Here is a 288,358-nt window from a genome sequence, read left to right as displayed (position 1 = left end):
CTAAGTGGAATTTAAGACAGAGAAAAACCCTGATAGGAGGGAATTCTACAGGCATGGTCTCCTCAGGTTGTTTGCTATAACACCATGGCTGAAGTAGATGATCTACTCAGCTTAACATATGACCTGCATATGTTAACCGAACAACAGCCAAACAGCAAGGGAACTAGCGTAGCCGAGATTTACTCTCAATGTTTCCCTGGAATCCTGCGTGGACATCACAGACAGCATTCACAACAACTGTTAAGACCTTAAACATCCATTTGTTTACTACAATACACAGTCTATTCCAGCTTTTCTTTTACAGCACATAGTAACTGCAAACTAGTTAATAACTAGTTTCTTACCCTAGAGGGACCTAGTCTGACTTTTCTGTATCTGACATAACATGGAATGGTATTAAGTGCACATCCAGATGGACCATTAAAAATAAAGAACTATTAGAGGTTGTAAAAAACTTTTAAATGCATTTTCAAAGTATGTAAATGTCCTTTCTCTGTGCTAATATTCTCTTAAAGGTCTCTTTCTCTTTCAGCCTTCTTCATTCCTGTAGATACTATTATAGAATCCTCTCCTTTGGTTGATTTTTTATAAATCCCAGAATTCCCCTTCTCCTTGCAGCCTTGGGAGCAGCACAGGGACACAAGTTAGGCCTAGTTTTTGCCTTTTACTTACCCCATGGAAATGCTTCTCACGTATGTGCTGGTCTGATGAATGCCCAACTTCAGCTGATGCCTACTGAATTCAAATTCGTGTAGAGGGATTCTCATCTAATTTTCCGTGGACTTATAATAACTTTTATACAGATTTTGCCATCATTAATTGTAATGAAATAACTCCAGAATTATAGCAGTATAGATGAACGAGAAACAAACTATTCAAAACACACGCAGCCTAAACCAGTCTTTTCCAACGTCCACTGAAGTCAAAAGAATGATTCCTTTTCACGACAGTGAGTTCTGGATCAAATCTGGCAACGCAGGGAACAAAAGTTCCTTAAAAGCAAAAGCAGAGAAAGGAAAAATCAATGGCAGCCTATGTCAAGGAGTGACAGAGTCAAGGAAGCTATTCATTTCAGCCGTTAAACAAACAAGCCGATACACTCAATCCAATGCCAGACCTCACAGAGCAAGCTTTACTGTTTTTTAAAACCCAGTGATTAATGACAGACGCTGTCAGAAGGAAGAAGCTTGAATGCAAAGCTGGGGTAGTGCAACTGCAACTCAGAGCAGGTAGGGGCATGATATATGACTGCCTCTTTACAAAGCATAATAAAAATTGTTAACTGAGCATTGTGAAATATTAGGATGTAGAGTTTACATCTGCTTTTACTGCTTTTATGTATTGTGCTTTCATTTCATTTAGTATTTCAGCAGATAATTTATAGAAAAATGTTCAAGGTAAGGCCTTTGTATATTACCACAATGCTAGTTTATAGCTATAATAAGATACTGTCTACTACATTTTCTGGTTTTCTAATGTGTTTTGGTTACCCCACTCTCTTTTAAACTAGGACAAATTCTGTAATTAGTATCATAAATATTTATAGAAGATTGCAGAAGACATAGCTTCATTTTGGAAGTCTGCATAAATGCTGCTTTATTCACTGTGCCAAGTTTCTACTTTCAAATGATTTTCTTAAATAATAGTTCTTCAATAAAACCCAGCACATTTCAAGAGGTTTCCAAAGACCTATTAAACTGGAAGTGACAGAATGCTGTCAAAATCAAATGTAAATGTATTCCATCATCAGGGCTTTCCTGCATTTCATGCAAGTGTCCAAAACAACAGAGTGAACAGTTACCAATATACCATTATTACAATTACTTATAGTTCCTCAGACTGTGGTATTGCAGTACAATAGACAACCAACAAAGAAAAATATTCATTTTTTTCATTCACTCTGTCTCATCTATTATTTTATTGAACCAATTGATTTCTATAGAACAGTTCCTATTTCGATAAATGGAAGTAAACTGTCTTAGAAAAATGAATTAAATCTCTTGGAAGGTCTTTATTTTTCATAACACAAAGTAAGTCTTTGGAAATCTGGCCCGGTATGATTATTCCACAGAAGGAGCTGTTAAAATAATACAGCATTTTGCATGTGGATTCTATCAATAATTTCCATGTTAAATGTATTCAGCGCCCAAGTAAAACAGAAGAGATTTTTCTTCTTGATTGCCAGCTCAGAAAACTTGATATCGATCTGTGAATGACACTTGTTTTTCTGCTCAAACTCATCTGCATTAGAGAGAGCGATCAATTGCTGCGTCCCTCACCCATGCTGGAGCACATCTCACTTCCGCAGAAGGACTCAAAAAGGAATTTCCATGATCCCGCTAATTCCCCGGAGGCCAAGCCTCTGGTCAGGCTGAGCACCAGCGCCCGGCGTGCTGGCACCGTGGGCACGGGACCCTGGGGGCAGCCATGGTTTCTCACAGGCCGTGGGCTGAGGTACTGGACAGCCAAGCCCCTGCTCTTGCACTTGCAACGGGCCCCGTGGTCTCCTCTGCCCCCGTACTCTGCGCTGTACTTCTTCGGGTCCTTCCTCCTCCCTGCCAGTCCTGGCCGACCCCACTTCTTCTTCCTCTCCCACTTCTTCTTCTGCTTGTTCCATTCTTATGAGGCTGATCTGCAAATCCTCGGGCTAAATGCATTCTATAAAAAGATGGGTTTTACCTCAGTAATGTTCTTACCTCAGTAAACATTTTTTGCCCCAAGCCATAATACATCTCTCTGGAAAAGTAAAGTCCTCAAATTTGAAAACAAACACACATGGTTGGGGTGGGGGCTGTTTTAAACTTCATAAAAACCACCATAATGCGTTTATAATTCTGATATTACTTCAGCAAAAAGTACAGTACTTTGACTTAATTCAAACAAATAAGTTGAAATGGTTCTCATAAAAATTCTGCAGGTTTCTACACTCCACCTTCCCATTTTGACTGCATCTCAAAAGCATGTGAGACCTTGTCCCGGGGCTAGCAATAAGCTGTTTATAACCATACAGTATTCTTCCCCAAAATAATAATGTAGACAATCCGCTGTGCATAAGACATTTCCGGGTAATTGAAAGATTACATCAGCCTAATCCCCGAATGTTTGGAATAGTATTGTTAATGTCTCCAGCGGGGAAAAAGTGTCGGGTATTTTACTAAAACGTATTCAATGTTTGCTGTGGGTTATTAATACATGGCTTTAACCCAGGGAAATTCTGCAATACTTTTAAAATGAATTTGTCTTTTGTTTTCTTTTATGGAGCATTTTGAATGAACTCTTGTGCTCTCATGTAGAGCTGAACGTAATCCAAAAACATTTGACCCTGCTGTGTTTGGGAAGGGGAATGGTGGAAAGCAAGTCTAACTCAGAAAACTTTACCTTCTTTTTTCTGTAATTTTTTGGCATCATATGTAAAAATGCATAATTTTATTGTGTCATGACAACCTACATGATAACCCCAAGATGTGGAAATAATAAAGAGTCGGGTTTCCCAGGATTAACACTTTTCTTTTTCCTTTCAGATTTAGATCCAATGTAGCTCAAAGAAACAATGTTATGAAGCAGAAAACAGGAAGGAATATTAATCAAATGTGAAAAGGTTGCTGGAAAAAGAACAGCCTCAGAAAATATTTTTAAAGATCACTTGTCAAGCACACCATTATTTCTTTGGCCTCCTTTATGCCAAATTTTTGAAGAAATGGATGGTAAATTTCAATTCCAAAGTACACTATGTTCATGTGTACTCTAAGGCTACTTTGGGGGGTGAAGAAAAATGACTTAATATTTGCTTTATATGAAAAGATCATCAATACTGCAGATAGTGGAAGGGTGTTGTGAATATTTGTATTTGCAGGCGAAGAGCTATTGCTCTATCTCCTGACCGAACCGGAATCACTGTGGCAGCCAGGCTTCTCATGCACATTTATGAACTGTAAATTGGAAGCGCTAACGAAGCGTCTGAGTGATAGCTGGCCTCACGGACCAACAGCTGTTCTGTCTGTCTGCTGCGCACTGGTGTAGACTCTGGGGCATGGGGAGGACGATTCAACACCACCCATCCCAGGGACCCCTGAGGATGAACCAGCTCTTGCACATGCTCCCAAGCCATCAGTGGGGGACAGCATCCCACTCCTGGGACCCAAACCCGAAGTTTTAGGCTACAGGATGAGTACTAGTGAAAGCACCATTACCAGAGAGAAACTGGTCTTGCAGGTCTTATCTGAGTTCCACTGAAGACAAGAATTCAGCTGATGGGGAGGGTGAGCCTTGTATGTATACCTAAGAGAGGTAACCAACAACAGAAGGAAGATCCATACAGAAACAGATCCCTAAAATAAAATCAGCGACACGTATTTTGGGTTGGGCAAGATCTAGAGCAAACTGGACATCACTAGATCAGCATTATTTTAAGCTGACAAGCGAGCTTATGGTTACCCAGCACGGTAGCTAGTCTCTGACCTCTGCCAAGGAGAGAGCAAATGAAAGCCTCTAGATGGTTAAGATCCCAGTGTACAATAGCCCCATTTCTAGTTTTGTTACCTCATGCAGGAGTATCTGCTTAGATGCATAATGATCATTGCTTTTATGAGTCATTAATTTGCCTTCAGAGGGCTTATTCTATCTTTATCCTCTCCCCCCTCACACTGAAAGGCACTTCCACAACAGAGTAATTAAGCATTTACTGAAAATGAACAAAGATAATGCACTGAGTCCAGAAGTGCATCTAATATTTGATATCATACCCTGGCAAATGCCCTTTTCTGTTACACAACTATAGACATTATAATTTGCCTATGTGTACTTCTTAGATATGATTTTGTAGTATTAATGATATACAACAGTATCTTGTAGAAGTAGTTAATTGTTATTCAGAAAGTTAGAAAGCATATCAGAAGTGAAATCTGGACAAATATTTTCTATGACTGTGTCAAGTGACAAGTCTTGAAAACCCAGTCTTTGTGTGGATATTTTTCTTAACTTTACTGTGCAGAATTTTGTGTGTTAAATGATATGTCAAGTTATGCACCAAAGTAATTTAGAGTTCTAAATTAGTCCCCAGAAATTTATTCTGGGTGCTCAATATTCTTAATTTGTGTTCATCTGATTTAGAAAGAAATATCACATATATTTTTGTTTGACTGGATAACCGTAGTTCTTCCAATCAAATTTGTTGCCTATATGTTTGCAAATTAACTTGTATTTCATTTTTTTTCACAGTCTACCAAATCTGCTTGAGCTTTACTGCTTCAGTGAATTAGAACTGCATTAGAGTTCCTCAGAGAAAGGGACGACTATAAGAAAACGAAGTGTTATTAACAGATGCATAAAAGCAGGAATATTTTACAATTTTTTGGTTATTTTTCAAGAATGAAAGAAATTGTTGAAGCAGAGAAGATAATTTCAAAAAAACACACTTTTTTTTCTTTGGAGCAAAATAAGGGCAATTCTGACATTATTCATAGAGAGCCTCTTGTATTTTTTTAGTGTGCTATGATTGGTAGTGAAAATACTGTATTTTAGCATTGTATCGTTATCTTCATAGCAGACTGTTTGACTCTGCAAACATATATCCTTGCTTTAGATGCATCCAACATTTTACCAGACCCCCTTCCTTTCTTTTTTTTTCTTTTTTTTTTTTTTTTTTTTTTCCTTCAGGAGAGTCATATTTATCTTTACTATTACCTGCATATTTACTAGGATTATTTGGCAGTTAAATCACATGCTCAAATCTTCTCTGGAGTAGTGTTTTATCTGCAAAGTAACAGCCTTCACATCTCAAAAACCTGTTCCCTGAGTTACAGAGTATGAAATTCAGCCCCATTCTCATCTTACCTGCCCTGCTTGGCATCCCTGCCATCCATGGCTATGCATCTTCAACCAGGTGACAACTCATCAAAGGAAAGGGCACAACAGGTGCCTTGAATCCTGTTACACTGCTACCTGCAGCCCAGCCAAGTCCCTCCTTGGGTTATCTTGACACTGGATTGCTTGTCTGCACACGGAGTGACGGCAGTCTGGGCTCTCCAGTTACATGCTGTATTGACTGACACTCAAAGTGCTCTTAATGAGTTTTCCATTCACCAGCTGCAATACAACCTGTCTTGCTGGCAGTCAGTAGCACCTACAGCCTCTTTGTCTTCCTTTTCTACACCCTTTTGTCTCAGATTTTATATTTTTGCACCTGCATGTCCACAGGTGTACGTAGACGTGGTGCCAGGGATTCAGCACTGGCATAGACAGAGACCTTCCTATAGAAGGGCAACACGTCAGCAGGACCAGGCTACCCATCCATACCTGTTCTTCCTTGGCACATTGCATGTTTCTCAGAAAAACACACTGCCAACCCTGCTCTAACTGTTCCGGACCAGGGCAGACACATGTATTGGACAGTAAGAACTTATATATGGAGTATGGATTGCTATAGATGTCAAGCTCAATATATTCATCAGTAGTACTTAGGTATTTGGTCTGATCTTTGTAGCTGCGGACTCTGCTATTCAACACTTAGCTGACGTGAGTTAAATTTCAGTAACAAAATAATATACTCAGGAAATGCATAAGAGACTGACCCCTTCTCTTCAGGACTGTACCCCTCACCCTAGTTCAAGGCAACAAACTGCCAAATTTCACTGAGCGAGTTGGCAGGGTGGAAGAGCCTCTCCACATCCTTCCCTGGGGTGCTGTATGCAGAAGGGATGAGGGGCATGTTCCCCTTCCAAGTATCACATCTCTTCAGCTTAATTCCTAGCTCTATAAAACATACCTACAGGCTCCCATGTGTTTTGCCAAGGACGTGTCTGTGCAGTATTTTGGTCTTTTTCCACCAGGTCTTTATGTCTGTCTACTTACCAGGATTAGTTTTGCACTGAATGGTTTGGGCTGCTTCCAGATTGCGGTGAGCACTGCATGTCCAGTAACAACGGCTTAATGCAAGCCTTTTATTAAACTGTCAAAATTGGCTAAGCACCAAATGCTGACTCAGATACTGGCTATTTTAGCAAGGTGTTTATAAGCTCTGATGTTGAGAACAGAGAGAAAAGGGGATGTTTGAGAATGTGAATACGGTGAAAAATGCAGGTAATTAATGTCAAGGCAGCCAGGGAGGCATGACTTCAGTCACTAACAAAAAATAACATAGAACATTGTAAATAGCAGCACTAGACAAATTGAGAAACGTCTCATTGAAAATATGTCTGTGGTTTTGTAAATGTTTCTAAGAGACAAGTTACTCCCTGTTCACTTTGTTTTATGAGTAGTCAAAGATCTGAGTTATAACTTTCAGCTTCAGAACTGTCTTCTTAGCACTGACAATAGCTCTCACACACATTTCTTTTGTATTTCAAAATCCTAAAACCTCCAGAAACTGAACTGAATGACCTTAACCTCTCTACATACATGTTTGATAAGCTTTTTTTTTTTTTGGAAAATATTCACTGAGTATTTGACAAACAGAATAAAAACACCTGCAGTTTATTCAACAAATGTAACATATGGCTTATAACATTCATCAGGAAATTCATATAAGACAAACACTTGATAGGCATGAGATAGAGTTTTAAAATTTATGTACTTTGTCGCAATAACACCGTATGTTGCACTCTTGCTCAAAAAGTTTGTTAAATTTGATAAAATTTCTAGGTTACAGGATAATTTTTTAATTCAATATCCTCTAACTTTTAAAAGATATTTCAGAATAAATTACTTTTAAACTCCTCAATGATATACATGCCCTCAACATTTTAGACTATACTTTAGCCAAGTATCAATCTGTGAACATTGTAGCAACAATGGGTATTTTTCATTTTGGTTGCAAATTGAAGCTAGACACTTCGCATTTAGTGAGGAGAACCCGAGTAATGCATTTTATAGGTATATTTTCATTTAGTGCAAAAACTTGATATGTCAGAAGAACCAAGAAATTGGAGGAGAAAAGGGATTTTTTTTTTAAGAATTAAGAATGATCTACTGCTTGTGAGGGGATTTACAATCAGCAACTTATTACTGCTCGAGACATTGAACTGTGTTTTTCTTTTTTTAATTACATCATACACAAACTTAGGACTTTGCATTTCTTCTCTTCGTACAATGATAAACAGATTAATGTTTTAAAACATCAAAGGAGAAACCTTAAATGCCAACTGAAGCAGCAGTGCTTGATGTTAGTTACTGGAATTTAATCCACTGGCAGGTCTCCTCACTTCTATAGCTAATGTCTGCTAATGTCCAGTTTCAAATGCAAATGAAAGTAGTATAAATTTAGATTATTTGCACTACATACAGATTAAATAATACAAATTAAATAGCAAAATACGAGTATGAACAAAAGATTACAGCAGTATTGGAATGGTAAAATGGTTGTGGTCATGATGGAGACCACATCTTTCTCTTGGGATGACTGCCTAACTGTTGGTGATACCCACTCCAGGAACAACCAGATGTCACAGAGATGAGGGATGTCTTGGAGTTAGCAGATGTATTTTATAAAAATTACAGAGGATGAGGATGGGAACAGATGTGATTTTTGCTTCAGATACTAAAGCCAGAACTTAAGAGCAGGGGAATAACGAAAGCACAATCAATATCTTGGATGTACGAGAATGAATCACAGAAGAAACGGAGTTAAATGGAGATGGTCTCAAGAAATGGAGACAGCAAGTAAGAATGGCTTACAGACATTATCTCTGAAGCATATGAAGTGTCAGCAGAGAAGAAAAGAAATATTACATGAAGAAATCCAAAGTAGCACTATGCTAGTTGGCTGTGCAACTTTTGTGGGAAAATCTTTCACTATATTCTTCTCCAAAGCAGTTCAACTAGAGCAAGCTTTTATGTATTAAGCGATCCTGTACACCTGTTGTGATTGTTTTTCTAACTAGCATATGTGGTTCATGAACATTAATAAAGACTGCAGCAGACTACAGAGACAGAAAAATAATGCCTGATTTTGAATTCACTCCAAGGTACCTCAAGAATAATTACGGAGAACAAAGTACATTGATGCTCATAGCAGGAGTGAAGTTAGTCTCAGAAACCTCCACATAAATATAATTCCGGCCATAATTTATATGAAGAATATACACTTCCCTTTCTGCCCTGCAGATGTGCCCTTGTCAGCCAAGTGCAAAGCAGATAAGTAGATTATACTTGGGCCCTTTAGCAAAGCAACTCAGTTTTGAGACAAAAATTGTACAAAGCAGTCTCAGTAAGTGAAAATGGAAGCCACTGAAGAAGTGCCTACGCTCTTAGAACAAATTCATCATTAAGAAGAAAATGTGGAGCTTTTAGTGCTGAGAAGAATGTTTACCATCGTGACTGCCAATCCTGAAAACTCTGAGAAGAACCTGTGACAGTAAGTACTTCTCTCAGTGTTTCCTGGGTTGGGTTATAATGACCTAATATTGTTCTGTTAAGACAATACCACTTTAAGTACTTTCTTACGTCCAAACAGATAATTTACATTGAGGCTAGCTAAGTTACAGCTTTGTGCTGAACTGTTTGTTTGTTAAATGTAACACGTCTTCTGGAGCTAAAGCTAAAAGTTAAAATGGCCAGACTGTTGACTTTCTTTTCCCTGCAATAACATAATCTTTGGTTTTTGGAATATTGCGTAAATAGAGATTAGACTTGTTCTGCTCAAATGCTTTCTGTATTAGATGTATTTCTGCTCTCCACTTCTGCCCTCTGCCTTAATAGGATACTTGAAAGATGTGTTAGTGCCAAAATGCTTGCAATAGCAAATACTTCAAACTGTAATTGAGGGGAAGCAATGTTGTGTTTTGAACAGTAGTTTGAGCTTTGCAAAAGTAATAAAAATGAATTTTTAAAAAACTTTCACTGTCCTTTCAGATCATTAAATAATGCACTTTCTCTTTTAGTCCCAGCTGGGAAACATTATGAAATTCAACACTTTTTTCCCTTTCCCTTTCTTGATTTTCTCTCTCTCTTTCCTTTGATTATTATGTTTTTATTCTTCTAGATGGTCTGTTTTGCAGTGAGTGGCAGAGAAATGCAAAACTCGCTCACGCTCTTGTATTATTGGAATGCCACATACAGTTGCAATAGTCTAAAGGTACCTCATTATTGCGTGCCTCATTTGGTTACAAAACGACCACAAGTCTCATAGTGTCTCCCAGGTGACAACTGTGAAAGCCCTGAGATCATGTCACCCTTCTTCGAGTAACTGTGGTATGTGACAAGCATTGCTCCATGCACTCCTTGCTGCTAAGCTGCAGCCCTTTCTAGAACAAACGGGAGAAAAAGACCTCCATCTCAAGGAGGCTTGGCAGAAGATACCGATCATGAGAGCTGTACAACCATCCTTTCCCAGTAGTATGGAAACACAAAGTGTTTCTCTGCAGAAGCCTTTGCTGTTTTGGGTATGGAATCAGCCCCTGTGGCTTATATGACCCTCCTTCAGCTGAGCTGCTTCTGAAAGTGCCGGGATCTGTATTTCCATAGAGTTGTGGCTTTGGTCAAGGCCATTCAGGCTGCTCTTATTCCTCAAAGGACTTATTATAGCAAGTGTGCTTGGGAACGCTAAGTTGTAAGCTTAGCAGAAAAATGTGGAAACCTGTCATAAATGTACAGATCTCTGTATGCTACCCTGGAGTACCTATGCAATGAAATCTAAGGTAGAGGATATCCTTTAACTCCTATACAATCTAGAAACCTAGTTACTAAGTCTTGTCATGACAGCTGAGGTCTGATACAGTATTTTTATCCCCCTTTTCCCATGATATTCCCAAACTATTCCCATTTGAGGACCCAGTCTTCTGTAATTTGCTCTACTACATTTTGTAGCATCCAGGATATTGTGCCTTGTGATGGACAGCTGAAAGGTTTCTAAGATGACTGGCATACTAAGGACAGAAAAATTACATAATTTACCAAATGACTAGGTATTTAGATGGCTGAGAAGTGTATCTGGAGATATAGTGTATTCACTGTAAAGTTTCAATTCTAGTGAAGAAAAAAGTAAGGGAACTAGAAGCTACCCATAATTCTTTACACGAGTAGCCATAATCAACTGAAGTTATTACACGGGTGAAGACTTTTCATATCAATATTCCAAAATATTTATCCCTAGCAAAATAAGATTCTGTTAACACTGTGATAGAGTACAATACCACAGAAATTTGCACCACTGGAGTGGTAATGGAAGGAGAAGTGTCATTTTAGTGGGATTACACACTGGATAATGCCTATAAGAGGATGTACACTACATCTAGATAATAGGATTACACAGGATAGGGAGATGGAAAAGGATGCTGTGGACGAGCCCTTCCTAGGGAAGATTCTGCTTCCGCGTTCCCCGATGGGGCTGGTAGAGCTTTCTTAGCCTTGACAAATGAACTAAGAGGAGAAACTTGAATCTCAAAGTGGTGAAGAAAAGATTGAGATGCCTTCTCTCTTCTATTTATTTGATTAAAGCATGGTGAAAAGAAGGTTCGTCATGTCAGGAACCTTTAAATTGAGGGCAACTGAAAAAGAAGTCTCTCCCTTAAGACTGACTTTGTGGGAACCTAAGGCAGGCTGCACACCACGTCCCGGTCTAGCAGGGGCACTGCTTCTGGCAAAGTTGACTCTAAAGAACTGTAAACTTACCCGTGTGATCTAGGATACACTGAAACATGTCAGAAGAGTCAAGCACCCTTGTTTCAGAGAACTGAAAACTATCTTTCAAGATGACAGCTCAGATATTTGGCACTTTCATCAGGCAGTTGCTGGCTGCTGTCGAGATTCTGCTCATTTATTATTGAGGAGAGAAGACTTTCACCAAGCTTCTGGGAACAGTTCTCGGGCTGTGTTACACACAGGCATGCACACACATGCAGGCATCAAAAATTTGCACTTGTAAAATAAACACCAACACAGCACTCAACAAATGTACACTTTAGTTTTTTTAAAAAAAAAACTTGTAAAAGTCAAAGAAACAATATTAAAAAATAGGAGGGACATTTTGCGAAAGTGTTGGGAATTATCCAAAGAAATTGTGAAAAGCAAGCTCATTGACATCTGTTAGAAGCTGACAGGAAGAAGGACTCTGTAGAGATGAAGGTCAGGCCAAGTAATTATGCACTTAAGAATTTCACTTTTCACAGCTAAGCTTGAAATTTTAGCAACAAATATTTTACTACATTTAAATGCAAATAAAAGTATACTTATGTTAATGAAGTTTGAAGAAATTCCCTATTACAGAACATGAGCTAAGAAATACAGAAATAAATCCTTTTTTCTTCTTCTTGCTTGTTAGCAGGATGTCAAGGAGTGGTATAAAAAGTCTGATTCTGAAGTTCTTTATGTTTTAAAGGACAAACAGACAACTTACGCATGGAGAAATGCAAACCTTGCATGAGAAATTCTTATTTCCATAATTAGTTCAACAGAAATTGTGCAGTTTTAATTGCCCTCATAATATGGCTTGATTTGCAAAATCTTATTTAAGATGTTACACTTAAGCATGTACTTAAACTTAAGTGGGACTTCAGCACATTCTGATCTCCAGAAGAGCTTATCTACACGCTTATGTACTCTCCCGAATTAGGTGATCTCTCTCCTTCCTCCTTTAATTCTGTCTGGTATTTTTCCCTATGACTTCGGTAGCGCTGATTCCACTTTTGTTAATAAATTATGCTTGTAAAATAGACCAGGGCCCACTTTCTTACTTGAGGGCCGTCCAAGTGCCTTTTGAGACCAACCCCTATCCCGGGCTATCTCCCAAACTACGTTCAGGCACCATCTCAGAGAGTACTAGATGGCTGGATGAAAATCACAGGAGGAAATGTGCTAATAGTTAAATAGCGTGCCTAGACAATATCCTGTGCTATGTCTAGGACAGATGTAGCATCGGGTCCTAGCTAAGGGACCTAATAGAAAATTAACACTGTACTAAACTAATCAGCACTCACAGCTCCACTGCTCCAGCTTCCTCTGCTTTCACAAATTTTCCATGCCTAACAGTAATGACAAGCTGCTGAAAGAGAAATGCTGTTGATTGAAAATATGGCTTGCATTCATGTGCGAAGCAAAAAAGCCCACCCTTCTCCCAAGTTTCTATTTGGATTGCTAGCATCAAAACAGAATTTCAGCACGTTTGCATGTGTTATCCCACACATCTTTTTTCCATACCTTTTCAGGCTGTCATTCTGCAGGGCCAGCATCATGCTGGCCCCCAGAGAGGAAGGATGTTACTGGCGGCGGCCGGGCAGCTCGCAGAAGGAACAGTCCCTAGCACACAGCCTGTTTGGATTAGCGAAGGCCACACACACTGAGCCTTCATTTATTCCAGCATTTGCAGATGAATGCAAGCAAATTTTTAAAGGGTTTTTACTCTGCTTGAGGCAGCTTTAAAAGCATTAGTCTCAACCTAATAACAACCCATAAATACAAATCCAGTAGCCTATCTTACCTGTAAGGCTAAATTAATTAGTCAGTAGAAAATTGACAATTGCTTCTCTTTTCTTACGAAATAAGCTCCCAGCACTCCACCCGCACACTGAAAGCAGAGAATAAAATGCTATTTCTGGGCAGCAGTTTCCATGGTTGTTTAATATTCAGTGAGGATCTTCTTCAAGTTAGCTCACATTTTAAGAATTTCACAGCACATCTGTGCATCACTGCATGTTTTTAAGGGTTTTCTTGGAGACCATAATGGTTCTCTCCTAAAGACTCCTACTTGAGGAACTAAATTCAAGGCATTAATTGTTCTGCCTCCACAAAGAAGCTCCAAAGATGCATTTCTAATTAAAAGAAGCTGCAACTTATCCAACTGCTTTACATTGTATGTTGACACACTGTATGCTTGCTAAGAATTGCTACTGAGAACGGCTTTCACAAATAAGATGCTTTGAATTTCAAACCTCTTCTTTCCTTCAACATTTCATTACTTAAAATTATTTAATATTATGAAAGATAGCATTTTCATAAGCAACATTATTTAATATTATGAAAGATAGCATTTTCATATTTCAAGTGGCTTTTTGAAAGTACTCAGCATTGCCAGGATGTTGCTGTGACAATGAAACCTATAGTAAAAATCCCAGTGTCATCCATGAGAAGAAGCCTCTTCTCATGCCAACACTGTGAAAATACCAACCCTTTTTGTTGTTGAAAAGAGGTATTTCTAAAGATGTGAAATCGCAAATAAGCCTATTCTATTTCTGTAATAATCTTGTAACAAAGTAATGGACAGCACATAAACAAAACTGTCCCCATACTAATTATCATGGCACATTTCAGCCTGGAGGGAGTTTATCTGACTTATAAACCTTTGGAAAAGTGGTATGAATATATAATTCAAATGCGACAGACTCCTAATTATTGAAGCAACCATATCAGTCAAATATTCTTAACACAATAGCACATATAACTAATTTTGACAAAGCAATGATGTTGTGAATTAATGTTGCTGACACTTCGTATCCAGCTTACAGGGGATTCAAGATAGTCTGTGATTTTTCCTGTTTGCACTCCTGTTAGGGTCCAAGAAGATGATGTAATGAGGAATGGCAGTCATAACTAAGACGTTCCTTCATTAAGGCAATCCTCTCTATCACCAGAATCATTGTATATCTGCTCATGCAGACAGTGCTATTTAATAAGAAAATCTTACAATAAAAATAGGATTTGGTTCATGTCTTCCAAGGATTCTATTTTATTTCTGCAAAGGCTTTCTTTTTTTTTCTCTATGAAAGTCAAGACAACCTTGCAGTAGTGATTTCAACTTGTACCTAAGAAATAACGCAGTTAGAGCAATTCAGGTAGTGGATAGCTCTTCCTGCCAGTATGCAACATTTCCCACAAAACAGCTACATTGCAACCAAGCGCACAGATGCTTCCAGGCTGACTGCCTAAGCTTTCAGGGAAAAGGCTTTCTTCCAAACCCTTCTTTGGCTGAACTGCACACTCCAGCCTGATGGTAGCTGTTTTCCTAGACCAAAGGATCAGTAGGGGAACTTGGTCAGCATATGACTATGGAAGTTCTGGCAGTGGGACACCTGGCGCTTGGGAACTAATGGGTCCTCTGCTGTGCATTTAGTGCTTGCATGTTGATGTGAAGTCTAAGGGTAGCTAGATGAGGCTGAATGTCCCAGCTCTGTACATATAATGGGGACAGAGAAATTCGGCATCATCTCTATTACAACACACATAAATATACCAAAATATGACTTGTACTATATCAATATTCTCACACCACTTAAGCTCAGGTCTACTGGCCACAAAACCACAGCCAGATCACTGAAAGAGCCTGTTGCTGGCATCCCAGACGTGGAAGATGATTTGGTCTCAGATGTGGAGGCTGACCTCTCTCCTCCACTCCCGTTAGGCTAGGAGGAGGATAGCTGAGGTCACTGTCAAATGAGAGCAAATGTATGCAAGCAGCCTCTCAGCTCAGGTTGCGAAAGCAATGTAGAAGCAAAGGGGACTTCTGTCTCATGATGTATATGACCCCAGCTGAGCAAGTGCAGCTGATCCTGAAGCTGACTCCTGCCCCTAGTCATCCTCTCACAAGTGCAGAGACAGCGTGCAGAGCTGTATGGCAAATTCAACACAGGTCCAAGAAGCCAAGAGGTGTCCTAGGTAAGGTGGAATACTGAGGAGGTCTGTGTGATAATTGTCTCTTGTGGATGGCTTCAGAAGTGAATAGGGCATATTACATGCAGTAAGGCCACAGTGGCCAGCAGTATAGATGCTATCAGCAAAAACACAGGAGCGAAGCACACTCATACTGAAATTAAGTCATAGCCGCTCAACTTGATTAAACAGTCATAAATGCTAGCGCTCTGTGAGTGCATCTGTAGATTTATACAATGTATTTGGTACCTCATTCATCTCCCGTTTTAGTTAATATTTTACCACTGGCTTGAAAAGCTGCAAGACTGCATTTTAGATGTGTAGTTAGATGTATTCCAAAGTAATTAATCCATGAATCAAAAATCAGAATCCCTAGGGGCAAAAAAAGGGCATCTTAGCAGCTACGGCAATTATTTGAAACCTCTAGCTTAGGAGTGTGAGGAGAAGGTCCTCTGGCAATATCATCACTGGCAATGACCCTGTGCAGTCACTACTGCCATTGAGTCTTTACATCAATAGGGCCTTCTCCCATGATCTAAGAGAGACGATGGCTGAGAACTATTTCAGCATTGAACAATGTGTAATTCAGATGATGGGTAACACCCTGCCTTTGAGGCTGAAAAAATAGAAACATCATAATATTACCTAGCTGACACCATATTCTACTGATCCACCAGGTTTATATGCACTTTACCCTCTACACCCTTCCAAAGGTTCGATATTCCCTCTATAAGCAAATCACTCACCTTAATTGCCCTGCAGTGGCCAGACAGGACAGTTGACCTTGAGAGTAGACTGACTGTCACTCACACACCAGCCACACCAGAGATACAGTTTTGCTCACTGATCTGAGTTGAAATGAAAAATTGTATAGCCTAGAATGTCAATGGTGTCAGCAGCCAATATTTCTGCCTTAATTATAAATCCTCACAGGAATGGGGCCTGCCTGCCTGTAGGAAAGTAGCACTGAGAGCTATTTGCAGCAACTGCTCGTGAACAGGACTAAAGGATGAAGCAGAATAATTGAAAATAGTTGAAAAGTACTAACCTAGCATTCTCCACTCACAAGGGCAGCTAAGAGGAAGAAAATTCACTGCTATTACTTTCAGTGGGAAAAATGGAGAGAAATTGTGAAGAACATTCTGTGTGGGGCTACCCTGAAAGTGCTTTGAAGTTTACACCATTTTCACTCAATAACAGTGTTCATCTTGTTTTTCTCTTTCAAAAAGCCCCACCATTCTATTTTTCCTCAAGCAGGCTAATAAACACTGGCAATTCAGTTTTAATCCAAAACCTCGCAACACACAACCAAACCACTGTAGCATTCTATTATCCCTAATCATTAATCAATAAAACAGCGCAAATAAAATATATGGCAGACAAAACAAGCAGCTATTTTTTTACAGAGAAAAAAAAGAAAAATCGTTTCCCTGCAAGTATATCAAATTGGCATTGTTCTACTTAACTACACTTTGCATTACCATTTTAAATCTTCTTTAACAACAGCAGTCGAGTGTTTGTTTGAGGACCCTTACTTTCATACCTAAGTGGGTATGAAATGAACAGCTAGGCACTAAAACCAGAAGGGGCAGAGCTAGCTGAGGGGTTTTTCCCAGCAGTTGTCTCCTGCACATTAAGTCCCCTGAAGCTGTGCAATGTCGAGTGCTTCCCCAGCCTTCAAAACATTCTTGACAGAAAGTGAAAACATTGCAAAATGTTAAAATGAAGTATTTGAGTTTGAGGACACTGCTGTGATATTGCATGGAAAATATAATTGAAGTTGTCTCAAGACTGGACGGGTCGTTGTTTCTTAGCTTTAACAGAACAAGCTATGTGGTTAGAATACATCTCCGCTTTTGAACAAGGGCCTGAGTGTCAGAACTTGTAAGACTGAGGGCATCTTGTTTTAGCATTCACTGAAACATGCTGAGCCCTGTTAAAGTAATGAGTTTCCACACTGTCTTTGACAACTCATTCCAGCAAACATCTAGGTGCATAATTTTTCCATGAAGAATGCTTGTAATTGGCTTTCTACATTTGTATTTAAGTTGTTAAAATATCTACATTTTCAGTATATATTTTAAATATAGGCTGAAATGTGTATTAACTAAAATTCAGCAAGGTGACTGTAACCTGATAAATAGAACAAAATGTCACCTAGTTCAATAAAGGAGCAAATTTACAAAAACCAGACCTTTGTTTGAAAGAGAAGAGATTACACAAGGATTATACTGATAGCAGTTTTACCAGAATGCAGTGGTGGAAGTTAGCATGGCTTAGCGGTGAAGCTAGTGTGGCTAAATTGGATGAATTTTTACATTAGTACTTGAATATACAGAAATAGATGATTTGCAATTAGTTATTTAGTTACTTAATACTTTTTACATGGTAAAATTCAAATATATCCACCAAACTTGGCTTGGCTATATCTTATTCAGTGAAGCTGCCACTTCTTCTAATAAGATAAAAATCAGGCCCGCAAAAAACAGGGAGATTCTGTTCTGCATGTAGTTATGCACATGATTCATTTTACATAGCCGAACAGTACCATTAAACTCATTGCACTCCTTGCATGCTGAAATACTAGCACAGGCTGAAATACTGGTGATACTCAATACTGCCATTTTTAATTAAAATTACATTTCACAACTCTTATTTACTGAAACAGTCCCTCTTCGGTTATATGAGTACTCATAGTATACTACATCTTTATGCTTCAATTAATTTTAGAGAGCAGGAACCAGAACAGATATTGTACTTAAAATCTACCAGCCTGCAGGCCTGATTTTGCAAAAGATCTTCATCTACCAGGATTATTGACACCACCACCAGATTTACATAGGTAAATCTGTCCTCCAGTCTGATGGGAACATTTATCAGTGACTCTCAGCAGCTTATTGTTCCTCACCTCTAATTTTTATGATAAGCATTTATTATTGAGACCTTAAATTTCACATTTATTTTCGAACAAAGTAATTACATGTATAGTTTAGCTGTGATATATATTTTTATGTTATACAATATCATAAAAATGTTATACACAGCACCATCTGTTGGCTAAGATAGCTATAACATATGAAAAATAGCTTATGCAGATTAGATAGAAATGAGTAGACTAACTAGAAATGAGAAAAAAGAATCATTAAAAAATTTAGAAGACTAAACTGCATACTAATATGATCTCACATGCACCTTCTTCTGTAAGTTAGGGAATAAATTTCCAAAGTACATCTTTAAGGCTACTGAAATCAGGAAACTGACATTTTAAAGGGGAAAAAGATGGGTAGGAAAAAGCTATTAAACTTAGCTCAGTGTAAATTGATAAACAGTTGTAAAGAGAAAATGAGAAATGAATTAGCCTAGAGTATCATAGCTCATTGTGTGCTCTAGCCTCTTGCCTCTCAAGATCCTTAGTGCTCCCAAATGGCAACAGAAACTTAGCGAACAGAAAAGTTGTTGTGCTATTTTCTGTCACATACCTATACAGAGAATTTTAAAACCAAGTTATTCACTGCCACCACACACCACCGCGAGAATCTGTAAGGCAGACTTCACTACGAGCTGTTTTCCTTTTCTGAGGTTTAGATTATGTCTAGCATGTGTGTGCATGTGTGTGGGTGGGCATGTAAGGAAGCTTTCCCAGCTAGTGAATCTGTATTTATATAAAGACCAGCTGCAGCTGTAGTCTCACAACCTTGATGGCATCTCCTCAGCGTGAGAAGCATTATGAGGAGGAAGGGTTGGAGAGTTAGCATTGCGAGGAGCTGCCCGTCATCCCTTTACATAGTGCACGCAGCTGTATACAGCGGGGCTTCCTGAACTATCCAAAAATATAATGACATTTGTCTAGGAGTTCAGGGAGCAATCTGGCACTAGTATAACAATAAATCTTAAAATTTGATATGTAACCATCTTTTTTTTTGTTGGTCCAAGCTGGGTAGTGAGAAGAGTGGGTAAACTTCACCGTCCAAACACTAAATTATACTTTAAACTCTTGTCTTTTCTCATGAGTAGACCAGTGGATCCTGAGATGAAAAAAAAACAAGTGTTCTCACATAGAGATTAATGAGATAACTGCATTAGTGTTTATATCTAATGACTGTCCCTTTACACAAAAATAGATAGCAGAATGAATAGTTGTGAGTTAAGAAAAGCAAGCTGTATCTCTCACTCAGGATATTGTTCAACAATATCCACTCTTAAGTCTCCTAGTATCAGACCAAAAAGGCTGCAGCTGCACAACACAAAGCCCTGATGTGATAAAAACCCACAGTGCAAGTTCAAATTTGGTCAAAACATTTTGACACATTCGTCTCACACAGGCAGGCTCCTTTGTGCCTGATGAGCTCCATAGCATGTTCTGCCTAATTCAGCAGAAAAGCAGTCATGTATTTCATCTGGATCAATTCTGAAATGCTGGGCGATCCAGTATCGCAGAGATCAGGCCTGAACGACCCAGTGCCAGGTTCCCAGGGAACTAGGGCTTTCGGCTGCTGCCGATACTAACCCAGATGATAACTTGGAGCTGTTCCAGAAAGGAGTGCATTTCCCTCTAGGCTTCTTGAAGTTCAGCTACCCTTACAGCACGAAGGCATCCTGCAGTTTTTCAAGACCTGACATAATGTGTTTTATCTCCTCCGGCAACCCTGGTGCAAAATGGGAGTAGAGGAAGTCATAATTCCTTCCACAAACTGCTGTGAAGGAGGTACATGAATACTATTCTCATTCATAGGGTAAGCCGAGACAAATCCAGTCCCATGTAAAAAGTCTGTGTGCAATTACTGCAATAAATACAACTGTTAATAATGTGCAATGCACCAATGTTTCTAATTGTACCATTTTTTCTTCTAAAAGCTATGAACAAGAGTAAGGATGAAACATAGCTCAAGACTACTTTATTCACTGCACATGGTCACTGGAAAGATGCCTTAATATGGTCCATATAGTGAAGAAAACATATTTACTGAAGTGGGTCTATGGTATTCTTTTGTCTACATACTTGAAATCTGGAAAAATAGGATTTTTTTGAAAGCGGTTATGAGATTAATGTTTGTCTTTTTGAGAAGTCCATACAGGACCTAATAAATTTCTGTGACTTATCCTTCTTTTTAGTAGATGTTACAAAATACAGTAAAAATAAAAAAAAACAAAACAAGGTTATTCTGCTGGAAAAATGTTCTTCATTGATAAAAGAAACAATCAAGAGGAAGAAAAGCTACAGCACACTGGAGTTTACCTTTGATTTTATAATAACGTTTGTTACGTTGTTCGCATGTTTGTTAATAGATTCAAAAGCTACAATGAAGATCTGCCACATATCACTGAAATAGATCAGAATGTACCAGGGAGCATTTATGGCCCAAAATAATCTCAAATTCCCCTACATTAGTTAACACACTGTAGACAACACAATCCTGTTTCACACTTGTGCTTTTGCCATGCAATATCCTTTCCAAAAGTGCCTGCTCTCAAAATACTCACAGTTTCAATTCCACTCTCCTCACCCACGAAAGCAAAATGGATTTCTATACTTATCTACCCCAGTAAAATGCCTGGTAATGTGAATCATTTAGTTAAGTGTCTATTGGCACAGATCAGACCAAAACTCCTTTATCTTCCAACTGTCCTAAATGCCTAATGTTAGAGAAGAAGCATAAGTGAACTTATAAGAGATAGAGGCTGTCTGGAGGCATTGCTCAGTCAATGGTTGGTAATTTGCACTGTCATTTTACTGATGTTAATTTGAGGACATAAAACCTTCCCCATGAATCCAGGAAAGCCCTAACTTACATGTTACCTCCTGGTGATGAGAGACCAGCGTAGCCACTGTGCCAGTGCATTTTGATCTTGCCACTTAAGAGCATGGCAGGTGCTTTTTGAGTCAATGACAGGTAAGCTGACACTATTTATTAATTTCTCCAGTTAGTCAATATGTTAATTCATTCTGAATCCATTTTCAGACATGTGAAGGACAAGATGGGAAACAGAAACAGTCAACAGCAAATGATGCTTAAGCAACCTGGTTACTTTCTGTGGTAAAATGCTTGGCTACCTGGACAGCAGACACTGGTGTATGTAAGACACCTTGACTTTCGTGTGGCTTTGGACACTGTCTACTATGGCATTTTCATCTGGAAGCTCATACAGGCAGGAGAAGCTGAGAAGCAGGTGGGCTGAAAATTGGCTGAATGGCCATACTGAAATACTAGTAATCAATGTCTCAGTATCTGACTGGTGGCTGGTAACAAGCAGCCTCTCCTGGTGAGAGGAGCTAAGGATGATCTAACAGCTGAACAACCAACTGAAGAGGGTTGACAAAAATGACAAGAGTCAAACTCTTCTCATTAGGGGCACAAACCATAACAAGAAACAAATAGCAGCTCAGGAGGTTGAGACTGAAAATTAGGAGAAATGTAAATTGAGCAAAGAGATACTGTTTGGCAAGGTGGAAAATCCATTATTAGTTTTTCTGCTATGCAGGACAGTTCTGTCCAATTTTTACTGTTTAGTGCAGTGTGAGTCTTGCACCGTGTTGCTCTCATGCAGCAACTGAGCTTCATGCATTTGTGCTGCTCCAGCAGCAGCAAAGAGCAGTGGGCAGAAAGTGTGGCACAGGGGAGGCTATCCATTGCTCTCGCTTCTTCCTGTCTTTCCCAGACCTGAAGCTCTTGGTCACTCCTGTGTACCTGAGAGGAGCAGTGGTTCTCCTCGTGAAAGCAGCATGTTTGTATGTGGGGATGGAGTGACCTGGCAACTGTTCCCCCATGCTGCTCCTTAGTTCAGAGAAACAAAATATACAGCCTGCGCTAAGTGTTTGGAGGGTGGGAGGATGATTGTAGAAGTAGATAAGGAGGCAATATGGTTTTTCAGATACCTTGCAGGCTTTGTTGCAATCTCTTACATCTTCTTTCTGTTTATAGTTTCAGAGCTGATTTCAGATATGAAGGTAGGAGGATCAACCCAAGCAACACCCGAGACCGCAGCGTTTGGGGGCAGCAGGGAGAACAGACGCAGCAGTGTGGATTGGCTAGCATGCAGGCAGGAAGAGCCTGACACTGTCCTGCCTAGGTTCATTACTGTGATATTCCTAATTAGCCTATGACTTAACTGACACCATGACAATGGTAGACTTTGAAGAGGAAAGTGCAGGTGCAGCAATTCATCAGGCACAGCTAAACATCTTTCACCAGTAACCTTGTTTTCCATAAATCCTTGGACTATAGTGAATATTGTCAGATATTGTTCTGATATGATTTAAAATATGTACATTGAGGCTGTGGGAGGACCCTCAGCTCTAGGCCCTTGAAAGAAGGCAAGCAATGGCTTTGTACCGAAGAACAACAGAAGCCTCTTATTAGGAAAAGGGCAAGAGAAAGCATTTGCCCCTGGTTAGATATTACATACCCAATCATGCAGAATATTCCAACACTAAAAGACTGCGAAATATGCTCCTTGGGGAGCCTGTGAGGCTTCACTATCATCAAGCTGAAGCTCAGGCTTGCCATACTATACAACATGAGCAGACCATCTCCACACTGTCAGTGAGAGTGGGACTGGAGTTCATGCCAGCCCTGCCCCACAATTAAATTTTTCCACCTGATGTATGAATTGACTTTCTCCAGACTTGCCATTGCTTTTGAGCATCACAGCGCTCCTGCCTCTCGAGTAACGTGGTAGCATAGATCCACCACCTTAGCAGCTTGTTTGTGGAGGTAGGAAAATTGAATTTAATTAATGCGACTGAAAAAGAAGCTCCCTTTGCCAGAGCACATATATTTAGTTAAGTGAATAGAAACAGGGGTTAGAAAGAGGGGAAACTATGCTGGCTGCAAGCCAGCCACCTGCCCCAGCTCCTGGCCAGGAGCTGTGCTGCCAGCAGCACTTCCTTCCCTTCCCTTCCCATCCCCACTGCCATTCGCCCCTCTTCCTCTTATGGGAGCAAGTACTGACTCTCCTGCTCTGCGGGCTGACAGACAGCAGAGGTAGGGGAGTACCTTAGAGCGAAAGTGGTTCCCAGTAGCAAGCCAACTTTTGTTTTTAATTATTTGCATGGTCCTCTCATCTGCTGTTGTAGCTAGAAGGCCGAAATGTACGGGGCGTTGTGTCGTGTACCTTGTCTAAGTAAAAATGAACTGGAGCTGGATAGAAAATTCACTTAGGAATACCTTCCATTTGTACCACTAGGTGTAACAGTGCGGGTATGATTTATCCTTTACCTCTCAAGCCAAAAAACATTAGTTTTCTCTGAACATCTGGCTGGCATCTGGGAGATCTGCAGTGTGCATCATTAATCAGAACATCATTGTGAGATTTGGTAATGACAGATAGATAGGGTAAGTTCACTATATTAACGCAATAATGTTCACTGGGGTACTGCAAAGCTATAGCCTTTAGTATGCACTTGAAAAAAATAATTGCTTTAATAACAGCCTAAAGTAAAGTGCAGTATTTGTACTTAACAAAACAATTTAATGAACATCTGTGTTCATTCCTACTCATTTGGTTTTTTACAAAGTAGATATGATATTTTTCTTTTTCTGTCCTACACTATTGTTTGCTATTAATGTCCTAGTATAGTTAAGTCACTATATCCATCTGCATATGTACTACATATGCAGGTAAACGTGTGTATATATATGTGTATGTATGTGTCTGTGTGCATATATACATACACACGCATGCATACGTACATATATATATACATACATACATAATCCCTGATTCTGCTAAGCCTAACACTCTAGAAGAGATTTCTTTTTTTATGGTCTACATATTCCTGAACTCTTATCTATAATTTATGTATGGTTACTTGTGTGTGTGTGCACATGTGTGTACACACAAACATCAACCAAACACTTTTTTTTCCTCCCTTCATTTCTTTGTTAATAAAAACAGGTGAGGAATCCCTTGACTCCAGTAGGATCAGGACAATGCATCTATTATCTAATTTCCCTGATAGATCACATTTGGCGAATTGGAAGACCAAGTTTTCCAACATATACTTGGCTCAATTTAATACTCAGTGATCGAACCTGATGTGCACATAAATTCCCACTGGATATGATGATGATGATGATGAACTGAATGCACTGCTTCCCTCCTATTAACATCACCCACAGACTCTTAGGAGCTTTTTCTTTTGTATGACCGTATGAGAAATGGAGATAGTCACCTCTTTAAATAGATCTAACTTTGCAACTGAATATTTTCCAGATCTATAAAAAGTGAATAAATACACTTGGGGCAAAATCAGAAGACATGGCTAGAGGGTATTGGCACCATGTTTCATACATAGAAAATTAGTACATTTTCTGCTATTTAACAGAGCTATAGGAAATGTATTTTAAGGCATATTTCAACTAAGTGACAGTGTAAACTGCTTGAAAGATAATTAGCAATTTTGCCACTTTTCACATGGTAGAACACCTAGTTTAAATGTTTCTTCCTCTTACTTTACCGATGTTTTAAAAATCAAATTATTCCACAATTAATTAATAAGATACCTATTTTAAATATAAAAGCTCTCTTTCTCACACACAAGCATACCTATTATCTGTTAACTCTCCATCCAGAAATATTGAGAAATTACAAGTAAATTGATGGGGGAGTTGTGTTTTTCATTGATTTTGTTGTTGTTTTTTAATGCTAGGAAAAATCAATTGGGTTATAATTGGCTCTAAGTGGCATTCACATGGGCTGCAGCTTGCTTTTCTTACCTGAAGCCAAATAACACTCAGACAAAGCTATTTCTTCCCAGCATTTGAAAACATCAAGGAAAATCTAATCCAAAATACCTCGCAATTTGTGATGAGGAGCAAGGATTCAGTGGTTAGAAGATAAATAACAGAGGGGCTACTCATCTTTTGTGCGTATCTTTTATAACCAGAATTAGTCACAGTACTTTGCTACATCGCTGTATTTTCTAAATAATTCTTTGCTTCCTTTTTCACAAAGGCTTTTTGGTACCCAAACTCGTTAGTTCATGGATCACCGTGATAGAGGACACTGTTCCCCAGTGCCCCCAAAAACCCAGTCTGGAGTTTCCTTTAATTCCACAGGTAACTGTAAAGGGTAGCGAGTATCTTCCTTCATAGAACTGTTGCTCCTTTACTACAGGAGGACGTAATGCTCAACATGGAAAATGTCATGTTTTCTTTTAATGGTAAATACCTGTGATAGTATTTAGGAATCTGATAACGCCATTCCTTCAGCAGAGCTAATAAAGAGACTGAGAAAAATCTCTTGATAGAGCCTCCATATTTCCGGTACTGAAAGCTAGAACCATAGCAGCTCTTTGAGTGATCACTATACCACTTAAACACAAATGTCAGAAAGCAATGCTTCGTACGCCCTGTCAAAAGAGGAGGAAAGATGCAAAAAGGCAGCAGCTAGTTAAGAAAAGAGTAACATTAGCCTGGAGTATCCCATGCAGGATAATCTGGGTGGAAAGTTGGGCATTGCTCCAGCAAGGAGTTTTCGGGCTGGCTGATCAAAAAGAAAAGGATTTTTATGATCGCTCTCTCATCTCTCTATCCTACAAATACCACTGTAAATAATCCACAAATACCACTGTAAAAATACATAGAGATACTGTAAAGAAGACTCGTAACTACCTTAAAATAGAGGAAGTCAATTTTGGTTTCCGGATATTGCTTCCTTATATTCCAGCATGTAAACAAGTTAATATGAAGTGTATGACTAAGCTGTTGTTAAGTGTAAAGCTTTATGCTGTTCTTTGGCAAAGTAAATACAGGCTGAATATCTGTGATGATGGGAATCTTTTAGTAGGGGTTTATAGCTTTCTGTGCCTTTATCTCTACGTGTCAGTTACGTGCCTCAGCTGCCAAATTAATTTCAGATGTTCTTCCAAAGGCTTTGCTCTGCTTTCTTGGTGATTTATACTGACAATTGTATTAGAGTATTGGGCTTAGAAATGCCTTCTTTTTCTGGACAAGGAATCAAGGAAGCAATGAAATGAGGTTGGTGGCCGATTTCAATAAACCAGAGATTTTTACAAAGAGATGTATAACTCCAAGCCAAGAAATCCTTTCTCAACAAACTAAACATTGGTCCTTATAGCCTTTCATATCCTCACATTAAATTCCTCTTGTTCCGTATTCTCTTTGCGAGCTAGTGGTAAAATACATGGGCTCTCTACTATAAACCACTATTTTGACAGGTAAATGTTAAAAGATATTGCTTTGGCAACAGTCCTCCCAGCGTTATCATCTTTAAAGTTTGAGCGTGTAACACAAGTAATGGCAGACCCAGAATCTGCTGGCTGTGCAGAATTACAGCAGTTTACAAAGACAAAAAATCTACAGTGTGGTAGGTTCTTAGCACACAAACTCAACATTCATGTAAGATATTTGATTCATTTCTGAAATAAACAATCATAATTATTAATCCTAACTGATATTAGCACCTTGGAAGTAGTCTATCCTCAAAACCAAATGTTAGGTACTACGATAAATCAAAGAATAGGTGCTACAATTATACTGGATCAAACAGAAGATTGTTCTGATCAGCTCAAAATATGGAGCGATAGAAATACAGGATGAATCTAATAGTTCGAACACGTCTCTGTTGTTTCTTAATCTCCAGGCTGTCATACTATATTACACTGAAGCCTAACTTGCCTTAATTAACTTAATTACTAATTACTGCCTACCACTAGCAAAAGCAATAAAAAGTAGCATTCTAATTTTGGAGAAGACAAACTGGGACATGGCACTGGAGGCCGTACTCCTGATCTGCTCAGTCACTTATGTTCGGATGTTATAATACCAAATTGAATGCTGGGTAAGGGTGTGCGCATGCTTATTTCTCTATTTTGCCATAGCTGCTCTAAAACTGTAGGTTATGAAATCACTAAACACAATCTATTTACAAAATCAGCTATACTGCTGGCATATTTTATTTAATAATTTCTCTGCCCTCTCTTTGAAATCCTTGTAGCTTTTGGCCATAATAAAGTCAGCTTTGGGTTATCAGGAAGCATTTGGTGGCCTGTGGCGTTCCAAGATGTTCTGTAGGACCTTCAGGGACTAGAAGTTATTTATTGCCTGCAATTGCAGCCCCCTGAACTCAGAGACTCTGGGGTCCCAGTGCTATCTTCACCTTTGAAGCACCATCTGACAGCAGGACAGAGCTTCTGCAGTTATTAGCCACACTTTCTCATTACAACACTGAGCACATGCTTTTTTATACTCTCTGGAAAACTTTTGGAGAGCAACACCTCAGACATCTGAATTCCCAGGCAATACAATCCAGTTTAACGTGAATTTCTCTGTGCAGTCCTACAAAACACTTTACTTACTGATAGAAACCACCTGCTGCTGGTGTGTTTGCACCCAATTTAATCTATTTGTATTTTGACATGTGAAAATTAAAGAGAAGGCTGAAACATAAAAGCTCTAAGCATGCGTAAGTATCCTGAGGACCAAGTCTGAGTAAAAGGAGAACGGAAAGCTGCAGTAAGAGAGGACGTAAAAGGTGAGCAGGTAAGAACTGACATGCACAAGAAGGTTTTGGAACGTGCTAATAAAGACAGGGTGGCTGGGTTTACCGGGTGGTGAGGGAAGGGCTGAAAAACAAAGCTCAGAGGAGAGCGTCCCTGGCTACGGATGATCGCAGAACATGGCAGAGAAGAGACCTCTCTGTTTGGGAAAGGGCTGTGACTGACTGCATAGACCTGCCCTGAGAAATTCATGAATATCTCATGGATGTCTCACAGCATTCATGGACTACACAATAGTTTGGGTATCTTTTCAGTCTGAAGAACGTCGAAAGGCATGAGTTTCCTTTTGGACTAAAACCTCATAATTTATTATTTTAAATTAAGATTGCCAGGAAATCATCAAAGCTCCCAAATCAGTTTTTAAGAAGAAGGATCTTATAATGCCTCTCATATTTACACGCCTCACATTCTCCATTTTAAAGTAGTATGTTAACGTGAAACTTTGTGAAACTCCTAGCTAACCTCCTGCTGTGCTTGCCCTTTTCCTCACCCTTTAATACAGGGCTTCTTCCTATTAAATATGAAGAAACTTATTACATAACCTTTATTTTCAAAAAAGAAAAACTCGTATTCCACTTAAATTTAGTTATGTTCTGACACGGTCAAAATTGTTGCTCCTTTTCTTAGAACAAAATGGTGGAAATACAATTGGACATTTTGACATAAGGTTCCCGGCATCAAAGTGGCAGGATGTTGCAGAGGGGCTGCTTCAGCACTCGCAGCCAGCGCCGCAGCGATGCCGAGAGGACAGCCGGGGCGACTGCTGAACAACCGGGTCCCTAACGGCCCGCGTGGCCTCCAGCCGCGTTGCACAGGGCGGCAGCTGGGAGAGGGACACGCAGCACCTCCCCGGCAGCCCCTCGAGAAAGAGGAGTACCGCGCGGCCGCGTCTCTAGCGGGAGGGCCAACCTTCAGCCACCCCTCCCTCACCTCTGCAGCGGAGACGGATGGAGAAGCAGCACTCGCCGACTGCTTCGTGGCACTGTTAGAACTCAAATCTGCGCTTTCCTGGAGCAAATACACAAGTTTGCGATTTACACTCTGCAGAGTGAGCTGAAAAATATGGCATTTGCTAGTTCTGGAAGGCTGATTCTCCAACATAATGTTCTTTAATATGTTTTGGCCTGCAATTGTAGTATTTATACTGCATTTTGCACTGCTGTCACTCAAACGCCGCTGTGAATGCTCAGTCTAAGTTCCGCTCCAAAACAAAAGTGTTGTACGACCTTGTTAACCTAGTTTCTGCTCAGAATTAATGTTAGTGTGATGACTTGAATTATCTCCCCAGATAATCGCAATATGGCATGCAATTTTGAATGTCATGTTTGGCTGACTCATGGGAAATGGAAATAAAAAATAGCCTGAAGCACTGGGAATGCAAATACATTACCTCTTTGGCAGTGGTCACTTTATATTTCATTACAACAATTTTATTAAAGGCATATCAAAACTGATTAAACATTTTCATGGGATTACACATTCTGAGTCAAATTCTGCCATTTAAAGAGGACTTTTTACATGGGATTGCTGACAGACCTTTATCTGGAGTGACGATGACAGAGAAAACTAGTTGTGTAAACAAACTTCAATCACTAATTAGGCAGGAAAGTAATCATGAAAAATAATTAGGAAAACACAACTATGTCTGAAAACACAACAGTGTCTATACTTTTGATAAAAAGAAAATATCATTTCTAATAAGGATTCTACTATTCCTTGAAACCTCATTCAATTTTGCAGTTATATGGAGTTAAATAGAGCCAAAAAGATTAAAATCCTATTTTGAAAATGAATAGATATAGTTTAATAAGGTATAGTAAATAAATGAAATTCAGTTGGAACAATTCATGATGGATTTAAATGATTTTAAAATGGAAATATTTGTGTGTCATTCGGACAGCTTGGTTAGCTCCTGTTCAATTTTAGCTAAGCAATTAAGAAATTCAGTTTTTACAGTCTTTCATATACATAAATTGATCAAGTGGACTGCATCAGTGTACTGTATTTTGGAGTGCAAGTAGCTAATCTTGCTGTCAAATACCATAACCCTATAGCTCTTGCTTTTGTATGAAATTAAATTGTGATTGTTCTAATACACTTAAATCAGAAAAATACCGTTTGTATTGTGGGGATCATTGATGTTGCTCTGAAATCTTGCTAGGTCTACAGGAAAATCTTGTAGCATTGCCAGTGTTTGCACAGTTATTAAAATCTTTGTGAAATTACTGAACCCTGTATCAGTATTTCTAAATTTACAATCAAAATATGGAGTAAGAACATACACAGGCAGGAAAGAATAGGCAGTTTCCACAAAGAATGTTACGAGAAAGGCTCAAATCCTAAATATGTAGGGCTAGGAAGAACTTGAAGAGAACAGCCAGTCTTCCTGGGACAGGATCCAACTTCATCTACATAACCCACAGCACGGATTTGTCTTCTTAAAATTTTCAGTGGAAGACATTCCACAGCTTCTGGATATCCTGTGACTGTTTCACCTCCTTAAGAGTTGCATAGTTTGGTAACACCTAAGCTCAGTCTCTTTTGGTGTAAATTAAGCCTATTTCTTCCACCTTTCTCCACAGAAAACAACCGAGCACTTTCCCTTTGGGAAAATTTTTCCTGTATTGAAATATTATCATCATACGCTACTCCCTTCTCTGTTAGTCTAAATAAATGATAAAGAATATCAACTTTTCCTTAAAGGCCGTATTTCCAAATCTCCATCATTCTTCTCCCATCTGGACTGTATCCAGCTTATTTACACCTTTCACATACCACAGTGCCCCAGAGTGAACTAGCTCTCAAGCTGGACCTTATAGCATCAAGTACAGCTGAGCAATTACTTCCTGTCTTTATATATAAAATTGTTGCTAATGCATAACTGAAATTTGAGGGGCAGTATAGAAACATTACCTTGCCAATACAGTTTTAGCTTGCTGTTCCCTCTAGACCCTTTTCTGTGGCACTGCTAAGTATTTAGTGACTTTGCAGTATGAATTTCTACTTCCAGCTACAAATTCTTGTACAGTTGGTCTTTATCACCTTTATCAAGGGCATCTGCTGACTCATGTTCAGTTTGGTATTCAGCAGGTCCTTTTATGGAAACCAGAAGGTCACAGTTCACATAAAAAAATAAGTATTTTAAAATAAATGTTCCACAACTGCCTACCAACAGCAGGAATGAAACAACAAAAAATGGAATTCGTAAGCTGATGTGTGCATGTAACACTGTTTTCAAACGTTTTGCAGACTTGTGGGCAGTGAGAGCTATAGGTACTCAAGGGATCATAGATTAGGACTTTGATTAGTCCTCTTCACTGGCAATCTCGGATGGGAAGATTATCCTAAATAAACAACAGAGAATAGCTATAGCCACTGAAAGCAATATTTCACTTTCTCTGTAATATATAAATACATTTAGAGCTAAGGTGAAGGTCATTGACTGGTGTAAATTTACAATACTCCATTAATTTCAGGGAAGTTGTGGTACTTTGTACTCATAGAGGATGCATGACAAGCTTTTCAGTACCATGTAAAACTCCAGCCTTTTGTGTTTTGATACGGAAATATTTGCTTGCATTTGTTTGCCTGTGGGTAGATCCAGGACTCCAGACCTATAACTTTTTTTTTTTTTTTTTTTTTTTTTTTTTTTTTTTTTAATTTACAGTTGCACTTTAGTGTAATGAGGAGATACCTAATACTTGGTCCATAGTAACTGTAATGTTAAAAGATAGCCAGATGAATGAATGAATGAATGAATGAAAGAAAGAAAGAAAGAAAGAAAGAAAGAAAGAAAGAAAGAAAGAAAGAAAATGCTGTAGAAAAAAGAGGTAGTGCTGAGCTCTGTGAAATTGCTGAGTGACAGCAGCAGAACATTGATCCATCTGGCAACTCCAAACAATGCATCTGGCAACTTATGGGCAGTAACTCTGCCACTCCTGACAAAATGCAGAAATATTTCTTATCACTTCTGAACAAGACACCTGCAAACCCAGATTCAGGCCTTATAAATCTAACTGCAAAGTCAGCCGGCAACCTGCAGTCAGTGGAAAGAGCTTGCTGACCTTTGAGGAATTGAGAAGTGCTATTGACAAACCAAAATGACAACGGATTCTCGCTATTAATGGAAGAGGACCATATTTAATTTATTTGAATCACTGTTTCTTACGGATTTATGGTTCAGACTCTGTGTTTTGCTTTCCTTGTCATGTAAATGTACTAAAAAGGGATTTTTTTTTTCTACTATATTTCCCTTTGGGCATCTACATGGAAATCCAGCTGCAGAGCTGCTGCTAGATAGCGGGCAAATCAACTGTCAAAGCAAAATAGAGCCAAAAAACAGAGAGTTTGTATTTTCTGATTTACTGTAAATATGTATCCCTCTTCTTCAGTGTCTTGGGTGTAAAGTCCTGCTAACAGACAGAACATCTGGCAGCCCAGGGCCTCTCAGCACTGCAACTGCTTCTAACAGCACTGCTCCCTCAGAGAACAGGGTATGTTGAGCCTTTCTTTGTACATTATGAGTTGCTTAAAAACTGCTTGCCAGATGAAGGAACAGTAGAAAAGAGTTTTACTGAGGTACTCAGAAACCTGCATTGTATCTTCAGTTGTGCAGTTTCACACTTCCTCTTTTTTTTCCCCTCCAAGAGGAAGTTATGTTAATTGGAGAGTAGCATCTCCAATTTATTTCTTAAATAAGAGTAAATTAAAACACAAAAATAATGTTAAGATTCTAACAAGATTTTGGAAATAAGTACTTAAAACGTACTTTACTGCTTCCTGAGAGCTGATCGTTTCCAAAATGGACACAAGCCCATACTTCTTTCTGTAACAAAATGCTTTTGCCTTTCAAAGTTTGAACAATTTAATTCATTCTTCTCTCTGAACTTGAATAGATGTAGCGCTATATCTGAACTATTAGTTATAATAGCTCTTACGATTATTTTGTTGTTTTTCTTAAATTGATACAGATACAATACGTACTCAGACAGCTAAATCCAAGAAAATCTTACCACAATTTAAAGAGAGCTTTACCATGGGCCTAAGGCACAGTTGGTCAAATTATAGCCCGAGAATGAAGATATTTAGCAACATATTTTTAAAAGACTGCATCTCCCCCCCACCCTAATTTAAAAGTTTTCCTTTCTAGTCCTTTGTACAAGAGAACTAGCCAAATATAATCAACGCTAAGAAAGATCTAGTCATACCTCAAAATGCACTAAAACCCACAGTTTTATTGATGCACAATTCAGTGAATTAAGAGCAAATATAATCCTGAATAAACAAAAGACCTCTTTTTGTTTATATATAAGCCAAAGGTGCATACTGATTTTTCAGGACAAATTTCTCAAAGAATATTTCCTTACTTGATTTATTCCACGCAAATACACAACCAGTTAGCAGCTCTAGAGAACTACAGTGAATGAGGTTGCTGCTCTGCCTTCGACGGAAGCGCAGCAGGAGTGATCGCACCCGAGCTACCACTGTAATGGCAGTCATTAGATAGCACTCAAGTTAAAAAAAGGAAAATTCCCTATATACTTATTAACAGAATCAATCTTGTTGCCTAGTTTCAGGCAGGTAGCCTGTCTACTGTACTCTTTCAAAAACCCCACCAGAACACAAAGGGGACTACATTAGATTATTAATTGGAATTAATTGCAATTCGATTATGAATTGGAATTATCAGTTGGAAGAGGGGAAACTCAAAAGCTAACAAGTAAAAAGAAAATGCTTCATTCTGGATGGTTATTGGTGTAAGGAAGTTGATATATAAGAAGCCCTGACCCTTTTATAAGTCTCATTTGAGACTGAAAACAAAGTGATTAGCCTCTATAGCTGCTGTTTGCAGAGCACACTCCTCTGCCCTGCCAGGTGAAACTCCTGTTTTTCTCCTAATTTTCTTTAGTATATCCTGTATGCTATAATCCTGCCAAATGGTCTTTAGATAGATATATATATATATATTTATATATATATATATGTACTTCATTTGAACTCCAGGTCACTTTAATTGGCACTCATGCTTGAAACAACTGAAAAAACAATAGAAAAAAAAGGAACTTAAAAAGAAAAACTCAGATGTTATCAGACGGGGTGAACCATAGAAATACTGCTTCTGTCCTTAACAAGAAAAGCCCCCACCTTGGACCTTTCACAGTGGACACGCTAATACGGTTGTTGACTCGGTTGTTGACTCCTTTGCTGCTCTTCCCCTCTAGCACGTTGCCATTTCCTCCCTGCGTCCACCTGAATAACCACGGCAAGCTCGAGAGCAATTGCCAAAGTCGGCTGCATCTTTTCAAGCCTGCCCTTCTCTGCCCTGAGGCCATGTGTTTCCCAAATCCATCCCTTGGTCTAATAAAAGACCTGACCTCTGCTACAACCCTTGCCCCTCTTGAAAGTTATAACTTTGTTCTGGCTGTGGCCCTTTAGTTGTAATCTTCTTGCAAAATCTCACCTGTGAAGACTTAAAAATGATGAACAGAAGTGTTTCAACATTTTTTTTTTCTTTAAGTGACAGGCACATTGTTATAGCTTGTGTCTATATAGCACAGTTTGTAGGATTTTTTCCTCAAAAATGTTCTTTTGATATTGGTCTGCCCTGTCATTTGTGGGAGAGCCTTACAACTGTAATGTGATGCCACACATAAATCAGCACTGCGCAGGCACTGCACAGGCTATAACCCAAGGGCAAATCAAGAGCAAAGCTGGTGCAAATTTTTATTGTGCAAATTTAGAGGGCTTGCACAGGCACAAGTGGCCCTACTTACTTACTGGCTATCCAGTTGCCTGTCATAGCAGCAAAATAAATGAGAAGCAGCTCTAAGGAGAGTCACAGCTCTTATTTAGTCACTTAAGGGCACTATATAAACTGGAATACTTGAAAATAAGCTTAAGGTGAAAGTTAGAACTAGAAACAAGATGATATCCATGTATTTAAAGTCCTGAAAATGAAATAGGGTATATGGCAGGGACAAGTGGAACACATACATGTTCAAGGACAAGTCGGGAAAGGAGCAGAGAGATCGGATCTAGGAAGACATAATTATTTAAACATTCTCTTTTTCAGAATGAATCCCTGACTAAAGAGCAGTTTGGGGCCTAAGATGAATTTTAGTGATTTATTTTATTGCTCATTTCTCTAAGGCAGAAATAGGAGCGCTAAGAACGGTAGGGATCAGTTTTATCCTTTACAATTTCCAAAGCTTGAAATTGAGACATTATACAACCTTCTTCCCCTTCCCTCAGTGAGAATACGTTCAACTTTCTCAACCCTTTCCTGTAATACAAATCAAGGGAGTCGTGACAGAAAACTATCGTGACAGATGATAACTACATTATTGGGAAAAAGCATTGTACACAGATCTTTGTAGTGTTCATTTTACATTAGACCTTTTCCTTCATATATTCTTCAAGCAATATTCCTGGCTGTTCTCCTTATTGCAGCTGACAGGCTGATAGGTTTTAATACAGTATTTTCCTCCACTTTCTTGAAATCTATTTCCTTGTCAGTTTATTACCAAGCCTTACTATTTATTTCATATCTTGTGGTTCTTTACTCTGGAATTTACTAATGTATTTGAATGTGCAGTGAACTCCATTTGCACTCTGCTAGGCAGGTACCTAAATGACTCCAGTCATTCTGAATCAGATTACATTTTACATTGTCCTTTATTATTTAATGAGACTTCCAGTTCAGTATCATCAAAAACCTTGCCTGTGACATTAGCTGCCGGAGCTTTGCTGTTTTCTGCCTTTTCTCAGAGAGCTTTAGGATGCAAGTTGCTCAGACTAAGTGTCTCGTCAGGTTCAAGAACCTCCTGTCTTCTCAGAAACACGCTCCAGAAAAACAAACAAGCAAGAAAGGCAAGAAGAATCCAACCTTAAACAAAAGGAAATTCAAACGAGGCAAGTTTGTCTGATCCAAGCTTTGCTTGCCGGAAATGTCATATATTGCAGAACATCTCAGGGCATTACAAAGGGTAATGGGGCCTGGAAACAAGCAAACTGAATTCTGGTAAAATGGAGCCAGGTGAGGTATTTCCAAAAAGCACTAAAACTACGCTCTTGTTTGTGCAGATATAGCAGAAACCCTAAGATTAAGCAACAAAGGAATGTTCACTGTCATGGAGATTTAACACGGCTTGCTCTTTCCTTTGGTGACACTCACTGGCCTCATTCTCTGAGCTACTGTTGTCATCTAAAATGTTTAAGTAGCAAAAGTGAGGGAGAAGAGAGAAAGAGAGAGTGAGAAATAGAGATTTGTAGAACAAATTGATCTAATCCTGAAGTAACAAGTGAAGTTATGTGAAATTCAAATTCTAGTTAAGTACCAAACATGTATAGAAGTTAACACATACTTACATTTTAAAGTAAAACTGTTCCTATACTACTCAGCCAATTCACAATTTTACAGTTCCTCCTTAATTTCACTGCAAAGAATCCAGGTCTTAACAAGGCTTGGCGGGGTGGAATGTTTAAAAATATCAGCAACAGCAGCAAAACCAAAGAGAAGACGTGTTATTCATCAGCTCTCCAGACCAACGTTAAAAGGTAACGTATTAGCAATTACAGCTGGAGAACTCAGTGCTTATAGGATGAATGAGGAATTTATTGAATGTCTAAGTTGCTGAGATTTATTTAATTTTTCCCCACAATGATTGGCAAATGAAAGTTTCCCGGCCCCATTCCCAAACTTCCCACCCCAGTAAACTTGAGATACTGAAAAGCACCAGGAGTCTTCTGAGCTGGCGTTAGAGTGATCCTGCCTCTCTCTGCCAAAGGCAGCAGGAGCCCACCTGTATAAACAGGGGGTGTATTCCTTGGATTGTGGCAACTCTGCTGAGAAAATTTGCTCTTGGGAGATTCCATGGATAATGTGTTTGGAGGTTTCTGTGAGATTTCAGTGGAATTGCTCGGGTTTTTTTTTGTTTGTTTTTTTGTTTTTTTTTTCTTTTCCTTTTCCTATACCGTTTCTTGACTAGGAAAAGAGAAATCCTGGAGGCGAGGTTATTTGCACCTCTAAGAAGACAGCTCAGGGGTAAGAGGTTACATTGGCTTCCTGCCTCCCTAGCCCTGCATTTTTCTGAAAACCTAGAGCTGCCTCAGCTCCACAAGCCAATCCAAAATATTGCAACCTCTGTTTCTTTTCCTTGGTACTTACTTAGTTACTGTGTTCACCTGTATGCGAATTGGAATAATTTCTCAGTCGCTTTGGTTTTCATCACAAAAATACTGATGTATTGAAAACCTTGTGCTGGTGCACGCGTATATGAAAATACAGCACTTCCAGTGTAACTTAATCAGGTGCGAGATGGCCCTTCGCATCAACCCAGAGAAGGAGAGCTTGTGGCACAGCTCATGCTTTGTTAGAGATAGTATTGTTTTCTTCTTGTAGGAGATGTGGATTCGAGTCTCTAGTTTCAAGAAATTTAAGCCAGCACTCTCAAGGAAGTTGAAACTACCAGAACACAGCTTGTCTGGGCAACATTTCTGGAAATCTTTTTCTTTTTCTTTCTTTCTCTCCTCACTCATAAATGGTCAAATGGCTAAATTTCAAACTGCTTAAGTGAGGAATATTAGTAAACACCTGCTCATATCCTATGGACCTCAGCGGAATCCAAGACCATGATTTAAGTTTAGGATACATTTGTTTTCATAAATATGTATGGCATTAGGGTTATCACCATTATTATTCACACTTCTAAAAGAAGAATATTCGCAGCTCAAAGGCAAAAGGCCACGCTGGATTTAACCTCTTCTAATTTATTCTGAGGGGGCTCCAAACCCCTTCTGAAGGTGGATTGATGGGGCTGCTAATAGCCTTGAAGTCTAAACACTGATGTTGCTATTTTCTAGTATTTTCTCAACTCTATAATGTAACTACATGCATAGTTACATCACATATTTTAAATTAATTGTTGAAACAGTTCTTAGTATACTATTTAATTTATCTTAACTTAAAGTCAACTTAAGTAAACTTAAGTTACAAAACTAGGAAAACAACATAGGTTGTATTTAATAATATATATTTGAAAAAAGCGTAGTATGGATGTTGAATTAATAAGCAATGAGTTGTTTTAACACAGAAACTGTAATGGGATGTTTGAAAATAAATTTTAATTGAATCTACCTCAGAAACCTAAAACAACACGGTTTTCTATATAATGTCAAAAGTGCACAACAGCCACAACCTACGAATCCATAGGGAGTGCTCTCTCCCTTTCATTCTCTTCTCGCACGTGGCAGCATTAAATTGATAGAAATCTGTCTGCACCCTCTACCAGGCTAAAAAAAATACAATCGCGACTCTGCTGCTCCTTGTATGTTTTGGTGTTGATATGGCTTACTGGAGGCAATGTAGGGAAAATACAGCCAGATGAGCACAAAACCATCTCATTCAACGAGTAACACCCCTCGCTCGCTCGCTCTCTCTTTCTGGTATATAACATGCTATACAATTTATATATTTGTACACATGATATTTAACCATAAAATTTGTGGTTGTGAGTGTGAATTTTGGAAATAACTGTCACACTCATCTTACTTAAAACTGATCACAGAATTGAAAGATTACTTTTGAGGCATCTCGAAAATAACAAAAACATTTTCAGGTTTCACAAAAAAGGAACACTTCACCTTTGTCCACCAAAAATAGGAGGAAATTGGAAAACAATGATTTTTTTATTTTCTCGATTTCTACTCTCCCTTTTTTTTTTGTGCAGAAACATAACAAAATGAATGTAAAAATATCTTAAGAAGAGAAGCTAAAAATGGTAGGAAAAAGGTTCAAATCTAAGCAGTTGGTAACAGTACGGCTCAAAGAAGACTCACGCATCTCTGAGACTTCTGGTGGTGGTAGTTGCTGGGACAAAATTGCCAATAACTTCCGCCAGTTATTCTGGGTTCATTTATCAGCCTCTGGTCTTACCTGGTTGTATTTGGAGAGTGCCTTAGACACTCAGCTCCCGGCTCAGCCTGGTCATGAGCAAATGATACACTGTGAATTCTGCTGCAATGGCTGATGCAGCAGAAATGAAAGCAGAGACAACTACAGCATTAGTTTCAGCCGAAAGAGAAACAGAAGGACACTTAATTAAAAGCTTTCAAACCGTTGGGGTGCTGATTGAGGGAAAGTCTGCACTAAGAGGAAATGCTGGAGAAGAGGGTTCACAACCCTCTGAAACTGGATCCTTACGTGACAGAGTAAGAGTTTGGAACATCCCAGCCACCATCCTCAATGGAGCATGGTGTTAATGCAGGTCCTTGAGGGGAGGTGAAGCATCCTGCGTAACAGCTAAGTGCCAAGGGCACATATCCTTAGAAGGCCTGCAGGCCTTCTCCAGCTCTGGCCAAATCCCTTCTCCAGCCCCCCTCCCCCCCCCCCCCCCCCCGACTGACAGCTCTCTGCCTGTCCTGTGGAGACACCTCTGTGTGTCCTTCGCAGATCCAAACTCTCAACTCAGCATAGTGGAGAGTGTCTGGTTCATTAGCCTAGTAATTAGGGTACCTGCCTGGTAGAAATGGAAACTTCTGTCTTAACCTCCCCTCTAGGATCATTTGTGTATTTTGCATTAAGCGGCCAGTTGATCAGCCCTGAGGCCTCCTTTTCTCTGGGGAGCACCTGGTTGCCCCACTCGCCCTGGCAGCCCCTGAAAGCGGGTTGGGTGCTCTTCTGCAGAGCACGAGCCACAGCTGCAGCCAGGGCTGGGGAGCGCCCCCTGACGCACCAGCACCTCTGGTCTCAGTGCAAGGCACAGGGGATCCCTTGGGGTGAAAAAGGCATCAGACCCCCATGTCCCTCAGCCACAGGGTACGTACTGGGCAAATGAGAAAGACAGCAGAGTCATGCAGTCCCAAGGCAGGCTTGCCAAAGCTCAGGAAAGAACAATTGCATTCCTTTGTATGGCCTTTCAAAAACTCCACTGATATAGTCTGATTTTGTTTCCTAATATTAAAAGGATGCTGATACCACATACAGTGATGCACAGAAAATAAATAAATAAATAAATAAGCAAGCTAAATGTCAGATGTGTTAAACATGCACTTAAGCAGCATGGCAAGCCACATACTCCTGTCTGCAGCTTCACTGCTCTCAAGCCTTTTCCAAACATTCCCTCTGAAAAAATCAAAACATGCTGGTTTGGAGGAACAAGGTTTCCCTGGAACAATCACAGGGAAATGTCTTGCCAACTCCCCCCTCTCCCCCCCTTTTTTTTTGTAGTTTGGCTAATGACGACAATAGCCTATGTGACAAACTAGCACACAGAGATACGAACCTTCAGATAGGGCCTATTCTCCTTAAGCACATTGGAAAATCCTACATAATACCTACACGTACAACCTCAAAATCATTTTAAAACTTTGGCCCTGCTTCATGGTATCAAAACTTGAATGGAGGTTTCCAAGTTACTTAGAAATAGGTACTCCTTCATCTTGTACAAAAACAAATTAAAGTAACAAATCTTGCGTTCTAATCTTTAATGCCATTTAAAATAAGTTGAAAGTCAAGAAACTGCTAAAGAGAAATTCTCTGAATTTCTTGACATCTGCCTTCTTGTATCTTGACAAGATCATACTAAAATAATCAACAGCAATTTCAAGTATCCAGATAAGAATTTATGCTCAACAATATTATGACTGAGAATATCACCTATGATGTATATTGATGTTAAGCTTGTTATCAGGCCTTCTGTCATTTTATTTCATAGTACTGACATGCTTATATGACTTTCATTCTCTTTTCTTTTTCCCCTTGGAAACTATGGCTGCTTAAAGACAGTTAATGTCAATATCCATTCCATAGGCACTTAGACACCTGGCCGTTTATATAAATACATTCTCTCAGTGATGGGTCAGCCCTTATTGCCACCTTTGACCATCTGTTAGATATTCTGACTGCAAATTTTAGGAGGGATAGACAAAGTTGTCGTCAATGACTCAGCTCACTTTATAGAGAGGAATCCCAAAAGATACACTTCAATAAGGAGAGCTATCTTGTCTTGGTGTCACTATTTCATATCTTGTCAACTTTTGTGTCTGACAGGTATATGGTATCTTAAGGCAATCTATGCTGGAAGACAACTTGCACTTGGATTTCATTTATAATCTGAAGTCATTCACTTCCTTGTCATCGTTACATTTAATGTACTTACAGTTAAATCAATTGCATTACTCTGTAGCTCAAATAATTACTAATGGACTGAGACTTAAATTAGACATTGCCAGAGCAATCATCTATGCTATTTCGTTAAGGGAGAATCTTCTAGAAAGAAAATATGGACATTTTTCAAATTTGTGTTCTTTTTTAGTGGGAGTGTGAACTTCTCATGGTGAAGGGCATACGGGGAATGTGCACATTCTTCCCATGTGCAGCCACTCTTCTTCGTGCACTGAAGTTCAGACGTGACTGACATACGGTGCTCACTGTCACAGGCCTGAGATCGTGGGAAATCTCAAGCTGATGCTGACTATCCCCCCCCACACCTCGAGAAATCCTTATTTTTTAGTGTAGTATGGTGAAGGCCATCAGAAATGCTAGATTATTACTCAGAAACTGCACCGTTACCATTTGAGATAAAAGCTGACTGGAGACTATGAAACACAACCTGGTGCTTGTGATGCTCTTGCAGAACTCATCTGTACGTGTGACTGCAATAACTACACATTAATTGTGTAATCACAGAAACAAGAAATTGCCTCTCATTAAAATTTTACGGAAAACAATAAAAGAACATAAAGAAAACACACATATGATGAAATTTCCTTGCTGGCTTTGAATATAACACCACGTTAGTCAACTTTCTCTGTAAGATCCTTAGACATGCTCTACTTCAAATAGTACACTAAGTTAAAATAGACTTTCTATACATTCCTGATTTGCTTTTATCTGTTTTGATGCTGATGTCTGTCATAATGTTACCAGTCTGATAACTATCCAACAATCTGACATTTCTCCAGAACGTCTTCACAAATCTAACTACACCCTAAATGTTCCTTCTGCAAAAAAAAAAAAAAAAAAAAAAAAAAAAAAAAAAAATTAAGAACGAACGAACTTTGCAAAAACTAAAGTAGATGAAGTGATATACTTTCTAGTTTACTCAAACCTATTAATCTGTGAAATTGCTCTCACTATATGTAACTAATATTAAGAAAGTTTTCCATATACAATTTTCCTTTCAAAAGGAACCAAAGGCATATTCCTAGAAAAAATATTCAGATATTTCTCACCTAAATATTTCCATTGTGAAACTTTAAAAGGAACATACGAAGTGGAACAAATATTTATTTCCATAAATTGGAAAAAAATGATGTTATTTTTTCCCAAGCAAAACAGAAATCCATGCTTTGAAGTTTTGACTCAAAAGTAAAGACTATTTGTTTTCTTCCTTTCTGTTAACTACAAGTGAAAGACAATGTTACCCTGGATTTGGTAACTGAAATTTCATATGTAGCACTTTGTGTACTTTTGCCTATAGAGTTAAAAAATTAAAGAGCTATTATAACCAGTTGTGACTGGTAAATCTGAAACTCACTGGGAAGCGAGACATACCCTGCTCCTTTATGCAGTAACAAAAGACTAAATGCAAGAAAATTATGGAAGACACTCAACCATGAAGAGAAATGAAGAGAATTTTCAGGATAATTCTATATTCTTTACTTTAGTAAATTCTCAATTCCTTGGTTTAGTAAACTATTTAAATTTGGAAAATACCCCTCTCTTCATAATCTTTTCCTTTGTCTCAATGCAGAGATCTACAATAAGGCAGGGGACAATTCTCAGGCACACTACATTGACAGAGGAAGATTCATTTTTTCTTTCCGGAAATATCTTTTCATTATACCGATCTATTTTGTGCATCTTGGGGCTATGCAAAAAAGGTTTACGGACTTCGTGATTAACGACCCCGGCTCAGTGGTCAGTTAGGAACTTTAGCTAGGAGCAGTAGCAGATATCCAGCTTTAGGGAGTTAATGTATCCATGTGAACAATTCCTCCAAAAACATTTCCACTCTCCTGGAAATAAAATGGTGGGAAGAGAGAAGAAACATCTGCTGCACTCAAAAACAGCTTGTAGGCTGATTCCATCAGTGAAGCCAGCCCCGCAGTTAATCAGCTCTGCCCTCACCAACAGATGTCACTGCAAGCAAAAGGAATTAATTTGTGAGGTTACCGGGCTCAAGGAGCGACAAAACTCTCCAAAATCCAAATGTGAAAGAGCCTCTTTTTCAGAGCATATGTTCATGTCTCAGCCACAAGCTGAGAATTAGCAGCAGGCAGATTGGTAAAAATAACAAAAAAGAGAGAGAAAAAAAAGTGTTCCAACTTAAAGCCATGTGAAACAACTGAAATACATCAAAGCAAAACCCAGTACTCTGCTTTTAATTTTATGAATGATTTAACTGTGCAAACAAAATCTGTTCATTCATTGTGTGCATTTCCCCAAGGCACCATACAGGAAAATAGTCTTTCTCAGTCACTTGATTCTGTGGGTAAAGAACAGTAAAGGAAAGTGTTTGTGTAGCAGTTACTAAGCAGTTCCCTAAAGTTTTCAGGCTGCAAATCTACATATACCCAGGCACACAAAAACAGCGCTGAAGAAGACTCAAGCTGCAAAGACATTGAAAGTTAGAGATCACGACAGTTAGGATTATGCGCACACAACCTTAATTTTCCATTTTTGAATGCATCCTCTGGTATAATCTTTAATTACACAATCATATTTCTGTTTTGTGTTTCTGAAGGCAGCGTAGCTCTTAGACTTTCAGGAAAAACAAACTGAAAAAAAAAAAAACAGAAAAAAATTCTTCACCATGGGGAATCATTTCGACTCCTACACCAGCAGGCTGAAGTCCTGTAGATAAGTTGCAAAATGACAGCCCTCTCCTGTTTTCAACAGTACCAGAACACAGCAATCACAGTCTAGCTCTCAGGATGCATTTTCCCTAACTATTTGAGAGCAGTAAGGAAATCACAAATTTGTAAATTTGAGGACTGTAGCGAAGCTTTGAGGAGAGCCTCCTTCCGTCCCTGCAGAATCGCTGCCCGGGCCCCGGCTCACAGCTTCCTTCCCCAGCCTGCCTTGGTGGCTCCCCCATTTGCAGCGCTTTCTTTCCCTCTCTCTGTTCCAGTTGGTGGGTTTCTACTTCTCTCTCCCGTACTAAGGAGGCCTGTGAAGACTTTTTTTTTCCCCTGCTCAAAATTAATTGGCCTTGGCTATCGCTAGGAACAACTGCAAGGTTGTTTCGCTGAGCACCCACCACTGGCACAGCCTCACTGCAGGAGGCATCGCTGGCAAATTTAGCTGCCAACCTCTAACAAGCCTCTGCTGAGCACATGCAATCCAAGGCTGGTTGCTCACAAAGCTTTGCAACTCAGCTGACATTTGGCAAGATTTTTTTCCCCATCGCCAGAGGAAACCTGCTACAAAATGTCAGCTCTTTGCTTTACAACCTGGTGACAATACAGATGTTTTATGAAAGCAGTATAATGATTAAGGTTCCATAGACAAAAGAACTTTTTACTTCTCTGACCTAGGCTAAGGTTCTCTTGTTGATGATGAAAGCTTTCAAAAGATGAAGACATTTACTATAGAATATTTCAGTCCACATTTGCTTAAAATATGGTCTTGCATGGCATATAGACAGTCTAACTACATGTGCTAAATAAAATGTGAGAAAAGGATGTTGTAAAATTGGGAACAAAAATATTACTACCAGGAGAACAGTTGGCTTTCAAACCCCTCAAAGCTTCAGTATTTCCCACTGTCTTATTGAAAGTTTTCAAAATTCTCTATACTTTTGAAAATAAGATCACTGACAACAAATAGTTAAATATATGTTTAACTCAGATAGGAACCTTTTGGTTTAAAGGCACTACTCAGGCACACAGAACAGTGTACGTGAGGTTCTGCATCAGGCTCAGAGATGACTTTTTTTAAATTTGATCCATCCGCATCCAACCCTCACATATGTGTATTTTCATGCACACTTTCTATAATAATTGCTTTGTCAGGATACAGTAAAAGATAATTTTCCTACCAAACAGCTGCTTTATATCTTGCGATATGACAAACTAATTAAATAGGTGGGGGGAAATCTCAATTTCTTAGTCCCATATATTTCCCACATTGGAAGGCTTTGACAGAAAGCTGGATGATTATTTGCTTCTTTGATTTTTTTTTATTTCTTTACTTCTCTTACTCTCCACTCCTCTTTCCCGTTGCATTTTTCCTCCCAGCTGACAGCTAAATGGCAGTCCTGAAACAAGGCAGCTCTAAGCCTCTGCTTTTTGTTTTCTGACCTGTTTCTGTCTTCCAAGATACATGGAAAAATTGTCAGGATTTCAGCTAACCCTCCAGAATACATACAGTCACAGGTACCTCTTAGCATGCCATTATATCTTCATGTTAGAAAACCATAAAGAAAGCAGTAGTTCAGTTAAAAAAAAATGCTTTGTCATTAACACAAAGAAATAACACTAAAACAAAGAAATTATTTAAATAGAACTCTGTATCCTTTTCCCAAAGTCGGTGAGTTTCTGTCATGTAAAGAAAGGTCTCTCCTCCCCTGTGTCTAGTGTGAGGAAATGCAACAAAAGTAGTAGCTGGAAATCAGCAGCACAAACAAGCTTGCAGTTCTCCTAGCGCTCAGAGGAAATGTTCACACATCAAAGATTCCAGGCCCTTTGAAAAAGTCATAAAAATATATAAGCAATCAGGCACCAGCAGAGCTGTAGTCAAATATCTTTGTTCTCCCATGGAGGTGGGGGAATACTGCATTCATTTCAACATATTTGCTTTCCATTTAACATGGGAAATCTGGCTGTTGTTCAGAGGCCAACGTTTTCAAAGGTTCTGGGGCCGACGCTAGCAGTTCGGGTGGCTGCACATTTTTTGCCTTTGGTTGGTCATCTGGATTGGGGTTTTGCCCCTCTGTGTGCAGTTTCTCAGCATTTAAAATAGTATTAATAATAATAATGTAAATTAATTACTAGGCAGCATGAAGGTAAAGAGATAAAAGATACATGCCACGTATTATATTGTCGAAATTTTAATATTACAAACTTTTACACACGTTAACTTTAAGAAATCCTGCTGAAGTCAAATAGGATCATTTAAGTTACAGCTTAGTGATTCTGGGAGCTAACCAGCAAAATTGGTGTTCATTTTAATTTCACACATTTAACAGTAGTCAATTTTTGTCTCACCTGGAGCACGTGTTGACCAAGCACATGCTGACTTTGAACACTGCTTTAGGCACTGTTTTCACGTATCAGATTTTACATGTTATTGAATGCACATTTGGGTCATGTTATATACATGCTGTATACAAATTTTAAAAATAAAGGAATCTGAACTGGCTTAAAAGATCAGTTATTTGTTACAAAACAATTGCCTTTCCCTAATCTAGGTGTGAATTTCTTCCCTTTTCAGCAGTAGAAGATAAATAGGACATAGACTCTTATCTAGGCTCACACCACTTAATATCTAAATCATAGTTTCAACATTTTGATAATTGAATTTATCAGCACTTCTGCCAATTTTTTACTAAAAAACACTTCATGGTACTGCTAGCGTTTCCAAAAAAAAGGAAAGAAAACCAATACCAAATATATTAATCTCTATTCATTTGAGAAAGTTCATTTTTTGACATCCATGAATGGGAAGATTTACAAATGTCCAGTTTCCTTACGTGAAGTTGCCATATCTAGTAACACCAGCTGTTTGTGTCACTGTTTACACATACAATATGCAGTGAAGGGTCCCTCCAAAAAAATCAATAGCCATTATCATTGTTATTTACCATCATCATAATCCATCATCTGCTGTTGTTTCACACCACATTTTCCATGCCAAGTGTGGGTGTGCATTACCGTGTTGATGAATAGCTGAAAATTGCCATGACAGGACTGCTGAGTTTCTGTTGGCTGGCACAGTAAAATCCTGAATGATTCTTTACAGTGAGATGCATTAATACGTGCTGCAAAGCTCAGCTCTTAGTTGAGAGTTCCCAATTTTGATGTGTTCTTGTTGTAAAATATCAATATAGCTAGCCTCTGGATACTAGATACAGCAAATGAAAAACTTAAACTATAAATAAAACTTTGGAGTAGGGTGGGAACATCTTGCTGTGAGAAAAACAAACACACCTTTGCACTTTGGTTTGTTGATTATGATAAGACAGGAAGACAGAAAGATTAATGCACAAGAAAGAATCTCTTGACTTGACTGATTAAGAATTTGGAAAAAAAAAAAAAAAAAAAAAAAGAAGAAGAAGAAGAAAAGAAATTCAAGGCACACTTTAGCCTCATCTTAAACCTACTTTTCCATGGTTACCCTCAGGAATACTATGAAATGACTCTACCGTCAAGCATGTTAACCAATCCATTATTGTGCTTCTTGCCAACCTTTTCTCAGTGATGGAAAATCTTTTAGATGCTTCTGATAACTTGCTGTCTCTCAGCAGTATAGGCTAGATGGACATGCAAAAGGACTGCCTGAAAAAATTAATAGCCATATAATTGCTCTGCTATTATATTATATTATTATATAGTCTGTGATCTGCTATTGTTTCATAAAAGATTTAAGCTGACTTAGGCAGGCATGGTGAGAACTGGTATCTAAAACTCTGCAGGGAGACATGCATCGCCAGAGCTGCCCAGACTGTCCTGCAAATGCTTGCTCACTGAAAATTCCAGTTTTTAGACATTTATCGTTTCACTTCTTGGCACCCTCCCTTTTCCCTGGCCTTGGCAATTAAGCACCTAGCCTTGCCTAAGCCCGGTCATGAGGTGACTAGGTGCTGGTTTACAACCAGTTTATCTAGCGCACAGGTGAAAAGCAGCATCAAAACGGTAAACCAGCAAGCCAGCAAGCCAGCCCAGCTTGAACACACACCTTTTGAAAATAGGGAAAAAAAAAAAAGAAAAAAAAAAGAAAAAAGAAATCCCCTGCCACAGGAGGGCTGTATGTTCTGCTCATATAACCTTATAACCGAGTTTGGCGGCTCATCCCGAAAGCTAAGGGGCTGCCACGTCCTTCCCTCAGCTTAGGCGGGTTCGGCGGCAGGCTCCCGCTTAGGGGAGGCCCCGGCGCTGCAGCCGGCCGGCGGGACGGCTCGGCCCTGGCTTCAGACTCCGGGCAGCACACAGCAACCGTTTCCGAGAGCCGGCGGAGAGGAGGCTCGATAGCAGCGCGCCCGCGAGCAAGCCTGCTGCGACTGGTGAGCAGCAGCTTCTGGTTCCTGTTGGGCCTCTTAGCCGTTCTGGCGCCTACCTGGCGCTTCCCTGCTGCCAGGCGGAGGTTTCCAGCGTGCCGCGTGAGCCTCCTGGCTCTCGCCACGCGCTTCGGAGGGCCTTGGCACGCAGCTCCGCGCCTTAGAGAAAGTATCTAAGACACAGGTGGGAGTACCTTGATAAAGACGACACCGGCTGGGTCCCAATTTGTGCGAGCATAGCTTGCAGGCAAAGGAAGGAATACCTTAAAGCATATGAACAAGCTCATTTTAAGTGACGGAGAATTTGAAAATAGTATCTTAATATACTCTGTATGTGTGCTTGAAGTTACACACCTGCTTTAATTCTTTCCCAATTAAGGACAGAAATCACAGCCGCGTTCATAAATGGAAAGAAGTACTGAGAGTCCTGCCTCATCTAAATCAAAAAGAAACATTTTAAAGTAGCTAAGAAATACATTACCACTAAAAATATACGTATTCTTTCCAGCTTACTATAGTTGATTATTAATCAGAATACAAAAGTGCTATACAGAGAATACTAAGAAAATTGGTATGTGGAGCAAAAGAAAAAAGACAACGGCAGCAGTGTTCATTTTTTTAAATATATTCATATTGCAGTAAGTATAGCATTTCTTTGATGCATTGAGCAGACTACATTGCAGACTGCCTTCTGGGAAATGCAAATTTTTCAGAAAAATTGTAATTAACATTGTAGGCGCACAAAATGACCTGAGTTTTTAATATATATTTTAACCAAGTATTTTTGGAATTTAAAGTTGATTAACATTTTTGCTGTCATAAACTGAGTAGGTAAGACTGATCAAGGTAGTATCTGAAAAGTAAAATAAAGTTCAGGATCTATGAAAATCTAATCTATGATAGTCAGCTGTTCACAGTAGAGCAGATACACGGCAGCCTAAATATATGCTTTTTAAATCTCTTGTACAGGTATTAAGTGATGGTGGAAAATTTTACAGCCAGGCAATGTGTACTGTTCATATAAATTATACTCACCCAGTGAGATAAGAAAATAATTTTCATTTGTTATTTTTAGATAAGGGTCGCCTTTGTATTGAACAATAAAACAGTAACACATGACACAATGTGACCTGTGCATCTCTGGCTCTCATCTTAATCATTAAGATTTCCAAATATGAAATTATAATGATGTTTCAATTAATGTGCATATATGACTTGGTAATAATAATTAGTATAATTAACTAAACCATATCAGTGAGTATATAACCAGCAGGCTTAGACATCTGCACTTAGATTTGTGTTGCAGTTTACCATCCATTGCCATGAAGATCCCAAGCCTCCTGCTTGGGGACCTACCTGCCATTCCCTGCACACTCAGGTTTCTTTGCAAAAGAAACTAAGATAAATAAGAGAACAACGTATATTTCCTAGTGCTGTAATTTGGATCACACATGCTTTACAAACATGGACTGGATTCAGGGCAAAGCATTTAACAAGCACAAAGACTGCCCTTTAAAGACTTACATAAGAACAAGAAAAAACGTCTATTGCACAGTGATATCCTACATAGTCATGGTAACACAAATGTTAAAGATAAAAGTACATTATAATTATATACAAAGTGCTATTCTGCATCTTAACAGCTCTCAAGTTTGGGTTATAGACCATTACTGTTCTTGCTTTGCTATGTAGCTCTTTGGACAGAGAAAACATAGAAGGGTCTGTTATGACTCAGACTGAAGCTATTTTGAAGGCTATATGTGAAAGGGTTAAATATTTTTTTCTTGTTGTAATTGACTGTTAGCTTAATATAATGAGCTATCTCGCTAATGACTGTAAATCCATCAACCTCACTAGGGCTACTGTGTTTATTTTATCTGAAGGGCTAGCATTAATGCAGTCATAGAAGAAGAAAATGTGATGTCTCCTAAGATGTTTACCACTTTCGTTCTTAGGTCAGCAAATCAAATTCAAAACATTTATTTTACAGCACACTTAATTGCTGCTTTTATAGATTACACTGGGCATTCAGTTTACTTATCTACATTTTTTTAAAAAGCTTCTAAGATGGATGGGAAAGGCAATGAAGGACCATTCTTAAAGGAAAACTGTACTGATTAGGTATTTGCACATGCCAGTTTGGGGGCACTTCTTGAACACATATCTAATAAGCCTTCCAGGAGGCAAGGCAACTCGGACTTTAGGTAGAAGAGGGACCACCTATGAATAGAGTGATGAAATAAACCTCTAGCTTACCACATAATTATAACTTTCTACTAGAAATACAGTCATTCATGGAGGAGATGCCCGGGTTGAACCCCCCCCCCCTTTTTTTTTTAACAAAGGTTTCCATTGTTGACAGTAATCAACAATAATCACGTCCAATTATTCGATAAAAAGTATTCCCACATTGAGCTTTATTTCCTTTCATGAAAGGGAGGAATGCAGTGAATTTAGACTCTGTGCGTGTTATATATAAACACATATGCACAGTGTTTGTACAGAAATGACAGCTACTCAAAGCTGAGTGATATGGGGAAGAATGGAATATTTTTCTGTTTTTTTGAGAATCAAATTCCTTTTAAAAATCAATATGGGAATCAATTCAGAAATTACGTAAATTGCACCCCAAAAGGCCTATATCATTAAAAAAAGTCAATAAATGGGAGTGGGAATTGAAATTTTAAAGTCCATACACTACCAATCATGATAGCAGTAGTATCTGAATTTTGTCTATCTTATGAAAATAGAGTTGGAGGTTCATATACCAGCTCTCTCTTTTTTTTCTTGTACTTCTGTAATAAGTAAAAGAACTGAAATGAGAGAAAGAAAACACATCATCTGAGAACAACTTAGTTATTTCAATGTACCGTGGTTCTACAGTAAGTGTTGATCATACGAAGCTACACAGATACTTTGAAAGAAATAAAAGAATCTCTAAAAGTGATGAATATTAGCTGTGTATATATACATATGTCATGCTCCTCACAAACTTCTATGCCTCTTTGGTGGCAATGGGTCACTGATCTCACTCATTTTCTTTGTGAAAGCAGGAATGAATTACAAGACAGTTTCCTTCAGTGTCAGGTTTTTTGGGTCCTCTCACTCAAATGTTCTTCTTCCATTTCTACAAACTATCCTAACAGCAACAGAGCTTCAGAAAAGTAGAAGGAAGGACTAGATTAAAAAGAGTAACGGAGCAGAGGTATTTGCCTTTTTATTTATTTTTCCCCCCGAAAAGAATACAATTCCTGTCTGTCAGCCCGACAGCTCGGCCCTGCTTAGGGCACAATCTCTGTGAGAAAGCTCTGAGGCTTTAAACCTTCAGTTGCAGCTGTCACAAGTTGACGTACAAAAAAGTGATTATTAATGCCTGGCACTGAAAGTCACTGCATCTAAGTAACCTAGTGGGTCATTCATTCTATGAGCTGTGTCATTTAATTTCAATAGAGGTCTCTTTTTTCCATATAAGCAATAATACTGCATACATTATATAAGTGCACAAATAGGGCTGTTGGTAAGCATAGCTTTTTAAAAAAAGTAACAGTGTGTAGTCAGCTGCAAAAAGATTTACATCGCTGGAGTATCCAGCCTAGAAGTGGATGAGAAATGTCAATCAATGAGGCAGTGGTGGATGATGGCTCTGATAAGGGAGATTCTAAAGCGATAATACATGTTAAAGGCAAAAAAAAGCTGCAGTCTATTGACTCAGAAAGAAAACTTTAAGTTATTCCTCAAATTGCCTTCGATTCCCAGCCCAGTCTAAAATCGTGCTGGGAGAATACAAAAGGTGCCAGCTTACTTTGCTATAAACATAAAATGAGAAGACAGCACGTAGAAGAAAAAATGCACCGAAGGGAGCAAAGCACCTAGTGAAAGTCACCTTGTTTAGGAACAAAAATACATCATGCTTTTACGTCTTTACCTAGAACGTCTCCAATTATTTTTATAGAATGGCATCTTTGAAAAGCATCACTCCTGTGCAGCAGGAAAGTAATACCCATTCTACAGATGGAGACTTGGGAAACAGAGCTTACATGCGACTTTATGATGGAGCTGACAGGAGGGCCCAGTTATTTCCATTTCATCTTTTATGCCTTACTTAATCACTCCTAATTTGAAACTTTACTACAAAAGTGAAACAAAATAAAATTTAAACAAAATTAAAGGTATTCTGTGAGGACTAATGGCAGCCAAAAAAGTGGAAATTTTTTCATTTGGAAGTCAGGAAGCTTTCCTGGGAGTTTTTTCACTCATCTGAGGCAGGTATGTTGATAGGAAGGTGGAAACACTAAAGCTATTTCCTTCTAGAAGTTCTTTTTGTCAGGTCTAGAGAACTAGTGAGTCCTGCATTTCAACGTGCCCTAGCATAATACCTTTTTTAGCAGTTTTGCTGTTGTAATTCCAGTGCAAGTCCAACATCTTCCATTGGTTTTGTAGTTTCTTCTAGCTTTGTTGAAGCGTGGATTATTTATCTTTCCTTGTGCTCCAATTTCAGACTCAGATCTCTAGCCTTTTTCTTCTCATGTTATTCTGCCAGTCTACTCTTACTTTGTGAACTGGAAACACCTTTGTTAGAGAAAGTTTTCTGTGCATGCACTGAACGACAAACAGTAAAATAGTTTTGACAGACACAATAAAACATAGATTCTGATTCTGAAACATTCAGATTAAAGTGAAAGAGCTTGCTACGATCACAAACAGCCAAAGAGGAAAGCAATACATAGCTGAGTACGAAAAGACAGCCAGATTTCCAGTTTGAGAGAGTATAATGTTAATAGAAAGAATGAAGTATTTCTCTCAACTGATTCAATTTTAAATCCTCTCATGGTTACTGGAGATAAAATACTGAATTTGGAACTCCTTATCCTTCATTTCACTGTTCTCAATCAGGCATTGCTGTATGCCATTATAGGATAAAGTGTGTACCTAAGAGAGAAAAGATTTTTTAAAAAAGGAAATAAAATTGAGTAGTTCCTGTTCAACTTACTAATACTTAAGTCAAATTAACCCTTTTTATTGCTATAGCAGCAATACCAACACTACAGGACTAAACATTTATCTGGTGTAGTGGTTTGTGTGTTTGGTTTTGTTGTTTTCCTTTGAAAGAATTTGGCCCCAGATGGTCTTAGCCCAGTACAAAATTCTTCTACATGAACAGGAAAATAATACAAATTATTGCAATGAGGCAACTATGATGCAATGAAAGTACCTTTTATTTACTGTACTATATATATATATATATATATATATATATATTTAATAAGCCACTGTAGAAACTTGGTCCACCAAGGCTACTATGTTTTTTTTTTTCCTTCAATTCAGACTCTCTGAGATGTTGTTGCTCTTTAATATTAGTTTAATCTTTAATTGTAGGAAGCAGGTTAACTCCAACAGAAGTCAAGGGGACATTAGATAGAGAGAAAGAAGGTGGGATATAGATTCTTACCAAGGTGAGACTCTGTTTATTGTTCAAATTGAGATTTTACAGAAAGAGTTGATCTTTAGATTCATAAAAATGGGAATTTCCTCTCTAATTCTTGTAGGTTTTTGACTCCACATGATTGAAATTTTATAGCTCTTCAGTCCTTAAAAAGTTAGGAAGCTGGTGATGCTTATGCCCTTATAAGCTTGCAAAGTTTCACTTGCATCTAGCATAAAAAGGAGGTCCTTTCTTGTACGCACCCTGAAATGAAAAGCCCCATTTGGATTACAAAATCCTGTCTACTTGAAAGTCCTTGATTTTGAAATGTTGCATTGTTTGTACTATATTCATGAATAAAATTAAGTCAGTGAAAAGAAGTCATTTCTTCCGCCTACCTTTAAGACCTTTTCATTTAATGATGTGACAATTCATTTCTGTTCCAGCCTTCCAGGTATCTCTTTGGGGTAAACAATATACAGTTAATACCTTCCCTCAGAGACAAGGGGAAGTTACACGAATATGGACTTGCAAAGCAAAGACTTAGCAAATTGCTTCAATGGGCAAGAAAGGCTTCATGTAAAAATGTGGCAAATAAAAAGCAATGGAAACGTAAATTAGTATTTGCTGAGAATGCGCTCCCTACACAGCAAGGCTTAAATCTGACCTAATGTGGTCTCGCAAGACAGAAGCGATGCACAGTTCTGTCTCTGAGAACAGTGTTCCTTCTGGGCATGAAGAGGAACTCCACAATGCAGCATTATTATCACGATGGCAGAGAAAGTTATTCCTAAAGCACACAAAGTGAAACGGGAGATACGGCAAACTGCTCTAGAAGTCCTTAAAGGGGAATTTATTTAGCAGTCATGATTACTATGATACATCATTAAAATATTTCATCTACATTTTCTTCCAAATATCCACCCTTTGATCTTTATTTCCATCTCCCCATTTTGCTTTAAAAATCTTACTTCTCTTTTTCCCCTAGAATGAAGTGGAAGCAAGACAAAACATTTTTTAAAAACCCAAGCGTGCAAAAACCATCCACACTATATGTCTTTCTTTGTAGACTTCTTTTCTTGGTCAGGTTTTCCTCTCATGATAATTGAACTAATTTCCCAACAAAATGCCAGATGACCATATGAGTTTAATCTGTTTTTCCTGAAAATGGAATAAAACATTCTTCTCCTTACTGTTTTTGTCATTTTTATCCCAAATGAAAGCAGAATCAGGTTAAACAGTTGCTTTTGCTTTCCTTTTGCTACTGATGTCCTCTACCATTGTCTCCTGAAACCTTGAGGCTTGCCCACATAATTTTATTTTAGTAAATTCAGTCAAAGCATTTTTTTTCTCTCTCTACACAAAAGAGGCAAGGAGAGATTTTTCCATCTATTAGATCAAAATTAAGTAATATTTCACTCATTTACTTCAGCTTGGAGAAGACAATTTATACAGCTGTGGGTTTGTTATAGATGCTTTCATGTCTGATTTTTATGTTACACAGCTAAGGCTGACACACCAACAAACAATATAGAGCAGTTGGATTTACCTCTAACATAGTCACTCTATAACTGACAATACTAAAAATGAAGTTAGAATTTCCTATACTTGCCCGGATTGTGTGATACCTGTGTAACCCCAATCATATGCATGAAACTTGTGTCAAGGCAAACTTCAGATTTCAGGCGCGTTACCTGTCAGCATTTCAGCGTGATTTGATCCTGACTAAGCAGCTTTAGAGCTCTGATCCTATGGCGTGTTCGCTGAAGTAAAAACAGTGCTGAAATGGTCTGGTGGTTTTTTGTTTGTTTGCTTTATTTTTCCTTTTCCTCGTGGCAGTGAGGCTTTTGATGTTCCTATGAGCACGATCCGGCCATTCAGCGCTGGCCTCTCCATCCTTCCTCCCTACCCAAAAAAGAAATCCCTCCCCTTCGTGTCAGGTTGCTCTTCGAGGAAGGCTGACTGACAGGGTAAGAATATTTGCCAGCTGCTTCACGCACACCGAGCCAAAGCACAAGGTCAAACAGCTTTCAACGCCAGCTACTGCCAGAGTGAGCACATCAGAGTGGGGTGGCTCTTCCTCTCTTCCAGAATTTTCTACAATAGATCTTTTTCCAGAGGAAAAAGATGTAATGAAATATCTATTTCTTACATGTGAAATTCAGTTCCTTACTGAATCCCTATCTTGGACTCATTTAAGTTTGAGAGAAGATGGATATAAAAGTTCTTTCTCTATTTTCTTCAGCTTCTGCAAATAAATATTCTTTCCCACTGCTCCAGTGCAGCAGCTATTCGAGCATCTGAAAAGCATTTGGCATTGTCACGCAGAGAAAAAAATATACCTCACATTCTAGTAAATTATGCAGAACTTAGTGAGGTAAAACTATGCCACATCTGCTTTGATTCTAATAAATTCTAATTTAATGGCGTTAAATCCATAGCCATCTCGCCTGAGTTGCCCATGCCACGTCTGGAAATACGTTTTTTATCCTCTGTTCTCTCTGCTGTTTCTAAATGATCACCATCATGGGATAATAAATACAAAAATTTGCTTTCCAGCCTCCCTCTTTCATAGTCATGGATGGAACCTGATCAGTTTGGGAAGTTTTCTTACCATTGGAATACCACCAATTCTCAAACCGTCAATGTGGAATACCACCTCTACCAAAATCTGCTGAATTACAAATTATCATTTAAGGAGGTTTATGAGAGCTTGACAGCAGCCTGCAGTGCACTTGCACACTTTTCACAGGATTTAAACGTTTTATTTTACATTACAGTTAAAAGACCTGTGGTCCTATGCTTCTTTTTGGTTATGTAGTCCTAAACTAGAGTTTGCTGACATCAGTGGAAGGATTCCCAAGGACTTTAACAGACTTGGATCCCAGCCCACATGCCACAGAATTTGCCTGATTTCAGTAAACAGCCAGCTGATAGCAGCCTATATTGAAAAATTAGCATACAACCAAGGCTGTAAACATCCCATTTCTGTTTTCAGTGCTTGAAACACAGGGTCTCCAAAATGAAATCACCTTTTCATCCTTCCTCTTTCATCTTTTACCCAAAAAGAGAATCCCAAATATATAGGATATCACTTTGCCAACATCAGGTCATTAGTTTTAATACTCTACCAAGGTAAAGAATAATTCTCTTTGAGTATCTGCCTTCCCTCCGCCAGTTCAAATGATAGTGTAAAATGTAAAGTGAGTGTTACTTATTACTTCTGGCAGCAAGTTTAATTTCTACTTTTCACCATTGTTGACATGATGCCAGGAGGTTACTTCCAAAGTAGCAACCGAGATTCACCGAATTTTATTTTGGTTAATGATAGCTTATCTTGACTCTTACCTTTGCTCTAGATGTGAAGAATGCAATGAGGTAGATGAGATTTCGTGACTTGGCTGCAATCCTCTCTTTCAGCCCAGAAGGATAATAACAAACCCCTCACCTAGCAACACTCTGACTACTGTTTCTTAGTATATTTGCCAAGGAGAGATAGAAGGAAAAAACCTTCTGAAAGTGATAAGTTGAAGAGTCAGTGTCACTGAGAAAACACTTCCCAGAGTTCCTAAACACAAAATTCCTAGTTTCCCAAAACACAAAACAAATCTTCTAAAGCAACTTTAACACAGACTTGGAACATTTTTCTTGGATTATTAAAAAGAAAGAAAAATAACTGGCAGACTACCTCTTGTTTTTGAAATGAAGCCTTCACAGACGCTCTCTGTATTTTCCTACCCTACTGCATCTGTCTCTACCCTATCCAAATGATACACGTTACTGCAAATCTGCTAGATCACTTACTTATGTATATAATCTTATCTACTGCTCATTTCCTCATTAATTTTCCTCCTCCCTCAATAAGGTTGACCATGGAAATCAATAGGGCATTTCCACTCCCTTCAGTTGAACCACAGAAAATGTGTGTTCCCCTGAAAAACGTAACATTCCTGAGAAACAGACAGCTGGTGGGAGATGAGTGTTCAAAAAGGCAGTAAAATATGATTGGGAATTAGTAGAGCTTTGCTTCTCTATCAGACCCCTCCATGGCATAATATTCTAGCCCTGTACATTCTGAAAAATCAAGTTCTGCCCACCTTTTGCTCCTTTTTTTTTCCTAAGTTATCCAGTTTCCTTTGCTTCTTTTCTCCTCTTGCTTTGATTTTCATTTTAAAAAGTACTCCAGATGTTTTGATTTTGCTGTTCATTTTGCCAGCTGGCTGAAGCTAGTAAATATAATTATTAAATGAAGCAGATGGTGAGGCTAGAAAGAGGGGACTATGGACATTAGAATAATTCTTTCAATATAGGAAGCTAGTTACTAGCTTTGCTTCCTTCCGTTCACACATCTTCAAGTTCCGCTCATATCCGCTCATATTTCAAGTGGTGATGGTCACCACCAAGCAATGTGTCCCGGTTACCTTCTGCTCCTTGGCAGAGAAGTTCAATATTTATGACACACTAGTGAAAAAGTGATAGTGTTTTGCTACCTAGCAAAACACAGCAGAAAAAAGAAATGCAGAAAGCTAACTTCAATTTTTCACTTTTCGAGGAATTTGAATTTGATGTCCTGAAATCCTGTGCTGCTGAGACAAATAAAACAGATCAATTCTAGTCCACAGAAAGGAACAGAGATGAAACCAGAGCTCCAGCTGGGCTCATGCATTGGGAGACATAAACTCAGTTTGAACTATGAAAAAAAAATCAACTAAATGTAGATATCAAATCATTGAAACATTCCATTCTTATTAAAAGTTTCAAAATAAATATTCTGTAGCTGTTCAATCCATGAAAATATTATGTGCCTTGTTTTCATCATTTGCTAGTAATCTTGAGCAGCTCAATGTTCTTATAAATGTCACTGAGAACATTACAAAAAGCTTAGTAATTATGTACTCTTAAATAAACTATAACTAATGATAGTTAGTACTATTTCTCAGTATTTCTTAGGTTTGGTGCTAATTCAGTCTACTCAAGAACCTCCATTTGGAAATTAGAGCCCTGTATTCAGAGCTTTAATAATTATTCTGTTTCTTACCCATGATTAGTCTTTCTCCTTCTTTATTTTTAGGTAACTTAACTCTACTCCGTGACAGGCAAACTACCAGGTTTTGATTAAATGAGAGATATAGACAGTTTGCAAGGTGTGGAGGAATTCATAGCACTATTTCAGTAGAAAAAAAATGAGATTTTGCAGTGTGAAAATGCTGAAATGCTTTGGGGAATGTTTTCTAAAACTCTATTTGCATCTCTCTGTGGGATGTAACATTAAGGTTTCAGGATCAGTAACCCGCCACCTGAATTAATAGCAGCAGAGTTAAGAGGATTATAAATTTGCTTTGTCAGTTTTAGATTTTTTTTATTACTTTCTGACTAGGTATCTGGTCAGGGCAACATATTGATTATTTTCAGACTAGTTTCTGCTTTAAAAAGCATATGCCAAATTTGTATGCAATTCAGACTGAAAATCATGTAAGTTAAAAACTTGAATCTTCTAATTGCAGAGTAACGCTTCTTCCTTAAGTTGTCACCCTTTAACCAGAGCAGCGGTCCTTGGTGCCATGCTCAGTCTTTCTGTTGTGACGTGGCCTTTAGCTGGTGCTCAGTCTATGAAGCGTGACATTGAGCAGAATCGTACAATTTAGTCTTCCCTTCTCATTTGAACAAAAACTCCTTTGAAGCCTGCTAACTGGGATGAGGCTAAATAACGTTGCTTCCCACAGAACTACAGAACCATGATATTTCCAAGCCTGTAAGATGCTTGGGCAGGTCACCTGCACAAAGTACCAGCCTGCTACACTTAGCGTGTTTGTGCTTCACCCAGGAGGGGCTGACTTACCCTGCCAACACAATGATTTGATTTAGTACTGATTTGAAACGAGTTTGATTGAGATCCATGAGGATCTGCCTCAAAGATGCTAATTTCTGTCAGCACTGAAAAGACTAATCAGGAAAAAATAAATAAAAGAAAGAAAGAAAGAAAGAAAAGTGATACTTGCCCTTCCCTGTCTCACACGTACTTGACCATACTGATAGACAGTGGAAAGAGCACAAGCACTGTCACGATGATGAAAAGTGTTTAGTAACTTAATGTATGCATATGCTGTAGCTACAGTAACTATTACAGTATTTGTCAATACTAGAAAAACTCCGCATACTCTATTTTCAGCATTATGTTTGATAAATAAAGAAGTATTATCTGAACGCATCTATTCATGGATAAAGTTTCTTGCATGGTACTTCAGCTACTCCAGTGCCAGCACATCTACATCTGCCTTTTATATTAATTTGCAGAGAGGTCTTTACTTTCCAGGAGCCTGTTACATATGACTTGCAAACTGAGTTTCATTTATGATTCAGGAAGTAGTAATCTATAGACTCAATGCCCTACAGAGGACAGGGACAAATCAACGTTTCCTCATTGGGATTGTTACTAGGGGTTCCTTTTATGAAAGAAAAGGTAATAGAATTCTTTCCATACCAGGGCACAAAATCACAAAGAAAATTCTCAAGCTAATTAATATCAAAAGTTTCATTTAAAGATGAACACAGAAGTACTATCATCTAAAATACAACAAAAATATTTCTCCACGCAATGTAATCAAACTATTAAATGTGAAAAAGCACAATTAAATTTGATTCTGTGTAGTTTAAATTATTATTGTAGCTCACTGAAAATATTGATACTATTACAAGAGACTTCCTCATTTTTTATGAATCAGTCATGGTAAAATTTTCTGTAGTATGTTTAAGCAATTAATCGACACATTAATTGAATGCTCTGTGTGCTAAAAAGAGAAGCCAACAAATGAGAATGGCTTGAATGGAGAAAAACAGTAAGAAATACTTTTCTGCCAAGCACTGTTTCCTTTGCAGTAAGCCCTTGTGAGAGGACTTCGCCAGAATAAATATTTTCCCCACATGAGGAATAGATTGAGTAATGATGCTGCTGAATCAAGAGTTGTGCTGGGCTTAACGCTCCAAAACAAAAATCCCCCCCCCTTCCCCTTGACATTTTGTGTTTACCATAGACTCTCAATTTCATTGAATTCATGCCCTACATCTTCTGACTCCCGGTTCATAGCTTGCATTGAATGAAACGGCTGCCAATACCACTTAGCCTTGAAGATGTTCAATGTTTCAGGTATACTGAAAAGCCTTTTTGTGATGCTTTCCATGGGCTATTGCAATCATTTCTCTTAGTATTTCAAAGTCTAATCAGGACAAAAAGGTGATATTTGGCCTTCTCTGCTTTTGAATGTACTTGACTACAAAGCTTTAAATAGCATTCGTGGTATGCCAAGAGATGTGAATTAGGTCTTTATCTTTCATTCAAATAAAGTCTTTCAAAATTGTGCTTATTTGGCAAAATGAATACAGGCTGTGATCAATGAAGCCAAACTTTAGTCTTCTATCACTTCAAGTTTTGAAAAGTCTAGCAGATTCTACGGAAAAAATGTCTATGTTAAGAATGTAGAGCCATAACGACGTTTTTGGAGTGATTATGAGGCTGACGATCAGTTTAGCATGTGATTGCTAAATTTAACTGCCTCTTTGAATGGTACTGCTTCTGGGCACTTAAACCTTACAAATCCTTTGCTACTGCTATTGCAGGGACCTGAGGTTTCCGCAATGCCATTCATATTCCCTGTCATATGCTTTTGTGGCTCCTGTTCTCTTGTGCAAAAGATTTGAAGTGGTCTTAGAGCACTGTAGAGGGTTTTGTGGGCTTGTAGTCCTTGAAGAGGAGACTTTCTTGGACCAAACCTCTACTATACAGTTATTTGTGCTATTACGAATTGATGATTCTCAAATAAAAATTTCAGGGATCTCCTGACTATTCACATTTCTTGGTAAATCCTTGTCTTTTAAGTCTTGTTGATTTAAAACTGCTTAGCAATATACCTATTATGTACTGAATTCATACAATATGCCTTGAGAATGGAGTCTACTGAAGACTCTCACTAATTTTTGACCAGGTCTAGTGGCAAGGACTGTTTCTGCCAGTGCTGAGCAGGCAGGAAGCGTTGGGCTTGTCTTGGGCACAGTGAAAAGAAAAACCGTAGTCTCCAGGAGCCAGGACAGTCTCAGCTCTGGTGCTCAAAGGCTGTTGACTGGAAGAAGTGATTCAGCTCCCGATTCAGGGGAGGTTGATGAAACTGAGATAGAGATACTTTTCTACTTATGGGAATTAATCTACTTATGCTCTTCAATGTTGCTTACCTCTGCTATCAGAAGAACAGCATGCCTCATTGGTTCTGTTTGCAGGTATGCTGAAGTTCTTGATAATTTCCTTGGTCATTTTCAGAATGCGTATACACATAACAGCAGCATCACAGAACTGATGTTCAGATTAAATGATGAATAACAGCACCAGACAAAGCAATAGGCAAGAAAACAAGTACCTGGGAATTTTGCTCATCATGTGAAATAGCCTTTTCACATTCACCCAAAGTCATTTTTTTTTCCCTACCCTTTTTTTGATTTAGATCAACACTGAAAATGCGGTAGTTGGTAGACTGGAAGCTGCAAAGGATACAAATGTTATAAATTATTCTGCAGCAGATCAGTAATGGTTACTGTCTCTCTCATGGTCCCAGCATCACAGAGGGCATCCGATCAGGATCTCTTTCGCTGATGTCAGCTTGAAAGTTTTATACATCTTTTTAGAAAGCTTTGATGAGAAGTTACTAGAAGCTAAAACTTAGTAACTGGCAATTTTCCTGTTCAGGTTAAGCAGCCTTCAGATAAAAGCAGAAAATACAGCTGTTTGCTCTGTATTGTTCTAGGGAGCAGGAAGGCAAAGGAGACACAGAGAGCAAAACAGGGAGCATGGTAGCTCTGTGCCTGTTCCCAGGCCACAACATGCCCGAGAGCCTGCAGAAGGAAAGGCAGTGATTTACTATCAGAAGAGGAGAGTGGTAAATTACAAGCTTCCATGGGCAAGGAGGGAGAACTGTAATTCAAAAGTGGTGTCTGACACACGCTGCCTCCAGGGGCTAATCTTAGCGCAGAGTAAGCATCACTCTTATTCAGCACTGCTCCCAAAATTGACAGTCTCTCCCAAATGTTTACTTAAAACTAATAAAGTGTAATATTCATAATTTCTTCTTTTGTTTTCCTTAATGTGTTTTTAATGTCCAGCATTACTGATAATAAACTGGCAGAACTTCTGCTCATTTCATTAAAAAAAAATAGACTTTTTCCTCTCTATTTTTTTCTTATAACACATCGATTTTTTTTCACATTTCTAAGTTTATATGCAAATTACTTGAATCTCTCTGTGTCGTCTCAGCTTTGGAATGATTTGAAATAAACTGTCAGTTGAACAATTGCAACCAGTTTTAAACACTTCAGCTCTTTGTGCATTTCTAGGCTTCTCAAGTGCTGCACAAAACTATTTAGAGATTATAAAATGTCTGGCTCCACAACTCTGTTCAAGGAGAGATTTTGTCTTCTGTAAGCATCATCTTGGAAGTGTCTGACTACAGCTTTGGTCAAACACGCTATATAGTGCGATAATATTTCTGTTATTATTGCATTACTACCTTCAGGAAATCGCTATATGAGTTTATACATGTATATACACGTAAAAGTCCTGTTTAAACCAGTAGCAAGGTGCCATGAAATCTCTATTTCTGCTTACTAAAGAACTCTATGTCTATATTAATACGACTCATCTAGTGTATGAAGTTGATAGTTTTGTTAGATTAAGGCCAGACTCAGAACAGAACCCACATATATTTCTACTTAATTCCATGACTCCTGTCTCTATTCAAAATGTCAGAATAAAACAAATGCTGCAGCAGAGTATGCAACTCTCTGAAATTTGTATTTTTAGGGGAATAAGCTAGTGCTGAATTTGGTCCATCTTTTTATCTTGATTATATATCATCAACATTTGATTAAAAAAAAACTTAGATTCATTGCAGCACAAGTCTTTGAAAAAAAGGGCAGATCTAAGCAAAACAAGAAACTTGTGCAGCACTTAAACATTCTACAAACGTTTCCTTCTGCCAAGAGTTCATGAAGAGCCCCTCCATTTAATTTATCTTGAGCGTGCAACTTACTCTGTGCTATTAGCTCTCAAATGCTCAAGTCCCTTTTTCTTAAGCCAGGCATTAGTACCCAGAGCATTTTAAACCTTCTTTCCATCAACTCAGTCACACCAAATAAAGCTTAAAAGAATTTTTTTTTTGGGTTCACATTGGCACTTTGAGAAAGGAAAACATGCATCATTTTCTTCTGACACAGTTACAGTAATATATGATTGTATTCTCAGCCAATAAATCCAATAAATTACAAAACGGTGTTCTTCAGAAGGCCATCAGTTTAACATTACTCAAGAGCTTTCGTTCATAACCGTCTGGCTAAGGTCCAGGAGTGACAGTTCTGTGTACACATCTGCACTTCTGCACACACCTCATTAACAGAGCAGGCATCAGAATATGCCAATTAATGCTCCAGACTGCATGTAAAAGCCAGAGGTGGGATCTAATGCCTGAGTCGCTAAGACTTTCCAGTTCGGTGCCCTGCCAGCACGGAGCTTCAGAAGAGCTGCGTGCGGACCAAGTGCTGCTATAGCAGCTGGCCTGCCTCCTCGCCTTCGGGGGGTTGCTCCCTGCAGCCACGAGAAAGGAAGCAGCAAACGGAGCTACTGTAGCAATCATACTCTCTGGGACTTCTTTGCAAAGCACTCGCAAGTCTGCATAGTGTATTAAGAAGTCATTTAATAGACTAAATTCTGTGTTTCTTCCATTTACTGCAGGTGCTTGAAGAATAAACATGCAGCATTGGGAAAACAGAGAGAGTTATTCAGTGGAAAAAAAAAATCTGTATTTCTAACTGGACCTCAAAAGAAATCTCTGATAAAAATTTCCTGCAAATTCAAATACAGATTTCTCCTGCATCTCTGCAAAGGTTGCTCTGTTATACAAAATCATACTGTGAAAATAATCCTCAAGAAGATCCATTTTTTCCTGCTCAATAACTTTAAGAAAGTTTTGGGAGCTGTGTTTTTAAAAAAATCACTACTTTAGTGACTTGTTTTAAAATTTTGATTTATTGACCATCTTAATCACGAAGTGATTAGTGGGTGCATCATTACCAACCATACAGTCAAGAAATCACTTCAGGCTGGCAATATAGCCTCATTTGAAGCCAGCAAGAATGATATCTAAAGATGAAAGAAAATTTACAAGAGAGCACATAATACAGATATTTCACAAGAATTATTGGATTAAAAAAAACCATGAAAATTCATGGCTCAAAGAAAAAAACCCATAATTTGTACATGTAAGAAAAACTCAAGTTTCCATCTTAAATATCCTATTACAAACTAATATTTCCTGAAGACTTTTCTTAATAAAATATTTTAAATCAAAACCCAATTTCAATTAGTTTTAGGATGTCTGCTTTTTCGTTTATTCGTGTTTTAATTTTCAGAACTGCAATCTGCTAGTAAATGTTTTTCAAACGTTTTTTCCAAATTTACTATAAAATCTTCCATCTTGCTCATATGCAAGTCAGTCTGGGTACATACGTCAGTACTTTGCAACCGAGCTGTCGCTACAACGGGTCAACTACAGAACTGTGTCAAATGGTGCGAAAGCCTGGTATTCTCAAAAACCATTTCCACACAAGTCATTTCTGCCTTATTACCAACAAATAAATAAATAAAAAGCAAGTCCTTTGGGGAAGATGGTAACACTGGCTGTCAAGCAAAGCCAATCTTTCCTGCTTGTGTGGTGGGATGCAAGTCAATAAAAGTCAGTTAATTAGTCGCTTCTGCTCCCAGCGAGGTCGGCAGCCAGAGGAAGGCCTCTCCACTAGCTGTATACACTCAGAGCAGGATGAAATCCTACTATTGGCAGGGCAAGAGAACAAGGTTTTGGAGAGCTGATCGCTCGTTTGAACTTGAAGTAGGATAACAAGTGGTGATTAATGACCATAAGCAAACCATGTTTTTAGTTTACATCCAACTTTTAATCGGCAGATGTCTGCTTCATAAAACCCATCTGCATAATTGGCACTAATGGAGATCCCTGGTGGCACTTCTAACAGAAAGGTCAGTGATTTCTACAGACCTGGAGGATAGCACAGAGATACCTAACCATGACAGTTACCATACTTTTGCTACAGTCGCACTTCTAATAATATACGTCCAACCCTGCACCCAACCCAGATGTTTTTCATCCTATGAAGCCTACCAATGTCAGTGATGCTCCACAAGACACGCATGTGAATACAGAACAGAGTAACAGAAATTTATGCTGAAGACTGCATACGGCAATGTAAGTTAGACCACAATTAGCCATTCATTACACCGGCGTGTTTAGAAAGCAAGATAGTGTCAATATAATTTTCCTGCAATTCTTGCAGAAATATCAAGCAATGAGTTTCTATAGCTTCTCCAGCTAATCAAACCAGTCCTTGCCTTTGGCAGAGAACTAGTTCCCACTTATCAGCAACATTCTCATTTAGCAGATGCCCTGTTGGGTTATTTTAAAGAAAAAATTTCAGCCTTTTTTCTTTTGCCACGAATTCTAACATGTCCTCTTAAAAACACTGCCATTATCACTTGTGTACACCAATATCTCCTGATCCTTTGCTTATGAAAGAAGGTTTGGCACAGTACTGTCACACTCCACTTACTCTAATAATGTTATCAGCATTGCTATCAGAGCCCTGGCAATAAGATTTGCCTGTAAGTAATGTGTGCACACTATCCTTTCTTATCTTTTGCAGCAGAAGAGTGATTACAGTATTTAATGGAGAAATTAAATAGTTTTTTTAATAGTAAGGATAAATGATAAAAAAATAAATAAAATGAAGAGAAAAGGCCTAAAATAAAAGTGAAAGAGCAGTTCATACTCAAAACTGTCCCCAAACTTTCCTGTGCCACTCTAAAATCTGGACGTTACTGATAAATGCATCATTTGCACATGTTCTTTCCATAGTTTTATTATTATGTATGTGATAATGTACATAGAGCCTTTATACTTCAGGCACAGATTTCTAGGCGATTCATTTTCCCTGTGATTTGCTTGACAGTACAATTTTAAGTCTTACGGTTTCTCAGGCTGATGCAGAACAGTGCTGTTTCATATGGATATTATTTTATTCACTGAGCTTTTATTTCATTCTTCATAGTTTTTACTTTCAAGTAACCTTCCAAGTTTAGCAAAGTTGTTCAAGAGAACTTCAGGTCTGAGGTAGTTTAATGACAGACCGATCAGCTGAACATGCTGCAGTGGTTGGCATATTAGTCTGAAGAAATTGTCAGAATTCATTAATAGAAAGGGGAAGATCATTTATAATACATGAGGTACTCACTAGCAGGAATGGAATGCTTTTCTTTTCCTTCCCCCCCCCCTTTTTTTTTCTTTTTTCTTTTGGTTAAAGGAGATAGTAAAAACCAAGTATTCTTCTCTTAAACAGGATTTCACTTTGGCAGTCTAACAACTATGTTACATGGATTTTGAGTGAAATTAGGAACAAACCTTACATAATTCCTATCTGTACAATATAGTCATGAACAGAATGAGTAAGAAATACTGTAAAATAATTTGACATAGACTGCAATGGTGTCTTACGGATAAGTACATATTGGGATACACCAAAAATAGCCAGAAGCCCGCAGGGCTTGTTTCTTAATCCTCAGAACACAAATAGCAGCTTGTAGTTGCTGTACATCAATTGCACAAAGGATTAATTTCACTCAGAACACAAAGTTCACATTAGCTTGACGTTGAGCAAATGTAGTAAGTTATTAGGCTATCGGGTGCTGTAGTGTGGAATAGCTCTGCCTTGGTGATGCTGCTTTATCTGGTGTTAATAACTTCAGCTCTCACCAGGACATAGATAGGCACGCCGGGTCCTAATCCGCCGGGTCAGGGATGGCACATTTTTAGAATACTGCAACTGCCTCTCCTCTGCATAAGAAAGGGGGGCATTGCTATCACAATTCTAGCCCTAACCTCTGCCAAATTCAAGAGAAACTTATAATCATCAAAGAGATGACCAGGACTACGCTTTTTTTTTTTGCATACAGCATGCTCACCTGAAATACCAAGGGCTGTAACGCTGCCTCAATTACGCAATTCTTAATTTTCAGCTAGCACTAAGCCGTAATAGCCAAAACTGTGACCACTCCTATGCAGCACTCCCCAGTTTCAGCATAAAATGTACTTAAAATGAAGCCTATTTCAATCACTTCTTCACCAGTCTGAATACTTTGAAAGCTTGTACAGCTGCTGGTACTTGGTTGAACCTGTATTTTCAGTAATTCAAACTATAATTAGAATTCAATCATGAAATCCTTAAACCAATATTAAATATTAACCTATCCCTAAGGTACTCCTTATGGATTCAAATGAATAGGCATCATGTAACTTGCTATTTTTAGCATTTAAAAACCTTGCTCAGCTATTCAGGGCAGTAAAAGAAATAGATTTTACTATCACATTTACTCAAAAACAAGGATAATGAAGTCAAAACTTAACCTTGCTCTGATTAATTTGACAAATCGATGAAACTGAGAGCTTATGATCCTCATGATTCGTGAGAAAGGCCTGATATGCCAAAACATTATGACCATGGAAGATTTTGATGGACAAAAAGTAAAATCCATTTCCTGCTCATTATTAAATCAACACAAACAAGTTTTTGTTTTACTCATTGAGATATTCTCCTGGAAATATATGAGAGGTGCATGCACTTCTGTGCAGCATACACACATCCCCGCCATACATATGCATGTTTACATTTGCTACTCTACAGCATTTCACCATCTGTTGCAGTTCTTTGAACCCTGTTCAACTATTTGTGATTTAAAATCAGATATAGATAGAATTTCCCCCAAATATGCAGCCAAGTGTTGAGATTATACAGAGAAATTGAACTCCCTAACCCCTAAAATCTGATATTTCTCCACCCTCACTTACTGGAACTCTCTGCATCCCCTGTCCCATAATCTCCAGCTGAGACTGGGTGCCTGAGCGACACATGAGACTGTGCTGTTGCATATGCCATTTTTACTATTTCGGTTTGGTCTTAAAGTCTCCCTGGGTTCGCAGGGTGCACAAAGAGGTGTTCCCTCTAGGCTGTAATCTGGCTCTTTCCTGCCATGGTAGCTGAGAGGATAAATAGAGTGTTCACTAGAAAACAGATCTAGACTCCGAGCCGATACTGGGACGGTTGTAAGATCTGCCCGGTGCAGCCATACCTCAGCCATAGCTTACTCCTGTCATTTCCAGCCTTATTTTGGGAGTGAGCGGGTGATGACAATAGCGGATGACGTCTAATCAGGGCTGCCTGCTTGGAGATGGTGCTGCTGCAACCACTGCACAGGGGGGACATGTGCAAAACCAGCAATGAAAAATGTAACAAAGCCAACCTTCAGCGAGTAATCAAGATACCACACTTTCCGGGTTTCAAAACTCTTTCAACTTCGCTCCTGGATGCTTTTTTGTAGATTACTGCAATCCTTTATAAATGGGACAGTCTAGGTGATGGCAATGAAAGGACTCTTTCAAGTTCCCCTAAAACTTGATATCTTCATGTCAGCGGATCAGCTGCAAAAGGTAACTCTCAGTCACCTGCAGCCACCTGCTACAATGGGCAAATACAACTGCATGCTCTTTTCCATCAGAATAACTCTTTTCCATCAATTTGCAGCTGTTATAAAGAACATATTCAAGAGGTATCAGATTAGAGGATCAGATCAGATTTATTCTATAGCTGAAGTTCATTCTTTATAGTGTTGAAAGCATGGTTCTCCTACCAAAGGGTTTTCCAGTTTCTAGGCCAAGTCCCCTCTAACTAATCACTACTGTGCTGATATGTCAGAAGAGACTGTGGCAGGCAGGCAGATAGGGAGAATAACCTGAGAACCATTGAGAACTTTCTTAAAAATAGTTTATATCTTGTGCAGCATATGTCAAAAACATGAGAGCCAAGACCTGAGGGCGTTTTTCAGCATTCAACCAGGACTATCCCAAACCCACAGGAACAAGACTAGATGTCTCATTACACCATCGTGTATTTTTTCCTGACTCCTTTCTGACAGTCTGTCCATATACAAGCATGGAGGATTTGTGTATGTGTACTGTGTTTATATTCATTCATGTGCATAATTTCTATTGTGTAAAATCAGCTAGAATTCGAGAACCTAATGCTTAAGGCTCAAATTAATCCGTCCTTCTAAAGCCATACTGAAGATCAAAAGCAGAACAGAAAATTGTTGGCGTATTTGTCAAATCATCTGAAAGTCTAATGAAAAGGAAAATGATTATCAAAGTGTCAGGAGGAATTATTTCTACCATTCTTAAAAGAGCATTTTATATTTTTCATGGTTTGATTTTAAAATATGATTTTAATAAGAAGCTTAAGATTCCTTATTGTTTTAGCAATCTTGCTGCTTTCCACTGACATGCTTTATCTTTCTGCTGATAGTTGGTTAGTGGCAAGGAGAGATTATTTTGGCTAGATTAAGACATAAAGTTAAATACTGAAATTAAGCCTTCAAACTGCTGGCATTACAGCTAGAAGAATCACTTCTCTAAATCACTAACTGCTTATAAGTGGCTATTCTAGCTCCTTCACAGGTACTCATACTCATATATGGCATTAGCTTTCTAATCCAAATCTAAATTCAAGATGATTATGTGAAGTATTGATTAATTTTAATGCAACAACAAAGCAAAAAAGTAAGAAGAAAAGCAGTGCATGTAGCTAGGCCAAATATCATCTTTTGAGAGAAGGAAAAAAAAAAAAACATTTGCAATGTTAAAGAAGCACTTGTCACAACATGTTTAGAACATGCTATTTAGAACAAGTTTAGAGGAAAATCTTTATAAAGAAAAGGCAAAAAGCACTTTAAGTAGTAAACGTCTACTAGACTCCTAGTCCGTTAACAGTAGATAAGCTGTTACCTCCTTCCTGTGTCTCCTTCCTATAGGAAGGAAATATCTCATTCCTATTTACATTTCTAAATGACCCTGTTGCCATGGTGTCCAAGGGTTTTTTCATTTTTCTTCAAATCTGTCAATGCTAAGAGCAAGCAGTAGCGTAGTTCTGGCTGATATAGGCAGACAAGATTCACAGACAGAATGACTCCCATGTATTAGTCAAACAGGACAGCGTTTGGAGCATACAGCCTCTTCCTCGTGTCTGAAATAACAGGACATGTTTACAGCTTCTGTTTCAGGTCTGAAGAAGGGCTTTTATGTCCCAAGAGTTGTCCAGTTTTTCCATCCATATTCTTTGGGCTAAGAAAGTTAAATTGCCTTTCCCTCCAAACTGTGCTTTGCCAAGGACTATTCTACCTTTCCAACATGGATCTCACCATGTGTTATTTTCCTCTAGCATAAATTAATGCAATATACTCTGGGTTTACAGCTGCAGAGTGTTCATATACGTACCAGTGTGCCAGAACTTGATGTCACTTACTCTGATCCAAGTCCAAAACAAAATTTAGTTGAATTTTCAAGAAGTTTATTTGATGAAAGGGACAAAATTCTGCCCCAAACAGAGAGGAAAAAAAATACAATGCTTTTTCTGAACAGTCAGCATCTTTTACATTTTCTTATCCTAGCTTATCTAGAAGAGGCAAATATACGTACTTTTTTCCTCTGGAAGAATTTAAAACAGAAAACATGGAAGTAACCAGCCTGAATTAGAGAGCTGCAGGTTGTGGTAATGAGATATTGGCAGCATAAGGACTAACCAGTGGGCCAGCGAAGACTAGCCCTTGCAGTAACCCCAATCTCACATCTTGAACTGGTGGGAAAAGCAACAGAGAATGAGAAAACGATCCTCCTCATACTATAAACTGTGGAAAATGAGAGTGTGGGGTGTCACTCCATCAGCCCATCTCTTTATTGCTCCTACACGTGTGCTTTCACTTTGCCCCTGGAGGGCTCTGAGCTCTAATTAGCGCAGGCGAGGTGGGACATGCTTGGCAGCGCGTGGGTGCCAGGGGACAACCCGCGCTTCACGCCTGCACCTGCCGAGCGGTTCCCCACGGGTGCCATCAAACGCTCAGGCGAGGGCAGCCTGGGTTTTGGAAAGTGTTAGTTGCTCGAGCCTATTTCTTTATGAAGTATTAGACAGATTTATGAACGTATTGTGGAGGGGGGACGTGAAGGGCTGGATTTAGAGCGCGTGAACGTGAATATGCATAAGTCTCTAAGCACAGTTAGGTTCGCACTGCGCTCAGGTGAAGGCAGGCCTGGGGTAGAAGGGCTAGACTGAGTTAATTTGCACCGTGGGAGTAGTTTAGGACACAAGTATCTCAGGAATGGTTCGGTTCTCCCGTGCGACACGCACTCGGTGCCTCACAAAAACGCCGGCTGCAGAACGGCAAGCGCTGTAGCTGCCTTTCCAAAATACTGCTGCATGGGCTGCCCATCAAACGGTGGGTTTGATCCTGTATTGAATTAGTTTCTGTCATATGAAAGAAAGCCAGATTTTAAACTTTCTGTAAACAGAAATAACTGGTCTGTTCTGCGTTATCCAGATAAATTTTAGCAGGCTTGGTTAGAATATAGGTAAACTCGTAAGTGGGTTTTATTTGGGTAAGGATGCTTCTTACCATGCTCAACAGTTACTAGATCCTTCTTTTTATGGCAGTTTTTACTATATAATAGTCATTTTTTTTCAATCAGCCTTTCAGCTAGCAATGCTCCTAGTTTTTATTTCTGTCCTTTTGTAGAGCTGTACATTTTGCTGCTGCTAAAACCTTTATATTGCCAGTTTTTTCCAACCCTCACCCCAAAGCCTATATGCGTTTTTTGAATCACTGGATGTCATACGGCCACTGCAGGTCTGGCTGTGCAGAAAAGCATCAGCAATGTAGTTATTTATGGTTGTTCAGAAGCACAAACTCAATGGACTAGAACCTGAAGTATTTTATCCATAAAAAAATCTGAAGAAAGTCCAGTTCTTACTCAGACTGTTTCCTTTCACTGCAGTGAAACGAGACGACCATGCATTTGATCCACACTTCTATAAATGTATGCTATGTCTGTAGTAAACTTATTTAGAAATTGAACCTTATCAGGGAGGTCAGGTCGTTTCTTTTGATTATGAATAACAGAAATTAAATAAAAAGTAGAACATAAAAAGTTAAGCCACTTTTACCTATTCTTTAGGAGTTTACAAAGAATATACAGTGTTCATTTACAATTTCAGCTTTCTTTGTGCATCTGAGCTTCAGCTGAATGTGACTGCAAGAGATTCTATACAAATACAACTTGGCATTTTGGCACCAAGCCAAAATGAGATTTCCAGTCTGATTTCCAAGGTGTTTCAAGACTGTTTGAAAATTATTCAGCAAACCTCTGCTAATGCTTCAGAAGTACATGTGAGCTTCAGTCATCATTTTAAATGATCCCATCTCCATTCAGCCCTGATTCCCAAGTCTGAACTACTTGACTTCAAATCAAAGATGAAAAACGTTTGTTGGAAACTGAGCAGATGAACAAAACAGGAGAGAAAGGAGAACAGACTTAGCATGTTAAAACAATCTAAAGAAAGAAAATAAACTTCTTCAGCTATGCTGTGAAGGGAATTTTTCTCTCCTGATTGCCCTAGAGCAAAGTCAGCTCATTCAACTTGACCACTGTGAGAGTCTTAATCTGTTTGGTCCGTGCCATAAATTTATTCTCAGGACCACTGTCCCATAAACAGATTTTTGTCTCCTCTGCCTATTTCTTGGAAGCAAGGTTCCATCTGTCTTTATATGTCTTTATATTTTCACATGTTTTTCTCTCAACCTCTGTAACTATTTTTTAGTCCTTGCTCACTTTGCCTCGTATTTTTGAAGACAGGATGGCATAACTTCTTGATGTCATGTGTGCAGCATAAAATAGTAATCATGCAGGACTCAGACTTGGCCAAACACTGGGTGCCACCAGTACAGCAATTATTCTGCAGCGTGCTAACATTTAACTATGCTTGTTGGTAAACACATAAAAAGTACTGCTTGATCTATGCAGTGCTTCACACATGTATTTCATTAGCATTCCTCATACTATTTCAGTTGCTGTAGAATAGATGCTCAGTGTTATGAATGGCAGACAAAGAAAGATGGATAGACTCTTGTCTTAAAACTTGCAAAATGTTGATTACCCCCAAAAGTAGAGAAAGAAAGAAAGAAAGAAATAACCTATCAATGGCTTTCCATGATTTCCTCTCTTCTCCAAAAAAGTTGAAATTTAATAAATTTTTTTACAGGTTAAAAGTAAAGGAAGAGTTCTGATTGAATCAGTCAATTTAGATCCCTTATTTGAATTTTTTGTTCCATTTTTTACCTTTTTTTGCTTCAGATTGTTCGTTGTACCCTATCACTTGTTCAATAAAACACAATCACTCAATCCCTCCACACTTCCCTCCCAAATCACAAGAACCTCCTCTTCTTCCACTGGAAAATTGGAAGCTAAAGAATACGTGAATTGATAAACCATGCTGAAATTTTAATCATTCTTCCAGCAAAAAATAAGTGGTATAAAAATATGAAAGCAGAGGAATATATTTTTAACTGTGTGCAAAATGAGGAGAATTTATAACTGTTACATTAATTCAAATACAAGTGTGACTGTCAAAGACAGGACTAGAAAGAAAAGGGAAAATATCTCAGCAAAGTATTAAAATGTCCAATTCTGTTCATTTGCTAATTCTCCTGTTCATACGTTCGTTAGTGTGCCAGGGGCTCTGGTAGCCTCTGCCACGCTCCTGTTTCATGGCCTCTGGAGCTGCCTTGGTGGCACCGAGGAGCCATGTGCGCCAAGCCGGGCTGACCCAGGGAATGGGTGCAGGTGTACCCTCCACTCTCAGCATGTTGCCTCCTTTCCCCCTCCCACCCCAGGGCAACCTTTCCCACCCACACTGAAGTAACTCAGGAAAGTCAGTCTCTGTCTATTAAAAAACAAAAAACAAAAAACAAAAAACAAAACAACAACAACAACCAGCCATCGCCTAAGGCATTTTCAGTAAGTTCTTAGTGTTTATTTCCTGTCGCAGAACGACTTAATTCCTTAACTGATGGAGTAGATATAGTTCAATTATGAAGGGAAACAAAATTACTTCCTTGAAAGTGTGTATTTTCACATCCAAGATATATCGCAACAGCATACAGCACTCTTTAGCTCACTGAGGTCTTTCAGGTCATCGCTTCCCTCATTTGTAATGAAGTACTTGAGGGAACTGGTTTTAGATAGGCTTAATTTGATAGATATTGCTATATATTACTATATATTGCTGTTGTGTGTAAATACTTGCTAAAAGTTCCAGAATGGCAGCTAGATTTCAGATAAGTATATAATCAAGGGTTCCGTTTTGTCCAAAACTAAGATTATTGTGTGATATTAAGCATCTTGATATGATTAAGAGGCTTCAACATTTTCAGGTAGGATCACATTCAAAAATATTAATGTTTACCTGAAAATATCTAATTAGCTAAGTATACTACAACTTTGTAAGCAGGTTCAAGATGTACTTCTGTACTGGAAAACACAGGCTTAATTACATCCCCAAAATGGTATTGGGATATATATCTAGGTATCTAACAATACTAAAGCTTTGCCAAGGTATCTGTAAAACTTCTCCAGCTTTCAGCTGCTGATTGGAACCCACTAGTGACATGGGATCTGTAAATCTTTATACATCCCTTTGCGGCATTTGATGAAGTTAGTTAATCAAGAATAGCATAATGGATTTTAAGGCCAGAGGGGACCGCTACGATCATATAGTCTCACATTCTGTACAACGCAGACCACCAAAAGTCACAGAGCAATTTCCTCATCAGAACTCTAACTACAGGATATATTTCTGAAAGAGACCCAGCCTTCGCTTAGAGACTGCAAGTGATGAAAAGACCACCAAGTCCCTAGGTAGACTGTTTCAATAGTTAATTATCCATGCCGTTAAAAATTTGTGACCTAGTCTAGCTTTACCTTCTAGCCGCTGAGTCTCTCATGACATTTTCTGCTAGATGAAAGAGCTGCATACACTTAGAATAAGAGGTCATAAAGAGTTGCGACTTATTTGTAAGCTTCTTGGATTAAAATTCTTTCTAGCATAACTGTGGGCATGCTGGCCACATCATGTATACAGCTCTAACCACATGTAGAACTCTTTTGGGGGACATTTCCCCCCCCCCCTTTTTTTTTTTAAGGAACAAGAGTGTGTTTTTTTTTTTTCCTTTCCTTACATATTAGCCACAGGATAATTGAAATCCCCTGGAGCACTTTTGCTAGCAATCAGTCAATTTAAATGTGAAGGCCAGACGGTAAGGGTCTCCTTTTGCAAGAGCACAGTAGCTAGCGGCAGAGCTGTGCTTCCTGAAAGGCTGGCCCAGTGACTCCAGCGTTCACATGGACAGCAGGGTTTGCGTGAAACATCATTCTGGCACTTACTAACTGATCTGCCGAGAGAAAAACACCGTTCTCCTCTGCAGCCTCCTGACCCGCGTGGCAGGAGCCCCAAGGTGTCGGGGAAGAGACCTGGGCTAAGTGGCAGTGCCGGGGCCTGGCTGCAGGAAAGCATCGCTCGCAACAGCAGGGGAAAAACAAAATGCATGTTCAGACTGTGCCTCTGTACTGGAACTGTGTGACTGAACTTTGCCACCCCCAAAGATGTACAGAAGATGGTGGAGATGGGGGTACCTAGAAATTCTCCTTCTACTGCCCTGAAACTTGGTTGTTTCCCCAAAGAGGTTGTGAAGATTTGATCATTTTGGACATCAGATTATTTAATTTTGAGCTAATGTCCAAAGTTGGTATTAGCTTCTTCAAGAAAGTTTAACCTGCTGCTTCTTGTGATTTAAAATTATCTTATCAACAGGTGGATACAGAAAAGACTTGGCCATAAAAGTTATTGACACAGTAATGTAGTACAAAGGACGTTATACCTGGCCTCACATTAAAAAGGAAACATGTAATTGTATGTTCTATACGTGCTGCTCACCATTTCTTGGTATTTGAAAAAATGAAGGAACCTTTTACTTGTCCTTGAACAAAATACCAGCTCAGATACTACAGATGGAGGCAGAAGCCTACAATGAATGTAATACTAAACATCCAAGGAAATACTTTAAAAAAAGGAGGGGGGGGGGAAGGGTGGGAAAAGAAGATACTATCATCCATCATTTATATAAAGGCTTTTTTCCCTCTTTGAACAGGATTTTAAAAAGTAACTTATAATTTTAGAGAATGCTAAGCAGCTTGTGACTTATTAACATTTACCAGAAGATAGGATTTTATTCTACAACCTTTTGACTGAAAATGTGTCATGCAATTTCATCAGCTGGAGGGAGTTACAGTTCTGAGGAATGGTGCCCATGGCCCGTGACAACAACAATAATCAAAAAAATTCACATAAAACACAACTCCAAGAAAAATGCAGGAACAAAGGAAGCAAATCAGGAGTTTATGCACAAATGTGTGATGTAACTGCTGCAAACACGTATTTGTCAAGTCTTTTTTTTAAAAAATATGATTCTGAGAATACTTACTATCCATCAGTGTAATTGCAGGAGTGGTTGTAAGTTTTGATCATCTTGGCAATAAGAATTGACTTTCTTTATCCACTTCAGCATTGTTTTTAATTATGTGATTGGTTAATAACACAGCAGAATTAAAAGATCTATATATATATTAAGTTGCTATTCCAAATTACCTGACATCACATTTTTAAATCATTCATCAGTCATAGATACGCTTTTCCTAGTTACATGCCTGCAGTGTTATAAACAAGCACAATGATCCAAAACTCGATTAAATAATGCTTAAAAACAAACAAACAAACAAACAAAAAATTCAACAGCTTAGAGCCTAACTTTGTCTCAGGAGCATAACAGATTTTCTCAGAAGGCTTTGCTTGCCAGAATAGTTGTGAAAGTACAATGTTCTAAGCCACTATGGAAAACTTTGCAGCGGAAGAGAAAGAAAATGGATATTTAGGATGCAGCTCATTTATGCAAATATATAAATAACAATAAAATCATTATACCATGTACTCTGAATGCATATTTTTCTATAAACAATGAACTTGCTGCATGAAAGATTAATGAGAGAGAAAGAAGAAACTCCTTCTCGCTCACCGGTCATGCAGGAGGCCTAAATACGAATCCAGACAGGATGGACCAATCTTTCAGTAACCAATTAGATGGTGAGCTATCAATCTGACCGTGTTTTCATGTCAGCACTACCCACCATGCTACCTCAACAAGTCATTCTTTCTCCTTTTGGGACTAGAATTCTTTAAATTCTCAAATCCAAACTATAATTCTTTCACGCGAATTCTCAAGGTGAAAAAATTACGTAAGAGATGAGTGTTAAATAGTGCCTGTGGCTCTACGTAACAAGTTTGGCAGATCTGCAAAATTGTTACAATCTTTGGAAATGCCACTTAGGAAATATCTTCTATATAGGATCAAATTTTCTGCCCTAGTAGATTGTCTCAGAACAGAGATTCACTGCAAAAATTAAAGATTTTGTTCAGATAGAAAGAGTGAAAAAACAATTCTATAATACGCATGTGCCTCTGAGGTGAGTCACATTTATCCACTGAGGAGAGCTCAGGGTTGGAAACAGAAAATGAATTATAACATTCAAGGTTTGCGCTTATACTGAGCTCACCTCTATGTGTAACTATAAGAAATTGGCCAGGTCATTTATATTGCACATGGAAAGAGTCCTACTGGAAACCTAACAGCACAGACTACTGTCAATGTGTTTCTCAACAGTGTTTCCACTTCTTTTTGGAAACTAAGTACTAAAGCTTTTCTTTGAAAATAAACTGTGTACACACTATTTCACACACGTTAAGTTAACAGAGCTCAGTAGCTGCCCTGTAGACAGGACACAGTCAACAACCTGCTCTCTTTACCTACACAGACATCTCCATATGAAAAGGATCATAGAGCAAGCACAGTTCTGTTGTCTTCCACCATCTCTGAAAAGCTTTACAACCTCAAATTAACATAAACAATCTGATATATAATAATATTTTATGAATTTTCAGTTCTAAGAAGCTTCTGGAAGTGCATTCTCAGTTTTTTCTTAACTTCATTTTCATTTTAACATTATGTATGAAGTGCACTAATGGTGATAGCCAGACGTTACAGGCGTAGAGTCCAATGACAGTGGCATATACTCGCCACTTTAAACCTTCATTACTGCTACATGCAACTCTTGCATGCTACTTAACACGCTCAGTGGGGACGCTCTAAGCACGGCTTCCATTGCAGCCATAGGGGAATGCCAAACAACGATCTGGCAGATGATCGGGGCACGCACGTAGAAAAAGAGAGGGCTGACGGCAGGGCTGCTTGGCTGGGTAATGCTGACAGCCTTCTGCAAAGGAGGCAGGCAGCGTTCATAAAGGGTATGATGTTTTACAAGCTATCAATATCACATAACTCTTTAACCTCAGCTCTCTGAAACAGTCATACTTACTACTTTTATTGGGACCTTAGTACTTGTGGTAACATATAAAATTATGCAAGTATATGCAGCATTTATATTCATCTATATAGCTTTAGGACATCCCCAGTATTTCAATGTAAACAAAACAACTTACTTTTCTTTGCCAGAGTGCTTTTTTTTCCCCCCACTTCTAAACTTGTTGGGGAAAGACTGAACATATTTATTATTTTTATTCTTATTTTTACTGAAAAATAACTTGTGATCTCAGTTAAAGAGTACAGAAAAAAATTAAACCAGCAGTGCGCATTTATTTGCGTGCTACCATTTCCTCTCTCTTTATCAGGATCAAATCATTTGAGCCATACCACCTTACAGTTCAGCCTGTTGCACCTTTACGTATCTGGTGACCGACATAAGCATTGTACAATCAATGCAGTCTCCCCAGCAACTATCTAACCCCCCTAGAGCACTTGACAGCACTGTGCTGTGAAGTAGTTTAACTGCTCCTCTTTCCAAATGATGTTTAAAACACTCATTGTATCGCTGAGAACTGACAACATGTATTTCCAGTCCTGGATCCTCCGAACCTCAGCTAAGGCTTGTCACACAAAGCACAGAAAGACAAAATTTAAATCTGCTTTCATTGTTCTCCACAAGAAGCCCCAAACTTTCCTGATTCTTGGGGTGTACAATTTGAAGGGTATCTTGTGTCAGCTGTATTGCAGAGAAACCTTATTTACGCAGTGTGCTCTTTGCAACAGTGCTGATTCTTTCCAGCTATCTTTAAAAGTAGATACTTTCTTTTTAAAGTGAGACCAAAAGCCACCGGAGTAACATTAGAAATAATCCTCAATTCAATTATTTATTTTCAGAACAGGTCCACATCTGCACCGAGGCCAGCATTAAGTCTCCAACCCCAAGGCAGAGCTGCTACTGCTTCAAAACTCTGTCTGTAATTTGGCTAAAGTGCAGATCTCTGTTCCATTAAATAAAATGACTAGCAGTTTGGTAGCGAACCAACATTTCTCTATACTTAAGTGCCCTATTGGACCATGATTTGAAATTTTAATCTGTTACTATCAGGCAAGATGAACCTCTTTAAGAAACTGGTTTACCTAGAGAGCTAAAGATGAGTATTAGCTCATTTCAGCTCTAGAAGATTCATTAAGCAGTCTTAGATTAGTAAGAAGGGGTAGATTTATCACACTGATACCACACTCACTATCTCATTGTGCAATACTACAAATGAGATGATGCATTGGGTCTTTTCCCAGTCCTTCATGTTGTAAAAAAACCACACTGTTAGCAAGACTCTAGCATCATCAGGTTCATTTCATTCTGTTCAATACTATTATTCTTCTGCAGAAATGTATCTTGGCCACCATGTGTATTAAGTTAATTTATAATGACCTAAGTAAATGAGCTCTGTATCATGATGACTTCAGAAGGCTTTTGGGAGATTGAGGAGACCACAACATAACAGTCCTGACCTGAACTGACACATTATTCAAAGAATTAAGTGAGCAGCTATAACATCTGCAGCTGTGAAATTTGTCTGACTAATCACCATTCTACATTTTAGGTAACTTCCACTGATTTATTCTCTTCTTAGTATCAGCTTTTCCTCTTCTGAACTTATCACTACACTTAAACGAGCCAGCAGAATTAACTTTTCTCTTTGTCCATTATCTTAATTTCATTAACTGTCATTCCATCACTCCCCATATCCTCTCTTTCCTTGTAGCGGTTCAAATTGTTACCTTTCAAACTTGATATAAGCTTTCAAGCATTGGAAAATCCATCAAGGCCAGATCTTAGCCTCCTATAGTCAGAAAGGTACTCAGATCACAAACTGAAACTCCCCACGGATCTAGGTCATAGTCCTTAAGAGACCTTTTTCCTTTTAGATGCAAAATAAAACCTCAGACTTCAGCTCTCCAGTGAACCTAGACCTTTTTTCATAGTCTCAGTACTTCACCAGTGTTCATCTTCACTCACCAAGCAGCCTAGAGCTTGGTGAGAGAAGAGTCTTTTGACAGAAGGAAAAAATAGAAAGCAGGTCTCCCAGCATCTCCTTCAGTGCTCTACCAAGTGAGCGATCACACCAGTTGTCACTTGACAGAGAAGAGGATGGACAAAGACTTTAAATCGTTGCTGTCCTGGTAGTCCTCCCTGCGACAGGATCAGCAAGCTTTCTCATCCCTGCAGTTTCACAATAGAGCTGCTGGAACATTTCATGCCAGCTATAAGATGTCTCCTCAGAAGATGTTTTGGGCTGACTCTGAAGCTACATCTATACTACTAAATCAGTGTTCAAGAATAAGCATTCCTTCTGTGATTCCTCTGTTTTTGGAGAAGAGAGCATCCAGGTGTACTCCATCCCACTCCAGTTGACCCCAGGGCCATTTAATTTACCAAAATGTAAATTAAGCCATGCAGTTTGCAGTTGCAGCCTAGATGGAAAGTACTTGTCTCTCCTATGGAGCAAACAGGGTCGGGCACCCAAAAGCAAATGGTTTAAGATTTAGCTTCCAAGACGTGAGGGACTGACCACAAGTATACATGTAGGAAATTCCTCATTGTCTCACTGACCAGGCTACCTGTAGTCCATCCTGAAGTTCATATCTCCTCCCAACCTCAACAGTATGTAGGTGTCCAGCACAGGGCTCAGAATTATACCAGAGAGGGCAGCAAACATCCAAGAGTTTACAGAGCTTCCATCTCTTGTATGGACCTGCCTCACAAAGCCACATGTAGAGATGTTCCACAGCTTAATTATCTGTACTTTTAAATACAATCTTGTATCTAGTCTGAATATGTGCAACTCCTTGTTTTCAATTATCATACCATGTTATGCCTTTGCCATTCTAACTCATAAACCAACACATGGAATAAATATTCTAACAGGAGGTGCTATAATGAGAAACTTAAGACTGAAAGACTGAACTGAGATTTTTTTTTTTTTTCTAGAAACACTTAATTCTGATTTCCACTTCCTTAAAGGAAAGAATTAAAAACTCACTGGACGTTGGTAAAATGTAACTAGTGCATGAACACTTAAGAGAATTCTTTTCTTTATTTGAATAGAGACGGCTGATTATTACCTATCATTATACTGAATGCTATGAGCAGAAGGAACTGTGTTTTATTTTTCATAAGTACTGACTATGGATGAATTCAGCACAGGCAAGCAACCTGTTCTGCCTTCTCTGTAGTTCCATTCCCAGAGGAACTGCCTTTGGGAGTGCCACATCTGGTACCAAAGACTTCTGAAGCAGCAGTGAGCAGGAGTTCAAAAAGTGCAGTAGGTAAGAGACCTAGCTATCTAGTCCAAAGCTCTCTAAACCTTCCATTTTATATGACATAGAAAGAACAAAGCAGATTTGTTATGATTTGCAATTTGTGGTGAAAAATATCACAGAGGAAGATTTAAAATCTTGGAAGTAGGAATAAAACTAATACAGGATATTGACTACACATACAAATATTGTCTAATTTATCTTTAAAATTTTGAATTTATACATCTGGTAAATATAATCAAGTAAAACAGGTCTGGCTAATTGACCTGGGTAGTTAATACCCCAACATCTTTTACCCATGCTGTTACACAGTCTGCTGCAAACCATCAACATTAGAGAGCTAGGGACTAGGATCAGAAGGGCTGATGTGCAGGGAAGGCAGAAGGCACTGCACACTTAAACTACACAAGGAACTATCATACCTGGAGAAATGCAGAGGCTTCACGTTTGTACTCCAAAGAGGAGAGTATAAAGAGAATTTTCTATGACTCCCTTTCCTTCTCTACTTCAACCTGCAAAGCAGGTTGTCCTCATGGTGAGATGCAAAAATCTCCAGCAAGTAAATTCCCTACATAGATTTCTATTCTGTGGTCACAGCATTTCTATAAAATCCTCAGCAAACATGAAAGGACTTCTATGAAGCTACCAATTCCATTTCACTACAAAATGATATACAGCCTTTTAAACATAATCGAAGGTGATGCACTCAATGGATTAATAATATTTCTAAATCTGACATATGTCTATTATATAGCATTTCAGCTGAACCAGTAGCTTTCAAAACTTTCAATCCTCACTAGGGCCTCACTAAAGGTACTATTGAGGTATGCAGTCCCTTTGGGCTTCCCTCAATTTATGGAACCAGAAAGCCTTAGTTCACCTATGCCCTACAAATCTCATGCAAATTACTTTCCCTGCAGGAATTAAAACAAAAGCAGCATTTTTAGAAGTTGTCTGTAGAAGATCTCTAGAGCCTTTTTTTCTTCCACATGAATATGATGATTGTTAGTAGGAAACCTTCCCTTTGGAAATCTCAGTAGGAGTTTCCCTTCTCCTCTCCTCCATCTCCTGAACTCCTACTGCTCCCTCCATTACAGCTTCTTGCAAGACTCTGTTAAGTCTTTTCATGTAGAAGGGGGGGCACAGGTTGCTAATTTACTGGACTGAGAGATCCTAAGGGGCTCCTGACAGTTTTACAACGGCATATGTTTTAGAGTAAGCCAAGGAGGACTGTGAGCAAGGGAAAGAGCTTGGCAGGTTTTGCACATTTTTGTGTTTCATCATGTCTATTTCTGTCTTTGCACCACTTACAATAGCAAAAATTTATGGGACCTAGGAGTAAATACAATAGGAACTGTTCAACTTTGTGCCTCACATCACTGCAAGTGTTTGCACTCAAGTGTGGGGCTTTTAATGTGAAAGGTAACAACAAAAATTGTTTCGCCCCTTTGTGTTTAGCCATCATTTTGACATTTTTGAGCTACTTGTTTAACTAAAATGGCTCTTGTCTGTAATCTGCAGGGTGTATTGGATGATGAACATTTTCAAATTACATGGTTTGCAGTTCCTAGTTCCACTGAATTTACAGCTGCTTTCAGACTCAGTGAACTGCATTTGATAAGGCTGTATTCAGTCCAGAACCCTTCCTTAGGTACATAATTGAAACTATTCTACCAAATCTGTTTCACTTAGACTACAATGATATTCTGCCAGCCACTCAAAAACCCCCCATCCTGCCATGAGCAGTTAGTGCTGGGTGTATAATGCTATTTAATCATTTCTCTCTAAAGCTATGGCACATGTGAATTCCATAACGATAATCAGGTACATGTTCAAGCAGAAGCCCTGGGTATCCCAGCGCGTGCGATCTTGCGGTGTGACAGTTATAAATTCAGAGACACAGATGTCACATTAAGGGATAGTCCAGACTTTCTGCTGCCATTTAGAGACTGGCAGGTGTCTGGTAAAGGGCTCAGTAGAGTCCTCCATCTGTTTGACCATATACAGCCTGTACACTGAGCAACTCTCTCCTTCCAGCAGTGGAATTACAGGTTTTTTAAAGTCTGTATTAGAATAAAAGGGCCCTACAAACATTTCTGCTTAAACATTCTCAAAGGGATTTGTTTATGTATTCCTTCCCTCTGTCACTCCACAGAAATGCATTTAGCTTCAAAGTTTACTGTGATGCTATATAACAGATATGTCTACCCCAGGTGATTTCCAGTTCTCTTCCAGCAACAGATTTTAGCCAAAAAAGGAAAAAAAAAATCCACCACTAATCTCTATAGAGAAATCAATAAAAAAAGCTTAGAAGGTATTTCTTTTTTTTTCCAGTTTATTTATGTGATCTCCTAATTAAGATACATAAAGAAAAGTGGATTATGACTTTATAGGCAATGAAGAATGTATGAAGCTGTCTTTGGATGATGGCTGTGAGAAATATTATAGCAGAAGGAACGATCTTCTGAGTTGTAAATGGGAGTCCTAGAAGCCTAATTCTGCCTTCTATTTTAAGAACACTATACTGCTTTTATTCAATTTTAAAAATATCTTTTTATTCATAAGTGAGTTAAAGCAGCTCAGCCGTTGTACTACTTAAAAGACAAGGACATGAGACGTGCTCCTGTAGCACCACTACTTTTATGCTCTCGCATGCTGTCATAACCAGAAAACACTTATTATTTAATCCAAAGTCATTTGGGTTTATTGCTTTGTGTGGTGTGGGGGGATTTGCAAGAATCCCTAACCCATTTCGAACTCGGCTGTTACGCAGCAGACATGTTAACAGCAACAACCATTCTGCTGCTGGTGGCTTTCCTTAGGGCAAGCCTGAATGGTGCTGAGCTCCTCCAAAGACTGTCTGGGCCTTTTTCTGCAGGGGAAGACTGCAGTCTAGATGAAGATGCCTAGCTTCTGGGGACAGAGGAATTTATTACACCTTCTGCTGAGTAATGCCAGAAGATGAACAGCAGGTTACCTACATATTACAGCCCTCTGTCCACATGAACATCCTCAGGATGTCTAGACACATTCCCATGGCTGTTGATGCAACTTCAGGGTATTAGGTACTTAAAAGTTGGGACTTCAGGCACAAATATCTTTTGCTCGCTTGCTCTATCTATTAGCAAATTTCTTCAGTAGAGTTGGCAGGGTTAAAGAGCCTCTGAGCACTGCATGCATTTACTACTTATAGCTATCATTTAGTATTTTTCTGTTCCTTGACTCCACTAAGTAGATGGAGCAATCGGAACAACAAATGATGCATTGAAAGGATAATTTTCCCTTTGCTTTTAGCAAACATTAAAATATTTGATCTTTTAAAAAAATCAAATCTTTACCACTATCTATGAGCATTTGGGGTGATAAAGTCTAATTGTTGTAACAGTTGTGGAAGAGAATAGGCCCAAAAATCAATTTAAACTGAAATCTTATTTTTATTTTTAAACACACCCGTATATATACTACATGTCTGGTACCACTTCTGCTAACAGCTTTCAGTCTTTTAACCACCAGTGGTCTGCAAAGCTTTTCATTCTCTCAATTGGAAACCATTTTCAGAATGATAAAATAGAAAATTGGAAAATGAGAGGACCTTTTGCAAATTTGCTCACAACATTAAAAGGCAGAAAAAGTTATTTCCCTTAGACACTCCCTCCCTATTCGATTCACTGAGGATTGCACTGTATCATGCCTAGCCTCTCTCATGTATGTAAGCAATAATGCCTCATCAATCCCCCTACCAAATCTGCAGGTCTTATTCCACACATAAGGGTCGTTCAAGCATAATTCCTGCTCTAAGGAGCAGCAGAGTAGATTAGTATGCGAAAGAGTGCAGCAGGCCAAATGCAAAGGCAGAGAAAAAGTTTTCTGCAATGTAGCTGCATTGGAGAAGAGCAAAGGCAGGACTAGGTATCTCAGAGCCATCAGTATTTTCTGGGCTCTTCTGGTCTCAGATCAATAGATCAGCACTGTGCCCATCACAGTAAAAGCAGATATAGAAAGATAAGCACACATGCAAACACACACACACGCACACATATTTACATATGTAATGTAATTTTGAGGTGTTTCTTACCAAAATTCCCCCCCCCCTTTTTTTTTAACGTGTGTGGCAGTCTTAACCTGAATACCTGCTGAAAGGAAATGTAATCTATCTGTCAGATGCCTTCTTCCACAGTAGGCAAAAAATCAGCCCTTAGCTATTACCTTTAACATAAGTTACACAAACATTCACAGGCATTCATTACATTATATCGCAAGAATGACATCTACAGACTGTGGGGCAAGGGTGAAAAGGGTGGCAAAGGGCAAGGGAGACTCTGAGTATTTGGAAAGTAGGATTTGATTGTTTTATTACAGAGAAGGTTAGAGGTTGTAAGACAGGGAGAAGAGAGTTCCTCTGATGGGAAATGAAAAGAGCCACAGTCAATTAAATGCGTGGAGGAATTTCCAGATGGGGGGTTGAGCAGCAGAGGAGCCTCATGCTATAAAAGGAGGCGAAGGAGGGTGAGGGCTTGTAATGAGCTCAGCAGCAAGAACAGGGGATACAGTACTGTAAATCATTGCTATTGCTTTGCCTCCATAGGAAAGGAAAAGAAGAAAAGGCAGGTTGTTTGCTTCACTGGGGGTTACACATGCCATGTTACCTCCAGTTATCTATTGGATCTAGAAGCTAAATGGCTGTTAGAGTGCAGAACTGGGGACAAAGCAATAAGGCCGGTTTTTGCCCTGACCTTTACAGAGAGTAGGCTAAGGCCAAAAGGAAAAGTGTAAGGCAGATATAGGGCTTACATGAATCTTGGGAGGGGAGATGTAACACACCAGTGATTTTTTTTTTTTTTAATAATCAAATATCCAACATTTTCACTCAAGTTAAAAAAGAATCTAATATGTGCCTTGACTCACTAGCTTTGGGAGCTTCAGCCTTAATATTTACAGCCTTCATTTTATCTTTTAAAAATGTATCTATACAGGATACAGCAGGGAGCTGAAATAAATCTGAATAACCAAATAAATATAACAGTATAGTTATGATCACCTGTGTGTATTACTGCCCCATAGGGAGAATACCTATTTTAGGCAGAGCTCCTTGTGTCTGCCAGTGTTTCCCCTATGGAGCAGTAATGTGTTCCGGTAGTCATGACTATATCTAATAAAAACTGCTAAAAAAACAACATTATTTCTGAAAAATTAATCCTAGCCTCTAGACGAAGTGAAAAACAAAAATAAAATATACTCGTACTAATAAAGTGAGTCTCTAGCTATGTGCATGTAAGGAGCATCCCACATGAATATGGATCACTTTAGGAAAACAACCACCAGCTTAGATACCCTTCGCACATTAGTATAATGTCAAAAAAGCAATAACCTAAAAATCCTGGAAAGGTCAGAGTCTGTCATCTTAAGCTGAAGGTGCTTCCCCCAAAGCTTTTTTTTTTAAACACCTAAGCAATGCTCATATATTTCTGATTACTCTGAACCTCTAGAGGCAAAATATCGGCTACCAGGCCTGGTTACTTCTTACATATAACTTCCCTTCTTTGGGTATAGCCAATTAAAAAGGACAGAAACAGGAATTATGAAAATATATTATCTTGTTAAGAAAATAATTATAAATTAAAAATACAGTATTTATTTAGGTTAACACACGAAATCTAAAGCTAAGATCAGTGAGTCTAACATTAACTCAAACACTTTTCCAGCCACATGAAGGAGAAAGTGTTGGGGAGCAGTCAGCATGGATTTACCTTCATCATACCTGACCAACCTGATTGCTTCTGGGATAAAATGACTGGATTTGTGGACAAGGAGAAAGCAGTGGATGACATTTACCTCAACATCTACCTCAAGCAAAGCTTTTGGCACTATCTCCTGTAATATTCTTGTATCTAAAATAGGTTTTGATGGTCTGCATAGGCAAAAAAACCAGAAGGATGAAATACCAGATAACAGAGTGCAGAGGGCGGTGGTTAAGGGGGTTATACTCTGGAGGCTGGTAACAAGCAGAGTACTGCAGGGCTCCATATCAGCATATCACAAAGATGTTTAACATCTTTGTGGTCTGGAGGAGGTGGAGAAGTACACTTTCATCAAGCTCCTAGATGACACAAGAGGTGGGGGAGGGAACAGCCAATATGCTCCAGGGCCTGGCTGCCATCCAAAGGCCCCTGGGCAGGCTGGAGAAATAGGCCAAAGAGATTCTCAAGAAAATCAACAAGGACAAACGCCAAGTCCTTCCCCTGAGAAGGAATAACGCCTGCAATAATATAGGCTGGGGACAGACTGGTTGGGAGCAGCTCTGCAGGAAAAGCCTCAGGCGTTCAGGTAGGCAGTAGGCTAAGCACAAGCCAGCAGCGTGTCCTGGCAGCAATGAAGGCCAGCTGCCTCCAGGGCTACAGGAACAGGAGCACAACCAGGTAATCAAGGGACACGACTGTCCTCCCTGATTGGCGCTCATTAGGCCACATCTAGATACTGCATTCAGTTTTGTGTTTCTCAGTGCAGGAAAGACATCCATAAACTGCGCATGGGGGAGGATGGAGCTGGAGCCCTCACCCCGTGCAGAAGGGCTGAGGGCCAGGGCTGGCCCAGCCCAGATCAGAGATGGCTCTAGGGACACTAACAGCAGCCTCCAGTGCCTACCAGGGTTATCAGAGGGGACGAAGCTGGGCTCTTCTCCATGGCACATGGCTTCAGGGTGAGGGACAAGGGGCAGAAGCTGTGGCAAGCGAGGGCTGGGCTAGCTGTAGGGAGCCTTTTTCCCCCTGAGGAAGGTGGGCAGAGGCACAGGTGGCCAAGGGAGGCTGGGCAGCTCCCTGACTCCTCAGAAGGCTTTCAGCCTCAATACCCAGCGGGATGAAGCCTTGAGCAACTTCGTCGGACCTTGGGGCTGACCCTGCCATGAGCAGCAGGTTGGAGCAGAAACCTTCTGGGGGCCCTTCCTACATGAGCCACTAAACTGCTCGTTTCTTACAAAGCTTGGCTGATGAAGGTAATTCTGTAGAGCTAGTCTTAGACTTTAAGTGTCAAGCTTAAGACTGAATGAAATCACAAATATATGCCACAGGTGTGGTATGTAACAATACTGTCCAGGAATATTATAACAGAGCTTTCTCTATAGCCTTAAAAATACATAGAAAATTGGAAAAGGCAAAAAATTATTCTCCAGAGTAAAGGTGTTTTGGCAAGAAACTTAGTTTAATCTGTTTGTCTTATTGTATCAGTGAAGAGACAGCTTGATTATGCTACATAAATGCTCAAGGGGGGACAAAATACCTGAAACTAAAGAGCTATTTAAACTGGTTATAAAAGTGCATAACAAGAACAAAAGGCTGGAAGTTAAAGTCAGTCTCATTCAAAAGACTAATATGGCACATTTTTAAATGACACCTGATTATCCATTAAAAAAGTCTACCAGAAAAGTTACAGATTCTCTATATTTGAGTAAAGACTGGTGCCTTTCTGGAAAATGTGTTGAGTTTATTAATATGATTGCAGATGTGAGAAATTGAACATTTAGAGAGATCACCAGCATTTGCCTGGAAGGTGTACTGGCAGTAACTAACCCTACATTCAGGCCAACTTGTTTTAAAGGTGAAGTAAAATAACTAACCTAAGGTATTGCAACAGAGAAGGATCATATACATATTTTAACAGAGGGGATGATGGCTTCCTCAAATGTTTGATCTAACTCAAACATTTATAACACAACTTTAATAGCTTCAATTCAGTAGGAATCAGATGAAGCGTAATGGACAGGCAGCCAGATGGTAAAATGATCCCTTCTGGTCTTAAAACTTCTGAATTTGCAGAAAATATACTGCAGTGGATGTACTGTGCTTCAGCTTAGCCATCTGTAAAAGCATGATATGCTTGAGCACAGTGATGTAAGATTTATTTAATGTATGCAAAGTCATTTGAGAACTTTGAATGAAGACTAATGCATCAGTGTTATGGTTATCACAAATTATCTATCTGTGCCAAGCAAATCTTAGATGATACCATGGAATCATGGTAGAGTCTGTTGGTTTTCTGAGGGAGTATATTTTTTGTACATATGGATAAACAATGCATCCCAGTGAGCAAATCACTTTTGCTAAGGCAGCAGTTTTCCAGGCAGACTCGCATGAGATCTTTACAACGAGAAGAAATAGGTACCACACAGCCCAAGGAGGCTATCTGTCACTTTCTGTCCTTGAGAGCTGTGGATGCTTTCTGCGTTGGGATCCACGCTGCCAAGCGTGCAGAGAGCACCGTGGGCTCCTCTGCCTTCAGGATCTGTAGCGGCAAGGGCTGAACCTTGCAGCAAAAAGGCCACCACACAAAATCACAGATTATGTTTATTAAATTACTAAGTGTAAGCTAATTTATCATTATGGTATGTTATTTGTGTTGGTCAAATAAACTGGTGCCTTTACCAAATCACAGGAGAAGAACTGTGGCCCTGTTACGATTTAAGAGGGAGAAAGTCCAGTAATAAGAGTAGGGGCAGAAGGCAGAGGCAATAACAGAAGTACTGTACACAAAAGGCATGTTTGGATATGCATGAAAGATTAACTCCAAGGCCCAGGAAAAACTCTCAGCTGTACTCCCAGGTAGTTAAACCATTAGTGTTTGTGCCTTCTCTTAAATCTACTCATGTCCTTTCTACATTGCCCGTTTCAGGCACTGACATCTTTTGCCATTTAGAAAACTGGTACTTTCTGGTTCCCACTGCACAGCTTATTTTACATAGCCAAACATTATTTAGTGAAACGGTGCTGTATATGGGCACAGAGCTGCTCAGAGAGCTCCTGGTGCCTCACACACCTTTGCAGGGAGCAAGGCACAGTACTCAAAGGCAACTGTTTGATTTACAGCTTACGTGCGAGACCGATGCAAGCTCTCATTCTAGCTGAGCGAGTCCACCTGTTCTTGTAATAGTGCCCGAGAGATTTCAAACTGAAATCTGTTTTCAAACTGTGATTTTTCATTTTGCTACAGATTGGCTAGTTTGTTATGTGGGCTGATCTTGTAAAAAGGCTACCATTCCCCTCCCCCCCCCCCAAATTACTATTTGTGCTGAAATAAATCTACAAAATATATTATTTGTTTTTAAAAGAACATGTAAATTCTTATTGCAATTCTCTTTTGTACTAGAAGACTTCTACTTAATTTTACCTAACAGGAGATCTTAGTCAAAGCTGTACCATAGATAGGCTCAAACCAACAGTAAACCAGCAGTAAAAAGCCATTGCAGAAATATTTAGGATTAAGTACTGAATTAAAGAAATGTAGTTTCCAAACATCACACTTTAAGTAGAAGGTATTTAATTTTCCTCTTGACTTCTATTTTTCATGGTGTTATTACTAATATAAATTTACAAATGGTAGAGCTAAATATTTTACTACCAGCAGAATGACTTTAGCTCTTTTAGTAAATAAAAGGAATCAGAGAGCTAAGCCACCTTACATTTACAATTTTAAGAAATTTAAATTCATATTTTGACCTCTTAGGTACTTTAATGCCCTGGTTAATATATGACAGTGATTATGTTTCATAGAATGTTAAAAGTAATTCACAAAGGTTATGTAGATAGCACTTGTTAAAGTAACCTAGTGGATAATACCCAGCATATGCAACATTTTAATCAACTTCAGCCTGTCTAATGGAAGTGTAATAATGTCTGCTCCTTCAGCTATTTGAATTAGCAGAAAAGGGGGGAAAAGTGCTAGAAGCATTTTACCATTTGGCTGTTAGCTTCCCTCTATCCTCTGCTAATGCACTTGGACCCTAACCTGCAGTAATCGCTGGATGCCCGCTGAGAAGGTGATGGAGTTTCTCTCCATTCAAGGTCACTGTTCAGCCCTCGTGCTACCTGACATAACCTGGTGCTATAGAGGTGCAGACATGTGGCTGTAAAAGGCAAGATAAAGATGAGATGGATTTATTTGCTTGGGGAGTAAGTTTCCTCTGTGAAGATAGTATTATACATTTGGATTTAATCATAAAAGGATTTAAACGCATAGAACTGTCACTGTGATACGGAACTATAAACCTGATCTTTTCAGGAAGCTGAGGCAGTTTTGAGGAGGAGAGTACGGCAGGTTCCTGCACTCAAGACTAAATACACAGAGAACGTGCTGTATATCATACGAATGTAGTCACCTTCCTTAGCAGCTACTCAGTGCTGCAGCGTTCTGAATAGAACAACTACAAAAAAACAAAAAACAAACAAACAAAAAAACCCCCACTAACTATTCAGTTATAAGGAAGCGTTAAAAAAAAAAAATACCAGAGAACAATGGTGATGAAACTTAACAAATTGCTAATGAAACAGAAGACAATTTAGCTACAAACAGGCAAAGGAAACTCTATTTTTCTTCTCCTCCTTACTTTATTTCTAGAGCATATCACAGCGTGAAGCAGCCATAACCGGCACAAAGAGCTTTAGCCGTGGCATTTTATCAAGCCTAAATGATTTAGAGTCTGCACTGTTCTTGTTATTCAATTGGACACAATTAGTACGAGAGAGGCATGCTTGAGTGCACCGAGTTGAGAACTCTAATGGTCTGACCCATTAAGGGACTTCGCTACGAACTGTATGCTGCTGTACTACGGGCTACTAGGGCAGTCAATGATTTCAGCTATTACAGTGAAAAAGCCAAGAGGTGGGAGGTACTCAGGTGATGCTAGCTTTCCCTCCCCCCCCCCCCCATGATTTTTATCTCTTCTGACTGTATGTAAAATCCATGGATAGGGAGCTGGCAAAAACAACTGTAGTTAGAATCAGAAGAAAAGTTGCATAAAGCTAGTTTATAGAAAACTCTATCATTATGCAGTAGATAGAAATAGGAAGCCAATATGGTAAAATCTTGAATCCTTCTCCCTTGATTTCATCCTAGTCAGTGCCTTCCCCCCACCACCACCTTTTCGTTTGGAAAAGTCTGAAACTGAAAGCGTTAAAATGCATCAAGTCTATTTTCTTCACGTTCCACTTCAAGCACCAGAAAAATCAGAGTTAATGAGCAGAATGAATCTTATGAGATTTCTCACAAGCCCAGTTCTGCAGATTCCAAAGTGCGGTTTGCTTCGACTGATAGGTGGTTATTGTACCGAAACAGTTGCCTGCTCACTAAGTCATGTGCTCCTCATCCACCTCTATCAAGTTACTGTCTCACATGAAGACAAGAGCCATTTAGGATAAAACATATCTTTTAAATGAACTTCCAAACATCCAGTTAAATGGTATTCGAGCCAGTTCAGGGTGCAAATTTATATATTCTGATATTCTTATTGATCATCTGTGGCTTCCAAATACATTAAAATCAACCAAAAATGATGTTCATTATTCTACTTTCCTTAATCAACCTGCAAGTATAGTTAAAGATTGTACTACCAAGGTTCCTTTCCGATCTGTACTCTGGAGGCACCACTGAATAACAAAAATTACTCTCCGCTTATATTGCTTTTAGTATGAATAGAATCACAGCTACTGCTCTTGCCACATCTGGTCTCCCTGGAGCTTGTACTTGTGTGTGCACGTTTGTATTAAGCTATAGCTGTAGGTAGCATTGACTGGCTCTTCCCAAAAGCACCTGACCAAAATAATCAGTGTCCTGATGCCTCCATGGACAGAGAGAAACATCTACTGTCATGACTGTGACACTGTTGGATCACTGGTTTAAAATAATCAAAGCTCAGGGCTGATTCCTTAAACTAGGATCAGTCTTGCAAATTATGAAAGGTGGAGGAGTGGGAAAAGCCAAGAAACAAATCCCTGAACCTGAGCCAGTTTCATGATAGCCTTAAAAATGAACAAACAGCTTCAAACACTGACCTCTATAAGAGTCAGAATTAGACCTCATCAAAGCAATTGGTTTTCCAGTTAGAAAAAAAAAAAAAAAATCACTCAGCTCACGTAGAAGATTCTGGAAGGCAACTATCTCCTGACATTGCTTAAGATAAATCTCAGAATACTATGGGAAAGGAAACTTGCTGTGGACAGCAGTCATGCAAAGTTTAAGGCTGAATAAAATAAAAAAAAGAGATATCAACCAGTGCAATCCAAATTAATTTCCAGCTCCTTGGAAATGATGCAGTAGTGCAATCTGCAAAACCATTTGCCAAGGTCAGTAGAGCATGCACCGCACAGGCCAAGAGGCCATAGACAGCCACGAGCTTGGATGAATTCTCCATGGGAGCAATGGACAAGTTAACAACTGAAGGCGATAAGAACGTCAGCTTGAAAGCAACTGGCACTTTTATTAACGTTGAGCTGGACACAGACCAGTGTGTTGCTATAAACAGGTATTAGTACTGAAGGAAAAGACATTCTATCAGAGGACAAACAGGTGAAGCTAAGTAGATGAGAACTAAAAGTATGAAGTAATGTATTAGAAAGATTTCAAGTATTTTACAGATACAGAAAAGGAGGTGGGTGAGAAGGAAAAGGTTAATTTAGAGCTTGAAAACCAGCTACCCTCCTTGATTTGTAAGACTGCATTTTTAGGAAGAGCAGGGAGCCAAGACCACTGAGGAAAAGTTGGAAGATGTCTTCTGGGAAAGGATTGGTCCTCAGGTGAACATTGCTAGGATGTTCTGTTATCAGAACAGTTACAGGGCTTGTTAATGTGGGCTTTATTAATATTATGCTTTTACATGATTTGTGTTGATAGGCTTTGCCCTAGGAAGTAAGATATGGAATGGGGTCTGTGAGTTGAACAAGCTTTCCAGAGCACGTCTCCGCAGGCCCCTAAGCAAGCACTGTTGTCCCGTTCAGCCAGCTGGAGGCGAAGACCGTCTGCATGCAGATCCCTGCCAGAACAACCATGAATCGCAGGGGAAGAGCGGAGCGCCTCTCTGCCCAGGCCTGTCGGGGAGTCGAGGGGGGCCATCAAGAACGTCCTCGGTCTCTTTTCCTAGCTGATCTAGCAATGGTATACAGCCAGGCAAGCTTTTAATCAGGACACGGAGGTATCTCAGAACTGGGCTTTGTATGATGCTGTCAGGGAAGCAAAGAAACAGCCAGATGGAGCACCAAGAAAATATCCATTACACAAATGTGAAACGAAGCAAAAATGAAAGGTCTATGTACAAGAAAGAAGAATAAAATAAATAGGGAAAAGCTGGCAATTAAAGAAAAAAGAATCTGTAAAACTTAATACGACATTGGCAGATGTGTAATACCGAGAAAGCATGCCAGAGTCTCAAGGGGGTGTTTGAGAAACAAGTGAGAAACCAAAGTGACTGATTCCTGAACCTGAAGAGCTTTAAAGTATTAACACATTTCCATTTCATTTGTAGAATTCTTCAGCACTGTTCAAATAATCTGCAGAGGCTTGCCCAACAGAGAATGATATAATTTAGAAATTTGCTTTGGCAAGACTATAGTTATTGCTTGGAGAATTTCTGAGGGAGAACTGGAAGGGAATTAGTTTTAACAAGATACTGTAATTACCACAAACATACTGCAAAAACCTAGGCCATGGGTCTGAGCAGACCTTGTGCACCCTGCAGATCTTAATGTTTTCCATTATTTGAGGAGAGAGAGTAGTATTTTGATTTGTTTTGATAAATTTTTTATAAGTAATTACTTAAATAGCTTTACAGTAGAGAAGCTTTATGGATGGTGACTCATCTGGATCCCGAAAGTCTCCTCTGGATCCTACAAGACTCCTAAGGGAACATGAGTATCTGGTAGGTTGTGTTATTAATATTTGATTTTTCTCTATAAAATGGTAATGCTGGCTTGGGTGAGTTCTATGAATATTTGAGTCCTCAGCAGAATGTAAAAAACAAGTCTGCTATACATGAATTAGGAGACATTTTTGCCTTTAAAACCAAGCAGTACACCAAACGATTTATTGCAAAAACAATTTTCTAACCTCTCGACATACTTCCCTTATCCCTGCATCACACCTAAAGGAACAGTGTCTATCAATCATAGATGAGTAGAAGGTGAATGCACCTCAGCTGAGTTCCCATTCAAAGGCAAAAAATTCCTTTGTCTTTGATTCAGGTTCTTCGGATTCATCATTGATTAAAAAAATAAAAGTCATATGTGAAAAATTTGGTGTACTTTGAAGTAATTGCATCAGGCAAATTTGGTACATTCCTGTTGATACAGTAACCAGCCATGTGTAACCATTTGACAGATTACTCATAATTTTTTTCAGCTAATTTATCTCACATAGTTCTCATATAGCTTCATGTATTAAAAAGGACAAAAGATAGTCGATAAAATTATCGGCTGGAAATGGGAAGTAGATCACCATTTGGCAGAGTGTCTCCTTTATTCCAAGGAGCTGACAAGATGCTGATACTGAATGTGCACCTTTGCTAACATCCCTGCCTACCCCGTACGTGTTTGCAGAGTATCTGTATTTGTTCTGCGGCCAGTTCGCTGGAAAGGAAAATTTCACTGAAATATTCATATAGTAAGTCATTATTTCCCCTTGCAGTTTTGCAAAGCCCTGAAGCCCTTATAATGTTAGTGTGTGCTATCATCATTGTATATGTAAAACACTTAAAAAGATAGACTAGGTCCCAGACATCTTTTCCAGTGGCAAGGCAATGCTATCAATTTACAGCAAGAAAAAATTATGTCAGAGATTACCTGCTAAATACCCACTGTGCTGACCTACTCATTTGTTCTTTGGAAGAGAAATAAAGCCTTTATAAATGCTCTATTTTCACACCATGGGTCGTCTTCTCTCATAAGCCTCATAAGCATTCTTTTTTCATGTGGGCTAAACATGCAGTCCATAGATAGTATCAATAAGTAGTATCTAGAATCATCCCAGCTAAAGTAAAAGGTATCAAAGAAGCCATATGACTCTCCTGACAGAGACATTTCTCTCTCAGATGCTTTGACAGTTCCCACAGGTCAATTATCTTTAAGTCTAATCTCAGCTATTTTGTTAATCAGGGTTGTGAATATGTGCTGCTGGGTCCATCACAACTTTCTTCTGTTTGACATTCCTTTGATAGAAAATAAGACAGATAAAGTAATAACTCTTCATTTTTTGATAAGGCTTGCCAGCATCAGTTTTCCTATCTAAATTTATCATTCATGCATAAAAAGATAGAAGAGGCCTTTATTTTCTGAAAATATAAAATCAGAGCCTAACATTTGTATAAGCAGTCACACGCGAATGTATGTCAGCACCAGAGGCAACATATCCCCCGATCTGCACACCAGCACACACAACTGTAAGGCCACATCTGCACACCCAGTGGTTGAGGGTGTCGTGCTCCTCTCCCAGTATTAACCCAAGCTTTTTTCTCTGGTTTTGCCTGCAGCTGACACCTGCCTGGGAGCATAGTAGGGTGATTTTGGAGGAAAACAGGACTACTCCTGCAGCTGCAACCCCCCCAATCACTGCTTCCGCTCCTGGCTTTAGTAAGCCTGACTTGTATGACCCACCAGTCAGGTTTCTTGTTTTTAACCTAGTGTTTCCATTAAATGCTGGAGTGCATTTGGACTAGAATTTTGGATGCAGTCTCCTTGGAAAGGGCTGTGTACCATTCCTGTCAAACTGCTGTGTACCAACCTATCACATGGTAAGCAGAAAGTATGGTTTTGAAACAGTTTTCCACATCTACTGTGCTAAACTGAGTAGCCAATGAGGACACACTTCACTAGGACCAATTAAGCTCAACTTAGTCCAAAACCCATTAAAGGATAAAGAATGAAAATTCTTGGGAGTTTTTTTTTTTTTTTTTTTGCTGTATCACAGAACCAGCCATTGACTCACTGACTTGCAAGTGCTCCTTCATCCAAGCTGCCCTAAAGAGAATTTATTCTAGTACTCAATGTCAGAGAGGGAAGTAGCAACTTGAGTGTCAATGAAGCAAAAGCAAAGAAAGGAATAAATGGTGTGAAACAAAACAGATACCTCACAGCTGTACTGCAGCATAAGAATTTGTTGTTAACTCCCACCAGGGCAGGCTTTGGTAGCCAGAAGACTGATCAGCAGTCTGGCCAACAGCCTGGCCACTGGCTGCCTCAGAAGTGAGTAAACACTGAGAAAAACTTTTCCTTTATCTCAAAATAACACAGACCTTTAACCAGACATTTTTAGGGAACTTAATTCAACTCTATCATTTACTACCTAATGAGCAGGCCTCCTGGGCACCTTTAGTCTGTGCAGTCATCAGAAATCGTAGGGAAACAACCTGGAAGAGGCCTGACCTCCAAATCCAGTAATCCAATCAAAACATCTTCTGGTTCATGACAGAGTTATAGGCAACTGATGCACAGTCACTGAAAAACTGTGAGAAAAGATACTGCTGTCCCTACATATTGCAAAAAATAGCTCAAGAGTTCAAAGCCTCTCTCAGATGTTTTCTTCTCCACTCTAGTTGAAGCTGACCACCCCCAAAGTAAAACTTGCAGAAAAGATCATGTCCCAAACATTCCCGTTCAGCTTCCAATGTCTCAGAGCTCTGGCTACAATACACCCATAGAGCAGAATTGGATACCTCCAGTAGCTGCTGCCCCGACCCGTGATTTGCCAAATTGCCCCTGCTTTGGCATCCTATTAAAGGAACAGAGAGCTGTCTCTTTTTCATGCACTGGATTTGCCAGAGCTCATCTGTCAGAACACTGATAGCCATGGAAAACAGTATGATTAATAACCAATAATTAGAAAAAAAGTCTTTCATTTCAGCTTAACTCAATTTGAATTACCTAGTGCTTGCTGAAAAATTAGATTAGATACAGAGACAATTTCTCTGGATCAACCAGAATGTTGCAACCAAGTTTATTACTTTGCAGAAAGCAGTTCATGTGTGTGTATCTATTATTCTAAATTTTGGCCTTAAGTCTGCACAGCCATCAACATGGAGCCCCAAGGAGCTGGGGCCCTACATGCCCTAAACAAGAGTTTCAAATAAACCTGTACTGCCTACAACATTTTTACTTGCCCTCTCATTTTTGCTTTCTGAAACTCAAAGGAAGTTTTCTAAACGGCATATTCCTTTCCTTTTTTGTTCAGGGCAATGAAGACCAAACCACATGCAACTGTATTCAAACTCAACTGAAGACTGAGTATTTCTGAAGACTCCCAACACTTTTGTAATCACAGAGGTCAGGGAAAGTGAAACTGAAGAAAGCCTCGTTTTATAAACACATCTAGTATATTGTAAAAGTTTAAGTCAGTTTATAGTATGCGAATTCTATGCTTATACCTATTTTATAGGTGTAGTCTGCCTTCCTAAAGGCACATGGCAAAGAATACTAGGTATGTAGTCTTGGCTCTTTCTGTGTATGCGCCTTTAAGCTTATCAGCAAAAATAATACATGGATTAACAGTGATGACCACCGCTCAACTGTCACACTAGTAAATGAATCAAAACTCCAGAGAGAAATTATTTTTATTTGTTTTATAGCGTTAAGGGTGAGATTATGACCATCTTCTGTCTTCTGAAAAGTGAGAATTATGTATTCACCACTGGTATGCAAAAATACTGGCTCAGAAATGAACACAGTTGATATTTAGCCTATCTTAGTTTTGATTAAAAGATATAAATATATATGCATGCTTATGTGAGTGACCACCCTGAAATATTTTGGCAGAAATTATAAACAGATTCAAAATATAATTAGAAATAGTTATTCCATCACAATTCCTTATTCTACTCAGTAAGAGCTTTGTATCTTAATTTACAGACTGACCTACCTCAAACTCTACATGCATATGATTCATTTAAGAAACTTGACTTTTCACTGAGAAATAGATTCAAGAGCAATACATATACGATCTGCCCTGTTTTGACTGACCTGGTAAAGCAGAAGGCCTTTCTTTCTCTTCATGCTCCTCTGAGAGCTTTCAGCAAGTAGTAAAAAAAAAAAAAAAAAAAAAAAAAAAAGTGCAAAGCTTACTTTATACAACTAACCCTGTCATCACCTTATGGACATTGTCATGAAAACCACACATGGTTGGGTTATTAAAGCGTGTGAAGAAACAAATAAAGGAGACAAGAAATCCCTCAGTGCTCTGGTTACATTGCTGCTATTGTCCTGCTGCACAGGCACGAAGTATTTAGGTGCTCTGAACATTAACCAGATGCTCTAACAGACCCACTGCATTCCTGTTCAGTCTGACTCTGCCGAGAAATGTGCTAGTTGTGAGAGAGAAACAGGGAGAGTAAAAGAGAAAGACACTCTACATGCTGTCATCATCCGTTTTTTCTATGGCTGTATCTTCAGAAATGTAGAGCACTAGTAGCACCTGCTCATTTAATTAAATTCATCCTAATGCCATCACAGAAATACATGCAATCTGTTTGACTTCATAAACAGATATAGAAAGTAAGTACTGACAGTCTTGGCTAACTTGGTCATTATCCACAAAACACAGATATGGTGAAAATAATTGTCTTCTTGGAAAGCAAAATATTAGCACAGATGAAAATTTCCAAGAGCCAAGAAAACCAATGACATTTACACTGAAATATTGCTATAGACAGGTTGGATGATGTATTTTTCACTGTCTTCCAAATAACAAGGTATATCTTGCATGTACCTCCTAGAAAGAGAATTATGCCCCCTCAACATTTCTTATTTAGCTTTCAAGTTATTTCTGTCTTCCATACATAGGCATATTAGGAGGCTAATCGAATAGCCACCTAAAATAAGATGTATTAAATGGATCTGTGAAAAGCATATTATTCCCTTCCCCTCGTACTAGGGGCATATTCTGATTAGTGTAAATGAATGTGTGTGCACCTATTTTACAGGATCTAAACCAATTTCCAGCAGCTGAGGAAATGGTCCTTTCTTCTTCTTTCAATAAAAGTCGCATTATTTGGCCATTCAATAATGGAAGCAGAAGAGCTATCATCCAAAAAGCATAACCAGATATTTGATATGGATGATTACGCTAGGAAGTCCAGATTAGCAACTCATTTTCTCTCGATATGTGTGCACAAAAGCAAAGTGTAATTTTCCCACATGAAAAGCTTTGAAGGTCACTCACTTTTTATAACATTTAATGCCTCAGCGAACTAAGCTTTAAGTACTCCAATATTCCCTACATCTCTATTTTATTCCCCAGAAATATGCACGACAGCAAAATAAGAATAAATTTTTAAAATTGTCTAATACATATACATCAAACAACGACCAAGTGAAAGGTGTTGGTAAGGAGGAAAAAAAAAAAAAACCAAAAAAAACCCACTCCATTAGTGAAAAAATCTCATACTTAAAGGAAAAGGAGATGCTGACATAGCCTTATCAACCCTGTTTGCCTGGGGATTATAACAGCCATGAAATTTGACTTGAGTTGAAACATGGTTTGTGAGGATTTGCAAGTCAGTTAAAAATTAAGAGCTGAAATTTTAAGCATAAGTGACCTAGTGATAAAGCCCCAAACAGTCCTTGAGGAGGTTCAGTCTGAATAATAATGACCTCAGTAAAACAAGGCAGCATGAGAAAGCAGGCTTGCTTCCACTAGGCTACAGACCTGTATTTAATGGAAGAAAATGCACCAGCTGTATCCCTGTGGAGCACTCTGGAAGTTTGTGGCACTTGGCATGACAGTGGAATTGGCCAGAAGCAAGAAAGCCAGGTACGGGAGGGCATGCAAGGGGAAGAGGTGAACATCGGGAGAGGAGCAAGGAGGGTCTGTCAGGGCCGCACCGCCCCGAGGACAGCTCTAGGGAGAGGTGACCAACAGTCAGTTTGGTTGCTGTTACGTTGCTGAAGTGAAAGGAATGCAAGACAGACATGAAAGGGATACAGGAGTTGATAGCTTCCCTAGAAGTCCCTGCATTCCTGAAATTCAGTTTTATATGGATATTGCTCAGGTATATGTCTTCAGTACTTAGAGAGAGAATAATTTAATTATTGAGCTGTCCATGATTATACCTGCTTTGCAACTTTTCTCAGTGTTAGCTTGGTAAGGTGTTTATTTCCTGGGCAAGACACTAATACGCAGAACCCTGTTGGCAAAACAGCATTTTATTTATTTATTTATTTATTTTTTAGCTATAATCTGCATTTGAAAAGCTCACTGAGATATATATTTATCCAATCAACAGAGTTGTAATGATCTTCTGGGCACAGCAATGAAAAACCTCTCACCACTGATGAAGCAGAGGGGATGAGGACTTTATTTTCATAGACTGATCAAACAATCAAATTCTAAACACAGAATTTAATCCCACTTCAGTAGAATCCATAAAGAATACATATTATTTTCCAAATGCAAATGTTCATGGGAAACATTAACATTTACTTGGGTTACATTGTTTCCTGAGATATTATTTAGGTGTATCACAAAAGATCTATAAAAATCTATTATCCCATGTAATATCTTTGAAATTACTGAAGACAGTGATTTTCCCCCAGCTTATTCACCTAACCCGGACATGACTACAGCCCCTGAACGATGCTGGCAGTTTAGCCCTTGCCACTGAGTGTATTAAAACTTGGACTCCAATATTACTGCTCTGTTGTGCCTCAACATCAAGGTACATATGGTGTTATTTTTAAAAAAGTAGTTTCACATTTTGAGAGGAAAGGAGAGGAAATTCCTTTTAAGAAAGTAAAATCCAACTGTGACAGCAGCATAGTGATTTTACCATAAGCCTGAACCCTGAGATGATAATGGAAGGCAGTTGCAAGCCTGACCATACAGTGAGCATAACCAAAGCAAGCAATTTGGGTATCCATTAAGGAAATTAAGAGCGTGTTTCTCCATGGTTACTAGCAATTTGGCATCCACTTTCAAATACTGAATGAGATGAAAAATGAGCATTTGGAAGTGGTGGTAGATAACTAACTCATTACACGACAAATATTTGGGACTCTCTTCTTGTTCTGTTGGTTGTCATGCAGGAGAAGCTACTAATAATAGTGGTCTATAAAAGTGAACACTGTCTAGCATTCAATTTCAGACAGCTTATAGGGTTTTTAGAGAGCTATCAGTTCACTCTATTCAGTCAAAAAGTGAATTAGCAGACTTACAGATATATGAAAACAATCTACTAAAAAACTACCATCTCATAACATCTATCTTTATCTGAAGCTCAGTGTGAGATTAAGAAAACTGACATTTTTTGAACCTTTTTAAAAAGAGTACTCCTCACTACCTTATATATTTTAATAAGTTGTATTTCAGTCAATTTTCAAAGATGAAGAAGCCAGCTGGAAGTTTAGCCACATACTAATAAAACCACTAGAAGAGTATATTTTGAAAATTTTTACACAAAGATGTTATCCTTCCAGGAATCTCACTGCTTTTAAAATGCCATTTCCCAGCTGTTGGAAAGTCTTGGAAATTATTAATTAGCTCATTTTAAACTTAAGCCTATTTCTTATTATCACCTTGTTTTCTCAAGAGTTTCATCTGCAGCTCAAGTAAACAAAAAAACCCACTCTTATCTGTAAGATAAACAGAGAACTAGTTAATTGCAATAAACTCAGACAGTTAAATAGTCACTATTTTTTTCTTCTTGAGGAACTGTTTCTGACTGCCTAAAAACACTGTTCTCATTCTCTCGTCCAAAAGTGCATAAAGCCTGAATAGCTCTTCTCACAAAGAAAAACACCAGCTAGAGCTCAGCTTGTGGAATCTAGGATCCAAAACACACGTGACTATGTTAGCTGCTGTTCCTAGCCTGTGTAGTTGGACATGGACAAGTTTTACAAATTTATGAGCCTTGCCTCACCGATGAAAAGGAGGATGAATTAATGGCAATGTAAGAATTTCCCATGACTAATCAAAGTTGAAAATAAAATAATAATAAAGAAATTACTGGGCTAATAAAAATAAGGAAGTGAACTGCCTTGAATGTTTTTAGCACCCTGTCCCTCCGAACGCACATCATTTCATAGACCTACGCAAAACAGTGCAACGACTGGCAGTGAAGGAGGAAGTATCTGGCTCCTTTGCTCTGCAAAGAATGATGATAATGGGGAAATCTATACTAGAAGACAAAGCCTTCCTCATCTACAGCTAAGACAGGAAAACACATGAATTAATGATGCTCATGTTTTTGCCTTTCAAAACATAGTAAATGGAATATACACTTTTTTGCTGTTTTAAGTTTACATTTACATATAGATGCACTGCCAGGATACATTCAGGGGTGCTGAAGGAGCCAATTTCATTGTGAGGCTACTTTCCATCATCTTTAAAAAGGCATACGATAAGCAGAAATCCCAAGTGAGCAGAAAGAGACAAATGTTAGAGAAGGACCTGGGATACTACAGGCCAGTCAGTCTTAGATTAAGCTAAATTCCTAGGAAAATTAGAAAGCAATTAGGAAGCATGGAAGCCATCTGAAAACATACAAAGGACAAGGTGGGAAAGTGGGAAAACCTAGTCTGAATTTACCAAGGATAGAAAGTGTTTGACCTACCTTCCAAAGATGAAATGGCATGGAAGGGAGGAGCATTGATATACTAGATCAGAGCTACTGATCAGTGGGCCTCAGTAAGCTGGAGGAACAGGCACACAGAAACCTTGTGAAGTTCAGCTACAAAGTGCAGTTCTCAACCTGGGATGGTGCAACCCTGTTCATCAGTACAGGTTGGGGAAGTAAATATTTCCCTTTACTTGGCATTAATAAGGCTGTGTCTGGAATGTCTGTTTCCAGTTTTAGACTTCCTTGTGCAAAGAAACAGGAACAAGTCCAGCAAAGGGTCACTATGAGGGTTAGGAGTCTGGAACAGATGGCAAATGAGGAGAGGCTAAGGAAACCAGGCTTGTTTCACCAAAAAAGGAGGGCCAAAGGGGAGCTAATAGCAGTCTACCTACAGCTGGGGGAGATGAGGCTTTAGCAACAAGATGGAGCCAGACTTGTCTCAGAGCTGCACAGAAAAAGCACAAGAGTTGCTTGTTGTCCAAAAAGCACAAATTGCAAAAAGGGAAATTTAAAAATGTATTTAAGAAAACATCTTGCACAGGGAAAGCAGTTAAGCATAGAAACAGATTGCCCAGAGAGGCTCTGGCATCTTCATCCTCGGAGACTTCTAAAGCCTGACTGGACACATCTCAAGCTGTCTGATCTAGCTTTGATGTTAGCCCCGCTTTTGAGACAGGGTAGCTGACTTCCAGAGGCCCCTTCAAACCTATTTTTTCCTGTGGTCTTATTGATCAACAGTAAGATATGTACATGAAGTACATTACAACCTACTTCTCTAACCACAGCATGTGCACAAATACTTGCTCCTGATGAGCAGGACTCACATGAGCATGTAACTGTGTAGAATCTACCCTGGTGACGCTACTCCATGCTGTGGGGTGAGGGCACACAGGGAATCCAATGAACAGAATCTTTTGAGAAGCCATTTGAAAAGCCATTTGAGTAGACTTGGGTTTACCTGCTCTCACTAGCTCTGAGTTGAACCAAAGCACGGAAGCACCTCAGAGGGGAATGAGAAACGGACAAGAGAGGGCAGGAGACACTGACGGTTTCCAGAAGGGACTGAAACACTGAAAGGAGAGCCGCTGTGAGGCACAGGACATTGCCATATTTGTCTGTCTCCGAAAGAGCTGGAAACAGGCACGATACCCTTCTGCTTACTTGTATAATAACTACCTTTGACTACTAATGTTTCGATAATGTGTACTTCACTGATACTTAAATACAAGGAAAGAAAAATCTGTAATGCATCCACTCTAATTGCTGACAAAAAACTATCAGACTCCTACCAAGGTGTTTCTAGAAAATTATTTTTTGGTGTTCTTGAAGAATAGCAGACATTTTGTTATGATTCCTTTCTTTTCTAAAAGTAGTGCCTTATTGTTAGATTGTGTACTAGCTTAATGCACTTTTACAACAGAAATGGCTGTGAGCAGAGTATAGTTTTGATTATGAAATGGAGATGCTTCTGAACTATAAACTGGATCACACAGTGTAACAAGCTTTTAATGCCATGAACTTCAACAAACTAATAAAATAGCTTAAGCTTTCATTTTGTAATGATCAATAAGAAAAAACACTGTTTAAAAGTGGAAAAATGAATAATTTAAGTTTAAGTGTTTGGGGGAATAAGAAGTTCAGGTCAAAATGAAGTAGGTCATCAAATCAAGACAAACATTACCAAGATGTCATGACCTCTAAAGTCATTAAATCTCATTTCTTGCTGTTTGAGATTGAGATGAGAAACCCAAGCTGAAATAAACTAATGAGCTTTGAAAGTTTCTCTGGAGGCTTAATGATCTCAAGGAGAAAAAAAGGACATTTCACAGTTTTTATAGCTCAAGTATTAAAGTTTATATTTAATACAGTTACTCCTTTAACCAGAAAGCCCAATAAAGAGTCCCAAAGCACAGCAGAATTGTAATTCTACTATACAGATAACCTCAATTAGTACATCATTTTGATGATAAGTGGGCACTTCAGCAGACTAACCATTCCAGCAAACCTTTTCGTGAAGGAAACGGATGCTACAGAATCCGTATCTCAATTGCTTCTTAAGGGTTGTGTTCCTATCCCAGTTCTTCCCCTGAGTAATCCCCAGGCACACACCATGCAGCATCAAAGGACTAGTTTAGTCTCTTGTAGCCACTTCACTACAGGTCTACAGGGAACTCACTCTGTTCTTCTTATCTGGGTTTCAGCCACACGACTTTTTCTTTTAATAAGTTAGGGATGGCTTTTTCAGTCTTTGCTGCTTCAGTCTTACATTGCCCCAACTCACATAACTATGTGACCAATATTTATCAGATTAGGTTTCTCTCCCTGACTCTTCATTTAACCTGAGCTTGCAGGGTTCAAGGCAAGCATTAGCACTCCAGGTGTTAGAGCCTCCACAAGACAGCTTAGACTAGAACCAGCATAGAATCAAGAACTCCGGCACTGGAGTTTTCTAACAGCCTCTGAATGTAAGAGTCAGGGATGCCTAAACCAAATTTTTTTTTTTTTAAATCTACTGTAATCAAGACTTATCATAGCATTAGACTTTGAGGATTTTATTATGATTACAGCTTTCCTTCTTCAAAGGCAAAAGGTTTCTATTTGATTTCAACAGGCTTTCAATAAGAATCTTCAAGATAAAAGTGCTGGCTCTTTTTTTAAGAAAAAAAATCTTTGTCTTAGCATTTAGATGACACTTCAAGTTGTTACTGGATGCTACACTTAGGTGTAAGAGAGGCAGTACAGAAGCTGTTTTCATTGTTGACATTTTGAAAAAGTCTGATGCCTTTCCTCTTGCCTCTCTTGTTGCTTTCACCCTTTCCGTAATTCCAATGCCTGTTCCTGCTTCTATTCACACCCTACTGTAGCCACAGTATTTTTTGCACACTTTGTCTGGATTGCAACATTTTGCTCTTGCTCCTGTTGACCTAATAGGGCAAGAGCGTTAATATTGTATGTAGCTGCTGCTACTCCTATTACAGTTTGCTCCAACCTCTTTTGTTCTTTTACAATATCTGATGGTAATGCTCTCGCATCTTCTGCTGTTACCCTTCCCTATGGCTGTAGCATGACAATCTGATCCCTCCTCACCTTCTGCTATGGTTCAAACAAAAGCATTTGTAGAAAATTAAGTGAAACTAGCAAAGTGAGAGATTCTCCTGTACTTCGCTCTGCTTTCCCTTCCACATAATTTGAATGTCCTATGTCTAGTGCAGAAATTTTATAACTTTTTTATACAGGAAATAGAAAAACAGATTGTAATAACCCTAGCTCCATTTTCTTCTGTTTAGACCAATAAATAAGATTTCAGCTTTCAGTCCAGAGTTTCTGAAACTTTTTAGTATTTTTATGAAAACTGAGGGTTTTTAAAAACTTTTAGAAAAGACTTCTTGCAGTGACTCAAATTTTGCAGAAACATTGAAAGAAACTTTAGTTGCAATTACAAGTCTTCAGTCCCTGCTGGCATACTCATTTCTTACTTTCACTTGCATGACCCCAACAGAATTAATGAAATTGAGCAGTCACATGAGAGCAAAATTCAGCCCAATATGTTTAATTGGAATAAAGAAAACATGTTAAGATTAAACATACTCAGCTAATTCTGCTTTCTATTTATGCTCAGAAAAACCCTATGGGACTAATGGGGTTGAATAGCCATAAATAAGAATGAGAATTTGTCCAATACATTTAATTATAATTTGTCACCTTTTCCTAAACACCTGTCTCGATGTTGGGAAATCAGAATTAATCGAGAACACCACCCCGTAGGGCTCCTTTCTGCTACAGAGCTATTTAGTCTTTGTTGTAATATTATATTGCAATAAGAAGGGGGGGGGAAGTGATTGCTGTGTTTAAGACATTGCTCATAAAATAAAGATTGTCAGAACTGAAAGATCTTCTGTGTCACAGATTAGCGTCAAAGAGTGCACTATCTTTGCTGAAACAGTTCTTTAAAAAGATGGCTCATATAGAAAAGTTTATCGGGGCACGTTTTACTTATAACATGATTTCAAGAGAACTGAAGTTAACTGAATATGAGTGTGCTAGACACCACTAAGTATAGGCAAGACCAAGTACTGAAGGCTTTTCAAGCAGAAAGTCAGCTTGAAGTTAAAGTGGGTTCAGTTTATAAATATAGGCACTGTAACTCGCAATATAAAAAAAGGAAAGGGGAAGAGATGCTTCAGTCAGCAGCTGACTTGAAGATTTTATAGGCACTCATTTCTTTAAACCAAATTATGAAAACATTGCTGTCTTCTGCTTAGAGAATGCAATGAGAAAGAGCTTAAGTTAATAATTAGTATAACATATAGAAAACTAATACTAGAACAAAAAGCAAGTTTATCAAACCCTACAGAATTTTCTGAATCCTGTAGGTCTACAAAATAGATTTTGTGGTTTCGATTTGTGATTCTCCCACAAATCAGTGGGAATTGTTTGCATCCTGCCAGACATGACAAATAACGAAGAAACCAGCGCCAGTCAGACTCATTCTGTGGAAACCCTTTTCCTCGCATTGAGTTTTGCCTTCTACCAGAGGTTGTGCAGAGTACCTATCCATTGATTAAAAGTTAACAACTCCCGCAGAGTGTTGCGCCATGACAAACATGAGGCCCATTCCTCTTTGCTGTGTTAGTTCAATACGCTCTAATCTTCCCACCAATCTCTCTCGTTATTTAGAGGAAATGGGGATGGATGCAGAGACAAGAGCACACTTAGGCAATGAAAGTTAACGTAATGCAGATTTGATATTGCAGTGATAGACGATTTCAGTATGCATGGTTGGACTCAATCTTTTGGTTTCAGTATTATTCAAACACATACATTATAGAAGAAGTATTTGCCATACATTTGATTTTTGCATACATTATGTTTTTGAAAAAGGGAAAATAATTTCAAAGTTACCAATAAACTAATTTAATATACATATTCTGTTTTCCCTGTAGAGCCGTACTTTCCACTAGAACAATATTATTGTAGGTTAGCATCAACTTCATAGTATATGAATTTCAAAATGCATTATTACAAACCTGCCAAGTCATTCCCTGTGAGTCAACGCATTTTCAGCATCATGAGTGGATTCAGTCAGAACCTTTGGGATGCTAAAAGCATCTGGCTTATCAAGTAAATGTCCTAGATTTTTTGTCAGATCTGAGAGAGTGATTGTTGTAAGGTAAGATGCATTGTAAATGACTGGAGAGAGAAAAAAGTGATTAAACACCAAAAAGCTGCTGCTCCCCCCCCCCCCCCCCACTCTAGTGACTCACAACAGCTCAGAACTTCAAGTCAGATAAATCTGATTGCTATCTTGCCTTTCTTTATTTTCAGCCTTGACCTAATTTTTAGCAGAGGCTGACTCAATTTACAGGGAGCAGGATAACAGCAGTGTTTCCTCTTGCCTTACAGAAAGAAATTGCTCTCATTCCTGTATATATAGGCTGGGGACCCAAGAATCAGCATATCCATTAAGCAATGTGACCAATTGTAAAAACACTTAAGACGACACCTTAATAGAGGACAGAATATTTTTTTTTTTTAAACTTAAATCAGATGTGTATAAACATAAAGCCAAGAGCAAAAGACTGTGGAAAGACCAAAAGACCTGTATTTATTGCTAGAACAAATGTTTCACATAACTCTAATATATGTTAACAATATTGCAATAGTAATCTAGCGATGAAGGAAAGAAATGTGAGATCACCTAACCTTGGCTCTCACCACTCATGACCTAATCAGAAGAGATTCTTGTCCTAGCCTGTATCATTAAACCTGACTGAACGGTTCACCTAGTCCTGTGCTTGCACAGCTATTTCCAGCTGGTTACTCAATGACATATGAACCTAGAGGAGACAGAGGAAGAGCAGCTATGCATTTTGAATCTGACCTCATCTATAATAAAAGGCTGCTCTTGGAGGGGGAAAACAAAACAAGGGAAAAAAAAAATCATTCAAGTATATCCACTTCTTATGAGAATCACAGTTAAGAGCCAATATAGAAATCACGACAGTCTGCAGGCCTACAGAAGTAGTTTGTCAAAGACTTCCTGTCAGAGCTAGTTTAGCTGGAAAGACTTCATGAATATATGGTGTTCAGAGACTTGTGAACCCAGGCAGACTATACCTTCAATATTTTCTGTTGTTCTCTATAGCGACCAGTAAACTCTTCCATGTATTCTCTAGAACACTTCTGACAGCAAATCTTTGACCTAACCTGAGGGGCTTTAATCTAGTATTATCATGAGACTCAATCATGTTAATATTTTTGTTCAACTCCTATGAAAGACTACTCCCACACATGAAAAGATATGATATACTATCACTAAAGGATAAGAATGACTTTTAATCTGACCCTTCAACTCTATTTGTGTAGGAAGGCAGAGATGATTCATTGCTAAATCATTCCTTTCCTTGTAAGGCACAGAAACTACTGGATCAGGAGTCTTGAGAAGGTACTACTTTATTATAAGTGTCTCATAAATAACACAAATGTGAAGTAAACTCCTCAGTCTCAACAGTTGTTGCAAAAAATCTCCACTCAGAACCATTTAAATATTAGATTGTGGAGTCTACTCTAGTAGACATTGCCAATAGCTGGCAATCATGGCCAACTATGTTTAGTGTATGACTTGTGTTATATTATTCAAAAAGTCAATGTAATCTAGCCTGCGAAAAAAGTGAGGAAGGCATCAGTGACCTTAGCCATCTGGCCATACCCTGCAGTAGTTTGCCAGACTCCTCTGAGGAGTGCCTTTAGAAGTGTTATTGGAAATGGGGTGCTTGATAATTAATGGCTTCAGCGCTCACATTAAAAACACTTTTGCACATAAAATTAACCTTTTCATTGCTCCCAAATGCTGCTGCTGGAACACCATTACATCTGAGAAGTGAGAACATATAGCTGATAATTCAGAAAATAAGTGTACCACAGCCTGTTACCCAAGCACCTATGGTTTTTCAAGCAACTGCACAGAGCAAGACATGAAGATGACTTATTTTAGGCAGTTTTACGTGGCTTCTAACATGCTTCATTAGAGCTAGGAAGTGTGCGTGTGTACAGAAATATACTGATATTTCTGTATACTGGCTATTCAAGACCAACTGAACTAAAGTCAACTTTTAACTGATTAATTATCATAGCCTCATTTTTTTTTTTAATTAAAACAATATGGAAAAATATACTTTTTAGGAGGGAGATATTTAAGATTTTATTCATGAGTTTCTCTTATTTTCTGATCACATTTTTCTTCCAGAACTAAACAATTTGAACTTTAAACACACCAAAAAACCTCCCTCCCCTATGTCTTCAAACCCTTGAAAATATCATGAAAAAGCAGTCTCCAAACTTTTCCCTTAGTTCTGGCATGCTTACAGCTGGGTTGCAGGGCAGGGAAAGTGTTTACAGTTGCTGCTGAGCTTGTACCCTGATCCAAGCTTCTCTTTAATTCCAGAGTTCCTTGATAATTTCTTTAACTTCACTACCACAGACCCATTTACCTCTCCTAATTAATCCAAATCAATATACTGACACCCTTCCTGACTGCTAAAACAGTTTTCTGAATTCACTGGAAAGAAGAGCTTGACAGAAGGGTAAATTCAACAACACACAGGTTTGTATTACTTTCTGGACTATCACAGAGCTACTTCCCAGCGTACCAGAAAGAGGGTGAGTGTGTGCCACGCGCAGGTCCCCGTCCCTCCTCTTTTCGGTGCAGTGCCATGGCACGCGGCACCTCTTAGAGCCTGGGTCGTGGGTGGAGGGCAGCAGCTGGTGCAACCACTGAATGGGCTTCAGAGCATGCAATTCAGTGAAGGCCTACTCTAAAAGCTTCTTGAACTACAGATGGAAGAATAAGATTAGAAATAGTACTGAAGGCATTCTCTTCAATTTCTGTGTAATCTGCATCACCTGAAGTATTCAGATGCATTAGCAGACTAATGAGTCCTAAACTTGTACAATGGAGGTCACCTCTTTAAATCCCTGTGTACAAAATATGCTTTGTCAGGCATTCTAGTAACCCAAATCCCTTAAACTGCAGTAAGCTTAGGTTTATTCCAAATGCAAGAATGGGGGAAAAAAGTAAAATTGATTTTTCTGGACATTAGCATTAAGAGGAAAGTCAAAGAATGAGATTTGTTTGAAGTTCTTGTGAATAACAATTACAGCACCAAGTTTAATCTTTTTTAAGCCCATTTACATGGAAAAATGAATTTATAACAAGCTGTTAAGTCCCATAGGATATAATAAATTATTGCTTTCTCTACAGTTTTGTATGTTTTCTCACTCTTCTTTGCCTTCCCTATATAAAACTCAATGTAGAGCTCCTAATAAGACTCACAAAGTGTAATTCTGTGAAAGAAAATATTAAGTGTTGTGCCCTACATTGATATCAAAGGGAAACATTTTGTCAAAAATTGTCTTCCTGTTTTAGAAAAAGAACAAAGACTCATCCTAATAATTCATGGAAATGTCCCCTCAAAGCAGATTTCTTTCAGCCATCCAAATGGATGCCGAGATCAAAAGGTGAGTTGCATGCATTACAGGCAGATGTTGAGTCGGCAGCTCTCGCTTAGCCTAACAAAGATGTATTCACGAGCATGGGATGAAAAGGCCATTTTGCATATGATTACAATCAGAGGCAGTTGAGAGTTCTCCTCATAAATAAGGACTTCCCCTCAGGCTGCATGGCAAACAGCTGGACCTGTGCAAAATAAGTTTCACAAAATCTTTCCAGAGCACTGAAACACTATCCTGAGTTCTGAGATACTGAAGGTTTCTACAGATACTGCTTTTCTCCCCTTGCTTTCTGTTTAATTAGCCCTACTGAGACCTAGAGTACATTAACCCAGGAAGAGCACCGTGTTAATGCGCTACCTTGTGATATGCAGGCATACCACCGAGGCAGAAAAAAAATTTTCTCTTTTCTCCCTAAAACTAAATTCTCTAAGCTATTCGAGTTCCATCATGAATTATAAATAAGGATGACCAAGGAAGATAATGTGCTTAGAGGAAGAATGAATCCTTTTGGTGGAGGTAAGAACAGGGGCATTGCTCTTTTCCCTGCCTCCAAAAGGCCATTTAAAGGGGAAGGGCATGACTGTACAACTCATTTACATTGAAAAAAAGCATCTTTGTGCTATTTTTACTTCTATTTGTGCTTGAAAATGCCAATTTACAGACATTTTTAAACCAGGAGCTGCTTATTTATCTATATATGGTAGTTCTAAGGAGCACAGCAGGTCAGAGCCCCATTCTGCTAAGCACTATTTAAACTGATAGCAAATGACATTCCCCTCCCTGAAGTCGTTAGCCTCCAAAATAAATGTTAATAGAATAACCTTCTAAATACAATTTATGTGCAACAACACAAAGTGTTCTATTTTGAGAGAGACATATGGGAAGGGAAAGATCTCTAATAAGGTTATGTCTACACAGAAGGTTGCAGGGAGAGATGCATTTTCTCTGCTCGTGCTCTCAGCTGGATGTTAGCCAGCCCCAATCTGGAAGTAACCACACCATGGGAGCACAGCACAGCAACGGTAGTAAAATCCTACAACTCTTAGTTTCGTCACTGGAGGTACTGCATTTATCCAATGCAACAACTGGAGCAAACCCACTCCAGCATTGATAAAGACTGATTCGGGAGCTATGCATGTAAAGGTAGATCATCATAAAAAGGTTACCTTGATATTGCTTAAACCTTCTTACTGAATCTTCTTACTGAAGCAGGAACCTTGTACCTGTTGTTAGGCTAGCACCTGAATACCCTCAAGCCATCTAGTCCTGTCTGAGTTCTCCTTAGCAGAAAGGTTAATATTCCTCGGTAGCAGGGAATTCAGAAAAGGACATCAAAAGAGTCTTTTCTTTGGCCTAGATGAGCAGTGCTTTTGGTATCTTTACCTGTCCTACATTTATCATGTTTAATTTGGTCTAGATATAGGCAAATGTTAAAATTGTGATAAATATCAGAATAATCTAAGTTGGGACTGTGCAACAACTGTGTCTTTCTTTTCTAGAAGACATAAGAATGGACTGGATGCTCATTAAGACAAGTTGCAGTGTCAGAGGCTCTCCACTGCCCTTTCTTCTCCTCCAATTCTGATTACAGAAGGGGCAAAAAAAAAAAAAGGAAAAAAAAAAGCTTAGAAAGTTTTCAACAAGTAGAATGAAATGACTGAGCTTGCTGTGGAGATCAAACACTCAAGAAATCTATTACAAAGGTAGCAGATTGTAAAAAGATTTGCTCCCATAGGGTCAGCAGTGCAGTACCATCATATGATTATTATTGAGTGACCTAACTTCATTTAATTACAAACCTATTTGACTAGCCTAAGATCAAAGCTAATCCCAACCTTGCAGTACACTGAATTTGTGTCCTACTTAGTTCAGAAAAAAGGCGGGGAGGGATGCTGGGAAAGAAAAGGAAGGGAATAATTCTGATGGAAAAGGAATAGTTTATACAGGTCAGATACTTCCTCTCCCCCTCCACTCCTGCTCCCCCAAAAAACAGGAACCTTCATGTCTGGACAGAAGCGGGTGTAGGGCAACCCTGAGAGTAAAAGGAGAGAAAGTCGGAAAGGAAAGCACAAAGAGATGGCTTGTCCTTCTCTTTCCCAGGTTCCTCCTCTAATTAACTCATCATCCAAGTTTGAAATTCTTCTTCTGGAAAATGACAAACCTCGTTACCACTCTGGGGAGTGTCTGTCTCTCTTTCCTGTCATTTATCCTCCTAAACCCTCCTCCTTCTGTTGTGAATACCTTTGAAGGTGGGCAGTTTGCCTAGCTGACTGTCAGCATGACAACAAGTTAAGGTTGCCTTAAGAACATTTTATATCTGCCCAGTGGTGGCAGGCTGTCCTCTGTAACCTGAACGTCCCTGCTTCCTTGAGCTACAAGTAAAGAAAGGTCCAGGAGGGGACCTACAAGATATCTAAATCCAAGAGTATAATCTTGATTTAGGGACGGAAGAGCAGATGGATATGTTTCAGTTAGGTCAGCAGTAGAAAGCTAAGTACTTAGGTATGCAAAAAGAAACCTACACAACCTGTGTCAGAGCTCTTTTGGGCAGTGGCCTAAATCCCACCAGAAGATCACCATGGATTTCAGTGAGGTTTGTATCAGGATATGTTCCTTCATACACTAAGAGATACTCATTCTCTTACAGATGTTCCCTTGTCTGGTGCATCTCAAAATATTAGGAAAAAAAAATACTAAAACAGAAAATCCAAGGTCAACAAGTAATAAACCATAAAGAAATCATGGTGCATTTTCACTGTTCTGTAATGTCACCACTGAAATTATTATCTAGAAGATCATTTGCAGGTATCTGCCTCTAAGCACCTACCTTCTGCTAAGGCAGATGTGGCTATATTCCTAGGTTTATAAATTCAAATTTCCTCTGTAGGGACTTAGACAAAATAGGCTGCAAGTTTGCCCAGTTTTCAAAATTTAGAGGTTAGACCCCAAAAAACTAATGATTTATGTGCATATGATCATTTAATTTGTTCATGTAATCATAAACTTGATTTTTCTTTTACATAAAATCATCAGGTCTAGGGCCAACAATTTCGGTTAGTCAAATGAGGCCTTGCTGTGATAAAGTATATGCATAAATAACAAAGAAATGTCTTCTTTCAAAGTTACATCTAAGCTTCAACTTTCATGTGCCACAATACTCAATGGTTCAAAGAAGCTATGAAGCCTTATGGGCACTGCTAACCTTTTAGTAATCCACTTGCTCTTTTTAGTCCTCACAGGTTCATTTTAAGTTAGCATCTTTCAAGCTGCCAGACAAGTTCACCATCAGTCATCATGAATGCTAAGCCAGATTAAAACTATAAAGAACCCAGAGATGCGTATTTATTTAAAATGGCCACATTCATTTTGAACAATTGATGGCATCAATACAAAAATCAAGAGACTTCAATTAAACTTAAATATCATTTTCACTGCCTTACAGCAAAAACAAGTCACAAGAGATACTGAACAAGATAAATACTTATATCCTACAAATTCACATTAAAAAAAAAAAGTTTGATGCTTCATAGCAATTGCCTATCTAGATGAAAAGACAAACCACTGTTTGAATATACAGAACAGCATGAGATGAACAGGGCTGGTTTTCTTCAGAATACAAAGATAGATGGATAATAAAAAGGAACATATCTGACCTAATATAATTTGCTTCTCTTCAATGAAACTTCAGAAAAATATCTACTCTCTCACATGAGCACTTTGACAAAAACGATGTTGGGACAGACCCTGAAATACCTTCCCCAGAACCTGTACATTTTGAGCTGATTCATTATGTGAAGCATGAAAGCATCTTACCTCTTTACTACTACAGCATGCAGAAACATACGTATTAGTGGCTTTGAGTAAGCCTACTCTACTACCCTGTGCACAACAGTTAGACCCCTTAAACTGTGTTTTTTGCTGACTTACTATGCTGCCCCATGTGATTGTACTTTGATATTTTGTGCAAAATAAAGCAGGGCTTTCTCAAGGCCAGATACATTTAGTTACATAGCCATAGTTCTTGTGGGTGATAAAAGTGATCATTTTTTTCCCCTATATACTTCTAATTGATTAAGGCAGAAGGCTTGCCCTCAGCATCAAGGACAGAGACTTTGCTCCACAGTGCCCAGGAGAGTAGATCCAGAAGTCACAAAATCACTCCATACACACACACACACACACATATTCTCAGTGCAGTGCAGATTCTGACCTATCCTTTCCACTACATTCCAGACTAGTGAAATTTCAATATAATTTTTCTGCTACTAGGGATGAGTCGCAATGGTGAGAGTGCACTTAATATAGGGCTCATTAAGTAGTCTCAGCTACCAGTTAAGCATATTGAACAAGTGATTTACTTAAGCTGACACTGAGGCTTTGATTAAATGTCTTGTCTTTGAACAATTCTGTACAAGTATATAACAAAACAAAATACCACTCTTAAAGGGACTTTCTGGTATTTTTTTTTTTTTTTTTTTAAATCTCCCCCCCCTTTTTGTTTCCCCATAAGAAGGTATTATAATTGAAATACTGAACTGCTTGAGGAACCTTTAATGATGAAGATGCCATACAATGTAGAATAAAGGTAGGTACCTCAATCCATCTTTTTCCTCTACCTCGCCAATTCTTTTCAGAGGTGATAGTACCACTCAATGATACATATTTCCAAAATTAACCCATTTTGCATAATGAGTCTAAAGTTGCTGAACTTTAGGCTTCCATTTTGGTTGCCAGGTGATTTATTCCACCCCAGAGCAGAAAGTGTGCGCCAAATGAGAAGCCCAGAGAGGAAACAGCCTGGTTCCCACTGCTGCACTACTATCAGTCTTTTTTTTTTTAATTCTGGTCTCTGACACACAGAATTGCAGTTACTTATCCATTTTAAAATTCTGAGGAAAGAAAATGAATTTATATTTGCAAGTCAAATACAAGTGAATGTTTTAGAAGCCGTATCTGTAATGAAAGAGCTATATTAACTGTTCCACAATATATATATGCAATGAAAAAGTCACCTTCAACAAGACAACTTGTGATTTGCTTAAGATCCTACTGGCTTACACACTATGAAAATAAAATGTTTTCTGCTCTTCAATAGTTTACTTTCTTCTCATTCCTTTTTTATATAAAAATCATATTATAATCAATAAGCAATGGCATTTCCACAGTCATATTTACACAGAACGTGTTTGAAACGCACACAAAAAGCTCACAACACATCAGGCACTCCAGGTACAGAAATAGTTTGGTATCAAAACAGTGAAAATAGGCTCAATTCTTACATCTGTTATGTAGACTTCTAGCTGTGCTATTGTAAGCTAACTGGCTACCCAAAGTCTTCTGAAGTGTACTGCACCCATTTGGCTCAGAAGCAGAGCACTTCAAGGCTTTGCCCCTTTCAGCATCCACTATACACATCTGGACCTGAGGGTTTATGGCCATCATTTGCCAGCTATTCCAAATTTTTACAGAGCCCCTGGAAAGAATAGATAAACGTGAAACAGATTTCTCTGACATAATGTAACAACTAAATCATCCCACACCAAATCCAGCAGACATAAGAATCAATAACTGTATCCCAACTTTATACCTCTTCTTGAAACAGAAGAAATTTCATTACTGCAGTTGCAATTTGGAAGTGAGAGAACATTTAGAACTTCACTTACAGAGAGCCTTTGGTCAAAGGTAACAAACAGGAATTTTAAAGTGGCTTGATCTTCAGTCTATGAGAGATGGAAATATATTTAACAAGAGGTTTTTGAACTCCTCCATTCCTTTTCATTCACATTTTTTCAACGCCTGAATATTGAAAATTTTATAGTTTTATAATAGGTGAAAATTTTATAAATACTTATTTCATACTAGTACAGAAACAATTGAGGCTATCAGTCTATTCATTTTAAGATTCAGGTAGATAAACAGTGCTCCAGTGATATTCCAGAAACCTAGATGTTATTTCTACTTCCATCTCTTTGAATACATCGCCTTCTGTGCTCAAAGGGGCATCCTTAATTGGAACTGGAGAGTTCACCCCATTGCAAGACCTCTCTTGTAGGAATTCAGAGCCGATACAGCTACCCTGCTCATACCTTTAGTGACTCCCACCCATGCACCTAACACCATCATGGTACATCCCTGCTGTAATCTGTACAATAACAAGACATTTTTCTCTGGCAAGAAGAATCTGTCCACATAACAGAATAGACTAAGCTTGATGTTTTCCTCCTTCCTCACAGTGACTTAGCACCAGCCAAGGGATGTGAGCAAAGCAGTCTAAGATAAACTTCACAGAATGAAAAGGTCTTTTCTCATTAATTTTCCTGTACCATACAACAGTTTCTTCTTTGATGGATGCTTGGTTTAGACGATTTAGCAGTGAAATAAGCCTTGTAGTTTATTAGGAAAGTTGTGATTAAACTCAAATTTAAGCCTCCAAAGGAACACCTAAAACTCACTCACAGTTGGACTGAGAGAAGATTGGTCTTCCATTATTTTTTCTTGACCTTTAGCTCTCCAGTCACCATTCCTTAACTGGAGTAAACATCAAGGGATCAAGGAGTATGGTTCTTCATTCTTAATGTATTTTTCAGGCTGTGCTGGTGTACCAAGAACTCCCAGAAACCAATGTGATTTCTATGGCAGTAGACAGTTTTTGCAGTAAGAAAACTTGGTGGCAAAAAGGAAAGTGAACATGAGTTCACTCAGTTATGGTATAAGCCTATAGCACTTGCAGTCAGTGGGATCCATAATACATCACTAGATTCACCTAACCAATGACAAAAACTCATGGCATTGGCATCAAACATTTGCCACACCTTTGTACGCATATCAGGAATGAAATAGTTTTAATTGGTATGGTTACTCTCTGAAAAGTGATACTGTAAAGTCTCTGTTCAACTCCTTCGCTATCTCTGTGTTTTATATCAGCTGACTAATAAGTATACCTTTTCTTACCACTGAATACAGAGAACAAAGTGAAAAAGATAGCACTGCAAAGTTCCCAAAATACTCAGAAGTTAGGATTACTCAAGTGCCATTGAGGGCATAATCACAAAGTAAAAGGCCTGCATAGCTGAGAATTTGTCTGGAGACTGTTACAGCCTAGAAGAATAAAACACACTGCTTCCTATCCCAACTTGAGTTTAAAATACACAAAATTTAGCTTTTTTTAAAAGAAACTTGCTATTTATCACCTAGAGTTTCATATTTGCAAGATAATTCTTCATTGATATAATGAAACATGTTTGTGTGGGTATGTCTGCTTTTCTCTCATTTTGTCTTCCCAAGATTCATCTAGAGATGCATTTCTGATTTCTCCCACATTAAGGAGTGACTCCTAGAAGTTTTCATTTTATTTTTATTACATAGTGGTAGCTCTTCCTCCTTATCATTCTGAATTGTCTGGCTCTTTTCCCCATGATCTCTCTAACTTGTTTTTTTGAAAGGCTAATCCTGATGAGATTTTTTTTTTTTTTTTTTTTTGGTAAAGAGTCTCAGAAAAGTATCTCTTTCTGTTACTTGGCAGGTTACCAGCAGTCTGGACAGTTGCCGGACTCTGGTCAGAAGGACAGGGAAGCAACAAGACACTGACCAAGACCTTGACCCAGAGAGGACTAATAAGAAGCAAGGAAAATTCTTTCAGATTAAAAGGGTACATACATTGACTAGGGGGAAAAAATAATTTTATATATAAAAAAACTAGGAGTCCAGAGTAAAAGTGGTCAGGGAGAGCTATTGAAAGCTCTAAGGAATAAACTCTGCCATCTACAAAAAATAAAAAAAAATTTGCTAATACAGTTAAAGCTTGATGAAAGAGTGAAAATATTGGTTTAATTTTTGTTTTGTTTTAGCTTCTTCCCCACTAAGCAAGGAAAATATGGTACTTACATTAACACTACCTACTCAGCTTAACCTTCTGATGATGCCCTGAAATGACAGATTAAGCGTATTTCCAAAGACCTTTTACAGAGTGACTTTCAGGGCATACCATCAGTTTTAACTACAACTCCTACAGTGTTACGAGGAGGAAAAATTCCCTAACTTGTAATGTTACTGAGGGGACCTTACTAGTGACTTTCCATTCACCAGCCGGGGTGGCTCTCCTGAGTTTTCACCGCAAGCCCTGAGAAGCATTTACCTATAAGTTGCTGATTGATTCAGTTGAGTGCAATCTTAAATCAGCTCCAAAAACAAGTTAAAAACTGGTGTGATTTAAATGAGGCTCACTGAAGAGATAGATAATGATAACTAGAAGATAACATTGCTGAAGAACTATTACAAAAGGACTTTAACAATCAAGGTGCTCATTTCTGAAGTGGTTTGCCGAGAGTCCACATCTGCATGACATCTGCTCATTGCACTACAAAGTGCTCATAAAGCTAATATCTTGCATTTCGATAACTTACTAATTGACAAATCCCTTCATCCTTTAAGAATACATATTACAGCTTGATGTTATGTGCCTCATTAAATAACAGGTACCTAGAGGACAGTTACTTAACAGAAACTCTTTTTTTAATCTCACCTCACTCTCAAATGAGAAGCTTACACAACCTTAAGGTACCCAAATGCTATAATTCTGTAAGAGCCTTTCATCTGCTAGTATGAGAAACTGTTTATCAGCACATAATAATTATAGTCTAAGCATGAACTGAGCCAGCTAGTTGACTGCATTTCCTAAGTCTAATCATATCATTTCTTTGGAAGCTGCGCATGTTTCACGATGTGGCACTAATTGTTCTGAAACTGCTTCATTTTAATTGCTGGCACTCCTGTTTTAAGGTTAAACTAAACCTTATTTCCATTAGTACATACAGCTGCTGTATAGAAGACAATAGGACCCCTCACCTAAATCAGGTGAGAAAAAAAAATAACCCAAAGACAGACAACGTAATTATAACAAAGTTAGTTTTATGAGATACTTTAGCTTCATATTGTGTTACAACATACAAGTTGTGTCTGATTTAGTGTGCCAGCTTTTTATTATTATTATTCAGAAGTTAAATACAGTAAGGACAAAAAAAAGCCTAGAATCTTACTGACCCATTCTTTTATGCCTGACTGAACAAAATACATGATTAAAACTCATAAATTGTAATAACAGAAGAACATTCTGATTGGTTTTACTTCTGTGCCATAGCCTGACTGAATTATGATTTCCCCCTGCAGATACTGTGGAAGCAAAAGCATGTTTTCTGCTTCTCTTGTAATGAAAAAATAAGTTATATAACAAAGAAAGGGAAGTAAGATTTTGAACAGTTTTTGATCTCTGAACTAGAAATGTTGAACATCTGGCAGTCACCCATAGTTCACACAGTGAAAACTTCTCTTGGGAGTTGCATTTTTAATATTAGATTACTTCAATATCATATTTTTTATTATATACTATGCTTAATGTGCGTACATATATTTGTAGTAGGTATTACAGTGGGCTGGAAGTTTTGACATTTCTACAGATGATGCCATTCCAGCAAAATCAAAACTTTCTACAGCCTATTACTCAGATTAAGTGCATTGTAGAAGAACACAAAACAAAACATTTCACTCCACTGAGGTCAAAAAAACAATGATCTTACTGAAATGTTCTGACTTTTTCTTCCTACTTAAAACAGTCTGTAAAACAGAAAACAGCTTCAGCCTACATCAACTGAGAATACAGGACACGAATCTAGTGTTAGGCTTGCATTGCATTGCAAAGCTCATTGAGGATAAGTGTTGCACTTTCACGAGGCCAGAGTGGGAAGAGAAGTATTTTGGGAGGAGTGAATATATATGGCCATCTACATAGAGCAACATCCTCATTACTCACCTGATTTTCTTTCCCCTTCAAGAATAGTCTCCAATGAACGAAACATATTTGGTTACCCTTTAGACTCGTAGTGTTTCAAAGGAAAGAAAAGCTTAACTTTTTCCTGAGCATACAGGAAGATAGAATTATTTTCATTTCTGAATTGGTCTTCCATAATCCAGTTACACGTCAGTCTCACACACTTGAGACAGTATAGAAAGGCCTCTTGGAAACAATATGTGGAGGAGCTTCTGCATTCTCCCTTTCCAGATGTTCAGGGTTTTTTCTTACACATTATGTTCCTTTCCTCACCACACAGCAAAAGGATGAATGAGCATGGAGTGTTTAGTATTTCTTATTACAGAATATTTCTACATATAAGCGTTCCACAAAATGAGGGGAAAGATGCCTAGAAATATGGCATAAGAAATTTCAGCTCACTGGTATTAATAGATATATGTAAACTGAAGTGTTTTATTCAACACAGCACTGAAATATTGGAGAGGGGGAACATTTCTCAAATTTAGAGCTAAGATACAACCAATTATAAATATTAGCCTTCTTTTACTTTGACCCATTCGTAATGGAAGGTATACAAGTCCAAAGGCAGGATCATGTGGATTTGTTTGTTCAGTTTTTTACTCAAAACATCACACTGAGGAGGAGGGGCAAGATCTTTCGATGCTCCATTCTGTTCCCTTGCATTAAAAATGAATGCTCCCTCACTTTGGGGGCCAAGGGGATAAATTAGAGGGATTAATTCAACATTACACATAAACAGATTTCTAACCTCTACTTGCAAAGTGGTTCTCTGTGTGGAGGGGAACTAAAGCAATGTAAAACCTTAATGCACGCATGCTCGTGCCTTTCAGTAAGGTGCAGGAGGGAGCTTCCTTGCAAAGAAGGATAGAAGGTTACGGGTTCAGAAGTCATATTTAATCAAAATTAATGCCAGTATATGCTTTTAGTATGCAGGACATCTGAAAAATGGGGCATCAAAATTCAGGCTATTTCTACTCCATTTTAAAAAAAGGTGAGAGCACATTAGACATGTTTTACATGTTTAGGTTCTGTTGAACAGACACTGCCTATGAACATGTTAACTTTATGCAACTATTCCCAAAGACAGAGTCCATGGAAAGCGTATAAGAAAATAGCATGGAGAATACAGCTGAAAACGCAAAGTGTATGTCAATACACTAGCAGTAATGGTGAGATAATTTTTCCCTTTTTAAAAAAAATTGGTATTAACTCACCAACTAGCATTAGAAGAGTAAAAATTCATAGGTATGTTATTTCAAATGCCATTATGGACCTGAATGCATTCATAGCTTCCATTAAGCAAAAAATAAATTCATGACAGTGTTCCATTTGTCAATCAAAATTAAGGACTCAAATGCTTTATGAGTATCTTGACTTTTCAAATTGCTGCCCTTTTAGTAGTTACTTTAGTAACATGTTTACCATTGTTCACCTGCTTACACATAAGCTAATTAAGTTGAAAAGGCAAGCCATATACAGGAATAATTTTACCTCTGAGTTCACATATTACTTTTCCCTAATACTGTCATTTGCTCCATGGCCTTGTGAAACTCTGTGGTGGCTGATGCTAGAGTCTGTTCTTCTGAATTACTTGAAATACAGAAATGAGAAGGGATCAGTGGCACTGAGGTGAGGTATTGACTTGTTCAAAGTCTGTTTCAGAAAGGTAAAATGGTATTTCTTTTCAGCCATGCAACTTACACAATAGTAATTTTAGCAGAAATGTAGCTTTATAATGTAGCAGCTGTACTAGGTCAGAGCAAAGGCGCACATTGCTCAGTTTCCTGCCTCCAGAAGCAGTTTAAACAAATGCATTTGAAAGAATGAGGAAGGGCAAGCACATATGATCTCCCCTCATAACTCAACTTGCTTCCAACTCCAACAATTTTCAGCACAGAAAACTGCCCGAGTCATTTAGGAGCCCAATTCTTTTGTAACCATGTTGGGTCCCCCATTATTCAAACTTGTTTCTCTCCCATGAGCTTGTCCAGCCTGTCCTTGCATTCATCCACGTAGGCTTTAAGCCTGCACAACAGTCTTTGGCAAAGAGCACTGCCTGCTAGCTGTTCAATTAGGAGCCACCACCTTTGGTTGTTGCTTGTACTGGAAACGACGAGGAAAAATTAATTCACTCTCCGCATGACATGATGATTCTGCCTCCTAATTTCCTCCTAATCCCTGTTGGAGAGTCCTAGTACACTCAGCTAGTCCCAATAAAAAAGCTGCTCTGCACCTTTGATCTTCCCTATTCTCCTTTCCTGAAGTTTTCCCACTCCTACTACATTAAAAAAAAAAAACACACACGATGGGAGGACCACAACAGTGCACACTATTCAAGCTCTCTGTTTTGCTCTCCAATTCTTTCCTAACAATTCCCAACTTTTCACTTGTTTTTTTGATCGTAAAGTGATTTTGAACATGGATCTGACATTTTCAGGAAACTATATGGTATTTACTATCTGTAAATACACATTTTCAAAATAAAACCTAAATTTTAACATAGCGTGGAGATTTTTAACATTCCCTTACTCTACATTAGACAGCATGTCATAAGGCTGTCATAACATTTGAGCACCACATTATCAGTGTATCTATCCCTACTAATCCCTCTCAGAGGGGGAACAAAAGATACTAGGCGAGTCATACAGTGTTTGTAATGACATGCAAGATCAACACTGATTCTTTACTCCCCTGCCATGTAACCTGGATGAGGCATTTTATGTGCACAACAGTTATTTCTTAGCCCATCTAGAACCTCATCAGGCTTGCCAAAGCTTAGCAGCTAAATGGCTATGTTATTAAGTTTTATGGAGCTATGCAAATTATCTGCTGCTGTGCCTGCTTCCTCCCAAACAAGCAAGCAGTTCAAGGACAGCCTAGCAGGTCTGCAAAACATTGCCAGGTTTTGATGTGCTTTTACACAGTGTTTCAACGTTTATAACAGCTGTCATTCAGCATGTGATAGATGGGAGATCATCATCTCCTTCCAACGGCCCAGACTACCTGAGCTCTCTTCCTCAGTACTATAGTCAAATTATAAAGAAGCGATGTGCACAGTATCCTTCAGAGACTGTACACGCAAGATTCTCACCAAGCCATTTTTGACACAATATTACCCTGTTCCCCTATAGATCATTCTCCCTACTACTTTTGGATGCATGCCAAGGACAAGAATTGAGTGCTGAAATCACACCAAGATCCAGTTATGTTTTGAAGGCTTTCAGAAGGTCTGCTCTGACGACACTGGCTCTTCAACGAAATATATTTACAGCTCTGCAAACTTCAGACTCTAGTCCTTGTCAAAACGTGTTATTTTAATTACTACTTAAAAACTTCACCTCGTTCCTTCTAAAATAGTTAAAATCTTGTTATTCTGTTCTCATCAAATGTGACGCTTGCTTTCCCTCAGAGCATTCCATAGAACTTCCTGCGAAGGAAGGATATCCCTTTTTTTTTTTTTTTTTTTTTTTTTTCTTTTTTTTTTCCATTTTGTTTTCTTCTCTTGGCCTCTCTCTCCTTTGCCGCAGAGGCCTGAGGAGGAGTCCTCAGCACAGTCCCAGGAGAGGACTTTTGTCTCCATGAATGCAAGCAGAGGCTTCCTCTGATGCCCAGAGAAAGGTGCAAAACCTCCAAGAATGGGGTGAATTTGGAAACAGTCATTTCCACTCAGCATTATGCTGTGCTAATTTAAAATATTTCCTTGACATATTGCTAAAACTCCTGCTTTTAGGCACTTAACCATCCCCATACAATCTATTCTTGTCTTTTACGACTGTTGATTCCAATAGACACTGCAGTGGCTAAAACTGTAACACTTCACACTAAATCAACAGTAATTTTTGTCAGTCTAGCACAATACACAAACTGTTAACCTCAGAGTCTCCTGTTTTATGCGCCAGTTATGAACTTTCTGGGACAAGGACCATCCTTCCAATTCTGTGGCAACCTGTACAGGGGACCGTGTTCAACCGTCAGGTGTCAGTCTGCACAAGAGATTAAACAGATGCAGGCCACATCCTGACAGCCATCTGCTACAACCAACGTGCTTTTAAGTAATTTGTTACTTATATTTATGCTTCTGAAACACAGTCTCATTTTTTCTTCAATTAAGTAAAAGCTTAGGCTTTGGATCATAAGATGACAGCCTTTCCTCAAGTTTCCCTGCCTTCCTTTTCCCTCAGCATCCTCATAGCGATCTATACAAAGGTCAAGGGATTCTTTTTATAAGGCAAGCGTAAGTATTTATTTCTCACCATATTCATTAGTTTGCATCATTTTATCTGAGCATCTCCAAGTCAGCAAAGGAATTGTTATTCAACTTACCCGCTAGTTTTCTTTCATAGAAGCATTGCTTTAAAATAAGGCACGTTTCAGAAGTTTCATGCCATGGTTTGTTTTCAATCTAATGCTAAGAAGTTTAACTGTCATACTAGAGCCATTCCAACACGAAGCTTTGATTTGATTGCATATAGCAAAAAAGTTTAATCCATTTTTATCACCTGCTGTTCTTGTAAGTAATCATAATTTAATTAGTCTTGATTTACAGACAGGAGATATTACCATATGAAATCCTATGGTTACATTTCCAATTAACAACCACATTTTCTCCTGAAGCCGTAAAATGCTGAATTTCAGGGCTTCATTATTGAAAATTCTAAAACATTTATATTTCTCTCTAGAGCTGTGTTGAAGACAATTTAATCATTTCTCATGCTAATGATATTGATTATTGTACATAAGAGTTTTTCCCTCCATGGCATCTTAAGCAATGGATTCAGTGTTAATGTAAGTTTATATCTGAAATTAGCCAATCAACAAATAAAGCATTCTTATGAAGACAGTGGTTGCTGTATCAGATTCCTTTTATGTAACTTTTAATTCCCCTGTAGTGCTTTCTTATGCAAGTTTTCCTTTTCCTGATCTACAAGACTGTCATTTATGATTAATCTTAAATTAATTTTATTACATGCATCTCATGCCCCTGATAGAAGAGCAGTTCAGTATTTCACATCACTGACAGTTTGTACTCTGCTGTCTCTCTCAAATCAAGTCCGCTATATTTTTTTATTGGCAAGACAAAATTAAAAATGCCTCTATTTCAGAAGGATTTTGATGTGCATTACAGCTTTTAATGTTCTATCTGCTCACTTAATTGCTTAAAAATTCAAACTTTTCTGCAATCTACAGTGAACCCAGATTTCGTATTCGTAACATATACAAACTAATAGTTTAAGTCAGACAGAGGATGGAGCACGAACACTTGAAGGGATGGGATACAAAACGTGATCTGCATTCCTTTAGTTTTGCAGTGTCTTTAGGGCAATGCGAAGGGACCACTAAGGGCCTTGAAATCAAGACCAGATAGCCTGGGTTTCTGACACAGGACAGAGTACCCTGCATCCATATGCCACCCTGGGAGGGGTCCCCCCATTCTTGGGAAAGCCTTGAGAAGGCAAAATAGCTGTTTTTCCTCCTCACGGGAGCAAACAGCTCAGTACAATGCAGCCCAATCACAAGAATATTTAAGCTTGTTTTTTTTTTTTTTTTTAATCAAGGAGACTCTTTGATAAAAATATTCTTAAAAAAAAAAAACACACACACTCAACACACAGAGATATTTTTCTTCCTATCCTATATTTGAAGTGCATTGTCCAGGCTAAATAGCATATGCTGATAAGATAAGGAATTTTCTGAAAGGAGGAAAAAAACCTGACTGTAAAAGCAAATTTTGATATTTGCTTCTGCTGCATATGAACCTCACTGATTAAAAGAAACCAAACACACCACCATAGGTAATTTCAGTTCTAAAAACAAGAATCCACAAGTCAATGTTTTCCTTAATGGAGGAGCTTTAACATTTCTTGTGGGAATATCAAGCACTTGAGCTCTATTGAAACAGAATGCCACTTACAGTTTAAGGAAAATTACTATCAAATGAATAATGGCTGCTCAAGGCACATGTTATCTATTTCTGTAATTAGCAGAAAAATCCTCTTGTAGGATTCATTTAAAGCATCAACTTTACAGCTACAGGAAAGTAGCGATGTGTTTTAGTTGCTTTTGGCAGCCCCCCCTCCCACACACACACTGTAGTTAAAGACCTGTCAGAGGTACAAGACCTTATTTTGAGACTTCTGCAACTATGAGTTATAAATTTTCTCCAGACAGAAGTCTGCATTGAAGACTTGCAGTCTTGCAAAAAAAAGGAATCATTTGAGGGGGATTCTTCACGTTAAAAACAAAAATCCAAAATTTAGGATGCAATGAATTAAGCATGTTCTTCCTTATATTGTGGATATTATACAATGACCAGACTCAGTCCCCGTCTATGATGAGCTATGGCCCATACGCTCAGTTTGCCTCACACCATGCCGTATGCTAAGTGCTATATACCTTAATATTCTGCTGAGAATTCAAATAAGAAGCTGAAAGAGTATATCTGAATTTTGCAGCCACATATGGATACAGATCCATGAAAACAACCCCCAGAAACACTGGCTTTTTGAAGTAGTGGTAAAACCCTCTGTACCTCCAGGACATCTTCTCTATTATGACTGCTTTAGCCTAGAAATGAGAACCGCCAGCACGTATGCACAGCATGCACAGGCCTACAACCCTAGCCTTCACTGTGCTCTCAAAAACGCCCTAGGTTTGAAACTCTCTCATCTGCTACTGACTTCATAAATGAAAAGAAAAAAAATACAAACCTAATGGACCTCACAACCAATTTGCAGGACAGAGGAAAAAGATGGCCCAGGAACTTGCCAGAAGACACAGTTCCGAGATGCCACAGCAGTACGCTGTCTAAACTTCTGACTCTGGATACCGGCTCAACACCACATTTCTCCCTTACATCTCTCCCCTAGCACTTCCAGAACCAAGCCCTCCTCTGGCTGACTCAAAGACCAAAGAGCCAGGGTGCACTGCTGTCACATCAAATCAAAGCAACAAAGAAAATCTGCTCCTCTAATCCAAAGATCCTACATAAAAACCAACCTTTCCCTGAACAGAAAATTTTGGGCATCTTCCTACATTTTTTAACATGTACATATGCTTAGAAACTTCCTAAGCAAGGTCTTTCTGTTTTTTACCGTAAGTCAAGCTATAGATAATAGCTTTCAGGTGCAGCTTGCAAACACTACTACTTGCAGTTTTAATGGCTTTTAGTACCTGTCTGTAACATACCTAACTAGTCTGCACGAAACACATTGCACTACCTGGGAATAGTGTCCAGGCTGCAATGTCTTCTATAAGCTTGTCCGGATGGAAGAACATATTAAACTTGACATTAACTATAATAAACAAACCTTAAGGAACTGTACAGAAAACAAACAAGATTGTAGGCAAGGTATCCCTGCTGCCAAGGCAGATTTCCTCTGAAGTCACGACATACTGTATTTCTTGTGTAGTCTGGTGACCCTTTTATCTGGGGCTCAGGGAATTACACACACTTCTGCTTTCTTACTGTGGCCGCTGAACAGGCGTTAGCGCACACTGCGCGAGCTGTTTGGTGGGAGGGAACGTGTTTGAGAAAGGCAGAGCAAGGACCGGGCACAGAGGAGAGACTGCAGCTGCATGTTTGTACAACATCATCTCGGACAGTAATAAGATGTGATGTGACTTTCCCTGGGAGAAAGTCTACTACAATGCAATGTTCCCATCTTATTAACTAACATTATATAGTATTAGATTTTCGTACAATGATGTTCACTGGCCTGGCATCAAACATTTTCTTCTTACTGTATATCAGATTTGTATTGAAGTTAATGAGACAAACTTAAATGGTACATTTGGTCCTCTAAACTGGATTTCTAACATTACTCATGTCATGTTTCCTGTTCTGAAATATTGCAGCATATTCCAGTTGAACAGGCAAGTTAAAAAAAATCAATAGCAAAATCTGTATTCATCTATATTTCATACTTAACTTCAAGTGGAATTCCCCCCATAGGAAAAAAAAAAAAAAGAATAAAATACTTACTGTTATCATACTAATTTTACTTAGAAGCTCTTGCCTGTAGAGGCCAACATAATATTACAGTTTAAAACATTATTTGTCACTTATTCTATAACCTGCACTTATGTCACATCCTTCATAGTTGAATTTGGCATATTCTCATGGTAGAAGAAAAAAGGGGAGGTAGAGGTATATCAGTAGAGGTATTCAGCCCTGAGGCAGCAGAGACAGTAATTGTAAATTTGAGTGCTCTAACATGTTTTAGTTCATCTACTACAGACCTGGGAAGAGAATATAGACAGTGAAACAACCATAACTGTCTTTTAACAATCCCATTCCTGCAGTGATGATGAAATCTAAACTGTCTTCTCTCTCATGATACAAGTGTCTCGATTCCAGCCTTGCTTATATATTCCTTATAAGACGACACACACAATAAATTGACTAAAGTGAATTTGAAGTCATCTTTTCTTCCCTCCTCCTGCTCTTCAGGAGGGGGAAAATATCCTTGGAGTCTTGGCTGTGTGCAGGGATGTGGGGATGTCCAAGGTGTAAAGTTGTATTCTATAGCATGTTTACCTAATGTTTACCTTAGGCCATACCTACCCTTCTTCCCTGCTATCACAGGTGTAAGACTGAGCTATAAGAACTACTGCAGGGCTCTGTACAAATTGCACATAAATCATGGCTACTCAGGCCATTTAGACCTTAAAATCATTCATTTCTCTAGTCTCCATTTTTTTTTTAAGCATATATTTCCCTCTGGCACCCAAAAGCAAATGAAATATTGCTTCCAGAAGCACCCAGCAGAGAGAACCTCTGGGGCTGGAGACCTCACACAAGTCCTTCCCCCAAGGCACACACTGCCTGCAAATTCTGTGCATCAGCATCCAAGGAGGCCCCGTGCACACAGGCAAGCTTCCTTTGCACAGCTCAGTGTTCCAGTACCCGCACGAACGCCAAATGAATACAAAAGGAATCAGAGAAGGTGGGAGAGGGGAAGATTAATACATTTGTAGGATCAAAGTTTATGCTGTCGAAATCCCTTGACTGTAAATAGTCTCAGATAATAAAATTTCTTTAATCTTGTTTTTTAAGGGTTAATAATGGTGGATATGTATTGTTGCAGTTTCGTTCTCTGATTATGTATTTTTACTAACAGAATTGGTTTGTTAATTCAGCCCCCTGCAATGAGTTGATGTACATTGTCAGATTTAGTTTCAGAGTTAGCAGAAAAACAGACTTGTCAGATTGAAAGTGTACTTGTTTTAAAGCTATTCACTTATTTTATCATCGAAGGAGATGAAATTAACTATTGCAACTAAGGCATTAGTTGAAATTTTTACTCTGACCCTGGCTTTTTATTTGCAGCAAGGTCACAAGCTGATCAGAAAAACAACTTCACTGAAGCGTGAATTTGAAGCTTGTGAAGTGACACCTGTTTCTGCTAGACCCCTCCTAGCCTCCATGTTCTTTACTCAGCAAGGCCTTTCCAGTCCAGCAAATCTGAACTGCATTAAAAAAAAAGTATTCTTCCTCGACAAGTGCTTCTCTTTACAGTATAGCTTTCAAGTGCTGACAGGTATGTCTTAGCGCACTAATTTATTTATCCTATTTACATGCAGAGCTGCACAGTGCTGCTTGGTGCTGTCTCAGGTTGAGACCTGAAAGCACACTCCATCCTGCTAGTTACCAGGTTTTGACATGGAGCAATCCACATCAGCTCAGCCTGCAGGCCAGGGTCTTGGGGCAGCTGCTGTTGTAAGCACCAAACCTTGAGGCCTTTGGGATTTATACATGCCAGCTTCAAAGCAAGAGCCAGCTATGCTTTAACCAAACTCTGTTTCTCTCAGAAGAAAGTTTCAAGAAACAATCTCAAAACTTGTATGGATATAAAAGCTACGTGACTCCTTGGTGCTCATAAATCCCACTGAAAATTTTATAAAAGAGTTCCAAAATTGTCTAAGATAACCAGCTTTCTAGGAAACATGACAGGATGCAGAGTTTAAAATATTTAGCTCTTTGCATCTTTACTGACAGTAAAAGAGATTAGCATTCTCTCCATGGAAGAGAAATATATAAAGCACATGCTTTTCTGTTCTTAAAACCAAAGGGTAGGAATGAGTTCTTCCATTCAGATCAGACAGATCCACTCTTGCTGAATCTCATTATATTATTATTATAACAGCTGGAGAAGGCACCAACTCTCCTGTCTATCCTGGCTTTATCTTAGATACAACCTGGCTCATTCTGCCCATCATGTAACTCCATTTCTTTTCAGCTCTTCATGGTCTTGCCAGATATTTATTCTGCTCATTTTAATAACAGTCCCCTCCTCCAAAACTATTAGTAATCTTGCTTGACCCTCAGGCATAGTAAGTTCAAAAATTTTAGTCTGCATGTTTGGACTTCCATTCAAGGTATTTCACTCCTCCAAAAAATCAGAAAATCCAGACAACTATTATATCTCAAGAAGGTTATATCCAAGACATGTGAAAGCAAAGTGAAGTTCTCAATGAGAAAATAGTGTTTTGAAATGCTGTTTTTTCCCTATTGCTGTCTGTAATATTTTACGCACATCCCTTCTAAAGGGTAATATAGAGAAGAGCCTAAAAACTCTGCAAAAAGCCAGTGAGACCTCCTGCCAAGACACAAAGCAAAGTTCACAGAAAGTAAAACAGTTTGTTTTATTCTCCCATCTCCTCCCTCCTTCCATTTCACCTAGCAAAAATAAGGGAGATGAAAGACAAAACAGACAGCCAGTGCAGAGAACAAAAGCAAGCATGCAGAGGAGCATCTAAAGGAAGAGCTGATAAACAGAAATTGCCTACGTTTCCTGAAATACCTCTGTCTAATTACTATCTCTAGCGTGTTCAGGGAGGTATATTGATTTGTATTAAATATTTTAGGTATTGTTTTATAGTGTTATCACCATGACAATAGAAATGTTTTTTTTCTGATCACCCTCTCAGCTACACTAGGATTCTGTCTTCAAGTGAATTTGGAACAGCAACGTCATTTTAAGCAAAACGGTAGCATGCCATTTAGTAGCGCTGTGGGGTAACGCTATGATGAGCAAAGCTGTACAAATAAAAGTTCACTATTTTTTTTTTTTTTAAGAACGGTCAATGACTTAGCCAGAAAACCTATCAAAATAATCATTTCATTGCCTCACTCCCATAAACTGAAAGGTTGAAAAGTAGTTGTAGAACATAATACCAATGTGAAAATGTTTTGTTTAATGTGAAACAAAACAGTGTTCAGTTTGAGGCAAGATGAAAGAGTTTCCTGTTACTTTTCTTTCTAACCTTCCATTGCACATAAGCTTACAAGGCTTCAGTGAAGCGTACTCAGTGATTTTTTTTGTTAAGAAACCTTTCCTAGAATCTCTTCCTTTTTTATGGCTAGCGGCATAAGTTGTCCAACTGAGATGTGAAAAACACTGGCACAAATGAAGAGGTTGGGAGAACCACCTCCAGAAGCTGTCTACCTGCATTTGCCTATGAGTTGGACAAGCATCTTCAGGGTGCAGAGTGAGCCCGCGCTGCTGTTGTGCTTCTTCCCACTATTACTGCACGTGATACTGAAGGGCAACCAGCCAACCTCAAGTCAGCAGTAAGAAGGGCAAGACAACTCTCCCTCTCCCCCCTTGCCCTGCTAACCTGAGTCCAGTCACAGCTGCTGTAATCCATAATACATGCCTTCTTCCTCTAGCAGGTACTAGAAAATGGAGGACATGCAATACAGAGTGAGGATTTCTTGCGTGTGTACTCTTAACACGGTCACAGCATACACTTAGTAATTCATCTTGTCAGACACAGGTAAGTTTGCTCATGAACTCTGCTCTAAGATTTGTGGATGCCCTCTAGCTCAGCCCCACTTCTTGCCACAATAGCTGCTCTGTGAACACAATATTCCAACGAGATTGATGTTCAGTGTCCACAATTCAGGACAAGGACATTATTTTACTCTAAAGAAGCAGGAAGCATTGACCCTTCCTGTGGCCAGTGACAGTATCCCTGAAACAAAAGGCTGTTCTTTGGTGATAACCAAGGTTACTAAGACCCCTTTAGCATTTGTTTTTGCACTTCCTGGTCTTTCTGTACACCTGCTTATAAGCCTTCACCTATCATTTCTCCTCCTCCCCCCATCTTCTTTGCCTTTTTAGCACAGTAAGAAGGATATGAGCACAGAGTGCATTTTACCGCTAGCAAGCAGCTCTGCACAGACTCTGCAATCAAATCCCAAAGAAAGTTTGCATCTCCGTCATGGTATATGTTGTTCTTAGCAACCTTGTCTGAGAGGCACTGTGTAAAAATAAACCATGGTATACGACATGAAACCTCAATACGTTTGCAGAGGAGCAGTACCACCCTCTAGCACATGATTTTGCCCTTTGTTTTCCAAGGGCAATCAATCACGTGTCAAAGAAAAACCTCCTACCTTCCTTGATTTTGTCCTTTGCAGAATATATTAGTTCTATCTTCCACTTTGACAGCTAAAGGGAAATCTCAGGCTGAAATGGCGTGCCCAATTGAAACACAAATTTGTTATACCCTTTTAATCCTATAATGCTTATCTCCTTCACCACCTTCAGGGTGTACAGACTCTCACTATCATCAAAGTCCCAAACCCTCTCTCCCCCATTTCCCCATTATAATCCTATAAATAAACATTTGAAGAACAAAAAAGAGGACTAGTTTGTGGCATGAAGGGGGGCAGGGAGGAGGAGCTGGGTTCCTGCATGACTTTTGAAGGGACACCACTAAGCTAATCACTTGCCTTGCACATGTGTGCCCATCTTTGGGGGCTTGCCAAAAGTTTCCTCTATTTTGTGCGCTTTCATTTTGTGTCAGATTCACCCAGTGAAGTGACTTGACAGCCAGATTCAGATCCAGAACAGGCTTGTTTCATAGCCTGCAACCTCAAATTATTTCCAGGCTTTTTCATATGTCAGCCTTTGTAAACATGCATGGAGATAACAGCAAATATCAGAGGTTCAACTGAACTAGCATTGCAGCACAGCTTCTTGAAATTTTCATGGTTAAAGTATATTAATAATGCAACTATATCTCCCCTCTCTTCCCCCTGCCCCCAACAAAACTGGTTTAATGCCTTTCAGGATGGGGGGGGGGAAGGAGGGAAGAGAGAGACAGAGAAAAGACTTTCCTCCACGATCACTAGCATGAAGTATTGATACTTTAATATAAAATATTACAAAAGGCAGGTGAAGTATATTTGACACATGCTTCATATGTCAAATACTGACATACGCCTGTTGAATCATTGGGAATTTCAAGTAACAATTAGCACTTCCAAACTCTTCTGTACCCTTTGTCTTTCACAGATTCCTCCAAAATCCTGGTTCAAATTTAGTCATTTCAGATACTGTATAGAGAAAGCATTTAAATGTATATGCTGTTTGAGCTAAATAAGGGACTAAGCCAGATGCTAGTATTTGGCCATTTTCAAACCCAGGTTCGATTACTTTCATTTCTATAAGCTAAGTCTAGAACAAAGCAGGAAAGTTCATCTTCCAGAGATACACTCTCACCTGAGTGACCTTTGGATTAGGCCTATTTTTTTTTTTCCTGAAATCAATTATTTGTCATAGATAATTCTAAATGTACAATTATACTGCCATAAGACACCTGATTTATCTTCTGTCATTCATAGGTTTGGTAAAGCAGTAGGTCTAAGGTGAGAATTAACACAATAGTGCCAATTGCTTCTTGGCTGATTTGCACCAAAAGCTCATTTGCAGCAATTGAAGAGTTTGCATCTAAAATTTTACTTAATAAATCATAATAGTAACATTAAATCCTAGTAAAGCTCTTCAGAGACTGTTCACCTATGTGCATGCACACACAGTCATATGGAGTCATCCAAGTCTGACTCAAAATACGACCACGTTCCATCAAGCCTAAGAGCTTTTTCAGCATCACTGAAAGTAGTGTTACATCAAAAAACTACTTCATACACATTTTTCATTATCTAAATGGAAAGAAACTTAAATATTTTGTTCTCTCAGAATTTAACACTTCACTACTAAATGCTAAAGGGAAAAATATCAAATAAGGAAGCTGATCTACTGAATTAAAGTCTAAATTTCTGAAGAAAATATTAAAATTTTGAAAGTTTTAGTTCTCCTGGGCATATTTTCCAAATTATAAAAAATAATAAATGTTATATTTTTCTATTGGGAAATTCTGTACCAATTGTGTTGTGTGCTTTTATCGTTTAAAATCTTCAGCACTCCACCAAAGGCTGAAGTAATAGCAAATGCCAAAAACACTGTCACAGAAAGCCCCTCCTTGATTAAGAGTGCTTTGGCTGAAAAGTCCGTTTAAATAAATGTATAAACAGGATGGCTGGGCAAGATTTAAGTTAGTCTCTAATTTAGAAAATGTTTATTCTCACTGAGGCAAAAGTTTTTTCAAATAAAGGTGGCACTTAAACTTGAATAGTCAGAGCTATTATAAATGAAGTGCTCCAGGTTTTACAGACAGAAGCAGAACATATACATAGTAAAGCTGAATTTGTATGCTTGCTCTAAATACTGTCTTCAGCACTTATCTCCATTTGAATGGCATTAAACTGGAATCTGGTATGTCAATCCAGATGTCTGTGGTGGTTCGATTAATTTGGAGAAAAAAAAATGATTAGGAGATGTTTGAAAAGGTTGTGCATTTTCATTTAAAAAAGCAAAGCATACAAGTGTTTGCAATTTTAGACTTTCACAAACACAAGACTGGAGAGAGAAAACAATCATTAACTTAGGAATTTACTAATTCCTGAGTTGCATTAACACGAAATCCTTTCCTGGCATTTTGAAATGCTGCTGTAAGAAGTTAAAATACATAAAGTGGAAGGAAACAACTAATATCATGCACATTCATAGTAATCCTTACTCAGCTTTATGAATCTCTAATAGCCTGTTCCCTTTAATGGAAATCAATATCATCACAACAGCCTCAAACTGAGTCTATGGTAAGCTAGAGAGGTGACAGACTGGACAGACTACATTCATATCAATAGGACAACATCATAGTTCAGTGAAGATCTTGCAACAGTAGTGCAAAGTCCAAATATTGCGAAGTTATATAAATTCAATTCTTTGAAGATAATTTCGCAGTGGCTTGAGTCCAGATCCACATGGACTGTATCATAACTTCTGTTTGTACTGCACTGTAAGCCTAGAAAGTCTTGTGATGTTAGGCTTGCAAAAAAGCATCTTCTGAGCTGCTCTTTTGCTAAGTTTTGATTTTTAATATGTTTGAGAACAAAAGTCAGATGCAAGCTGAAGAGAGCTGACTGGACCACTTAAGTTGAAAATTACAGAATGACTCACCTGAGACTAATATATTGAGATCTCAGGTGGAGAACTTCCTTACCACAGCCATACCTTCACTGGAGCCCAGAAGGCCGATTCACGTACTTTCCAGTATCACGTAACTCTGGAAGCACTTTATGAACTACAGTGTCCTCCCAATCTTAAATTACAGAACACTTTAATACCTCAGGTGCTCTGTCAGCCTCCTGGGGCTACATACCATTGGGATGCCTGCATTAGCAGACCAAAGAAGGTGTTTCCCTGTCACAATAGCATTCAAATACCTGCCTCGCTATGCAGTTAGAGTCTACGAGAGACTGTAACAGCACTTAAGCATGTAGTTAAGTTTTAACACACACAAGTGCTTCCCTTGATAGACATGGATCCCTGAAGGGGGCTGTATGCAGACAGGGAAACCACACTCTGCAGTCATTCGGAAGAAGTTCACTTTGACCTTCAACATCACATCACAGCTCTGTGGTAAAGGCAAGGCTGGACCTGTGTGTTCCAGAGGGAGATATAGGTAGTGCATACCTAAGAGTATCATTGACCAATTGCATGTACCATTGCTCTTGAGTAATCTTACCAGCATTTAAGAGGTATTAAATTATTTAAGAGGTCTGAACCCATGCCTTACATGCTTTAGAACACAAGAAGTGCATCTATTAGATATAATTATCACCTAACATATTTCTTTTCAGTTGCCTGAACATGAAAATTGTTTGAGCTATTCATTAAGCAGCATACTCCAAGAAGAGCAGAACTTATTCTTTTGCCCTAGGGAGAAGGGTAAGAAAAATTGATATTTTTCTTCCTTGCAGTAAACCAAGAAGTTGACAAAGGTGACACAGGGGGCACATATCAGCAGTAGCATGGTACAACTTTCAGTTCCGGTTCTGCGTTAGCCACGTTTTGTAAAGGTTTGAGAAAACAGTGTCCCTATTCGCTCCTCTTTCTTTATTAGCATGGAAAGAATGAGAAAGGAAGCAGATCTGTAACAGGAAATACTAGACTTAATTTATCACCTCTAACTTTGACAAAAATCTCTTACGAGATTATTAATTTAGACCTTCCTGGGTCAGAGAGACCAAAACGTTCATTGCAAGGATTTGTAGCAGGCAAACAGGCCCCAGCATTCAAACTGGATGTTAACAAAAATAAAGATAATGGGCCTAATTTTGCAGGTTTTATTCCAATGTTTACCAAGCTAACTTTGTACAGCTTAAGAGACTTATGTCCTTACGTAAAGTAGCATTATCTTGATGCAGATGACTTATCCTTCTTTCACTCGTTTTGCCTACTACATCGATCCTCATGTTCTGAATACTCTGTCAGAAGCAATCATTTGCATATGTTTCATCTTGGTTAGCCCGCTCTTCACCAAGTACATTGAAAGAGCAGTCTGGAAGAACATAGATGCAATTTGCCCTTCTTGTGACAGATGAACATTACAGAAATCTCACATATTCACAGCATTGTCAGAGAATCCTTTCTAAGCAATAATACAAATGTCTAGACATTGCCTCCGAAAATATTGTATATTTTTAAAAATAGATACTGCACAAATACAGTAAAGCAAAAAATCCCTATAGCAAGAAATCCCTATGTTTTTAATGTTATTAACTCTAATCACTGTTACAATAACCTTTTGCATGTATTGCATTATCTACTCAAAAATGAATAATAAGGTATCTAAGTTAATACTAACCAAAGCAGCAGTCTAGCCCAGTACTTAGATACTAGGACAAGTAAAAATACTTTCTTGATACACTCTATTACAGAACATCAGTGCCCAAGTAGTCCTGCTGCTTTACATCCATATTCACAACAAAGGGAATAAGAAAAATATATTTGTATCCAGTCTTTTCAAAAAACTGTTTTAGCCTGAAGCCTATGCAGATGCCTTTAGTAAAGCCAAAAGACTGGCTGTCCCTCCAGCACGTACCGCACAAAAAAGATGCGGCACTCAGAGCAGGTCAGTACTGCCAGTCTCTTGAAATTATATCCCACAATAATTAGTGGTTTCAAGCCTGTCAGTGCAGCTTTCTTCTCAAAAGGATGAAAAGCAGAAGACCTCTACTTGGACAGACTGGTCCTATATAATTTAGAATAATTTATATGCTGAATCAAAAATGGAGTCTCCATCACATGCTGGAAATAGTGAATAGAACAGTATTGTATGGCCATTTCCTAGGATGGACTCTAAAATCATGACAAGCATTCATTCTCTAATACAGCTGAGTTCAATTAAGACCTTTAAAATATATCTTCACATAGATAAGATATTTTAAAATTAGATTAATCCTGGCTGTGGTATTTTAAAACATTATAATGTTTTGAGCTGAAAACCAGATCTCCAAATTAAGGTCCAACTGTTAGCACTCTTGCCCACCCTCTACTCTTCCCCAAAATGCAAGCAATTACAAAGACATCATTCTACCTTAGTCAGCATTTGCCAGGAAGATACTTTTCAGCTTTGTTTTGATAAGAACTTCTCCAAATGGTTCATATTAGCCACCAGAACTGCTCTGAACTTTGCATGTTTATTTATATGAGCCCAAGTTAATTCATTCACTGAAAGTACTGGCTGAAAGACAATTTTAGTGGTAAGGCTGGAGACAGGCAGCCACATGAAAGAGTCCATTATTTTTCTGTTTTGTATTAAAGGTCCTCCACAGGATCCTCAGTAGTAAATATTCTTCGCATGTGAAGAGAAGTAGCATTGGACCACAACAGCAATAACTTAAAAAGAAAGCTCACCTTGCCATGTTCTGCAGGATGAGAGATTTACCTAGTTACCTTGCAGAACTGACATTTCTGTTCATCTCTTCCCCATCTTATCCCCCACCACCTGCCCAATTCCTGCACAGATACAGCATCACTAGTTCTAAAAGGATATAGAATATTTTGGCATATTTCTCCAAAGAAACTGTTGTACAAAACACTGCAAATAGTCCACAAATCCTGTCTTTCCTTCCAAAGCATCACGGATAAGGAAACACAGTTTATCTTTAGATCAAAATGACACAAGGTCAGCCATACAGCAAACTACATAAACATGTGTTTCAAAGAGCAGCAGAATCTGTAGAACCTACATCTAAGCACAACTGAATAATAAAAGTCTGCCCAAAATCTGGCCTGTGGAAGACAGATGGAAAAAAAAAAAAACTTCTGACATTTCCAACTACTCTTTCTACAGACTGCTGAGAAAAAAAAATAACTTTGAAGTTTCCTATTTATGGTCAGAGGTCAAGCTTAACAGATTTTTTTTCCCCTTTTCCCTGATAAGGCTTGTGCTCTACTTCCAGTGGAAGTTTGGTAAAGCAAACAAACTCTAAGGTGGCATTCTTGAACTACAGGCATGACTCAAAGGTAGCCAGGTTCAAGTATTCTCTGATACTACCGGAAGCAGGTGGCATTGCAGAACCACCTCTGTTCGTAAGCATGAGATTTTACTATTAATTACACTCTGGCCAACTTGCTCTCAGAGTGAAAATTAATATATGGAGTCACAGGATTTTGTCTTCTTGCACCATCAGTCACCAGTGTAATCAATCGCTTTAGGATTAGATCCACAGACTAACTCAGAGCATAAGTATTTAAGGCATTCTGAAACACATTGCATGCCAGACAAGCCACCACAACATCGTATGTAGTCCTCAGACAGAGCCTCAGCAACACAAGGTGCTCATAATCCTCCTTGCATGTACTGTGCTTCCCATGGGAGTATAAGGACAAATCATATACTCAAAGTCATAGCAAAATAGGAATACAGTGTAAAAAACAACAAAAAAATCACCTATTTTATCTTTCCCAAGAGGTGTCTCTTCTCCCTGCAAGCCATCTCATGCAGAGAAGAGATATTCATGTGCCTGCTTCTAAATCCCTGCAGCTGTGTACAGATCAGTAGGAACAGCTCATGCTCTTGAGAGCTTCCAGATTTTGCAATGACTCATACTCCGATTAAAAAAAAATTCTAGTTTATTCTGTTCTGAGCTATTATAGAATAACTAGAATATAAGAGATCACGGCACAAGAAAAAACATCTGAGATAGCACAAACTATGTTCTTTTGGCCTTCACCGCAAGAAAGGACTGTTTCCCAAACTGATTAATTATGAGTGTACCACGTGGAGTACCTTGAAAAAAAGTATGTTTTTCCATTACTCAGCACTTTCAAAAACATGAAGTAAGTTTTGGTTTATAATTAAAACATTGCACAAGCCGACTATTAAAAGTATCAATACAATGTTTTTAAAACAATTTTGATGTGTTTGCTTGAATAAAGCATTGGTTCAAACAAACTGATTTTTCTTATGCAAGACCTAATCAACTTTAAATTAACTTAATTTTAATTAATCGGTGACAGTAGAATGACAAGTACAACCAAATAAGAAAATTCAGATTTGTTTTCCTTTAAGATCATTTAAGAAAATACATAAGCACCAATCTTAAGCTATAAGTAAAAAAACCTTTAGTTCAGTAAGAATCTGCCCAACAAAGAAAATAAAAGTAGAATATTCAACTAGGGAAAATTCCCTTCTCAGGTAATTGTATCAGTAATTGCTAAGCCATTGATTGTAACAGCAAGACATCACCAAATTTCTTAAAGATTTAACTTACAGGTTTTATATCTCCCTCAAATTTACGGTAGGTCAATGACAAAAACTTCAGGATTATTTGACTAACATTCTAAATAGCTGGTGTTCTGGTTCAGAGTCCCTAAAAGAATTGTTGTTCTCTTCTATCAGCTATCTATCATGAATGCTTTTCATGTTATTACTTGATTGTCGACAGATTTTAATGATTTCTTTGGTCTCGTTCTGAAACAGAGTTATATTAAAACATGGGATTAACGGAGGGAGTAGTCTGGTCTGCAGATTGCCCAAACCAGGATTTTTAAGCCTTATGTTTTGTGCTGCTGCATCTGCTCATGCTGAAGGGGGATAAAGCCTAGCAATTGTTCTTTTACTGAAACTGTTCAAAGCATATCTAGCTTTGTATGTATTTATAGCTGTAGAGTAAGTGCCAATGGACTGGTAATGATGAAGGAAATGAAACCCTCATACACTAATCACATGTAATGGACAGTTCTTAAGGTGACTGTATCTCCAGTTACAGGTTTGTAAGCTCAGCAATGACACTGGATGTCACCCCACGCTGCTTAGGCTTATGATCAACTACTGAACAGATTTTAACTAGGAACAAAAAGCACAGGATGTTTTGAAATGCAAATTCAGATCTTGCAAATTCAGATTTCGCATTTTCCTTCTATACACACACTATTTAATCTCTCAAAAATGTCTGAATAAAACCACAAAACATCACAGCCCTGCTTAATTTCAAAGCACCAAATTCCTTTAATTTAAAAAGCAGCTCAATTGTTATTTGTTTATGGGGAAGCTACAAAGACGCACATTATAACTGCTCACTGATTAAGTTCCAAGCACATAATTTTGTTTCTATACATCAAAATGATGAGTAGTCCTTTCTAGCTGTGGAGAATATATTACTATTTAGTGAATATTCTCCTTGTTCAGTATTCCCTTTTCTAGCATTTGCTTAATAACAGCTAGTTAGATTCAGCTTAGTTGTGGGTTGCGTTTTTTTTACGATTATTACTGCTCAATTCCATGCCAACTTGCAGCAAATGTGCTCATATACCATAGATAATTATGTGTGATTTTCTCCTTTAATGAAAGATAAATAATTTGGCAGTCTTGCCTCACGTATTTTTCTATTTCAATACAACTCATTGTTTACACTGGGTCTTTTTTTTGGTGTAGGTTTGCAAGCAGAATAAAACATGTTTCCTAGATCGATTACGTAGCTTTTAATGTAAGGCTCTGCTATTTGTACTAGAGGTTTGCACATGATCACTAAACACTAATACTACATTACGATTTGATCATAATGATGTAACTCTGTTTACAAACTAAATAATTTGCTATATAGGAGAACATTTTCAAAAGAAAGAACAGGAGGTGCATTTATACTAACCAAATAGAATAAAAAGCACCACCCAGTTCTAATTTCCATTAGACTTTCTTCCTCCTTGTCAACAAAGATTTAATGCAGAGAGACAAGTCAGGGCAGGACAAGACTGAACAAGGACAGAAAGATGTGTGTAACAATTACCATTTTCAAATCAAATTGGTTTTCAAGATATCAAAATCTTGACTTCACAAGTCTCAGGTAAAATCCTTGTTTCAATTCCAGAAAATACAAAGGAATGTTTGACAAAGAAAATCATTAATAAACTGATACTCATAGATAAGCGCTGTAGCCATAACAGTAATCATCACTTCAAATTATTTAATTGCTGGGAGGAAATTTAATAATCTGCCAGAAAAGCCAAACAGTTCTACACTCCAGTGTTCTCCAGTGATCATAAATGATGCACAAAGATGTTGAGAGCCACCCAGAACAGGCAGAGAAAAAAAGAGATAACAAGCAGCTTGGCAGTCTGGGTTCGTGCACTCCAACAGTTATGAGCCTACGATTCTTTGACCATTGGAAGAGACATTTATGCAGGCAAAACAAATACTGAAAGAAGGAGAGAGAAGGGAAGCAAATGAAGTTCCAATTAATCTTTTACTTAATAATCCTTGCTAAGATAAATTTAGGAGTCGGTGCCAGTCACCGACCATCACCATTAAGGAATAATACAAGAATATGAAAATACTAAAAACAACCAAAAAGTTAACTATCTGCAAGTAAAATTCATTTGAGAGGAAATGGCAAAGTTCAATCTAAAAATTTGCCTACTTGGAAATGTCCATGAATGCAGTCTACTTTGTGTCAGCTGCTTGCTTTTCATCAGTTTGCAGCAACTGAGGCAGGTATCAGAACATTTCTGGCAGCAAAAGAAACAAGTCTACAGGTGACAGAGTGGATATGCAGCTGAATAAACCATTGGATTAGAGCACTGCTGTGCAATAGTTTTTGTACATTAAGTCAAGCTGTGTAGCTCAGACTAGGAGAAGGAAATTCCAGACATGAAGCTGCCTGGGGCCACCACTGGAGTAAAGCATTTAGGGTATGAGAAGGTCAAGGAAGAGTCAGTGAAACAAAAGCAGGAGTAACGGTCGAGTACTTGACCAGCTAATGTCCTGCCAAGCTAAAACTCCTTGGCCCTAGTAGGCAAGTTTAAAGCAGAATTTCAAGCAGTGCAAGACAATGAGACCTGGCCACATGAGGGAGAAAATAAAGTCTGCAAGCCAAATTAGGATTAAAACCAGTATTTTCTTTTGCCAATAGCCAAGATGAGGTCTGTCTGACAAAAACCAGTATCTATTCTAAATATACTTTGCAAGCAAGACATGGCTGCATAGTATGTTACACAGGAGGCAGCACAGGAAATTAAAGGTTGCTCTGCATCACACACTGAGCCTAGCAATGCCCAGGGCGCATTTCAAACTACACTGAAAAATGAGTACACGTAAATTCCCTGTATGCCAGCTCTAGAGTTAAGTAACTCACTACAGTAAAATAATGTAAATAGAAACTCTTAATTCTAATAAAGAATCCAGAAGATCAGATTTTTCCAGAATAATAGACATGTGATAAAGACATTATGCAAATTCTATAGCCTGTTTCACATATTAGATTTCAGGAGATCATATACGAATCACTCTCCTGTAAGTACATATATGAAGTCAGTATATTACAGTCCATGTGTATCTAACAAACCTGAATATACTGTTTATCTACAAAACATGGAACATACATGCCCTTTCAGCACAAACATTTTGGGCATTTATAAATAAATAGAAGATACTAGCATTTCTTCACTACTATTTATAGTTTGTTGGAAAATAATTGGAGAAAATAGAAAGCTAGTAGCAAAAGCTCTCCTGGGGTCCCAGAAGAACATTAAGCCATCAGGTTATTACAGAACTCATTAGTATTAGCTGAACCTCTGGAAAAATAGATAGGCCATCAATGAACTAAACAGCTGTAAACAAGAAAAACGGGAGATGAGAATAGGGAGTAGAGAGTCAGAAGAGATTTGCATTTTGGGACCTACTGTCTCCAGCAATTTTGTTTCCCTAGTGTGATTATAAAGAGATTCACTTTTATTACAAGTGCTTTGTTGTTGCCCTGAAGTCTGGAACACTTTTAAAAAAAAAAAAGCGCGTTACATTCACTTCATTGGTGTCCTCCGCAAGGCGGACGCAGTAGCTTGCTTCAGGAGGCCAGACCTCCAGTACTGCATGAGTTCCTGTTCTCACTGGTGTCAGTCTGTTACATTCCGTTAGACTTAAGTTTCTCATAAAGCCATCATTTTGTTTGCTCAAGAAGTTTACCGCATTTCTTCTTGCTGTACGAGAAATACCCTTTAAAATCATTGCAAAGTTTTAATATATCCGAGGCTGAAATTAGGACCAAGGAATTACAGACAAAGTATATTCAAACAAATCTCTATTTGATACAATAATGCCTTGGGATACACAAATGCAATTTATGTTTTCATTGTGTACCAGAGATTACAGAGGAGCCTAGACAGATTCTGTCTTGTCAGTGGACTGAGGAATTAGATTCACTATTTTCAAAGATAGTATATTATAAAAGGCAAATAAAAAGCGATGTGCCCCCATTCCAAGCAGGATCACCACTTATTCCTTCCATCCTGTCTCCTCCACTTTTTTTTTTTTTTTAATCTTTCTCACCTGCTGTTATCCTTTATCTTTTATCCAACATAGAGAAAACAACATGTTCCTGTAGTACTTCATTACAGCAGGTCCTAAGAATCCTGGATGGATGCTAATCCCTTTGCCACAGCTGACAAAGCTGCAAGACACCTGAAGCAGCTGAGCACTGATTTTGACTTGAGCACCACACTGCAGCAGCTGCAAGGACTTCCCTGCCTCCAGTCTTGGATCCAGTGTGAAGTCTGGGACAAGAACACTAAGAGAGCAGTAAGTGTTCTCTGTGATGAGCTAAAGGTACCTAGGACTGCAATGGGCAATATCTGGGCAAGGAAGCTCAAGCTGTCAAGCAGTATTTAAGCAGTACTTTGATCTTGTGCCAGTTTTGTCCAGAAATAAATTCTACCTGCAAGAAAACATGAAAAAAAAAAAAAATGTGAAACAGGCAGGAATGCAAAGTTCTCATCACTGTGACAGGCAGCTTTTGATTAAAAAAAGTCTTTGTAGGCTCAAGAAAAAAATTATCTGTTTTTGAGATGCAACTTTTCATTTTACATCTAAAAACAGAAGAATGTAAAATGGGATTTGCTGTACTAGAAAGAACCATTTATCCTCTGAAATTCTTAGATACTTGGAACATCCTATCTAAATTCAGAAAGCATCTTGTACATTGTGGGCTATAATCTAATAATATAAAAAAAATCTACTTCCAGCCAGAGCCAGCTTTGATGCTGCAGAGAAAGACAAATAGGAAAGAAAGGAATCCAAAATACAATGAACCCAACCAGTTACAAAGAGCTATGCTAGCAAAGGATTTTGGCATGTACCCTGTAGGCTTGAATAGGAATTATTATCTGCTCTATTTGATATACACCAAGCAGATTTAAAAGGATCAGACTGTGACTTTAAGGTCAGACAGGCAGGGTGCTTAATAACATCACCCCAAAAAGTACATCAGGAGAACTGCGGCTCATACTCCGTTGACTCCCTTTCCAAACAAATGTAAGAGGAACAGATTTTTCTCTTCCCTACTCTTTCTCTTCATAGGAAATCAAGTTTTATTTTGCGAAGTCTAGGATACAGGTGGACATGAGAAGCTGGGTATACCTTTGCATGCCTACAGCCTGGAACTGGAGCACCCCAGCATCCAGCTTTAAATGGCTATACATCCACATAAGCTGTGTGGCTTCTAAACATTTTACTCATTCAGGAAATCTGACTCAGAGTTTGGATCATAATTTTTTGACACTTGAAATAGGTCAAAGAGTTTCTTCTCTATGAGAAATCTTGTTTAAAGACCAGCTTGTACATCCACAGATTTCTTCACATAATCTTCCACCTATTGCTCAAAAGGCTTCATATCACTGAGGGTTCCCTGTTCCTACAGCATATTTCAAATTCAAAAACTTTTCAGCAAGTGTTATACTGAGAATACCGTTCCTTAAAGATTTTCATGTCATTGTTAGCAAGTGACAAGATGACCTTGAGAAGTTTCTCACAGCAGAAAAAGGTGGTACTTCGAAGGTTTCTTATCTCATAGAACAGAGATTCTGAATAGACATTTAAAATATTGTTTCTCAGACTTTCAGGCATTAAGAATAGGGAACCAAACACTGAAAAACACTTGCCTCTCACAATCCCGCTCACGATCACAGATTGGGTTTTCAGAAGTGCTTGGGTCGGCATGTGCTGAATTGCAGTAAGCCTTTGCATGATTATGCAGATAGGAGCAGGTGGAAGAAAGGCACAGTCACAGCCCTTGTGCTTGATACAGACAGCCACCGCTACTGAGTGCGCTCGCGGGGCTGCTAACCAGCCCCAGCAAGAGCAGAGAGGCCAGAGGAGAAAGACTGCCTCACCTTCTGCTGCGTCAAGCTCATGAGTCCCACCCGGCACGGTAGAGTTCTTCCTGCAGAAAGCCTTATTAACCCCAAAATATTAAAAACACTAGGCTGGACAACAGTCCATAAGCCAGAGGGGAGGGGAAAAAAAGTGGAGATTAGTTTCTAAAGATTGCAGGAATTTCCTCAACAATACTACAATACTGGGGGAGTAACCCAGCTGCACCACAGTACATTAGTATGTTATAGCACATTCTTAATCACATTACTAAGTAATTTAATGGATTGTCCTATGCCTGTCTCCACACACTTGCCCTAGATTGAGGAGTTTAGCCCTCAAGTCCACACCCCCCCCCCTGCTTTTTTTAAATAGCGCAAACAGTGACCTAGCAAATACAGGAGGGGAAAAAAAAAAAATCTCAGTCATTTGCCTAATATGTTGCTTTTAAGTTAAATAATTCAGTTAAATCAAAACTTCCTTCACAGCAGCAACACACAGCTTCTCACTAATCACAGTTTCCCCACCAAGCTGTTTTTTCAATTTAAGTCATTTCATCTGTGTAAGGGTTTGAAATATAGTATTTTATAAGCAAATGAAAATATTTATATTATACAGACACACAAACACTGAAAAGTATTTTCTCATCATTTCTTGACTAAGCAAAAAATCCAAACCAGTATTGCCCAGATAGACACAAAGGATGTTTTTTGACAGGATGAGGCTATGAACAATCACAGAAAATGCATGGAAATCTCAAAATTGTGCCAACAAAACTGTCCCCTTAGTCCATGCCATTCAAGCAGTCTCACTTTATTCTGCATGCTTTAAGAAGAAATTTAGTTGAATGAATCTTATTATTTATTATAGCCATCATTTGCAACTGAAATATTTGCTCTTCTCCTGTTTCTCAAAACAGTAAAGTTACTTTTTCAGTACTCACTGCTGTACGCTTCAGCAGCTAGGAAACAAAATGCAACACAACAAATAATCTAGATAACACGTAAGATAGACAAAAAGGCATTCAAAATGAGATGGGACTCCAAAGTTGAGCAAAATGCATCTTGCAAGACCCTAAGTTCTGGCAATAGTTTGGGGGAGGAAGAAGGGAAGGCAGCAGCGAAACCTTAAGCTGAAATCCCTCACAATTTCTACATACAGTATTCAATCTAAAACAATGGCAGTAAAAAATTTAGCCACAAACGATGGATTTAATTAATATTTAAGGATAGCATAAAAGGACATTTAAGCATGGTAAACTTCCCCTTTTCAAGTAAACACCGGCTTTTTCACACACACCCTGTCAGTCACATTTAGAAGAGAGTACAAAGCTTCCACAGATTTAAGTGTCTGACAAGTTTGATATATCAGAAGCAAATGGACTATTTTGTAGATTTTTGCTTATTAGTGCATGATCTTTTTTCCTACATCCAGAACACCTCAGTCTCAAAAGAAGCACCGTCTCCTTTTCCTGGAGAATCCTTATTCTTTAAGGCAGGCAATCACTCTCCAGTCTAAACTAGAGAAACCACGTGTTTCTGAAAAGACAAAATTTTATCCATTCCATTCTCCAGCCACCCCAGATATGATGTGATGAACCCTCAGTCTAAGGGGGATCTTGTTGAAGGATGCACGCTAGAACTGGAAAGAAACAGCCAGTGTGCCCTATGTTCCAGCAGTCCTTGGCAACGATTATCGTAAGACACGTTACAGTAGTCGCAGAAGGGCTTGAATTACCCTAAAGTAAAAATTGGTGGGAAAAACTCCACACTCGGATACAAGCAAACAAAAAACACTATAACTTTAGGAAGTTACAAGGCTTCTCTGTGGAGGTTCTCTCCTATCACTCAGGTGGCCCATGTTCCACTGTGCCACAAAAGCTGCAGCTTTGACTTTAATGGGAGAGAGACAAGACCTAATTCCCCATGAAAACTTCCTTTACGCTGCAACTGTGATCTTTAAGATCAAAGTAAAGGAGAAGCAAGAGTCAGCTGTTGAATCCTAACCCCTCATTACCAATAACATCTATTCTGAGGCTCTAAGAAAGTTATAGCTATGGGAATCAGTTTTATTTATGCAACTTTAAAGAAAATTCTTTAATTCCCCTGTACCAATTTCTTGGGACAAAGAAAATCATTTTCTCCACACATTGAAAAACATTGATAAAAAACACTCACACTATTTCCTTCCTCAGGCATGATGAGAGAATGTTTTTTCATGGGAATATTAGCAAATTTTGTATTTCTTTGACAAAATCCAGCAGATCAAGGCTTCACATGTAATTATCCTCAGCATTAGAATAAAGATAAGTAAACAGAAAACTATGAAAAAAAACCACAAATTGTTAATTTGCATTGGTACTCCAGAGTTCTGACTGCTTTCTCTGCACATTGCTCGTTTTTCATTAGAAGAACTTTCAACATATGCAAAGTTTAGCAATACACATATCTGAATAAAATTCAAGCATCATCTGGATTATGAATTTTTCTTCAGTAAAGTTAATTCCATAACACAGGACAATATTGAACACACTAATAAAAAAAATCAAAGCAAATCTCTTTTTGCAGTTTGTGATGTTCTAATGGATGTTTCTTGCCTAAAAAAAAAGTATTTTTAGCATAAAGATTAAACCTCAATAAGAAAAACTTAAGTTACTCTTATCTAGGATTCACCCACTACAATTAAATTCTATAGTCTTTACTCAAGAACAGTACACTGCTTCCAGGTGGCCAATTACAAGGAAATAGCCCAGGCTCTTGACATACTGCACAATATTAATTGTCTCATTTATGTTAATATTAATTCTCATTTACGTTAAGTATTTCAACTTGGAAAAAGTTCCTCTTCCTACCCAGAGGTCAGTATGAGGTGAAGCTGCACAGTGCGGTCATCAGTTATTTATATAGGGGCACTGACTGTTGTAATACAGATCGAGTTGATTTAGTCCTCCAGTAATACCAATAAAGAACTTGACCAAGCATCTCTTTGTGCTGAGAAAGAAAGCAAACCCCTCAATTCCCTTAGACCAAGTTATACAATATTCATAATAGTTCTCATCCATTCACAAATCACAAGACAGAGCAATAGGAGACTTGGTCTAAAACACAGATACAGCAGAAAACTGAGGTGAAACTGGAGCTGATAGTTTGACATCACTTATTCCTTATGGATCATGCAAAGACAGCTTCATTGCAGGAAAAAGGCAAAAAAATGTCCAAACTTATGCCTTGAAAAACAGTTAAGGAAAAAAAAAAAATCTCTCTATATATATAGTAGCATGCCAATGCCACTTGAAATTTCTTTCCAGCTACTGAGCATTAATCAATCCATACTGATACTACTGCGAGGAAAAAAAAAAAAGTGCATTTGTCCCATTATAGAGGAAATTAGATCTTCCATATTTAAAATCATTTCTGGTATATGTTTTAAAACATCTTAAGCTTTGCAAGTCATTCATAGAGCACACGTTTGTAAAAATAATGTTCATTAGAAGAATTCAAACTAGTATGAGTGGCACTTGTTATCTGCTCTAGTTACAGGATGGTACACAAATAGAGTTACTAGGTCATCTATTGGCTTCAGAAACTTCTGTGCCTACTTTAAGAGTTGCATCTCTTTAGTATAATTCAAAAGCAGAAGTATTAAGCCAGATTATATGCTAGACAGATCTCCCTTTACCCCCGCCCTTGAGGTTAGTTTGTAAATCTGCAGTTCTTGGAATTACAATGATATCTATTAATTAAATCTACATTCTTGGCAGTGTTTGTACAATTAAAACCTCTACTGTACAGTAAAAGATATCATAAAAATATGAAAAGTGTATCACTATGCTGTAGGGTATTATCTGTCCTCAATAATTTATATTTGGAAAAAAGCTTTCAACACCAGAAGTATTTCATCAGCATGATTCTCAAGTTCACATGCTAAAACTGGCACCTGGACTACAATGACAAACATTTATTAACTGTGTTCATGGCATATGGAATATTTGATTTTTATATGCATACATATATTTGTGTCTACATACATATGCACATACATGTTTGCATGTGTATAGAGTCATAATTCCTCATAAGTCTGGAGTATTAGGACACTTCTACAGTGAAGGCTATGTAGCCCTATCCAAGCTAGCTTTCAGCTCAGTAACCTGAGTATGCAGCAGTAAAGGTTACAAAAGCTTTCCCAAAAGATAGATACACTGCTTGACGCCAAGATATAATACAAGGAATATCCAGTCTGGCAACTGAAACACAACTCTGTACGGTTCTTCTGGAAGCCAATTCACTCACAAATTTCTCAGAAAAAAATACTGCATGCATTAATTGTCTGTCATGGACTAATAACATCAGACCCACCTGTGACAAGCAGAGAGAACTGAAATTATATGCATAGCAATTCTTTGCTTATTCTCCCCTTCCTTCATGTCTTCAACTGACTTTACAGTCTCCACCTCATCACAAAGCTGCTTGATGTGAGCACAAACCTTGACCGAAACAAGTTTGCTTAAATGTTTATGATGCTGAGAGTTAATTCAGGAATAGAGCAAACACCAACAGCTTCTTAGCAAGGATGCTCACTATCCAGCCTGGTTTAATAAAAATCATAGTAGCAGTACTCAGTATTTCCGAAGGCCTAGTACATATACTCTGTTTCACATATCCACTGTTTTTCTTTCTTTTTTTTTTTTTTTTTTTTTTTTTTTCCCTTAAGCTTGAGATATCAGCCTGACAATGAAGGATGGGCAGAGAGTCTCTTAACTATGCTTGTAAGCAGACGCAGGTCATCGCAGTTGGCTGCTGTGATCACAAGCAGAAATACAAACTCACCATACAGTACCAGAGCACCAGCAAATAAAAACCATCGTTTCCACATTTCTCTTTAAACATTATTATCAGCCATAAAACAGCATAAGTATGTATAGTCTTCATTGAAGAAAAAGAAGGCTTCTTCCCAGTTAGAGAAGATCAGAGAGTAAATAAAAGACCAAAAATTAGAAAGGGAAAAAATCTGAAAGATATGGAGACAGATGAAAGCAGGGATGGAAAACAGTACTTCCTGCTGCTTTTGCACTCTGCTCTTGTAAACCTCAGCTGCTCGCACAGTTGACACACACCTGTGCCCTGCTACAAGCATATTTTTCCACACTGCTTATCATTCACATTAGAAATTTTATCGCTCAAACACAAACACTTTTATTCCTCTTCTCTATTGTCATCCATGTAACTGAAACTCATTGGAAGAGTTAACCACAAAATTAAAAATGACTTACTTGTTGCTGGATAAATCCACTACCAGCCCTGATACTGCACCTTCAAGGGTGAGCCTGTGTGCTCACCTGGGGTAAATTTCTAATTACAAGTCCAACAGGATTGGCTCATTCAGCTCAAGGGGCGGGATGTTTCCCTGCAATACATTAAGGTCCCAACACCTATATTAGTCTCCTGCAATGCTGATTTTCCACTTCCAGCTCTGTACAAAAAAGTTGTTAGGGTTTTGCTAAATTTTCTACTCTGCTTTTTTAGCTCTTCCAGAAGTCCCTATTAAATTTTTACTCCCTTCTTAACTCTTCTAGTCTTAGCACAATTACTGCCTTTTTTCCATAGCATTTCATTATAAACATAACCAAAATTTGCGGGTATTTGATGAAAAATATGTAACAGAGTATTCTAGATTAACAATATCTTTGATGATGTCATATGGCCATGTTTATCACAGAATGATGTGGAAAAAAGGTGCACCTTTTTTAAAAAGTTACACCATGGAACTGCTGCTTCAAAATAAATATCAGTAGAAAGGTCATAAAAGCATCCGTAGGTTTGACAAGATGGCTTAAACTTGGCTGTACCTTTTGGTAAAGATGCATCCTGTCTTCTTGGCTTTTCAGTATATATCTGATAATGAGCTAGGCATAATATGCTACTGACAGATTGAGTCCTGGAAAGTGAAGAAGAATGCTAAGAAGAGGTCTGACGCCTGTGATCCCTGGTGGTTACTGTAGCATGCTTTTTACCTCTAGGGAAGGCAAAAGAATCATGACTGAGTCCTCTAGAAGATCAGCTGCCATCTTACTTTATAAGTTACACTCTGAAAAGATTCTCTGACTGCATAGCAAAGAATAATTCATTGAAGACTATGGCTAAATGAAAAATGAGAAAATTGCAAAACCTTGTATTTGCCATCTAATAAATATGCATAAGCTTGTATTAGATGCCATCTAATGCTACTCAGAAAGCAAGAAGTGTTCTGACTGATATCAGTTAATATTACACTGATTTCCTTGGAGTTTTCAGTTAATGCACACAGAATGAACAGTAGCAAGGGAGATAATGAAATACATCTGTGCAGTTAAAAGATAGTGTAGCAAGGCTGCTCTGACTCTGTTCCTCAACTACCTGGCTGCAACACAGCAGATGTGCAATGCAAAGAATCAAAGAGGAGCAGTTAAAATGTGTTGAATGGAAAACAAAGAAGACATCTGGATTTCTCTTTCTCAAAACTGCGTTCTGGAGTCCTCTCTAGGAACGCTGTGTAGGGCCTGAGAACTGTGATTCCCAGCCATGTCACGTTATCCATAAAGGTATGGAGCCAATCCTCCTCAAAGATACGTGAGAGTCTGGAAGTGTGGCACAACAGAAGAGAGTGTAGTCAGAAGTGATGTATTATGCTACAGGAAAGCACCACTCAGCACCTCCCATCTTCAGCAAAAATCCTTGACATTAGAAATATGCAGATACCGTAAGCAAAAAAACATTCAGACTAACTTCTCTTTATTTTCCTATAAAATTTTTCAGCTGTCGATTAACATTTCAAATCAATCTCCTATTTTGTATCTGATAATTTTGTCCTAAAAACTTAAGAACTATCAACTTAAATACATATAAATACATCATGGGCTAGAAGGCATTTCCAGCACTGGGTAAATGCTGTGTTTAAAATCAAAAAACCCAACCAAAAATATTAATATTTAGCAATTAGACTAGAACTACTATTGCACTGTATTACCAATTAAATACATAAGATGAGCACTTTAAAAAGATGCCTGGGCACATTATACCTGTAGTCTTACCAGCCTCTCAGTATACAAAATGAACTCTTCACAAATAAACATCTGGGATCTACAATATACAATGCAATCTGTTAAAGACTAGCACTCTGTATCTTTATCTGGCAGGACAAAACTAAACTCAACAGGAGCTAGTTGGTTAGTACCTTTCCCCTTGTAAAAGGATTTCAACATCTGTATCTTCTCTAAAGTGAAAAGAAGATAGTCTTTTCTCAGCACCTATCCACATAAAAGCACTAGCGGCCAGTGAGATATAAATGTCAGCCTGTTTGGCTTAGGTATAGTCAAAGAGAAAAAAAAGCATATAGACCCAGAATACCTGTGGCAGTTCAAAAAGCCATTTACAGGACAGAAACCTCTGCCCTGCTGTAGGCAAGATCTTCCACACAATTACAATAAAATAAAACAGAATCATCAATTGCCAACATAGTTTAGGACTGACACAATTACCGCCAATGAAGTAAGTGATGTGAATTATGTAAGTGAAAACTATGGGGTGTACACACAATACTCAAACAGCTTTCTGGGTTGCCAGCCCCAAATTATAGACACTAAACATCATCACACCACTGCCACAGTCACACGTATTCTTTGGATGAGACTTGCTTCTTTGACCCTGCTTGTTCTAAAATAAGCAGATATTTGTTAGTTTTCACATATAAAAATGAACACAATATTTAACATGACTGAAAGATAGAGTAAATCTATAGTGATGTGGACAGTACAAAAATCTAGAAAACACACCCCAAAAAACTCCATATGTGAACTACAATCACCTTTTTAGAGTGCTTTTCATAAATAAGGCATTTATTGCCAACAGAGCCAGTATTTCCATATAGAAAGAAGATGCAAACGTTGGCTGTTGGATATATTTACTGTGGATCTTCAAGGGAACATTAAATTTTACCAAAATGGGGAGCCAAAATGGTTTATTAAAAGCTCTTTTGACAATTTGACATATTATAAAAATACTTAGCTTTTATTCGGACTTGTCATCAATAGACTGCTGAACAGCTCTTTTCATTTAACAGAAAAAGTTATACATTAAACGACTGTAAAATGCAGTATTGTATAAGTCCTCCCTTACATTTTAGAAGACAAGGCTTTAATTGGGTTCAAAGCTAACAAGATCTCCTCCACATCATTATTGCATGTAAACTGCAATGGAATTTGACTGTGAAAGTTTTACAGCAGTGTAAGAACATAGCAGTGAATACAGACAGATGTGAGAACACATTTCCAGGCTTGTCCCCAAATTTAAGCTCTTAGATCTGTCACAGGATCTTGTGAAACAACATTAATTAAAGGATGACTGAGGTGCAAAAGATACAGATGAATAAAACCCAAGGACTATATAAGAAAGAAATTCACAGTAAAAACTTTCACTGATATGAAACAAACTTTAAATGGATAAAGGTCATGTTATGTAGGATTCTGAGTCAAGTGAAATGCTCAACATAAGAGAACCTGTACTTGTACCCTGCGTATGCATCTTATAATAAGTAGAGGCAAATTAGAAATAAAGCCTTTTTATGGTCAAAAAGAAGTTACGTTCCTGTTTGTTTTTATTACTGTTAAAAATCAAGTCAATAATCAGATCATAAAAGAATACTCTTACCAGTAACAAGCAAGTGTTGTGATTGTCAATCATTATATGCTCTTGAGCATATTTTAGTAGGTCACGTAACTGTATATTAGAAGACTTGCAAAATGAATTGCAGCCAAAGATCTTTCAGTTTAGATTTGGAAACAATATTAGATATCAAGCTAATTATGTTAGCTAACACCTCAATGACAAACTACTTTAAATATTTTACAGTTAGCCTTCTGGTAGCAGAAAATAAATAAAGAAAGTGGGTTAGAACAGAAACAATCCTAGAAGCAAGTTGAGGGCAGAGGCGGATTAGGTGAACCAGTGAACTTTTGTAGCATAATCATTCTTAAAGAAACTCAGAGTAAGCTGAAACCCCAAAAGAAAATTACATTATGCACAAGATACAAATACCAGATAACTGACCGTTGTAGGTATTCCAGCTCTCAGATACCGACCAATATTCAGAGGAGGTAGCTGGAATTTAGACAGGGCTAGCTGCAAATAATATCTCCTTAACATTCAGTATTCCTGCAGTAAGACATGGGAGAAAGGCATAAAAATCACGTAGAAAAATAAAGACTAATCAAATAATTCCTTCTCTGCAGGCTGTTAGTGTTCAGTTCTCAGTACTTAAGCCTTTATTGCAAGGTAACCGTGTAAAGGCTTACTGGCTAGGTATTAGTTTATCATAGTTGAAATGGCCTACAAAAGGGCTTTATGTTTATCGTTTGCTTGGAAGAGGAGACAACTCAACAAATACCAATAGCACTTTGGCCATATTAAGATCGGATATAGGAAAACCCTTTTCCCCATGAGGACAGTCAAGCAGTAGAGCACGCTGCCCACCATGCTTGAACTAGAGACCTCCTGAGGTCTCTTCCAACCCGAATTATCCTATGACCCTTTCACTCTGTGATGTTTGAACTATTGTGTGTGAACTGTCAGATCTCATACTCCTCAACAAGGATGATCAGAACCCTACATAATAAACAGTGGAAAATAAGTGAAAAATATAACCAAGGCAGCAGTATGACTCAGAGTGCTACTCTTTCTGTTGCTAATTTTTTCCCACAATTTTTTCCTGCTTGGATTGATAATATATGCCACTTACTTTTATCAACTGTGTAACTTAAAAATATTACCCCACTGCCAAAATTAAGTCTTCCTGCTATATCAGTATCATGCATTTTCCATCTTACCAGCACATAGTACAAGCATTGTGGCTGCAGCACAGAGGAAAACATCTGGAGAAATTCATCTAAAGAATCCACTCTCTTAGTGCCAGGAAGCCTAGCTCTACAGTTTTCTTAAATTTCTCGTATAATGTAGAAGAAGGAAGATAACAGTAGATCATCCAGTCATGACATCTAGTTCAACTACTCATTATTCTTACCAAGAGGCAAAGAGAAAAATAAAAGGATCCTCACTTAACCTTTTATAGAAGGTTGCTGCTCCATGCTCAACATTCTCAGGGAAAAAAACATAGCTACAGGGATATAAACAATGCTGTTGAACTTAAACAAGTGAAAAGACTGTAGAAAGAAAGGCTTTTACAGGGGCTTTAGTCCTGAACTTCCGTGAGTTTTATGAAGATTTTCAGCAATTATATTCTTTTACATCTCTGACAGGCTCAACTTTATTTCCCTATTTCTTTCCCTGCTCCTCTTAAAGGGCATGCAAGTTACTAGCCCAAAAGGGTAGCTAGTGATATTATTTTTAGGCCTACATCAATCAGTTTTATTCTTTTTCAAGTTCCTGGTCTGTTGTGTTTTATATATTCATGTGGATTGCATCATTCATAAATATATTTTGACTGAACAGTTTTATACACAGTAAAATTGCTTTGGGGTAAACTACATTGCCTAAGGAGTTAGCTAGCTAATACATTAGCTTAAAGTTATGTAAATGATTTACAAAACTGATGTAGCTAACACTTAAAAAAAGTTACTCTATTTTGAAAAAGTTCAGAGAAAAATGTGTTCCTGACAACCTCTTGACAATGTGTTCCTGACAAAACTCTTCCAATACAGTATTTCCTAAATTCATACCTGTCTAACCCAACACCCTTCCCTACAAATGGACTGAGCCTATCTTTATCCTCACTATCAGAATCAGAATGAAAAGCAGCTGTGCCACAAGAAGAGTTACATGTCTGAAAAATAGGAGTTGCTATCCAATCACGAGTTGCATAAACAATTAATTTTTAATATACACCAATATATAAGCATGACTTAAAGTCCTATTGAATATGAATGTTCTTGACTTTTGCTTTTCCATTATCACTGCTGCTCACCTTGTAACCCTGTCTGGAAGGCTTGTCTGCTAATACACAGTTCGGACAGATCCCTCACATCCTGCTCCTGATGGGAAAGAACTGCAAGGGAACTTTTGAGAAATCAGTACAAGGGGAAACAGAAAAATAGTTAAAATCTGGATAGAAAAAAATAAATAAAAGTATGTCAAACTCCCTCCTGAGGTAGCAAACCAACTAAACTGCGGTTAAACAAGTGACCCACAGCTATGCTCAGGAACGAAGGCCCAGCCAGAAAATAAAAATGAGAATGCTGCTTTGGAAAAAGCAGTGAAATACAACACATGCAAAAGATCTAGGAAACTCCTGCTGATCTAGTTAACAAAGGAACCAGTGAGTTTTTCCTCTCCTATATTTGTTCCTAGACCTTTAAAAGTGATATTGTGACGCTTAACAAATGCTTAGAATAAATAATGCCACATTATGAATTGCTCAACACTGAAAAATATGCTAGATACTTTACACAGCAAATAAAAGGAAATGGCTAATGCATGACCTATAAATTATGTAACTTGATTTTAGACATGACGCAGCTAGAAATAATAAAGTAATAAAATAATATAAAACAATAAAGCAGTATGGAGATGCTGGCAGGATAAGGATGAAGAAGTTTCAGTAAGATTGCAAAGGCAAGGTCTGTACCATAGGTCAGGCTTCCTCTATAGCGTGTGCTGTGGAAGCATGAGCTGCAGTTCTGTTCTCCATTCACTGGGTAAAAGAAGGTATATTTCTCACATCACATTTTTGCATGAAACTATGACCTTAATTGAAAAGCTGAAAAGATTCCCAGACTCTTACCATATAGACATAATCAGGAATATTCACTCTTTTTGTGTGGGATGTGTGAGATGTTTACTTTAGCAGAACAATTAAATTTCCATGAATAATTCAGAATTAAGAGTCAAGTCCAACAGACCATAGGTGTCTGATCATTATGTCTTTCAGGGCTGCAAGATATTCTCAATACCAATGACAACCATGGTAAGTTTTTACTGTAACAAAATGGAAATTGTTACAAGTGACTTGGGTCATTACATTTGGCTAAAAGTTATGTTCTTCCAGTATTAATGTGGCTTCTGAGAGCTGAGCTTTGGTTGTCAGTTGACTCAATCAATACTTAGCTTCTGTCCCCGTTACCAAACTGGAAATGAGCTGCCATATTCTGGCTATTAATACAGCTTACTATTCATTAATTAGTATGGCTTTTTTGTACTCAGTCCAAATCTGCATGTGTCAATTCAGGACAAGGAGTAGAAATGTAGGCAGTCATACTAAGCAAATGTTTTTTTCACTCATGATTTTAGTTTAAGATGTAATTTGTCCACTTTCAGGTCAATGCTTTAAGTATCAAATCACTTGTAAAATTTGATATGAAGACTTCAAAAATTATAAAATAGTTTGTCATGTCTCAAAAACTTCAGTTCTTTAGAATTGCCTTCGTGCCAGAAGTATTGAAACGAAAAGTAAGCAATGCAAAAAAGTTAGCTGGAGCCTTTATCTGTCGTTCGGAATCAGTCTTAGCATCAAGTTTCACTATGAAATCAAATGGCTTTGTTTTAATAGATGAATGAAGCCCAGAGGCAATTTCTTATTTCTTCTAAGTAACTGACCCAGTATTTCGGAAGACATTGGCTTAGACCGTTACATTTCTTCACGCTTCGTATCATTCAGAATTTTCTTGTTTCTTTTGCCAATCAAAAGCTGCTTGTAAAGCAGCTGGAAACCCTGGCCATAGGTGTACACCCTTGTCAGGGTACCAGCTCCAGGGAATACTTTTTCCTTCTGGAAGAAAACGGTTGCACATAGGCAACGCTGGGAAGGAACTATTTCCTTCCTGCATATTTCAGTAAATCTTGGTCTGGATTATCAAGGAAGAAGAACTGAACACAGCTTTGGAGAGCACACCTTCACCCCACTACAGCTATCTTTAAACTCATCCCTGCCATTAAAGGTCCATATTAAATTGTTAATTTTCTCATGCTTACATAGGCAGTAAGAAGTTAGCTGATTCTAATCGTGGCTGGTTGTTAACAGTAAAGAGAAAATAAGTTTTAGACTTTTTGGCATTCATTCATTGGTAGCATGAACTGAAGGAGTGCTAAGCGCAAGGGCTTGGCATGATGTTGAACATTAGTCATCTCCTTTCACACAGATAAAGAGTAATGAGTAACATTATGTACCACTGCTAAATTCTTCAGAGAAGAAAAAGAAAATGTGTCCTGTCTTTCTACCTGCCTTGGTAGGCTTGCTTAATGTGGCTATGACCTGACTTATTATGGTAAGAGATCCAACTTACATTCTATTTTAAACAGTTAGACATTGAATTAACTTCTGCATAGGTGAAACTGTAATGCCTGCTATTCCGAGACAAAGTGCTGATAGCACAGCTGGAGGGAGAAAGCCCACACCAATCCTGGTGGAAATGGACTTGACTCAGAAGTCATTAAGCAAAACTATAAATGGAAATGACCGAGTGTCTGAGCTGGTAAAGGAAAGGACATTAAAGAGACACGGGGATTTTTTTCTTATTTCTTTTTCTTTCTTCTTGAGGGTTGCTGAGCAAGAAACTTGTTTAAGGCAAAGACAGCATCCTTCTGCAGAAGAAACCAGAGCAATACATTGGTGTATAGACATGTGACCTTGACTGGCAACAGACATGAACAAGAAAGAGCAACTGAGACTTAAAATAAGAATGTTAGGCAACTTTTCATACTCTGATATAAAGTTCCTTCCAAATTTGTCATATTTTAGGAATAACAGAGTGGTTTTTCTTTTTATAGTCTTCTAGAACAAATTTACTGACCAAAAAAGCAAACTAAATTAATTTCTTACCATCACACAGGTCTGGATCAATCATCCCTTATCGAGGCTAACATATTTAAATTTTCCCTAACAGATTTGCTCTTTTTTGTTACATGGTACTAGAGACTAAATACTTTTGTGGCAAGTGTGTCCTTTAGTGTGTCCTGTGATTTCTTTTTTATTATTTTTGTGCATTTAATTTGGATTTCTTATGATACTGTAGATGCTATATTTTGAGGTGATTTCAAGGTAGCTACATGAATTTTCCCATATTTGCAAATTAAGAACGAACAGTTATCCTGCTGTGAGAAAAAGCGGGTAAACTGTCAGTCTTGCTTTTTTTATAAAAAGGCTACTCACGTTCATATTCATAGAATGATCTTCTTCCACTGTAACTATCTTTCTTCTCAAAGATGTTGACAAAAATGAAATTAGTTTTGTTTACCTTCAGTGAACCTTTTCTTCAAAAACTGTTTTTTCTTAAATTGGCAAAAATATTCACTTAGTTTAAAAGCCATTTAGTTGAAATAAATGGAGCACAAATCATATAAATTCCATTAAAGTCACTATAAACATTGAAAATATGATCAAATCTTCCTGGTCTCAAATGGCTTATATTTTTATAACTTGTCCAATATTCTCAAAAGTTAGCAGTTCCAAATAAGTTTTAAATGTTTTGTTCCCTATTAAAAAAAATCAGAAAGTAGCATTTATTTAAAGTCAGTATTCAGGGAGCTATGCAAAACAGCAAAATATAGGATTGAATGACCTAGAAAAAGATAAATGATTGCATTGGTTAACTCTGCTGTATGACAAATAAGGTAAACATAGCATTACAGAGCAGCGAGTCATCAGTATTCAACTTAACTATGACAGTCTTAGAAATAGCTTCATTTACAGCTCCACAATTGCTATTTTCCTTGAAAAATATCCTTCTTTATTTTCAAAATATTTTTCAAGAAATATTTATTCTTATTCAATGTGGAGGTGCCAAACAGACATATTTTCATGCATCTGACCATAAACCAACACAGTGTGCATCAGGGGGCCTCTCACTTTTCTACGGCAGTAAATGTGTAACAAAAGCCCACCAAAGGAGGTTCTTATTATTTTTCATTCACTGCTTTCATCTTTCTGAGTTTGCCAGACTCTACAACGAACTCATTCACTTGCTATCATGCTTTGCAGACTTAAAATCTTTCTTCTGAATTGATCTACACACCCCAACACAGATAGATATCACCTTAGAAGCCTTGTTCAGTTTGTATTCTTTGGATGAATATTATATATGTGTGTGTGTGTGTGTGTGTGTGTGTGTGTGTGTAATGCTTTCTTATCTAGGCAGATATTTTTTGCGGTCCCATCATCTAAACATATTGGCATCCAGGATAGAAGTCAATTTAACACCTTCCGTCTTCTCACAAGAGAAGAGCCTGTATTAATGGCCTTTTCTTGGAACAGATTATAACACAGAAAAATCAAATTCCATCAGTGTATTTGACTTGCTCCCATTGCAGCTGACATTACCTGCTGTAGGGACAATGAGGCCAGCGCTCTAACCCTTCCTATGTTCCCAAATGATCATGTTCTGACATGACAAAATCTGACAAAAATCTTAAGCATAAGCTGTGTATTTTATGGGATAGGTCTTTTGGGGGAAATAGGTCTAATAGTCTGATGCGTATTGGAACTGGCCCCTACAGGACCCTTTGGTCGTGAGCGTGGCACAACAACGCCAGGGCAGAGCTGAATCTGCGGTCTGCTGTCATGGGTCATGGCCAGCTGCTTTAGGACACCAGCTGTAGCCACGGTCAAAATCCTGCAGCTCCCCTAAGGAACTGCTCTTCTTCTTACAGGACAGGCAGTTTGTTTCTTCTCTCCCCCTTTCTCATTCCATCTGTCAAGCTTCAGTTTAAGGAATAGGAATCATCTGATTTACAGATTCATGTAATATACAGAAGAGATGATACGGTAGCTAAGCAAAAGAAAATCTAGACTGAAATATTAGAAAATAAATATAAAATAAGAATACAAAAATTATGAACTGTGTACCTAGAAAGAAAAATCTCAAGGATATGTCCAGTGATATCTTACACTATATGAAATATTCGATGTGACCAAAAGATGAAAAATAAAATCACTGAATACACAAGAACTGGAAATGTTATAGCAATATTGTTCCAAGTTTAAACATTTCTACATTCCTTTACTTTACCTATATTTACTTTTATATTTCTATACCTACAACACATACATAAACATATATATATATATTTTTAATTACAGATTACAAGGCAGAGTACCCTGTCATGACAAATTCTTATGTATATGGCATCATATGTTTGCATCAGTCTCACAAATACTACTAGGCAAAAGTCATTGCTTATCTAATATTAGGTTACCTAAAAAAGATTTACAGCAGGAATTAAATATGTCAGCAGAAGAATAGGTTAGTTAGTAGCTCACTTTCTAAAGTATATTGTTCTCAAAATATCTAGTAAGCAATTTTAAAGAAAGATACAATTGCTTATATTATTAAAATTCAGGTTTACTACAGTGTGAAAATCAAAAACTAAATCTTATAGGAATATCAGTTTTGATAGGTTCTTATGAAGAATGAGTAATATTGATACAACAGATGCTAAAATGACATTCTATGCCACATTCAAATGTGTATCTTGAACTTTTTTATTTGCTAGAGGCAGAGGGAAGAGTTTCCTATTTTTTTCCTATTTCCCTTGTTTAGCATCAGCTTTTATATAATGCCAGATAAATTAAATGATCTGTGCCAGCATTTGTTATTGAATATCCAAAGGGATTAAATTTCATATATTCAACAACGAATTGAAAGTGCCTGAAGAAAAATGTGAAACCAATAAACAACTAGATTATAGTTTATGATACCATATGTAATGTCATCAAAGTGGGTGAACAGCAGACTCTGAAATGCAGCAAAAGGATTACGCTCAGATGTCCAAGAACAAATGCTGGCTTGAGAATTTAGCATGAGCGTCGCTTCCTAACCTGAAATCACCCCTGCCCACCTTTTCTGATGCCTTTACTTTGTCATCAAATAAACACAACGAAGATGTCTTTTTCACATAAGCTTGTCTAACCACTTATTGTTCCAGTCATCAGGGAAAAGACGGCCCTTTAGCACCTTGGAAACGTGGAAGAGCGAGTTCAAATAACAGGTATTTTAATTTGGATGAAAACAGTTTGCCTGTATACAACTAACTCCAAACAATACAAAACTTCCAACAGTCTGCCTCTAAGCTAATGGGAATTAAATCATTTGGACAAAGCCAGGTACATTTAATACCCAGTTCAGCACCAAAAGAGAACGTGGGTAATGCCCTTCCTTCTTTTGCCACAAACAATTGTATTTTGTCATTAGACACATAAAAACCACTTCACTCCATCTGCTGATTACATGCAGTTCTTTACTACGCACACATGAGAATTATGTTCCACATGCCACTGTTTACTTTTGTGGTTTTAATTTGTCACTTATCCTATAGATGATAACAGATTTGTCTTTGTTCCAGAGCCACTCTGCAAAAAATAAAAGGCAAATGAAAATGTCAGCAGCAAGGCTTGTGTAAGGGAATGCATTAAAATGTTTATGACTTTTGCAGTCAAGTTAAAATCACTCTCCCACTCCTTGTTTGCAACATGCTTATTAGCTACTACTGACAGATTATGAAATGCTTTCTTCTAAACAAAAAGGTTGTTTATTCAGATTCTTTTTTCTTTAAAGGAATTTAAATAAAATGCTGACTCATATACTCTTTCTGTCTGTTAGCTTAGCTAGTATCTCTAAATACTGCAGCACAAGCACATCAAAGGCAGGATTAGTTTTATCCGACCTAAACTCGAACTTCTCATTCCACTGAACAGAAGGCCTAGATACAGTCAGGGATTTGATGTGCTATCCTGTTTGCGATCCTTTTAATGCATTTGCTTATGCCTTTCCTTTATAGTTCCCAAATACGTTTTCACTCCCTGTGGCATTCCAAGTCACATTAATAATTTAAATGTTAGACTTAATGAAGAAAAGTATTTATATCTTAAAGAGCAGATCCTAATCCTTCTCTTATTTTCTCTTTTTACTGTTCTGGTAGCGAGGGCTCTACAGCAGTGCTTCAGATTATGTCCTTACAAGCCATCTAAGAAAGACAGGAGGTGCATGGATAGTTGTAGCCTCAATCAGCTTCTGAACTCCCCTCTGAAAATGTAGGCCCTGGAATTTAGAATAAAGTTGTCAGCAGAGCTGAGCAGAGCTAGGTGCTTAAATCCCACTTAGGTGTGCACCTATGGCCCACCTGACCCATTTTCTGAGCCATTCAGAAAGTGTATATATGGCATGAGCCAGACTGGGTGGAGGATGAAGGCAGTTCTGGAGACATACCTAACACTGTACAGCAGCCAAGTCATTACTGTAGAGGAAAAAGTCCTGAAATATTTTTTGCAAAGCTATGCTTATACCGGATTCATCATCTGTGAACATGACTTGGTTTACAAGGTCTCAAATAAATATCAAGAATGGCCAGAGACTATTGGCTTTTTCATGAGTGATAGGTCTTCTCCTCTGGTACTGCTCTCCTCCTCTCTCTGATGTTCTTTCATGAGATGAGTGCCCTCTTGGTTCAGTCCAGAATGAAAATGAATGCTCTTGTTTTTCATTAAATAAATGTATTTGTTCATTCACAATCATTACTGTGCTAGTGACTGTGATATCTGCCTGTTTGTTGTCTCAGATGGAGGGGAGACCTCCTTTTTATTAAATCAGTGAAGACAACTAGAGTAATGAACTTATAATTTGATTGGCTTTCTTATGCATTATCACTATATATATAATAAATACTGATAGGAAAAATAGAGTCTAAATATTGATTATATAAAATCATACACTTTAAAAATTGTTCAGACTCAGCATTATTGCCATATACCTGTATTTTATATTATTTACTTTATACAGGGATTTTTCTTATATGATAGAATTGGATTTTTTTTTTTTACTATTAAAAATATTTTTAGACATTAATTGACAGTATGAAGAATACTTCCTCTCATGGAAATTTAATTTCATTTATTCCCTAGTTATGTGGTATTATAAATGCACAAGATGCCAAGCACTGGGGAATGCATCAAATACAAAGTCTACCCTAGGAACACATCTGAAGTAAAATCTCAAGTACAGCACACCATCAAGCGACAGTCACCAGATTCTTATATATTTGCTACTAGTTCTGAAAGAGGCGAAGTTTTTACCGAGTATAGTTTATGTGCAACAATTTTCTCCCATGCTAACAACTCTTATTTTAAGTCCTTTTTGGCTTCTTGACTCAGATCAAGTACAGTAACTGTTTAACATGTTATACATTTTCTGTTAAGATACGATACCCTGCACTTACATAAAGATAGAAATAGTTACCTCATGAGACTCTTCCACCTAAAACTTCTACGTCTTAGAGTAATACAGTTTGTAAAGAATAAGATATTTAACTATCAGAGTTCTTAGAAACAATCTCAGATCCCACTTTCAATATATTGCTTGTCTTCAAAACTTATTACTAAAAACAAAAGAAGGAACCAGTGAAAATTATATTTGCTAATGATATTGAGGATTTCTTTCCAAAAATATAGAGATTTTCTGAAAACTGAAAATGTTGTCTATCATTATTTTATCAACCGTAAAATTCTCCTCTGTTAAAAAGAGAAATTATAGTTATCCCATTATCAAAGCTGGGCTTGGACAGAACAGCTGAAATCCTAAAGCAGGTGTTCATCAGTAATTTCACCTCCCTCATGAGAATATCCCCCAAAAATTCTCATGGGTTATCTTTCTGGTAGGTCAGAGGAAAAAATGGCTTTTTCCATAGATTTATTCAGCAGAACTTAGAATACTATTAAGTTAGGAGGCATATTTTATTCAAGTTCAGTTTCAAAATCTAGAACAGCTTCTCTTTACTGAAATCATTGCTATGTTCTCATATGGTCATATAGTCACAGGTAATTAATACTTGAGAAAAAAGTGTCAAAGCATGCAACAGATTTACCATGAATTATCAAGTAATTGCTAAGGATGAGTGATACAGCTTTTGATTTTCTCCTGTCAGGTAGGCAAGTTCTGCCTTTATAATTGTGATGACCCTTTGAGCATGGAAATACACACTAAGGGCATTTCAAAGCACTTGAATTAAACTTGCTAGCAGCAAACTTATGTTAATGTATCAGTAGGGTTACTTTTAAAATGTCCTATAGCCATTCCCTTTCCTAAAATGGGGACATTCCCTTCTTCAGGGAAAGCCTCTGGCATTTCTTAAAGAAGAACATACATATTATATATATATAAATATATATATATATATATATATAAAAGAACTCAAATATAACTCTGAGAAAGTATTATTTAAATATCTCTTAGTTTTTGATCAATCTAGAGTAATTGCTGAGATTCTAGCAGCAGAGAAGTAGAGAAACCTGTTTGACGGTCCACCTCAGAGTAAAAAACAAAACAAAATAAAACAAAATAGCACAACCCCACATGTTGTTACACATCTTTATACTAGCCAGAAAATACAATAGTATCATTGCTTCTGGGCAGTAAAAACAACAAGTTCTGTTTGAAGCATATTCAGACTTGCTTCTTTTTCAACTATCTGAGTTTAGTGATGGAACAACTGCAACTGCAGTATAGTCAAAAAGGCCACTGTTAGCCATCATTTTATAGATTTCACTCATGATTCATAGTTACTACTCACTCGCTCCAGTTTGCCTGTGCCTTTCTTGTACTGGGGAACCTCAGACTGAACACAGCACTCTACAGCTGGTCTTGCAAGGGCCGAACAGATCACAGGGGAGGGATCGCTACCCTGGACCCACTAGCTACACACTTGCTAATACAGCCCAGGATGTGATTGGCCTCCTTTTTATTATTTATTATTTTCCTTGTCTATTTACAGATCTTAGTAAACTGAGACCATGTTTTCAGAGAAGAAGAGATTAAACACAAATTTCAGAGAATTCAAAATATAAAAGAAAAAAATCACTTATTTCTATTTCCACAGAGCCAATTCAATATAACTCAAAAAAGAGACACAAAGAACAGGTAGAGAAAAAGGAAGAAAAAAGTGAAGATGAAAAAAAGCCATGAGTAAGAGAGGAAAGGGAATAAAATTTGACAAAATTACACATTTGAACAGTTTAGAGAATAAACAAACAATTAGGCCCTCCACTTACAATGAAGCTGGTTTTCACTTTTTGTATACATTCAGGTATTACAAAGATGAGCAGTACAACAGGATTATATTGACAGACAAATAGTTGTATTTCATGTGAACTACAAATCCTGTACAGAGTACCACTCGAATCTGTTTGAATCCTTTCTTAAGGAAGACATGAGATAATTTTTAGCAGAGCTGATGTGATTCTGGTGTTAGCAACAGGAAAAAAATGGTAACTGGAACTACTAAATGATAACCAATGGTGGCACTTCTGAGCAATTTCAGTCTATCAGCTAATGCATTTAGGCAGCTCTTTAAAAACAGTACTCTATTATGTGTACAGCAACAGAGCAGAACAGCTCAGGAGACCCTGTCAACTAAGTGAATGTGCACATGGTTTTCATAGGATATATTCGGCGGCTGTATTAAGGAAACCTCCTGTTGTCCCCATAAGTATCCAGCAGAAAGGAGAAACCTCTCCCTGCTTACTATTTATTTACTGCTTAGAGAAATAATAGTGACATCTCTCATTTAATTCACATAAAACTCTTCTGCATATCTAGAGGGCTTTTCTCCAAAGCAAGCAAGATTTGTCTTGTATCTGTAATCACTGGTCTTGCAGGTCCCATTGTGTCTTTTCCTTGTGTAGATAAGCTGGGATTTTATTTTGCGTTTGAAGAGCAGAGTAATTCTCCTCATCCCCCAAACATCTATGAAATCATGATAATTATGTTTTGAGGTTTTAATTCACCAGTCAAAGAAATTTTCTCCACTTCAGTCTTTTGAAAAACGAGAGAATGTGAATAACAATGCAATGCCAGCTTCAAAATCAATTTTAATAAGGGGCTAGATGCTATAAAGCTTTCTTAGGGTATTGATCCATAAGAGTCTGGAATTCTTGGCAAAGATAGATACAGAAGTTCCTGGCCCTCTACCACTCCACATCATACCTCTTCTCTTGGCTGCAGTAGTATAATTTCAGAAAGGCAGAAACGACAACAAACAGCTCAACCGAACCAAGTCAAACAATCCAATATTTTCTTGGCTATTCTTTTCCCCCCATCTATTTTATGATGCAGCCCCACAAATAGTTGAGCTGACAGAAGTGTGGGGTTGATAACGTATTGCATGGCAATAGTTCCAGTAATTCCAGGCACTATTAAAGTAGCTTCACCATTGAAACCAGAGTCTCATGATGCTTCTGCCTCCTCTGGCCAAGAAGCCCTTTGCCAATTACCCGATCAATTCTAATGAGGTTACTCAGCAAGTCTGGGTTGCAAAAGCTGGCATTAAATTATACTCTCAGAAAGAGACTATATGTTCCAGCAATATCATTTTTCACAAGGCTAGCAGTCAAAATATTTTGCCTTATAATCTTCATTTGTTTAGATATACCATCTCAGAGGGACTACTTTTTTCATTCTTTTGTTCTAAAAAAAATAGAAAGTGGTGTTTATTTTTATGTACTCAGATACAATCAATAGCTTTGATGTCTCTGTGAATAGAAGTTTATGTATTCACAGGTTTATGTAGACATACAGTGTAAATATAGACACATAGACTTATCTCAGGATAATGTACAAACAAGAATAGTTTTTGTGGTACCTACTAGTCCTGCATCTTAACAATGGGTTTCAGGGATAATTTTAAAAAGCAGAACCTTGAAGTATCATAATAAAGTAATAATTTCTAGTCCAATGCACTTATATTCCAGGAAAGCATACTTAGCGTACATAACTTCTGTATAAATTGTATGAATTGTGTATCTGCAGCACTGCAGAAATGGCAAAGGCCCAGGTTACTGATTCTTTGCTTCACTGCTTTTAATACAAGCCATCTAACAAGGTAATGAGGTAGACGACAGGAGATTTAATATTAATTTTACATGTCTATTCAAACTTTTTTTTTTTCTATAACAGTCTTTTGTGGTTTTACCTAAACTAATATCTAGTCAGAGACACCACTACCTGGATCTATTTGCATGAACAGTCTAACATGCTACGGCACAGAACTTACCATACCCAAGATTATCCCTTGCCTAAAGCAAAACAATAAAATCTAGGATTTCTAAAGCAAACGACTTTTCATACAATGCTGCAGTTGATTTCCTTTCCTACAATTGATTTTTATTATATTCCATAGTCAAGCACTTTCAGTGAATTTAAAGATTATCTGCAATATGTGTTCTTGTAATAAAACTGCTGTAGTCATAGAGGGAGTTCTGCAAACTATCCCTGTAAGTGCATCTTACAATTTAATACCGTCAGATTGAAGACAGCATCACAGTATTTTATATGCTGAGAGAGGAAAAAATTGCACAAAGGACAAATCACTGATAAACATTACATTGAGGTTTGAGAGACTACTCTACATGTAGCATTGCAGGCAACTGTACTGAATCAATTCAGCTTTTTTTTTTTTTTTTACTGGAAACCCCTCTTTTCTATTCCCTTCCTTTATGTTAGGGTCTAGTCTACCATAAAAACAACCCTTTTAGTAACTCTTCATTCTGTATGCAAGAGAGACCATGGGTGAATAAGGATAAGCAGTGGTATTAATAATACTTAATTTCCCATTTCAAAGCACTGCAATAGATAGATTAATAGACATGGTATCTCTTCTAAACAACAGAAAATTGGGTAAAGTTTATTTTACACTTCCATTTAAGCAACTACTGAAACAGTAACACTTCTAGACAAACTTCTTTAGATCTGGGATGATTGTTATTTGCTATATTAATGAGTTCCACCACAGATTCAGAAGGTACAAAAGTTAAAGAGCTGGACAACGACACAAAAAGAGGTTGTCCATTACAGCATAACTATTTTTCAACTCATTGCCTTGCCCTATGTTTTTTTTTTTTTTTTTTTTTACCTTCCTCTGAAGCTACAGAGGAAGATGTGAAGAGAAGACTCTTCACCACAGTGAGATCGCTTGTGTTCCCTGGTGGTTTGCTTATCCACACCGTAACAGCAAGCTATTCATCCCAAGTGGGAACTGCAAGGACTTGCCCTTGGACCAGCTATGGGAGACTGCAGTGCTTTCTTGCTCTTTTCTTTCCTCCTACAGAAAATGTAGTTCTCTTTCTATGAATAACTGATTGTATAAATATGGCAAAAGGACTGTGAACCTAAACCTTCAATTGTATCACTGGGGCTACTAAAACCCACTACTTCACCTTACATATTTAACTGCTTTTATACCCTGAGACCACCACAGCTGCAACCAAACCCTCAGTAGGCATTTTCACCTGGCAGTTTCTGCTGTTGTACAGAGCTAAGACACCAGTTTAGGTGGCCTAAGACACTGTCTAAGATACTGGCTGCCTTGCTGTCTCTCAGTGGTGCTTCATACCTTATGGAGCCTTTTGGTATTTTGAGCTAACAAATCTTAAGCTTGCCACAGGTTGTATATTTGAGCTGGGGCTGGGTATTCTTGTCAGCTTTTCTGGACTAAGCAAGGGTGTTCACTGAATGCGCTCTCAGATGTATTCTAAGACGTACTCTAAGTACATACCGGATGTCTACCTACTGAGAAAAAAAGCTACATTCATTTTTTTGTATAGTCTTCGGCACTGATGATCACCTCTTGCAAGGAAAAAAATCCTTAGAAAATAGATTTTTTAAAAAGTAGTTTATTTAGATATTACATTAATAATTTAGAAAATTTCTCTCATTGTTCTCTCTTTCTGCCAGGAAGCCAAGCTTTTACATTTATATTAATTGTAGAGGTGCTGTTTTCTCAGTTACTCAGTTCATTAGCAGTGCAAAAGACTTGAAGCTCAGCTGATATAAATTTTTTTTTTAGAGAGGTTCACCTTTCTCAAGGAGCAATGAAAAGGGCAAAGTCAAGACATAATTTCTCATTATATAATGGGTAATTTATTCAAGCATATTTTTGTTACTATTTATCACTAAGGACACCTTACAACTAAATACCTTCATTGGCACATACATAAGTAGCCCAGAAACCTTTTAAATTCCTATGGAATTAACTCTGGATTTTTTTTTTCCTTCTTCCCACTTTTCATTTAATCTCTCGAGTCCTTAGTGAATATAGAAATATTCAGACCACAAGAGTTAACAGTTACATACTTGCATACTTAAAGAATCCGTAGGTCTTCACATCTTTAATTAAGCTGGTCAAAAGTACAGATTAAAAATAGTCTGTTTTAAAGTTATGTTTGAGACCACAGGCCAAAATTAGCTTGAAGGGTGGAAAGCAATGAAACAATCCAAATTTTCTCTCTTGTGTTCTCAATATATGGATTAATTGAAACAATTATTTTCTATTGTATGGTTTTACAGAAGATATACATTGCTTACAATCATGATGATTTGTTAACAGGCGATATACAACATCTTCAGATGCACATGACCGTTTCCCAGGCAGCCAGACAGATTCCACAGGCCAAATATTTTAGTGGTGCCCATATTTATACAAACATGCTCGCATTACTGGTTCTCATTCAAAGCCACTATCATAGGGGCACTTCATTGCACCACCATCATTGAAATGATCCTATGAAGGTGCTTTTCTTTGTTTTATACATTATTTATCTGTACACAGATCTTTATTTTGATTGGCCTTTTTAAAAATAGAAACCAAAATCTATCCCCATAATAATTATTTTTCTTCTACAGTGGTTTGATAGTGCACAGCTGGCCATCCCAAGAACTGAATTATTAGCATTTTAATTATAATATGAAGAACAAAGATGTACTTGCCTTGAGTTACCAAAGGAGTATATAAAGAGTTACTATAGAGAAACATCTTAGCTAGCACAAAAGAGAAATGAATGACTGTAATAGGAGTCCACATCTTTGCAGTCCCTGCCAGCCACAGACACCCTCAGCTTAGACAGGAGTTGCTCTGAATTATGGTTCAGCAAAGAAGTGGTGGGAAGCAAGAGCTAGCAACAGATTTCTTTTTCACATCCCCTTACTGCACACAACTGATATTGTAAATCTTTCAGTATCTTTGTCCTAAATCGCTTTTCCCCACCTAGTCCTCTACAGCAGGAGCTCCTGACTTGCCCTCATTTCCCACCAAGCTCATCCAAAGCTGAACTCGTGTAAATGTGATGGGGATAACAGAGAGAGAACAGAGCCACTGAAGAGTGAGCTGTAAGGGAAAGTAAACAGCCTGACTGGTGGAGGAAGAGGAGGCTATTGCTTTGTGTGTGCATCTGCTTCACATCAGCCAGAAGATCTTAGGGAGGACAGGGTTTAATCACTTCCTGCCATGCATTCTAATAGCCGAGTGATTCACAGTCATAACTGTTTTTACCTTTGTGACAGGCTGCAGGGAAATCTGTCCCCCACCCACCCATGTAGCCCTTGTATATTTTATTCCAACCCATATTTACTGTGCCTATTTATACTACCTCTCATCTGCCTTCACTTCAAAAATTATGCTCAATGCTATGTATTTGCATTAGACTATTGGCTGTTGTGAGGCCCATTGAATCTTGCAGTTACTGTGGCATGGCAATAACCTGAAGAGATTCTGCTCCTCTGAACTTTTTGAAAACTTGAGAAGATTATAGAATTTATAATGATATTAGAGAGCATTGTGGCAGGCATGCTGCTAAGTACTGATGGCATTGTGCATACCGGAGCACTGGTAGCATATCTTTGGGTAATTGGCTCAAGAAAATCTGTAACTTTGAAAGCTGTGGATGTAATTCCTTTTACAACAAATCGTCTTTTGAAGCGTACGCTACCTATGCACATAACTGAAAAGTATCTGCAACAACAGATGGCATTACAATGTGAGGAAAAATATTTTCAGCTTTTCCTCAATACAGAAATTACTAAGAATATTAATTCATAGAAACATTATTAAAGTAAATATCAAATCACTACCGCAGAAGCCTCAGCACTTTGGGGAGATAGGCAATGATATGGCAAATAGAATTTATCCATTTATCCAGCACTGATCTACCTCAGTTGTCAATGCATAGTGGTGCTTATTTATTCAGATTAATATCCCACTTCGCATAGGAATTATCACAGGCTTTTGTGAATGCTGGGAATTCTGGTCTATAAATCATACTAATATTCATTCTATTTTGTTAGTAAGCTGGAGCACATAATGAAGAAAAAAATGAAGAGGAAGTATGTGATTAACAACCAGGCCACTTTTCATAAGGAGAAGATCAGCCAGGCATGCTGCTACGACCGTGCGAGGAGGGCACTGTCCCCACTTTGTATTTTGAGCAGCAGTGGAGGGATTCACTCCACAAAGCTGGAGAGTTTCTTCAGGGAAAGTGCAGTGTCTTTTATAACCACGTTTCCTAGCCAGCTGCAGAGTACTGAGCCTGGCAATGCCTCTGCATGCCTCACTCTCTCCTGTTCCACGTCAGCTGCCCTGGAGAAGCAGCGACGCCAGCCCCACTGGCACAGCGCACTGCTGCTCACGCACACAGCCTGCTTGGGTCAGACTGCGGCTGCAGGAAGCACGTGACCCCACCGCTGTCCACACCAAACTGGATTTATGCAAGGGTGGCTGGCTCCAGATGCTTATCCCAGTGAAGCCAGTGTGTGTTTGGGGAGGTGGGGGGCAGGGATGTCACCTCTGCTTGCCCTCATGCTTCCTTTGCGTTCTTCTCCCACAAATGACAAATGTATTTCCTGACCTTCTCCCACACTGTTCCTGTACCAGGAATGTTTTTTCTACTCTCGTCACACAGTTCTCATTTCTTATTAAACCTTCCTTCAGTAGGCCTTTACAGTTGGAAGATACTTCCATCCACAAAACTCCACAAAGGTAGCATTTTTAAGGAACTAATATAGACTAGTATTTGTACTGTATGTACATGATACAACTTAGGAGAGATTTTATTACCTTCAAATTTCTGATATCTGAATCTTTTCTTGATGCTTCTAATGCTTAGAACATGGACCTGTTATTTTGCACTTACTACATTACAGAAAGCTGCATAGAACCAACAGTGTCCTTTGTCTCCAAAGAGATCAGAACTGGACCCTTAGCTTTTAAAATAAAGTTATTTTCTCATTTCAAGGGACACAAGTGAGCTAATTTTCCTTTGAGGTAGCAAATGCAGTTTGTATTTACAGACCCAAGCATTGATTTTGTTCGGTCTCTATGGGATCAACAGGCATCTGTTTCTTTCTCAGAGTATCTGCAGTTTGCAGTTCTTTTTAATCCTCACACAAACAAAATTCTCATCCAATACTTTGGCTGGGTAGTCTACTGTGTCATTTGTCCCTGCACCATTTGCTTCTAGAGACCTAGATGCAAATAAACATCCTTATTCATTTCACTTCTGTATCCTAAACTATGCAAGTATCTATAGTACACCATATCTCTTTAATAAAAAGTCGTACAGAAATCAGCTTACCTTGCCAGGTTTTGTGTAGTTTATTACATTGTTTATCTGAAAAATATTCCACATTATTCCAATAAATAAAAAGAACAATTTTCATACATCCTTTCCTAAGTTAGGATGGCTTGTCATCATGAAAGAAAAAGCAGAAAGAGAAAAATATCAGTAAGGAAAATACATTTCAACAAGGAGTACAGTGTTTTCAGCTGTGAACTGGAATTTAATATTTTAATGCAAACAAAAAGCAAAGGAATTTCCATGTAGGTGTAGGCAAACAGTAGCAATGCCGTGACCTGGTCTTTTTTTTGTTTCACATGGGGAAGGAATATCAACAGTACATATAAAGGCATCTGAATCTACTTACTAACATAAGCATTAACAGTAGTTAAAAAAGCAGCTCTTTGCTAGATATCTTTTCACAGAAAATAGTAGCTGCAAAGCTAATGTTATCTTTTTAAATTCTGTCTTACATTTGATACTCTAAGAACAAGTAAAGTATTACTTCACATAGTCCGTTATCAGCACTGCAAAAGGATCAACTCTAAATTGACATTTGCCCAAATGTAATGATCCAAAGTGGAGCAACCTCCGCCTAGGAGCCATTTGTAACTTCTTCCTCTCAGGACAGCTGGATGCAAACATGCTTATTAAATCAAATTTGGGCCAAAACTGTTGCTAGTCGAGCCTGGTAAATTGCCTTTAGCTTAGAGGAAACCTCAGTTTACATTACAGAAAACACAGTTCCAAAGTATCTTTAGCACAAAAGCCCACTGAGAGGTCTAGATTGGAACTTTAAAAACACACTCAGTGGTATACATGAGTAGTCTCTTCCCTGTGAAATACAGTGTGGCTGGGTCTCACTTCAGGTTGCCATGTGTTAATTTTTTAAAATTTTATTTGCCTATTTCTCTTTTTATTTCTCTTTGTCTTTCAGTTAAATAATTTCTTATAAGGTATAATGCTTTTCTAGTAAGAAAAAGGAAGATAACATCAAGTCCATAATTTTGGATGTTTAACAGACGTTTTAATATTTTTCCAAAGGTTTCCCTTTTCTGGTAGAAAATATTAAAATCACAAGAAAGTATTTTTCTTCTACTTTTATTGTCTCTTTTTCTTTCTCCTCATAATTTTTCCAATGTGTAGAAAGGATATGATGATGGAGAAAAAGTAAGGTTAAGAGTTTGATTACTACAAAATGAGCGGATTTTTAAAAACAGTTATAAGAACGGTTTTTGAAACAAAAATATTTGGTATGCCACTTGTCAAAATATACTAGCGGATATTACACAAAGTATACTTTTAAGAAAAATATTTTCAAATGTTTTGAGCTACATCATGACAAGCCACAGAACAGGTAGCTGAGGACAACAGGTTTATCGCAACAATACACTGAAATGTAGTGCTAGAATTCCCCCAAAAGAACTAAGCTCAGTCTGTCTTGTTTTAAGTACCTGCTCTCTTGGCATTCCCATGAGGAAATTGGAGGAGTTTTACCTACCAAGCTACTCTGCTATCCATCGTATTGAGAGATTTTTGGCAATGCAACTGTTGTACTAACATACTGGAAAGATGAAACAGGAAAGTAACATTCAAGCAGGAAAAAAAGTTTCAACACTAAGAACATGAGTAAAACTATGCGTCTATCCTAACAATTCTGTTTCACTCCTTGACTTTGTTTTTTAGCATTACTATACATCACATAATTATTGTGTGATCTGAAAATTATACTCAGTCTAGCATCAGTTTCCCATCTAAGGAACTTAATACTTAAGTTATCTGATAAAAGAACAATGTTTGTACCTCCAAGTACTGGACTTCAGGTAAAAACCTCAACAAAATCCCAAGTATACCTCTTCCACCTGGAACAGCAAACCTGCCTGTGCACATAGTGCTTCTGACCCAAAGCCACACTCCAGTAGCACAGTCTCATGTCCCACTCTAACACCTTTGGCCACTCTTAATGAAATACAAAGCTCCGAGTCCCAACTCCTCATAGAGATTTCTTCCAGAAAGGCTGTTTTCACTCCAGGTTGTTCTGCTTCCCTAGGTATTTGAAGCTTTCCTTGCATTTCCTTTTCCTGAGCACAGACAAAACTCTGTCACATTTTCTATTTCTCTTCCACAGTGTGGAACTTTTCCACAGGATGACACCATGTCTAGTCTGCTGGTTTTGAACTGATAACCCCTCTCTCCAACAGAAAAGATGAACATTTCCTTTTCATTGCCTATGATACCATTTCTTCCCCCTGAAAGTCACTTGACTGAGCGACTTTGAGATATTGTACCTCAGAGGCTAATATAGCCTGTCCAACAGTAACGTGGGAAGAGCACTGGTCCTTTCTTTCTTTATCTCTAATCAACCTTCGTTTTTTGGAGAATGACCTATGATACTTCACCCAAACCTGAAAAATAATTGTACAGTCTGCTTATCCTACAGGTAAAGTAGGTAAATGCTAACCCAAGTCAGTCCACGCACAGATTTCCACTTACGTTTATAGTCATGGTTTTAAACACAATTCTTGACACAGATATGCACTTACCTGTGCCAATTTAGCACTTCAACAAAATGTCACAATGGATGAGCAATACTCTGAGACCATAGCTGAAGCTTCACTGTACAGCTCAGTGACAGCAGCAGAGTTCAGGTCATTTGCTGCAAGGTCTAAAACTGACATTTCTGAAATGGCACAGCATGAATAAGCACTATGAAAAAAGAAATATGAATAGAGAAATGGAGGGCGAGAGAGAAGGATTAGTAAAGGAATATGAGAAAGGTGGGGGAAATGAAAAGAAGCAGTACACAGCTAATCTGGGGCTTAAATATCTTGACATATCTGTCAAGGCTGTATGCATCAACCAAGAATCATTGATGATACAACATTTTATTTATATTTTTACTTCATTAAAAAAATTAAAGCTTGTAACTTACTAAACACATTTTTATAACTGAGATAAAAGAAAAACATTGCCACGATGGTTAATATCTCTGCTACTGCCCAAGTCTATAACCTTCATCCCTACACAGACTGGAGGTTTGCTGCTGATGGATTTACCAGCTGCTTCTCTTTGGGATGATTGTAAGAATATAAAAGGAAAAAAATATGCCTTTCAGAGAACACATCAAGCACTGTTGATGACCTGCAATCACTTAAGGCACCATGTAGAGCTGGGATCCAGCACCCATATGTAAATTTAAGAATGTGCTGCCATTTTACTTATTTCCAAGATTTTTTTCTAGAAAAAAATATATGATGCATATATGATGCAGAGAGATGCCACATCCTGCAAATGAGGGCATTTAGGCTTTGAACACAATGACTTGTGCAGGGATTGGTACTCTCTAGAGCTCTTTATGGTATTTTGACAAATCATAACAGTACTACCTTGGTTTTATTACAATTTTTATTTCTCATATACACACACAGTGATCTTAATGTGCTAGTATCCAGCTGCCCATCTCAGAACCCCAAATATAGGCACGTGGGGCTCCAAACCAAGATTCTGCCTCCCTCCCACTTTCATTCAGCTATGATTTTCATGAAATTTGCAAGAACATGATAACTTTCCCAGTTTAGTTTAAATTGGCATATAATATTAGGAGTTTCTGGAGAATAAACAAAAAAGGTGATTGAATAAACCTTGTTTCTGCAGGAAACAAAGATAATTTGTCACCTCTTTATATAAATTCTAGCACAATGAAATTTTTTCCCCTATAAAACTTTAGTGCAAGAAGTCATACTCATCATAACTATGACTATTATTTACTACTATAATAATTCTCCTGTACAAGATATTTTAACTCAACTTTAAATTATTATAACCATGTGCTTAATACTATCCATTATATAGATCTTTCAGTTCTGCTATAGTCTCTCATTTTTTGTTTTTCTATTTTTTCTACTATTTCAGAGTTCTTCTAATTCTTTTCCCTATAAAATTTGAACTCCATTGCATAAAATCTGAGTTAACTTAGAATTTAGGGAAAAAAAAAAAAAAAAAAAAAAGGCATTGAATAGATGAAAAGGCTAATAGAACAAAAGTTGCTTTCATTTTGTTCTTGAACATGCTTTACAAACTGACATGAAATATTGAAACTCATCCTTTGAAAGTACAAGATTATTGCTAGGGAACAGTATATCTGTAGTACTGTCATGCATGTTTTAGAACAGAAGTGAAGTCTATGTACGAAGAGAGGAAAAAAGAAGAAAGGGAGATGGAGTACTTTCCATGCTCCTGAGTCCTACATTTTCTCTTGAGAGACAGAGACATATAGTATAGTAGTTGCCCATTTAACCTTTTCTGAGCTCTAGCAACAATAAGAGAGACAGCAGCTTCATCATGTCATTCCATTTGCACTAACTAATGAAGCATCAGGGAGAACAAACAGTGCAGTGATAAAGGCAGCCCTGGGATGGCAGCAATCCTCTTACTTACTTTTTCCCCTTCCGCTCCATGAGCTCTGTAAAATTATTGTATTCTGGTACGATACCTCCACATACTATGGAGACTTGGCCATTTTTTTTTTTTCACTCTAGCAAAACTTCCACCGTCTTTACTTATGCTGCACATCTCTTGCACCCTGTCCCACTCTGTGGAGCAAAGACTATGGCATCAAGTTACTAATACATAAGCTCCAGAGCTCTTACTGCTCATGCCGTGGGACCACCTAGGTACATTGAGCCACAGGGCAGTAAAAGATCACTCTCAAACTTTCAAATTGCAAAGTGCCCTTTCAAGGGAAAGGTGATGCTTTCGGTTCGAACTAAAACATTAAAATGAAATCTACTCACTGGCTTCTGTGCCAAAGTCCTCCGAGACTGAATAGCACTTAAGCGACTTTAGACATCATCCTCCATGCTCAGTGTATGTCAGAATAAGACCTAACGGTCTAAGGAAGCTGACAAGAGCACGTATCCATCGCGAAAAGAGGAATGGAGCTTCAGACTTGAAAACAACAACTTCAGTGTTTAGGGAGTAGCCCAGACTCCTGTGACTCAGTGAAAGTGTAGTGACTTATTCTGGAAGGCTGGTGCATCTGGTGCCAGATTTGTAATGGGAATGCCTAAAGATTTAGGCTGGTACCAAACAGGATTTTCAGCAGCATCTGAACGTCTCCATCGGGTTTGTTTTGTTACAGGAAGGTAAGGAACTTTCAAAATAATCTCAGTAAGCATCCATCTATTTAAAAGTCTGGCCCCAATTTTGCATTTAATACATTTTAACACTTTGTTGTTAGATTAATTTTTATTTTAATTTTGTGATCTTAAACTGTAATTTCAATCTATAAACTTAAGTTTTTGTGTTCAGATGTACATCTAATAGTGTTGTTTACCTGTTTTCTCAAGTGATCTAGTGCATCCATAATCTGAAAATAGCACTGAAAGTAGTTTTCCATAACTACACATACAATCACTTTCCCATTTAAAATAGGGAGTGAAATGCTGCTATTTCAGATTGAAATCTTAACTACCAAAAAAGCAGCCATACCCTGCACAACAATGGTGAAAGACATTCATGACAAAGGGTGTCATTTGCTGACATTAATTTTGCGACCAGTTCTGACCTGAGGTATTCCCAGCAACCTGTCCCTCCCTTTCCCTTTCTCCTCCCCCTATCAGTTTTTGCATGCTGGCTACCACTTCCCCTGTGCTTATTAGTGCTGGTATAGATCTATTGCCTCAAATGTGCTGGCACAAATGTGTATGGGAGTTGTTTTGTAAACTATATATACAGTTTTTCTGCTTTAATAGCAGAAAAAAGCAGTTTTTCCTGCTTTTTTTAATAAGTATATTTTTTAATTGGTCAGCTTTTCTGAGCTCATTCAAGCAAGTAGTATATTACAGAAAAAAAATGAAGTGATTAAGATTACCAAAAGTCAGTACTGTCATAAAGTCAACTATCATCAAACCATGGCCTCAAACTCATTTTCATGAAGAAGTTCCAAAGACATGCCTGCCCACTTTAATTCTGTACTGAAATAATTCATTACAGAAACACTGTTAGCTTGGGGTTCTACATCGATTCAAACTTGCCTGCTACCAAAAAAACCCCATTTTTAACATATTTCTGTTAATTGTTGGGAGATATAAATCTACTGAACGTAGAAATGACTTTCTATTATTTCTATGACAAGCTTTATTGAGATTTTCAGTTTTATTATTATTGCTGCATCTATAACTGCAGTACTGAAACCTTAAAAAATAGCCAGATGACTCGAAGTATTTTCTTCATGCTGTTTCTTAGCTGGAGCTACTGCATGCACAAACTGTATATTGCCCTCTGCAGAATCCTCAGGCAAATAATCATTAGGCAAACTGAATTTATTATTTAATTTCAAGGCAAGTCAATTAAACATCAATACTCCTGAACAGTTCTGCAGTGTTTTGGAAGGTTTAGTATGTCATTTTCTTTTTAGAAGCCAACACCCTGGTCTGGACTGCAATCTTAGAAGGCATTGCAGAAACTCAGAGAAATGAAGATCAATACTCAACTGATCTGCATAAATATTTCATGTTTGTCCAGAAAACCTCACTGAAACATTTCAATCTGCAAACATTAAATCTTTTGTTTGTTTCTATTTTTTTCTTTGCTTCCTTCATAATACTTCATTCTGTGCAAAACACTGTTAGTTCCTAGATTTGGAAAAAGCACAAAGTAAGCGTGCAACTCCTCCCATAATGAAACAAATATTTGAAAAATTAAGCTACATCATTAACCTTTTAAAGCATCTCTGTGTGATATTCCTATGTGAACTATATATACAAAATTTTCACCACAGTTACAAAGACATAGCCCCTTTCATTTATTCCAACGATGGGAGACAGGCTTTAAAAAGTATTTGTGGCACTGTTACAGCTAGTTGTAAATTGTGTTTGAAAATACATACGGTATTTTGTGTTTGCTAGGGCAAATACAAAATGGTATTTGTGCTGTTGTGTTATACAACACTCAATTCCTGTAGCAAGAAGCTAAGGAAACACATCCTATTGGTGGGTTCTGAAAGAAAAACGGCACCAGAATTAGACCCACGTAACAATACACTTGTTTTGAATCTCTTAAACAGAAAGTCTTTAAGGTGCTGTACCTCAGGAGTGTTATGAAAGGAGAGAAGACAGACATCCTTGACTCAGATTGAGGAACTTCTGAGGCAATAGGAAACTCTCCTGTAAACCTCCCCTGTGCTACACAGGTAAAGTATTACTGTAAGTTACCATTAAAATTCACAATCTCAAACTTATGTAAAGAATTGCCCTACAGGTATGATAAGAAACAGGTGGTAGTTTTCAAGTCTTTACCTCATTGGCTCAATTTTATACCAATTACACAATAACCTTCTTTTCTCCAAAACTGATTAGTACTAGCAAGTTTTCAAATATCAGTATGTGCTCAGATAATCAAGAGAGAATTTTAGAATAAAGTATGTTCCTAGTTAAGAGATGCATAAACACCTATTGAAAGATGAGGCCTCATGTAGTTATTCCTAAAGAAACATTACTAGCTACAGAGCTATCCAACACCAAGGGGAAATGACTCACTCAGAATGATTCGTTTTTGTCTAAAAGCCAACCCAGTTTTATAATTGAACTTTAAAGCTATACTGTTTATGCATAATTATTGGATCACTCCATTCCAATTCAGGAACTTAATCCATTATTAAACAATTAAAAAAAGTACTTGTAAAATTAGACTGAAGTATTTACTATCTTGAAATAGTAATTAATTCTGTGTAACATTTAAAATCTAAAGAAAACTTTTATGGCATTTTTTTTTAATAATAATCAACATTAACCTGCTGATTAAAACCTAAAGAGTATTGCTGTCAGGTGCAATAGCGACCCATCAAATTCCCTGACCTAGTCTCTTTGCTTTAACCCAGAGCTCTAAGAAAAACAAACAAAACAACCCCCCCACACACACTTCTTGTTAAGTATTTCTTAAACCTGAACAATATTTAAGTAAACTGAATGGAGTGATATTTAGGAAAAATGTAACACTTTTAAGAATTTCTTAATGCAATACAGAACTTGCATTTTATACGCATGGTAGTTTTCTTCAGTCTTAGAAACAATTGCTACCTAACTTAACTAGACAACTAGCTTACAGACATAAGAGCAGAATATGCAGACACTAATCTTAAACCACTTTTGAAAGTCCAATTACTCTTTGACTCAAAGTTCTTACTAGATCATCTTTCATTCTAATCCTGTGTCCTGCTTAGGTAGTAAGAGAAGGACCAGACTCACACATACCCTAAACCCAATCATTGATACACACGCAAATAGCTAAATCTCAAGCTTAAAATTCCTTATTAACTAATTTATTAGGTTATATAGTTGATATAGAAAAGGAATGTATGTATGTCTTGCAGGGGGAGAAAAGGAATGTATGTCTTGCGGGGGGAGAAAAGACAATAATGAAAAAGAATATGATCTATGGACTAAATTGATGGGAAAATAACAGTAATGAAGGAACCTGATATAAGCTTAAGAAGAATTGTTGACAAGGATTTCATAAACAAGTAAAAACAATGTGAATCCAAATAAGGGTCTTACAAGTGGAAAAGTAATATTATTCATTATAGAATCATAGGAGAGGTAAGGAGTGCAACAGTTATTGTACATGGAAGATCTTACCTGCATGTACATAGAATATATACTGGAATGAACAGAAGAAGCTGAAAGCACATGAGCAAAACTACAAAATAATTAGCATAACAAAAGACTGAGTGGGACTGTTCAGGTGACTGTAATACTAATAAAGAAGATTATAACCTCTTAAAGAAGGACAGACAAGTGTTTAAAAAGGAAAAAAAAAAAGATGTATGGTATATCAAAGAAGTATAAACCTGTTCCATGTTTCAAAATGATGAAAAGGGCAGAAATGAAACAAGGCATTGTCATGCTAGGGGTCTGTTGCAGGAAAACAAAATCAGGAAGATGACTGGACTGAGGTTCTCTCTGCACAGCTAGCAGGGCCTCCAAATTTAGGTGCTGTAACTCTCCATTAGGAAAGAAATCTAATAGAATACAAAACATCCAGGAAGTTCTTGGAATGAGCTGGTGACATATACAGCTCAAGTCACAGTTTTTAAAAGACTATTCTCACATTCGGTAACATAATTACCCGATTGTTACATCGATACCTTAATTATAACAGTAATGAATAAAACTATAGATGATTTTCCCAATCCCTTTTTTGCTTTTTTTAAATAGAGAGAAAGGAAAAATAAACAAAACAAAAATCCTACACTTCGGGTCTTGTAATGAGCATCTGCTGAGGGAAAAAGAATGAGAAAGAATATAGTTGCAGTGAAAATTTCTTTATCAGTCATTATACTTACTAGGTCAATATAAATAATACATTTTAAAAATGTAAAGTGAAAGCAAATATATCTGAGTACAAGCACTTTTAAATTGTAGAAATCTTATTTTCACACCCGTTGTGCTTCTAACTGGAATACACTGTATTATCATTTACTACCAGCCAATTGATTATGTACTGTGCTGTACTTTTAAAAGAAAGAAACTACATACTTTGAAAATACTTAAAAATTGCACAGTGTGCAATATTTGCTCCTTTTCATTCTTTAAGCAAAGACTAGAAATGAATTCTGTTCTTCCATGAGCAAGGGCACCTTTATAGAAGTGGAAGTTAATACATTAATCAGTTAGTAAACAACCTGATTTTAGTTTCTTCTCCTCTATATTTTTAAGGTAAAGGAGTAAGTGCTCATATTGCCATCATCATTAGGCATTTGGTAATTGACATTTGATAAACATGTTACTAGTAAAAACACATAAGCATCTTCTGGTCAGCACATACAGGCACAGAAGAGATAACATTGATTTGTGCCAGAGACGCCTATGCCTCCAAAGGTTCAATGAACAAAACTTTGCTCTTAACCAGTTTAAACAGAATAGTTTGCTGTTAGCAACTGATTCATTTTCTGTAGGCTTTTTTCATCATGAATCACACACAAGCTATCATGATTATCTTCTTGTATATGTTACTTACAAAATTTGAGTCAAGGTATTTTCCTAGAACTCATCACAGCAAAGATTTCTTCTGATTTGGAAGGGAAGCCATATAAAACACACTCAAAGCCTGCATTAACTGGCCCACTATTATTAACTAGCCTAGTACTGCCAGGAGACTACCAGCTGCCAATCACAGGCACAATTAAAGTGAATGGCTATACTAAGCAGCATTCTATCAGGTTAAAGAGAAAGAATATTTAAAGGACCCTTAGGGCACTGATCACTGAAAAGTAGAAGTTCTTGCCACAAGGGATAGGCAATCTAGCATTGCTGATGTGAGGAAAAGAGTCTTCCCAGTAACTGATTAAATATATAGGGGGCTGCGGAATGGATACGTTGCACCTGTGTACACTTGTGTGTAAGAGTCACAGGAGAAAGCCAAGTAAGCAGTAGTCCTGGGATGAAGCTAGAAAACAGAACTACCTTTGAGCAGGGTTTCTACTGGGGAAACGGATTTGGATTTCTGAACAAAAAGCTATCTTTTATGATTTTTTTTTCCTGTATTCAAGGAAATAGGAATTTGTATATGCTCTCTGTAATAACAGGATAGTCTCAAGTACCTGTCTTTCACCACCAGTTCTTCCTAAGAGAAAAAATGTCAGGAACAAACTGCTATTACTTAGGCCAATTAGAGGCACTTAATGCATAGGAGATGTTCCTGAAGATGTTATCAGTGGCATTACATTTGAAGAGAATGTATGTTTGCAAATGGCAGTTGCCACATAAATAAGTCAGTTATATTAATAAATCACATAAAAGTAATGAAAATATTATTACAGATGTTAAGAGCACTTACTTAAAAGGTTAAACTTGCTATTAAAATTGGTTTGTCCAGATATTGTCATTCATACTATAGTAAAGAACATAAGGACGGAACATTTAACAGAACATTTAAATAACTCGTTACAGTGTGGAAGTTCAATGAGATCAGCAACAACAAAAACTATTGTTAAGAATAGTATCTCAGGCTTCTTCTTAACATAGGTCTGACTCTTGGCTAAAGAGTCATTCAAAATACTCAGCTGCTCAAGTTTCACTGAAGGTTTTGTGTAATATGCTCCAAGTAAATAATAGAATCAAGACTATGCTCAAGCAGCCCCAACAGTATGGAAGAGATGACACCTTAGAGACACCTTTTAAGAATGGCCAGTAACAGTATAGCTAGACAAGTTATTTCTTTGGCAATCCCATGGCATGTTGTCACCTGAGCAAAATTCCTCTTAACACAGTTATAACAGATGTAACTTAAAAAAAAAAACAAACAAACAAACAACAAAAAAAAAAAAAGATTTAGAGAAAAGGAGTATGGAATGAGCTGCCTTAGTATGCTTTGACTTTTGATCTGCAAAATGTATGGCATCGATAGCACTTGCAAGCAGAAGCCGAGGAGCCTTTCAGGCAGAGAGATGAGAATGAAGGAGGTCAGAGATGTGTGAGGAGATATGTAGTCTATTTTCCTTATCTTTTCTACAAGAAAGTACACTGTCTTTTGCTATTGTATACTTGCTTCAAATGCAAAAATAACAGGGTCCCTTCCCTGACAGAATGAAAAAAGATGATACGGCAGACTTACTGACAGTGTATTTCATATTCTGTTTTCTTGTTAAGTAATTAGATGTATGATACAGACATAGCTACAGCTAGTATTTTGGGCAGGAACCCAGCATTTGCACTTCATTGTGAGACCCCCAACCCCACATACAAACAAAAATAAAACCAGTTGGTCAAAAGCGTGCGGATAGTTATATTGAAGTAAAAATGTAGGCAAAAATGAAACCAAAAGTTGGATTTGACCATAATTTTTTTTAAGCTGTATTTTCTATTCTTCAACCAGTTTTCTCTTGCAAATCTCTCCTATCCGTGTCCTCATGCATTATGTTGTATATTCCACAAACCAAACATGCTTAAGTGAGGCAGAGGGAGAAGGGCCAACATTCCTCCATGGATGCCTTACCGCTTATAACATCTGCTGGTACCTCCCAGTCAACACATGAACAAGTACTGAAAATTCTGGTAGCTGTTTTTTGAGCCAGGGATATACTGCCATCATTGTCCATCAGTTCTATAGCAGTAGCTATTATAGGCATGGAGCATACTTTACTAAGCAATGCACAAATATGCAGGAAGGCATCATGGCCATGTCTATAGGAAACCTATCTTGAGATCATTTGAGTCATAGAAAGTGGAGCATGATAATGTGAATACACTGTGCGGCCATCCACCTTTGCTCGCATTTGTGACCATATAACAGTAAGCCTTCTCCCCAAGGCTTTTTTGTCTTATGGATTTCTGTCTTATTACATTTTGTATTAATTGCTTTTATCTCCCATATTGACTGCTGCATTTTTGGCTGTCTGTATGTTTGTCTTCTAGCTCACATATTGACTGCTGCCCTACTACTTGTCATAGTATTATCTGCAATACTGTTTACTGCTGTTTTTGTACAGAATTATTTGTTGCTTTCGTACTTCTATTGATCAGCTGCTAAGTGATTGATTTTACTGTCTTTCCCCTTTGCCCTTGTACTTACCTCATATCTTTTTGCTCTTTCACTTTTACATCATTCAAGTTCCTGTAGTTTGGCACAGCGGTTGCTCATCCATTGATCCTTTGGGCCTATCATTGCATCTCTCTACATCACCTTCCTAAGTCTCTTCCGTATTTTTCCTGTTTTCTTGCTGTTATGGAAAACTAGGCTTGCCAGCCACCATAACAGGTCCGACTCTGGGTTCATGATGAGACAGAAAAGTTTGAAGCCAAATCAGAGTGAAATAAATTTCAATGACATGCAGTACTTAGAGCTCGAGCTAGGTGCCTCTGAAGAGGGACCTCATTTCAACAAATCCCTGGTAATTATACCCTTCCAGTCTAGTACCCGTCTCATAGTTCTGAATCAATCATAATATTACAGTTTGGGGTCTTCTAACTCCCGGATGGTCTTTTCCATAGTTTCCAGCTGTGATCTTTACTTCTTATCTCACTTCTGCATAGTTGTCAATGGCTCTTTTTTTCTCCCTTATCTTGTCCCTTGGAACCAGTCTTTGTGGTTAGTTCTTTCTTGCATAGTTGTCTGGCTCTTCTACTTCTTTTTCATGTCCTCCGGAGTCAGTCTTGTGGTTCTTTTGTTTCTTTCTTCTGTGTCCTAGGTTAAAGTCCATCTTCTTGCTAGTGCTCATTAATACTGCTTATTCCTCCCTACACTTGTACACTCTACATTTCCCCCCCTCCTGTTTTCTTCTAGGGAAAGAACTCTGTTCCTTCAACATTTCTCCTATTTTATTGCATATTTACCTTACAAAGGAAACCTTCCTTCAGATTCTTTCATCTCCACTTTTTCATCTACATCCTCATCTCTGCCTCTGCAATAGCTGTCTAAACAGTATCTACCTTTCCTGCCCATATTGATCATGTTCCCTCCTCTTCTTTGCTCTCCTCTTCTCCCTACAAGCTTCATAATGGTCAGCTGTGTTCATATTTCTGACACTCTACTCTCCAGTGCTTTGGCTGATACCTTTTAGCATTAGCTTACAAGGTATTTGGACAAACTGATGAAATACTTGAACAAAGATATTCAGATGGTTACTCTCTGTACCTTGTTATTCATACTCTGAAAAAAAATACAAATACAGTAAATATGGATAGTGGCTTTATTAACCTGAAGTAAAATTAATAAAATGTGTAAAATCTTCTTTCCTGGTAACCACAATTATAGTATTGGACATCAAGACCCTGACAGCTCATCTAGAGAGCTGCATATAGGTCATAGAACCTATGGACATGGACTGTCATGAGCCTTCCAGCTGGCTCATGAAGGTGAAGAGGCTTTAATCTGCCTGTCTCTATGACACAGCCCAGCAACACTATTTCTATGAAACAATTCACCACAGACAAATCAGTACTGATTTTCATCATTTACAGATGAAAGATTCAAAAGTCCCTATTCCTGTAAATAAGAATGATGTTTCAAATGTTGCAAAAGAACTTGAGAGTATTCATTTGTATTATGTGCTTTGGCCATTTGTGCCTCATTATGTTCTCTATTTCTGCCTATACTAAGTGAAATCTGGAGAATGACTATTCCTTTTATCTATAATTTCAAGAATATAATATGTGAACAAGAGCATTTGACATTCAGTATTTGTTATTCTCTTATTTAAAACATTTTATTCATCTTGGCGAGGATAGAAAAAAGATCATGTGACTTAGGTGGCCAATTATACCCAATGGCTAATGAATAGCAAAAAAGTCAAAGGGAGAGTTCATAAACCATCCATTGGCTGAAACATGTTTGAACAAATTGTTCAAAGAAGTACAAATAATGAATGCATTCATTAAAAACACGATCCAAGAACAATCAACAAAACTGAAAAGAAAAAGGTTACATTCATCGGATAATGCATTGGCAGGGAAGAATTCAACCAGTTATAGTCATTGTTCAAGTCTCCCAGGCTTCTTAGTTAACTTCTTGAGTCTAGCATTTATGATCAGAGCAACCATTTCTCTCACAATCCGAAATACCTTGGTTTGTATTTGCACCTATTAACTTTGGAAAGGGCATCTTGCAGCTAAACTAGTTGATATCTCTTGAACAATAGTGCATTCTGCATCATTACAAAATAATCAGCCTCCATGGCATGAAGACACTTCAATGACAAACATCCTCAGATTAAACAAAACTTACTGGTGTACTTCCAGAACTTGATTCAAAAGTATTTGCTTATGTTCTTGAGATCTGTTGCATCTTTTGCTTTGTTTAGCTTTGTGGTTTCCTGGCCTTTTCTTACTTAGATGTTTCAGATTTTGGCCTGAAATGTTTTAGTTTGGTTTCAGCATAGCAATACGAAAGTGTTCCTTAGAAGCCTGGACAATTTGGAATTACTCTGTTCATGGTGTAACGGGGTATAGGAATAAATCTTTAAGTTTGATTAACAAGTCCTGGAGCCATTGCTTTTTACTCTTCTGATTTCTATCTGCTTATCCAGGTAACTTCTCACAAACTTGTCAGGCACTTGGTTGTATAGTGATAATAATCTGCTATATTTTGGTATTCCAATAGTACTTGTGCAAATCCTGGCACTGACCTGACGACCGTGTGTTCTGAGTCTATGCAGAAGGTGGATAATAAACAGAAAGGCTTTACGTGATAAACTATTTAATTTAAAATGCCCTCAAATTTGTGTCTTTTTCATCTTCTAATTCTTCAACCTAGAGAAAATATTACTCTTAGATTGTTTCTTCTCTTTGTGTGAATAAGTATTTGTCATATGTCTTTCTTTGAATGTCTCCATTCATTTTCTATCACATTCACTATCCAGTTCAAATCCTCACTGTCACTTTTGAAAGTCCCACTCACTTCCTTTGGTCCTTGAAACAATTTCAGCCTTTTCTTCTTCCAAGTTACCACCTACTTAACTTTTGCTTCTGCAGCCTCCAATTCTCATCATTTCATAGTGCTTTTAAAGTTTAAAACACTTTTCTTGTGTGCCAAATTTCCATTATTACTGTTTATCCTTTCAATAAAATAATCCACTACACCAATTCTTTTGTATACATGCAATATATTGCTTTTGAAACAATAAGGAAGATCTGGTATAAAATATATCCATAGTAAGCAATGATCAATACTTATATTATAATGGTAATACTCGATACTGAGGTTTTAAACTCAATAGCCTCTCTATTTAGGGACATCATAATTTTTCAATAGTACAGCAACCCTGTTTGCCACTTCACAGCTGCCTACCATGTGTGCAGACTATTAACAATCATCTACTGAAAAAAACTTAGGTCTTTCACACTTCTAAGGTAAAGAATAATCTAGGGCTCATGTTGTGAACAGAATGATTCACTTCACTTATGAAGAAGCTCTAGCCTAAACGCTTAACCCTTTTCTTCTAATTATGTATGTTCTATAATAAAAGCTATTTCCTCTCCATGTTAATCTATGCCCTCTGCTCAATTACATAGATTCTTCGATCAGTTACAAACATATACAATAAACACAAAATGATTTTGAATGTTGTGGCATTACATCATTTCAAATGATTTTATCTCTTCATCAGTAATTTTTAAGTTGTTGGAAAGTTATCAATCTCAAATAACATGATTGCAGACATTTGTTAAAATTACTATTTCATACAATCATAGTTACAGTATACTTTTCAGAAACATTTGAAGATAAGTGAAATCTTTAGCTGTGACTTTAGAATTTTTAGGAATTTATATCTGATACAAATCAGGCCATAGTCATGTACCTTAGCCCAGTAGACCAGTAGACGCAGCCTAGGATTAAGATCAGGAATTACTTGGTTTTGAGTAGATTCCTAGCAGTCCTTTAATGATTTCTGCAACATTATGCAAGACACTGAACCCTTGGTTCGCTTTTTCTACATATAAAATTTTTCTTATCTACTTTTCGTGACAGGCTTGAAATGCCTTGTCAGTCCCAAAGCATCAGACTTGCAAAGATTAATTAGTTCATTTTTGTAAATGGTTCTGAACATGAAATGCTCTACATGTTAATTTTTCTGATTACAAGAATCCCAGCTATCATATTGTAGCTCTTAAAATATAAAGCACACATCATGCTTTTATGGCTCTTTGACTTTAACAATGTTTTAATGCCAGAGTCTCTGTTGCCTTATACTGTGATGACTTTACTCTTACTGCATGATAGCTGCAGGTTTCATCTACAGTAACAGAAAAGGCTGATTAGAGCATGTACTTGCAGTTTAGGATTTAAATCCCCTCAGTGACTTTTGCTTCTCAGTCACATCACTATCCATTTGGCACCAAACAAAGAGCAAGCAGCCGAACAGCTCTCTTGCCCAGTTACTAGTAGTTACATGAAGTTATGTACTGAAGCCATGGAGTGGGGAGAGCTCATGCTCACACAACAAAATACATTATTTTCATGGAAAGATTAAAAAAGGCTTCAACAAGTTTCACCCTCTTTGCTCCTAGAGTGCAGACACTGGTGACAGGCTAATTGACAGCAGGAGCAGGGAGAGATCAAGGAATTCCCCTTCTTATGGCAGGTAGCAGACAGACAATTGAGTTCAAATATTCAAGCACAGAACAATTCTATTGGTCAAACTTTTTTTTTTTTTTTTTTAAACCAGAAATATCCTTGAGGACTTGAACTCATCAAAATAAATTTGCATTTTGGAGAAAAAAAGTACGCAAATTCACAGAAAGAAAGTGTGCTTCCTCAGTTTATTCTCAGGCTGGCAGTCAGAGGTTTAACTCGAGCCGTAATCCCTTTTAGCTGAAAGCTCCTTTAGCTGGAAGCTCATCTGCCAGCACTCTGTCAGTCCAGCTATTTCTCATGTCAGCTGGTGATGAGCAATTACTGACACATTAATCCTGTATCACTCCCTCACAGAATGACCTTTGGCTGAGTTTCAATAGAATTAGATGAGATATATCAACTACTTTGATTTTTTTGAAAAAAATGTTGAAGGAACATGAAACATTAAAAAGGACTCTGGCCTTTTTGATCATGATTTGTCAAGATCAAAAGAGACATAAGCATCAACAGATTTTATAGTTTATATTGAAAAGATGGAGCTTAGTTCTGAAAATATAAAAGAGTGAAAGCATAATTTTTAAAAAGCTATTGCCACTAAATAGGAAGAATTATTCACAGAGTTGTACACTTCAGAATTTCTATTTGCAACATTACTGTCATTCTATTTCAGGCTTACTGTAGGTTTGCTCTTATCCTAAATATATAAATTAAAATTTTTTGCAACATTAAGAAGCATTTGTGAACCATAGGCTGCAAACACATCTGTACAGCTGGTAAACTGGATCTTGCATCGAATTTCAATTATTGCAATGTTTGGGTTTTACAAGGGATTTAACTGAAGGAGAATGAAATAAAACTAGCATCTAAAAATTGTAATAGGAATGGATCCACTTTTTCTTATTTTTTTGTTCCATTAAAACGGTTAATCCCTCAAATCAATGTTGTGCTGATTATTAAAATGAGATATCAAAAATTATAGTGCCATATTTATTTTATAAAGTAGTAGTACACTATATTGCTAGACTTTTTCAATATTCTGAAATATGATTAGTTTTCTATTCCTTTCAGTAACAAAGAAGGAGAATAGCTGAACGGTCAACAACTATTTGAACTAAATAGCTAAAGACAAATACGAAGAAAAAAAATAAAACTATCTTTTCTGGTGGAAGATAGGAATAAAAATGTATTTAATGTGTTTTGGTATGTGTGTAAGGGTTAGACATGGATAATCTTTTTTTCCTGCTCTATTGTTATCACTCAGCTGCAACCCAACCAACTTTGTAGTTTACTAGAATTTTTGCAGTACAGGTCTTCAGACTGATGTTTTATGCTGAACAATAAAAAACTAACAGCTTTAAATTTTAAATTTTAAGATTTGATTTTCAGTTGCTGTAGATCCACCAGAATCAAAGGACCTATATATACTGATTGTTAGATCCAGTCAATGTTTAAATTACAGTGGCCCACTGTGAGGTTTGTCACTGTATAGATTCTGACTTCACTTCAGTGTCTCCTACGGCTATGGATACTTTCTTTATTGTCTATCGCTTTGACCTATCTTTAGGTACTCTATGATACCAAAGGAAAACAGCATACAAGAATAATTTAGCTACCTATCATCAAAAAAAAAATGCTAGGAGTAAGCGGCACTGCTATAATGACTGTTTTCACACAGCATGTAAAAAATAATTTACTTAGCTTTTAAAAATCCGTATTTCTATTTATCGAAAAGGTATGTCTGAATCCTGGTGATATTACTCAACAAGCTTTTATAATATGTTACAATATATTTATATTAAATAAGTCCCAACAGATTGGAGGAGCTTTCAAGACTTTGACTTCAATTATGCAGTAAGTTATAGATCTGTTTAACTTAGAATGTAAGACCAATTTATCTCAGACTACTCCTAGGCTTAAAGTTGAATATCTAAATAGATAAGCAGATATTTTCAGTTGAAAACTGAAATTTACAACATTTTGGAACACTTTTCTAGCCCATTCACCTACTTTTTATCACTTCTTTTTAATTAATAGATCCTCCTTAAATATACTGGTAAATCGTGACAATCATTTTGGACAAAATCTATAAAGAGATATAGACCAACATTTGAGAAATTAGATTAAGTAATTAAAAGAGAACTGAAGTAGAATTGAGGTACACAAATTCAAAATAGAAATTCTGGAAAAAGCCACATCCCATCCAGCTACTAATAACACCAAATACTGCTATATAATAATACCGAAGACACCTGAATTTACTTCTCTGCTTGATATGAAACTCTTAGGCATCTGAATTTTTATTTTTCCATATACCAAAAACAGCCTCAATAGGAGACAATATGAGCCCTGGTACTTTTAGCATAGCAGTGCTTATCTGAATTGAGGTACCAGGCATTCCCCACCTACGTTCCAGGAGAAGTCCCATATAGTAGGCACATAGGGAGTACATCTAATTCATATGCAAGCAGGAAATGCAGAAATGTAAAAGTGCCAAATTTCCACATAGTGGTCACACATCTGGACTACACACTCAGAAAGCAGGAGAATGGGAGACATTTATTAAGCCTGAGATACATTTTATTGCTTCATTTATAGTGACAAGCAACTTCAGACAGGCTGAGAATGTAATTTCTTCAGGACCAAAAACTGCATCCTCTAAGAGGGCAAGTGTCCTTGTGTTGCACCTTATCAGCCTAAATCTCTAATTCAGAGCTCCAATCTCAACTTTGGTGGCTGAATGCCTGAAATTAAATGATGCATTGCTGTGCAGGCCAGCAAGACAACAGGTGCTAAAATGAGATTTCTTCAGTGCTATGAAGTAGAGATCTACCTAAACAGCCAACAGAGAATTCTTAAAGACTGCACTCCCACCCCTAAACATAGTTATGCGCTTAATGTTGGCCTGGAGGGAAGTTTTAGTTCACTGAGGTTGCTAACTGTAAATCTGACCCTGGGAATTAAGCATGTGGGAGAACAGCTCTCTCCTATTAATGGCTATAGAAAATAACACACAGTATTAATTCATCTTGATTTGAAATTGGGGAAATCCATTTTTAGATCATGCAGAATTTGAGCAGGAAGAGAAATCTGAGTCCTCTACACAGCAAAAGAGTATTCCAGTCATCTGGCTTTTGGGGCAAAACAAACTCTATTTTTATTGGTGCTATTTCATTTAGATACTTAATTAAATTTTAATTGATGAGCACATGTATCTTACTGACTTCTCAACTCATAGAATCAATCTGCAAGCTATTTTCTCTCTGTCTCCCCCATACACTTTTATACAGGGAATATTTGTTATTTTTTCAAAACAGCTCCAGCACGATACTGCTAGTAGAAAATACTGCATAGCCTAATGACTTCACATCTAGATGAGAGGGTAGTACAAGCAGTAAATCCCCAGTCACTGGCCTCTAGAAAATCTCCTGTGCAACTTCCAGTTGGTAGGTCTACATTCACCTGACTGGGCCTTGCAGAGAAAAGAGACAAAGTAAGGCTGGGTTTAGGCCTCTTACGGACATCAAGAATATCCTGGGTTAGGCTGGGTTTCTTTGTGCTCCTCAGCACAGAAACAGCTTTACCACAGGTGTAAAGACTTTGAATGACACTCTGAGAAAACAGCAGCCATAATGCAATGCACATTAACTATAATATATACAAATACTATATATATATATATATATATATATATATATATATATATATATATATATATATACAAATACAATATATACAAATATATACACTCAGGCATTTGTACTTTTTTAGACCAAGGTATTTTATACTATTTTGCAGTATTTTCAGTCTCACTTTGTGTACGTTTATTAGTATGTGTCTAATGTGTCTAGCACGGGTCTCTCTCCTCTTCCTCCCACTCTGTTGCAAGGTGTAGATAAATCTCAATCAGAGGCATAGAGAACAACTGCACAGCATGTGTTGAGGAAGCTACAGGAGCTTAAATTTAAAAGTCAAAAACCTGTAGAGGCAATTACAGATATAAATCCTATTGTCTGATAGAGCTTTTTTTGACCTCATAACATTCTTTGTGACAACTGTTTGGGACAACATCAGCAGTGGGTTATGTTTTCTGTTCAGGATAAAGTATGAAGAAGGAGAGAGTGAGGAGAGAGTTTATGATGATCCACAGCTCCAAAAGGTGAGAAGACTGAGGACTCCTCTCAGAATAAATACATCCTCTTCAAAGAGGATGCAGTTGTATATAGCCTATAACTTCACTTTTCTCAGAAAATATGCATGCTTTTAATTTGACATGTGGGAGTCCTAGAATTAACAATGAAGATACTTCACTGAAATATCCCATGAATTTAGTACTTTCGGTTCATTAATTTTAATTAAACTAAATTATTGCTCTGTGTAAAAGGGGAAAATTATAAGCCCCTGTTATTTTTCTACTCTAACTCAATGTTATTTTGTTTTAATATGAAAGGACATACAGGTTGAAGCATCCTAGCAGACTGCTCTCAACGTATATTTTAGAGTAGTTTATCATACTGACTACTGTAATAGTTTAATCATGCACAAACTGCAAGCTGTGAAATGGTAAAAAATCTGAATATTTGCATATGAATAGGGATGAAGGAACACGTTTCCCCCATATCATCTATTTACAATTTTACATAGGAACACAAACGTCAAAATTTATCTAAACAGATTGTGCATAAATATTTTCAATATTTATTACGTCAGGTATTTATCCATCATAAATATCTCAAAAGCATGCATCTCTTTCTCTATGGCCCATTGCCTGCTTTCTCACAAGAAAATGACATTATACAGTGCCGTAAGAATGTAGGACCATATGTTGAACGTATCTTACACCCTGCTGAGTACCCACTCACCCTAACAGCAGCTTTGTCTTCAAGAAGATCAATCTGGTAAGTAGCTGCCAAAGGTCTATAATATTGCACTTAATCAAATTTATCATTCCCTTTCTACAGATAATTCACTGGCACAGGTTTTTATGCTTAGAAATAAAATACTAACGTTCAGGATATAAACCGGATGTGCAGAAGTAGGGCTTCTCCCCACAGCAGAATACCCACCATTTTTGGTATTCATCTTTGAATCAGTTTGAACATAACTTGGTGGCTGTGCTACATCAGCTGACTTACTTTGTTCTTTGAGAAAATAACGCCATGCTCTCCCTTGTGCAAAATGAAATCTGCATTTTGGGGATTGTGTCTGCATAATCCATTTCCCTGTGAACAGAGCCCTCAGTTCTTAACCTGGATATATTGCTTTCCATATGGTTCCATGAAAACAGCAATTTTTTAACTCAGACTTTATAATAACAAGTATTCCACAGTTTGATGACAAGTGTTCAATTTGTTATGCAATTTAACTTGGATGAAACACTAGTAAAATTTCACATATCCATAAATAGAATCCTCAAAGAAATGGGAAGCTTGTGAAAAGATATTACCGTATCTCATGGGCCAGCATAGCCTGTGAAAAGTCAGGCAGATTCATTAAATATACCTTTGACATGTGTAAGAATTTCTTACAGAAGGGTTTTCTTAAGTTAGCATTCTTTCTGTTTTTTTTTTTTTTTTTTTTTGTTACAAGATGTTCATTGCAGAGTTCTAGGATTTTGAAGTCTGGCTAGCTCTAATCAGGTTTCATTTTCAGTATGTAATGTTTCTAATACTAAAGCGGAAAAAAAAGCAAATACAAGGTCCAGGGTTCAGCAATCCTTGTATGGGAAATTCAGAGGCCAAGAGTCCACACACTCTGCTGCTGACAACAGGGTGTGAACTTGGGGAGTCATCAGAAAGCTTTGTAAATTTTTAGGCTACAGCTCAGCAAAATGTTTCTATTCAGGACTATGGAATACAAACACATTTAAGTGCTTTTCTGAATTCATGTTAATTCTGATTTCTGTTTCTAAATGTCAAATCTGAAAATTTCATGGTGGCAATGATGTTGTTTATCATGTTGTATGACCACCCCATTAAGCAGTACACTGTCCCAGTAATATCTCTGAATATAGTTTATATATTATTTCAAAATATTTTATACAAACTGGGAATTCATTTCATGTAATATGTGCTATACATGTGCTCTACATATTACATAGGACATACACTATGATATTATATACCTACGCTAAAAAAAAAAAAAAAAAAAAAAAAAAAAAAAAAAAAAAAAAGGTGTAATTCTTTCAGAAGGAAGTTTTCCAGTAAATTATTTCTGGACACTGAATGCATTTAGTAGATGCTGTGTAGAGCAATAGCTAATAAACTGCCACCATTTTCAAAACCTCTCAAGCTGCTACAGTTCAGTCTCTTTCTCTCTGTAACTCTCATAAAGAGTTGCTTTAATGGCAATCACTACAGGAATTTTAGCTAGAGCCCTTTACAGCGGGCCATGAAAATTAACAAAGCAAGAATTACTAGTTATCCAGCAGCTCATTTCTCAATTGTATTCAAGGTGGATAGTTAGCTCTGCTTTGTTATCATGGCCTACTTTCCACATAGAATTTGCCTCCGAAGATATTCTCTAAGTGTGATCAGGCTCACTGAAAAAAATTGGCAGCTAGCGAGCCAGCAACCCTGTTGAACTGCACAACAAAGCCAAGAAGGTATAAGTTTTCCAGACCAGGTAGAGACGAATGCCCACAGACTCAGCATATAGCAACAATCTAGAAACAGTCAGGCCAGTTAGGTACAAATGTATCCATGGATGGCAGCAGTAAATGGGTTAAAGTGTATAAGGATTCTGTTGTGGGGTTCCCCCCCCCCCCCCCCCCCCCGCTTTTTTTCAAGCTAGCTCTCTATATGAACTGTGAATGCTGCACTATAGGGATGTCCTGTTAGTTATGACCCCATTTCAAGGACTATAATTATTTAATAACATCACAGATAACATAATTAGTTCCTCAGATCTGGGTTAGTTCCATGGCATATTTAACAGACAACCCCAGACTAACTCTCCCCTGCGAGACAATATGCCTTAGCAAGAAGGGAAAATAATATTGGGCTAAGAGCATGAATAACGTAATGTAATATTAATACAGAAGTTTCACTGGAAGCAAGGAACATATTCGAGAATTATAAAGTGTTTACATATTGCTGTTTGTGGAATAAAGATAATTCATTAAACCAGAAATATCCATCCAATGCAATTCATTAGTGATTTACTTGTTATGCCCTTGTTACATTCATTATACACCAGTTTCCCTCTGCCTTTTTTTTCATGATTTGTTGTTATTAGATTTATTAGTGTTAGCCAAGTGATCTACACTACTGACTTTTTCCTCCCTCGTTAATAACGATGTAGGGCCAAATTTGTCTGTGGAAGTCCGTCACACGTGCCCCCACGTAGGGAAAGTAGGGGAGTGGTTACCGCAGCCAGGTCTATTATTGTCCTGGCGCTGCACAGCTGGTGGCTCCCAAGGCTTGTGGAGGAGGGGGGTCCCGGCAGGCAAGGCTGGGCTTGGCCCATCCCCCTGCCCCCAGGGAGCGGGCCCCAGGGGCAGCCCCAGCCTCGGGGGGCATCGGGCACTGCCGCAGGCCGAGCCGGCCCGAGGTCGGGGCTGGGGTCAGGAGCTGGGCCTGGAGGTGGGGGAGCCTCAGGGGGCGGGCAGGGACAGGCCGTGGCTATACTAGTAGTGTTTATTTTGCTTTTAAGGCCCATAAATAATTCTAGGTGCTGGTTTTCCATTGCCTTTTCCGTTGTCCTTTTTCATTTTTTAATGCATGCTGAAGTGGAGATCAAATTTTCCAATTTGAGGTGAGTGTAGCATTTTCTTTCCCAAATGTATATCAAAACTATCCTGCTCCTGTTATAAGAAAGGAAATTTTACAAGATTCCATGCTTGCCTATCTGTCAACAGAAGGTTAGAAAACACACTAGGAAATAATACTCAAGAGCATGTATTTGTGTTCTGTAGGTTCAATAAAGTGCATTGTTTTGTAATGTGAATTCATGCCTTACTACCATTCTTTATTGCACCTGTTTTACAAGTTTTAAGATAATTGCAAATAAGGAATATCATCAATGCAAGCATTATAAAAAAAGATGAATAGAAATGTTACAGGCCCATATTGACATCGGAGCTAAAATTACTTCACAAAATTTTAATAGGCCACAGTAAGATGATCCAACAAATTAGAACACTTGCATTTCTCATAAACCACCTTTGACAAAGTTTTATTTCCCCAGAAGAATATAGGAAGCGGGACAGAAAAGCCTTCAGTCAAACATTTTGTACAAAGAAATAAACATAAGCACAACACACAAAATGCAGAAGAGGTTTGATCTCCATTATCCATATGACAACACAAGCAATCTCTAGTGGGTTTTCAAGAAACAAAATCCATCCAGAAAGAGAAGGAGAGTATCACTTGGAAATTACAATATCCTTTGAATTTACTTTTTAAATTAAACAAGTTCAAGTTTTATTTGCAGGGGAGTATAGTGCTTATGGCTACTAATAAGTAACTATCCAAGTTATAGTATTTAGCTAGCACACTTAAGCAAAGACAAAAATCTCTTTGGACAGCTCACCTGGGAACCCTGACTAGCAGCATACCTACTATGTCATTCCTGGCTCCTCGCCAGATATACTACTTATTGCCAGAGTATACACAAACTACATAATTTAAATAAATGAGATTATATAGACCAAATTGTTTTGCCCTTTGATACAATCACCCAACTAGCCAATTTGGAAAAAAAAGAAAGACCAAAACATGTATTCTCAAATAATAATAATAATAACTTTACATTCTCACAAGAACATTCATCTTGTTGATCTCCACCCACTCTAATAGCCATTTCAAAAATCAAAAGAAAATAAAAAAGTAGTTGAAAAATCAGTGATAAAAATATGTGATAAGACAAAAATATAACTTCTTGTGCTGGTTAATCTTTTAGTCTAAGAAGAAGAGTGTCGGTTCCTAAAAATCTCTTTAGAAAAAAGTTGCTGTTACTGATCTTACACAAAAGCATTCAGATATTGTAGAAAAAAAATGCAATTTTTTAAAAAAGCACTAATAGATAAAATTCATATGCAACTAATCATTCAAATATTTGACCACAGAGATAAGCCCTTAAAATCTGAAAACAGTTGTTGCTGTTGTTCCTGTGATTTTAAAACTGCCCAAGTGCTTAAGTACTTTGGTGTCCAGAGAACAAAAAGTGAAGCTACATGTTAATGTGACAATTTGTGTCTTTTATTGCTGAGAGAATGACCTTGTGCCTAGGTAAATTCAAGGGAAAAAAAATCAATTTTTACGTGGGACAAAGCAATCTTACAAAGACCTAACAGGATAGGGTTTTCTCTTCTACCTGAGTGTATGAAGGCCAGGCAGGGCCATTACAAAACAAAATTTCAATAGTTTCATTTTGTATGTAAGCATTTTGTATGTTAGCATCTGATTCATATTTATCATTTATACAGCATTCACATTGTTCAGTTTTAGGTATTATTTTGTAAATACAGTACTTGTTGAAAAATAAACATTTCAGCATTTAAAATACTGTATTACATTTTTCAAATCATAGCTGAAACTAAGCATAAAAACAGACAATGCAGCTGTAAATGTGTAGTACAAATTGGAACAATTTGCTACAGCACCTGATATAAAAAACGCAAATAAATAAGTAACAAGCATTACTGAGTCAAGGCTCACATTGTGGTGGCACCAATGAGCAAAATTACGACTCCTGAAGATAAAACTGTCAACAGATATCAGAATATGCAGGGTTTCAGAAAATAAAAAGTAGCTACATCCCTTAAAGACTGGATTACAAATAAAATAAATACTTAGAATATTTCCAGTGTCTCTGTAATCCCTACATTTTCTCTAAATACTTCCAAGACATAATGCAAATAATTTAGTATCTTTCAAACTTTTTTCCCCCAAAAACAGTTAAACAGATTTTTACTAGTTCAGACCAAGGCTCCATTTATTGCACTTACAGTCCAGGCTTCTGTCTTTGATAGTGGATTTAGATGGCTACTCAGGAAAAACGTGGAGCAGGCAAGTACTGATGATACCATCCTTCCAAAAACTTTGTATTTAAAAACCGTTAAAGCTCATCTGTGTAATAACCCTGAAATTACTACATAGTAAGTACTTAACTGAGTCTCTTCTTGAACTCCTATAAGTTTTTTGCACACACAACATCCTTGGGCAAGGAGTTCCTCTAGCTCTTACTACCTTCATTTGATCGCCCCTAGGTTTTTATATCAAAATCGACAGTGAAGAGTCAATTCCTATGCAGCTTTCCTCCTATGGAAGCTTTCTTCTGCTCATCCTTCCTGCCCTTCTCCAAATAAAGGTGGAATTTAGTGACTAATAATGTCTACATTCTTTAAAAATGTTATCCTGTTCAAGAGGACTGCCTTTTTGAAGTACAGTTCTTACTCACGAACAAGATTCCTTTTTACCTGTATATGCCCAGAAATACTCCCTTCCACTGAAACACAGCAAACACACTGAACTTATTTTATGGGAGGTTTGTGAGGCAGGCACTTATATATGTTTCTGTGCAACAACATAAGAATAATGGTTGGGGAACAAGAGACCAACTGTTAGATATTGATAAATTACTGCTTAAAGTAGGGTATGCACAGCCAGCAGTCAAACTACTGGAATTTGTACTCACAGCAGAACATGCACTCATGTCAAACACTATGCACTCACAGACAGATGGTTATCAGCTAGTGTGAGGTACAGCCTTCCCAACTTCATCCTTCCAAAAGTCGCATATCCAGTGTAAGCTTCCATTTGCGGGGAGAGACAAGCACCTCTAAAGGCAATCCAGTCCATCAAATGCTCTCTGCTCACCATGGAGGGAGAGCAGATCCCTATGCTGGGCTTGATGCCTCACTTTTAAGTGGCCAAAGTTAGGTGAGAGAAGCCCCTTCCCTGGTTGGGAAATAAAAATACGACTGAGTTCTACAATGATGAAATATTTCTACTCTTATTTCAATTACATCTTAATGATTTTTTGGTAAGTCAGAAAACCAGAGCAAAAGAATAAGCTAAAACCATGACCAAGCTACAAAAGGAATATGTGCAGAAGTTCACATTTTGGAAATCATGAAAAATGAATGAAGCAGTATTAAATATATCTGTTCTTCCCCTTTATACTAATAAGTGATAATCAAGTCACTCTTCAGACTTTACATTTAACTGTTGATACCAGTTACTATAGACAGCTTGGACATCTGAAACATTGCAACGGGCAAAACCCACAGGGCCATCTTTATTCATATTAGTCTATATTATTTACATTAACTCTATATTATTCTTTTTCTGTTCAGGCTGATGACTTTCTTTAGATGATGCCACGCAATACTACCTTCAGATGAGACCAACATAAGCTTCAACTCCATTCACAAGAAGACATCAGCTGACTCCACTCCCTAGAATGAGATCTCTGAGCTAATGAAGCCTGGAACCATGTAGCTTATGTCTCATGGTTAAATGCCCAGATGATTAAGAAGTTCTTTCAATAATTGCTTCCTATCTGAAAGACAACTGGTTAATCTCCCCTAGAACCTTTTCATATTAAAGCTGCTAAAACTCAATTTCATTGTATTTATTGTATAATTAATTACGTTAAGCAATCTGGAGCTCTGGTTAAGTATCTTTGTTATTTGAAATCTTAATGAATTATTAAGATGTGTACTTTCTGTCATTGTAAGTCTTCACTAGGAATATACATTTTATAAGGTCATATCACAGTTCAAAGATACAAAACTGCAATAGGTTTATGGAAGAGAATACAAGGTTGGGGTACTATATGCCTGTTTCTACATCAGCTTCCCACACCATGATTTACTTATTCTGTGGCATTACTGATCTAAACATACAGCTATCTGTTTCTTTGTATATATTTATCAAAATACATGGTGTAGGTTGTTGCACATATAGCTTTTGTTAATTTTCAAGTTCACAGTGATAATTTCTTTATGAATCCAGATGTTTCAGGTGAAGTGCATAACAATAGTCTAACAATTTTTAGACCTTGCACAGCCTTGTCCAATAATCTCATTGTTGTCCTCAACCTCATGTACTGGGTAGAAATCATGTTCAGTATCTTCCTTCTTGTGTATTGTCTCTTCTTTCAGAGCCTACCAGGCTAATGCAGCATCTTTTATTACTGGTCAAATTCTTACTGGAACAATGTATTTTTACTTTGCTTACAATAAAGACTGATATAAATGTAAATGATGGAAAGTAAATGTAAAACGGTCAGAATAATCGTATCAATTTCAATAGATCAAAACCACCTCTTCGAAAAACGAATCTGATGGAATTTTACAGGCAAGAATTAAAAATTCCATCTTTTAAATTCTTCCAAGAAAAAGAATAATTTGCTTGTTATAAACAGTGATAATTATATACACACTAAATAACTAAATATTATTACATTCAGAAATAATAAACTGCATTCACTCTATTTAAATCTAATTATATAATAATGATGGAGCAATCTAATACATGAAAATTACATCATACAGTGCCCCATGCACTTAAACATCTACATGTCCTTTAGAACAGACAGACAGAGCCAGACACTAATACTGACTTCCAGTAATTTCTGGCATAGATAACTTTAAAAATTCAGAAAGTTTTCTAGAGGGAAAAGGAGAAGATTGTGCTTTGTTGAGATTAGTGTGCCCCTATGAGAGGTCAAACACACGGCTGAATTTCTTATAAACACAGCTTTATATACTACATTTTTCAATGGAATATTAACCACATCAACACAGTTGTTTACTTTATCCACCTCTTCTTTAGGAATGACTGGCTAGTTGAGCACAGTTACTGGAGATTTGCCAGGGCACAGACTATACACCTTACACTTGTAATGTTACATATACTACAACCAGCTTATCTGCCTACTAATGTTGTAGCTACTTCTGTCTTGCCTTGACAGAAAAATTAATACATATTCCAATCATTTTGGGTCAGTAAAATGAACTGAGTATTGCAGAGGAGCATTAATATTTGCAATGTTAGTTGTTCTGTTGTAGTCTAAACAGTTTTAAACATAACACTTGTGGAATACAAAGTTTTTAATCTTTAAAATAACTGAGCTAAAATAGTTTATACCACTTTGGGTTTTGTATCCATCACAGAATCACAGAACAGTTGGGGCTGGAAGAAAACTATAGAGATCATCAGGTCCAGCCCCACTGTTGAAACAGGGTAAACTAGATTAGGTTGCCCAGGACCATGTCCGGTCAAGTCCGGATTATCTCTAAGGATGGATGGATCTCCACAATCTCTCTGGGGAACCTGTCCCAGTGTTCAACCACCCTCACAGTGAAGAAGGGTTTTCTTATGTTCAGATGTAATTTCTTGTGTTTCAGTTTGGGTAAGGATGTTTCACATGGTAAGGATTTTCAGGATTAGCTCCAAATTATAAGCAATTTTGCATAACAAGAATCAGTTTAGTGATGCTGGCTTTATTTGAAGCAGTCAAGACAATTATAGTTTCTACACTCTCTTTCTTGTTTTAAAAATAAATTATCCAAGGAATAACTGGGTTTGCTTTTTAAATCTTTCAAGGGGCAGTATTCTGAAAGAAATTTAAAGATGGATCTGTCTTACAAATAGAAAAACTTTAAAAATTCATAAAGCAGAGAGAATCAGAAAATGGGTCAGTGTCAGTGATGTATTAATTTTTCAACACAACAATGTAATTCTCCAGCATATCCTTTTCAGGACCCTTTGAAGTAAACAGCAGTAAAATTAGAATGAGTTTGAGTTCAGAATTTGCGTATTACATTTTTTAATGCTGCTGCTTTTGAGTACAAAGAAAATTAATGAATTCTTTAAAACTACACCATTTTATGTTTTGCTTTGAACATGTGGATACACTAAGTGGCAAGGTTTGTGCTAAACTGCAATAAAAAAGAAAGAGTAAGTGGCAACGTCTCTGCAGTTCAAAGGGATATAGGGGCAGCCTGCATCAAACCACAAAGTCCCTATCCTTCATTACCATCATCTTTAAGCAGCTATTTGGGGGAGGTAATTGTGAAGAGGGGGGATTAGCTTTTCAATTTTTTAAATTATTTTCCTCTATTTGAAACCCTAGCTACGTGAAGATTATGCAAATATATAACACTATAACATTAACTATGAACCAGTTATAGGCAGCCTGACCTTCAAAAAGTCATTCAAACACCAACAACTCAAAAAATCTTGATATTTTTAAACAAAACAGTGCCACTTTTAGCATAGTCATTCTTCTAAATCACTTCTGGAAGAAGACTACTTTTGCCCAATTCCTGACAATTATACAAACAGATGCCCATTTTCAAACGCTGTTTAAATAATACTGTATTAATTTTAAACTGATATTGCTTTTACAGTGCTGAACACAGAATGTCCATTTGACGCCACATGGAGTTTGGTAAAACAACTCACATCTGGTCTGTGACACTCTTTTCCTGACCTGAAAATGTTCTCACAATAACTGATACAAAATTAATGCAGTATTCCTAAATTATTGGAATTTAAGAAATTAAAAAATCCTATAAATTCAGTTTGAATAGTCTATTGAATATTAAAATGACATTAATTTTCAACTTCTAAGAATTTATTGTGTCTTTAAAAAATACTCCAAACCTACTTGATCATAACTTCTTATCTAGATCTTTCCCTAAGTCTGTGAGTGTAATTCAAGCTCAAAGCTGATTTACATTTTCGCTTCCCACCTGAGATAGCTAGTCCTGATGCCGTTTAATAGTAGGATTTGCATTGACCGAGTCTGTGGTGTGCAAGTTGCCAACTCAGGACCAGAGAATGAGGTTTCACAGCCATTAGCCATCACTTCTATTGATGTGAGCTCACAGTGAACATAAATCTCACTCAATAGCTGAGCCACGGATGAAGAACACCATATATCAGTATAAATCACCTCTTACTCTTTTTTCACTAATGTCATTTCTCAGGACACATGTCTTTAGACTAAACCATGGAATAAAGCTGTGTTATTTCATAGAATCATAGAATCAGTAAGGTTGGAAGGGACCTCTGGAGATCATCTAGTCCAACCCCCCTGCTCAAGCAGGGTCACCTAGAGCAGGTTAGCCAGGGCTGCAGCAACAAGGACCTCCCTTACTGAAGCCCAGGCTTGAACCAGAGACCTTAAGCTCCCCAACACTTCCCCATGGTCTAAGAGTGATTATATCTGTTTGATGTATTTAACAGCAAAGCAATTATATATTACTGCAATTTTTCTACATTGGATGCAAATCCTTCTACGGAAAAAGCCTTGAATCTAATTCTCTATTTAATTATATTGCTAATAACTTCATCTGAAACAATGGAATAACTTCTTTTTGTATTGTTGCAAATGAAATGGATATCTAACTCTGATTTTTTCATGACTGAAAGATGTAATATGTCATAATTGTATACGTATTTATACATCTATATATTTATATATTCATATTCAATGTACAAATAATATATATATAGGCATAATATATAAATAATAAAATAAAATGCAGTGAATCTTCGCAGACCTCTGAATGTAGGAGAAAACAAAATAATTTCAAATCTTGATTCCTTTCTTTTTTCCCTGTCTATGAAATAACCATCTTGCCCACAAATTTAAATACTATTGAAGCTGGTTAATCCACTGTATCTCCCAAAGGGCTATGTATGTTGGATTCCATAAAATAATTCAGTATATGACAGTACATCAAATATTAATGAAATTAGAGGCAAATAGTATCAACTGCATGTTTTTCTACAGAGAAAGTAAGCCTGGGGCTCAGGAACTGATACTCAATTTTTTGTAGGTGCCTTTAAGTTTGTCTTGATCTTAGGCTTGTTTCTATAAATCTAAACAAAGCTGAATTTCAGTTCCTCTATTTCAACAATAATTATTAGAACTTGCAGATTCAAAGTCAACATTTCACATTACAATATTTTATATCCTAGAAACTTCATGTTGGTATGAAATGAGATATCTTTTCAATTGGTTTATCATAAAAACCCTATAAAGCACAAAGACTATTGTTAAATTGTTGCAGACTAGAACAGATCATTTCACCATTCTTCTCTCAAAATGTAATAATCCATGTCTACTGCCACAAAATGCCCAAACTGATGATTTACGTAAGGCTCCGAAAATACACTAATGACAAAAGGAAGGGAGCTTTGTCTGATTGCTTTCTATACTTTGTTGGCACAGTTCCTGCAGAACTGAAAAGAATATTGGTTTCCTAGGAAGAAAATCTTGACTCAGTCAAGACTGTCCTGCTCTCCCGAATACTTAAACTGTAAGAAAGGAAATTAAATACATCACCGTGTTATCATTAATTATGCAACACCTTTGAAAGACAGAATTTGTAACCGACTGTCTTAAAAATATCTTGTAAAGTTTTGAATCACTTTTCACAATATGATGGTTATCAAAAGAAAGTGTGGATTATAAATCCCAATCTAAAAAGAGGATGAAAGAGGGAAAGAAATTTTGCAACTACACATCCAAGGTATGAAGTTGGAAGGACATGCTGCAGTGGCTATAGTGGGTTGGGAGTAGAACCAGCCCAGAGGAGAGACAAGAGCGTCTCTATTCCTTTCTCTCTGTGGCTACATCATGCCTAAATTATGCTTTAGTACATATATAAACATGGACAGTATAAATGAAATATTTTGCCTTTTTAGCAAACAGATTTGTTATTAACATATATTTTTAAGATTGTTGGTATTTCTACTAATAACCTTATTTTCAAATAATAACTTGGCCACAAAATTTCAGTCCATACTGAAATTTAATAGCAGGTAAAGTCTGCTTTTTAATCTAAGTGAAAAGTGGAAGCAAGCAGCAAATGTTTCCAGGTTTTCCTTTAGAATGGAAAATACTAATACTCTTAGAAAATTATACCTCATTCATAATAAAAAGTTAACCAAGTCATCATACATCAGAAGGATGCCACTCTGTATTTTATAAATTGTCTTTCCCTTCAACAGCCAAGTGAGCTTTTCATCCTAATCCATAAGTCTAAGGGGTTTACTCCAAAGGTTTCATGCTTCCAAGTCTCAGAAAATCCATATCCTGATAAGATTTACCAGGACAAAAGCTCCTTTTAGAGTGGATTTACTTAAACCTTATAACAGCTGTAAAAGAAATGTGTGTGTCAGCCAGGAAAGTAACTAGACAACAGTTTCCAACATGCAATGAAGTGCACACAATCAAACGTAGGGAGGACCATAAGTGGTAGTTACACAACCTAATTTTTAGAAGAATAAAATAGGTCAAGTAAACGTGAGACAAACTCTACAGGAGTTCAGACTTTGCTGTTTATTCAAGCCAGCTCTTGAAGTAACCGGAAGATCAAACTACCATATGAAAATTGTCTTTTTCTCCCACTATCATACTTCAGAAATACCATGTTTAATGCCTTTCATTTTTTATACTCATCATATTTTTTAGACTGTAGGTAGATATTATTCCATTTCACTAAGGCACAATGTGCACAAATGCATGCATTTAAGATCTGTCTACGTGGCGTAACAAACACAGTGTCATCTGAGTTGTTATCCTCTCTGAACCTAAGGGTGCACAGCACTGAATTCTGTTGCTTCTCCAGAACGCTGTCATCTTAAGTTAGTATCATAATAATGGAATAAATATCAGTCACCTTCATATCTGAAGAAATATAATTAGTCTCATTGCTGCAGTATCTACGATCTCAGTTCTTCAGTCTGTAAAGCCAGTGTAGAAATTCCTGTTAATTTTACTGGGCTCAAGATTAGTGCTTTGTCATCTTTAACTAAACGAAGTTTAGTGCTCTACTATCACATCAGTTTCTACTGAGAGCAAAAATTAATTAAACAAATATAATCCAGCAGAAGACTAGATAAAGATGTAACTCCACAGACAGGAAATACATTTACACTGTTTTGGCAGAATTCACATGTCTGTGAATGATATAAAAAACACTGGATGTACTCAGAAAATTATGCACTTGGTTTTTACAATGATTGCATCTCTAGCTCATTAGGCAGAACTTTTATTCTCAAATTTTACATACTTCAGCACTGACAAACAATTACTAGCCAATCTTTCTAATAAATTAAAAATACAGACTGAAGCATTTTTCTTGTGCATGCAAAAGTGTATTTAAAATAGACATGGAAATAAAAAAATACGAAAATCAGGACAGACATGCTTCTGTCGGTACTTTGCATAATTTTATTCTCAGAAACACAAATCTCAATAGGCTTTACTTTCTTGTTCTTTTCATTACGTTCACTGAGATTCTTTGAGAGTCATTCCACATATGTTATTAATTTTCAAATATCTTTCTTATGTGCAACAAAAGGCTAGGTGCTATGCTAGGCACATACAAGCAGTGAATGTTAATTTAAATAATAAGTGAAAAGTGGGTTTATTATGTTCTCTGCAGAGCAGAAGACTTCATGCTGTATGAAAGTTCTGTCTCAAAGTGTGAAAGGAAAAGGGAATGGTGACTGATGAGGCCTCTGTGACTCTGTCAAATACAGTCATATTATCTCAAAAAGGCAATTAAGACAGTACCCTTGTTCATACACTTTAGAAACAGATGCTAATAAAAGCATTAACATTCACTGATAGACAACTCTAGATTTTTTTATGTACTAAATAATCGTTTTGCGTTATTCCTTTTAGTCACACAAATCTTTCATACATGTCCTAGGATATAATAATGATCAATATGCTCGAGAATCCAAGATAATAGGACTGTAGGGGAACCTCAGGAAGGTTATCCAAGGAAGGATAAAAGAAACCTATGTCATCTCTGGTTAGGATGTTTTCCAAAAAACCTCCAATGAGTGATATTCAGCTACCTGCTTAGGCGAAGTATCTCTGCACTTACCATCTTTACCATGCAGAAGATGGTTATCATGTCTACATCTTCCTTCAGTAATTTTATTTTTTCTTGTCCTAGTCTCAGTGATCATGAAAAACATTATATATGCTTCATCTTTGAAACTATCATTATATACCTGAAAACAACCCAAACTCCTTCACTTTTTCTTCAGATATGCTATGGGCCTTCTCAGGATTCAACTTACCCACATCTTCCTTAAAGTACGGTTTTCAAAAAAGGCAGAAATATTATATATTAGGGCTCACTATTTTTTTGCAATGGCATAAAATGTCTGAATCATGCCCTGCTCTGATTCACCATTAAGTGCACTTTTTCTACACCACATTTCTATTTGTATAGCAGATCTTCCTGGCTAACTTTAGGCTTTTTCCTTCTATTCTTATTAAATTTGTACATATTTTATTTTGATTTTGTATATAACAATTATTTTCCAAATTATTTTGAATTCTGATCGTTTTCTCCAGTGTCACTCCTGGGCCCTTCAACAGCTTGAAACAATCTGCAAATGCAATACATGCACTCTCCATCTCTGTCTTTCATACTCAGTTTCTAAGATATACTTTATATTTACAGTGAGATATATATTTTATTGAGGCATATAGTACCTCAGTTTAGGAAAGACTCCCATGGAGGTCTATTTATCTTTCATTTGTATACTACCACTCTATACTTATTTAATCTAAATAATATTCTCCTTGTAAAGGAAACTCTTTCCCCAAAATGGAACAGAATCCTAATTTTCCTCAAACAGGTAGAAAGCCATGGAAGGTTAATTGACTCAACTTTGTGAATATATTGCACGGGTAGATAAAATCTCATCTAATTCAAAAGGCTGCCTACTCCCAGCTACCGGATGTGATGGAGGAAAAAGTGCTAATGAGTAAGGCAGGAATGGCCTAAGCTCGCCCACTGTTAAATCCACACTTACTTACATTTCTATATAACACTCGTTCACCTGGCACAGTCAGCAAACATACATTTTGGAAGTCAACCTGCAGGCATTTAGGCATAGTCCCTAAAATGATCATTTGGGAGTGAAATGCACAATATAGAGAGTTCACTCACAGAGAGCTGCAGAAGCAATTCTAATCCACAGAAATACTTCAAAATACAAAGTCTGTATATGACCAAAATGTCTCCATACACTTGTTTCTTTACAGGCTCTTTCAAATGTGTGTGTTCCTCTAACTGGGCCGAGGTGGTTTAGAAAAGATCAGGACATTGACAGAGCAAGCTTTACCATTTTAATGAATAACATAGCTCAGCATGTGCCAGAATGCTGCAGAACAATTTCTGGTAGGAATATTTTTCCAAGTGTTTCCAGTGGTGAAGTTTGGATCTATCCTTAGGGAACTAAGGAAACCGTAATTTGACTTAAGTCAACTCCTTTTAACATGGCCAGGTGGCACTGCCACACAGGCAGTCAGGTCACAGATATCTACCAGGCTTTAAACGCTTTCTGAACTGCTGTGTGAGCAGCATCACGCAATATCAAAGCACACAAGTGATGATCTGTTGCCTACTGCTGATAGTAGAAAAATGAGCTTTATTTCTCCCCAGGTCCTCCCTTCTATGTCTTTCTCCAAAAAACAGACAGAACAACAACGACAGAAACGAACAAGGAGAACATTAGCAGAAACACGTTCCTTACAACGAAACACATCAGCAGAGTGCGTGTCGTGGACAGCAAACCCTCCCGATAACCTGCATTTCCAAGGCAAAGCGCCTTCAGTTTTCTACAGAACTACGTTTTCAGCCAAGCTACTTTAACTGGAAGCTTGACTGTGTTTACCAAGCCATTCTGTAGTAAGGATTCTGAAAAACATGGAAATACCCTACACCGTTGCATTTACCGTTTTAGAAAAATGTTCTGTAAAATGCTCAATTTAACATAACAATATAAATAAAATAAAATAAATAAAAATAAAAACAAAAATAACAAATAAAAACAAATAAAAATAGAAGACCCGAGGCCTAAGGCCCCTGTTTGGCCCTTACCGCCAGTCATGACTCCTGCTCCTTGATGGTTTGGGCTGAAGCGGTGGAAGCACACCTAACTCCATCTTCACATTCGTGCGCTCTCCATCTTCCCGCCTGCCTCCTTCGGCAGCTATCGCTCGCCACCGTCTGCCACCGATAAACACCGCCTTACTCTGCGCACCCGTTACCACTTTCTGCTCTCTGATTCAGCAGTTCAGCCAGGCCAAAGAGCTTGGCCAACCTCTTCGGTCGGAGACCTCGCCTAACAAACTGAGCAGCGGCCAAGGCGAGCACGGTCTTTTAAGATGGAGTGCTGCGAGCGGGAGCTGTTCCCCGAGATCTCAAACCGCAGCAAATTAGCACCCGGATTTCGCGAGGTCACTAAAAAAGCCCGAGCTTTCTCCTCCTTTCACCCGCGCGCTCTGAGGGCCCATCGCAGGGCGGCGGGTTTTGCCAGGGCTCCCTCCCGCCGCCGGCGCCGGCGCCGCGGAACCTTCCGGAAGGGCCAGGAGCCGCTCTCGGCCGCCGCTGCTGCGGGCCGGGCAGCTCCAAGGCTTTCGATCTGCAAGGCGGCCGTCCTGCAGCCCTCGCTGAGCACCTCGGGAGACTCCACGGCTGCGAGAGGTGAGGGGAGCCGCAGCGTTCACGCCAGCCTGGCGGTAGCTGGGGAACACGCCTGGCTCCGCTGCCCCGGGCGGCCGCCGCCGCTGGCCCCCGCATGTCCCCCGCAGATCTCTCCTCAGAGCAGGACAGCGCTGCGTGCTGGTGCGCTTGCTTGCTTTCTAATGCTGAATACCTTTCGAATAATTTTGTAGCTTTAGCGTAACTGACGTGCCAGAACAATTTCTCTTCAAGAAACAACCAAAGGAGAGACAAACACGAGCACAGCCAGTTCTTTACCTCTATGCGCTTGCAGTGAAAGCTACTTGGGAACCTGTGAAATATATCTCATGTCCCAGTCCTGCTTGGTCACAGCAACAGAAAGTATTTAACTGTTCTCAAAATCCTCCTCATTCACACCACAAAATGACTCAGTAACTACCTGAGAGAGAGGCCCAGAGCTGACAACGCACTGAGTTTCAGAAAGAAGTTTACTGTATGTTTTAGATACAGAATGGCTACTTTAAGATGTTGGCCTTGCACTTTTATTAAGGCTAAAGTCATTTACTTTACAAGAGGAAATTTTCACTTACACAGAAGATGTATGCTTCTGCAGGTATACTACCTTTTTTGGTGAAATACATGCTTTTCTGGTATCACACATGCAGTATTACTAGTTCAAAATAGCATAGGTCTACTTTTTTTTTTTCTTTTTTTTTTTTTTACTAGAGAGAGTAGACTTAAGACCATAACAAACCTAAAATACCATAACTGATTTCTGGCATGGAAGAACAAATTATAAACCTCATTGATTTAATTTAAGCAGGAAGCAAAAAAAGTTTGAAAAGAAGAAACACCACGCCAGAGGTTTGTAACCATTTGAATTAAAGGATTGAAGATTTCAAAATATCGTAAATAAGTGTTTTTAGATAATTTATTTTATTTCTTGCTCTAAAGGAACAAGACAATATCTTGGTAATTCCAAGTACTGTCCCTCAGAAACTCATTTTTGACATAATTCTTATAGATGCAGAAGGTAGCAATTTATTCTTGTTTTTTTGCAAGCAGCAAGATAATTGCATTTTCTGTCAGCCAGTGAGTTGTGCTTTGGCTTTGCCCCTGGGAACTTCCTGACCATCCCTTTAACCTCACCTTTTGGAAATACTCCTGCTAGGTGCATGCTATAGTTTGCATTATTAATATATGCAACATGAATTCTGATGTGAGTAGTTTAACACAGTAATAATCTGAAAAAAAAATCTAATCTAATAGAAATTTTAAAGAAAAAAATTCTTAAATTAATTTAAGTAAGTATCAAATTAGCTAAACTCAGGTGAGAAATAAGACTGTTGACAAAATATCCGCAATCAGTTTAGTTTCATAGTCCAAGCTACGGGAATCCAATAATGACTTGTTAACAGCAAACTACTTTAGGTCTCACTGCTCTGCAAAAGGCACCGAAGTATGTAACATACGTCAAAGGTAAAGGATCTGTTTCCTGCAGGTTGGCTTAATGTTTGTTTAAGTGAGAGGATCCCATGTGGTAGCTCATCAGCATTATGTTACTCTCCTGTTGTAAGCAGTGCTAAGTTACTGCATTCTGAAATTTTGAAGGATTTCATATGCTCAGTGTGTATAGTAAGAAGCAAATAATAACTTGAAAGGATTTGAGGCCTTTTGGAGTTTATATTTTTAAATATGTTTTGCTCAGGAATACTTTGCCTTAATTATTTGTATGAATAAAATCATACTTTGCAAAAAAAAAAAAAAAAAAAAATCAATTAGTATATTTACACTGATGTTCTTTCCAGTCTGCTTGTAGATATCATACAGATAGAGAATTTTGGGGCAAAACAGCAGACTGACCATGATTTCTTTGATTTCCTGTGATATTTTGTAGAATAATCAGTAACTATAACTGTTTTCTTTTTTCAGCAAAAAACTTGGCTTATATGAATCCCAGTTAAAGCAACAGCAAATTGGTTGACTTTCTCTTTTTAACAGATAATGATATTCTTGTCTGTCTTAAATGGAAATTTTGCTTCAAAGCATATGCCTTTTTTATGAGATTTGGTTTCTGATGATTCTTTTGAGCAGACAAAATATTTGTGATTTTGGACGAGGAATCCACTTTATACGATGTGTTAACAGGCAAGAGCATATGTAAATGGTTAGAAAAGTAAAAGGAAAAAAAAGGGGGGGACGACTATCTGTCAGCTGCTAATTTTGTCTGTTAATATTCTTAACAGATTTCTCTGCTTCAGTCGGGAGTCCCTGATCCATAAATGGCTTGCGCCCATACCTGGAACAGAGACAATATTTGTCTCTACAAAGAGAAAGGAACACAAGAGCACCAAGATGCTAACATTTTTACTCTCCATTATGCTCTATAATAACAAGTCACTAGGGAAATAGAATTTGTAAATGCTGCGTTAAACTAAAATAGAATCAACACATGCATCACTATATATGAACAGATTGGCTAACTTTTGCATTCGTTACCTAAATGACATTCTGTCATTAAAAATGCTTTGTAGTTGTTTTATACCTTCCTCCTCTACTTCAGCTTTCTTGTGGGGGAATGATTTCTAGTTATAGCTTGCATTAATTTTCAAGGTAATCAGCCTGCCAATTTACCATCAAATCAAAGCACCTGCACTTCATCCTTTTAAAATCCCTTAAGAAGGATATTTCGATTGCATAAAATAGAGACCTAAGCCCCATGCTACCTTATATTCAATTTCTCTGTTTAAAAATCACAAAACCTCATTCCAGAAATATGGTTACCATAGAACTTAAGACAAGAGATTGATACAAAGTTTTCATAAAGTATTTTAGCATTACCTAAAATAATGTATATTCAGAAGAGTTCAGAGGTCAGACTTTGCTTTGAAATGGATGTGTTTTATTCTCAGAAGCAAGAGTATATCAAGTTAACTTTGCAAATGAGAAAAATAATGCTTTCAGAGCAGAAACACAGTCATGCTTTCTACTACAAATGGCAGTTATCTTTTTTTTATTATAGTAGCTTGCATGCATATGTCTCTCCCCTACACACGAGGGGTGCATTGAAATAAGTATTTGGAGAGTTTTGAAATTAGAATCAAAATTCGTTTTTGTTAAGTGCAACACTTTCTTTTGACACCTTTCTTTTTTCCCTAGCATGGAGTGGAGAAATTGAAAGCTTTCCCCATAACCACCTTGGAATCTGATAGAGACTGATCGTTTTTGCTGAGAGATATAAGCAAAGAAAAGCAGACTTTGAAAATCAACAGTCAACACATAAGGAGCCCTGCCTCATAGCAATAAAAACAATTCTGCATTTCATTTTCCAACTAAGAAATTCTGGGACAAGGAGATAAGTTTTAATAAAAACACTGGAAATTTTACAGCGATACACTACATAATATAACCACTACACCAGAGTATTCATGTCCTTAAATATTCTAAGGTATAAAAGGAAAGGAGTGGGCTATAATGAACAAATGTAGACCGATACATAAAAACCATGTTGCTTTTCAAGTTCTGACTCATTAGATGCCTGGTCTAAAACTAACTGTATCTGCTAAAACATTTCCACTGGTTTCAAAAGGTTTTGGATCAAGCCCTAAATTACCTGCAAAATCTTCTCTCTGGAGTTCATGCAAGCTTTGGAAATAAAGAGTTACAGATAGTGCCTACTCCTATTTTGTGTATGCTTCTTCAGAAACAGATTGAAGCTCTAAATAAGTCTGAAAACTTTGTTCTTCAGGCCCAGTGAGGAGAAGGAGGGAAGATGGTGACTCCATTGTTCTCGTTAAGCATGTGTCTGAGGGATTTTTATACATATTATGCAGAGTTTAAATTGCAGGAAAATATTTGTTCTTTCATTTGGAAGCGTTTTATTCTTTAATTGGACTACATTAATAAATATGTCCTTTTCTAATTTTCAGATCATTATGGCTAGGCAATAAACTATTTTTTGATTTATTTTTTTTTTAAGTTCCAGAAATTTCCAGATGCTACAGAATGTACCTGCTTCAGAAGGTAGGCTGTATTTACAGTGAAAAACCTCACATTACTGGGGATTCCAGCTATATTGTAGATATTAAGATAGTTATCATTTTTAGAGCTACTTCTTGACAGAATATGGTCAAATTCTAAAACAGAAAAGTTTCTCAAAATGTTTTCTGGAAGTTGTTTGGAATTTGAAGATTTTTGGAATTTGAAAGGAGGGTGGGCAAGAAATATGCCAAAAAATGTTGTCATGTTTTTAACCAAACATGGTTACATTTTTACCAAAATGGAAAAAAAACTATTAAAATATTAAATTGCAGCTTCCATGTTCTTAAATATACTGCTCATATATTCTTGTTCATACTATTTGACTGATCTTTCCTGCTGATAAGCTGATACTCACTTTTCTTCTCTTAAAATTCTTCTTTCCAGTATTTTTGGCCTCCATCTGCTCTCATTTGCTTTTGATCTGGCCTCTGAAGGGCTTCATATTCTCAGGAGTCCAATGCTATTAATGGCTAAGCTTCTGTATCTTCACGGATCTTCTTTTTCACTCCTGGCAGAATATTCTTTTCTGTCCCTGGAAGTGACCTTACCTGGGTCTAACACATCAGCTTTGATAATTTTCAAATTCTTCATAAAATAATACTTACTTGCATTTTGGCCTCTCTCACATTTATTTCCAGAAGTAGATGCAGAGTTTTACATCCAAATAAATCACTTAAGTTGTCATGCCACATCTGAAAGGTCTTTTTTTTCCAATATTGGCTATGAGGTGAGCAATTAGCTAATGTGTATATATACACACAGACACACAGCCATAGGAATGATAATCTTTCTGCAGTTAATATTCTCCTTTGTATCCAGTAAATTTCCAAAAATAAAGCAAGTCTTTAGAAATAGATCATCTATTTTAAGGCTATAGCTTCCTATGTCAGATCGCTGCTATTAGCAGAGTGGTTTTAAGAAATGCAGGAAAAGCTTTTAACCAGAACTACATTCCAAGTGAGGACTGAGTCTGAAGCTCATTTCCAGAGAACAGCCGTAACACTCTTAACCTCTGCTCCTGTGAGGTGGATTAACCAAGTGATTTCCCTTGGGGAAAAAAAGGTACGTCCCGTATTAGGAAATCCCTGGGCAGGACCTGGAAAGTCAGCTGACTTCCCTAATAGCTTTGCAGGCCCTATTTATTCTGTAACCATAGTTTCCTAAAAGTATTGATATTGAGGGGGAAACAATTGACCTTAGTAGATACTAATTGAGTGATACTGAGATCAACATGGAAACATGAAAGCCTCTCATGCAGACTGCAAAAATCACCTATTTTTACATATGTATTTTGGAATTAGAACGTAAGCTTTTAGCTTTCTTGTAAACCTCAAGGTCTCTATGGCACGATTGTCAGTAGATGACAATGGAAAAGTCTGTTTTAGTTAATAGGTAAGTAAGCAGTGTTAACTGATGGATTTTAGTCCCCTGTCATATAGTGAAATTCAGCTATGGCCCAGCAATCCAGGGCTGCATGGGCAAGGGTGCTAGCATTGCCTGCTAGAAAAGCAATGAATGGAGCAGTAATGGTATACTAAATCCTGTTAAATCAATATATCATCAGTTAGTCTTAACATGGCTGTATCAGTCTTTGCTGCTCCTCCTAAAAGCATAGTAGAAGTCTATTCTGAAATTCAGACTATTTTCTGGATTATGTCAGTAAATATTATGCAGTGGCGTAATACTCAATTCTTTCCAGTAGCATGGAGAATGTAGCTGGCAGAATTTCAAGCTTATTAGAAGGAACTCTTTAGATCAAAACTTGCTCACAAATATACCCTAGTGAAAAGCTCTGCATTTCAAAAATGGATTTTTTTTTCAATGCTCTTAGTTGCACTTTCAACATGACACTAATTTTTCTGGTGCCACAGAAAGTCATCAGAATTCTAGGCTGGATATGTGGTTCAAAAACCCTCAGTTCAAGACAAATGGTGTAGACAGTTACAGGGTAATGCTGAGTAGAGACTGGAACTAATATAGGAAGAAATAAAAGTTACAGGAAGAAATAAAAGTTTGGTAGGCCTATCATAAATTCTGTGAGCTTGCCATACAAACAAAAACATTAAATAAGCTTTCTAAGTTGTACGTCTAAGTTGTACACCTATGTGCTCAGGTGGAGTAGGAGCAAGAAGAATAGGAGAAGAATCTAAGCAGAAAAGTGGAAATGAAAGAGGAGAGGAAGAACATGTGTTTAACCACAATGAAGACCTCACGCTTGCAAAAAGTCCAACAGTAATCTGAAGAAATGGGAAGAAAGGTAAAAAGTACCTCTAACTTCTCTTAGAATATCCTAAACAACAGTCGTCACTTAGGTAAGAATTCTGATGCATCTGATATTTTGCAATGGATCTTTTCTTGGTCATCTTGTGGGTTTTACACATTTGGAAGCATACAAAGCATGTAACTTAACTTATCTCAGAGCACAACTGAATCTAAACCTCCCATTTGCATCAACCTCCAGGTATCTCTGCATGCAGGTTGCTGGTAGCTTGCCATAATGTCCTGTGGAGCTAGGTCCAAGAACTTTCATATGTCATACTCCTACAAAACTTTCCTTTTTCACTATGTGTTGTCAGTACTGCAAAAGTGTATCTTAGCTGAAGACCACAAATCCTTACTGCAGCCTTGGTTTGCCAATATACACCGAACCAGACTATGTTTCAGTGGATTAAAGATTTCTTCCATTATAGCACTCAGTACACGCATCTGACTTAAAATGTCAAACCAATTACCAGTTTGGAGATATACATCTATATAAATAGAGAGAGCTACCACTATATTTTGCAGTTGTTTAATTCTTCCTTGGAATGTAACATTCACATAATGCATTTCTGTGTTTTAATTTTGGATTAGTGTTTATTTTGGATAAGATTCTTTTTTGTTAAACAAACACAAGCTAAATTTCAATTTTAAAACTGAACTGAGAAAAGTCTGTTATATTCAAATACATTACAGTGGTGCCGATCACTACACAGTTACAGTTAACCTTGGCTCAGGATTTCTGTTGGAGAGCAGTTGGAAAATAAGTATAAATTTTCACAGTTCACTTAAAACTTTATAAGGTATTCTTTACTGTACAGCGCAGTATATTAAACATTTTAAACCAGTTGACTGTTCTGTTTTATTATTTGACCATATGTTTTGGGACAACTCTGCAGCATCGTGCAGTTTATTTTATTTTTTAATAAAGTCGAGAATGCAAATTTTTACAGTTCACTTGTAAAGGCGCTTTGCGAACAACATGCTATATGCACAGTGGACCTTCAACTATTCTTCTGGAGCTGAATGTGGAATGTACTAACCACAGTAACACCATTTTGCACTTCTTAATATCAGTCTAGAGGAAAGTAATTTAAAAGGCTGTTTCCTACTCTGCTAAAAAGTTCCTCACAAAACAAATAGTCTTGGGTTCCCACCATTGCAGTAAAGTTGAGTATTTCAGACTTCACTAAATTACCTGTGTGTGTCATGGAAATGTAAAGGTGTCCTTTGGGTGCTTATTTAGTGTTGATGCACTAGAGATGATTGTTTATTTCACTTCTTAAGACACTTTAAAATGTACATGTCTCTGCAATAGTAGATTGGATCACAGTTCAACTCACAAGGGACGTTCAAACCTCTGAAATGTGAATTGAGGTAAGACAACTCTATTTGTTCAACTTCACTTTACATTTGTTCCGGAAATATGTCCTTAAAAGCAGAGTTTAACTATAGGCTCCAATCCTATCACCACCAAGTCTGTGCCAACAAATTCTTTTATATACTGGATTCCGTACCAGACAGCTAAGTTTCAGCTCAAAGTAAATTGGCAAAATCTGAGTTTTACAATGGGCAAAATCTTGGAGTGATTCACTTCAATCTGGACAAGATCAAAAGCTTTAGTGGCTTCCCAGCTATAATTAACCATGTTCAGTTCACTCAGAGCAAATCTCGTTACACTCTGTCTAGTTCTCATAAGCTTCACAGACTTCTGTTTCCTAGTGCAATGGCAAATTTGTACCAGCTAGCTCAGCACAAAGGATGTGATATGATACAATTTTCTTTCAGATTTTATGTACTGTTAAGGAATATAAAATTTAGACCTCAGAAATACAAGAAAAATGAAATAAGAAACACATCAGACAATTACGCACTTAAATCATGTTATAAAAATAGGATAAATAATTCATGTGCTTTTGATTAGTCAATATACACATCTGAAACTAGAAAAGTGACTTTGTTCTTCCATTGGAGAAATATAGGCTACTACAGTTAGTTCAACAGAGAACTGCCATAGCCATTAAAAGTAGTGCATTAAATTGGCTTCTTCAGAAAAAATGTAAAATTTGAAAGAAGTTGTGCATTCGATTCTTATCTTTTCCTCCCTCTTATCCGGTACTTCCTGCTCCAGATGACAAGATCATAAACTAGATTAGGATGATGTGATACAGTACAGCAATCCATAAATTCCTATGTGCTACACCTTCCCTGCGGGCCAACACTTCAAAGTAACGCATGCTTAAATAATGCCATCCATGAAAATATGGATCACTCTATATTTTTATGTTAATCATATCTATAAGCTACGGAGGTATTAATTTCATTTCAGTGTTTCACATTCCAAAAAATTTTCATGGTATAAGCTGGGATGAAAATTTGCGGAAAAAGTACGTCCCATTTCACGTAGCACATATGCTGTAGCATTTTAAGCTGATCCAGTAAGTATCTGAATAAATGTAAGGGCTGGAATTCAGCTGAGATTTTAGAACAGATTTTTGACTTTTGTAAATCTACCTCAAAACATAACACTGAGTTTCTTTTTTGGCTGGTAGAAGAATAAATATTACTAGATAACCCTGGAAGTAAATCTATTTGGACTGTCCCTGGAGGCTTTTCTGCTGATTGCAAATTGCCTAAACTGCAATCTTGCACTTTAGATCATAAAGCAGAGGCTCTTAAAAGAAGCAGACTCTTGTGTTCATTCCAAATTTCTAATGTATATTGCTAAAGTTGATTCCTGTAATCTAATTTTGGCTTATGACTACCAAATAGTACAGAAGAAAGCTTAACTGTGGTGTATATTCTTCTGAAAAATACATTTCAACATTTCTCTTTGTTCTGAAGCTATTTCCTCATTTTCATTGCTGTGGTTTCTTTTTTTTTTTCCAAGTTACCTCACTAAATTGCTCACTAAATTCATGCTGTTAGCTGAAATGTTTTGACATCACTGTATAATGAAATTCAGTTCAGGGATTTGAGTAGGCAAGTTTGTAATGATCCAAAGCTGCTTGAGATTTAAAAAAAAAAAAAAAAAAAAAAGTTTAGAATGTTTCTAACAACTTCAGGCTCTATCTCATCATCTCACCTAAGATTTTACATTGCACAAAGCTTCCTTCTCATAGTTAGCATAGTATACTAGACTGTGCATCAGATTAAACTCTGGCTGCCACTGCACCTGATGTGAAATGACTGCAGATTATTATTGGTTTAAATATGGATTATCTCATAAACCTTAATATTTCCTTACACTACCAGCAGTTGAGATGCCTCTTTTTGGCAAAAAGAAGGGTGAAAATAATTTAAATATAAGTATGTTGTTAATATTTTATTATAGATGTAGGGCAAGTCTAAAGAAAAAAATAGCATGTGGAAATAATGTATTTGTTGGTATCAGTTCAGACCAACTAGTAATGGGCAAAAACTGCAGTCTGCTACTAGCCCTAAATGGGCTGTTGATCCACATTTCTGTAAGTAACCGTGAGACAACCATCAGCTAAACATACATCACTAAATATGAGACTCTCACTTTAATGATGTTATTATTTAATGATGTTATTATTAGGGTTCCTCAGTGTGGAAATACCACACTTACATCCTGTGAACTATCATCATATTTACTGTGTGTTGCATGTCTTGAAACCACATGACTCCCATAGCCGTGAATTAGTCAAATATATGAGGTGAATTAATAGCAACACAAGTTTCCATACAGGAGAAAAATGAATTTTGAGGATTAAAACAAAATATATATATATATATATATATATATTTTTGTGTGTGTGTGTGTGTGTGTGTGTATGGATGCATCAAAAATTAGAAATTTTAAAACTGTTTAGGGCTAGAAATTAAATTGTTTAAATTATGTCACAAAAAAAGTATTCTTACGGTGTTCTTTTTGTACACATTCACAATCAGAAAGTATCAGCAGTTACACTGGAAAGCTTATATTTGTAAGCTATCCTCTCTAATTAGTTCAAAAAGTACAGCCTTGAGAGTTGATCCAAATGAGAAAGATCTTTTTTTTTTTTTTTCAGATTTACTCATTACTGCTTAGAATGTTCTAATGCTACATTATGACTTCACATTACAATAAGGCTTTTCCTCTCGGGTAATGCATCGCTTGTAACATGAGCTTTAGGAAGGCAGATTGTATAACCTTTTTTTAAAATAATCTACCAATTCTTTAAAAGGATCATGTTGCTTAAATAAAAATTTTTACAAGCAAAATATAATAAGAATAATAAGCAGCAGGAGTTTGCCTTTAGCATTTGTATTTATTTATTTATATTGACTCAAAGAGGTCCAGCTGAGATGTAACATCTGTTTTATAGTGGGAACCTATTAAGGCTCTGTGTTATGGAAGCGTGTAAAGCCTGTGAAAATGTTAGTCTCTCTCATTGTTTTAAAATGTACCCATAATTCCTGTTCCTTAACTTCTTTCCTTTTCCCTAGTTTTTACTAAGCGTATTCTCTCAAGTTCTGTTTTAGTCTTTCCTCACCTATTTTCTTTTTGTTTCATTGCTCACTCAATTAATTCCAGTTCTAGACTCTTTCAGTGAGTATGTTCCGATCCTAAATATTATGACAGAGATAACAAAATAATGTCATACAGAAGTAGCAGGAGTAGCTTTATTCTTCTCTCTACATAAGATATGAACTTCTCCAAAGGTACTGGGTGATCAAATTTGATGTTTTCAGAACCTATTTCCTCACAGTTTGGTCCAATGCTTTAGCATATAAATGGAAGAGGAAGATTCAAATAAAATGGAACTATGTTCCAAACAGCATTTTTAATAAGTTTATTATAAACTCAAATAAGTTTTCTCTCAGAAAAAAGGCTCACAGTCATTATCATACTAGTTTAATACTATAAAGCTTAAAGTGCCGGTAAGACCCCACTGTCTGTATTTTTCACAAATGGACTTTCTTTTGCAGGGTGTGTGGGGATTTTGATAGATATATTTAGTAACCAGCCATCTCTTTTCATTTTTTTCCTTTAACATTCAGCTTTTGTTCGCCTTTCCTCCTATCTCAGCACATTTTCCTTTATAAACAAGCAGCACTTGTATTTTTCCAAACAACACAAGATGCCATGAAAGAATCTGCAGGCTCATATCTAAATTCCAATTTGGGATCCAAGAAACAAAAGATACAGATTCCTGCAACTCGCTTTCCTAACATACTGTTATTTTTAAGTTGTCCCCAAAAGTCTAGCTATAACCAATATGCATAGAAGGAATATTTTTTATCCCTCTATATTTGCATTATTTCATATATTACTCATCAAAAAAAAATGAATAGCCAGAGGAGGCCAGAGTCAAAACCTGCAGTACCATTGTGCTAGATGCTGCAATATCTAGATCTGCATAGAAGAAATTTCTCCCTTCTCAGCTGTTTTCTGCCTAAAGCAGAACACAGTGGGCACCAATCTTTACTGTGCACAACTGAATCACGCCAGCTCATGACCACACTTTTTTTTTTCCATATGCAATCCTTGCCTTTTTATGTTACACACATTTTGCAATAAACATTCTATATATCAGTCGTCAGGGCTAGATGGCTAGCTTGACATTTGCCTTCCACTGAGTCTTTCCAGAAGACTAATGGGCACTTGACTCCAAACTTATTACTCCCTACTTTTATTTAAAAACTCATTCTCAGAACCCTTGTCCACCAAGCTAACTCTAGATCTACTTGTCCCTTTCAATAACAACACATTAAAAAAAATTTTTGCAAAGTAAGTACCAAAACACTAGACAATACATAACATACATCTGGCTAGTATTCAAGCTCAAGAGCAGTGCATCCCTATGAGTAAGAAGTGCAGCAAAAGGGGCAGGAGACCTGCATGGGTGAGCAAGGAGCTCCTGGCCAAATTCAGACAGAAGAAGAAAGTACACAGACTGTGGAAGAGGGGACAGGCTACTTGGGAGAACTATAGGAATGCAGTCAGAGTATGTACAGATGCAGCGAGGAAGGCTAAGGCCCAGCTGGAATTGAGTCTGGCAGGGGATGTTAAGGACAACAGGAAGGGCTTCTTCAAATACATCAGCAGCAAGAGGAGGACTAGGGAAAATGTGGGCCCACTACTGAATGGGGCAGGGGCCCTGGTGACAAGGGATACAGAGAAGGCAGAGTTACTGAATGCCGCCTTTGCTTCCGTCTTCACTGCTAAGGGCAGCCCCCAGGAATCCTGCAGCCTGGACGTGAGGGAGAAAGTCCAGAGAAGGGAAGACTTTCCTTTGGTTGAGGAGGAAAGGATTAGAGACCTTCTGGGCAGCCCAGACATCCACAAATCCATGGGCCTGGATGGGATGCACCCACGGGCACTGAGGGAACTGGCGGATGTTGTTGCCAGGCCACTCTCCATCATCTTTGAAAGGTCCTGGAGAACAGGAGAGGTGCCTGAGGACTGGAAGAAAGCCAATGTAACTCCAGTCTTCAAGAAGGGCAAGAAGGAGGACCCAGGCAACTACAGGCCAGTCAGCCTCACCTCCATCCCCGGAAAGGTGAAGGAACAGCTCATTCTGGATGTCCTCCCCAGACATATGGAGGAAAAGAACGTGATCAGGAGTAGCCAGCATGGATTCACCAAGGGGAAATCCTGCTTAACCAACCTGAGAGCCTTCTATGATGCCATGACTGGCTGGGTAGATGGGGGCAGAGCAGTGGACGTTGCATACCTTGACTTCAGCAAGGCTTTTGACACTGTCTCCCATAGCATCCTCCTAGGAAGGCTCTGGAAGTGTGGGTTAGACGAGTGGACTGTGAGGTGGATTGAGAACCAGCTGAAAGGCAGAGCTCAGAGGGTCGTCATCAGTAGCGGGGATTCCAGTGGGAGGCCTGTGGCTAGTGGCGTCCCCCAGAGCTCAGTACTGGGTCCCATCCTGTTCAACTTCTTCATCAATGACCTGGATGAGGGGACAGAGTGCCTCCTCACCAAGTTTGCTGATGATCCCAAGCTGGGAGAAGTGGCTGACACACCCGAGGGCTGTGCTGCCATTCAGAGAGACCTGGACAGGCTGGAGAGCTGGGTGGAGAGGAACCTCTTCAGGTTCAACAAGGGCAGGTGCAGAGTCCTGCACCTAGGGAGGAATAACTCCATCTACTAGTACAAGCTGGGGGCTGACCTGCTGGAGAGCAGCTCTGCAGAGAAGGACCTGGGAGTGCTGCTGGATGACAAGTTGACCATGAGCCAGCAATGTGCCCTTGTGGCCAAGAAGGCCAATGGTATCCTGGGGTGCATTAGGAAGAGTGTTGCCAGCAGGTGGAGGGAGGTGATCCTGCCCTTCTCCTCAGCCCTGGGGAGTACTGTGTCCAGTTCCGGGCTCCCCAGTGCAAGAGGGACATGGAGCTACTGGAGAGAGTCCAGCGTAGGGCTACAAAGATAATCAGAGGGCTGGAGCACCTGCCCTACAAGGGACAGCTGCAAGAGCTGGGCCTCTTTAGCCTGGGGAAGAGCAGACTGAGGGGGGATCTTATCAATGTGTACAAGTACCTGAAGGGAGGGTGTCAAGGGGATGGGGACAAACTCTTAAGTTGTCCCACGTGACAGGACAAGAGGCAATGGGCAGAAATTGAAGCACAGGAAGTTCCGCCTGACTGTGAGGGGGAATTTCTTCCCTGTGAGAGTGACGGAGCCCTGGCACAGGTTGCCCAGAGAGGCCATGGAGTCTCCTCCTCTGGAGATCTTCAAGGCCTGCCTGGATGCAACCCTGTCTAACATGCTCAAGGTGACCCTGCCGAGCAGGGAGGTTGGACTAGATGATCTCCGGAGGTCCCTTCCAGCCTTACTGATTCTGTGATTCTATACAATGTCTATCAATAGCAAGTTGGGATGAGATCCTAACACTATGTTCCTCCACATCCAGAACACAGAAATAAATAGAATTATTAACTGCAAAGTGACTAGGATTTCAGCATCTTTAAAAGCATCTAGCAACTCCTCTAATAATCACTGTTTTGTATACTCAATGCAAATGTGTTACTAAAAAAATCAAAATTTTAAATCCTTCTCTTTATCCTTTGATAATTTTCCTGTTTACCACATCTTAGTTCTTCTGTTCTGCCTCCTTTCTTTGTTTTTTTTTCTTACATTTAATGAGTAAAGGATGACCTTTAAAGAACCAGTTCACCATGCTGTAATAATGGTAGAGAAGAGCAAAAAAAAAAAAAAAAAAAAAAAAATTAATTCCAAGGCAACTACAAAAGAGACTCTTTACATTGAATATATACTTTTCTACTCTAAAAGCTGTCCTAAGAATCTGGAATTGATAGTGTTGCCATGGGTGCCTCTATTACTAAGTTGCAATTTCCTCCTTCATTAGTGATTCCTTCTTCATTTTATCTCAAAAAAGATCAATTCTGTTCTGTGCCCTTACCATTTTTCTTTTGTATTCAAATGTATGAGAATATTGGACTGTAATTTTTTATTAGCCAAATTATGTTCTCTCAAAACACAGGCTTTTTTTTTTTCAGCTGCTTGCGCATTGCAGATCTGTTTCTGTACATGATTTCTTAGGGGTGGGAGGTGCTGAGCAGGCAGGCATGCATTGAAGATAGGGCTTGCTTTTTCTTATTGATTATATTTCTTTTCTGACAATGATAAAAATTACAAAATCAAGAATAAACTGAAGAGACAGCTGGAACTGGGTGGGTTTTTAACTCCTACTGCACTTCTGCAAGGCAAAAAAATTGAAAATAATGGGCACCTAAATCAGGTACATAGGAGCAGAATTAAATTCTCTGTAATGTAGTTCTCATGATACCATGTCACTGTAATAAGATTAGCCTTGACTGTGAAACTTATCAAATGTGGTTTAAAATCCTTTGGTGTACAATTAATTTGTGCTACCTAGTCTATTTTAAAAATCGTAGGCCAAATTCCTCCCTGCTGTTACTCCACTGCTTTCAGCAGAATGACACTAGGGATTACTCTGGTACTAGCAATTTACTTTATAAAGCTTCTGTTACCTTTGCTTTTGATACTTACAGGCTTTATAGCATTTTAAGTGTTCCTGATACTTAGGATACCAAAGTATTGAGAGTATATGTGTAAATAAACTTTTGCTGTAAGTTTGGAGCAAGGGCCAACAGCTGACATACAGGCCAGGAACTAGAATTGTACTCAGGTTCACAGTCTAATTATTTCCCTGTTGTGAGAAGGGGACAATTTACTACTTCTGGTGCATCAGAGCAGAACTTTTTCATATAACACTAAAATAAATTGCGGTAATCATGAGCCTAAGAGCATAAAACTGCTTCAGAAAGATATAAGTGAAATACATGAAGGAGAAGTCCGTTAGTAGCTTTTCCAAAACAATAGTCTGAATGTAACATCCAATTTACAAAGTCCTTAAACCTCTGACTGCTCCAAAATACAATGAGGGGAGGACTTTTCCATATATCCTCTCTTCCTTATATTCCATCTTTTAGTGTTCACCATTAGAGATATTATAGCAAGGTAGTCAGGGCCTCTCCTCCCACCTCTGAGAGATCATGGGTATCTGTGCATTACATATATAAGCAATGTACTCTATAGATGCATATAAGTTCAAAAGCAATAATTATGCTCATTCATGTTGTTCAAAGAGAGCCATTAAAGCACTTAGTCCCTTGTTTACCATATCTAAATAGTTTGTAGGCCAAGGTGAATGATGGCAGCTCTCCAGATCCCTTATTTGTGAGTTACCTTCTAGACCCCATTATGTACAAGAGAATAGCGGTTTCTGCACAGACCAGTTATATGTTGCCAGATAATTGAAACACGAGGAAATTCAATGCTACAACGCTACATCCTGCTGTAGATGTCAAAGGCGTCTGGATTGTTGTTGCAGCAGGAGACTAGCTGTCAATCCCACATGCATTGCTCTTTAAATAGTTTAATTACAGTGAGTTTTATCATATGTAGCAATTTTTGTTTCTCCATGGTTAAGATGCTTAGATCCAAAAAGATCCATTATTTAGTGCCATAAAAGCCAGTGGCATTCATTTCTTCTGCCCTGCATTTAACAGGCAGCTGCAGCTGGCAGGGATTTGACAAAAAGAAAATAAAACCATGACCTATACACAAGAGTAAATTCTCACAAGTAGGCAAGGTAAATGGAATTTCAAGAAGAAATAGTTAATTCATTCTTAGTTAATATGTAACAAAAACTACAAAAGAATCTCTGATTATTAGGGAACAGTCATGTTAAGATTTCTTTAAGATGCCAGTCAAGGAGAAAGGATCCATAAGACAGTGAAGGTTTCACTATAAATTGACCACTTTTCACATGTTTGATATAGCAAGACAAGTATACAAATATTTCAATTCAGTTTCTGTTATAATTTATAGAATTATGCAAACTAGCCTTTAGGGGTGTTAATCACCACTTAATACTATAGGCAACTAACAACTTGGGAAATGCTTGCTCTACACAAAAGTCAAGAACCCGGACAAGCAGCACATACTCACTGCACAACAGAAATGGGCAATAAGATAGGCAAAGAGTTCCCTGGGAATGGCAAAGGGCAGTAGTAGGATCCTTCTTCCTGATAGATGGCAGGAAGGCATGACTGCAATAGGAACAGACAAAAAGAATGACGACAAGCTAATCTGCAGACTCATAACTATATAGCACTTCCACTTGTCTAATGGAAGAAATATCCACTCTTCCTAATCATAATAGTTAGACAGATAATGGTTCTATTCCTTACTTCTAATTTGGTACAAAACGTGTTACAGAGACCTACAATTTTTACCAAAATTTTACTCTCAGTTCAGTTGATATTTCCCATATCGTAACTACAGCTTAACAGAAGGCTTTAAGTCAGACCCTTTAAGGTGGCCACTCTATGCCTTAAATCCAGCATGGTCAAATTAGTGAAATAGTTTCAGGGAGAATCATCTGAAAATAGGTATGTTGCATCATTCAGCTTCTCAGTGACTAGCAAACAGTGTAAGTGGTCAGGAAAAATAGAGGTTCAGCCCATATGGCTGCTTGTAAAAACAAAGCCCTGATCTCTTTCTAGATTTTCTGGCCATAATAACTTACGTAAATGAAAGTCAGCTCCCCTGTAACAGCTCAAACATAATACAAGCAGCCCAAGCTGTGCAGGATTAAAATAAACCTCCTTGTGATCCAGCATCAGTCTTACTTACTTTATCATTTGTTTCAACTGGAGACACTTGTCCATGATATCCACGCAAAGGTTTTGTTGTAGCTGTCATGGTAGCTGGTGGTTGCATCACCGATAATCCCTGAACATCGTAAATGCTGTGTATATGTGATTAGCATAAAAATAAAATTAAAAAAAATCCCTAAAGACTTGTTAAAGCAGAAATTGCATGCATTTTTATTGTGAAGATCAGTGATAGCCTGAACACCAGCCCCAGAACCCACAGCAGTTTTATCTAGCAACCAAAATTGATAGCTGCTCAGCAATTCAACCACACAGGGATTTCCCTACAGTACTGTCAACAAGGATTAATAAAACCAAGGTCGGGGGCCAGGCTTTTCTAGACCACAGCAGTGCTCCAGAAAAACAGTCAACAAATGGTAGACTATTTCACGCTGTACCCTGAATACCTTGGTGGAAAACATTTGGCCCTAAACATATTAGGAATTGACCTGCCTTCAACCCAGTAGCCTGCTAGACTACTAGAAATGCAGTGCTTAGCAAACTGTCAGAATAACAATGATTATCATGCAGTATGTCAAATTTTACCTGTAACATGATTTGTAATGAACAGCTATCTAAGCAGGAATCCTGAAAGCCAAAGAACTGTAAATTTTCTTCCTACCCTGTGCAAAGAGGCAACATTTATACTGTGGTTATTTCGTGATGCTGCTATGCAAGTAATGCCACTCAGCTTCAATCAAGGAGAAGAGCTATTTTTAATATTCTAGGATTCCTGCTGAAGTTTGTGTTGCAATTGTGGTGTTGTAAATAAAACAGTTTACACAATCATTATGTGTAGAAGTGCTCCTGCTGCTACAGTCCCTAGCAGAGATGGAAACTGAGCTGCTTGAATGTGTGTGTTCCTGCTGTTTGAAATCGGAAGCATAGGTCATTAATGTTTTATTGATGCATTTCATATAGTATCCTTTGGACAAAAGATTTTCAAAGAAGCTGATTATAAAAGCTGGCTGGTCTCATGATTTAACTGTACTAAGTGGGTGTTTCCTCCATAAAAATGTTTAACTACTGCACAGACAATAGGATGTTAAATTCCAGACAGTGTGAGACAGTTGAAGAAACAAAGTCCCAGAACTGTTATAGATGCAAATGATATTATGAGAAAAAGGTACCCTCACAGCAGGACTTTGGCCAATTGAATTTAATTATTGTTTCACTCTTTAAAAAAAGAAGAAAAAAACTCTGAATCTCTGATTTTTTCTATACATAAATACCTAAATTTTTGTGGGAGTGAACGAAGACAGAGATATTCTTGACTTCCTTGTTCAGGTTTGTCAGAACATATTTTGCAGGTGAGGTTGCGATGTGAAGTTCTATGTAAAGAACAGTACTGGAACAAGCATCTAATGAGATGATTTCAAAGCACTTTGATATGTAATATGAATTTAAACTATGTCCTTTGGTGTTGAGCAACAACAGTAGGAGGGCACTATGCATAGCTCCACTGGAGAAGGTGCAATTTCTTCCTCTGCTGGCTGACACAGCTATGAAGCAGGATCTTGTCCACTTGTCATTACTTTCTTGCCATCGCAAGGCTTGTAAAAAGGCATGTGGGTTGTCCAAGACTCTTTATATTTCATAAACTGCCTTATAACCTTCATCTTCTGCACAGTTAAGTCTCTTCTATTCTCTAACTGTAAGGCTATGAATACCAATTTTAGCAAGATGCAGTGTATTACATACATTGATGATACAGTCAACACTTCCAAAATTCTCTAAGCACCGTCCTGTATGACATTAATCAAAGGGAATATGCAAGTGAGCTTCGTTACCTAGAGCAATTAGGAAATTTCCATGGGGTAACCATTAAGATCTGTAACAATCTTTAAAGTCTACTCCAAAGAGACCAGAGTATGTTTATTCAATTTATGTACACACAAAAGAGACTGTGTTAGTGTTTTGATGTTAGAAGAAAATGGATGGAATGAGAGAGAGCAAATATGGCTAACCTGATAGGAGATAATTTGCTTACATTCATTATTTATCTGAAAAATTTAAATCTTTCAAATGCTTCAGATAAGCAAAGATTCTGAGCAAAGGTGCCAAATAGTCGTGAAAAAGTATTACCTCACCTCTCTAGTTCTTGTATTTACTGTAGTTCTTTGTAATATTTGCTAGGCAGTTCTAAAACTATAGGGACTACAATCAAAGTCTTATTAACAGAAACTACTCATTAGCTGATTTTTGGTTATATTCATCTGTTTTTCCAAAGATAACAAAATATTGTGGGTTTTTTTATTAAAAAAAAAAAAAAAAACACTCTGCCCCACAGCTGCTTTTGGTTTGAAACTGCTTTTGAACACATTCCTTTGAAAACTTGGCACTTGACCACAAATGGAGTTAGGTACTTGACTGCCAGAGCAGAATCTATGACCTCAAGTTAAATGCTACTTAACATAGACAGCACCCAAGAGGATCTGAGCGTAACAAAACGGTATTCACAAAGGAAGTATGCCTGGCACAGACCAATTTAAACGTGTTTCACCGGATTCAGAACCTCCTGTGTTAGGCCATAAGAAATACACAGGACAGCTATGCAAGTCCAACCTCACTCTTTTCTGAGACTTAGGTACCTCATTCACTGTTACTCAAAAGCATAACTCTCACTCAGGATTCACAACTGTTTCCTCTCCAAGACAGTAGCAATAGTCTTTCTATAAAAACAGGGTCACCATTCCCCCTAACCTTCATCCTATAGCTCAGTACCTGATTGCTTTGAGTTATGCAGACACAAAACGAAAAGCTATGCTCATTTCCTTTCTCAGCCTAAAATGCTTCAATCCTTTCTCAGACTTTCTGTGGAAGCTGTAACTTCCATTTAGCTTAGACTAGTTAGGCGTTCGTTGCTCAAACAAAAGATGGGATACAAGAGGCATTTGGTTCCCGCAGTACTTGGTTAGCTGCGGGATGACGAACCTGCTCTGGTTTCCAGGATTTTTATCCAGTCGTTGTTTAACGCAAAATACAGTCAGCCTCCAGCACCGGAACTGGAGAAAGCGCTCCAGCTATGGAGCTGTTATAGAAATGGAGCGTTATTTACTCCTCTGGTTGTGTTTTTCAAATAGTGGTCACTGAATTCACATCCTGCTTGCTGGTCTTGAGGTCTCAATAATTAATTTCAGAAGAGCAGGGCAGATTTTTGCAATTCGATTGCCTAGACCATGGACACTTAGCATGAAAAGATTAATCTCAAAATTAGTTATTTTTATAAATAATACTAAATCAAGCTGATATGTTAGGATAATCAGACAAAATTACTATATGCATTTTGCTAGAATATTCCTCAGAATATTTTAATATCGTCTAAATAATCTAAAATTCTAATTTTTTATTCCCATTCTATTTAAAAATTAAGCAATGGGTTTGAATTCCATCTGAGGGGTTTGAGTGTGGAGATCTTATGGAGCAAATAGAGTAAGGGACTTTTTTTTCCCTTTTCTCATTTGGCTTATAGAACATTACCATTTCTGGCATGCACACCAGATGGGCAGGAGGAAATAAATGGATAAATAAAATCTCAAATGTCTGAAGCTTTTAAATTGATTACTATGTTAGTTAAACTTAAATACCAAATGACTAATTCACATGTGCATATTTCAACTGAGCAGAATTTATTTTATTTAAAGGTCTCGTATATAATCAAATTTTGTTTGTCATACCCTTTCATGCCCAGTTCTTTACACAGAACCTAATTTGATATAACACATGCAGCGGGTAAAAGCAAGTCTGCGGTAACAACACAGTTACCTTGTATTCCTTCTCAGTTCAGAAGTAGCTCACACTGCCTACCTGTTATATTTCAGTATACTGAAGTATCACAAGGAAGAATATCTATTCTGATAACATTCAGAGTAGAATTAATTCCTGATCATTTCATATTCTGTACTATAGCGCAACGTAGGCAGATTTAACTTGTGAATGAGCACAAAAGAACGTGCTGGAGCCCTGGCACCCTACAATCCACGTGCTTTATCTGTCAGTCTTAATTTTATTCTTGAAAAACTTCTGAGTTTAGAACTATATCTTCTCTACTCACATGGGTATAAGCCCCCTTGATTTCTAATACTTCATATCTTAAAGTGACTGTGTGTTTGTGTAGATTGTTAAAGGCAGCATCATCTTTTTTTGCATGAGTTGTTGGTAGTCGTACTTTAGGTGGATTTTACAGCCATACTACAGGTTTTCTAGCAGAAGCAATGAGAGTGGGCAAAAGACCTGCCATCACAAAGAAGAATAGAGAAAAACAGGTTATTCTTTATCCACTGACACAATGGACCAACTGCAACGATGCAACAAATATCTTGTTTCACAGTTTATTTCTTGAGAGGAGCAGGGATACTGTGACTCAACCTTGCACTGGGCTGCAACACAATGATATGCTGTCCTTTAATTTAGCTTAGCACAGTCTATGGCCAGGGCAACCACTAATGCTTCTGTAACGGTGCTAAAGAACACAACAGCAAGACATTTTTTCACATTCTGGCAGTAATATCCTGATGGCTTTTCTCCTTAGAGCAGCAGCGCTGACTGCAGAGTCACAGACCTGACAGAAGACCCAGTACAAGACCCTTTCTGTATTCCCCAGGACACCTCCAGCAGAGTGCTGTGCTCTCGTCTAATTCAGGGGCTGTGGGATATCAGACCTCATAAGGCTGGCAGCTCACCACCATCTTTATTCTAATTTTCTGGAGATAAGGTAACCAGGGGTGGCAATAACCTAAGAACAATCAGAAGACAGAGCCTGGTGGGAGACAGAGTACCAGCCTGTTTGAAGACTTGGCCTCAGTGTGCAAAACAATCTCTTGATAAGCTCTGATGCTCCTACACATTGCATGTAAAAGGATTTTTGAACTGACTATACTAAACGTATGCTTATACTGACACTATGCTCATATTAAATGCTTGTTTACAAAATTCGTACATTTCCTTTAGGAGCCCTCTTCCGTTCAGGAACAGCATCAGTTGTCTTCAGTGCATATGAGAATCAAGCCAAATATCTTCTCTTTTGTATAGCTGATTTCTTCCAGGGTGGCCTCATAATGAAAGCAAAAGCAATAATTTTCCTTTTTGGTCAAAAGAGAAGATAATTTGGTTTTATTTCTAGTTCTTCAGTTGCTATTTATTTTTCTTCCTTTTTCTTTCCAAAGATGTTGCTCCCATTTATTCAAGCAGTAACAACAGCCACCTTTCACCACCTATTAACTTGTACTTGTATCAGAGAGAAAATTCATAGTTTAATACCGTAAGGCCATTTAGATACCCATGTAATTTTGCTACTATGCAGCCATTTGCTGCTCATTTAAAATAAAAAGCAGAACCAAAACCATTAGCCTGAGAGGCTAAAAAGATACATTTGCTTTGCTGGTTATTTACAGTTTTTTCAAAATGACAAATACTCAGCTATGAATATTTGAGTTTGGTTGCACATTAATCTCAGTAGGAATATATCTTCCCATTTGACAATTCAGGAGGGAAAAAAAACGTGAGATTACTGAAGCTCTAAAATTCAAGGTTTATTTTAGCTAGAGTAAGCGCACCATGATTCATTTGTCTTGACAAAGTACTAGGAAAGAAGCAGCAGCAGCTCGTAGCAGGAAGTTTAAAAGTTTTATAGCAGGCTAGCATCATTCTGGTTCGGAAGCTCTTCTGCCTAACACAAATTTGTATTACAGTCTTGCTTCTTTTCTGCAAGACCATCCTCATCTTCCTTTGCCTCTCTTTCTGTCTCCAGAATCATTAGATACCCCATTTGTATTTACTGAATTTTCTTGGCTGCTTCCCCCCCCCCCCCCCCCCCCCCGTCCCGACTGCTTTCTAATCATCATTACTTGTAACACGCTTTCTTTCTAGTTTCTGCATAGATGCATGTTTTTAATCAGGATTCTGGCTTCCCAAGGCTTTGGCAACTTTATAAATTACAGAAGATTTGGAAGCCCTGCAATGGCAAAAGCAGTTGTGTGTGTTTTGGTTCGTTATGGGTTCCCACCCTTTTATAACAGGCCGGGAAGGTGCCAGAGCTAATTTCCACTGCCCATTCCTAGCGTACTTAAACAGAACTGCAGGAAGGATTCAAAGGCTGGCTGTTTCTGAGCTGTGGATATGCTCTACTGCCTATGACTTTGGAAAATGATTTGCTTAATTTCAGTTAATATAATGCTTAAACCTCAGCAGAGCCAAGTGCTCAGGAAAACTCAGTGATGGGAGGAAAAGATGACAGAATTGCTCTCAGCCATTTTTCCTCCTCTTTTGCTGGACCAGCTGGAACGGCCTCTAAGGTGGCACTGAGCCAGGAGCGGGTCGAGCCTCTGCCAGCTGCAGGGAGTCCTCACCAGCAGGTGAAGCAGAGCATCAGGAGTCCCAGCCTGTCCTCCTACCGCTCGTTGTGGATGCTTCCTGCTACCTTTCTACCACAAGTGTGACAAATTTAACACTGGCCAGAGAACAAAGCTTGCCCCTTAAAAAAAGCACCTTTTGCTGCTTCAGCAGACCAACCAGATGGGACAATTAAGGATACAATGATGCTAAGGAACAGGACTGAAATATTTTCCTTTACTGTGATTTTCATCCTTGTTGCTATTATTCCCTATTAACTAAACAAGATTTCTAGCTAAATAAATTTGCTGTTTTCTTTTTTTTTTCTTATTGGAAAGTTCTCTTATTTTTTTAATTTTGGTATTATTTCAGGCCAGTGTATTTTACAGAAATAAGAACATAAGGAGTGCTATCACTAAACATACATCCATGGAGTATGGATCCACTTCCAGTGTCTATCTACTTGGAAACTGGAGATGGAGAAGTAAGAAATCAAGGATAAGCTCTGAGCAGAGAACTACAGCAGATAGAATTGCTAAAGTATGCCATTACTTCCTGAAAAGTCGTTAATCTAGCTAATGCTGCAATTGTTGGAAAAGTAATTTGAGACTACGAGGGCATCCCCAAAAATTCAACTTCACTTACTTTACTGTAATTCCATGCAGACCATCAAGCCATGAAGAAAAGAAGAGCTGAGAATTTCTAGTTTACAAAAGGTAAGGAAGAAATACTGAGCTATCCTCCAATACCACTCTACGTTTTTTAATTCAAGAGAAAAAACATCCTCCCATCTGCAATGACAAAGGAGATGTCCTACTCCTTTCACTAACCATTAAGAATTACGTGTAGTTCTTTCACTGAGCTTATTGGAATTAGTGCAGAGATGAGTGGTGCCGACTTCCATAGATTTGTTATGGACTCTGGACCATCATAACTTCTAAATTAATAAATTCTCAGGAATTTGTGTTGATAACACAAGCTTCAAAAGCATTTTCAGTCTGTAATCATTTTGGTCAAAAATGTCCTTTTAATAGTAATAAATATACTAAGTATCATTTGCCATTTAAATAGATTGTATTTTGTATAAAATATTCAGGATATTTTAGCAAAAAAAGGAGGGGAATATATGAAGTATGCTTTTGTTCCTAATACACACAATTACACCATCTGGGTTGGAACTCCTATCGAATTACATTCTACAATATAACCAAAATAGTGATATACATTCTTAACAACTTCATTACATTCTCAAACATGAAATATACCTCCCCAAAACAAGCAAACCTATATCTTTATATTGAAATGAGTCCCATTCAGGTCACTGTGATCTGATAAATGAGTGCCAAATGACAGCTAGGAAATTAGAAAGAATATACGTAACATGAATACGATCAAACAACTTTTCAGAAAGAGTATTTAGAATTTCACTTCCAATAGCAAAGCAATTGAACTTAAGTGACAGAATTTAAGCTATTACAATTAGGCAAACAGCCCTCACTCAGTATGCTTTTTATGGGATTCTCTAAAAGAACACAGAATTTTACAGATGATCCATTTTTAATATTTAATAAAAAATACTTACATTGTGTTAACAAGCTGATCACAAAAACATTTTAAGAGTTTTAAACCTCACAGCATAACAAGATTGACCGCTGTATGCCTTTACCCTCTTATACATAGCCCGCTATTTAACAGAAGCGAATTAAATAATAAGCTCAAGAAATGCTTCAAAAAGCTGTATTATAGTTACTCATCCTTCAGACTACCAAAAAAAATCAGAAGAGGAGGAAACAAAATTAGTAGTCACCACGCTAAAGGACAGAGTTCATAGATGCTGAGATAAATATGGCTTACCTCTGAAGATTCAACATTACTTTTCTAAAGGAAGATCCAGCCTTACAAATGTCTTTGAAGTTTTTTGAAGGAGTCAATAACCATATTAAAAAAAGTGATCCAGTTGTTTTATTCTACTTGGGTTTTCTGAAGGCTTTTGACAGAGTCCTTCCCAAAACTTCTTGACAAAGAATACTGCGGACGCAAGAAGTTTACACGGGCTCAAGGGAAGGGGCTGGTTAACTACCCGGAAGACAGATCCACTGAGGTTTATTATGCAGGCAAACCACATCAGGGTGAGAAAATGCCTTCAGCTGAAAAGAGCTGGAGACTACAAAATTATTACAGTGAAGTATCAGATGTGATTGGCCTGTTTCTACACTGTTTTCTGTCTCCCTGGGCATCCTTTTCCAACCATCAGAGACAGAATACTGGGCTTTATGGGCCTTTAGTCTGAAACAATATGGATGTTCCCATACTTTCATGTTCTTAAGTAGGAATTCTTAGTATTTTAGCAGCACCTCTAACTGCGTTGTGTTTTAGGGCCCTTAAAAAGTGACAACAGTGTGAAGTTAGCAATGGAGTGATGCCAGCACACTTTTCCATTAAGGGCAGATTAATTGAGGTGATACACCTGATGATGTTTATAAGAGGGAACAAAGAGCAAGTATGTGAGTTTGCATCTATGTGCAGTACATACAGGTTTGGGGTTCAAGGAGTTAAAGATCAACTCTAGATTCTTAAAAAGAATTATACTGGATTTCTGCTAGTTAAAGATATTTATCTTTGAAAGATAGAGTAGGAAAACGGCAGGGAGCCTGAGCTCTCCTGTAGTGCACAGATCGCAAATTTTTTCACCTTGGATCTCACCTACAGTCATGATTCAGAAGAGATGCTGAGCAAGTGCTGCAAATCTCTGCATCCAAAATTTGGGAAAGTTTACAACATTTCCTGAAGAAAGTATAATATTTGTTAACGTACTGTTTCTTGCTTTATATTGCTTCATATTATAATGTCACCCATGTATCCATGCATGGATACACAAATTACTCAGCAGTTGGTTGCTTTACTCTTTTGTTACTTTCTGCACTGTACGTTTAACCTTTATGTGCTATATGCTATCGCTGGGGCTTGTAATTGCATACAAGACTGATGGTATATTGTTGTACCCAATGAAATGTAAAATTGGCTTTTGAAATAAATAAAAGAAAAATGTTAACTCGTAAAACAGAAGGATGTTGACTATAGCCTTTGCTTTTCAGGCTAAGAGAAAATACGCTCTTCATGGAGACTTTTCTCTCATTAAGTAGTTGCCTAGTGGCAACTTCAGTAAGTAAGGATCCTCTGAGACTTTTCAGATACCACTGCCACAGGGAAGGGGGCATTTTTGAAACTGAGGCTTTGTCTAATAGTCTCTCTCCTTCATGAATTTGAGAGTGAGACAATCCCTTCAGCCATGAGTTTCAAGACTTTTTCAGTCAACAACTTCAGCTGACTAAAGCCTTCCAAGTTTCGTGTATATTGCCTAGAGTGAAATCATCACAATCACATAAATAGGTATGTTTAGGAGCCAGATACTCACCCAGTTTAGATCAGCAGGCACTAATGACAAGTTTTCATTAACTAAAGATCAGGCTGCACATTACACATGTTACACAGTAGTGCTATCTCTACCTTTAGTTTTCATTTTCTCTGTAAGTTTGATGCCTCAGTACAATGTAGCACACCTTGCAAGCATACTCCAACCCCAAGACAGAGCTGTAAGACAGAAATATTATCTATCCTATTTTATAAAAGGAGAACTTCAGCAAAGTGATTTTAAGACATTACCAATGTGTTTCTGCAAGAAATTGAAATTGATTGTTGAATTGCACTGGCGCTATTCTCCTGCCTTTGAGGCAAATTCATTTTATAAATAATTTTCAAAAATATTTTAGTTCTCAAAGATGCAGATAAGGACAGGTAAGGACTACAGAATTTGCAGGAGTGTTCAGACACCTAACCTCTTTCATTCTGATGCTTCAGAGCCAAAGAAAGTCCCAGCAGATCTCTGTCTGTATTGTTAGGTGTGTAAGCAACATTGAAAAGCATATCCCAAGAGACAGCTAGACAGAACTTTCAGAGCTTCTTTAGGCACAGAAGTACAATGAAATTAATTTGCGAGAGTCAGCTCATGGGCTGCTTAAACTAACCCATTTTATTTGGTCATGGGGTGAGTTGCTGCTTTTCACCAGGCAAACAATAGCCTCGCAAGCTGGTGAAGAAATCCAAACAAGGCAGATAAATGAGCTGCAGCAAGAAAGCAGTTAAAATTCCAGGATAAATTAATCAGGGTGCTCATCCTGCAATTCCACAATTTATCACAAAAATACTACTTGTAACCTATACACCATTAGAAATAAATGCCTCTCTGTTTGCCGTATCTTTCTATTTTGGCACAGAGCCAACCAATGTGCATAGGATTCAGCTCTGCTGTAAAGCAGCTGTTAATCAGAACTGCTTGCATATATATTTTTCAGCATTTTCACCTATGCCAGTCTTTTTCTTCCATGTTTTTACTGACCATCTGCTTTCCATAACGGGGGTTGTTCATGCAATTTGGTAATATATATCTCATCTTTGATCAGCATAATCTTACCTGTAAATGTAAAATGACTTGGCAGCATTCTGCTGAACTGGATTTCTTCAATTTTAGAGAAATGAAGTTCCTCTTCCACTATTATACCACTTGTGAAGGGCCGGCTTCACAGAGAGGAGAGAGGGGAAAAGAAAAAAAAAATCATTTCTAATCAATTCTTTGAGCCTATTTTCAAGTTCTCTTTGTATAGAATGGAGACAGCAGTTTTTTTTTTTTTTTTTTTTTTTTTTTTTTTTTTTTTTTTTTTTTAGAAACTAACTGCAGGAAAATAGCAATCCCTTATTCTTACAGCCATGCTTGGTTTGACTCATGGAATTCAAGGGAAGGGGCTCTGGGATGACTGGAAAATGTGATCCATTTGACCATAAATGAAAATAGAAATATAATATTGATTTGGCTCAACTTACTGTACTCAAAGCCATGCATTAAATGTTTAGATAATTCCTTCAGATAGCTGCATTTCAGGAAAGGGGTAGAAAAATGTGCGGTGAGGACAGCATACATCTCATTCGATTGCCAGTCGGTTCTGCACACGTGCCATACAAACTCAGTGACACAAGAAGATGTGCAGCCCTTGGCTCTTCTTACACAATATTATGCTGCAGATTTATGTTCAGAAGTGATTTCTGATTAAGATGATTAACATTTAGGTCTCATTCACACATTTGCTTTGTAAAATCCTCTTGTAAAAGTCTGTTACTTTCCTTACAATAGTTCATTACTCTCTCTTTTCCTGGAATCCAACTGAAAAACTTTGGTGGAACATTTATTGGCATGAGTGATTATTTCCAACAATTTTAATAGAAGTGTCCAACTAAAAGTTTCTACTTACCCAGCAATCGAGTTTTGGCATTAGCTGAAGTTGAAATCAGAGGAGATTTTTGTTGTGTTTCCTCAAACTAGCATGTTTTCTGATGACACTGAAAGAAGAAACAAAATTACAAGTTCTACCTTGTCAGACTATCTGTATACTTAGCCAATATACTAATAGCAATATAAATATTCATGTATAAGTGTCCACAGTTCAAACTATGCAGTTCAAACTAGTGTTGCAGACTACAAAACTGCAGGAGGAGCTGATTTTTAGGACGTTTTTAGAAGAGGAAGCCATTTGGGTCAGTATGTTCCAAACCAAAGCCAAAAATAAGTGTACTATCTGGATGTCCTTTTCTAAGCTGAGAGATAAGTATTTTCTGTCTAGAACAACACAACAGTGTCTGAAAAGGGCTGAATTCTATTAGAGACCCAGAAATCATCTGAATCTCCTTTGCGTTTGGTGGCAGGATTTTAGTAAGAAAGGGGCTTTTAGAAACTCATTTAGTTCTACCATGCCCCTTCAGGGCACTCCTTCAGTACACAATTCCATGTTCAATAGTCTTTAAACACAGATAAAGCACTCCAGGCTTACAAGTGCTTTACTGTGGAAAAGTAGAGCTATCTGAATACTTTTTAAAAGATTTGTAACACAAATGAGCAATGTTGTTGATGAATTTTACTGTTATCCATTGGATGCCCTATTTAAGATTAAACAGTAAGATGTGATGAACAATATGCGACTAGGAAGAACGAAGCATGGCCGGGGACATCCTCCAGTGTCTAAAGCAACATGAATACCTAGATTTATTTTGTAAATGCCCAGAACCACTTCATAAGTAGTCAAGGCTAAGTAGCATTTTATGGTTCATTACAGCCCCAGATTGCTTTCTCTGATGGTGGTCTACAGAGATTTCACTAGCCACCCCTCATTTTATATTATGGTGGAGTTATGGCTTTGGTCTTTATACCAGGGGGTATAAAGGGGTACTTTTCAGTTTAGAATAAACCTCCTAATACCAGTTTTAGTTTTAATGAGCCACCGCATATCTGCTTCTTTTCCAGCACTAGTGTCAGATTTCTTTTTTTCCTGTTCGGTTGCCATGTAGTTGGACCAGACCCTTGAGAATGGTAATGGAAAATAAAGCCATAGTAGATTCCACGCATCAGCCTTAGAAGGCCAAATATACTTTATACAGAGAGAGACCTCAACCTTCTTTTCTTTTCTTTTCTTTTTTTTTTTTTTTTTTCCCCTTCCTTCCTAGGGCGCTTTAATGTGCATGTTGAGGACTGATTGTTTTTAACTACATCTCAGCAATGGCTTCCAGATGGAAAATGAACTTGAACATTTCCTCCAGCATATACAGGTTAATAAGAAAGATGAGGTTTTAGTCTAGGACAGCCAAGTAAAATTTGCTCTTGAATGACTTGATGGCTGTGTTCTTTGGTGCCAATAATTTAAAATTGTTTCACTACCACTGGTTGAAAAATGAAAACAGTATTGGTGGATGCAGGGAGAAAAACAGAAGAAAAGTTGAGAAAAATACAAAGAATACTGTATGGGACAGTGTAGACACCGTCATTCAAATCCAGTTAGCACAATAAATGTGGATAGATCTAAAATCTTTCCAAGCAAATAAGTATCTTCTTATTGCAACAATTTGCAGGTTCAAGCCTTTTTAAATTTACCTCTGAAATGCATATCTTAGAAACAATCCTTTTAAGTACCTCAGCAATTTAAAGGGGATAAAATATCTCTGTTTAAAAGGCCATTGATAAAATGTTGCTACTCAAATTCATTTGCAAGTATACAGAAGAATTGTAAACCATTTTCAAAAAAAGAAAAAAGAAAAAACCACCACACACACACACACAAAATGGCACAAAAACAAACCAAAAAAAAAAAGACAGATGCAAATAAAAGCCTCACCCTGTCTGTCTATAATTACAAAGGAGATCTTATTCCAGAACTCGGAACTGAACTCATTTGGCATTTAAAGGCGCTGCAACATAGATCAAAACATAGATCATGATCTGGCCCAATTCAGAGGATCGGACTTACGCAAGACAAACAGAGTTTTGAACCTAATTCCAAGCGAAAGAGCGCTGAAAGCCTGCATATTGTTTCCCATTACACAAAAAGAGCAGCGCGTTTTCCAGAGTAACCCAACAGCGCGTGTATTTATTCCAGGGAATTGATAACTACCGTATGTGCACGCACACACTCCTAGGCAAACTGCTCAACAGAAGGGCACCCAGACACCCACACTTACTAATTTGAGCGTGCACACACACACACACACACACACACACACACACAGAGCTAACTCGCCGTCTCGTGCAAGCCAGCGAACTCGCCCAGCTCCTGTAAATCGTCCCCTCTTCGGTGAGGGGCCTGCATCGATCGCGGGACGATGCTGCTTACCACAGACACGCAAATCTTACCAAAATCTATAGCAATCTAACTTTACTTCGTGTCACTGGACCGGAACAAACCATGCAATACGTATTCGGAAATAAAATCAACCATTATGAGAAAAAGAATTCCTGAAAATAAACCACAATGCAAATTCATAAATTAATCCTGTGAGTCGGTTCACTCTATAAGACCTCCCAGTCCAATTTTTATGTCAACATTTTAACATGCATAAACTATTAATTTTATTAGAATCAGATGATAAAATAGCCTTTTTTTTTTTTTTGCTGGTGAAATGATCAACTCTCTTTTTGGCTCTGAAAAAATTGCTAAATGTGTGAAACCTCTCACAATACGGCAGACTGTCATGGTGTTAATAATTTTCTGGGACAAATGGAGGAAAATATAAGAGATCTTTTAATGTAGAACACTTTTAAACAGTGGGATTATATTAGGATAGGGACAGGAATAAATATTAGACTACAGTGGGTGGTCTGTCATACTGAACTTCAGGCTGAAATAAAGATAGGGAAGAAAGTTTGGAAATTCTTTCCCTGGAAGTGATGGATGAGAAGCCATCTACCATCCAAAGCCTTCTGAGCAGTAAGAGGAATCAAACAGAAAGATGGGCTTCTCGTTTTCCCCTTTTCCCGAACCCCTAGCATACACACACATGCACTCGTACAGCCAGTTCACCCTGCAGTGGGTCTGCGGGCAGTTCCTAGAGCATTTGCGTTTTGTTTTACGGTATACCGTGTTTAATGAAAGATACGTGGATGTGCTGCAGACACAGTTGATAAAGGTACTTTTTAGTCTCGTTGCATTCGTATCACAGGCTGCATTTGAATTATATTGTTTCCTTACGTATACAGAGTAGCACCTTACATTTCATTTCAGTGCATAGTGGCTTGGATTTTATTTCTGTGTTTAGGTTCTTCCTTTCCACACAGATATTCCATAGAGACTATATAATGAACAATCTCTACCTCAATAAAATGAGATAACACATTGGTTTTAACATGAATACATGCACCTATAAATATTTATAACTTAGCAATTACAAACACCTACAATATGCTCCACAGAACTACAATAATATTGAAATCATAATTAACAAATCGGTTTAAAGTAAGACAACAGTATTATAAATCACATGGAAAGCACAGCTCTAAGGTGCCAATGCTGCTGTGGGAAGTTATATATCATTACAACTACCCTCACATAGTGCTACTGCAAAGAGGCCTTGGTTCAGCATCTCTCCCAGTGCAGTCTAGGGGTTCCTGTTCTTCCTTACCAGACCTCTGTACCTGTAATTTGAAGTGTCTTGAGAATACTAGTTAGCCCTCAGGGACCCTCGAGGAGATTCCCATAAACAACATTCATGCAATTTCCATCCAACAGGGGACCAAAGAATACAAAACCAGTGTGAAAGCTGATCTACAGCAGTTTTTTTCAAGGGTATTCCAAGAAGCAAACCATAGAATTGAGGGAATTAATATGATAGCTAAATTTTGAGCCTTTCTGAATCAACTCATCAGACCATTACATGAAATTTAGAAAGAGCAGTTGCACTCAGTAAAGAAACTCATGAGAAACTGCATTCATTCTATGAGGATGTCACAGCAAACAAACTGCATTGCTAGATGAGTTATTGAAAGAAAGAATAACTTTGAACTGGTCATCTTATTGTGCTTGTTTCCTTCTCTTGCCTTTTTTTTTTTTTTTTTTTTTTTTAAACAAAAACTGAGGCTTAGCTACGGGTCACCTTGGATGGCTACCAAGAAGAAATATCTCATCCCTCAAAACCGCATAATTCTCTTACCAGTCAGTGCCAAGGCGATTGACAGCAGTGTTTTATATGTTGGAGAAACAATAGGTGTTCCTATACAAAAAAATAATAATGATAAAACAGATAACAAATCAGTGTTTGATCCTTGAAATATCTACAAGATCCAGAGATGCAACGGATATAAAAAGTTCTATCTCTTTCTTCAACAACTGCAATATCATTTCCATTATTTCTCCAGGCTCCCATTCTGAATTCAAAGCAATTTATCTGAAATTCAGACACTGTCACTGTGATTTAGTTTCAGTTTTATGGCAACTGCAGGTCTCTAATAAGTATGCTCCTTTCATTGATTTTGTTCCCCTTCAGCTGCTGCTGTAAATGTAATTGAAATTTTTGTTTTTTTCCCCTGACCTAACTTTCTTTTTTTTTTAACTGACAAAGGAGCAATCAGTGTAGTGTCCTATGAGTTTTATATACCCTATTAATAAGAAATACAGTTCCTCCTAGAAATGGACTTCCATTTGATCACATTTTCACTAGTAGAAATAACCATATGACATTCATATTAAAATATTATCCAATTCTGCATACACAATTTTACATGTTTTCAGTTTTTCATCGGTATAGAAGTAGCTCAATATCAAAACAGAATCTGAATATTACGTATTTGATTTGTGCATGTGATAGCATGTTACTCATGTAATCTGCCACCATTTATCTTATAATTTCCCAAGTATGTCAAACTAGCATTAGAACATTATAACACTCCACTTTCAGCCATCTTAGTACATAGGTTGATTGATATATAGATATGTTTCTGCTTTGCTTGTAAATATATGGGAGTGTACGTGGTATGACTCATTTGTGTTTTCCCATATATAGCTGGGAAGGGAATGAAAAATCTTGCCTAAGGAAAGCTTAAATGAAAGAAATGAATTATGCATTTAGTTCTGAAAATGGTCAGGTCACTCTTACTTTACAGAGGAGTAAGTCAGACCTTTCAGGATCAGATCCTGTGAAAGGTTTTGTCTTCAGTACTCACAAGTTGGGAGACTTGTGCTGCTCAGTGCCACTGCTGATCCCAGAGGACATCGCTGTCACAGGAGGCCGATGTCCAGGAGAGCCAAGCGATCTCTCATAGAGCTAGGACTGATCCTATGGACAACTTTCAAAACTACTACAAAATATATCTCAAATACAAGGTAAATGGAAATCTGTTGCACAGAGCACAGTCATGGTAGTTCATAGTAGCAACTTATGTGGCTAAGCAAACAGACTGCATTCAGGACATAACTACAGCTTTTTTTTCCAGGTGTGAGTCTTCAATCCTAGACATATGTAATGCAACAAGTAAGAAAGGCCTCATATCCTTAAGTTATCTTGAGAAGACCTATACTCACATGCAGGCAATCTTCAGTTACATAGTAATCATAGCACCAATGAATTCAAATGAACCGGAAGCCCGAAGTCAGACACTAGGAAAATAACAAAAGCACAAAGAAATTTGAAGTATTTCTTATCTCTGTCTAGATTGCCTCTGTCCATCTGTTAAACACATCCTTTTTATCTAGAGTGGATTATAGGCAGAGAGCAAAAGAGATGGCGGCGTTCAAGCCCAGCACAGAAGGTAGCCAAGAGTCTGCCCTTGTGTTCACTGGAAGTATCTATCTGCATTCTCAAATAATCAAGTAATTAATATAACAGCCGAGGGGATTGAGCTTTGCCCGTAGCTACCTTCTCCAAGCATTCTGCATTTAGATGCATTAAAAGACACGTTCACTTCCCTTGAAGGAAAGATCGGTATTTTTTACATCTGAGAGCTCCAGTTCAGCAACTGTTATGCAGGTCTGGGGATAAGAACAACATGTAACCAGAAACGCAGGTGTTGTCTTCTTAGCCGCGAACTGAGGTTCAAGAGAGAATGATCCACCAGCAGCTCTAGTACTGATGACTTTTTTCACTCCATCTCAGCCTTTGAGTAAACATTTGAGGCCCTTTAACCAGACGTTCAGACTTGCAGGCGGCAGCTTAAATTCCTGACAGTCTTTTGCGCTACCCGGCCCGCACATACCTGCCCTCATGGCACACAGGAGGCCAGGATTGCCGAAGAGGAGCTGAGAAACCCACCTGGGCTTCTCCATGGTGTGAGGGCATGGGGGAGGTGGAGGCCCGCTCCTGAACGAGGCACACCTGGGCGTTAGTGCAAGGCCGTGGGCAGGAACGCGCTCGCCTTAGCACAGCAGAGCACTGGGCCCTGGTAGGAGACCTTGGACAATCTACTGAACGCTAAGGAAAAGCTGACAAAAATCTAGTACGGCACTGTAATGCCGTATTGGATTCTTCCCGTTACAACACGTTATGCACATCGGGCACTGTTACCTGCAGCACAGCACAGTTCCTTAAGTAATTCAGTATAACTGCGTGACAGGAGAGGCCTGATAGCTGAGTTCGATAGAACGGCGGAATTCAAAAATTCTGCAAAAATATTGAACAGCCTTAGAAAGATGGTAAAATATAGTTTTCCAATACTCCCACATTGTTTCTGTTTCTAACTTTCTAGCGGATTTGAGGATTTTTTCCATTCGCAGGAGCTTAATATATTAATTTCAGGCTGGTCTGCTTTGGGTGCTGCAGTTAATTAGAGATCTCACAGTGTGAGGACGTAACTCTGGCTCTTCAGTCTCTGCTTCCCAGGGAGATGTAGTTATCCTTGACACAGGGTAGCTGACAAGCCTGTCTGTCATTAGCCAAGCTTCAGACATCTGTGGTTTCAAAAATCATGATCCTTGGATGCCTGGAATCAAAGTGATAGCACACAGAGTCGCAGTGCCAGCAACGTTTCATTTCCACAATAGTTGTCAAGCCTCCCGTAAAAAAATGAAAGTATTACGAATGAGTAAATAATCACCTCAAGAATGTGTTTGGGAAACAAGATTTCTCCAACAAATATTTTAATGCAGATTAGCTAATGGTCCCTTGGGTGTGGCTTCTTCGCTAAAATGGATATTAATGCTTTTTGATGTCTCCTTTCCCAATCTGATGAGAAAAAGCAAGTGAATCAGCAGATTAGACCCTGGAAGAATCAGGGACTGGAGATAATCACTTTCGGCACCCACACAACAAGGGCCGTGCTTTCCTCCGGCAGTGCAAAGCCAGGGTGATCCTCTTCCTCTCCAGTCTGCCTTTTGTTAGCATCCCCTTTTCTCATTTTCTTCCCTTAATCTCAGAATAATATCCTGTCTTGTCTGCTGCCCTGAAGGTTTCCTTAATATAGTCATAAAAAGCTGCCAGCTTATTTTAAAAGGGGCAGAATAATAAATGTTTAAAGCCATGCTGGGGGAGGGCCGTAAACTGTCGGCACTGATATTTATTTAAACCTTTGTCTTTAGTTTAAAGGTGAAATAAAATAAGATCCTAAAAAAACCTCTTACCAACTGTACATGTTTAGATGCTGATCCTGCAAAGTGACCAGCGTTGTCTGATAGCAGCCCCGTTTCCTAGGCGTTGAAATACAGTGTGTTTTGCATTCAGGATGACTGGGGTCTTTGACACTCACTCACTAAGGGGAAAATCTGTGCAAGGAATAAATTGGTGCAGGATGGTTCCCGTGCCGTAGCACGTAACAGGAATTTGGCCTCCCACGCTGCAGGGAGGAGGCATGGGAAGTACACAGTGTCAACCGCAGAGCTCACATCTCCAGCCCATAGAGAGGAAGGAATGCAGATAAATCTATATAATTTGAATCTGCTGGCCCTCAGCACAAAAATCTTCCTTCGGTGGGAAAGAGGCATCTGTGGATTTCTGCCTCCTGACAGATCCCTACCCCTGACATCTTCATTCTCAAAGTAACGGATCCTGCAAACCTCCAAGTATCTGCTTTACATGCATCGCTAGCATAACACAATCTCCAGGAGAGAAAAGAAGGCAAATGCATGCACAAACTCAGATTACTGTGAAAATACAAATGGAGGCAAGATGAGAGGCAAAATCAGACTTTGGGCTGATCCTCTTTCGTTACTTTCATTACCTGACCAGCTCAAATGCGTTGTGGACACTAAGTCTGAAATACAAACTCCTCATTATAATTAAAAGACAATGTAACACATTGAAATAAAGGAGGACTTTCTTCCTAGGATGCTCTGAAAACCACCTGCCACTTAAAGAACAAAGGGCACAAAGGATTAAAAAACCAGTATTCTCTATACCCACAGGAGAATTGCCCACAGCAGTCAGATCAATACAGCCTCGAGTAGACATGTCACCTGGCAGATCCCTGCACAGTGTTCCGCGTAATGAAATTATATCTTTCAATATTTTCAAGAAGTTTGGAAGAAACAAGAAGCAAAAGTTTCTTTTCATATTAAAAACAAAGTATGAAACATATTTTGTTTCACAGTTCAATATGAATACAATGAACAAATTGCACTACCTTCATTTCAGCTTTCATTCTATTAAGCTTGTATTGCATCAATATATCTTTATGATCTTACTGTGATGCTAGCTGTTATGATATCTGTAATATTAATTAAATGCCAGGGACTGTACTAGGTTCAGCATATCACAAAGTGACACACTTTCATATGAAATTAGTGTCTTAATATTTGATTCCCTCTGCACTTAGCGTATATGCTAAGCAATTCCTTGCTGGAAACAAATGGGTTCATCAATTAATTATCCTCACTAATTCAGTGAAAAGATTTAGTAGAAATCTCACTTATTGAACAATAATAACTTCAAAGTTATAGATTCAGCCAGTCTGCAAACTCATCAGAGGAAAGCATAAAAACAGCATAGAGCTCACAAAGCAATCTGTTTATACAGTAAAATACCCACCCGCCCTTTAGAGAAAAACATCCTGATTATACTCCGGTGTAAACTAAAGTTTATGGACATGAACAGAAGTGGAACAGCAGTGCAATGTCCAATTTACACCTGTAATAACTAATACTAATTCTGCTAGCTAAATATCAAGTATTGTATAGTTAAAAAGATAACATGCTGATTCAACTGAACACATAGAAATGTCCTTTACTTGCTTCCCTTGCTTACTTATATTAGTTTATTTATTTTCTCCCTCCATCACAAGTTCCCTTAATTTGAGATGCTTAGTTCTTTTAGATATGTATCATATGCTAGCATAACAACTTTGTTTGATAAAGAGCTGAACTTGCATACTACCAAACATACAAATACATTAAAATATATTATTAATGTTTAATGTGTCACATGAAAAGAGATCTTGTCCCAAACAGAAGAAACGAAGACGTGGCTGAAGAAAGACAGAGCCACTGTACAAAACTGTCAAACTGAGTCAGACCACTGGTTCATCTCGGCCTATACCCTGGTTCTGACTATGATCATTACCATATGTTTCAGAGGGAGGTCTAAAAAATCTAGTGAGGGCAATTATTGAAAAAGTTTCTTCCTAACCTCTTAAATCAGCTCACGGAAGATACATCTAGCACAGGAAGTCCCTGAGCTGCTAATCGCCGGGGCTGAAAAAGTAATAATACTCGATACCTATGCTGTTACTGCAGGCTGTCGCAGGTGCCACCCATGGGCCCATCTTTGGGTCGGGACACCAGGAACACCAAGGCAAGGTGGAGACCGGGTGGCCCAGCCCAAGTTCTCCAAGGCTCCCACCAGAGACCAGAGGCTTCTCACTGTTCTCGAGATGCCGCAAGGCAGATTAGAAAGGAGATATATACACGACCCCTGAAACATTTTATGTATTAGTCATCGATAAAGTATACTAACTGATTCTATACTAACTGATTTGAGTTTTACCACGAGTTACAGAAGTTTTACCCCACAGAGACATAAGCAAACATTTTAATTTGTACTTCTCATGGATATATGGCTCCAACGTTGATTATGAAGGTCAGGCCAGTTCATATTCAGAGACTTAAAGGGAACTGAAATCATAGCCTTTAGGCTTTGTGTCAAAAATATGCAATTCTATGAATTGTCCATTATTTCAAAACTTACTCATATATTACTGCCTGTTTACTTGTAGCCAGGAGCTAAACCATTCAAAAATGAATGAATTTCCAAGGATCCTACTCTATGTTGGAATTTGAAACAACACTCGATTTCAGGAGCGTTGCATGCAAGTTCAGGGGAACCCAGCCCCATGGGAAACATTCCTCATCCCTGTATCGTATTGTTTACACTCATATTTCCTATGACATAAGAATCCCTGCGGACCCGCTTTGAAATAGGGTAAAGGAAAACCCTGCCTAGCCAAAGCTCAGTAAGAAGCAACCTGATGCCGTTTTCCAAGTCCAACCCGATTTATTGCACTAAGTTCTACGGCATGAGCATTGCGTAGTCACCTCTTAATCAAAACCTGAACCGAACGCGTACAGTGCAATTACATAAGTGGTGTGCTGGGCTATAGTACAAGTACTTAAAAGCCATTATCATCATTCTTCAGTTTGTATTAAAAGTCACTGAGAATTATATTCATTCCTTTGCAGTTTCCAACAAAAAGACAGTAACAGATAATTTAATAGCTTGTTGAAAAAAAGCTGTAGTGTAATAGAAACTGCCCCAAATGGGTAATGCTTTGGCAGCTTTAGCTAAGTTAGCACGTATCTGACACCACCTCCTGTTTCGCAGGCAGAGATCCAGGAGCTCGAGAATAAAAACCTATTTAAAATAATTACAAGGAGATGAAAATGGCTGAAATAATGTAAGAAAGCATCAGGTGAGAACGTCCAATTTGAGACAGTTATCACAAAAGTGCAGAACAGCTGTCGTGGTCTTTGGGGGGAAAAAAAAAAAAAAAAGGAATGAAAAATAGCAAATTAGCACGTACGCCGGAGGGCCGAAGTAATCGCCAGGTGCTACCCAGTAGCTTCCTACCCCGAAACGAATCGAATGGAAGCCCCAGCTCGGGAGCAGGCTCCGTGCGGACTGACAGCCGTACTCTCGCAGAGCCCTCCCGGCCTCACCGAGGGGACACGGAGGCGCCAGCGTCCACCCGCGCGGGCCCAGCTGCAAGGCCAGACGCTAGTTCGGGTCCTCTGGTGAGAGGGGGACACGTGCTGCCCGCACGCAAAGCCAGGGAGCATCACCCCACCTCGTCCCACGGGGCGTCGTATCGGCGAGATTCCTTCCAAGCTGCCTGCTCGGGTTCTCCTTTCTCACAGGTTAATTTTGTGACATTGGAGACTCTTCTCTATACGCAACAGGCCATCAGCCAGAACAGTAAGTAATTGCTGTTGGCTCAGAAGAGCAAAGGAGTCGGGATGCTGACGAGAGAAAAACACCAGCTAATCCAGTGCAGAGAGTGTGTGTGTGCGTGTGTGTTTCTAAATGACAAGCGAAATAAATGCATTGTTTCTCTGCAGGATCACAGTTCATTTAAATCTTAATTGCCCAGAAAGCCAATCACATAATAAATGTTTTCCTTGAAATTATTTAATACTGTTTGTATAGTCAGGTGTGATGATCAGTTCTAACTGCTGGGACAACAGTAATAGTCTGTACAAACGGCAATGGCAAATGCATGTGTATATATATATTTCTTTCCTCTAAAATGTATATAGTTTTCCAAATATGAGTCAAAACTGTAGCAGCTACAAGTCAAAATGCTTATAATTAGTTTCAGCACCAAAGAACTTTAAACTCATTTTAACAAAAAGACATTCTCAAATAAATGTTAATATATATATATCTATACCTACATAGATAATATTTCCAGGCAGAAAAAAGGCTGATGCTTTAAAAATTTCCCTTTTCTGTGACTTAATAAGAGATATTACTAAAACCATCCCACATCAAAAGTAGACTATTAAAGTGAAGTGTTGATTTCGGGGGGCCATTTTCTCCAGAGGTCAAAATCTTTTCTGATGAGCAATTCAACTGTATTAATAATAAAATCTTTCTTAGGCAGAAAACACTAGTTTTTATCAGCTGGTTGTATCACCTCTGAGATGTGCAAGACCCAGGACAAATTCTTTGCTTGTTCTGCTTGGAGGAGGGATTCAGCCTGTTTTGTCTGGCTTTCATAAGAGTCCTAATGGAATTAACATCACCGAATAACTTCAGTTTCATTTTCTTTAAATATATAAAGTAATTTCTGTGAGGTGTATCTCCCCTTCGATCTTAAGAAATTTTGCCTGAAGCAGATCAGTCAAAATTGGTTTTTTTCTCCTCATGGAAAGTTTGACTCGTAAGCTGGCATTTTCCAATAAAACAAAATAAAATCAACAAATTCTGCTAAAATCGAGCCACTAAAATTCCCTTTTGTCCTAGTTGGGAGTTGCACATTCTGGATGAAGGTCAGTGTTGTGTTACAGATCCTTATTACATATATAATCCATTAAAACTGTATTTTTAAGGTATAGATTAGACATTCTAAGGCTTCTGTGCAAGGACAAAGCTGAGGGGAAGTTAATACACAACAGCTATTTCACATTGATCTGGCAGTGTACCTCAATACTAATCTTAGCAGGAAAATGCTTACTTATCCTTCAAACAGAAATTCTCAAATTTATGTTTACAGCATAATGAGCCTAAATAGATTCTATGATTGAGATTATAACATACTTGTTTTTGTGCGTGACTTCAGTTGGTTTTGAGCCTACGCCTCAAATACTCAGAACGCATCTAAGCCCTCCGCTGTGTAATGCAATTTGAAGCATCCTTCCTCGTCTACTTTTCCACACTCACTCTGCATTTTTCTTGGGTTTCAGGCTTTGAGGCAGCGATGTCGAACCTCCTCTTTGCTGGCAGCTGAACACATCTTCAGTCGCATTTGGCAGGACACACAGTAAAACCCACCTTGCTGCTATCCGGTACTAACGCAGGAAGAGCTCCTGGCTAAGGGCTGCATTAAATGAGGTCAGGGATGTGATCCAGCTCCCCAGGCCGTATGTTTCTCACTCTGTCTGTAAAACAAACAAAGACGGCACAGTATTTATTTTCCAAACTGAATAAGTCACCAATAATGCCAAACTCGTAACATCATTCCAACACCTGAAAGAGCTACAAACCACAAAACCTTACAACTTTACCCAAAATGCTTTCACTCTGGCTTGGGACTTAGTGAAGAAAAAGTGGCCCAATTAGTTTAATGCCTAAACTTTTGAAATCTGAGTCTGGCAGAGGGGACCAACATGTTAACCTTTCAGTTACGCCCCTCGCAACTCTTCCCACATTCCTCAATTTGCAATCTATATTACACATCCCAGTCCCATGTACCTACTGACCAAAACGGCATAACCTCACAGACCTAATAGAAAGCTTTCTCAGCTTTTCAGGCTTGCTTCCAGTGTACTATCTGGACTTAATTTATGAAATTATGAATGCATTTCCTACTCCACATCTAAGTTAGTTTAACAGCCTTAGAAGTAAAACAGCATATGAAAACATTTTTAAAAATATTTACCTACTCCTTTTTGTTACCTTTACTCTAATTTTGTTTTAATGTATTTTCACAATATTTGATGTTCATCTCCAAGAACAGGCTGATACTATATATGACACTGCAGTTTATCGTAGCAACTGATTTTCCTCAGGCCTTTAGTTGGTGGAATTTAATTAGGGCAGAGTAACCTGGAAAAGCAGAGAAAGAACAGACTCCTGCAAGTTCAGGCCACCAGCAGAATCTCTCTCATCCTTTGGATCTGATCAGGGCAGTCACAGCTGTTGTAAGGAGAATTTCCCATCACAGTTCTAGCCAGTTTCATCTTCTTAAGTGTCTTTTATGTTCCATAAGTCTTTTCACAAGGGCTAAATTTTAAAAAAGGAATAGATTTCTCCTTATCCTGTTAGATCTCTGAAAGGTGAAGGGAAATTAGTACATAAAATTAATTTAGTAAACTTATTTACCTTTGGAAAAATATTTGTACTTTTCTGTCATCAAAAAAAAATCAAAGTTTTTTGTTTTCTGTCTAAGACAACAGAGGTTTCATTGAAATATGTCTGCTTCTTTGAAGTTTCAACACAAAGGTCTCAGAAAGAAACCCAGAATAGTAATTAGGGATTCCAAATTCAGCAGGAGAGAGACTTGAAAATGGACAATCCAAGTTCTTCGGATAACCCTGGATATTCTGAAATGTATCTGTCTTGACTGAGCTCCTCTTTAAAAATAAATGTGTAAATTTTCATTTTAATCCCATGCAGGAACACAAATTTTGAAACCTCTGAATTTTTCACAAATCTTTTTCTTTTTATCTCTCATTTTCTGCGTATTACTGACACACAAGCAGATATTGGAGACTAAATTTCAACATTGTTGGCTCAGAGCTAGTCTAGTATTATTAAAATTAACAAATATGTTGAGCTTAAAGTCTCAAATGAAGACACACTGAGTTCACCCAGGATAACTCAAGTGCTGTCAGACAGTCCAAAGGCACTGGCTCCATAATGGCATACAAATTAATGTAATTAATCTGCACAGCACTTACTTGTCCACCAAGCAAAATCACATCATGTTTGTTTCCATCATTCCTGACTAGACTGGAAGGAGATAAACATGGGAGAGACCTGGAATCAAGCCACTCTCCATCTACCAATTTCCTTACCAAATTGCCTGGGCCTGCTCCTAACATATATTTTTCATGCTTTTGGTCAGTCAAATTTCAAATAAGTAAAAAACTCCCAAGTCAACACACTAACATATCCTGTTGGTTTTCACAGCAGATTACAGAGGGTTGGAACATGGACATATTGTCTGGTCATCCGTCTGCTATTAGATAGACAAACTACACAATAAAATATGCATTATTATAGCTAAGACATGGTGTCTTCTGTTTAAGAATTTTATTCTCCAATCCAAACAGACTGGAATAGTTTGGTTATGAAAATAGCCACACACAAGTTTTAGAAAAAGCTAAAACACTATTCATGAATAATTCAAGTATGATTTGCATTTATTTGTACTACAGGGTAAGACAGAGCATTGGGAAATATATTCTTGTGTTTAAGTAATGTTTCATTTTGCCTGATGGAAAATAGCTGGTAATTCCAGGAAACATTATGCCTCTAAGGCAGAGGTTATTGCTGAGCTGCATCTGACAGATGAGCTGAGATTGCAAAGGTCACAGAAGAAAATTCTAGGAGAGTAGCTGGGCATGTTCAGGAGGCACAAGTGCAGCTGAGAAGGCTGTTGAGTACCTCAAAACAAGGTGATTCCACCCAGAAATCCAGTCTAAGATCAGGCTGCCAAGAGCCAGGGCCAGGAATTGCAAGAATTCATTAAATTACTTTCCACCTAGAGATGTTCATGAAGAATTGCCGAGTGAAGCAGCACAACGGAAGAGGAAGATGGGATTGCCGATAGACCGCATTTACCCTCGACTGAAATATGCGTCAGTGCCTCTATTTAACAGCATATAAAATGGTCGTTCGTAAGAGCAGGTTTTTAGCTAATGAACAGCTGAAGATTGGAACGATCCTTTAAGCCCAGATGGACCCAGATGTCAATTTATAAAACCAGCCTGAAACCCAACTGAACTTTAGCTGTGCTTCTGTTAGTGGACAGAAATATTACCGCTTATTAATATTGCAAAAAGATACCACTCTCAAGCACACAAATCAAAAATCCTGGCTGAATCCTGGGAAAATTAGCCAAGGAAAGGGAATGATAGATCCTTCATTTGTCTCCATGGTCTCCTACAGAGCAGGACTCTCCGTCATTTGACATGGTTCCAAAATCCTGCTCTAAGACGTCTTCATTCATTTTGTGTACCAACGTGGGATTTTCCACCCCCGCATAGTGAAAGTCAAGACCTGCCTCACTGAGCATATTCAAACTGTCATAAATAGATTTACCGAGCTGTGACATTGTCTTACAAAACCTCTTCCATAGTGAACTATCTATCTATCACAAGGTAAATCAATGCTTATCTACCTCCCTAGGATGTTGTGAGATTTAAATAATTAAATGTTTGTAATGTACTTTGAGAACCTCAGATGAAAGGTGCTATATCAGTACAAGGTATTAATCACTGTTATGATTCATTGCATTTCTCTGGTACTGCATTTGACACACACTCCCTAAAATTAGCATCTGACTGTTTTTCATGAGTTATGAGAGCTTGTTCCCAATGATTCAGACATTTCACCCTTGTATTTTGCAAGGTCTTAGCTTTTATGTCAACTAAACAGCAAAGATGCAATCCTGTCGTAAATGGTCCCCTCTCATCTTTTAATACTTTGAAGACAAATATTCTTTCACACACAAGCACAGAGAGCTCTAAATCCTTGAACATCAAGAACAAGTACATAAATACACAAGGATGAGGGGGTGCATAGACCTAAGTACATAACAAGCTATTTGAAAGTCACCTGAAAAAGTGAGAGAAAGTTGTCAAAATCACAGCTTCACAACTGATCTAGCTGGAGGATGGCACACGTGTGGGAAATAACATCCCTTGAGGACCACGTGCTCTCCCTTGAGCCTAGCTCTGCCCTTGCTGAGACACCCTCGCTGCACATATCTCACATGAGAGAACTGCCTAGAGCTGTAGCATCACTGAAGACACAAAAGGTGCTGGACTGGAATACTGTATAAATTGTGACAACTATCAAACATCAACTATTTTCATCCTAGGAATCTACAGGCTTTTTTTTTTTTTTTTTTTTTTTTTTTTTTTTTTTTTAGCAAAATTCAGGTGAAATAACACTTTCATTTCCAAAGTTAAGGTTAAGAAAGCATTGTACAATTTGCTGTCATTTCTTCTTGATTTATTCCTCATTGTTGGGAGTTTGGGGAAAAACAAACTGAAAAACCCCAATATCTCCTCCATAGTCAGAGGACAAATTCAAACTGCAGTAATTCAGGAAAATATCTTCACAGAGGGGTTTACATTTTTTTTTTTTTTTTTGCCTCAAACCAAGGGATCTGAATCATGGCAAGATCAGCATTTTTCTTGAAAGACAAGAGTACACTAGATGTTCCTGCAGATGGGAAGATCGTTTTCAGCAAGTCATTACTTTGATTAGTATGTACTTACCTGAAAAATAAGAAATTAACTTTGCAGATTTAGGACTTATTATTATTTATGAGCTTGATGGAGAAAATACTACAAAAAGTAGTATGTTTTTGTTTAAATGCTTACAGAGCAGATAGACTTTTGTTGAAAGTTAGTAGGTAGCAAAAGTGCCCGTAAAAACGCAATAGAAAAGAGACTTGTACCTTTATGACAGTATTGTAAAAGTCTTGCAATAGTAAAATTTAAACATCGTCAGAATTTGACATACATTGCAGTATATTTACGGAGTCATTTTATCAGGAAAATGAAGGGGGAAATAGAAGAGTAATTGCATATGACTCCATCTCCCATCCCCCCCCCCCCCCCCCCCGGTTATGAAACAGCATCCTTTAATACAATGTATATGTAGATTTCCAGTCCTCTCTAGAAACAGTAAAGAAAAGGAACAACTTATTCTCAGTAGGTCTGTTTTGCCTTTTAGTAGGCATAAGAGCTGAAATTCTATGGCGAGTAATCAGCCTCTTACCAATAGTTCTGCCAGAGTTCATTGACAAGAATTGCTGCAAAAAACCATTTAATGTGCACAAAAGTCATAGAACTCCCATCATGCTTGATGCTGACTGTGTTTTATTTGAATAACCTTAGATGACATATTGAATTCTACAGCCTGCAGATGTGATTGGAAATAATGAGTCCAGCAGTTCCTGAATTAGGAACAAACAGGCAGTTCGCTAGAAATTTGATTTTATTATTATTGCTTGCAGCAATAATCACATGAAGGACAACAAATAAGAAAGGTCTGAATAAAAGTAGGAACCTGCAAGTAATACCCTATTCATGAAATAATCTCATGTCCAGAGTGAGTGATTTCCTATGCTAATGGGTAGTTATATATTTAAGCAATCATCTCTAAATATACCAGTGGGATTTGCAATAGCCATGGGAAATGCAGTTTTGCAACTGTGAATATGTATGCTACACCGGTGGGCAGGTTTTTCCCCATGAACTTCAAATCTACTTAGAAAACTATGGTGTAAAGTGTAGAGTTAAAAATACGAACCATCCACAATTCATATTTAGGAACTACTACTGTTTTGTGTCATATTAAATAAAAATATGTCATTGCAGATGATCTTGGATTCTAACATTACTACAAATAATAATGTCTGTTCTACCATTTCTTATAGAATTCTTAATAAACATAAAACGTTTCCTGTCCCACAAAAGCACATGTTACGCCACGGAGCACTACTGAAGGACACCAACCTGAAGACTAAAATAGACACATATATACGGGTACAAACTTGTGCAATTATCCAAAGTGTACTTGCAAATAAGATTACTGCACTAGTAGGTGTATCTATTAAATGTCAAAGTAGCCACTGGTTTATGTATACATAAAACATTGCTAAACAATCCTAAACACGCACTTTTCTTTTTGCATAAATCTGAGGACTGAACATTTTAATAAATCTATCCTCCTTAAAATTGTTAACAAAGAGAGCTTTAATAATTACACTTAGAAACAGAATCTAAATTTAATATAAAGCAGGCAGCTCCTATATTAAATCTTATATGAATCTATAATTATCTATTACCTCATAATATTTGGCTATAGGGCTACCATTTAATCATACAGTGTTAAGAAATTAGGTTGGATTTCAGTAAAACTGTCTGTTTTATCCCTTAATATGAACAACAACCCCTTCAGTAGCTAGAGCTCTACAAATAAATAAACAACATTATGAAAGGGGACGTTCTGAATCGTATTTTTCCTTGTGTTCATATCATCTCAAGGCACTTTAATTTCACACTATTTCCAGATTTGTACAGTGACACCCTGGAAAATGGTTGCAAATCACAGATACTATATTGAACTATATATACTTTCCTAGGCTGCCAATGAATTTGGCACTTGAGAGCTTATCTGCATAACATATGATACATGGCCAGCAGCAGCACTATTTGCATTAGAAACCTTCTCTTCATCCTTCCCATCCCCAAATGCCTGAAAACTTGTTTACTGGAAGTAATGCTCAAGTGATGAAAAGATATTTCTGTCTCCAAGATTATCCAGCTTCTAACCTTTCTTATGAAATAACTAATAAAGTGGGAAAATATACCCCATTTTAATAGTTGTTTTCATATCCAATAGGAACCATACTTCAATTTGCATATACTTCCAGTCATTGGAAACAGCAGCGTTCAGTCACCGCAGTCAGGGAAGAGTTCAAACTTGTTCTTATTCCTCAGTAAAGTGCCCTTTGAATCACTGTGAAGAGCACTCCAAAAATGTCCACTCTCTGGTCAAAACATAGATAGAATAGAAGTAACTATCAAGAAAGCAATGAGGAAAACAAAATTATGCATCCACATCTTGAATTCTGTGTGCAGTAAGTCCCTCTAACTCAGATAGCAAAAAATAGAAATAGAAAAGCTATACATAAGGTGACAAGGAGGATTAGCAATAGAAAACAGCCTACAGAAAATGAAAGATTAAACTAACAGGGGTTTTCCAGTTCAGAAAACAGAGAAGTGGTATGGCAAAAGTGTATAAAATCATGATCAATAGAGAGAAAATGAATAAGGAACACTATCCACCAGTTGTGATAGTACAAGAATTAGAAGGTGATCAGTGAGATTATCAAGTAGAAAGACTAAGTTAAATAAAGTAATATTTTTTTTACACCATACATGTTGAATCACATGTAGCCTTTAGATACTGTGAAAATCAAGGAGTGGTTCTAAAATGGCAGAATAGGTCCACAAATACAAACCAGCTTTGTAGTCTAGGAGCTGCACGATTTCATCTCAGGAATTCCCCAGCCGTGGTGGTTGCTAAGCTTTGGCACTGAGTATCAGTTAATCCTTGCTTTATATTCCTGTATGCCTCTCCTTTCTGCTACTGGGCAGCATCAGAGACTGACCTTTGGTGGTACCGAGTGACCCGGACCTGGTCTTCAGATCCCTCTAATAAGAAGAATCTCTGCAACATCATGTGCCCCCTGTCACGGTTACCCTGCACAGCAGACTCGGGCATAATATTCATCGAGCACAGTAATGCCCTTCTACCACCATTACAGTGGCCCAGATTTCTCCTGCCACGCACACCCAGCTCACGCTCAAATTGATTGTTGCGGTCCCTAGATACATTAACTTACCCTTTTTTCCCCTCTAATGATTTTTTCAGCGCACATACATAGGTTATTCTCATAAATCTCATTTGTATTAGCTCTCTGCCTTTGCAGGCGTTTTCAGCTCCTCCCTATTTATTATCACCTACAATTGACAGAACTCTTGTCCAGATTACAACTGAGGATTTTAAAATAAGACTTCAACTAATTCAGATCCTGTCACTCCCCATCGGACACACAATACTTTGCCAGTTCTCATTAACTTTCATTTATGGTCTTTTAGTCAGCCTGCAAAGCACATTATGATGTTCATAGTCAAGCAGTTCCAAATCACTTGTGAGAGTAAGGCTTCATCACACTTTATCAATGCATTACTGCAATCCATCTGTATCCACTGCTTTCTTTTCATCCCCTAATTTAGTAATTACATAAAAATAGGGGTTGTCTGCTAAGATCTATTCTTTATAATCGAGGTTAGTGGCATATAGCCTTCTTATTGTTTCCCATTCTGTTTGCAATAAATTCCTTTCATTGAAACGAACGGTCTTTGTACATTTCAGGAAAATCTCCAACCAGATCATTTTAATCCAACCTATCATTTATTTCTAATATTAGCTCTTTTATAATTTAATAATGCTCTAAAACATCCAACTTCTTCCAAACACGTCCCATCAGCCTACACAATGAAAGAATCAGGTGAAGGGCTTTTAGCAGAGGATAAAAACTTAATGTTCTCAGAGTTGCTTGTTAAATGCTTGTGGATGCTTTCTCTGCTGTTTCTTCTTCATTAAATATGAATTATAGCTCTTTAAATGATGATGATTTGGAAATCAGGAGGATTTAGTTTTACTCTGTTGCTGCATATCTGCAGGCTGTGTAAATCTATTGTAAAGCTAATTTAAGAAGCTAACTTGGAAAAGCAAATCTGTGGTGGTTTGATCCGTTAAATCCTTGTATGCTGTGTAAGTAGAAGCAGGTTGCTCTGAATCCAGGAAATGCTCTTTCTCAGTATACCTGGAAAATATATTTAGTTACTTATCAAGAGTTGCTCAAGTTTGGCTGTTTATACAGAAAATGGCCCGAGTCTGAGGCAGCCGGGTGCAAAAGGCAGCAGGCAGGAACAGCTGGGTACCAGTTCCCGCCTGTCTGCTCCACTGTCATCTAACCCCATTTGATCGGTTAACACCGTTCACGCTCCCCTCAAAGAAAAACCTCCAAAAGGGAACACTAGAACCTTTCCATTTTTAGGGCAGGCGACGGTATTGTGGGAACATGCTAGAAACAGCAGGACGGTTAGTCACCAGCAGCAATACGCTGATGGAAAAAGAGCACCCAAAACCCACAGGACATCCGGCGCCCTGCACAGGACCTGCTTCCTAAGTCCTGCCCCAAAACTGGGGCCTTCGTCACCACTCGCTATCGGGGGAAGGCATTACGCCATCAACTGTTGGTAAATATTTACTTTTCGGTGGTAACTGCCACATCAAATATGTCTGATGTATTAAAAGTACAGTTTCATAGACACTGGGCCCCTACATTACTGTCAGGTTTCATAGCAAATAGGCATGCCTCATTAATGTTACATTTAAGCATAATTCACAGCACAGTACTAGGTCACGGCTTTCCTGAGCTGCATTGAATACAGAGAGGCATCATTAAAGAATATTTTTAGATTGTTTTACACTTTCTGCTACTCTGAAGATAAATCTGTTAGACAAGCCTATCATTTTCCAATTTCTCCTGGGTCAAAGTAAAAACTATTCAGATGTCAATCATTTGGGGGGAACCACAGCCCAATAACGTAGTATCCAACGTGACACCAGAGTTGATGGAAGGGAAAGTATCGTGCGGTATTGACAGTATCATTTTAAACATTCCTTGCTCTCAGCAAAGTGGCATGAAGTGATTTACCTTCCAGTTGCCTGAAAAAGGGAAATTGACTTTTGAGGCACAGTGTACCAACAAGCAATAACTCCTTTGAGCTATATGTCAACTTAAATGGCACTAAAGGAGTATTCCTTCATGGTTTATCTATGCAAAAATTACTCTGAATGTTAGCCAAGAATAGTATATTCTAGTAAGTATTTCACTTTCGTTTCTTAACAAAAAAGAGGGCTTTTTTTAGACCTAAAAATTTTTCATTGTATTTTGGCAATGAAATGGCAGCATTTTTAGGAGCTTCCCATTAAGAAACGACAATGTATCCTACGACATTGTGTTCAGCTCTGTATAACACAGTAACAGAAACAGGTGTACCAGCTGGTGGGAATTCAGGGAAAAGGCTACAGTAATTCAAACACAACTGCAGCTAATTTATCAGGAGCTACTAAAACATCTCGCCGTAGAGAGCTTAGAGAAATGCCAAACAGAGGACGAAATGAAACCTCCTAATGAGAATTTTAAGACTTCAGCAGGGTGAAGTATTCAAATATGATGAATGTGAAGAGGGTGATAAAAGGGAAATTATACAGTACATTTCAGAGGAAATTCCATCGGGGTGATATTCACATGGAGTTGTCTGTAGCAAGTGGGGCAAATCTGAGTGATTTAGTTTTGGACCAAATACTTAGGATGGCAGATTTAGAGCTATTTTGGACCAAACAAAATGTTTAAAACTGGACACAGCACAGGATCAGAAGTTTCTCTGTAGTGACTGCATAACTCTGAAATTCCTCCCCTCTCAGCCTGCATTTCTGATGATTTCCAGTTCATGCTGCTAAATTCTTCTTTTCTCTTCAGGCTTTTGAAAATAAGAAGAATTTGAAGAATGTGGAGATTGTCAGAAAGAGAGAGAAGGAAGTGTTTTTAACTGTCTGATATATTAGTGCCGCAATGAATATTGCTGTCATATTGTAGTTCACTTTGCATTACTCATTTTGTTCTATTTTTAAAGTATGAGAAGGGCACTGAGAATACAAATTCTCAAGGTGAAATTGTGCCCACTCTAAGGTCAGAGAGACTTTGCTTTTGTACTTCAATAAAACCACTATTTTCCCCTGAAACTTCTGTTAATATTTGTGTGAAAATGGAAACGTTAAACAGTAAGGCATAATCCTATACTACCAGTGAAACCGACTGGATTTCTTCAGGCAAGTAACACTTTACATAAAACAGCTCAACAAACACTTGATTAGAAAACCTCTGAGGTTTTTCTTCCTTTCATATATACATTTAACTCACCCTCATTAAGATTATGCATTGCCAAAGCCTCAGAAAGGTGTTTGTTTGAAATGACTCTCTGTTGAGTTATTCAATGAACAATTGAGTGCCACACTACATAGGGACACATTTAATTTTATTTTATGACCAGGCTAGGATTTGCAGCATGATATCAAATTGCCTACCCAAGCAGGTACAACAGTATGTCTTCCACAGTGGCCAACAGCCGCTGTTTAGGATGAAGGGACTATCTCATGCCAAACAACCTATCATAAGTCTTTTTCATACTAGAGGACAAAATTTCCCTAACAGCTCTTAAGAAAATTAACTTTTATTTCTGAGTCATGATACGCGAATACTCCTATCTTAGGCCCTGATCCAGAAAAGCTCTTAAGCATCAGCTTAACTCTAACTATACTCTTAAATGATTTGTTGGATTGGGGCCCTAAAACACATAACTACAAATCTTAGTCATCTGATGAAAGTAGCACTTTTAATTGCTGTCACTCTGCAGTAGCCGATGTTTTCTATTTTTGAGAAGGGCACAACAAAAAATGGAAGTCAATCACATTAACTGAGTAGCTGTGTAGACACAAGTCAAGTATTGGCTCTGGATTACTTTGTTTTTATTTAAGTTATAATAGTATTAATAGAAAAGCAGTCTTCAGGTTCAATAATAATCTTTAGGATGACCACTCATTAATTGCCATTAATGTAATAAACAATACATACCTATTAATCTGGGCTTCTAACAAGCTGGTAGAACTTAATTTGTGAATTATTGGCTTTATCATCGTACTGTCTTAATGAGTTTGTGTCCTGGAAGAAATGCTCTGAAGGGCTTAAACCTGAACAGAAGAGGAGCTGAGCACCGCATGAGCGAGCAGAATCAAGAGTGCAGAGAGCCATGGTAGGAGCTCACCTTTCTGGGCACAGAGTTTCTCAATGCCAGAAGATGGAAAAGGAAATTATCAGATTTTATACCCCTCTTGTACAATTAAGCTGCATTTAGATCCCTTCCTCAACTACGCTGCACTTGAAAGGAAAACTTCACTTACAAATATTGCATGCCTCTATATGATACTATATATTGCACATTCATATTTATCTTTTACTGTATATTGTATCTCACTATCCTCTTGAAAATAAGAGAATCAACAGTATATCATCTATTTGAAGTGTATGTCCATGCTTCTGCAATGTAAAACATTATGCTTAGTTCTCTGTGAAAGTGCCTGACTCCTGCAGGCGAGCAGAAGGAAACACGTTTCCCAAGATTTGATAAAAGTTAGCGAACAGGTACAAGAGGCTCTATTTTAACCTAACCATATCAAACTTCCTATTGGAAAACTAGCAACACACTAAATCTGCTCTTAATGATTCTGTAAGTGCTGGAGTGGCATTTTCAAGGCCAGACATTCTGTGTCTTGCGATTTAAAGGTTTTAGTACTTGTTTTGCCTTTCCCCCTTCCTTTTACCTCATCATGCTCCAGGTATTGGTTCATTTTACTTCTGAGCTGAACTGCTTAGGAACAATCTAATGAGTTACGTAGTGCTTTTTCTCGTTTCTTCAGTTGGCTGAGCTAATGTGATAGCTTCTGCTATCTCTCTGTGATAGCAGAAGAGATCACAGAAACCATTTTTAATTCTAAGGAAAAAAAAAGGAAAAAAAAAAGAAAAAGAAAAGAAAAGCCTACCTGCAATTCTATATGCTTCTAAAAGCAGTTCTATATGTGCTGAACACTGTGCATCTATCTATGAGCTCGTGAGGAAAATAATGTATCTATGGTTTTCCCTGCAGTCAACATAACAATATACGTGCTGGGAATTGCTCAGCATTTATTACTGCATCCTGGTACTGATTTGATATCAAGAAGTCCATTGATTTGCGTTATTTGGGGGCAGGTTTAGCTCTGTTGGTTAGAGCACGGTGCTGCTAATGCCAAGGCCACGGGTTCAACCCCCGTATGGGCTGTGCTGAGGGTTGGACTAGATGATCTCCAGAGGTCCCTTCTGACCTTACCATTCTATGATTCACAGTTTAACAAGAGAAACGTACAAGCAGCGCAGGGTCTGAGAAAGATCAAAGGCGCACATACTCCTAGAGGCTATTTTGCCTTGTCTAATCTCTTCATTTAAACAGCCAGGGAGCTGATGCATTTTCCTCTGCTTGACATTATTTTATATTTCTTCTTCATCACATTATAGTATAGCATGTCCTAAGGGCAACCATTCTCAGAGATCTGAGGACTTGCTCTGCCTGCTCCTCCCTCCCTACAACCTCCAGTGAATACACAGCATGATTGGAGCCTGACTAACAAGTAAGGACACCAAATGTAGGCCACAACGCTCTTAAATCCCTTTTAATTGCACAGCTCAGAAAATGATTAGATTGTAATCTATCTGACATTGAATTAAAGTCTCACATTAAGTTTATACTTTGAAGCTTGGAGCAGAGCACCCTCAGAATGAAAACTTACCCAGTTAATTCAGGGAGCTGAAAAGGGAGGAGTTGACTGCAAAAACATGGCAAGCCCCTATGTACACATATATGTGTTTATTAACGTAGGATGGGAGCAGCTTGTCTAGAAAGAAGCAAATTCATCGTGGTGAGAGGTAAACAGCTTGCAGATGTGGGAGGCTACATTTAACGAGCACTTCTTCAGTCAACTCTTTCTTCTTGCGGCTCTCAGAGTCCACATGTTCATGACAACAGAACAGCAAAACCCAAGAAAAATCGGGGAGCAGGCTCCCCTGAGAGATCTGTAGTATTCCTGAATCAGGATATACTGGAGCCTTATGTGGGGAGAATAGTAACATGGAGAAAAGCCTGGAAGATAGTGAGGGAAAGCTCAAGAACAGCAGGATAATACTGCTGCACTCTTGCTGCACCCTTGCAGCCACAGAAGAAGAAATAGCTAACGTCAAATCTTGTCATCTGTGTCTAAATACAAAGCTTGCGACTGGTACAAATGTCAGGATGACCCTATGCAGAGGGGTCTAAGATGACAGTAATTCTGACTCTGCCTGCTCATGTCTTCCACAGTCAGCAACTACAAACAGCAAGGAGTATGGATCGTACTCGGCTTCTACGGCAGGCAGAGAGGCAGCCACAGGTGAAGAGTCCACACGTGATGCTGTTGCTGTGTCATGAGCCACACTTGCCATATCAAACAAAATTGTTCTTCCTCTCCTCCAAAATAAAAATGAATCCTAGGATATGTCCTTCTTGATTTTCCTTCACTAATCTAGTGTTCTCAAGCAAGTCAACACAACAACCTCTTTACTGCAGAAATAGCAGATATGTGGGTTCCTCTGTATTATTCCTCTTTGGGTGATACTTTGTGGTCTTCTTTTCTCACCTAGTAACTACTATCTTTTTGAGCACACACTTGAAGAGACCATCAGAGGCCACAGATGAACACACTGTAGGTACACTGCCTCACTAAATTGTTTCAAAGTGTAAATGATCTAGATTTTCTATCAATGCAATGATCCAAATATCAACAGTGCATTAGATTTTTAGGCCACTTGTAATCTTTTGATGAAGTTTTCCAGTAGGATTGATATTAACCTTGGAATATTAAAATCTACTTTATGTACACATTCCTAGTATATCAGTTTCACAAATATTTTGCCAGTAATCCTGCATAGAAAACATTACAATAGTGAGAGAAATGGCATACTTTTAAGAAATCACATTTTTTAAATACTTGACAAAAAGTCACTAGAAGATTTTTGTTGTATTTTCCTAGACTGTCTTACACAAATATGGCTTTGTGTTCACAAAACTCTTCACAAAATCTGAAGTCTGGCATGGTTTCAGGAACAGCAAATATTTTCTAGTTACAAAGTAGTTCATTCATATCTATGTAGTCTTTCTTGCCAGAAAGGCAGGAGGAGAAAATTATGTTTTAATTTAAAGTTTGTAAGTGATAACACTACCTCATTATTTAGAAATTATTGAATAAAATTTGTGGTTAAAAGCCACTGAATATGAATTAAATTGTAAATTAAAAAGAGTTTTATTTAATACATCCCAAATTGCAAAAGAAACTATGTATTAGGTAAAATACATCCATTAAAGGATAACAGGTCTATCCAGGAAGAACTGTGGGATTGTAATGACCAAAAAGTATTTTAACAGCAGGTTTAAAAAATGTTTTTCATCTTATTATTGGATACAACAAGCACTTTCATTTTTAGAGCAAATTTCTTTTTGCTAGTATTCACTGCTTATAGTACATACATGGCCGACAAAATCTAAAGGTTTGGTGTCACTGTGGTAAATAACTCAAACAGGACTGAACTCGCAAAGTGCTGAAGGCCATTCCAAGTGGCTATGATTTCTGCTGAGAGAGATCAGCCCCTTGTTGGGCTGCACCAAAAACCTGATTAAATCTTGTGGCTGAGCATCTCATGTCTCACTAGTCCAGTGCATTTTTGCTAGGATTTTCCTGGAAAGATATGCTTACCACTTTGTATAAAGAACTGCTAAATTAACCTTCTCTGATTCATTTTCTGTTAGTTACAGAGAAAGTCTCTCTTTCAGAATCTGTTCCCCATGCACGACTATCAGCCTGATTATTCAAGAGAAGTAAGATCTCTCCCAGGCTTTCTTTGGTTACTCCTCTTCACTTCGAGTGGCCTCACAGGATGACTCTCTTGGTACACCACACACAAGAGCAGCTGGTCCTCAGGGAGATGGGGCTGCCTATCCTCACCTTAGAGGTAGCCATTAACCAAGTCTTGATACTAAAATATGCCATTCTTACTATGCTTATTAACAGAGATGGCAAGGGAGCTTTATATATTCCAAAATCCTTCAAACCTGTAGATCAGCTAGAACATTCAAGACAAAGCTCCTAGCCTTTGGGAGCACTTCAGAGAAGTAACATTTTTAAAAAAATTATGGACAGGAATTATTCCTTTTAAGCCTTTGTTTTAAATGCAGGTATATATATGTTAGTGATTATTCTGAATTCATCAGAATTTTGGTCAAATTGGAGAGGTATCTATTTACTACGAGCAGTGCCAAAGAGTATGAATAGAGAACACTAAGATAACACAGACTTTTGCTGCACACTAAGAAGAACTGAGAGACATGAGAAAAAGGAAAAAGTTTCTTGTGAGATTATTTACCATAGTAATATTGCAAGTCAGGGCAAACGATTAGAGTTCTCTCCCTAGTAAGTGTTCAACAACGAAAGAATGAAATGCTACATTACCTCCTAGAAGCAAGTTCCTGGAAATTGCCTGATACACACGAGGACTGTGGCTGGCAAGTATCAAAAGGACACTGTGAAGGGAAATTAAAAATAAATTTAAAAGAACAGATCACGGGCCATTAAACTTGTGAGTTTGCCTGCAAACTCCCTGCTCTCTCAGGTGTTTCTCCTGAAAAACAATTTTGTAATTGTGCTCCTTCTCGTCGGCTAGAGCTAGGAACTGACTGCAAGCCAGGGCGCCCTCCCACTAATAACAGGATGGGCAGAGGGAAACTCGAACTGGCCAACGAGGGCAAAATACTCACTGAACGGAAGGGAGTCTTCCATGGGCCTCTGTGAACCAGGGTCCTCAGCTACTTAATAGGTGTTACAGTACTACTGGGAGCAGCACTGTGATCCCAACCAAACTGGGGGGGGGGGGGGGGGGGGTTGTCAAATGGAAACACAACTTTATTGAGGATTACTCAAGGGGGAGAGAGGCGGAAAACTGGGCACGTGCTGGGGACAGAGCTCTACCATGAACCCACGCAACAACGCGCTGACGTGGTTTCGCAAGCTGGAACCAAATTTATGAGAAGTGAAGTCAAATTTATTGCACAAAAGGATGCAAGGTATTTGGATAAATATATGAAAAATGAAAATTGCAGACAGGAAAAAGCCTTCTGTTACAGTGAGTGGCCACACTTTTCACTTGAGCACAGTGCAGTGAATGCTAAACACTGTATTACATTAAGAAATGAGCTCTACCCCTTTTGGAAGTCTGCACCTAATTGTAACAGCAGAGCACTTGGAAACGTGGGTTTGAATGCTTCTGGAAAAGTAGTACCCACACATTTTTCCCTTAAGTCACCAGTAACGAGTTGTGTCTTTAATGTCTCCCAGTACTTGCGTTTTCAGTACATAAAATGTATTGTCAGCGGAGTTGGGCAAATACCAATTAGGGAAAAGGCAAGCATATAAATGCCACTGCAAATTAATTACTGCAAGTAGAAATATTCATTGCCTCTGTCAACAGTGTACATAATTCTGTGCTCTTCCTATAGATTCATATTACTGAAATGATATTTATGCATATTTATTATTCCAAGGAATAGGTAAGCAGAAAATTTTTATAATAGTGTGATCTTGAAGTTGAAATATTATACATTGAGGAGCTTTTAAATAGGTAACTATAAAAATCTGAGAGGGCTTTTTTTTTAAATAAAATTAAACATCTTTGTTTTCACTATTTAGAAAACTGCACTGCCAGTGATTGGGTCTGATTACCGCCGATACGTGGTGCAGCAGCTATTAAGCCAGAACAGACATTTGTCTGGCAGTGGTATCTGACTTTTCGGCGGATGACTCGAGAGGTTTTCATAACACCTCTCTGCTTTAGTGTGAATTATCATCATGTGATATGCCAATTTAAGACTCGAACCTTTCAGGATACAGTTTTTTGGTATTCTGAAAAATGTGTACATATTCTACGTGCAAAATGTACTCTTTAAGTAAGCTGATGTTTTTATGTATGCCATTGTGCCATTCTTTCCATCTAGAAAATCCCTAATGCGTACATGGTGTTTACTGCACATTCCTATTTGTGTCTAATGTCTCCCTCTGCTCTCCTATAAAAATGCATATGTTTGAGTGAACTGCTGGCAGAAAGCAAGTATCTTTGTCAACTGGACTGTAACTGAAATGAACTTTTATTCCAGAACAATGATAGGAAAAAACTAACGCTGTAATAAAGAGTAAAAGTTCTTTATTACAGCTTCTTGATGGCTGAGTTAATAAAAGCGGAAAAGGTCTTTAAATTTAAAAAAAAAGAATGCTATTAGTGGGTAATTTTTAAAAAAAGCTATTATATTTTAATTTATCAAAGCTGTTTTCTAATATTCATCGCTCACCTTAACACAGTCCATTTAACATATATTACCACAGAAAGGTGAGCCATAAAACATATTAAAAAGTAAATTAAAGTAATAAAAATAAAACTCTACTTTCTCTTTAATAAAGGAAGTTTTGTTTTGAATAATTAGTCAGAGGAAGAGATATTAAAATTCTTCGAGGAAAACAAATACTCCGTTAAATATTCAAAACATTGCCATTTCCTTGTTGATCAAGTTATAAACCAATTTGAAGTGTAAAATGGAGTTTGGGGATTTTATGCCTTATATAAAATGTAATCGAGTTTCATTATTTTTCTGAGTCATAGCATTTTAATCTTTTCTAATTAGATGTAATTACCAGTCTCTTACACCGCAAGATGCCACAGAAGCAGTAAAACTGTAGTTACAGAAAATTATAGGAAAAAAAATCATTAGTAGATTGCATTTTTTTTTTTAGGTGATACTGTAAGACATTTCCTGCAGAAGAAAATGTACCCTTGGAGAGAAAGCACACTGCATAAATGCTGCTGTAGTTAGGATATTGCGTAAAATGACATATAATACTGTTAGCTGCCCTTTCCGCATGTTGTCCCATGTATTTTCAGAGGCATAAGACAGAGCTTTTTCTTGTCAATAACAATTATATAGAATTTTACACGAGATGTTACATTCCACACTCCAGAACAGTTTTTCTTATTTTTCCCAGTTGGATGCAAGAGAGCTCATCACAAAATTGCTCAGCAGGACAAAATATTTACACTTGGGTAAAACAAAACAATTTAAACAATGCTGATGTATTCTTAAACAACATGTTTACACAGAAGATAGATACATTACCTTTGAAATAAAATGTCTGGGAAATATAAAGTCAAGCAATGAGAATCCAGCTTTGAGGTCTTGGCTAATATTTACTTATCTATTGCACAGCTATTCTCTTTCTGTAATTTGCTGTTTACACAAAAATGCAGGAATCTCACGTGAATATGCCTATTTTCTAATCAAAGCTAGCTTGAGAATTTTTCCTTTCTCTTGAGATAGTCATTTTTGCTTAAGCAACACAAAGACCTGTTATTGAGGAGAGCAGCAGCTCTTCCTTCAACTTCTCTCTTCATGTCCTTATCTGCCCAAACCTACGCAGTTCTCCAAACTTCTCCTACCCACTGGAAATCCCCTTTGCCATTAACAGGCAGTAACCAGCCCTACTTCCAAACTGGGGTTAGGATATCCTGCCTGTTTTCTCCTACTGATCCTAAATCAGAGGGGAGAGTAGAAAATTGCCTCGGTGAAGAGCAACTTCACTTTTAAAATCTGGATGAAGAGTTCTAATCTGACACATCTCAGTGAACATTTTACATTTATTAAGAAAGTGTAAGTTAAGGACTCACAGGTACTTTAAGAGTAAGCACAGAATTAACTAAATTTTTCAAAAATTATTAGATGTAATCTTCCTTATTAAACTCTCTTCCAAGTTCACCATTACTCTTTCAAAAATACATACTATCATACTTTTTCAACTTTAAAAGCCACCTTTAAAGTACTGTTTGTGAGCAAGCACTTAAGATGCTATCTTTAAAGTAACAGTAAATGACAGAAGCTATTTATATAATTAGAGAGTTCTTTGAAAAACATCTGTTCTGCAAGGCACAGCTGCAAAGGAAATTTCAAAAGATTTCCATAAAGCCATAATCAGACATATTTAAAGATACCAAAAGGTATGATTCATTTTTTTTCCTTTACCTTGGTAAAAAACAATACATTAGCCCCACTGACTAAAGTGAATACTCAGTATGAATGACACAAGCACTTGTTCACTTCAAGGTAAATTTCCAAGGTAAGGTAATTCCATTTAAAGTATTTTTTCCTAATAGCTTGCTACATGTGCAATTATAGGGAAGTCTTCTAACGGTAGAGTAAGCCATAGCATTTTCCTCAGATAGATGGAAGTTTTCATCATAGTTTGGTTTTTATAATGCTTGCACTTTTAATAATTGCTCTCCACTTTACGAGCTAAGATTCTTTCATATTATAAAATAACACTGATAGTCTAGAGCTATGAGGTGTAGTACCGTATATCAAAGCTTGACTGCAGATTCATTCCTCTCATCAGAGAGGAGAACAGTGAAGGAAGTCCTCATAAACACACTACAACTTTACCCATAATAAGTAAGTTTGAAAAGACAGAATTGCCTTAGTCCCATGTGCTGGGACATAACACATCTGCAGCTTAAATTACATGATATTATGGTTAATAAACTCCTTATAAGACCATTACCTGCTCCTAGCTCTTGCCTTAATCCATGGTCTATTGATATCACCATAAGCATTCTAGTAATATTTTATAGAGTTTGCTGGCCTTATTAAATTTGTTTCTTCACTAATATGCTATGAAGCTTTCTACCGTGCTTCCACTTTCACAGATTTACAGGGACGTACACTTCCAGTGAAAAGAGCAACTAACTGCAGTTTTGAGAATGAGAAATTGTGTAAAGTGAAAAAACAGGCATGGCCCAAGCATATACATAATATAATATAATATATTTTTACTGGTGTGTTCTTTTAAATGGCAGTAAAATTTGGTTGCAATTCAGTTACATTAAAATGTAGCTTTTGAACTACTGAAGATGCCCAATTCCTGGTACTATACACAAAGAGAGTTAATGAGGCATTTCTAACTCTCTTGAATGTTAGGGGAAACATTTTTTTCATGTATCACTAATATTTGGCTCCAAGTACTACCTTCTCCACTACAGAATGAAATGGGTACCGGTCTAATCTAGCATTTTTATAGCATTTTATCCACTGGGAATCTATGATGGACAGAGCAGAATGAGGGAAGAGCTGGGTGTCAAATTAGGAGAGTCTGCCCACAGGAAGGCGCTGTAGGGTTTGGGGTTTTTCTTTTAAGTAAATGAATGTAACCTGAAAATCTCGTTATCCCAAAAGAATACTATCAGATTACCAGGAAAAACAGTCTCTGGTAAAACTTATTGCTATGTTTTGTTACACGTTCACAACAAGGTTTTTTAAGGGAGAGTATCAAGGGGACGGGGCCAAACTTTTTTCAGTTGTCCCGTGTGACAGGACAAGAGGCAATGGGCAGAAACTGAAGCACAGGCAGTTCTGCCTGAGCGAGAGGGGGAATTTCTTCCCTGTGAGAGTGACGGAGCCCTGGCACAGGTTGCCCAGAGAGGTTGTGGCGTCTCCTTCTCTGGAGATCTTCAAGGCCTGCCTGGATGCAACCCTGTCTACCATGCTCTAGGTGACCCTGCTGGGCAGGGAGGTCAGACTAGATGATCTCCACAGGTCCCTTCCAACCTTACCCATTCTGTGATCCTATGATTTACATATCATGGGTCTTTATGTCTTTTAATTTGCAAAGATCAAAATCTTTACTATTCAGCAGAGATGTTATTAGGGCCATAATGGATTAAGACTGCATTCATATTTTTCACTATTTGCTTTAATGAAAACCCTCTTACTTTGACAAATCAACTCAAAACTCACTAAAGTAGCCTATTGTCACATTGTTTTGGATATGAAACAGTACATTCCTCAACAAACATATGCAGAAGGAAATCAATTTAATACAGTCTCAACAATGTTTTCCCTAACTCTGTGACGTTGAGGGCTGCTCTGCTCCTAACCAGGCCAGTTTCAACTTTTCTTTATTTATTGATAGTCTCACAGCACTATGGGAGTACCTAGATATACACCACATACATAAAATAGGAAAGAATTGCACTGCAATAGCAGAAAAAAAGAAGAAATCAGCTATAATCAAGCTGCAGTATCTCCTTCCTCTGTTAGGGAATGATCATTGCTATAAACCACCATATTTTTTAATGAAAATACCATAAAATCTACAGGCACAACTAAAGGTAGTCCTAGTTTTCCATCTTAAGAGAAATGTATCAAGTGGCCCCAAACAAGGAGCATTTGGAAAAGCTGAGAGAAGGCCCATGCCAGTCCCACTAGCAGCTCTCCAGAGAGTACTATTCCTTGGCTTCTTAGAGAAGACATCTTGGAAAATGCATGACAATGTTAAGACTGTAAGAAATATATACCTTACATCCACTTCTGTACATGAAAATTGGGAAAGATCCACAGAAATATGCATCTTTCTGTAGGAGTATGCGTTGAAGAGCAGCATGCACGTTGCGGTGCAGACTGGATCTATGAGGTGTGATATAGATGCAGAAAAAAATGCAGCTCAGCCCATGAAAAAGAGGAGGAAAATACTGAGTGACAATAGTCTGAATCCCCTCCAAATTTTCCTGTTGCTAGAGACACTGCAAAATGCAATATCTGAGCACCTAAGTGCATACTCGCTCCTCTGCTCACCACACGAGCAGTCTAAGGGAAGCTAGGGGCTGCAGCACTGGGTGGCAATACTTCACTTTGTCTCTTGCCTTGCATGTTCCTATTTCCATCCAACCTTAACACTGCACTTACATGGCATGTCTAAAGCAAATCTGCCACTCTTTTCTGCATACTTCTCTTAAATCCTGCAGATCCACGAAAAGCCTCGGAGAAAACAGTTTCAAGGACTAGAGGGAGCAGATGTCTCCAGTCAGGCATTAATATCTGCAAGACCTGCTGCCTGCCTGGCCAGCACACTGCCACCAGGCCCCATAGCACTATGTCCCATGTGCTGGGGACGGTGGCTGCTGCTGCTAGAGAGCAAAACGTAGTGTCAGCACATCCCTGAGCAATCCTAGCTGAGGCCGTGCTTCACATGAAGCACATGAACAAGTGGATTGGCAGAAAGTAGCTGCAAGATGGTGATGGGGTTTTTTAGATGAGATAGGTTGGGAACAGGAAGGGTATTATTGATTTCTGCAGTAAGGGAAAAGAGTGAAGTCATCTAGATAGCGAAAATGTTTTTCTTCTGTCTGCAAAAAGCACATAGCATTTTCTCCTATTTTTATTAAAGTTATTAAATCTAACTTATCATTGATTTTTAGGCAGACATCCTACCCTTATCATACTCCAAATTATCTCTCAAATCTCCAGAGACTATACTCTGGGAGAATCCAGCAGCTATAAATAGCTTTCTCTTTTTAATGCATTTTAATATCAATACTTTCAAAGACTGTTCTAGAAGAACTACAGAAAAGTGCTCTACTTTTTCTAATGTTACAGTACAATGCCCCATCCAGCATTAAAATATTTGTGCATATGTTACGCCAGACAGCTTTACTGAGCTATGCACTTTTTTTTTCTTTGTAAACCCCCTTTTCCTTCATCTTTCAGTAATCAAAACTCTTTTCATCAACTGGGAAAGACATTTGCCTCTTGGGAAATTCCCCACAGTGATTTTAAGTTCTGCACACCATTGTGGAGCTTCATGTAAAAGAGTTTAATTTCCTCTCAGTTTATTTTATGCTTTACTTTGGTCAACAATTGCACTACCTATGGGACAGCTCCAAAATTGCCATTAAATAATGAGCAGATACAGAGTTAAAGTAAGCTGCAGCACCCCAGTAAGATTTTGAATGAGGTCTGTAACTGGTTAGCCACAAAATAACTTAATGGATTTGAGTTTTGATCTGTCACCAAATGTTTGAAGATGACTACCTCAGATTTAAAGCTTAGAGTTATGAATATTTGGAGCTTTATATATCTTAAACTATACTTTTTATTCATTAATCATACAAATAATTAAGTGTTGTTTTTAAATTTCTGCAATATTAAATGCCAAAAAAGATTATATAGGCAACTATATTGGTCCAAGACCATATATTTTTATATATACATCTGATTATATAACAAGGAATATTAATACAATACTAAAATTTCATGAACTCAGCTCTGAAAAACAAATGGAAAGAGCTCTACCACCTTTACTTAAACAACAGTAACAGTATATTTCCTGTGATACAGTAGATAAGATTCCTTAGAAGAACTAGCTGCTTTAAGACCTCTCCATTACAAAGCATATCATATCTCATATATATCATTATCATTACAGTTCAAAAGAAAGTTTAAACCTAGTTAGATATAACTCTTAACTCATTTGACATACTTAAACATTGAAAGCTAAGATAAAAGTCTAGGTAAATGAGAACCTTAATTTTGAAAATGAAAACAGCTAGTAAGTGACTTTCCCTTTTAAAATTTCCATCTCCAGCTTTCCTTCTCAAAAATAATTATTCACCTTTGTTGATTGCTCTTCTCTTAGAAGAGTATTGTTTAAATCAAACTGCAATAGCCTATTCTAATTATTGCTAGAGAGGATGATGATTAGCCATAGCGATTTTTGATTCAAGTACTGCATTTGCTTTTAGGGTTTTGGTTTTTGCTCTTAACCTTGTATTACCCTTCCCTTGGTCTTTACCAGTCCTCTTCTTCACAAAAAGACTCCATAGCAAAAGTCATTCTACCCTGTAAGGGATCCTTGAAAGCTGAGCAACTCTTTTTCCTTGCAACAAATACTCAGAGAATTTTTAACAAGCTGTGTGATAGATTTCAGGTTTATTTCCTGATTGTTCCATTTTATTGGGATCAGCAGCATTTAATGAATTGGCTTTTATGGGAAGAAAAATAGTCCGCTGCACAGAACATCATATGAATACATTTTTTCTATGAATCTGGCAGAAAATCTTATTTTCTGTTTTCTCTGGCAAATTACACATAAAAGTGACTCAGGAAATACAGGTCATTAACCTTTCATTCAGCCTTTGGCATGTATATGTTATTCCTTTTCTCATTCCTTTGGGTTTATTTACTTTTGAACACATTCTCCTAGATGCATACACCACACCATTATTCTTCCCATGATACTTACGTGAAGGCAGTTGAAGGATGGAAATTTTGTATTTCTCAACTTCAAAGACAGTGTTGAACAAAGTGTTTTCAGAACTGCATAATGACCAGAAGTCCTATGAATATCAAGGCTTTGCTTTCATTGTGAGGAAGGAAAGATCATTCATCCTGCAATTAGAAAGACAAGCTAGGTGCTCTACACTACCTGCAAGTTGAAGAGAAAAATTTGCCCCCTAAGGAAGGCAGCAGGCTTTTTACCACTCGCTTCATTCGTTTCAAACAAGACTACTGCTAGATACCACCTTTTCCCTGGTGATTCTCATTCTCAGTCTATTTCTGACCTTAATACATGATCAATTCACAAAACAAAACATTTCTTTTTATTCCATATTAGGACACCCTGCATAACGAAGTCATGGGGCCAGTCCCGGACAGGAGAAGCTCACTACCGTTCTAAGCCATCAGCATCTGCATTTTGCTTTTCGCATGGACAAGAGAGAAACTATTCATTTCTGCCTGATTAATGCATATTGATGAGACTGGTCTATTGCAGAAGTCTTCAGCTACTTTTCTATTCTCAGCACTCCATAAATCAATAAGAAAAGAAAATCCAAATGTATTTTCCCTAAAATTCAAGCTTAGAGTTGAAGTTAGGATGGGAATCAATCCACTTCATCTTTGAAAACCAGCCTTCTATTCTAAAGTATTTGTCTAACATCCCTGATTGATGTATTTCTAGAGGGAAATTTCACCCATCCTAAGATAAACAACTAAGACAGATGGACTAACCAGCCCTCCTCACATACTGATTTCTACTCAATGACTGCAGAATGACTCTAGCTATCCTAGCCAAAGCACTTAAAATTTAGGTAAAAGACCCTCACCCCACATTTCAGAGAGTGTTTGGTCTAAAATAATAGTTTTATTTCTCTTTAGAATAGAATAGTAAACATTCAAAATTTTAGGAAAGTTTAAGAAACATTTATTTTTAGTGTGGATGTGTTCTCCCCACTCTAGCATATCATTTTGCTTAGTGATGTTTGCTGTCTTTAAATCTATAATCAAACTCACAAATAAATAAGAAATAAAATTTGTTTGCTATTCTAATTCCAGATGATGTTATACTGTGGTTCTCTTGCAGAAAATTCTGCAGAGTTAGACTGGATAGTTCAAAGATGATTTACAAAAACTTATCATGGATTAAATAAAATCCTGTTTTCAGTTTCTTCATTATAGCAATCATTTTGAAGACTAACTCCACAATATGCAGTGAATATTGATTGTATTTCCTTTATTCCTCAAGTTACTATCCTACAGCCTCCAAGCACAAGTGAATATGCATAGAGCGTGCATCAAACTGAGACCAACCAAGCTACAGCAAGGGGTGACTCTGGTCCCACAGATCTCATTCTTCCTTTATCCTATAAGATTTCATTTCATACATGAAAGTAAATCTCAAAAAATAGAAAGTTCTTTTTAAAGGTCACAAAGCATCTTTAATCTAATTAAAATACTTGAGAGTTCTACATCATTTTCCCACACCAGAAAACAGTGATGTCTCAAATCTTTTTTTAAAGCCTGAGTTTCATTCTGATAATAAAAGAGCTAAACAGGAAAAAACAAGGAAAAAATAAAGAAAGAAAGATGAACAAAACTGGATTTCTGTGCAGCGTATTTAACCTGCCTGGACAATATTCACTGATGTTTCTTTCAACTACATTCCCTAGTCTTTCCAATATAATATTACATCGCTTATCTGTAAACAATGCTGCATCTATTGCTTATTAAAGAAGTCTCTTCAGTGAGCTCCTAATTGACAGATATTACTTAAGAAATCTTTTAAAATTATTTTTGATAGTCACAGTTTCTGTCATTAGTAGGGCAAACTGACAAATTATCAACGACATATTTATGCTACAACTCGCATTCCCTGGCAGCCAGGGTGTAGGAGCAACATATTTGGAAGACAATATGTATAGGATACACTTGTTTGCCATCTGGTTATTTACAATGAGTTTTGCATTAATTATGTGGGGGTTTGTTTTTTTTTTTTTCTTTTTGTAAACTGGGCTATTCTTTCTGCTGCAAGCAGGAAATGTCACAGACCTGCGCTGTTTTGTACACTGCTTCTCATTATGATAACAATTTCATTTTGTGTGTTTTTGAGTCTCAAACACGGCTACACTCCATCGCTTCTGAACTATAAGTGTATCTGTACTAATTGCATTTCAACTTTTTTTCCTTTTGGAACCGCCATATTTTAGAGGAAAAGTCTTTTAAACTTTTCCCAGAATGAAGTCACCAGAAGGGACGGAAGGAACCACCAGGAGCAGCAGGGGCTCCCGTCAGGGCCTGTCCCACCACTCCGAGGGGGCAGGGCACCGTGGGCAGCTGGGGCAACCCCAACGCCGGGGAGCGTCGGGCACCGCTACCGGGATGGACCAAGGCCTCACGTAGGAAGAGGGCTGTGTCATGAAAGACTTCAGGTGGCCCTCCAGACGGTAGACACTTACTGTGCATTTCATAATGTAGCAGCTGTTACAGATATCTGACTCCTTAGGAAATAGCAACTAGTGGCTCAGTCACGGGTAGATTTAAGTGCATCAGCTATCCCAGCTGCTTGTACAGTAGCATCAACATCAGTTGCAGAGTGGACCCTGCATTTGAATATGCTTGTAGCATTTACTTTAAAGCAGAACTTTCACCCTATTCAATTAGCTATAGCAAAGATGACTCTTAGACGGCATAAATGCTGCACTTCCTTTCAAGGCAATGGAGCTATATCCCATTTTTCTTCAACAGAGACAGAAGCCCAGCGCTCTCTGCTCAGTCATGTAAATACTTCACCAGCCTCACAAAGTGCAGCAGATTCCTGGAAGCTATATTAGAAAATATAACCAGTGCCTGGACTGTATCAAACTGCTGCAAATCGTGACATGGAGGGCCAGGCCCACAGGTGCTGGAAGCATGTCTAGTTCTACTGAAGCTAACGCAGCCACTAGGCTTCCTACTAGGAGATCCAGAGTATTAAATGCTGTCTAAATAAAACACAAGTATAGAAGGCAAATGACCGGTCTCATTGATGAAGTCCCAACACCTAGCTATAAGTACTGCACCACTGCACAAGTGATAGCATTGTAGCTGGGAGCAAAGGGAAGTACAAAAGGGTGGGTATGTATGTAATATTTGTAATCTATTCTGTTCTGTAATTACTGTAATTACAGACTCTTCTGAATATTGTACTCTGTGTGATAGCCAAGCATCATTTAACAGAATATTTATGCAGCTTCCTTCTCTACTGCATAAACAATTTCATAATATTTTGAAAAAACCTGGAAGTTAAAATCACGTTCTTATCAAGAGCACTACAGTTCTGAAATCCCAGCAGAACAACAAGTTATGTTGTCTGCTTCATTCAAAAAGCAATGAGCTTAAGCTCCTTATTACATTAGCTATGAAACTTCAGTCCTGCTATACTTCTAATGTTCTCAGTTAGCTCTAATAGGTACCACGTTAACCTAGCTGCATTTCTCTAGGTCCTGAGGTTTTGATTTTTTGTTTGCTTTTACTCTTGAGACCAACTCAGAAGGGTCTGTTATCAACTAAGTGAGGAAAACTGTCAAAAGCAAACATTAGACCCATTGCTGATTTGAAGGAATCAACAGAGAATAGACTGCTGGGATCTGAATTTACCAGAAACTTATTTTTCCTCTCATATGAGTTTTCGCTTAGCAGTCAAATACAGAATTGCACTTCTGACCTGATATGAAATCAATGGAAAGAGTTCAGCAGGCTTGCTATAACATCTTAAGTTAATATTCCCTTTTCAATGCCTAAAAGTGTATTATTTGGAAGAAGGTCTATGGTCTGACCCCTTCTGTCCTAACACTCAGCAGAGCTGACCCAATATCCTGAGTACAATATGTACCCTGCAAAGTGAGAAAACTTATATTGAAATGTTGACTTCTTTCCCTATACCTCTTATACTGCTGTTAGAGTACTATATATTTTTAGTGTTCTTACACACCCTCATTCTCCAACTTTGTATTTATACAATAAGAACTCAAACTCTAATATGCTTCCTGGTGAGTTGACTTAAGTCAGATTCATTCTCCCATTGAAAATCTGACCCAAAGTCCTTTCTGTCATCAGCTTGTAATCATGAAAGCCACAGAAACTTCACTACTAATGTATCACTTTTACTGTATTTATTCCCCCAAATATACACAAGAATAGACAGAGAATAAGCTTATCTTAGCTATCTTAGCTTAGTTATCTTAAGCTAACCTCCCGACTATGTGTCTCAGAAGTCTTCTTTCATTCTAGAAATTTTATGTTCAGTCCTGGCAACCATACCCAGAGATGTGGAACAGGGAAATGAAAAGATGAATCAAAAAGAGCCACTCAGATCATACAGACTTCTGAAAACAGCCTTGCAACTTGAAGAGCTTTATCTACATAATTTATATATATATATAGCTTAACCACAGACTATGAAGAAAAGGCATAAAAGATTATTTAAATTTAGCAGGTTAGAGCATAAATACATCTAACACTCAGAAGCTGCAGTTAGCCAAAGTCAGCCTAGGGAAGAGAGGTACGTACTCAGAGGAGTGATAGGTATGCTAAAGCCTTACAACCCACTCGTTTGTTCTGAAAATATTGTATTTTGGCTCAAACATTAAATTCTGGGCTAGCGGCAGGAATTAGGGTCACAGATGACTTTGCTGTAAGGAGAGCAGACTGAAATATCACAGTGGCTTTATACAATCCTAAAGTCTATTATCTATTCACGCAATGCATACTGGCAGGCTGTAGGCAATGTAAATACTATTACCAAGGAATCACAAACACTCTTATTTTTACTGCTAATAGTATAAAAGGGACTTTGCAGTTTGTAGCAATGTTCCTTTAAACACCTCAGTAATATGGTAACAAAAATTGGCAACAAAGAAGGACAAAATGGACATACCTACTGAAGGTATGGTGGTTGTTCCTTGAAAAGTGCCAGTTTCCAAAACATCTGAAAACATGTCATGATTTCTTCCTTCTTGAAAGTGTTTTGTAAATGATAATTAGCTGCAGCATAAAGTCACAACATATGTGAATGTAAAATCTCTCATACAGCACGAAAGAGCAAGTTTAGAGAGTATGCTGAGTTTATCTGCTAAATGCCACTCAAATCACCACTGAAATCAGTGCTGATCATATCATTAACCTCAATCCACTTACGCATCAGATTTATCCCTGAGGACTTGTCATTGGAACTGATCACATTCGTTGTTATGTTAGTGCTTGGAAATTGTTTGAGAAGAGAGAGACTGTTACCAAGAAAACATCAACATAAGCATTTGTTGTAAATTGGTCACTAATACGCATTTGCCTGCTTGATATTCATTATTCCCATTTTCCACTTGATTGGCTATTTAAATCATATTGAAGTATTTCTTTTCCTTGCCTGGATGACCTAACTGTGAACTTGGAGGAAGTAAAAAAAAAAAAAAAAAAAAAAAAAAGAGGATAATTTATCTGAGTTTTTCTCTTCCAGAGATGAAATGAAGACAACTTGCAAGGCAGAGATGACTGAGTGATACAATGAAAGGAGAAAAACAGACCCAGAAAAATTTATAGCATTTAAGTTCATTCTTTCTCTTTGGCAAGGAAACCTGACAACTATTTAAAAATACATAGGTTCTCTCTTGACAGAAAGGGAAAAAGACACATGAATTACCTTGCTGGACAATCAATTTTGCCTTGTCATATCTTTACAAAGTAATTGCACTAATGTGTATTTGAAAAGGCACATATGTAATATCATCTTTTATTCCAACTTGCACTATTTAAATTGTATTTTACGTTCCACTCACCAAAAAAGAGGGAGAGACCAAAGGAGGACACAACAATAGACTTCAAAGCTACAAAAGAAATAGCTGCTAATAAAAGTTTTTCAGTTCTGCTGTGGACAGCGTAAGTGACAAGCTTAGGAGACCTCCAGCACAGCCTATGTAGCTAGTGTGTGGAAACTATCGCTGGAGATATTTAAGATTATGTTAAACAAGCATCTACTAAGAATGGTTTGGAGCTTACCTTAGTGGAAGGAGTTAAAGTATATATATTTTTTCCAGGTACTTCTCTTTATATATAGAGAGAAAAAAGATT

Source organism: Rhea pennata, chromosome Z, assembly GCF_028389875.1.
Source record: "Rhea pennata isolate bPtePen1 chromosome Z, bPtePen1.pri, whole genome shotgun sequence".
NCBI classification, from domain to species: Eukaryota; Metazoa; Chordata; class Aves; order Rheiformes; family Rheidae; genus Rhea; species Rhea pennata.
The sequence above is the reverse complement of the archived record's forward strand: the minus strand, read 5'-3'. Positions refer to the sequence as shown.